Consider the following 288358-nt stretch of genomic DNA (forward strand, 5'->3'; position numbering starts at 1 on the left):
CCCAAAATTGCTGGTGTACTGGTTAAGAGCTCGGCTGCTACCCAAAAGGTCAGTAGTCCAAATCCGTCAGCTGCTCCTTGAAAACCCTATGGGACAGTTTTCTACGCTGTCGTATAGGGCCGCTGTGCCTCAGAATCGACTCGATGATGGCAGTGGTTTTTTTAGCCTGTTGCTTTAGTTTGCCTAATTGACAAATAATTTCAAGTGATGGCTTAATCATTGGAGGTTGATTCCAAAAATGTCTTCAGGCTCACCTAACCACCAGAGGAGGGGTGGGGGGTAGGGCAAGGCCTCCAGCTCCCAGAAGCCCGGGCGCCCTGGGAAGCTTCCAACTCAATCTGCTTCACAGGAACCTTACAGTCCACTGGCTGGTAACTGGTCCCTGAAGTCAGTCCAATCCAAGGTGTCCTCCCCCCATGCCACCAGTTCCCATTCAGACTGCACAGTGACAGGGAATTGATATCATTAAGTGCACCATTTCGGTTTACCTTTACCACCGGGTGTTGGCCAGACTCCACTTTTATGTTGTAAACTGGGAGAAGGTGTTTTCCACTCTCCCCCTTCTGTGCCGTTCTGGGCAATTAATAAGTGTTGGTTGATGACTGACCAAGGGAGCCCGCCCGGTGAGGGAAGGGATGGGGCTGAGGGCGGAGGCTGCAGGCTAGCCACCTTCCCCACAACAAAGCCCCACTGAGACCTCTGCTGGGTGGTCTTCCTGCCTCCCCTACACTCATCCTCCCTACACACACACCCTTTTCCCTGGCTCCCCAGCTAAGCAGCATCTCCAGAACTCTAAGCACAGAATTGTGGCCCTTTTAGCACCGTTTCCTGTGTAAAATCTTTACTAGGGATAATCAGGTCTTCATTGCCCTGTTTGTCTAAGAGGCCTAACCTTGTGAAGCTATTCTGACTTCGTGCCAGGCATTCCTGGTCACTAAAATAAAACAAAATAGAAGAATCTCTTTCATGTTAGTGATGTTTGTTTAAAGAGACCTGGAGCTAGAGAAGACTAGATGGCCAAGTAAAAATAACAGGTGCCCAGAACTCACTAATAATTATGGATTTTCAGATGGAAACACAATGAACTGATATTTTGTTAGTCTGTTAGATTGATAAAGATGTTTAAAGTCTGTTAAGAAAAATTGTCTGGAATCTGGAAATAAGTCCAGAGGATGACTCTGTCCTTTCAGTGTCATACTGAAGTGTCATTTAAATGCCCAAGGATTACTTAATTTCTAGGAGAATATACCATTGTTTGATGTCACTATTTACTATTAGTGAAGGGCTAAGTTATATATTAACTTGTAGATTTGTGCTTGGTAGAGATGCAAATAATTTTTGTTCCTAAGAAAAGATAACCTCAAAGGTTATAATTTATTGCCCTGTAGAATATTAAACTGAACCAAACCCATTGCCATCAAGTTGATTCCAACTCATAGCGACCCTATAGGACAGAGTAGAACTGCCTCATAGGGTTTCCAAGGCAATCTTTATGGAAGCAGACTGCCACATCTTTCTCCCATGGAGCCACTGGTGGGTTTGAACCGGAGGCCTTTTGGTTAGCAGCCAAGCGTTTAACCACACTGCACCAGCAGGGCTCCAGTAGGACATTAACCAGTGTTATATCTAGCTTAGCAATCTTACTTTTTCACATTTTTTTTTTTTTTTATGGACAGTATAAACCCAGGTCCTCAAATAGGCTTGGATCATCTTTTATCATCTTAAAATTTCCTCATTAATTAATGAGTTGAATAAATTTTAACATACATACATTCTGTATTTATATTAGAGTCATATTTTTAACTTTTGAAAATCATACTTGGACAAGTCTCAAAAGAACAAGAATTTTTGCAAGGTTGTGGAGAGGCAGGTACCCTCATATACTGACATGAAGTGTAAGGAACAGGCTCCATGCAGGGCAATTTAGAAGTAGTTGTCCTAGAGACACGTGTCCACGTGTGCGTGAGGAGAAATGTATGTGCAGTGCTTCCCCAAGTAGAAAATTGGAAAGGATTTAAATGATCATCAAAAGGAGAATGAATAAATCATTGATAGAATATATATGATGGAATATTACGCAGCCATGAAAATGCACCCTTTATAAAAATATGGATAACTCTCAGGAACAAAATGTTAGTGGAAAGACGTAAGTTGCTGACTGATGGATATAGCATGAATATGTGTGTGTGTGTATGTATTCCACCACTCATCTGTCAATTTGTCATACTTTGGTGGCTCGCCTGTTACTTTGATGCTGGAAGCTGTGCCACAGGTATTTCAAATACCAGACAGGTTTGGCAGAGCTTCTAGAATAATAGAATAGAAAGACATGCCTGGCCATCTACTTCTGAAAATTAGCCAATGACGACCTTATGGATCACAACAAATCATTCAACTTGCTTGCTTTGGACATGTCATCAGGAGGAATCAATCGCTGGAGGAAGACCATCACATTTGGTGAAGTAGAGATCCAATGAGAGTGAGGGACACCCTCAGTGAGATGGACTGGAAGATGCATGGATTGTGAGGGTGATGCAGGATCAGACATTGTTTCTTCTGTTGTACATGAGGTTGCCACGAGCTGGAGCCAACTCACTGGCAGCTATCATCATCATTATATATATAGAATTTCCCAAATTTGGAAGGATATCTGCCAGGCTTACAAAGGTACCTCTGGAGTAGTGGACAGGTCAAGATGGGAATTATCAAGGGGCACTTTTGCTTTTCTATAATGTTCACATATACTTTGTTTAATAAAATTAATGTACGTACTACTTGTGCCATTTTTTAAAGGGGCGTGGAGAGTGTGAGAGGCTGGAGGTAAATAGCCAGAATGCTAACTGTGCTTGACTCCAGTGGTAGAAATAAGAGTACCTTTCTATTACTTAAGTATTTTCTGATAATGTTGAGAGCATCGCTGAAGTGTTAGGACTTCTGACTACTGGTCCTGCCCACTTACTCCAGTTGTATGATCTTAAACTGCTCACTTGAACCTTTTTTTTTTTTTTTTGCCTTAATTTGACTTTCCATGAATTAAAAAGCAAAAATAAGCAAAAAAAAAGCCTGTGGCTGTTGTGAGGACAAATAAAATGGTATGTGGCAGAAAGTGTGCTGTAAGCACCTTTGAGGACATGTGTTATGTAAATGTTAGTAACAGATACTACAGGGGTAGAGTGGTTTCAGGTTGTAAATAAAGCTGACTAGCTAGTTCAGTTCCTGAGGCTACAAAATAGAATGTGAAAATGGAGAACAAGGAGGAGCTCTTCGGGTCACCTGTCCACCTTCCAAGCCTGGTTTAGAATTACAGAGGAGGGGCCCTGGTTGTAGGCTAAAGCTTTGGGAACCAGATACTTCAATTGGATTAATAAGAGTAAATAATGAGAATAAAAGACTTCATGAAATTCAAGGCCTTTACTTTTGAGGGACTGTGTTGGGGGTGCTGTTTATTTTTCTCGTGATCGTTTTGTTGTTACTGGTTTTTAAAAGTCCTTTCCTTAGTCCTCAAAGTAAAGGAGAACACAGTGCAAGGGTTGGTAGTCATTGCTCTAGGTGACTGTCTGACACACTCACTCTGCATCTGACAAACAGTAGGCAGCTTGGGGCTGCTGGATCCTAGGGAAGAAGATTATATACTCTGCTCAAAACCTAAACCCAGGAAGTGAAAATGGGGTGGGGGAGGAGGTCTTGGCTCCGAAGTGTCCCTAACCCCTCAGGTTCCACAATTTGTAACTCTACCCCATTCAAAGTTAGAGCCAAAGAGGGTGTTTTTCATCACTGCCTGTACTGGGCCAATGAGTTTGGAGCTCCACAGGATTGATAAAACTATTCATGAGAGCAACGTGATATCACTAGTTCTGAACATGGTAAAATAATTCAGTGAGCGTCCCTGGTGCCTGACAGCTACAGAAAGTTTTCAGATACATTCACTGATCTGATCCTCGCAACAGCCCTAGCGGGTGGGGAAGGGAAAGAAATTCGTCCCTTTACAGATGAGGAAACTGAAGGCTCTATGAGGTCTGAGAGTGGTCTCATATTGAGGACCCCAAACCAAGGGCCTCTAAGGCCTTGCTTGACCCAACCCTTCCTGATCCCACTAGCTTCCTCTGGCCTTGGTCCCAGCACACTGGCGTGCCCTCACTGTTTCTAAGTGCCAAGTGTCTTCCCACCTAGAACCCACAGTCTGGAATGGTCTTCCCCTGGTCCCCGCTACAACTGACTACCGAGTCCCACTCATCCTTTAGAGACTGGTGCTTCTCAAGCTCTAATGTGCCTGCGGAGCCCCTGTGATTTTTTAAAAAGCTGAGTCTGATTCTGGATGGGGCCTGAGAGCCTGCATTTCATCCAGAGGCTGCTGTCAATGATGTCTGCAGACCACTCTGAGTAGCAAGGCTGATACTAACATAAACCTCACTCTATATCTGGCGAGTGTCAGGAGACACTGTCAGGGGTGGATTATCCCGTAAGCAAGGTAAGCATGGTGCTTACCTTATATCTTAGTTATCTAAACCAAAAAAAAAAAAAAAAAAACCCATTTTCATCAAGTCAATTCCAACTCATAGTGACCCAATAGGACAAAATAGAACTGCCTCATAGAGTTTCCAAGGACCGGCTGGTGGATTTGAACTGCTGACCTTTTGGTTAGTAGCTGTAGCTCACCATAGCTCTTAGCCACAGCACCACCAGTGCTGCTATAACAGAAATACCACAAATGGTTGGCTTTAACAAAGAGAAATTTATTCTCTCACAGTCTAGGAGGCTAGAAGCCAAATTCAGGGTGCCAGCTCTAGGGGAAGGCTCCCTCTGTTGATTCTGGGGTAATGTTCTTGTCGTCAATCTTCCCCTGGTCTAGGAGCTTCTCAGCACAGGAACCCTGGGTCCAAAGGACCCGTCCTGCTCCTGGTGCTGCATTCTTGGTGGTATGAGGTTCCCCTGTCTCTCTGCCTGAGTCTCTCTTTTATATCTCAAAAGAGATTGACTCAAAACACAACCTAATCTTGCAGGCTGAGTCCTGCCTTGTTAACATAACTGCCTGTAGTCCTGCCTCATTAACATCATAAAGGGAGGATTTACCACACATAGGAAAATCGCATCAGATGACAAAGTGGTGGACATTCACATAATACTGGGATCATGGCCTAGCCAAACTGACACAGATTTTTGGGAGACACAACATTTTGCTTACCAGATCATCTGTACTGAACAATTTCACATTTTTTCACCACATCAAAAATTCTGCTTCTAGGTGTGGCTGGCATCTGGCTCCTTCCCAACCGCACAGCACCTTCCTACAGAATCAAAGTCTGTTTTCAAAGTTACAATCCTTGACACGGGTGGATGACCCAATAAGCAAGGTAAGCACAGGCTTACTTCCACTTACTTACTGATCTGTAGTGAGCAGTTTAACAAGAGTTTTGCTTTGATGTGGTAATGGTGAAACCCATGTGAAATTGTTCACTACAGTTTAGTACATAAGCACATCCTTACGTTGCTTACTGGTTCATCCACGCCTGCTCACTGTTAGACAATCTCAGAGAGCCTTGAATCAGTTCATAAGTGTGATTGAGTGTTAATTATGTTTTCCTGGCTAGAATCTAATCTCCATGAGGAGGGACTCTGTCTTGTTCATATTTGTAGACTCAGTGCCTAATGTAACGCCCGGCACATGACAAATGCTTAATAAGTATATGTGGAATAAATAAGTGAATGAATAACATGCATGAACCAGCCAAAGAGCCAGCCCTGGTCTTCCCACCAAAATAGTGCTATCTGTTGAGCATAAAAAGGCACATACCCAGGAGTCAAAACCATTTGAGAAGATTTCAGAACTCATCAACAAATCGGACACAAATCCCAAGCATGGAACTATCTCAGAAGGGTACCAACCAAAATGTTAGTGGTGATTCTCTCTCAGGAGTGGGATAACAGATTTTTATTTTCTTTTGTGCATTTTTTTTTTCTTACAATAAGCAAGCATAAAATTTGGAAAACACACACACACACAAATGCACAAAAGAAAATAAAAATCTGTTGAAAACCCTGGTGGCGTAGTGGTTAAGTGCTATGACTGCTAACCAAAAGATTGGCAGTTTAAAACAGGGTTAAAAGGTTGGTGCTTCTTGGAAACTCAGTGGTACAGTTCTACTCTGTCGTATAGGGTCGCTATGTGTCAGACTCGACGGCAAGGGTTTTTTTTTTTTACTGCAGTAATTAGAACGTACTTTAAGAGCTCATCTAAGCAAGTTCTTTCTCATGTATCTACATGTGCTTACTGTGCCTCATTTTCCTCAACTACAAAGTAAGGCTGGGCTAGAGATGATCATATCCTTGTATTGCTTTTTACCCTAGTTACTTAAGGTTACAAGGCCAACCTGTATATTGTTTTGCCTGTCTCTTTCTGAGGATGGAATTTTGTTATTTAAGGCCTATGGAGCAGGGTTTACCATTAGCTGCAGCTGAGGTGTTTGCATAAATTTAAGTTGCCATTTTTTAACACTGAGACTCCTGAAAATCAGTGAAAACCCAAGTGTAAAAATGGCTTGAAGGAGACATCTGACCTCCTCGCCTAACTTTACAAAGCAGAAGGAGAATCAAGATCAACAGCCCAAGGCTGATTCCTGTGAGGTGGAGGTCAGACATGCCTTCTCTTTCTGCTATCTTTACCAGTTCTGACACCGTCCCTCCCATGACACTCTCTACTTCCCTGCTGTGTTTGATAATTCATTGCAATGGCCACACAGAACTCACAGACAATAATCACAATTATGGGGTTTATTAGGGATTTACAATTCAGGTTCAGGAACACTCAGGATACAGTTCTTCCATCAGAACAGCCTCTTTATGGCCGTGCCTGTATGCATACCTCTTTCTGGCACACCAGCCCCTGCCCTGCTCAGGCAAGTGTTACAAAGCTCTTTTAGCTCTGTCGATAAGTGCCCCAAGGCGCCCCACTCCACTAGTAGGCCTTGGCCCCGATGGTGCCCAGCTCTAGCTCTGGGTTGGCAAATGTAGCTCCATCAAGCGCCCAGAGGCACCCTATTCCACCAGCAAGCCTCCTGCACGAAGGCTCTTAGCTTTCTCGCTCCGTGGGCTGGAAAGCCCACCATGCCGTCTCTTGCTGGTCTCCTGCCAGTCTCCTGGTTCTGCTGTCTCTGCAGCTGCCATTTCTCTTCCACTGCGTCTTGCTGTGTTGCCGTCTTCAACATTACAGCTCTCTCTATCTCCTGGGTTTAGGAAGTTTTCAGCATAGGGATCCCAGGTCCAAAGGACATACTCTACTTGCTCCTTGCTCTTCTTCCTTGATGGTGGTGAGATCCTCTTTCTGCTCTGGAATTGGATCTCTTATAAGGCAAAACTGACCAATCCCATTGGTGGACTACAATTGCCTTATTTGCACAGTCTACTCAAGTCACTTGGTTGGGAGTTATAAGACCATGGTGAAAAATGATACACAAAAGCGATCAAAGGCTGTTTAAGACTATTGGCATTAGCCACAGCATTAAATAACCCCATTGGGAAGGGCTGCTGGAATTTTACACTTTTCCTTTAGTAATGGCATTCCACTGAGCATTCTGAAAAGAAATTTATAACCATGAGGCTATTCAGAAAACAGCCTATGGGTACACCTCTTCTCCAAACCCTCTCCATTTTTCCTAATTGTATAAATGGATGATTATATAAAATGATTTAATATTTTTAGTAGTTGGAAGTGAAAGATTTTTTTCATATTCATGAGCTCATTGAAACATCCACTAAAACTACTTTCTACAGGCTGCCATGAGCCTACTTAATGAGCTTGTTTGTGGAAACTACGTAGGGAAAATTAAAGATCAAAATTGAATTATTTAGACATCAACATTATGACGAGATACAGTGCTTGCTCATGATATTTATACTAGGACCATTAAGGCAAAAACAGGTCCTCTTTTAATGGTTAGGTTAAATAAGAGCTGTTACTACTAAAAAAAAAAAAATTTTTTTTTTTTTTTTTACTAGGATTCTACATATTCCTTATATTCCAAATAGAAAGAAAATTTCCAGGCTTGAACTTTGTTTTATTGAGCAGAGGCAGGTGCTCATGTTAACCAGCAATGTTAGCTCAAAACCAGTAATAAAATTTTCAAATTTCACCACTGTTATGGATTGAATTGTGTCCCCCCAAAATATCTGCCGACTTGGCTAGGTCATGATTCCCTTTTATGATTGTATGATCGTCCAGCATTTTATCATCTGATGCGATTTGCCTATGTGTTGTAAATCCTATCACTCTGATGGACTAAGATGGATTAACAGCAGTTATATTGATAAGGTGTACAAGATTAGATAGTGTCTTAAACCAGTCTCTTTTCAGATATAAAAGAGAGAAGCAGAGAGACATGGGAACCTCATACCACCAAGAAAGCAGTGCCAGGAGCAGAGCACGTCCTTTCGACCTGAGGTTCCTGTGCTGAGATGCTCCTAGACCAAGTGAAGACTGATGATAAGGACCCTCCTCCAGAGCCGGCAGAGACAGAAAGCGTTCCCTTGGAGCCGGGGCCCTGAATTTGAGCTTGTAGCCTACTAGACTGTGAGAGAATAAATTTCTCTTTGTTAAAGCCATCCACTTGTGGTATTTCTGTTATAGCAGCACTAGATGACTAAGGTAACCATATGGATAGATATACAGCCAAGACATGGATTTTGTTTCCACAAAAAATTTAAGATGACTTGCAGAAATATATACAATAAAAAATACATCAATTAAAATTTAAAATCTAGGGAAACATAGTAACCAAAAAACAAAAAAAACAAAAAACCAAACCCACTGCCATTGAGTCGATTCCGACTCATAGCAACCCTATAGGACAGACTAGAACTGCCCCATAGAGTTTCCAAGGAGTGCCTGGCAGATATGAACTGCCGACCTCTTGGTTAGCAGCCATAGCACTTAATCACTATGCCATCAGGGTTTCTGGGAAATATAGTAGAATAGAAAAATGGACGGGAAAATTAGTACACAGGTGTGCAGGCCATAGATTCTTATTAAGTTACTAAAAGTGGATTGCAAATGGCATCTCCAACAGCTTCCCATCTCAGAGTTAAAATCTGAACCCTCAGCATGGCCTGCAAGAACTCTCCACCCCATCACCCCCAACCTCCCTGCTTCATCCCCTAATACTTCTCAAACTCCCTCAATATACTCCTCTTAGGATATGCCAGGCAAGTCCCGCTTCAGGGCTTTGTACTCTTCCTTTAGCCTAAAACTCTGCCCTGATATCCTCCTGGGTGGTGCCCTCCCTGATCTCTGCTCAAATGGCCCTCCCTGACCACTCTACCTAAAACAAACACACTCTTGCCCACCACTCTCTTATCTTCTTAACCGTGTTTTATTTTTCTTCGGAGCACATGGCATTATGTATTATTATTATTTTTGTAATTTATCTCTCACTAGCACGTAAACCCTATGAGAAAACCTCTCGCTGTCAAGTCGATTCTGACTCTTAGAGACCCTATGGGGCAGTGTAGAACTGCCCCATAGGATTTCAAAGAGCAGATGGTGGATTTGAACTGCCCACTTTTCGGCTAACAGCTGAGCTCTTAACCACTGCACCATAAGGGCTCCAAACCGAGGGGCTTTTTCTGTTTTGTATACTGCTGTATCTGGAGAGAAGCAAATAGCTAAGGTTATATTCCCTGGCCTGGTACAGAGTGCAAGTGTTCTGTTTTATTGTTTTTAAAAGCATATCCATGTGCTTTTTAAAAACCAAATAAACATATCAAATTGTAGTGTGGACATCTTTACATGCAGAAGTTCTTGTCTGGATCCAATTAATTTCACAAGGGCATTGAAGAGCTCTGTATAGAGCTGGAGCAAGGGGAATCTGCAACAAAAATTTCTGCATAGCCCAGGAGCTGCTATAATGCTTGAACAAAAGAACAATCAAGACCACAGTGTGGGCTACCCTAAAATTGGTCCATGGCAATTTGGGTCCAGGAAAATTTCAAAGTAGCATTTACTAACTGTTGGCTATGTATATATGTATGTATATACCTATTCCTCACTTATCTACTATCTCATTGCCTGACATTTCGCATTTATGACAATAGTAAAAAGTCTACTACCCAATTATTTTGCACATTAACGATGGATGTCTGGCAGTAACGCCGAGGTGCAAGGCGAGAGTAACAGTGACTGTGATGGTTAAGGTTATGTGTCAGCTTGGCTGGATAATGATTCTTGGTGGTTTGGCAGTTATGTAATGAGGTAGTCATCCTCCATTTTGTGATCTGATGTGGCCATCCTTCATTTTTGTATAATGCTGATTTTTGCATAATGACCTGGTCTTTGGAACCTGTCATGGATTGAATTGTATCCCCCAAAATATGTGTCAACTTGGCTAGGCCATCATTCCCAGTTTTGTGTGATTGTCCTCCATTTTGTGATGTGATTATCCTCCATTTCGTGATGTGTTGTAAATCCTAGTGTCTGTGCCTGTGGCTATGGTCCCATTTGGATGTGAGTGTTCTGTTATGTTAATGAGGTAGGATTAAGTCATGTTAATGAGGATTAGGGTGAGATGCAACACCCTTGCTCAGATCACAGCCCTGGTCCGATGTAAGGGGAGTTTCCCTGTGGTGTGGCCTATGTCATCTTTTATGTTACAAGAGAGAGAAGTGAGCAGCGAGAGAGGGACCTGACTACCACCAAGAAAGAAGAGCTGGGAGCAAAGCACATCATTTGGATCTGGGGTCCCTATGCTGAAAACCTCTTAGATCCAGGGGAAGACAGATGCCAAGACACATGTAGATCACCAAGGAACAATGGGGCCATAGATGTTGAAAAAAAGGAAAGACCTTCCGCTAGAGATGACATAGAGAGAAAGCCTTCACTTACAGCTAGCACCCTGAATTTGGACTTCTATCCTCCTAACTGTGAGAGAATAAATTTCTTTAAAGCCATCCATTTGTGGTATTTCTGTTACAGCAGCACTAGATAACTAAGACACTAACTGTGTCAATAAGTGAGGAGTGGCTGTACATTATTGGTGATCCTACCAAGTTGGCTTTGTTGTAAAGCAAAATATGCCCCCAAGTTGCTGAGTTATTGAATATAAACAGCTGAATTTGAAGATACATTTACCAAAAATGATACTTTCAGTATTAGAACAGTTTCATTTAGAAAAGTATTAGAATAGCTTTCTGACAATAGAGTGAAACCAAGTGTTGATAAAGCCATGCCTAGTACGTAGAAATAAAGCCATGTAATGAGCACAGGGACTAATTCTTAGACCATGGGAAATTTTAAATATGAACAGAATATGAGATTATATTTCAGAATGTTTATTTTCTTAGGTATAATACTGGTGTTTTGTAATGGGAAAATTTTCTTATTTTTAGGCTTTACATGCTAAATTACTTAGTGGTAAAGATTCATGAAGTTGAAAATGGTTTTTCAACTGTCTCCACAAAAAATAAATACATAAATAAAGTAGGTAGGTATATAAACCAAAAAGAAAACAACAAATCCATTGCCGTCAAGTCAATTCTGACTGATAGTGACCCTATGGGACAGAGTAGAGCTGCCTCATAAGGTTTCCAGGGAGTGCCTGGTAGATTCGAACCCCTGACCTTTTGGTTAACAACTATAGCTCTTAACCACTATGCCACCAGGGTTTCCAAGTAGTATATTTACTTTTTTGTATAGATAAAGTAAATATACCAAAATATTAATAATTGTTAAACCTGAGAGAAGGATTCAGGTCTTCATTATACTATTCTTTCAACTTTTATGAATGTTTGAAAATTTCCAAAATAAGTTTGGGAAGGAGAATAATATTTATATTTATATCCCTTAAAGTATCCAGATAATATAAATCAATAAGCTATAAGTTAAAAAGAAAACACATTCAAACATTTTGAAGGACGAAGTTGCTGGGGCTGAAGGCTGGGGACCATGGTTTTGAGAGACATTTAGGCCAACTGGCATAACAGTTCATAAAGAAAATATTCTACACCCTACTTGGTAAGCAGTGTCTTGGGTCTTGAAAGGTTGCCAGCAGCCATCTAAGATACATCTGTCGGTCCCGTCTCGTCTGGAGCAAAGGAGAATGAAGAAAACCAAACACACAAGGAAAATATTAGTCCAAAGGACTGAAGGACCACATGAGCTACAGCCTTCAGCAGGCGGAGCCCGGAAGAACTAGATGTCTGGCTACCACCACTGACTGCTCTGACAGAAGTCACAATAAAGAGTCCAGGAGAGAGTGGGAGAAAAATGTAGAACAAAATTCAACTTCACAAAAAAAGATCAGACTTACTGGTCTGACAGAGACTGGAGGAACCCCCAAGACTATGGCCCCTGGACACCCTGCTAACTTGGAACTGAAGCCACCCCCAAAGCTCACTTTTCAGACAAATATTAGACAGGCCTGAAACAAACAATAACATATGCAAGGAATGTGCTTATTAGTTCAATCAAGTATACAAGACCTAATGGGTAACTCCTGCTCAAAAACAAGATGAGAAGGCAGGAAGGGACAGAGAAACTGGCAAATGGATCTGGGGACCTGGGGTGGAAAGGGGGAGAATGCGGTCACATTGCAGGGATTGCAACCAATGTCACAAAACAGTATTGTATAAAATTTTGAATAAGAAACTAATTTGTGACATAAACTTTCACCTAAAGCACAATGAAATTATGAAAAAAAAAAAAGAAGAGAGGGGAAAAAAGTCCTGTTTTGTGTCTACAGAAACCATTCATTTCTGCTGATCTCACAGGGATATTAAGGCTTGGATTCTGTATAAGCATTGGTGGCCTATAAGCAACATCATGTTGAGTGGAGAAAAGATTGAAGCTGTCAAGAATTTCATTTTACTTGGATCCACAGTCAATGCCCATGGAAGCAGCAGTCAAGAAATCAAATGACACATTGCATTGGGCAAATCTGCTGCAAAAGAGTTCTTTAAAGAGTTAAAGAGCAAAGATGTCACTTTAAGGACTAAGATGCACCTTACCCAAGCCTTGGTGTTTTCAATCGTCTCATATGCATGTGAAAGCTGGACAGTGAATAAGGAAGACTGAAGAACAATTGATGCCTTTGAGTTATGATGTTGTCAAAGAATGTTAAATATGCCATGGAGTGCCAGAAAGACAAATCTGTCTTAGAAGAAGTACAGCCAGAATGCTCACTGGAAAAAAGGATGGTGTGATGGTTAAGGTTGTGTGTCAACTTGGCTGGGCCATGATTCTCAGTGGCTTGGCAGTTATGATGTAATTTGGGAGTCATATGATGTTGTGATCGCTTCCGTGAGGAGATTTGATATAACGTGGTCACTTCCATGATGGAATCTGCTGTGAGTAGCCAATCATTTTAAGATGAGTTTCCTTGGGCGTGTTGCCTGCATCAAGTATAGGTGGACTTTCTGGCAAGGTTTGTGGGATTTTGCTCATTCTGGATCCTGCAGCTGGCTCCTGTTTGTCTGATCTCTGGTTCTTGGGACTTGAGCTAGCAGCTTATCTGCAGTCTTGCCTGCCAATCTTGGGATTCATCGATCTTCGCAGCCTGTGAGCAAGAGCTCTGCTCTCTGACCTGCTGATCTTGGGTTCACCAGTCTCTGTGGCTTCATGAATCAAGAGAAGCCTGTAACCTGACCCAATGGACCTAGGACGTTCCAGCCCCTACAACCTCATGAGCCATTTTCTTGATATAAATCTCTCTCTATATATGTATTTATATACTTTACTGGTTTTGCTTCTTTAGGAAATGTGGAACAAAATTCAACTCCACACACACACCAAAAAAAAAAAAAAAATCAGATTTACTGATCTAACAGAGACTGGAGGAACCCCTGAGACTGTGGCCCCCCAGCCTAAGACAGATGGCAAGACTTCGTCTCACATACTTTGGACATGTCATCAGGGGAGACCAGTCCCTGAAGAAGGACATCATGCTTGGTAAGACAGAGGGTTGGCAAAAAAGACGAAGACTGGCTTCTGGCCAACATGGCGCTATAGACAGAAGCACCACACTGTCCCTCCAAAGCAAAGACCTGAGAAACTAAGTAAAACAGAGAGAAATGTCAGTATTTGAACCCTAACCATCAAATGAAGAGATAAAGAACTCAACTAAGCACCGAATGAAACAAGAAACTGATAGAGAAAAGAGACTGAGGAAAGATATGTGTGGAGGTCCCCTATCAGCTAATGCAACATGGATTTGCCATCTTGGATTCCTGTCAGAGATCAGTGGACAAGGAATATGGGAAAGCAGCTTCACTGGAGCTCCCAGCAGGAGACAGAACACTTAGCAATATATGCTTTCTCACCCCTCATACTTCTCCCCCTTGCTCGACCTCCCCCACTTCATAGTGGCTGTGGTCAATCAGCCAGCTGAGAAGTGTGGAGTCCGTGCTGCTTGGATTCACCCCACTCACATCAGAGATTGGTGGACAGGGAGTACCAGAAAGCAGCTTACAGGAGCTCCCAGCAGAAGACACAGCACCCAGTAACCAGTGATATATGCTTTCCCACTCCCCTGCTGCTCAGCCTCCTCTGCTTCCCACTGGCTTCAGTCTCTTGGCCGAGAGGCACTGGCTTTGGCCCCTTACCACTTGGATTCACCCCGCCCACATTGGCCGGCTCCTGCAGTGCCATTTGTTTGTTGCTGGTATTGTTTTTTTCCACTTCTTTTGGTTTCTTCCGTGTCTCTCACCACCTCCTCCTGCTTTCTCTCAAACACCTGGTTCCATGTGCCATCTTTGCTTCTTCTTGAAAGGCTGTGAAGCATCACTCAAATGAGGAACAGCTTCTTCAGCTCACTGCCATGCTGGTGGGATCCTCGGGGCTTTTGGTTTTTCACTTTTTGTTTGTTTTCTCTTTCTTCTCGAGGCTTGGAAGTCCCTTCTAGCTGGGCTGTACTATGTGGCTTTTGAGCCATTTCCCCAGTGTTTGCAGCCACACTGGTGGGATCCCTGGGGGCATTTTTTTTTTTTTTTTTTGCTTGCTTCATTTCTCAGTTTCTCATCTCTCTATACTTACTTTGTTTTCCTGTCTCCTGAATACCTAGCACTGTGTGACATCTCTATCCCTTCTAGCCAGGCTGTGCTGTGTGGCCTGGGAGCCACTTCCCTGGTCTTCACAGCTGCACCAGTGGGATCCCTGGAGACTTTTCTTTTTTCCTAATATTGATTGATTGATTTTCTTTTTCACATTTTCTTTAATGTTCACTTTTGTTTTTCTCCATATCTTGGTTCCTCATCTTTCCACTCCAACAACAAGCTCCCTTAGCATTTTTTATTGTTTGTTTTTTTGCTCCTGTTTCTCTCTCCTCTCTCTCTTTCCCGTACCCATCTTAGCTCCACACATCACAGCCTCCCCACCCCCACCTGCCCATCTGCATCATGCGCTGAGCATCAAACCCCTGAACAGCACAGTCACGGCCTACCAGAACCTGCCCTGCACTGATTCCCAGCCCACCCTGTTGGCCCTAGTACATGCCACAAACAACCTATCCCAGCCCCACCACTTCAGCTGTACCTGCCCTGCTGTACCATAGCTGATCAACTGGCCCTGCCCATTGGACAAGGATGTGAAAAGTATTGTGAATCCAGACAAGCAAGCAACAAAGAACATACAGCCCACCTGCTCAGACATAACAAAATAAAACAAAAAAGCAGGATGAAATAAACAAATCTACAATCAATAAATGAAGAAAAGAGCTACTGAATGTCCCAAAGACAGTAGACAATATCAAAACATAAAAAAAAAAAGTACAGGATGGTTCCAGTAGGTGTCCAAAATAAACCACCAAATGACTTCCCAGTAGAAGAAAAGGCACTAGAACTGCCTGATAGGGAATTCAAATCTTTAATATTCAGATGTATCCAAGAGTTGAAGCAAAAAGCAGACAAAAATGAGGAAAAAATAGACAAATCCAAGGAAAAGGCAGACAGAGTCATGGAAAATACAGAGAAAAAATAGAAGAATTCAGGAACATAATACAGGAACAAAATGCCCAAGTAAACTTGCAACTAGAAATCATATAAAAACAACTAGAAATCCAAAAAAGATAAGCAACAAGATTTCGGAAATGGACAGTGTCATAGAAGGGCTGAGAAGTAGGTTCAAAATGATGGAAGACAGGATCAGTGAACTGGAACACAAACACCTGGATACAGCTCTGTTTTAGGAAAAAAATTTTTAAAAAAGAACAAAGAAAAATGAAGAAACCCTGAGAATTATATGGTATACAATCAAAAGCAAAAATTTGCAAGTGATTGGAGTTCCAGAACAGGGGGAGAAAATGGAAAACACAGAGAGGATCATTGAAGAATTGCTGACAGAAAATTTCCCTAATATCATGAAAGATGAAAAGCTGACCATCCAAGAAGCTCAACAAACCCCTTATGGGATAGACCCCAAAAGAAAATTACCAAGGCATATCATAATCACACTTGCTAAAACCAAAGTCAGAGAAAGAATCCTGAGAGCAGCTCAAGAAAAACGAAAACTCACATACAGAGGAGAAACAATAAGACTGAGCTTTGATTATTTGGCAGAAACCATGCAGGCAAGGAGGCAATGGTATGAGATATACAAAACCTTGAAAGAAAAAAAATTGCCAACCAAGAATAATATATCCTGCAAAACTCTCATTCAAACATGATGGTGAAATTAGGACATTTCCAGATAAACAGAAATTAAGGGAATATGTAAAAACCAAATGAAACTTGCAAGAATTATTAAAGGGAGTCTTCGGTCTGAGAACAAACAACATTAGACCATAGCCTGAAGCAAGGATGCAAGATTGCAACAACCAGATACCAATGTAGGAAGTGAACTCTCAAGGACTATCCAAAACCAAAAGAATTGCAACAGGGAACCAGAGAAGTTAATCTGTAAATGACAACAGTGTGAGAACAATCAAAGTGGGAATAAATGGTGTAGGCGTAGAAGTTTCTAATGGAGAGGAAGGTAAGGCAATACCAAGTAATAATAGACTGGTTCAAACCTAGGAAGATATGGGTAAATCTCAAGGTAACCACAAAGAAAGTTAACAAACCTACTCATCAAAATAAAGAAGAAAAACAGAAAGTCTCAGTAAAAACAAAATCTACCAAAAAAAAAAATTAACAAACAAAAGGAATTCACATAGGAGAGTAAGAAAAACAAAGAAAATATCAGCACCACAAAAAAAAAAAAAATCACTGCAAAATGACAGCAATAAGCTCCTACCTATCAATAATTTTTTAAATCAATAATTAGAAACCCTGGTAGTGTAGTTGTTAAGTGCTACACCTGCTAACCATAAGGTTGGCAGTTTGAAACCACCAGGTGCTCCTTGGGAACTCTATGGGGGAGTTCTACTCTGACCTGTAGGGTCACTATAAGTCAGAATTGACTCAAGGGCAAAAGGTTTGGTTTTGGTTTTTAATCAATAATTACACTGAATGTAAATGGCCTGAATGCACACATAAAGAGACAGAGAGTGACAGAATGAATAAAAAATCAGTATGCTGTCTACAGGTTATACACCTTAGAAACAAAGATGTAAATTTATTAAAAATCAAGGGATAGAAAAAATATATAAAGCAGACAAATCTTTAATATTCAGAGATATTAAAAAAGATATTAAAAAGAGCAGGAGTGGCAATACTAATCCCTGATAAAATAGACTTTGAAACAAAATCCACCATAAAAGACAAAGAAGGGCACTATATAATGATTAAAGGAACAGTCCATCATGAAGACATAACCATAATAAATATCTACATATTCCAAAACACACAAAACAAACTAACAGCACTGAAAAGAGAAACTGACAATTCCACAATAATAGTAGAAGACTTGAGCACACCACTCTCCGTAAAGGACGGAACATCTAGAAAGAAACTCAACAAAGATACAGACAAGCTAAAGGGCACAGTCAGCCAACTTGACCTCATAGACATATACAGAACACTCCACCCAGCTGCAAAGTACACATTCCTTTCCAACACACATGGAACATTCTCCAGAATAGACCACATCTTTGGCCAAAGAGCAACCATCAACAAAATCCAAAGCACTGAGATAATACAAAATATATTCTCTGATCACAACACCATCGAGGTAGAAATTAACAACAGGAAGAGCAAGGAAAAAGAATCAATTACCTGGAAACTGAATAACACCCTGTTTAAAAACCACTGGGTAACAGAAGAAATCAGAGATGGAATAAAAAAAATCCTAGAATCAAATAAGAATGAAAACACACAATACCAAAACCTTTGGACACAGCTTATGGCAGTCTTTAGAGGTCAATTTATAGCAATAGATGCACGCATCAAAAAAGAAGAAAGGGACAAAAAACATTAGCTACACAACTCTAACAAATAGAAAGAGAATACCAAAAAAAGCCTACAGCCACTATAAGAAAGGAAATAATGAAGATAAGAGCAGAAATAAATGACATAGAGGATAAAAAAAACAGTAGAAAGAATTGACAAAACCAAAAGTTGGTTCTTTGAAAGGATCAACAAAATTGACAAACCAGTGGCCAAACTGACAAAAGAAAAACAGGAGGGAATGCAAATAACCTGAATGAAAAATGAAATGGGGAACATTACAACAGACCCAACTGAAATAAAAAGGATCATAACAGAGCATTATGAAAAACTATACTCCAACAAATTTGAAAACCTAGAGGAAATGGACAAATTTCTAGAAACACACTACCTACCTACCTAACACAAAATGATGTTGAAAATCTGAACAGACCCAAACAAGAGATTGAAAAGGTAAAAAAAAAAAAAAAAAAATCCCATAAAAAAAACAAAGCCCCGGCCCAGGTGGCTTCACTCGAGAATTCCACCAAACATTCAGAGAAGAGCTTACACCAGTGCTACTCAAACTATTTCAGAACATGGAAGACGAAGTGGCACTTCCAAATTCATTCTATGAAGCCAGCATAACCCTGATACCAAAACCAGGCAAAGACACCACAAAAAAAAGAAAATTACCGACCAGTATCTCTCATGAATATAGATGTAAAAATTCTCAACAGAATCCTAGCCAATAGAATTCAGCATTATATTTAAAAACAAAAAAACACCACTACCAAGTAGGATTCATATCAGGTATGCAAGGATGGTTCAACATTAGAAAGTCAATCAATGTAATTCACCACATAAATAAAAGGAAAGAAAAGAATCAAAGATTATCTCAATGGACACAAAAAAGGCATTTGACAAAGTTCAACACCCATTCCTGATAAAAACTCTCAATAAAATAGGTATAGAAGGGAAATTTCTCAGCATAATAAAGAGCATCTATGCAAAACCAATGGCCAACATCACCCTTAATAGAGCGAGGCTGAAAACATTCCCCTTGAGAACAGGAACAAGACAAGGATGCCCTTTATCACCACTCCTATTTAACATTGTACTGGAAAGTCCTAAAAAGCTAGAGCAATAAGCCAAGAAAGGGAAATAAAGGGCATCCAAATTGGTAATGAAGAAATTAAACTGACCCTATTTGTGGATGATATGATCCTATACATAGAAAACTCAAAAGATTCCACAAGAAAACTACTGGAAGTAATACAAAGTTTCAGCAGAGAAGCAGGATACAAGATAAAGGTACAAAAATCAGTTGGATTCCTATACACCAGTAAACAATGAAATGGAAATCAGGAAGACAAAACCATTTATAATACCCCTTAAAAAATTAAAATCCTTAAGAATAAATCGAACCAGGGATGTAAAAGACCTATACACAGAAATTTATAAAACAGTACTGCAAGAAACCAAAAGATATCTACATACATGGAAAAACATATCATGCTTATTGATAGGTAGACTCAACTTTATGAAAATGGCAATTCTATCTAAAGCAATTTACAAATACAATGCAATCCTGATCCGAATACCAACAACATTCTTTAAAGACATAGAAAAACTAATCATTAACTTTATATGGAAAGGGAAGAAGCCTTGAATAAGTAAAGCACTATTGAAAAAGAATAATAAAATAGGAGGACTCGCACTACCTGACCTCAGAACCTCCTGTACAGCTATGGTAGTCAAAAATAGCTTGGTACTGGTACAATGACAGATCCATTGACCGATAGGAAAGAATTGAAAACCCAGATGTAAATCCATCCACCTATGGTCACCTGATCTTTGACAAGGGACCGAAGTCTATCAAATGAGGAAAAGACAGTCTTTTTAACAAATGGTACTGGCAAAATTGGATGTCCATCTGCAAAAAAAATGAAATAGACCCATAACTCTCACCATACATAAAAACTAATTCAAAATGAATCAAAGACCTGAATATAAAGCCAAAAAGTGTAAAGTTCATAGAAAATAGTATCAATGCTACAGGCCCTAATACATGGCATTAACAGGATACAAACCATAACCAACAACACACAAACTCCAGAAGATAAGCTAGATAACTGGGATCTTCTAAAAATTAAACGCTTATGCTGATCAAAAGACTTCACCAAAGGAGTAAAAAGAGAACCTACAGACTGGGAAAAAATTTGGGGCTATTTCATATCAGACAATGTTCTAATCTCTAAAATCTACAAGAAAATCCAATGCCTCTTCAACAAAAAGACAAAGGAAATGGACATTTCACCAAAAAAGACATTTAAGTGGCCAAGAGACACATGAGGAAATGCTTGCGATCACTAGCTATTAAAGAAATGCAAATCAAAACCACAGTGAGATACCATCTCACCCCGGCATTACTGGCATGAATCAATAAAACAGGAAATAACAAATGTTGGAGAGGCTGCAGGAGATTGGAACTCTTATGAACTGCTGGTGGGAATGCAAAATAATACAAGCATTTTGGAAAACAATATGGCACTTCCTTAGAAAGCTAGAAATAGAAATACCATATGATGCAGCAATCCCACTTCTAGGAATATGTCCTAGAGAAATAAGTGCCATCACATGAATAGACATGTGTATACCCACATTCATTACAGCATTGTTCACAACAGCAAAAAGATGGAAACAACCTAGATGCCCATCAGGAGATGAATGGATAAACAAACTGTGGTATATACACACAATGGAGTATTATGCAACCATAAAGTGCAATGATGAATCTGTGAAGCATCTTACAACATGGATGAATCTGGAGGTCATTATGCTGAGTGAAATAAGTCAATCACAAAAAGACAAATACTGTATGAGACCACTACTGTAAAAACTCATGAAAAGGTTTACACACAAAAAGAAACAATCTTGTGATAATTACAAGGAAGGGGAGGGGTGGGAGTGGAAAAACGCTAAATAGACAGTAGATACATGGTAACTTTGGTGAAGGGTAAGACAGCATGCAATACTGAGGAAGCCAGCACAACTTGTCCAAGGCAAGGTCAGTGAAGCTCCACAGATACATCCAAACTCCCTGAGGGACCGAATTACTACACTTGAGGGCTGTGGAGACCATGGTCTTGGGGAACATCTAGCTCAATTGGTATAACATAGTGTCATGGATTGAATTGTATCCCTGAAAAAATGTGTCAACTTTGTTAGGCCATGCTTCCCAGTACTGAGCGGTTGTCCTCTGTTTTGTGATTATAATTTTATGTCAAAAAGACAAGGGTGGGATTGTAACACCATCCTTGCTCAGGTTACCTCCCTGATCCAAGGTAAAGGGCGTTTCCCTAAAGTTTGGCCTCTTAAGAGATAAAAGGAAAGGGAAGCAAGCAGAGAATTGGAGACCTCATACCACCAAGAAAGCAGCACCAAGAGCAGAGCGCGTCCTTTGGACACGGGGTCCCTGCACCTGAGAAGCTCCTCAACCAGGGAAGATTGAGGATAAGTACCTTCCTCCAGAGCCGACAGACAGAGTAAGCCTTCGCCTAGAGCCCATGCCCTGAATTTGTGCTTGTAACCTGCTAGACTGTGAGAAAATTAGTTTCTCTTTGTTGAAGCCATCCACTTGTGGTACTTCTGTTAAAGCAGCACTAGATGACTAAAACACATAGTTTATTAAAAAAAAAATGTTCTACATTCTACTTTGGTGATTAGCATCTAGGGTCTTCAAAGCCTGTGAGCAGCTATCTAAGATACAACACTTGTGTCACCCCTTCAGGAGCAAGGGAGGATGAAGAAAACTAAAGACACAAAGGAAAGATTAGTCCAAAGGACTAACAGACCACATCTACCATGGCATCCACCAGACTGAGTCCAGTACAACTACATGGTACCTGGCTACTATCACCTATTGCTCTAACAGGGATCACAATAGAGGGTCCCAGACAGAGCTGAAGGAAAATGTGGAACAAAATTCTAACTCACAAAAAGGACCAGGCTTATTGGTCTGACAGAGACTGGAGAAACCCTGAGAGAATGGCCCCCAGACACCCTTTTAGCTCAATATTGAAGTCACTCCCGAGGTTCTCCCTTCAGCCAAAGATTACCCAGGCCCATAAAACAAAACAAGACCAAAGGGACACACCAGCCCATGGTCGAGGACTAAAAAGAAAGAAGGCAGGCAGAAACAGGAAAGTTGGCAAAAGGGAACCCAAAGTTGAGAAGGAAAGAGTGTTGACATGTCGTGGGGTTGACAACCAATGTCATAAAACGATATGTGTACTGTTTAATGAGAAACTAGTTCTGTAAACCTTCGTCTAAAGTACAATTAAAAAAAAAAAAAAAGACCCTCAACGAGAGGGATTGTCACAGTGGCTGCTACAATGATCTCAAACATGGCAAGAATTTTGAGGATGGTGCAGGACTGGGCAGTGTTTCATTCTGTTGTACGTAGGATGGCTATGAGTCAGAATCAACTTGATGGCACCTAACACCAATAAAATAGTGAAGGGTTTTTACCAAGTACATTAGATTTAGTTGCAAACAGGTTACTATCCACTGTGTCAAAGATTAGGGAAAAATGAAATCAGTCAACACTCCGTCTTGTCTATTATTCATAGATTTATCCATAAGGTGACAAAGAATGTAGCTGTAGCCTCCTTACTCCTGTGAAGCCCAAGCTTGCTGAACACCACCATCACCAAAGGACACAAGTGCCCCCAGCAAATTGAGTCCAAAATATTGCATTATACCAAATTCCCCAAGGTAGATAGTCAAATAAACCTTAGAACCATTTAACTCTTAGCTGAAAAAGACTTAAATGATCATTTAACTATAGTAAATGTTGGCTGTAAAATTATTAATGTCCTTGAGTTACTGTCCTGAGTGCTTTTCACTAGTTGCACCACACAAGATAGCGACTTTCTAGATTGGTACCCAGTAAACATTTTATTCAATGAGTGGATGAAAAGGAGAGATTGAGGTACTTAAGGCTTGCTCAAGGAATTAGGGCGATGTAGGTCCATGTTTACTTCATTCCCTGTCTGCTCGTATCTATGAGCATTTAGTGTAGTATCATTCTAACCACGTGATCAGCTACTTAACATTAGGTGAGCCAGAGCTCTTCATGAAGACCAAGGTTGAATTCCATTGCCCGTCACTTTATGGAGTAGATACGTTCCTGAAAAGGTGTGACTTCACTAAATTTCTATAAACTTATTAGAAAGGATGATAATTTGTAATGAGAGTGTACTGTACCACTCTCTAACTTCACCTACTTACAGGGGTTTTGATTTGTCTCCAGCAGCACCCTGAGTAGCAAGGATTCTCTCTATTTGCGGGCAAATTACATGGTTTGGCCAGACAAGGGAGGTAGTATGAGGCAGTTCTGAGGGGGCAGTTCGCGGTGTTTGAACAGAGATGGCATCCTATCCATAGGCAATGGGCAGGTAGGTATCCATGTAGGGCCCTAGCTCCTCACCACATCCAGTGCCATGCTCTCCAGGAGTGGCTTGGCTTCCATAGAGTGACGTGTGCTGGCTGTGATTGGTCCTGTCCATTCCCAGTACCCTTCCTACCCTCCTGCAAGAGCACCCCCACCACCATGTCCCTGCCACACATCCCAGGTGACTTGAGCCTCCTCCTTTGCTCTCTTTCCAAGGCATAAACTCTGTTTCCTACCTCCCTGTAGCCTTCTGCTTGGAATCTGAAGGGGTGGGGAGGAACCCTGGTTTATTTTTCTTTGTATTCCTGACATAGCAATTCTAATTCTTTTTGTGACCATGAATACAGATGACTGAGTGACAAGGAGGATTGGCCTAAGGAAGTGCAGAAAATATACATAACGATAATATTTGAAGATAATCTTGCTACAAGTCAAGAGAACTTCAGAGTCCTAGGTGATCCCCCTTTCTAAAGCAAATAATCGCAGCCTGATTTCTGTTTTGGCTTTTGTATATATTCATATTTTTATACCCAGGTTTGATCAATGAAGATATGGTCATATTAATGAAAGTCCTCTAATTTTACTCCTCTCTGTTTCTCTCTAGTTGACCTGGAAATTTATTTCCAAGTAGCAGCTCAAATTACTTACCTGAGTTGTCTTGCACACATCCCAAGTGTTCCAGCTAATTGTCAGGTTTCTGCTATACGTTGTCTCGTGACTGCATACCTCACCAGTAGGGCTTGACTATGCCCAGACGTAAAGGGTTCAGGGAGCACAAATGAGAAAAACGCTCAGGGCAACAGAACAGATGCCAGTGTCTTGGTTCAGGGAGTTGACTTTTATAGAATTAAATGCACTTGTACTATTTGTTATGACGAATTGTTCCGACACTTACCCAGACGGGAAAATAATTGAAGTTTCTTTTCCTAAGGGCTCTCTAATTCAACCGTTCAAAATGCCTTGGCCTCAGTTAACCCAGGGCTGAAGTCCCAAGACCAAGTCTAAGAAAATAAATAAAATTTTAAAGAGATGGAGAAAGCATTGCTTTTCAGAAGCATCCGATTTGGGGCAATGATTGAAGAGGAGCTAAGAATAACTCTAACATTTGCTACTCCTTGCTTAAATTTTTTTTTTAATTGCTTATAATGCTTGCATTGAACATCTGAGGTTGGATTGTGTGCAAGCATGTGTGTGCGTGTGTGTGTGTTGTGTATATTTGTTAAGTTTATGCTTGAGGATCTTTCCACCACCAGCCTGAAAAAAAAATATAGTCTAGAAAACCAGTGCTAATTCTGATGACTAATTTTAGGCTACAGCTATTGTTTATAAGCTAAGCAATTGCAGCCTACCCTGTCAGGTTTTGCTTTTTGTTAATAACCTATTTTAAAATTCAGTAGACTGGCATCTCCTTTGATTCTGATTATACTTTTGAAACACTACTCCAAGTTCCATGTCAGCAAATCCCAGCCTGACAGTAAGTTGGCCTGCTAGTGCACTGCATTTAAAAGACAGACTCCACAGCAAAGTAGCTGCCCACACAGCCCCCTGCCCAGACCACACTGTAAGATGGTTTGACTTAAAGGCAGTCCCCTGGGATAGCTGGTCTACCCAGGGAGGCTGTGTGGGCATGCTTTGGGCAGACAGTCAAGGCTCACATGACATTCACACATTTCATACTTATAACCACACCCTCATGTAGTTTAAGCACTTTACAGTCTTCAGGGGCCTTTATGTAATCTTACGTTCAATGATAATAGGTTGGTGATTAATTTTGTTGTTTTCAGCCCCTTTTAGGGAAACAAGTTTTGACACATAATCAGTTTCTCAAATTGAGAGAAATGGAATTAAGGCAAGTATTTTCAAGTTAATTTCTACAATTTTGAGTCCTATGTTATAAAAAACGTAATTGCTCCTAGAATGCAACTATGTACATACTGCTTAGTTACTTATGATAACTGTTTCATTTCAAAAAGTGCTTGAAGTGGCTCCCAAAAAGTGAGTAAAATAATGAAATTAATAGCTAAGGAGAGTGGGCAAAACTGGGCATCTGGAAATGATTTCACTGTTCCTTTTACTTCCAGGGGTGGTGTCAGCTGAGGAAGGATGACTGATCAGGGAGAATGATGCCGAATCTGGAAATGCTCTCCTCCAGTCATGGGCTTGTAGAGAAGCAGATCGGCCTAAGGATAATGTGTAGATTACTTTTCAAACCATTTAACTGTTTTATATACATACAAAATTTAAAGCAGTTGAATCAGGTAAACAAAAATATTTGCAGATATCCCAAATCAGATACTCCACTGTACAAGAAGCTACACTGTCTTTCTGTCACCTTTTCACAAAGTTTGCTCCTTAATAGCCCCTAGACATTTTCTCTGTACCAGCAATGCTTTCCATCAAAAGGGGTTTCCAGGAACTCTTAAGCCAAAGGAAGGACTTAACACAGGACTCTTTTAGTTGGGGGAAAAGGGAGAGGAACGGGACTTCAGCTTCCTCTTCTCTTGATCCAGCATGATCCAATACTTGGTGGTCTCCCAGGTTCTTCAGTGGAACAACAAAATATGGGAAACAACACTTTAAAACCTTTCTATGACGATGTGGTATGAATGAGCAGACTTCTAAGGAAATGAAACTCCTAAATGCCTCTGTAACTTTACTGGTGATTTTGGGAGAAGTTGTCCCCCGCCACCCCCCATTCCCTGTTATAAATCTAGGTGCAAAACCTATGCATAATCTCCAATTAAGCAGCTATTACATCCATAATTTTTTTACTCCTCCAATTTAATTTTTTTTAAATACATTCATCCAACACTGTCTTTCTCTCCCTGTAAGACTCCCTCTTTGTCCACATTTTCATCCTTTCACCACTTATTCATTTATTCATTCATTCATTTATTGATAGGTGGGAAATCCAGTCAGAGCAGCACTAATATCTATGAAGAATTCGTCTTTCTGTACTCTTGGCTGCTGGTTTATAAAAGATAAAGGACCACTTGGGACCTTGAGAAATAACTAGATGGTCAGAGTTTTCATTTATCTTTTTTTTTAAATGTAGACTTGTTAGCCTAAGACATCATGGATTATTGGCTCTTGGCGACTTCTGGAAAAGATGATATTCCAGAAACTGATTGTCTGGCATCTCTGATAAATTCATATATCAATTTTCAACTCCACCATGGCTTTGTTTTCAAAGTAGAATAAATTTGTAGCATAGTGCAAACAATAGCCCCTGCATCGCAAGCTGTAATCAATGTGAGCTCTTTAGAACATTGTTTAACATTTTGTGGACGGCCATGCTATCCCCACTGGAGAATGCTACCTAGTTTGTTGTTTTTTTCTACATGCTCAGCCATCAGACCATTTATTTCTGCACCAATTTTCTCATCCATTTTAAGGGTTACTTTCTTTATGGTAATGAGCTCCCTTACTGTTTGAGTACACATTTCAAGGGACATTCATTTTAGATCTTTCTGGTAAATTTAAAATGACACATTAGCAGATATCTCATGTTCTCCTTGTGGAATCTACTTATACACTTCTTGTCCTGGATTCAGTTGGTATGTGGAGTAGGGAAAAAAATCATCAAAGAGAGCACCAATGGATATGTAACTTTATGAGCAGGAGTGGCCCAACCTTGAAATTGTATTCTGGTGAAAAGAATTAATCGCCATATGGTATGGTTCTGCTGTAGCAATTTCTGCAGACTATGCCAATAATTTTAAGCAGTTAATTTGTCTGAAAGGAAGGGAGTGATATGAAAACACAATCAACTCTCACAATAGATTGAGAGTAACCATGTCTAACCACAAGGGATAAAGATGAAAACAATAATTTCATTCTTATCCCTCCTTTCACTCTTTTGCTGCAGCTCAGTTTGCATCTCCAGTACACTGTCCGCTGGGCAGCAGAGGCAGGGGCTCCTTTGCATGAGCTCAGCCTTTCATAGGCTCACAGTCTGTATTCTGCTGCACCCACCAGGGGCCTCAGAGAAAAAGAGAGAAGGCCGTGTCCTCTCAGGTGACAATTCAGAACCCGCCATACCTTTTCCTTAAAAAACAAAAAAAGGAATATTTTAAGATTACTTTCTATTTTTCACACTATATTTACATAAGACTTAGCTGGTCTCAATCTGGGATCCCTGCCTGGCTTCCTGAAGGATAAAGGAGGACATCTGAGTATTTGTTTTACTCTGTGTGGTGTCTGAGATTTTGGTCTCTAATCTGATTACCAGCCTTACTCCATGCGTTACTCCATGCTTTTAGGATCGTACCTCCAATCCATAAACCCAGCTGACAATTACATTTCTGTCACTGAAATACGTTATAGAAAAGAAGGCTTTGTAATGAGAGCGACATCAAAGCTCTCCCTCTGCATGGGCAGCCTCCAGCTGGCACCAGGTTTCTTAGCTTGCTAAATACAGGTAGGTGTTCTAGAACTCCCTGTCTCTAGAACACTCATCTTTACCCAAGGGAGCCTTGCAGAAATTATGTTAACACAGCGTTTGGATGTTTCCCCTCCGTTGGTTGTTTAACCCCATTCACCGAGATGTTCTAAGTTGGTTACCCCAAAGAATAATAATTTCTGGGCATGAAAGCATGTTTAATTATTTAAGCACCAGTCCAGTGAAATGGCATGGGAGTTCAGATTGGTGGGGTTTCAGATTGATGGGCTTTGTGAATAAGCTGTCTACCCCCAAAGTAATAGTGCAGCAGGCAAGTTACAGTTTCAAATGTGTATATATAAAATAGCTTCACTGAGACTGGCCATAACCATTCCCTGAAGTTATTCCCAGCCTCTCTTTGGATTCTCTACTTATGTTTAACTGCTTTGGGGCCAGATGCTTTATCTAGATGATTTCATTTCATCCTTACCCTAATCCTAGAGAGTTAGTATCTATAGATATTTTTATACCCATTATACAGATGAAGAACCTGAGGCAAGTAACTTTCCCAAGGTCACAATAAGAGACAGATCTGAGATAAGTAACTTGGCCTGCTGGATGGCAATAACCTGCATTTTTAGTTCCCAGTGAATCCCAATCCATTCCTTCAGTGTCCTCTAGCTTTTACGCAAGCTTTCTAGAATCTTCCAGGGCAGGACCACCCTGAGGCCTTGCTTTCTTCTGCCTAGCATGTTCCTTCACCAGCCAACAAACTTGCTTTTCTGCTTTCTTTTAGCCTCTAGAACCTGTTTTGTCTCTCACTAGGTTCATCAGAATCATCAGGGGTGCTTATTAAAAACAGACATATCAGGCACCACACTTGGAGACTCTGAGTCAATGGATCTGGGTTTGTTAAAGTGGTGTGAGGGCATCGTCTGCCCTCCAACTTCGTGAAGGGGAAAGAGAATCAAGATCAATCGCCCAAGACTGATTCCTGTAAGGCGGAGATCAGACATACCTCTTGTCTCCAATCTTTTTACCAATTCTGATACTAGCTATCCCTCTCATGGCACGCTGCTTCTCTGCTGGGTTCAATAACTCATTGCAATGGCCACACAGAACTCACAGACCGTACTCATGATTATGGGGTTCATTAGGGAAATAACAGGTTACAATTCAGGATCAGGAACAACTAAAGATACAGTTCTTCAATCAGGACAGCTTCTTCTCAGCCATCCCCACGGGCAGGCCTCTCTGTGCGCCCCCCTTCTGCCCCTACTCCATCTCTCGGCCCCTTGGCCTGGCCTCTGCCCAACTCGGGCAAGTGTTACAAAGCTCTTTAGCTCTACCAATAAGTGCCTGGAGTCACCGCATTCTGCCAGTAAGCCTCAACCCAAAGGAGCTCAGTTTTCTCTTGCTCTGTGGGCCAGCACACCCACTTTAACCACCTGGCTCAGTGGGTTGGGAAGCCCAGCGTTCTGTCTTGAGCTGGTCTCCTGGTTCTGCTGCCGCCATTTCTCAGTCACTGTTTCTCGCTGCCTTACGTTGTCTGTGATGTTACAGTTCTCTGTCTCCTGGTCTAGAAGGTTCTCAGTGCACACTCCATTCTTGGCTCTCCTTTTTGGTAATAGTGACGTCCCCCTTCTGCTCTGGGACTGGCTCTCCTTTAAGCCTAGCAAGATATCAAAAGTGACCAATTCCCTTGTTAGGGTTCCAAACAACTTATTTGCATGGCCCTACCTCCAAAAGGGCACCATGGACCTTATTTGCATTATTATCAATGCTGTCTAATCCTCTTGGTGGGACACAGTGCCTTATTTGCATAGTCCCACCCACTCATTTTGTGGAACTCACAAGACCATGGTGAGAAAGACCATATAAAAGCAATTCATCCCACTGCAGGGTGGGAACAAGAAGTCTCTTTGTTTTACAAATTCATTGTGCAATTCTGCTAAATAATCAAGTTAGATGAAAGATACCGTACTGCTAGAATTGGGTCCCCCCAAAAGATATGTTCAAGTCCTAAGCCCTGATGCCTGTGATTATGGCCTTATTTGGAAATAGAATGTATGCAGATGAAATCAAATTCAGATGAGATTATAGTGGATTAGGGTTTCCCTAAATCCAATGACTGATATCTTTACAAAAGAGAAAATTTGAACACAGAAATAGAAGATACACACAGGGAGAAGGCCATGTGAAGACAGAGGCAGAGATTGAAGGAACACTAAGGATTACCAGCAACCACCAGAAGCTGGGAAGAGGCAAGAAAGAATTCTCCCCTAGAGCATGGCTCTGCCAAGACCTTGATTTTGGACTTCCTAGCCTCCAGAGAACTGTGAGAGAATAAATTTGTGTTGTTTTAAGTTACCAAGTTTGTTGTACTTTATAGCAGCCCTGTGAAACTAATACAGACACTATTTCCCAAAAGCTTTTGATTCATACACCACTTTCACATAGTGAATAATCTGAAAAAACTTCATAATGAAAAACAATTACTTCATTATTTTTACATGCATTGACCAAAAGTTATTTTAATTTTAGTATCTTAGGTTACATCAATATGATATCAAAACATGTTTTATAAAGCATTTCAAATTAATATTATGACCATAATTTATAAGATGCATTTTTACATCTGTAGAAGGAGATGATAAAAAAGTTCAGTATCAGTCAGAACAAGGCCAGGGGGTGAAAGGAGAACAGAGCATCAATTGCTCATAGGCAAGTTCAAGTTGAAGATGAAGAACATTAAAACAAGTCCATGAGAGCCAAAATACGACTTCGAGTGTATCCCACCTAAATTTGGAGACCATCTCAAGAATAGATTTGATGCATTAACACTAATGACCAAAGACCAGACAAGTTGTGAAATGACATCAAGAACATAAATGAAGAAAGCAAAAGGCCATTAAAAAGACAAGAAAGAAAGAAAAAAAAAAAAGACCAAAATGGGTGTCAGAACACTCTGAAACTTGCTCCTGAGTGTAGAGTAGCTAAAGCGAATGGAAGAAATGATGAAGTAAAGGAGCTGAATGGAAGATTTCAAAGGGCAGCTCAAGAAGATAAAGTGAAATATTATAATGAAATGTGCAAAGATCTGGAGTTGGAAAATCAAAAGAAAAGAATGTGCTTGGCATTTCTCAAGCTGAAAAAATCGAAGAAAAAATTCAAGCCTCGAGTTGCAATTTTGCTATTAGTCGGAACCGACTTGAAGGCACCTAACAACAGCAACAACACAGGAAAAATATTGAATGAGGCAGGAAGCATCAAAAGAAGATGGAAAGAATACAGAGCCACTGTACCAAAATATACTGGTCGACATTCAAATTGGTTGACTGTCAAACATTTCAGGAGGTAGCATATAATCAAAACCCGATGGTGTTGAAAGCGAAAAACAAGGCTCCAGGAATTGATGGAATACCAGTTGAGATGTTTCAACAAATGGATGCAATGCTTTATGTGCTCACTCATCTGTGCCAAGAAATTTAGAAGACAGTTACCTGGCCAACTGCATGGAAGAGATCCATACCTGTGCCCATTCCAAAGAAAGGTGATCCAACAGATTGAGGAAATTATCAAACAAAATCATTAATATCACATGCAAGTAAAATTTTACTGAAGAGATTTCAAAAACGGTTGCAACAGTACATTGACAGGAAACTGCCAGAAACTCAAGCCAGATTCAGAAGATGGCATGGAATGAGGGATATCATTGCTGATGTCAGGTGGATCTTGGCTGAAGGCAGAGAATACAAGAAAGATGTTTACCTGTGTTTTATTGACCATGCAAAGGCATTCAACTGTGTGGATCCTAACAAATTATGGATTACATTGCAAAGAATGGGAATTCCAGAACACTTAATTGTGCTCATGAGGTATCTGTACATAGACCAAGGGGCTGCTGTTGAAACAGAAAAAGGAATACTGTGTTGTTTAAAATCAGGAAAGGTGTGTGTCAGAGTTGTATCCTTTCACCATACTTATTCAATCTGTATGCTGAGCAAATAATCCAAGAAGCTGGACTATATGAAGAAGAACGGGGCATCAGGATTGGAGGAAGACTCATTAACAACCTGGGATATGCAGATGACAGAACCTCGCTTGCTGAAAGGAAAGAGGATTTGAAGTACTTACTGATAAAGATCAAAGAACGGAGCCTTCAATAGGGATTACACCTCAATATAAACAAAACAAAATTTCACACAACTGGACCAATAAGCAACATTATGATAAATGGAAAAAAGACTGAAGCTGTCAAGGATTTCATTTTACTTGGCTCCACAGTCAACACTCATGGAAGCAGCAGTCAAGAAATCAAACGACATATTGCACTGAGCAAATCTGCTGCAAAAGACCACTTTAAAGTATTAAAAAGCAAAGTTGTCATTGTGAGGACTAAGGTGCCTCTAGCCCAAACCATGGTATTTTTAATCACCTCATAAGCATGTGAAAGCTGAACAATGAATAAGGAAAACCAGAGAAGAATTGATGCTTTTGAATTATGCTGTTGGCGAAGAATATTGAATATACCACGGACAGCCAGAAGAACGAACAAGTCTTTCTTGGAAAAAGTAGAGCCAGAATGCCCCTTAGATGCAAGGATGGTAAGACGTCACCTCATGTACTTTGGACATGTTATCAGGAGGGACCAGTCCTGGAGAAGGACATCATATAAAGAATGCAATAAAGGAGAGGGTCAGCAAAAAAAAGGGAGGCCCTCGACGTGACGGATTGACACAGTGGCTGCCAACAATGGGCTCAAACATAGCAACGATTGTGAAGATGGCACAGGACCTGGCAGTGTTTTGTTCTGTTGTACAAAGAGTCACTATGAGTTGAAACCGACTTGATGGCACCAACACCTAACAACAACAACATTTTTACTTTTTTTCATTTAATGAATAGCTCCTCTTATTTAACATTAATTTTATATTAAAAAAAAAACATAGTTTGTTGGGAAATCAATTTTAAAATAACCTGTTGTGTTTCGTTTAAGAAAACAACACATATTAAAGTACAGCTTGAAATTTAACCATTTTTAGGGCATCAAAAATTGACCATGGATTTACTTTTTTTAAATAACTTTCATATTTTGTTTTTAAATGATAAGATATGAGGGGCTATTTCTTTTAAGTTTTATTTTCAATAAATGGAAAAGCAGTTGCATAAAATAGTCACTATATTTTCTTTTTAGACAATGATTTTGAGATGCTGGAGACTTTGATGACCTTTAAGAGTTTTCCATTCAATGACTGTAATGGGTGAAAATTTTTAGGACTATTTAAGGAAATATTATGCTATACTCTTCATCAACTTATATTTAAATATCAGTATTCCAGATGCCTTGTTTATTTAACCAGTAGCCCATCGTAGGTATGGACTGAACAACATAAAACTAAGGCTAACAATAATGTAAAATTACGTAGCTGCCAGAAGCTCAGCAGTGGGGAGCGAGTGACAGCTGAGTGAGTGACAGCATCCTGAGCGTGAACACATTAGGTGTAAAGCGGAAAATCTTCAAATGATTATTTATTTGTTATTTTAAAATGAAAACGGAAGCAAGTATTATTACCACCTTCGAGGACATGAATCCTTTTGGGACACTTTTACTAACTCCTAGTTGGGAAGCACTAAGACGTGAACTGATACAATACTCTCTGTGGCTCCCGTTGTGTTAACAAGGGTTCTCATTCCTGATTACCTGTTAGAATCATTTGGGAGCTTTAAAAACACTCATGCCCAGGCCCTCCTGGAGATCATGAAACTGGAGTCTTTGGTGGAAGTTTCAAATATCAGGACTGAGCCCCCCTGGTGGTTCTAAGGTGCAGCCAGAGTCGAGAACACAGCCTTAACCCAAGGACATGAATATCTAATGTGACAACTTTAGACACTATGACAAGCTTATTGGAGAAAGATATCTTGGGGGCAATGAGGTCTTTCCAAGACCTTAAATCCTGTTACAGGATCCTGGTAACCCCCGCTAGGCCTGCATAGGGTCTTCAAAGTTTACAGTTGTATGAATTGGCTCAAGGAGACCACACATACCCAAACTGCGTTTTGCCTGAAGGATTTTGGAAATTTACCTGCAAGTTTACTTTCAGAGCTATTTGGAAATACAGAATTATGGAGGCTTATGCCCAAATCACTGAGCCCCACAATCCCGCCTTCGATACAGACATGCTCCCTAGACCCTGTGTCAGTATAGGAGCTTATAGGGAATTCAAGTCTGACACACATTAATTCCTGAATGCTGACTCTGTGCCAGGCTCGGTTCTGGCCACTGAGTACACACAGATGAAGACAATGTGATCCCTGCCCCCTGGGGTGGGAGACAAGTAAGTAAATCTGAGAGTACAGCCTGCTGTGATGAGCTGTAATAGATCTGCCTGTAAATCCTGTGGGCAGCTTATCCCTTAGCTCCACCCTAAAAGTTAAAAGGTCAAAGAACCAACATTTGGACAATTTACCCTTCTTCATATATGCTGTTGTTAGCTGCCGTGGAGTCATCCTCCGACTCATGGCTATCCCACGTACAGTGGAACTAAACACTGCCCAGTCCTGTGCTGTCCCTGTCATTGGTTGCAGGTCAGACTGTTATGATCCATAAGATTTTCACTGGCTGAGTTTTAGAAGTGATCACTCAGGCCTGCCTTTCTAACTCATCTTAGTCTTGCTGAAACCTGTTCTGCATCATAGCAACATGCAAGCCAGACAGGTGGTAGATGTGTATAAGGTGCATTGGCCAGGAATCAAACCCAGATCTCCCGCATGGAAGGTGAGAATTCTATCACTGAACTACCAGTGCCTCATATCTTTACATATACACCCATATTATATATAGGTATATATTTCATATGTGTGTGTATAGTTGTCTACAAAACAGATAAACCCAAACAGAAAATATCCCATTGAAAACTTCTTTTTACTACAAGTAATTAACTTATTTCAACGAGTTTCTAAATATGTCATCTTTGCAACAGGGGGGTAGTGGGAGAAAAGGCTAGATAAGTGAGTTGGAGTTAAACTGTGAGAGGCTTTGCATACCAGCCTGGAGATTGTTTTGAAATGTTACACTCCATATCATGAAGAGCTGAAGGGAGTTTGTAATTGTGTGTGTGCATGTGCATGTGTGTGCATGTGTGTACATGTGTGTGTGCATGTGTGTACATGTGTGTGTGCACATGTGTGTGTGTGACTGGAGCAGACCTTCTGGGTGATGACTGGTAGTGGTGTGTAGGAGGCACTGTTTGGGGACAGCCTTTGGCTGGAGGCAGGTAAGCAGGGAGGAAGCTGTTGCCTTGACTCAGAAAGTAGCAGTAGAAACAGAATGAGGAAGCTTGGAAAGGCGCTGGTGTCAGGATTTGGCACCGAGCTAGCCGTGAGAACCTGGTAAAGAATAAAAATGGCTATGAAGTATATTCCTCATGGTGAAGATACCTTTAACAGAGACGAGGAGTGTGGGAGGAAAGCTGGGAAAGCCAGTGAGGTTCTTTTTGGCGCTTCTGAAATTTGAAGTGAGGAACTTTTTTGCTCAAGGGAACTTGAAATTCAAGACTTTGTTTAATTTAGTTTGCTTAAAATATCAAAGAAATCCTAGTTAAGACATTGTCTGAGAAGGAAGAATGGGAGGGGGAATGGCTGGGCCTGGGAAGGGGTCAGCAATCGGTGACAGCTGTGTGCAGAGGGTGCCCTCTGAGCCCCCAACCTGGCTGTCATGATGGGGCCATGCAGTCTGCTTTGCACCGGCTCTGCCCACACCGACAAACGAATTGTCACTTGAGTTTGCACGAAGTTTGCTGCCAGGACTTGAGACAACGAGAAACCCTAAAGAGATGACAATGAGTTGTCAAAGGGTCTGGGGCCCTGAGAACACCTGGGACAGTGTGGAGCAAACCTCCTGTTAAACAGCCTCTCCCCCAGTGTGGCCCCTGTTGGAGAGGGCTTTCTCCTTGGGGGAGTACATCTATGACGGGGCCTTTTCTTTTTAGTGAAATGCCACCTGTGTGCTACCACCAAGCTGGTTGGAGTTAAGTTTCTTTCCCCATAGAGAAGTGGTGGGTGTGAATGATGTGGATGCAGGCTGTTCCCTTAATGGAATTCTGCGCTTTGCTGGGCGGTGCTTTTGCGCAGCAGCACAGAACAGGAGAGCCTTTTTTGTCAGCTCTTTTCTCCTCAAAATAAGCAGATCGATAAGTGGCGGTGGCCAGCAAAGCAGGGAGAAACAGTGTCCAGACTCGCACAGGATCTCTCTCCACTAGAAAGCTAGTCAAGAATGCCTCTTTTGACTCCATCAGCCTGAGACTGGAAGAACTAGATGATGCCCGGCTACCACCAATGACTGCTCTGACAGGGAACACAACAGAAGAGCCCCTACTGGAGCAGGAGAAGAGGGATGCAGACCTCAAATTCTAGTAAAAAGACCAGACTTAATGGTCTGACTGAGACTGGAGGGGCCTCCAGAACTATGGCCCTTGAACACTCTGTTAACCCAGAACTAAAACCATTCCTGAAGCCCACTCCTCAGAGAAAGATTAGACTGGACTATTAGACATAAAATGATACTGGTGAGGCATGTACTTCTTAGCTCAAGTAGACACATGAGACTATGTGGGCAGCTCCTGTCTGGAGGCGAGATGAGAAGGAAGAGGGGGTCAGAAGCTGGCTGAATGAATGGACACGGGAAAGGCAGGGTGTAGAGGAGTGTGCTGTCATAGGGAGAGCAACTAGGGTCACATAATGATGTGTGCATGAATTTTTGTATGAGACACTGACTTGAATTGTAAACTTTCACTTAAAGCACAATAAAAAAAGAATGCCTTTTTTTTTGGTTTCTTTTTCCCACCCAGTGTAATTTTCGTTTAGCAGCTTGAAGTTCCTTCCAGGAAAACAAACTGCGATGAAATCAGCAAGGATCTATAACTACATGCACAGCTAAATGCTGACAGAATACACATGTGCCAAAGTGTAAACTCCTCTCCCGGGGCACCTGTGCCTAACAAGCATGCACCCCGCTCCTTACCAAAAGGCAGTGCGAGTTTAAGGTAGCCAGTGGAGCCTGCTGTAAGATAATTCCTCATAACGAAAATCCATTGCTACTTTTGAAACTGCATTCACATTATTTATTTTTTGAAACCACATTCATATTAATTATTTTTTTTATACAACATTAGGGCGTGTAGCTTTCATAAAGTCTCACTCTGTGTGTGTGTGTGTGTGTGTGTGTGTGTGTGTGTGTGGTTTCTTCATCGTTCATTCAAGGATACTTTCTCAAACTATCCACAGCTGTGGATACTAGCATCCTGTTCTATCATTTAGCACACACGTGCACACACACACACACATCCCAGGAACACATCCTTCTGTGGACTGTGGCATCGACCACTGGACTACGGTGTTACCCCTCTCCCCTCAGCAACAGGATACGGAACACTGATTCCCAGCCCCCAGGCTCCTCCTCCATTTAAAAATTAGCATGATAGGTAATATCGCAGTATCTGACAAATTGCACTGACTCATGTCCTAATTAATCCTGTAACCTGCCTTACTGCACTCTGCTTCAAATCCTGCATGTCCAAACCAGCTGAAAGTTACTCAGGGTGCCTGCACTGGAAGCTTAACAGAGACAATCTCCTTTTTAGAACACTAAAAGCCCTACTTGAGACAAAGACACCAACTTTGGTGTGACCTAAAAAAATGCCACACGTGTTATACCTGCCTGTCTGCAGGTTCAGCTCAGACGTGACAACGGTCTGCTCTTTGGCCACCATAGCTCCTTCTACGCTTGTTTGCTCTGATTCCAGACTTCAAAGCTGTTCTAGGTGGGTGTTTGGAGAAAGCTTTCTGAAGCTATGTGTGATTCATGCCTGCTGCCAACCACTTTTTGCACATAACTAGGGCTGTCTCACCCTTCCAGCAGGATGGGTGAGTATCTGAAACTCATCTGCCAGTGGACCTGCCTGACTCATGGGGATAGAACCCTAAGAGGCCAGTATGTTCTGAACCTGTGAATCTCCTGACAACAATCACTTTCTCTTCTGTTTGTTCTTACTTGATACTAATAACACAAATAGAACTTTTACCACAAAATATTTAACAGCGAGCAAGGCATAGGCACGGAATTATCAGATTGGGAGTTTGCTGTACCTCAGTAAATGGTACCAGAGGCCATCTGCTATGCTGGGTGTTACACTTTAGATGTTGGCTCATGAGAAGTGACGGGTGCTGGGGGAGGGTCAGTGTGGCCAGGGCACAGCAGGGGACTCAGGGGCAGGCCTGAGACTAATTACCAACCAGCCTGAAAGTATTGCAGATCTCAGTGGCCCTACAGGGACACAGTGGGAAATTTGAGCCCTTGACCGTCATCAGGCCTCTTGTCTCTGTCCCTCCCTAACCCAACTCCATCAAAATATGTCTGCCGAGCAACTAAAGTGGCCCAGGAAGTCTGCGAGGCGATAGAAGCTACAGAGATGAAGAGGCACACCTTCCCCTGCGTGCAGGTAAGGTGGACGGATGTTCAGTCATTGAGTCAGTCAGGCAGCAGTTACCGAGTGCCAGCGGTGGCCCTGCCCTGGAAGTGATGACAGGCTGATGGGGGAGACAGACAGGGCAAAGGAGAGAGTGAAAGGCCCAGGAAAGACCTCACAGAGTGGATCCTCTGACTGGGTCTTGGAGCCTGGGTGGGATTGCAGTAGGTAAGAACTGGGAGGAAGGGTATTTCAGGGAGGGTGACTTTTTCCCAGAGTGGGGAGTGTAAAGGGCACATCTGTGGAATGGCTTGTAACCCAGGATGCTTGAAGTCTGAGGTGGATGGAGGAGAGTAGGAAATAAGACTAAGAACTTAGGCTGGGAACCACCCAGGAAGGGTCTGCATATCTTAAAAAGCTACTCCCCACTTAATAATTTGCTAACAGGCAGGCAAGTTGAAGGAGCCAGCACCACCTGTATTCAGAGCACCTGTATTCCTCCCACCTACAGTCAGCAGTTGCTGATGTCTGCAAAGTAAGTTGTAGTCATCGTGTCACCTCAGCCCTACATACTTCAGATGTGTCATTCTAGAGAGTTTGAGCCTTGACTCGTTTGTGATGGGGGACTGTCAAATGCTCTTGACTACAGAGGATAGTGGGTAAAAATATAGTATAGACAGACTTGCGATAGGGAGAGCAGTTAAGAGACTACTAAGATAGGCTGGATCAGAAGCAGTGTGACTGCCTGAGGTTGGATGCCCCTGAAACAGATGCTGAGGCAAGGATTCATGTGCTTGGGGAGTTGTGAAGGGCATGATCTCAGGGGAGACCGAGAGGGAGAGGGGGAGCAGTACAGACAAGGAGGGAAACCTTGCAAGGTTGCAGTCTCAGGCGAAAGTCCTGAAGAGGGTATCATCCTGCCGGGGTATTGCTTGGAGTCTCAACTTGGGACAAGGGAGCTGGGGTTCCATACTCCATACTCACAGCCAGGGAGACCCTGGGAAGGTAGACACAACTGAACTGGGCAACCTATTGGGGAGGACAGGGGAAAGGGAAGAGTAGACGCGACATTCGGGTTACCTGCCAGGGCGATAGGAAGCCAGGGGTACCATTCTCTGACAAAGACTAGACAGGGAAGAATATAATGAGGATTCCAGTTTGGGATATGTTAATTTTGAGGTAAGTAAGGACACAGGGTTATGGTCGGATGCAGGGAGTTGGATGCAGGTCTGTAATTTAGGAGAGATGTGAGGCCTTACGTGTGTATCAAGGTCATAGCAACAGAGACACACGAACCTGTTGGATATAACTTCTGTGGATTCATAGTTCTCCTGGACATTCAGGGCCTTGGTCATCAAAGAACAGACAGCAGCTCCAGATAAGGGATAAGGCAGGCCCCACACATTTGATGAGGCTTATGATAAGGCATTAATTAAATAATAATAGTTAACAGTTATCCAGCCTTTACAATGTGTCCTACACAGTGCTAAGGAACCCGAGTGCATTATTTTATCTCTAAAAGGTAGCCACCATTCTTTTTCTAATTTTATAGATGAGAAAATTGAGCCTTACAGAGATCACATTTCATAACCAAGGTCACATAGCTGATTAGTAGATAAAACTTATTCTTTCATCACTCAGCTTTATTGTTGTTATTGTTAGGTGCCATCAAGTTGGTTCTGACTCACAGCGACCCTATGTACAACAGAACGAAACACTGCCGGGCCTATGCTGTCCTCACAATCATTATGCTTGAGCCCATTGTTGCACAACTGTGCCAGTCCATCTTGTTGAGGGTCTTCCTCTTTTTCGCTGACCATCCACTTTACCAAGCATGATGTCCTTCTTCAGGGACTGGTCCCTTCTGATAACATGTCCGAAGTATGTGACACTAAGTCTTGCCATCCTTGTTTCTAAGGAACATTCCGCCGTACTTACTTCAAGATAGATTTGTTTGTTCTTTTTGCCAACACCATAATTCAAAAGTGTCAATTCTTCTTTGGTCTTATTAATTGTTCAGCTTTCACATGCATTTGAGGCAATTGAAAACACCATGGCTTGGGTCAGGCATGCCTTAGTCCTTAAAGTGATATCTTTGCTTTTTAACACTTTAAAGAGGTCTTTTGCAGCAGATTTTCCCAGTGCGGTGCATCATTTGATTTCTTGACTGCTGCTTCTGTGGGCGTTGATTGTGGATTCAAGTAAAATGAAATCCTTGACAACTTCAAATAAATGTTATTGATTCCAAGTGACATTTCTTTGGGGAAGCATTCCTACAGAGGAGATACCACATGTGCATTTCTCTACTTCTTTAGCTGTATCCTCTGCTCTTTAGACCTAGCAAATACTTGCTTGCCTGCAAACTGTTCATGTCTCTTGCTTGTCCTAAGAGTGAAGCTATTCAGTCTCCCCACAGCAGAGCACACGGTTTGTTAACAATTGTTTATTTAAAGGGCATTTACTCAGCATTTCTCATGTCATGAGGCAATCTCGGTCACAGAGTTTTCTAAATACAACAAGAGGGCATCTTTACACGTTGAAATAACTCCCAGGTGCAGCCTGTGTCAGCACTAATACACAGTAGATAGCCCCAACAGAGGCCTCACACTGTAAATCATTTCCTGAACTGTGCATGAGGAGTGCTTCCTTATCCTCCAAAAGTCAGTATCTTGACGCCACCGTTGGCTTTTCATGAACAGAGTTGCACAGAAGAAAGGTAGAGAAATGTTTGTATGTGCTACACAGCTGTGTCAAACATATGTTTCATGGTCTTATAAATGCTGCATGCGCTTCATCTCAGGAAGGCCTTCCTGACTGACAAAGGCATATACTCTATTTTTGTTGTTCTACCAGAAGACACAGTTGATGGAGGCAACAGGGAGTGGTAGGGTGAGCACATGTCTGGTTTTTCCAGAACAGTCCCAGCTTATGCCTACTGTCCCAACTTGGACAATACACACTATATGCTTACCTCGCTTTTTTCTCTGATTAGGCTTCCCATGCTAATTGATTTCAGAAGAGGGAGGACATGTTTGTGTTTCCTCATGGGAGAGACATTGACTTTCTGCCCAAAGCTCTTCCTGGTTCAGTCATGGCTAATGAAGCGAAACTGGAACAGACCTGAATTTTTAAAATTTGGGTGAAACAGAGCGATAACCTCAATGGGAAAAATTGTGGGCCGAAGCCCTACTAGGAACTTAATCTCCCTCTTAGAAAACAAGGGCAGTGTACACACTGCATAACAACCAAACCTCTTGCCTGTTGGCTTTTGAGCAGAGAGGGGGAAATAGTGGTGTCCCACTCAAAGATGGTAGCCACCCACACTGCTTTGACTGTGTGTTGCTCTCCACAGTCCTGCCAGTAATCCAGCCTCCCACATCAGGTTCCTGAAAGGGCACACAATGCCTCTTCTGAGTCTTCTATTCCAGAGCTTTGACCTATATTTTTTCCCATCCAGTTGTTGGTCCGAATCGTCTAAATTATGAAAATTTGGGTCTGTTCTGGTTTCACTTGTTGGCCATGACTCAACCGGTTTGAACTGGTTTGAAGCCCTGACCCAAAGCCTCCAAGCCACCCCTCCTCCCCAGACTTGGAAAATTTGGACTAATTATGAGACTAGGGCTAGAAATCTTAAGTATCCAGTCTACAGACATGGAAAAGAACAAAACCAGCCCCGTAAATAAATAGGGATCAGATTCATGGCTATGACTTCATGGCCTAGCAAGCTTAGTTAGGGGTTGAGTCATCTGATTTCCTGGGCCCAGAGGATGTCTGAGCTGCAGAAGACTTCAGAGGTCAGGCCATTTTCAATGAGCAGCCATCCCAGGCTGATGAAGGGAGCTACCAATGCCATGAGACTACCAGGTGACAGAGCCAGGCCCGGACTCTGGTCCTCCATCCTGGGAGCCTGTTCTCCAGCCTTACTGCTGGGTCTCGGAGAAGTGCTTACCTGCTGGGCCTAACCGCCTGACAACTCCGTGAAGGGCCCTGCCCATCTTGGGAGGAAAGGGCCACCACAAGAGCTGCTTCAGCAGAAACGCCAAGCTGTGAGCCTGCCTGCCACCCACATCCACTCTTCCTCAGCAGACCCTGCCCACAAGGAGGACTAGACACTCTGCACTGTCACATAGCATTTTTAGGGAGCCAGGTACAGATTTTGGGTTCGAAGGAAGGAGCGGAGATTCCTATTCCCGTCATCCTGGCTTCCTGGAAGTTCCTTCTCAGGGTTGTAGTCGGGCCCCATAGGAGCAGGCTTGAATGTCCCTATGATGCACTATCACTGTCCTCGGCTCCTGGGACCACAGTCAGAGCTTCTGCACAGTTAGCATCCCACTTCCTAATGACTCCGGAACTCCAGCTGACGCCTCGCCCTGGTGGTCCGCCGAGAGACCTGATAGCTGCAGCATAGCATGTGCTTTAATGCTCCCTCCCCCGGACATTTCTAAAGAACTCTGTCTGGTATTCGGCATCTTTATGAGTGTTCTTTTTCCAAATACATTCTGTGATGAAATTAAGGGTCAAGCCTTCTGATCTTGTGACCTGCCCTGACTTCGGGTGCCTGTCCTTGTATCTGTCCTTTCTGGATGGATGACATCAAAGTATTTCCGTGTTCTCCCAGAGCTAAACCACAGCACTCTATTCTCACCCTCTGTGTGACTCAGCCTGCTCCACAGACAGGTCTATGAGGGCCACACAGCGCTAGCCCAAGAGAGCGGGAATCGCAGGTGACAGCTGCCCTCGTTGGTAGAGTTGCTCACCCAAAGCCAGGGTGCAGGCTCACCATTTCTTTTGCAGCAACTGAGCCAGGGCTGCTGAGTGCCTCGATTGTCTTTCTGATAGGCAGTGTTTCATGTTATTGAGTCAAGAGCAGGTATGTTCAGATGACTGTCTTTATAGAGTCTCAGTCCTGGCTGCACATTAAAATCACCTGGGAGCTTTTAACAGTCCATTGCCTGGACTCTATCCCACCAAATAAAGCAGCATCTCTGGGCACTAATACTTTTTTTAAAAACTCCCCAGCTGATGACCAATGAGCAGCCAGGCTTGAGTATCAGTTATCTAACAGTGCTTCTCAAACTTTAATAGGCCTGAGGACCTTACTAAAATGCAGAGTCTGAAGAAGTAGGTCTGGGAAGGGGCGTGTGAGTTTGCGTTTCTGACATGCTCTTGGTAGGGCTCTGCTGCTGGCCCGGGCACCACACTCTTAGTAGCAAGGATCTGTAACAGAGGCTGGCACACTATGGCCTATGGGCCAGTGGCCTAGTTTTGTAAATAGAGTTTTACTGGAGCACAGCCACGCCTTCTTGTTTACATATTGTCTGTGGCTGTTTTCATGCTACAATGGCAGAGCCCAGTATATGGCCCCAGAACCTAAAATGTTTGCCATCTGGCACTTTACAGAAGAACTTTGCCAGCCTCTGGCTTATAACATCCTAATACTGGATTAACTATTGTGAACTCAGTGTCCCAGTTGAGTAAGCTGTGCTCATTCTAGGATGGTGAGTGGGAGTGTCTTGTTCTGTTATAAAGAAGCATAGACCATCTGTTCACACAAAAGCCAGAGCTGCTCAGCATGTGCATCTGCAGTGGCACCATCTGCCACCTGTGCCATACCAAACCAAGTTACACCCATTGCCATCGAGTCAGTTCCAACTCATAGCGACCCTACAGGATAGAGTAGAACTGCCCCACAGGGTTTCCAAGGAGTGGCTGGTAGATTCGAACTGCTGACCTTTGGATTAGCAGCTGAGCTGTTAACCACTGTGCCACCAGGGCTCCCCTCCCATGTCAAAGGGTGTCCAATTTTGAGAGCCTTGTATTGCCTGCCAGAGAAGGACACTATATGAACCTTCAGGAAGCAGGATAGTTGAAGATGAAGTAGGGATCTGTTTACTCAAGCCGATAGGAGGATCAGTGTGAAATTTGAAATCCCAGTGACTATTAGCTCTTGTCTCAGTTATGTAGTGCTGCTGTAACAGGAATACCACAAATCGATGGCTTTAACAAACAGAAGTTTATTCTCTCCCACTTTAGGTTAGAAGACCAAATTCACAGTGCCAGCTCCAGGAGAAGGCTTTCTCTCTCTGTCAGCTCTGGGGGAAGGTCCTTGTCATTAATCTCCTCCTGTCCTAGAGCTTCTCAGCACAGGGACCTCAGGTCCAAAGGACATGATCCCCTCCCAGTTGTGCATTCTTGGTCGTAGGAGGTCCCCTTATCTCTCTCCTTGCTTCTCTTTTATCCCAAAAGAGATTGATTCAAGACACAACCTAATCTTGTAGATTGAGTCCTGCCTCATTGACATAACTGTCTCTAATCCTGCCTCATTAAGATCATAGAAAACAAAAAAAAAAAAAAAGAAAAAAGGTGTCTTTGAGTTGATTCCGACTCACAGCAACCCTGTAGGATAGAGTAGAACTGCCCCATAAGGTTTCCAAGGAGCATCTGGTGGATTTGCTGCCAACCTTTTGGTTAACCGCTATGCCACCAGGTTTTCCGTTACATCATACAGGCAGGATTTAAAACATAGGAAAATCACATCAGATGGCAAAATGGTAGACAATCACACAATACTGGGAATCATGGACTAGCCAAGTTGACACATTTTGGGGAGACACGATTCAATCCATAACAGCCCTTCTGACCTCCTTCTGAAGATTTCAATTTTTTTATGTAATTTTATTTCTTTTGTTGTTGTTGAGAATATACATAGCAAAATACACACCAATTCAACAGTTTCTACGTGTACCATTTAGTGACGTTGATTGTATTCTTTGAGTTGCGCAACCATTCTCAACCTCTTTTTTCTGAGTTGATCCTTCCCCTTAAGCTTTCAGATTTGGGTTACAACTTGGATAGTGAAAATTCTTGTGTTTTGTGTAGGATGTGCTGAAAAAAGGGAGGATAATTTATGCTTCTCTAACTTCTTTGGCTACTAATTTAAACTGTGAAATCTATTTTCCATAAAATTATAATTAATTGCTATTGTTTAAAATTATTTCTGGAGCCCTGGTGGTATAGTGGTTAAGAGCTCGACAGCTAACCAAAAGGTCACCAGTTCGAATCCACCAGCTGCTCCTTGGACACTCTATGGGACAGTTCTACTCTGTTCTGTAAGGTTGCTATGAGTTGGAATCAACTCGATAGTAACAGTATGGGTAAAATTATTTTACCATTTAAAAATTATACAAGTGATGGTTGTTTGTTGAGAAAAATGTACATACTTATAATCCAAACATCCAGAAATAACCACTATAATGTTTTAATGTACAACTTTTTGGGTCATTTCCATACTTACATATACCACATAACATGGTGTTGACCATGACTTTATTTACAGACACAGTTTTTAAACTTAGGAAAGTTACTGAACTTCCTAAGCCTAAATTTTCTCATCCGTAAACCAGGGAGAATAATAATACCTGCCTCGTGGGACTGCTGTTAGGATTAAATGAGATCATGTCTATAATGATGTGTGAATTGTTTATAAATTAATGATAGTAACCTTTTGACCCATGTATGTGGCAGATTTTTTCTTTGGTATCATTCTTACTTTTGATTTTGATTCTGGGTTTTTCTATTTTTAAGAAACCGTTTAGTAATACATATATATATGGATACGGTAGACAATTTTGAAAATACCAAAAAGAAGGCATTGAGAATGATTGAGAAGGTGCCATTTAGGTGGCTCAGGAGTGAAGCAGAGACTGAGGGAGTAGCTGAGCTTCTTTAATGGTGGAGTGCTGGAGCAGCAATCAGTGACCTCCTCTTCTGAGGGGCGGAGGTAACCTCTTCCCTAGGGCCAAGATGACACTAGAAAACGCTGCGGTTGGTGAACCACACTGGCCTTCCTGTGTTGCAGTAGCTGTTGTTTCTTTAAGGTTTGGTAGGAACTTCACCTAAAACCTTTTCATACGCATTAGGACAGAATGCGCCCACAAACATTTTCGGGTTCTCAGCTTCCTTGGGAAGATGATTTTCCTGATCTCGTGGGCTGCTGCTGGGTGTGGAGCTGTTTAACTTGTGTGATACTGAAGAAATGGCACAGCCGTTGTATTGCTGCGTTGAAATGGTATTGTGTTAGGTGGTGAACCCTGGAGGTGTGGGTTAGCAAAGCTTTTGTCTGCTTTGGCATTGTTACTGCATGAAGTGTGGTTAAAGCGCTTGGCTGCGAACTACAGGTGAGCGGTTCGAACCTACTACCCACGCTCTCTCTGAGAACGATGTGGCAGGCTGCTTCTGTAAAGATTTCAGCCTTGGAAACCCTATGGGGCAGTTCTACTCTATCTTATAGGGTTTCTGTGAGTTGGAATCAGCTTGAAGGCTTGGCTTGGTTTAAGCCTTGTAATTATATTTCTTGGTTCCTGTATGCTGGGGAGAATGCACTTCTCACAGAATAGGGTATTCTTAGTCCACATTCATTCCTAGACTCGGTTCATTCGCCGGCGCAGTGGACTGTGCTCATGTGTTGCTGCATCCTTGATCAGCTGTCATTTGTGGCCATGGAAACTTCTGGGACTGCTCTTCTCCTTTCTGAGCTGTGAGTACCACTTTACAGTAAGATAGAATCCATTGGGGAGGTGACTTTCCTTAGGCACAAATTCCTTTGGTGTCATTTATTTGTGTAGGATGCTTGAATTCAGCAATTTGCTCCCCTTGTGTATTCTCATGTTTGTTTGGAGGTATGATGTAGGTATTATCCTAGTTTTGCAGAACCAACAATTGTATTTTTCTGAAACATCCCTCAATTTGTAAATAGCGAAGAGATTTAGAACTGCCAAAGACATTTTAGAGTATTGGCCCACGTTCTGAAAAGTTTCCTAAAGGAAAATAAAATTACTAAGATAAAACGATTTCCTCCTTGCCTCCTATGGTCAATATTTCCTACTCTGGGCGTTGGGGACATATGTGCCCCACAAAATGTATCAAAATCCATATTTCATAGCAAAATTTCAGAAATGCTCCTTGACTCAGCATGCCTTCCATTACTGAAAACACATGGTACCAACAAAAGATTCCAAGCAGAAAATAATCGGAGTATGAAAGAGTTAAAGAATAAATGTAATGAAGTAATATAAATGTCCTTCTCAGGAAAAAGTGGACTTCAGTGTCCAACATGGTAGAACCTGGGGTCTTTGATAGAGCAACCAGTGCAATGCAAAATACATGCAAGCCCAGCAGTCAGTTCTACCCCTAACATTTGTACCCTGACAAGAGTACACATGGAGACCCACATATCGTATGTCTAAACATTGAAAAATTAGCTAACAAACTGCTAAACAAAACATGTTCTTATCTCCTGCCTTTGCAAATATACCGTCATGATGACCTGAAAAACTGGGTTCAAGTTTAATTCTTGGATCCTGTGAGTTAATAATGTTTGTCTGTAGAGGTACAGGACATGCTAGTTCTTGGCTCATTGCCTGCCCCTCTCTCTTCTCACCCTCAGCACATGAGAGGCCTCTCATGCACTTGCATCAGCAACCCAGATCATATATCCAAACTCTATCCATACACTCATCTTACCCTTGGGACTAAGGGTACACACTTCTGCAACATAATCTACCCTAGGAGGGCAGACCCTGAGAATAGCCCCATGTAGACTCTGAGTAAGGACAGGACAGTTTGGGCAGAAAGTTCCAGGGCCCCAGTTACCTGGAGCATGGTCCAGAGAAAAGGTCAAGGGCTCCAGGTGGAATATGGCTAGGGGAGGGGGGCGCCTAGACTGGGCCCTCTAAATCATGAAGCCAGGGCAGGAACCCTTTTCTGTGCCTAAGGGTGTACTGGTAACAGCTGCCACTTACTGAGCATGTACTTTGTGCTAGGTGCTGTTCTGTGTGCAGATATGCACTGCTATCTCTAAGGCACAGAGTGTTCAAGGAGCTTGCTCAACTCACAGCTTGTAAATGGCAAAGCCGGGATTCCTGCGCCTGCAGTCTGACTCCAGAATCAGACTCTAGACTGACTCTCAACTGCAGTTGTTTTCTGCTTCTCATAAAAGGGTGGGAAGCACTGGATTAGATTATCTGGAAAACCCACTTCCTCCCAGAGATGTTATTCAGCTGCGTAAGCAGGGTAGCTCCCAGCCTAGCCAACTCTATAATGAGGAGGTGGTCCAGATAGCCCTAAGGTCCTAAGTCTCAAATTCTGTGGCTCTTATTTCATATCTGCTCATTCACTCCAGACAAGCTCTAGAAATAAGTTTTATTACTAAATATTCTGAATCTGACCTTCGCTGATAATTTATGAATATAGTTGTGATCATTAAGGTTGTGTGTCAACCTGGCCTGGCCCTGATTCTCAGTAATTTGGCAATTGTGATGTAGTTTGGCACTCATATAATGATGTAGTAACGTCCATGATGAGATCTGATATAATGTGACCACCTCCATGATGGCACCTGCTGCAAGTAGCCAATCAGTCGAAAAGGAGTTTCCTTGGGAATGTGGCCTGTGTCCAATATAGGTGGACTTTCTGGCAGGGCTTGAGGGATTTTGCTTCATCTGGATCCTGCAGCTGGCTCCAGTTCATCCGACCTCTGGTTCTTGGGACTTGAGCTGGCAGCTCACCTGTCATCTTGCCTGCTGATCTTGGGTTTCAATAGTCTCCACAGCCTGTGAGCTAGAGCCCTGCTGTCTGACCTGCCAATCTTGGGTTCACCAGCCCCTCTGGCTGTGTGGGTCAAGAGAAGCCTGAAGTCTGACCCACAGACTTGGGATTTTCTAGCCTCTACAACCATGTGAGCTATTTCCTTGATATAAATCTCTCTATGTGTATTTATACACTTTACTGGTTTTGCTTCTCTAGAGAACCCAAACTAAGACTGTAACGTTTCTTTTTCTAAATATTCTCAAGATTATCTCCCTAAGTGGGAATGTTGAAATGGCTCCTTCCTAATGGATTTTTCTCTTGTCATGTAAATTATGTGGTTCTCTCCTGCTCTTGGCAAATCATAGTGTGAGGTAAATACATTCCCTTGGAAATGCTCATAATTCTAGGTTTTTCAAAAATGAAAGTATTTTATCAAAATAATACTTAGACTAAAAACACTTTTTTTCAGAGTTTCAACATCTTTTAGCTCTATACGGATGATGTTTTGGCTAGGGTGGTTGTCCGGCATTTAATCCCATCCCTGCATTGGTGGGATTGTAGTTTAGAGTAGTAACTGGATCATTAGAAAGTCTTTTATCTTCCTCCTTTGCAAGCCAGAGGAAACCCTGGTAGCGTAGTGGCTAAGAGTTCAGCTGCTAACCAAAAGGTTGGCATTCTGAATCCACCGAGCACTCCTTGGAAACCCTGTGGGGCAGTTCTATTCTGTCCTATAGAGTCACTATGAGTCAGAATTGACTCGATGACAGCGGGTTTGATTTTTTGGTTATATGCAAGCCAGTTTAGGAGCTTTGATCAAGGACCTCTGGGAAAAAGGCGAACTCCAATATCACCCATCAATCCCTCCACAGTAAGTTTTAGTGTGCCCTCTTTTAAAGCAGCTCCCGAACTCTGCCTTTATACTGCAAGGCACAGAATAAATGCACTCCCTAAATTAAATCTGTAAAACATTTCATATCCCTGGTATTCCTACCTGCCCCCTTAAATCTAGTTAATAGGCTTTAACTTGAGGAGAAGGAGTTAGAGTAATTGATAGAATTTTGGTCAGTAGGATAATCATTGGGCACAATTCTTAAAAGTGCAGCAGCAGAGAGAAGTTTTGGATGATTACCCAAGTAGGAGTGATTTGAATATGCATATTTTCCCATGGAACATGACAGAATGTTTCAATGTTTCATTGTTCTCACTTAACCGGTAATGAGAGAGTTTATTTAACTATTTTTATTTTTTAGCTTCTTCAACTCTGTATCACCTAATCTCCAGGTCTGTTCAGAAAGTCTTTTGAGGTGGAATGGCTGAGTGGGCCTTCTACATGGTATTTTATATTTGTGTTCATTGAGTTAGAGACCAATTTGGTCATTTTCTAACTCTTAATCTTTTTTTCTTTTTTCCTCTAGAATACTATTCATGACAATTTAGAGCCCTATACCAGTATGCCTTTAGAAGAAGAGTATTTAGAGTCCCAAGTCATGAGTTCTAGTCCTGACTCTGCTGCTTTATAACTTTCATAAATTAGAAGTCAGCCGCTTTGTGTTTCAGTTTCATTAACAGTAAATTGGAGCTAGAAATGCCTGCCTTGCCTACCTGGAAAGTTATTCTAGGGATCATTTCAACAGACATGACTGGGGTATACAAAGGGGTAGGAAGATGAACAAGACATGGTCCTTACTTTCAATGGAAAATCAACAGATAAATGGCTCTCAATGCAAAATCAACAGATAAATGGTGGTACAGTGGTTAAAGAGATTGACTGCTAACTGAAAGATCAGCAGTTCGAAATCACCAGCAGCTCCATGAAAGAAAGGTGTGGGAGTCGGCTTCCATAGAGATATACAGCCTTGGAAACCCTATGGGGTCGCTATGAGTTGGAATCAACTCAGTGGCCGTGGATTTGGTTTTGGTTTTTATGGCATGGTATGTGGGTGAAGGAAACCCTGGTAGCGCAGCGGTTAAGTGCTATGGGTGCTAACCAAAACTTTGGCAATTTTTAATCCACCAGGCACTCCTTGGAAACTCTATGGGGCAGTTCTACTCTGTCCTATAGGGTTGCTATGAGTCGGAATTGATTTGACAGCGGTGGGTTTGGTTTTGCTTTTGGTTTACGTGGGTGAAAGAACTTTAAAGTGAAAGGTTATTAATGTTTCACATTTATGGAGTGACTGTAGCTTGGGAGGTACCATAAACCTGAGCCATGACAGTCTAGGACCTCAGACGCTGTCTCAGGCCAGGTTGTCAGTGCCAGTGGAGAGCATTTGCACCAGGCCGAGGCACCAAGAACAAGCTCGTGTTTCATCTGATGGCAGCTTCCGGAATTATGGGCAAGGTGCCCAGGCAGAAATGACCTCTAAGGAATGACCTTGCGAAAACAAATCCATTTAGTCAGTCCCAAACTGTGCCCCCTACTCCTCTTGAAAATGTTAATGAGAGTGTGCCAAAAAGGAAAAAAAAAAAAATTCTGTGCTCAAGTAAGTTTGGCAAATGCTACATACTATATGACCCCTAGGTGAACTATATTTTCATAATATATTATGACTCTGAAAACTAAAAAAGCCTGTATTAAATAAATATCCTTAATTTTAATTCTGTATACCCCCCCAAAATTTGTGCCTGCAAGACTTTTTAAAGTCACATTTTATAACAGACAAGTATTCTGAAGAAAACAGTTTGGGAGATGCTGAATGGTAGGTGTCATGGCAGACATCCTGGGTGATTATGAGAGGAACCAGATAAAGACTGAGATGTGTTGGTACAAATCTATTTCCAGTAGTAGGCAACTAAAACACGTGGTAGATAGACTGTGGATCAGTAAAGGGAAACATAAATGAATGTGATTACTGTACTATTATTCATGGCTTATGCAGGGGATCCAGTTGTGCTAATCTGTGAAGCATTCCATTTTTAACCTTAGTATTAACTCACCTGAATTTTTTTAATTTAAACTGGTTGGCGGTTCAAACCCACTATCTGCTCTGTGGGAAAGAGAGGCAGCAGGCTTCTTCCACAAAGATTACAGCCTTGGAAACCCTATGGGAAGTTCTACTCTGTCCTATTGGGTGGCTATGAGTCAAAATTGACTGGATGACAATGGGAAATAGTTTATTTTAGACCTAGATTAGAATCTCAACTCTATTACTTTTATAAATTTGAGTTAATCATGTGGCCCCTATACCTTCCCTTCCATCTTCTTAAATGGAGATAAAATCTAACTTACAGGGCTGTTGTGAGGGTAAGGGAAATTTACTTTAAAACCACCTAGCATTGTGCTTGGTGCACAGTAGGTCCTTAATAAATGACAGCTCTCTCATGTCTGCCCTACAAACTATTACCAAAATCCTGTGGCAGCTTTATGTGAAGTCCTTAGGATTTTGAAATAAAGCTATTTGCTAACTGCCCAAGGATATTGTAGGATTCAGAGGGAAATTTCGTTTCATGCTTATTCATTATGTACAGTAAAAAAAAAAGAAAAAAGCCTAAAATAGGTTTCTTGACTTCTGGTGCCACTTCCTTCTTTGCCATGGGATAGGTAACCGGGTGAGCATGAGTTGATCACAGAAAGCTGAAGTGGCATTGTGGTCATTACGACTGTGGCCCACCCTGGAGCCACTTTGTTGGCTAGGGATAGTCCCTCTTCTTGCTGTGGCCAATTTTGGCCAGGACGATGTCGTCCAAGAGGCTCACTTCCTTTATCCAGTTTTTCTTTCTACATATATGCTTAAGTAACCTCAGGGGAAAGTTTCTGACAAAAATTCAGATGGAGATAGCACAGATTTTGCTACCCTTGTGTCTCAAGCCTTTGGAGTCTTCTTCCTACAGCATCTCCACTTTGAAGACATTGGGACCATCCATCCATTTATTCATCATCAGCATCCAACCTCAACATTTACTGGATACCTACTGTGTTCCAGACTATAAAGTCCCAGCCTTCATGGAACTTAGTGTCTACAAGGGGGTGACTTTAGCATCGAAATATCTTGATGGAGGATTCACACATACCTATTCGTAGACCACCCTCAGGGACAGTGTCCTAAGTCAGCAGCAGCCTAGCAGAAGGCTTGACTGAATTGTAGCTGTCATCTGAGAGTTTCAAAATCCACATTCAAGGGAGTAAATGACATGGCATGAGCATTGGAAGGAGACTCATTAACAACCTGCAATATGCAGTTGACACAACCTTACTTGCCAGCTTGAAGCTCACTGGCTTACTGATGAAACTCAAAGATTAGCCTTCAGTATGGATTAGCCGGAATGTGAAGAAAGCAACAATCCCCACAACTGGACCAATAAACAATATCATGATAAACTGAGAAAAAATCAAAGTTGCCAATGAGTTCATTCTACTTGGATTAGTAATCGGAGTCCATGGAAGCAGCAGTCAAGAAATCAAATGATGTATTGCATTGGGCAAATCTGCTGCAAAAGACCTCTTGAAAATCTTAAAAAGCAACAGTGTCACTGTGATGACTAAGGTGTGCCTGACCCAAGCCATGATCTTTTTCAATTGTCTCATATTCATGCAAAAGTTGGATAGTGGAAAAGGAAGACAGAAGAAGAATTGATGCATTTGAATTGTGGTGTTGGAGAAGAATATTAAATATACTGTGGACTGCCAGAAGAACAAACAAATCAGTCTTAGAAGAAGTACAACCAGAATGCTTCTTAGAAGCAAGGATGGTGAGACTTAATTTGTACACATCTTCAGGAAAGGCCAATCACTAGAAAAGGACATCACATTTGGTGAAGTGAAGAGGGTCAGCAAAAACTAGGGAAACCCTCAGTGAAATGGATGGACACAACAGCCACAATAATGGACTCAAACATACCAGCAGTCATGAAGATGGTGTACGACAGGGCAACGTTTTGTTCTTTTATACATAATGTCACCATGAGTCAGAGCCAAGTCAACTGCAACTAACAACAGCACCAACCTGTTAACCACTGGTGGGCACTTAGCCTTTTTGTCTGTATCTACCAGTCCAAGGCCCTCGGTCTTATAGCCTCTGATACTTAAAGAAGCCATCTCTGCTTCCAATCACAGGTAAAAGTATTAGCTCAGGCTTGATATTTACTGTCAGGTGTGAAGATATGGGAGTCTAATATAAAGCCTTTATGGATACATCTGCTGCAAAAAGGGTGAAAGTGTCCTGGCTTCTGGTCATTCCCTATGGGAAGAATCTGTGAGTAGAACACACCTTCCTCTTGAAATAGGAAAAACCAAGATGGGCATATGGAGATGGGATAGGATGGTCAGCATATTAAAGTGTCAGGCACTGTGTAGATAGTTTATGCAGTCATTTAATCCTCCAGAGATTCTATAAAATAGATTTTATTTCATGAACAGGGAGATGAGACTCATAGAGGTTAGGTAATTGGCCAAAATTTCAATCCAGGTGCATCTGTCTTCCAGCCTGTTGCCTTCTGGCTATGTTATGTAGAATTATTTTGGGGAGCTTGAATAAGGTGGTGGCATCTGATGAATTAGGCAAATTGAACCGTTGTACCCCAATCTTATAACTCCTCTAAAAGTGGTAACCCTACCTGTTTGTAGCAGCGATTATTCAGTCTTCAGCCCTAGGGGTAATGGAAAGAGCAGTAGGCTTGGAATAAGGAGACTTGGGTGGTGCTGCTGTCTACCAGCTGATAAACCATTTCTAATCATTAGACTTCAGTTTCCTCAGCCTTAAAACGGAAATAACAATAATACTAAAATTAAAATAATACAATGAAGAACACGAGAGTGAGATAGATAGGTGTTTGCATCCAGACTATACCACTTGCAAGCTTTGTGACTTTGGGGAAGTTACTTGAATTCTTAAGGCTTTGATTTTATCTCATTTGAAAAATGGGAAAATAGGACTTCGCTCAGAGCATTGTCGTAAGGGTGAAATGAATTAACATATGTCAACGCTTAGTGCAGTGCCTGGAAGGCTGTAAGCATTCAATGAAAGCTGGCTACTATTATCACCCACACTGGTTAACTCAGAAGATTGCTGTCACTCTTGGAATTAAAGCAAGAACATGTATACGAACATGTATTACATGTATACATGTAAGCTGTAAAGTTTACTCTGTGTGTTACATCTCATTAGTGGTGGTAATAGTTGTCGTTGGAGTGAGTGCTTACTATTAATAATTTTCTTTGAAGTTATATACTCTAAAAAGGCTAAGTGACTCAGCTTCTTCTTACCCTGGAATACATAGATGTGAACCAAATATCCCTAGATTTCAGGAGCAAAAAATACACCATGGGAGATAACAGCAGGTTCACCCAGAGTGGCCATTACAGGTAAAATAAACATTCAAAAAAAGAAAACACTGAACCCTACCCATAATGGATCCTTTCTCCAGCCAGTACTAGTAGCAACCAGCATTTATTCCTAGGCCAAGGATTCATGCCGATCATTTTGTGCCATTACACTGGAAAACTGTGGCAATGGGACAAACTGGACAATAGGAAGAGAACAATCCAGGGTAACGGAGTATGGATGAGTTCCCGCAGAAGCTCCAGGCCCTCAGCCTCCTCACTGAGCAATGTGAGTTTGCCTAACTCTCTAAACGCAGACTGAAAGGTTTTGCAAGTGAATGAAGAGAGTTCCTAACAAGGCCAATCCCTTTCCAGGAGAGGTGTGGCAGCCAGTGGCACATGTGCTGACACTTTCCACGGCAGATGTCTTTGACTGATAATACACTGTTTCCTTCTGAGCCCAGACAGAGCTTCAAAATCCTTTTCAGCAGAACACACCAGGTGTGTACTGCTGAAAGATTGGAGATTCCATGCAGGACAAAAGCCACTGGAGATCCCACTTCATAATACTAGCCTAGTAGCCATCCAAAGTTTTTAGGGATGGTGACAATCCCAGACCCTGTTGATCATACCTAACAGCTCTTCCCCTCCTCTTCCTCTTTCTTGGCAGAGTTTACACTGGATTATGGAGGCTGAAAATGTCAGCTACTCATTTCCTAGACCCCTTTGCAGCAAGGACAGAGGTATGTGTCTATTCCTGGCCATTGGGACGTGTGGGAATGCCTCCTAGATAACGCCTGGTGAAAGCTTTCCTCCCTGATAAAAAGAGATGTGCAGTGAGAAACTTCACTCTTACACTTGGGATATGGTTGTATGGGGACGCAACGTCTACAGCTGTGGCTGTCTTAGTGTGACCATAAAAGGCCAAGCCTAAAGAGGAAAGCCAGTACTGTGTGGATGGTGGGGCAGAAAGATGGAAAGCACCTGGGTCTTTAATAACATTTTTTTTGTCACTAAATTTACCAAATTTGGAACCACTTATTTCAGGACTTCTCATTTTATGAGAAAATACTTCCTTCTTATTTAACCCAATTTTAGTTAGATATTCTATTACTTGCAGCCAAAAGTGTCCTTACTGATATGAACCCTTTTCCTGTATTTGTGGCATCCCTATCTTAAGTGGCAGAGCATACCTCCCAATACAGAGGCTGAATATGCCAGTTCCCAGTTCTTCAGCTTCCCTTGCAGTTCAGAATGGGGACATTACCCATGCCAGATCTTGAGTCACAAGCCAGTGGTGTGAGAAATAGATGGCGAATCCACGCGAGGAAGGGAGGCCAGAGCTGTGTCCAGTGTCCACAGGCAGCAGTGGCAGTGGCTCTGGCTATAGCAGCATCAGAGCTCTGGAGATATCCAGTGTCGGGAGCGTTGGGGGCACTGGCAGTGCCCACCAGCAGCAACAGCAGTGGCATTTGTTTGGAGGGGGTTCCCAACTGCGTAGCTGCTAAGCCTGGTTCTCCAGCCATCCCTGAAAGTGTTTGAGCTTCTCAATAACTTTTTAATCAATTTCCATTCTACGTAAAATAGCAAAATCGGTTTCTGTTAGAGACAACTGACTGATACAATAACCCACATCCAATACTAAAGTTTCCTGTGCATGGCACTATCTGAAAGAACACCATTGTTAGCAAACCGCCCATCACCGTTGCCACTGAGTATATGAACAGGTAGCAGTTCAAGGTCCTACTGCTTAAAAACCACACTTTTTCCTTTTATATATCTGGATTTCCATAGTGAGGGAGGTATAAAGCTCAATTACATCATGAATATAATTCTCCAAAAGCCAATGTGAAATAATATTTGCTACTTCTTGGAAGGAAATAAGAGCCTCGCCTGTCCGTCCTTTGCGGTTGCTCAGAATGGCCACGGTGACCCGGTTGCCATAGTAAGAGTTTCCTTTCCAAAGCACAGCAGAGTGTCAGTCTATTCAGAACGTGTTCCAGCAGTCACGTGACTCTTTCCTGCTTCCGTCGACACCAGTTTCACTGTAAACAGCATGTATTGTTGACTTCTTTCTTTACACAAGCCGTATGCTGTGGAGGTTCCTGGGCTCTGGTGTGGGGCCAGCTGAGTAGCTTTCAGTAACAGCTGTTTCTCTCCTGATTTCTGTTTTGAGTTCTTTGTAGGCGAGGCTGTGAGTGAAGCCTGAAGTCGTAGACAGAAGTGATGTGAAAGCCAGGAGCATAACCAAGCCTCTCCCTTCCCAGCTTCTTGTGCTAGTTAGCTCTTGGTGGTAGACCAGATGCCTGACACTGGCCCTTTAACTACTTAGGTTTTTTTCTGGCAGAACTACTGTCACTGGCTTGCTTGCATGAAATCTCAATACCCTGCAACTCATCCCTAAACCCTATCTTTCTTCAGTTAATCAATGATAGTAATAATAATGCCCTCCTTTTATTAAGCACATACATTCAGCTTTGTCCCATGCTAGGTGCTTTATGTACATTATTTAATTTAATCCTCCTATGTCCACTGGCGGATTCCTAGGTAGAGGAATGCTTTGCACTTGACCACTTACCTAAAGATTGGCAGTTTGAACCCACCCAGCCGCAGAAAGGCCTGGCGACCTGCTTCTATAAAGATTACAGCCAAGAATACCCTATGGAGCAATTCTGCTCTGTAACACATGGGGGTCACCATGAGTCAGAATTCACTCTACAGCAACAGAAAAAAAAGTTCCCTGCAAGGTAAGTATCATTGTCCCCGTTTTATAGATGTGAAAACTGAAATAGAGAGAAATTAAGGAAGAGGTTAAAAAACATGGTTACTTTTTGAGATTTGACATTAGTAGTTATCTTCTGATACCTGTTTTATCTCCCAGACCCCTTGAAGTCAGAAACCAAGTATTCTTGATCTTTCTCACATCCACAATATTAGAAATAATGCACTAGATTGGTCAATTGCTTGGTGTTTTAATTTAATACATCCTGAGGCAGGAGGATGAGAAAACTGGACTTTACAAGGGAGTTAGTCAGTGGTAAAGGAGCCCTGGTGTTACAGTGGTTAAGCACTCAGCTGCTAACCGAAAGTCAGCAATTCAAACCCACCAGCTGCTCCATGGAAGAAAGATGTGGCAGTCTGAGTTCATAAAGATTACAGCCTCAGAACCCTGTGGCACATTCTGCTCTGTCCCATAGGGCTGCTATGAGTTGGGATTTCCTCGGCAGCAATGAGTATGCTGGTGTTTAACAACTGGCCCTTCCTGGGACAAGAGCCCTGATTGTAGCATTAGACCATTTCCATTGTGTAAATGCACCCACCATGACTAAGTTCGGGCTACCAAGGTGAAGTCACGGGGACAAAATGTAAACAAATGGCTCTTACTTTCTGGTGAAAGCCATCTCTAGCACACTGCTGGCTTCTGGGGAATGCAAAGGGTGTTTAGCTCCAAAGATTCTTTGAGCGTTTGGGTGGTATTTTGGTGCTAATAGTTTGTCAAAATCATGGTGCCTTGGAAGACTTTGCTAATGGGGCTGGTGGATATCTCACCTAAACCTTACTCTGATGCAGCGGTCCATTCTGGTCTTGGCTTTGCCCATTCAGCATAGCACACACACTCTTCCTGCCAATCCCAACATGCATGCACCCATTCAGGAATGAGTTCCATTTAGGCAGAAGGAAGCTATGCAACCCATGGCAATCCTTCTTCACAGTTAAAGCAAAGACTTTTTGTTGTGACTTAGAATAATAAGGTGAGAAATTCCTCCAAGAGTGATTAAACCTAAAGATGTGTAAAATATCTCTGACCAAACCCAGAGTTTAATGATATCAGCCAGCAGATATTTTCATCATTTCCCTATATCTAGCTTCTAAGATGCTTCTGTTTAAAAAACAAAAAATACCTCTTGTTTAAGCCCTGATCAAACTGATCACATTTCCCCTCACCAAGAGAAACACCTTTTAAAATGCTTAAGATAAGAGATGCTAGATTCTATCTGTCTAAGACAAGATACAACAATAAGGTAGATAAAAGATAGAATAATAAGGAAATACATAGAGCATATTGTTAGAAGGGAAATTTAGACAGATTCTATCTGTCTAAGACAAGATTCAACAATAAGGTAGATAAAAGATAGAATAATAAGGAAATACATAGAGCATATTGTTAGAAGGGAAATTTATTCCTAGTTTTTAGTAAATCCAAAAAGAGTTCCAAATATTTTACCTTAAGTTAATGAGATTTAAAATAATATTTGGCAGCTCAGTAATAGGATGACATTATAGGTATATAAGCATGACTGCCTAGGGGACTCATTCATTCTTTTAACAAACTTATATTAAATTTTTCTTAGGTGCCAAACACTATGCAAGAGTCTGAGGAGATAGACATGTAACAGACAATTTCAGTGCAATGTGATAAGTTTTGTTTCAGAAATATGGGATAGAACCACTGACTTGGATGACATGGTTAAGGAATGCTCTACAGGGATTGGCAAATAGCCCCAGCCTGTTTTTGTAAATAAAGTTTTATTGGAACACAGCCACAGCCATTCATTTACATATTGTCTACATCTGCTTTCTTGATACAGTGGCAGATTTGAAAAGTTGTGTCAGAGACTCCATGGTCCACAAAGACTGAATAAAATACTTAACATCTGGCCTGTTACAGAAAAAGTTGGCCAACTCCTGATCTGGGGAGAGATAATACAGGCCTAGACTAAGGTGCTGACGTTGAGTGTAAAGATGAGAAGACAGAGTTTGGTGAGTTTTAGGAGGTGAAATTTGTAGGACAGGAATGTGGGCGCTAAGAAGGGACTGAGGATCACACCCAAGTTATTGTTGGGTGTGTTTTTTCTGTGAAAGTTTACATAGCAAATTAGGTTCCCATTTTACAAGCTCTGCATAAATTGTTCAGTGACATTGGTTACATTTTTCACAATGTGTCAACCTTCTCATTATTTCCATTCTGGCTGTTCTGTTTCCAGTAATCAAGTTTCCTTGCCCCCTTACCTTCACATCTTTGCTTTAGAATAGTTGTTGACAACTTGGTGTCATATAGATGATTTTTTAAAGAAGCTCAGTACTCACAGGTGATGTTCTTGATTTTATGAGCCAATCTGCTGTTTAGCTAAAAGGTGACCTCAGGGTAGTTTCAGTTCAAGGTTTAAAGTATATCTCAGGGTGATAGTCTTGGGGAGTCCTCTAGTCTCAACCAGCCCAGCAAGTCTTTTAAGAATTTGACTTCTGTTCCACATTTTTCTCCCATTCTGTCAGGATTCATCTATTGTGTCCCCGACCAGAATGGTCATTAGTGGTAGCTGGGCACCATCTGGATTTTCTGGTCTCACAGTAAATGAGGCTATGGTTAGTGTAGACTATTTGTCCTATAGACTAGTTTTTTCTCTGAGTTTTTGGTTTCCTTCTTTCTCTTTTGCTCCACATGGGTCGACACCATTAGTTGTATCCTAGATGGATGCTCACAAGCTTTCAAGACCCCAGACACTACTCACCAAACTAGGATGTAGAACATAAATGTTTTGAACTGTATTGTGCCAATGTCCCACGGGACTATGGTCCTAAGCCTTCAAACCCAGAAAACCAGTTCCACAGGTGTTTGGTTATGTCTAAGAAGTATCCATATATCCGTAACTGTGCCTCCTATGTGCTTTATTATATATATGAATATATGTGCATGCACACACATACATTTGGTCCTCTGTATATGTGGGTTACACATCCATGGATTCAACCAACCACAGATCAAAAATATTGGATATGGGGGGGTAGAAAGTTCGAAAAAGCAAAACTTGAATTTGCCGTACTCCGAGGACTATGCTGAATCCACATGAATGAAATTTCCGAGGACTACGCTGAATCCACATGAATGAAATCATGTGTAGGCATACTCTGCTGTAGCCTCCCACCATTTTACAGCTCCTTAGTCTTTCTCCAGCACTCATTTGAGCATTATTCGCCTCATGTCTTTTCATTATTCCCTAAACAAAACAGTACTGTATAACAACTATTTACATAGTATTTACATGGTATTAGGTATTACATTGGTTTTTAGGTATTATAGGGAAACTCTGGTGGCATAGTGGTTAAGAGCTACAGCTGCTAACCAAGAGGTCGGCAGTTCAAATCCACCAGGTGCTCCTTGGAAACTCTATGGGGCAGTTATACTCTGTCCTATAGGGTCACTATGAGTTGCAGTCGACTCGACGGCAGTGGGTTTGGTTTTTGGTTTTGGACAGATGGTTTAAAGTATATGGGAAAATGTGCGTAGGTTATGTGCAAATACTATGCCATTTTATATAAGGGACTTGAGCATCCAAGGATTTTGGTATCATGGTGGGGTACTGGAACTAATCCCCAGTGGATACCAAGGGACAACTGTACATATATATACATGTACATATAAAAAATGAGCCAAACTTGTTGCTGTCGAGTCAATTCTGACTCATAGCAACCCTATAGGACAGGGAACTGTCCCATAGGGTTTCCAAGGAGCAGCTGATGGAGTCCAACTGCCAGCCCTTTTGGTTAGCAGCCAAGCTCTTAATCACTGCACCACCAGGGCTCCACACATACGTATAGATACATCTATATATGCACACTTATTTACATAGATATGCATACCTATAAGCGTACGGAGCCCTGGTGGTGTAGTGGCTAACAGCTTGGCTGCTAACTGAAAGGTTGGCAGTTCAAAGCCACCAGCTGTTCTTTGGAATCCCTATAGGGCAGTTCTGCTCTGTCGTATAGGGTCATTATGAGACAAAATCAACTCAGTGGCAATGAGTTTGCCCTGGTTTTTTGTTTATACATATATATGCATAAACAAAAACCAGTGCCGTCGAGTCAATTCCGACTCATGGTGACCCTATAGGACAGAGAACTGCCCCATAGAGTTTCCAAGGACCGTCTGGTGGATTCGAACTGCCGACCTCTTGCTTAGCAGCCATAGATAGCACTTAACCGCTATGCCACCAGGGTTTCCTATATATATATATATATGCATAGGAACAAACATATGTAACCACACATGCATTTTTTGGTTGTTGTTGCAAAATTATATATGTCATAATATTTACCAAAAATGTGCTTTTTTCTTGTGTACTTCTTAGTGACATTGTTTAATTTGGTCAAGCTGTGCACACTTCACCCATATTCAGTGTTACTCATCACCAAAAATAACAAGTACAAGTGTCTGCTATGTAGAAAGTGATTCCCCCATCCATTCTTAGTTACTACCAACGAACTCTGGTTCCTGTATGCATACCCATTCTTGTCTTTTTATAAAAATGAGATCATACAATATCTGTGCTTTTGCGATTGACTTATTTCACTCAGCATAATGTGGAAGGGACCTCTTTTTTATGAGGTATCTCCTTCTCACTCCATAGGACTTGAGTACATACCATACCTAGCATTTTCCTGGTGCCCAGTAGGGCCAACAGTTTCTATGTTTTCCAAAAATTGCCCTTTGTTAATGTGAATGATTTTTTTACTGAGGGCCTGGGACAATATGTCTAAAATGGACACCTCTTTTTTGAGTTAATAGTTTATTGGAATATTGTTAAACTGCTTTATCTAAGACTGCTGTAGGAATAGAAGGAGGCTTGCCACTTACATAAATTATAGCATATTGAACTTGGCAAGTTAAAACCTATAAAAGTATTTTCATAGCTGTTATCATAGACTATACTAACTCAAAATGAAACACTATTAGATAATTTAGTCTTTAATGGATAAAAATTTGACAAAGCATCAGCTAGGTGACTAGACAGAAAATCTTTGCTTTATTTCTTTATCTTAATTAGTGGCATAATCCCCCACGTGCCTGTCAGTTTGTTGTACTGTGGGGGCTTGTGTGTTGCTGTGATGCTGGAAGCTATGCCACCGGGATTCAGATAACAGCAGGGTCACCCATGGAGGACAGCTTTCAGCTGAGCTTCCAGACTAAGACAGACCAGGAAGAAGGACCCGGCAGTCTACTTCTGAAAAGCATTAGCCAGTGAAAACCTTATGAATAGCAGTGGAACATTGTCTGATATAGTGCTGGAAGATGAGCCCCCCAGGTTGGAAGGCACTCAAAAGATGACTGGGGAAGAGCTGCCTCCTTACAGTAGAGTCGACCTTAATGATGTGGATGGAGTAGTTTTCGGACCTTCATTTGCTGATGTGGTACGACTCAAAATGAGAAGAAACAGCTACAAACATCCATTAATAATTGGAACCTGGAATGTACAAAGTATGAATCTAGGAAAATTGGAAATTGTCAAAAATGAAATGGAATGCATAAACATCAATATCCTAGGCATTAGTGAGCTGAAATGGACTGGTATTGGCCATTTTGAATGGGACAATCATATAGTCTACTATGCTGGCAATGACAACTCGAAGAGGAATGGTGTTGCATTCATCGTCAAAAAGAACGTTTCAGGATCTATCCTGAAGTACAACGCTGTCATCGTACATACAATGATAGGATAATATCCATACGCCTACAAGGAAGACCAGTGAATACCACTATTATTCAAATTTCTGCACCAAACACTAGGGCCAAAGATGAAGAAATAGAAGATTTTTATCAGCTGCTACAGTCTGAAAATGATTGAACATGCAATCAAGATGCATTGATAATGACTGGCGATTGGAATGCAAAAGTTGGGAACAAAGAAGAAGGATCAGTAGTTGGAAAATATGGCCTTGGTGATAGAAAAAATGCTGGAGATCGAATGACAGAATTTTGCAAGACCAACGACTTCTTCATTGCAAGTACCTTCTTTCACCAACATAAATGGCGACTATACACATGGACCTTGCCAGATGGAACACACAGAAATCAAATTGACTACATCTGAGGAAAGAGACGATGGAAAAGCTCAATATTGTCAGTCAGAACAAGGCCAGGGGCCGATTGTGGAACAGACCATCAATTGCTCATATGCAAGTTCAAGCTGAAACTGAAGAAATTCAGAGCAAGTCCACGAGAGCCAAAATATGACCTTGAGTATATCCCACCCGAATTTAGAAACCACCTGAAGAACAGATCTGATGCATCGAACACTAGTGACCACAGACCAGACGAGTTGTGGAATGACATCAAGGACATCATCCATGAAGAAAGCAAGAGGTCACTGAAAAGGCAGAAAAGAAAGAAAAGACTAAGGTGGATGTCAGAGGAGACTCTGAAACTTGCTCTTGAGTGTCGAGCAGCTAAAGCAAAAGGAAGAATTCATGAAGTAAAAGAACTGAACAGACGATTTCAAAGGGCCTCTAGAGAAGACAAAATAAAGTATTATAATGACATGTGCAAAGAGCTGGAGGTGGCAAACCAAAAGGGAAGAACGCACTCAGCATTTCTCAAGCTGAAGGAACTGAAGAAAAAATTCAAGCCTCGAGTTGCAATAGTGAAGGATTCCATGGGGAAAATATTAAATGATGCAGGAAGCATCAAAAGAAGGTGGAAGGAATACACAGAGTCATTATACCAAAAAGAATTAGTCGATATTCAACCATTTCAAGAGATGGCATATGATCAGGAACCGATGGTACTGAAGGAAGAAGCCCAAGCTTCTCTGAAGGCATTGGCGAAAAACAAGGTTCCAGGAATGGATGGAATATCAATTGAGATGTTTCAACAAACAGATGCAGTGCTGGAGGTGCTCATTCATCTATGCCAAGAAATATGGAAGACAGCTTCCTGGCCAACTGATTGGAAGCGATCCATATTTATGCCTATTCCCAAGAAAGGTGATCCAACCAAATGTGGAAATTATAGAACAATACCATTAATATCACACGCAAGCAAAATTCTGCTGAAGATCATTCAAAAATGGCTGCAGCATTATATCGACGGGGAACTGCCAGAAATTCAGGCTGGTTTCAGAAGAGGACGTGGAACCAGGGATATCATTGCTGATGTCAGATGGATCCTGGCTGAAAGCAGAGAATACCAGAAGGATGTTTACCTGTGTTTTATTGATTATGCAAAGGCCTTTGACTGTGTGGATCATAACAAACTATGGATAACACTGCGAAGAATGGGAATTCCAGAACACTTAATTGTGCTCATGAGGAAACTTTACGTAGATCAAGAGGCACCTTTACGTAGATCAAGAGGCACCTTTACGTAGATCAAGAGGCAGTTGTTCGGACAAAACAAGGGGATACCGATTGGTTTAAAGTCAGGAAAGGTGTGCGTCAGGGTTGCATTCTTTCACCATACCTATTTAATCTGTATGCTGAACAAATAATACGAGAAGCTGGACTATATGAAGAAGAACAGGGCATCAAGATTGGAGGGAGACTCATTAACACCCTGAGTTATGCAGATGACACAACCTTGCTTGCTGATAGTGAAGAGGACTTGAAGCACTTAGTAATGAAATCAAGGACCACAGCCTTCAGTATGGATTATACCTCAACATAAAGCAAACAAAAACCCTCACAACTGGACCAATGAGCAACATTATGATAAACAGAGAAAAGATTGAGGTTATCAAGGATTTCATTTTACTTGGATCCACAATCAACAGCCATGGAAGCAGTAATCAAGAAATCAAAAGACGCATTGCATTGGGCAAGTCTGCTGCAAAGGACCTCTTCAAAGTGTTGAAGAGCAAAGATGTCACCTTGAAGACTAAGGTGCGCCTGACCCAAGCCATGGTATTTTCAATCGCATCATATGCATGTGAAACCTGGACAATGAATAAGGAAGACCGAAGAAGAGTTGACGCCTTCGAATTGTGGTGTTGGCGAAGAATATTGAATATACCATGGACTGCCAAAAGAACAAACAGATCTGTCTTAGAGGAAGTACAACCAGAATGCTCCTTAGAAGCAAGGATGGTGAGACTGCGTCTTACATACTTTAGACATGTTGTCAGGAGGGATCTGTCCCTGGAGAAGGACATCATGCTTGGCAGAATACAGGGTCAGCGGAAAAGAGGAACACCCTCAACGAGGTGGTTTGACACAGTGGCTGCCACGATGAGCTCAAGCATAACAATGATTGTAAGGATGGCACAGAACCGGGCAATATTTTCATTCTGTTGTGCATAGGGTTGCTATGAGTTGGAACTGACTCGATGGCACCTAACAACAACAACAACAACAGTGACATAATGACAAGTTAAAGGCAGAGAAATACAGCTGCTGTCGGGAAGTAAGACCTTGAGGACCCATTAACTGTAATCTCCCCCTCAGTCCACCCCAGTGGGAATGTGTAAGGATCCTACATGTTACGAACTCCCCACAAGAAGGGCTCAAAAGGCACAAGAAGTAGTTATAAACTATGACACATTGAGTTAATCAATGCAAAATAGCCTTGTTAATGATGATTCAACTCAGCAAACATTTTTCGGAGCCCACTGGATGTAAGGTCTTGCTGTGTCCTGCTCTGGGTGGCAGAAAGCTCAGTAAGACTGAGTATTTGTCCTTATGAGCTCAGTGTGGGAGGGCAGAGGCTCAATGCATGTCCAAGTAAGTCAGCTGTCATCTGTATTTAGTAGAAGTGTAACAGTCCTGTCATTGACAGCTAGGGTTTTGCCTTCCCATCAGACTTGCCCAATTCTACCAATAGTGCCACCACCCTCCTGCCCTTAGCCCCCACCATGTGATTTTAGTGAAGCTGCCAAACAAAGCGACCATGGCTAATTTCAGGCTATGAAGGTGAAGTCACTGGGACGAGATGTGCACAAATAGCTCTCATGCACTGCTACAGAGCCATCACAGTACCTCCTCCTCCTGGCCACAGGAAGTGGCCCAAGAGTCCTTCCCAGCACTTGTCAAGCTGTTGCTGAGAGTGAAAAGCCTTTCTTCCTGGTTATGAAGTTTTGAGGTTAGATTCTGAACGTGGCTGCCATGTTTTCTTCCCCATCGAAGGATTTAGAGACAATGAAGCTGATGATCCTCAAGAGAGATGGAGGAACAGCTATGACCACACTCAAATCCCTGCTTCCTGGCATTCCCCCCTTTCCACAGTTAGGTGTCAAGAGCCAATAAAGTTCCCATTTTTGCAAAAGCTCTTCTGAGTTGAGTTTCTGGCACTTGGCAGTAGAAATCCTGACTAATAAAAATGTGCTCAAAGGAAGCAGAGGAGAGGGAGTGGTTAAGTCTGGTTGGGGCACCAGGGCAGGCATGACAGTTCGAACCCAGCCACTGGGACTTGAAGACTGAGTAGGGTTTCTACGGACAGAGGCAAGGCTCGGGGCGGGTGGGGCATACCAGCAGCAGGTGCACCATGCACAAAGGCAGGGAGGGGATGGCTTCTTCTGGAAACGGCGTGAGGTCTGTTGTGATTGTGCGAATGGGTGGGAATGTGGAGAGGAGGAGGAAAAAGAGAAACAACTCAAAGGGTGGGTGAGGTCTAGAATATTTATGATAAGCTCTGAATGCATTTGAGAAGTTCCTAAAGCCCAGAGTAAAGAGTGCAATCCTTTTACCTTTTCTTTGAGTAGAAATTATAATTGGCCCTCTGTATCCGTGAGTTCCACATCCATGGATTCAGCCAACCATGGATCAAAAATATTCAGGGGAGAGACGGCAGGGGAAGAAAGTTCCAGAAAGTAAAACTTGAATTTGCAGTATGCTGAGCACCTACACTGAATCCATACTGTCTTTGGCTGGATTCTCTAGAGAAACAAAATCACTGAAGCATATAAATACATACAGACAGAGATTTATATGAAGGAAATGGCTCACATGGTTGTAGAGACTGGAAAGTCCCAAGTCTGTGGGTCAGGCTGGAGGCTTCTCCTGACTCATGTAGCTGTAGGGGCTGGCGAACTCAAGATCGGCAGGTCATATAGAAGGCCTCTGGCCCGCAGGCTGCAGAGGTCAACGAATCCCAAGATAGGTAGGTCAGACAACCGGCTTCTGTCTCACCAGCTATGGAGACTGACAAAACCTGAGATCAGCAGGTAAACTGCTAACTCAAGTCCCAAGAACTGGAGGTCAGATGAACAGGATCCAACTTCAGGATCCAGAGTGAGCAAAAGCCAGCAAGCTTTGCCAGAAAGTCCACCTATATTGGATGCAGGGCACACCCCAACTGATTGGCTCTTCATAACAGATCTCATCATGGAGGTGATTACATTATATCAGGTCTCATTATGGAGGTGATTACATCATTACATAGCTGCCAACTACATCATAACTGCCAAACCACTGAGAATCATGGCCCAGCCAAGTTGACACACAACCTGAATGAAGTAATTTGTAGGCATACCCTGCTGTAGCCTCCCGACATCTCAAAGATCCTCAGTCTCTCTCTAGCACTCACTGTATGAACATTGATTACCTTGCGTTTTGTCATTACTCACTAGTATAACAGCTATTTACATAGCATTTACATTATATTAGGTATTATAAGTAAGGGTAGAGGTGATTTAAAGTATACGGGGAGGATTACATAGGTTATGGGCAAATACTACACCATTTTATATAAGGGACTTGAGCATCCTCAGATTTTGGTGTCCGAAGGGGTCCTGGAACCATGCAAATACCAAGGGACGACTGTACACGCCAAGCAAGTGGCAATCTGTAGGGCAGCATTAGAAAGCATTAGAGAGCTGAAGGCAGCATTCCGCTGGCTTTTCTCCCTCTCCCTTTTTGGTCTTTATAATTAGGGCTTGCTTACTGTCCCGGATTGCCATTGTCAATGACAAGATAAAGGGTGGGGGGGGGAATAACGGTTAACATACTTTTCTCTGAAATACAGTATTTTGGTTGGGTTTTAATTTGCCTTTCCTGCTGCTAAAGATTTTTAAAATATATCATCATCCCTTTTTTGGCCCTGGGAAAATAGAAACAAAACTTGAAAAATGCAGTTTTGTGTGCTGTTTACAAATGTAAAGACCTCAATTTTCTGGAAGGAATTGATTTTTATTACCTTTGTTGAGGCAGGGGATCTTAAGTAAACAGTAGTGCACAATTCTGGAAGGCAAAGTTTCTGAAAGTCTCAGAGTCCTACAAATTGCTGCAATCAAAGAAAAAAATGGGGGCATATACAGGTCCTCACTGCTTGTCCTAGTCATCTAGTGCTGCTATAACAGAAATACCACAAATGGGTGGCTTTAACAAACTGAAATTTATTTTCTGCAGTTTAGGAGTCTAAAAATCCAGTTCAGGGTGCCGGCTGTAGGGGAAGGCTTTCTGTCTCTATGGGCTCTAGAGGAAGGTCCTGCCTCTTTGAGCTTCCGCTCCTGGGTGATTTTCCTGTGGTTTGTTTTCTCTCTTCCCCCATCTCTGCCTGCTGGCTTGCTCGTTTAATCTCTTTTGTATCTTGAAAGAGATAAACTCAAGACACACCCTACACTAATCCTGCCTCATTAACATAACAAAGACAACCCATTCCCAAGTAAGATTATAACCACAGGCATAAACCAAACCCATTGACATCTACTTCAACTGATAGTACCCCTATAGGACAGTGTAGAACATTTGGGAAATGCTGCACACTAATTCCTCCGCTGGAGCTCCACAAAGCATGTGGTTATTCCAAAGGTTCTGAGAAGTCCGGCATTAGAATACCAACATTCATCTGTCTGTGTGTGTGTGTGTGTGTGTGTGTGTGTGTGTGACTTAGGGCCCACCTCCGTTTGTAACAGCTACACATGACATTAGTTAAATTGTCAGTTTTCCCAAGGGCGTCAATCTTTGAGAGACCAAAAAAAAAGAAACTTGGAGATTCCAAGGGTGGAGGCTGTAATTCATGCAAATTTTTCTGGCCACATCTGCTGAGAAGTATGTTTTTGTGCTAGCCTGTCCTTTAATGGGAGCCCTGGTGGTGCAGTGGCTAAGAGCTCAGCTGCTAGCCAAAAAGTTGGCAGTTCAAATCCACCAGCCACTCCTTGGAAACCCTATGGGGCATTTCGGCTCTGTCCTATAGGGTCTCTATAGGCTAGAGTCAGTTCAACAGCAACGGATTTGGTCCTGTAATGTCCCAGGCAGAGAATATCGACAGTCTCAGACATCCAGCGTTCTTTCCCATTACAAAGCATGCCAGCTGTTTGGCCTGAAAACACTTGCCTGCTGCAGCATATCCCTGGACTGAAGGCACAGGGGTGGGAGTGAGCATGGCATGTGTGCAGGACAGTGAGGAGGCCAGAATGCCAGAGCAGAGGGGATATACTGGAAAAATTACGGGAATACAGGTTAGACCAGCATATCATTATGTGTGTGGGGGGAGGCATGTATGTGTATATACACAGAGAGAAAGAAAAAGAAAGATTGATGATGGGGAAGTAAGATAGCTCTTGACCTTAAGAAACCATATGTTCGCAAGAAGATAAAATACTTAGAAATGATTCCAACTGGAGATGTAAAAGACCTATACAAAGAAAACTACAAGACACTACTGCGAGAAACCCAAGAGACCTACATAAGTGGAAAAACATACCTTGCTCATGGATAGCAATATTCAGCATTGTAAAAATGTCTAGTATACCCAAAGCGATCTATAGATACAATGCAATACTGACCCAAATACCAGTGACATTTTTTAATGATATGGAGAAACAAATCATCAACTTCATATGGAAGGGAAAGAGGCCCTGGATAAGAAAAGCATTACTGAAGAAGAAGAACAAAGTGGAAGACCTCACACTACCTGATTTTAGAACCTATTATACCGCCACAGTAGACAAAACAGCCTGGTACTGGTACAACAACACACACTTAGACCAATGGAATACAACTGAGAATCCAGACATAAATCCATCCACCTATGAGCAGCTGATACTTGACAAAGGCCCAAAGTCAGTTAAATGGGGAAAAGACAGTCTCTTTAACAAATGGTGCTGGCATAACTGGATATCCACCTGTAAAAAAAATGAAACAAGACCCATACCTCACAACATGCACAAAAACGAACTCAAAATGGATCAAAGACCTAAAAATAAAATCTAAAATGATAAAGATCATGGAAGGAAAAATAGGGACAATGCTAGGAGCCCTTATACATGGCATAAAGACTATACAAAACATTACTAACAATGTGTAAACACCAGAAGAGAAACTAGATACCTGGGAGCTCCTAAAACTCAAACACCTATACTTATCCAAAGACTTCACCAAAAGAGTAAAAAGATTACCTACAAACTGGGAAAAAGTTTTTAGCTATGACAATTCCAATCAGTGTCTGATCTCTAAAATCTACACGATACTGTAAAAACTCAACAACAAAAAGACAAGTAACCCCATTAAAAAATGGGCAAAGGTTATGAACAGACACTTCACCAAAGAAGACATTCAGGTGGCTAACAGATACATGAGGAAATGCTCTCGATCATTAGCCATTAGAGAAATGCAAATCAAAACTATAATGAGATACCATCTTACCCCAACAAGGCTGGCATTAATCCAAAAAATACAAAATAACAAATGTAGGAGAGGTTGTAGAGAGATTGGAACACTTATACACTGCTGGTGGGAATGTAAAATGGTATAATCACTTTGGAAATCGATTTGGCGCTTCCTTAAAAAGCTAGAAATAGAACTACCATACGATCCAGCCAGCAATTCCACGCCTTAGAATATATCCTAGAGAAATAAGAGCCTTCACACGAACAGTTATACGCACGCTCATGATCATTGCAGTACTGTTTACAAAGCAAAAAGATGGAAGCAACCAAGGTGCCCATCAAAGGATGAATAGATAAATAAATTATGGTATATTCACATAATGGAATACTACTCAACGATTAAGAACAATGATGAATCTGTGAAACATCTCATAACACCGAGGAATCTGGAGGGTATTAAGCTGAGTGAAATTAGTTGCAAAAGGACAAGTATTATGTGAGACCACTATTGTGAAAACTCAAGAAAAAGATTAAACATAGAAGAAAATATTCTTTGATGGTTACGAGGGTGGGGAGAGTTGGAGAGGAGTATTCACTAATTAGATAGCAGACTAGAACTATTTTAGATGAAGGGAAAGACAACACACAATACAGGAGAGGTCAGCACAACTGGACGAAACAAAAAGCAAAGAAGCTTCCTAAATAAACAACACTTAGAAGGCCAGAGTAGCAGGGTCGGGGGCTTGGGAACGGTAGTTTCAGTAGACACCTAGGTCAATTGGCATAACAAAAGTTATGAAGAAAATGTTCTGTATCCCACTTTGGTGAGAGGCATCTGGGGTCTTAAACGCTAGCAAGCAGCCATCTGAGATACATCAGTTGGTCTCAACCCACCTGGAGCAAAAGAGAATAAGACATATGGTAAAGATGAACCCAAGAGACAGAAGGGGCCACATAAACCAGAGACTACATCGGCCTGAGACCGGAAGAACTAGGTGGTGCCCGGCTACCACTGATAACTGCCCTGACAGGAAACACAATGAAGAATCCCTGATGGAGGAGGAGAACAGTGGGATACAGATCTCAAATTCTTGTAAAAAGACCGGGCTTAATGGTCTGACTGAGACTAGAGGGACCCTGGATGTCACGGTCCCCAGACCCTTTGTTAGCCCAAGACTGGAACCATCCTGAAGCCAACTCTTTCGACAGGGATTGGACTGGACTGTAAAATAGATAATGGTACCGCTGAGGAGTGAGCTTCTTGGCTCAAATAGACACATGAGACTATATGGGCAACTCCGGTCTGGAGGCAAGATAAGAAGGAAGAGGGGGACAGGAGCTCGTTGAATGGACATGGGAATTACAGGCAGGAGAGGAGAAATGTGCTATCATTATGGGGAGAGCAGCTAGGAGTGGATGGCAAGGTCTGTGTAACTTTTTGTATGAGAGACTGACTTGATTTGTAAACTTTCACTTAAAGCACAATAAAAAGAAGCAATGTGTTCAATTAAGGTGCCCTGGTGGTGCAGTGGTTAAGCACTCTGCTGCTAACCAGGAGGCTGGTGGCTCAAACCCACCAGCCTTGCTGTGGGAGAAAGATGTGGCAGTCTGGTTCTGTAAAGATTTACAGCCTTGGAAACCCTTTGGGGCAGTTCTACTCTGTCGTTTGGGGTCACTATGAGTTGGAATCAACTCAATGGCAACAGGTTTGGTTTGTTTTTTAATGATTAGTTAAGGAGCGCTGGTGGTACAGTGGTTAAGCACTTAGCTGCTAACTGAAAGGTCAGCGGTTCGAACCTACCCAGTGACTCCACAGGAGAAAAGACCTGGTGATCTGCTCCCATAAAGATTACAGCCTAGGAAACCCTATGGGGAACGTCTACTCTGTCACATGGGGTCATTATGAGTCAGAATAGACTCAATGGCACACAACAACAATGTTTAATTTGTTGGAAGTTTCAGGATAATTTAAACACATACACAATTATATTACAAAGAGGAATATGAGTGCCTTATTAATAAAGCCATAAATTTCACAAGGATTCAGAAGAGAGAAATCATCATTATTTGGGGGCAGAACTATCATGGAAAGTTTCTTCTTTGAAGTGGTATTAAGGAGGGTCTTGAAGAATGAGTAGAATTTCAAAAGTGATGTCCATAATTTTACCAGTTTACAGTGCTGCCAGCTGCAAGGAATGGAAAACCCAACTGAGCAATTTATGTGTTAAAGATGTTTAATTATTTCATATGAAGTCTGGAGCTCAAAGGATGAATCTCAAAAACATACTAGGAGAAATAACCTATACCCAAAAGACTTCATACTATATAATTCCATTTATATGACATTCTTGTTGTTGTTGTTAGCTGCCATTGAGTCAGCTCTGACTCATAGTGACCCCATGTACAGTAAAACAAAACACTGTTCAGTCCCATACCATCCTTATGATCACCAGCATGCTTGAGTCCATTGATGCTTTCCAACCTTGGAGGCTCTTCTTCTAGCACTATATCAGACTGTTGTGGTCCAGAGGATTTTCATTGACTAGTTTTTGAGAGTAGACTGTCAGGCTTTTCTTCCTAGTGTGTCTGGAAGCTCCACTGAAACATGTCCAGCATGGATGACCCTGCTGGTATTTGAAATACCAATGGCATAGCTTCCAGCATCACAGCAACACACAAGTCACCACAGTATGACAAACTCACAGATGGATGGTGAATATGACATTCTAGAAAAGGCAAACCTGCAGCAACAGCTAACAGAGTGTTGTGGTTGCCAAGGGCTCGTGGTAAGGGTAGGGGATTGACTACAGAAGACCACAGGGAACTGTGGTGAAATGTTGAAATGTTCTATATCTTGACTGTGGTAGTAGTTACACTACTGCATACATTCATTGAAACTCATCAAACTGTTCACTTAAAATGGGTTAATTTTTTTTATAAGCCTGATTAGTTTTTTTTTTAATTAAAAAAGAATACATGTTGGAGGCGGAGCCAAGGTGGCGGAATAGACATACGCTTCCGCAGAGCCCTCTTTACAACAAACACCGGAAAAACAAGTGAAACGAGTATATTTGTGGCAAGCTGGGAGCCCTGAGCATCAAAGGCAAGCTTAGACGAGGAACTGAGGGGCAGGGGAAGGAAGAGACCGTTCAGAAGCGAAGAGGAGTTGCTGGACCTGAATCACAGGGAGCCCTCAGGCACCATTCCTGGAGTGGCTGCCGTGGCGGCAGCTGCAGCGGCCGCAGTTTCCTCAGGGAGAAGCAGCCAGCTACAGAGCCCACTCACACCTCCAGAACCTGAGGAGAAGGGTGCTCTCTCGGCAAAAGCTAAGTACTTGCATACATTTTGCCACGCCCCCACCCACCCCCAAGCCAGCTTCAGTGGCTGAATCCCTAGGCCTGAGATGGACCCTGGTGAGCACTTGGAGCCGTCCTCCCGGCCTTGGGGAAGGACAAAATTTCCAACTGGGGGGAAAAGATAATTTGCTAGCTCCATTAACTTGGGGAGCTCAGGACAGAAGAGGCTCCTGTCCAGGCATAAACCATCCGTGGACCTTGAGCACCTTTCCCTTCTGCATGGACCTGTGTGGGCCTATTTCAGGGAAATAGGCCCTTGTTGGCAAACTCCAACCATTTCAGCTGTGAGGTGGGTGTTTGACGTTTGACATTTCTTTGCCTATTAAACAAGGTCCTCACCTACCCACAACAGGGACCTAAGGACTGGTGGCTCCACTTGGGTCGGCCAGACACCCGCGGCAGGGGCCCAGGGATAACTGGTACCTCCCAGTCCTTATAACAAAATCTTTGGGTGCCCATGGTCTCTCTGCAGAGCCCACCCACCAGCATGCTGTAGGGAACAGAGATACGTTTTCCTCCGAGACTCTTGGGGGTCGGTTCTCAGCCCCCTGCCTTGTTCAGAGCATAACCCCCCTGCTGCAATCAGAGACGGGTATATACGCCAGTCACCCCTGCCCCTCTAAGACCGTAGGACAGAGTCTGTACCACACACTTGATATCAGCTACCTGGAAACCTGAGCTGAATTCATACAAGAAAAGTGAATGGACTCCTAGACTGATATACCTGATAACAGCTCTAGCCAGCTGGGGACAGGACACCAGAGCTCCAAAGGTGAAAATAATCAAGCTAGCTCACTCAAGCAACCCATAGGAGTACACCAAAACAAAACAAAGCAAGAAGCTATGACACAGTAAGCAAGCACAAACTAATACAATAACTTATAGATGGCTCGGAGACAACAATCAATATCAAGTCACATAAAGAAACAGGCCATGATCACCTCAACAGGCTCTCAAAACAAAGAATCCAGGGAGCTTCTAGATGAAAGTGCATTCCTGGAATTACCAGATGCAGAATACAAAAGTTTAATATACAGAACCCTTCAAGACATCAGGAAGGAAATGAGGCAATACGCAGAACAAGCCAAGGAACACACAGATAAAGCAACTGAAGAACTCAGAAAGATTATTCAGGAACATAATGAAAAGTTTAATAAGCTGGAAAAATCCATAGACAGACAGCAATCAGAAATTCAGAACATTAACAATAAAATTACAGAATTAGATAACTCAATAGAAAGCCAGAGGAGCAGAATTGAGCAAGTAGAAGCTAGAATTTCTGAACTCGAAGATAAATCACTTGGCACTAATATATTTGAACAAAAATCAGATACAAGAATTAAAAAAAATGAAGAAACCTTAAGAATCATGTGGGACTCTATCAAGAGAAATAACCTACGAGTGACTGGAGTACCAGAACAGGGAGGGATAACAGAAAATACAGAGAAAATTGTTGAGGATTTGTTGGCAGAAAACTTCCCTGATATTGTGAAAGATGAGAAGATATCTAGCCAAGATACTCATCGAACCCCACATAAGGTAGATCTTAAAAGAAAGTCACCAAGACATATTATAATCAAGCTTGCCAAAACCAAAGATAAGGAGACAATTATAAGAGCAGCGAGGGATAAAAGAAAAGTCACCTACAAGGGAGAGCCAATAAGGATAACCTTGGACTACTGGGCAGAAACCATGCATGCAAGAAGGCAATGGGATGACATATTTAAAAAATTGAAGGAAAAAAATTGCCTGCCAAGAATCATATATCCATGAAAATTGTCTCTTAAATATGAAGGTGAAATTAAGACATTTCCAGATAAACACAAGTTGAGGGAATTCGTAAAAACCAAACCAAAACTACAAGAAAAACTAAAGGGAGTTCTTTGGTTAGAAAATCAATAATATCGGGTATCGACCCAAGACTAGAACACTGGGCAGAGCAACCAGAAGTCAACCCAGACAGGGCAGGGAAATCCAAAAAAAAAAAAAAAAGCAAGATTAAAAAAAAACAAAAAAAAAGGCCAACACAGGGTAATGGCGATGTTATTATATAAAAGAAGACAACATTAAAATAATAAAGAGGGACTAAGAAATGTAATCATACACCTTCCATATGGAGAGGAAGATACGGCGATTCAAAGAAATAAAAGTTAGTTATAAATTTAGAAAAATAAGGGTAAATAATAAGGTAACCACAAAGGAGACAAACTATCCTACTCATCAAAATAAAATACGAGGGAAAAATACAGACTCAGCAGAAACAAAATCAACGACAACAAATATGAGGAAAGGACAATATATAAAGAAAATCTACTCAGCACATAAAATCAAGTGGGAAAAACTTGTGTCCACACACAAAAAAAGACATCAAAATGATAGCACTAAATTCATACCTATCCATAATTACCCTGAATGTAAATGGACTAAACGCACTAAGAAAGAGACAGAGAGTGGCAGAATGGATTAAAAAACAAGATCCGTCTATATGCTGCCTCCAAGAGACACGCCTTAGACTTGGAGACACAAACAAACTAAAACTCAAAAGATGGAAAAAAAATATATCAAGCAAACAACAATCAAAAAAAGCAGGAGTGGCAATATTTCTGACAAAATAGACTTTAAAGTTAAATCCATCAGAAAGAATAAGGAAGGACACTATATAATGATTAAAGGGACAATACACCAAGAAGATATAACCATATTAAATATTTATGCACCCAATGACAGGGCTGCAAGACACATAAAACAAACTCTATCAGCATTGAAAGGTGAGATAGACAGCTCCACAATAATAGTAGGAGACTTCAACACACCACTTTCGGTGAAGGACAGGACATCCAGAAAAAAGCTCAATAAAGACACGGAAGATCTAAATGCCACAGTCAACCAACTTGACCTCGTAGACATACACAGAACACTCCACCCAACAGCAACCAAGTATACTTTCTTTTCTAGTGCACATGGAACGTTCTCTAGAATAGACCACATATTAGGTCATAAAGCAAGTCTTAGCAGAATCTAAAACATTGAAATATTACAAAGCATCTTCTCTGACCATAAGGCCATAAAAGTGGAAATGAATAAGAGGAAAAGCAGGGAAAAGAAATCAAACACTTGGAAAGTGAACAATACCCTGCTCAAAAAAGACTGGATTATAGAAGACATTAAGAATGGAATAAAGAAATTCATAGAATCCAATGAGAATGAAAACACTTCTTATCAGAACCTTTGAGACACAGCAAAAGCGGTGCTCAGAGGCCAATTTATATCAATAAATGCACACATCCAAAAAGAAGAAAGGGCCAAAATCAAAGAACTATCCCTACAACTTGAACAAAGAGAAAGAGAGCAACAAAAGAAACCCACAGGGACCAGAAGAAAACAAATAATAAAAATTAGAGCTGAACTAAATGAAATAGAAAACAGGAAAACAATTGAAAGAATTAACAAGACCAAAGGCTGTTTTTTTGAAAAACTCAACAAAATTAATAAACCATTGGCCAAACTGACAAAAAAAAAAAAAAAAAAAAAAAAACAGGAGAGGAAGCAAATAATCCGAATAAGAAATGAGATGGGCGGTATTACAACAGACCCAACTGAAATTAAAAAAATCATATCAGATTACTATGAAAAACTATACTCAAACAAATTTGAAAATCTAGAAGAAATGGATGAATTACTAGAAACACACTACCTACCTAAACTAACACAAACAGAGGTAGAACAACTAAATAGACCCATAACAAAAGAAGAGATTGGAAAGGTAATCAAAAAACTCCCAACAACAAAAAAAAGCCCTAGTCCAGACGGCTTCACTGCAGAGTTCTACCAAACTTTCAGAGAAGACTTATTTCAGAGCATAGAAAAGGATGAAATACTACCAAATTCATTCTATATAGTCCCCATATCCCTGATACCAAAACCAGGTAAAGACACCACAAGAAAAGAAAATTATAGACCTATATCCCTCATGAATGTAGATGCAAAAATGCTCAACAAAATTCTGGCCAATAGAATTCAACAATATATCAAAAAAATAATTCATGATGACCAAGTGGGATTCATACCAGGTAGGCAGGGACGGTGCAACATTAGAAAAACAATTAATGTAATCCATCATATAAATTAAACAAAAGTCAAGACTCACATGATTTTATCAATTGATGCGGAAAAGGCATTTGACAAAGTTCAACACTCATTTATGATAAAAACTCTCAGCAAAATAGGAATAGGAGGAAAATTTCTCAACATAATAAAGGGCATTTATACAAAGCCAACAGCTAACATCACCCTAAATGGAGAGAGCCTGAAAACATTCCCATTGAGATCGGGAACCAGACAAGGATGCCCTTTATCACCACTCTTATTCAACATTGTGCTGGAAGTCCTAGCCAGAGCAATTAGGCTGGATATAGAAATAAAGAGCATCCAGACTGGCAAGGAAGAAGTCAAAGTATCTCTATTTGCAGATGACATGATCTTATACACAGAAAGCCCTAAGGAATCTTCCAGAAAACTACTGAAACTAATAGAAGAGCTCAGCAGAGTATTGGGATACGAGATAAACATACAAAAATCAGTTGGATTCCTGTACACCAACAAAAAGAACATCGAAGAGGAAATCACCAAATCAATGCCATTTACAGTAGCCCCCAAGAAGATAAAATACTTAGGAATAAATCTTACCAGAGATGCAAAAGACTTATACAAAGAAAACTACAGTACACTTCTGCAAGAAACCAAAAAAGACTTACATAAGTGGAAGAACATACCTTGCTCATGGAGACGAAGACTTAACATTATAAAAATGTCTATTCTACCAAAAGCGATCTATACATTTAATGCAATTCTGATCCAAATCCCAATGACATTCTTTAATGAGATGGAGAAACAAATCACTGATTTCATATGGAAGGGAAAGAGGCTGTGGATAAATAAGGCATTACTGAAAAAGAAGAACAAAGTAGGAGGCCTTACTTTACCTGATTTTAGAACCTATTATACCGCCACAGTAGTCAAAACAGCCTGGTACTGGTACAACAACAGATACATGGACCAATGGAACAGAAATGAGAATCCAGACATCAATCCATCCACATATGAGCAGTTGATATTTGACAAAGGCCCCAAAACAGTTAAATGGGGAAAAGACAGTCTTTTTAACAAATGGTGCTGGCATAACTGGATATCCATCTGCAAAAAAATGAAACAAGACTCATACCTCACTCCATGCACAAAAACTAATTCAAAATGGATCAAAGACCTAAATATAAAATCTAAATCGATAAAGATCATGGAAGAAAAAATAGGGACAACACTAGGAAACCTAATACATGGCATAAACAGTATAGAAATCATTATAAAGAACATAGAAGAAAAACTAGATAACTGGGAGCGCCTGAAAATCAAACACTTATGCTCATACAAAGACTTCACCAAAAGGGTAAAAAGATGACCTACAGACTGGGAAAAAGTATTTAGCTATGATATTTCTGATCAGCACCTGATCTCTAAAATCTATATGATACTGCAAAAACTCAACTACAAAAAGACAAATAACCCAATTAAAAAATGGGCAAAAGATATGAATAGACACTTCACTAAAGAGGACATTCAGGTAGCTAACAGATATATGAGGAAATATTCATGATCATTAGCCATTAGAGAAATGCAGATCAAAACTGCAATAAGATTTCATCTCACTCCAACAAGGCTGGCATTAATCCAAAAAACACAATAAATGTTGGAGAGGCTGCGGAGAGATTGGAACACTTCTACACTGCTGGTGGGAATGTCAAATGGTACAACCACTTTGGAAATCGATTTGGCACTTCCTTAAAAAGTTAGAAATAGAACTACCATAGGATCCAGCAATCCCACTTCTTGGAATATATCCTAGAGAAAGAGCCTTTACACGAACAGATACATGCATACCCATGTTTCTTGCAGCACTGTTTACGATAGGAAAAACATGGAAGCAACCAAGGTGCCCGTCAGCAGATGAATGGATAAATAAATTATGGTATACTCACACAATGGAATACTACACATTGATAAAGAACAGTGAGGAATCTTTGAAACATTTCATAACATGGAGGAACCTGGAAGGCATTATGCTGAGTGAAATTAGTCAGTTGCAAAAGGACAAATATTGTATAAGACCACTATTATAAGAACTTGAGAAATAGTTTAAACTGAGAAGAAAACATTCTTTTGTGGTTACGAGAGGGGGGAGGGAGAGAGAGAGGGAGAGGGGTATTCACTAATTAGATAGTAGATAAGAACTACTTTAGGTGAAGGGAAAGACAGCACACAGTACAGGGGAGGTCAGTACAATTGGACTAAACCATAAGCAAAGAAGTTTCCTGAGTAAAGTGAATGCTTCAAAGGCCAGCGTAGCAGGGGCAGGGGTCTGGGGACCATGGTTTCAGGGGACATCTAAGTCAACTGGCATAATAAAATCTATTAAGAAAACAGTCTGCATCCCACTTTGAAGAGTGGCGTCTGGGGTCTTAAACGCTGGCAAGCAACCATCTAAGATGCATCAGTTGGTCTCAACCTACCTGGATCAAAGGAGAATGAAGAACACTAAGGACACAAGGTGACTACGAGCCCAAGAGACAGAAAGGGCCACATGAACCAGCAACTACATCATCCTGAGACCAGAAGAACTAGATGGTGCCTGGCTACAACCAATGACTGCCCTGACAGGGAGCACAACAGAGAACCCCTGAGGGAGCAGGAGAGCAGTGGGATGCAGACCCCAAATTCTCATAAGACCAGACTTAATGGTCTGACTGAGACTGGAAGGACCCGAGTGGTCATGGCCCCCAGACCTTCCGTTGCCCCAGGACAGGAACCATTCCTGAAGCCAACTCTTCAGACATGGTTTGGACTGGACAGTGGGTTGAAGAGGGATGCTGGTGAGGAGTGAGCTTCTTGGATCAGGTGGATGCTTGAGACTGTGTCGGCATCTCCTGCCTGGAGGGGAGATGAGAGGGTGGAGGGGGCTAGAAGCTGGTGAAAAGGACACAAAAAGAGAGAGTGGAGGGAGAGAGCAGACTGTCTCATTAGGGAGAGAGTAATTGGGAGTGTGTAGCAAGGTGTCTATAGGTTTTTGTGTGAGAGACTGACTGGATTTGTAAACTTGCACTTAAAGCACAATAAAAATTATTAAAAAAAAAAATACGTTTATTGTAGAAAAACTGGAAAATACAGGGGAAAAAAAGCCCAAATAAAAACATTAAAATCACTTGTAACGTTGAGGTATACCCTTTCAGTATTTTTAAAATATAGTTGAGGTTTTGCTGTTTGTGTTTTATAATTTGTTTTTTCTATTGGAAGATAAAAAAAAAATATTTGCCCATGCAAACACATTTTCTAAAACTTAAAATTTCAATACCTTTGGAGTATTCCATCATATAAAAAAAAAAAACCCTGTTGCCATCGAGTCGATGCCAACTTGTACCAACCCTATAGGACAGAATAGAGCTGCCCTATACATTTTTTACGAAGCTACTGGTGGATTCGAACTGCTGACCTTTTGTTTAGCAGCCAAACTCTTAACCAATGTCCTGCATTCCATCATATCGATGTACCAAAATCTACTTAACCAGCCCCCATTTTGAGAGAATTACCAATAAAACCAAACCAATTGCTGTCAAGTCAACTCCAACTCATGTGTTGAAGAGTTACTGCACTCCATAGGTTTTCAAGGTTGTGACCTTTTGGAAGCAGATCACCCAGCCTTTCTCCTGAGGTGCCTCTGAGTGAGTTTGAACCACCAGCCTTTCAGTTAGTAGTCGAGTGCTTAACCATTTTTGCTGTCCAGGGACTCCTTTGGGGGAATCAACAGTTTTCATTTTTCTCTGATCATGAATAACCTTCTGCATCAGTATTCTTGTGCTGATCTCATCAGTACCCTGATTATAAATGTGATAAAAAAGAAGTGGCCAGATGGCTTCCTCTTGGTGATAAACTCTCCTGGAAGCCACTTAGCCGTGGTCTTCTAGGACTGACCATCCCCTGAAACAAACAGCTTCTGTAGTAGAATTATGGACAGGTTTATGCTGGAATGGTGGTTCCTTCTTTAAGCAAGTGTTCCTAACAATCAGATTGATCAGCTCTCCTGAGCCTCCCATATAGATAATTGAGGCCTCTAAGAGGGGGCCTTGGAAGCTTAGACCAACCTCCTAGGCTACATTAGAATTGGAAGACTAAACCAGCCACAGCCAGATTACATTCAGATTGCAGGAAGAAAGAACCTTCATTGTTTCTCCACATTCGTGCTCCACAGGAGACATCATTGAGGGAGGGGGCTTACTGTCCCCTTCTAACGTGGAGCACATTCTGTCCCATTATGGCTGGGCTTCTATGTTGTTTTTTGTTGAGTCGATTCCATTTAAGTCAATTCCTACTCATGGTGACCCCATGTGCGTCAGAGTAGAGTGGCTTCATAGAGTTTTCAAGGCTGTGACGTTTTGGAAGCAGGTTGTCAGTTCTGTATTCTGAGGCTCCTCTGGGTGGGTTTGAACCACCAATCTTTCAGCTAGTAGTTGAAGACTTAACTGTTTGTGCTTCCTTATAAATTTATAAACTTCAAGCTGCTGGAAATGGTTTGGCTTAGTACGTGGAATGAATGTACAGTAAAAACACCTGAAACTATGTACCTTGGAGCTTTAAATCTAAATCACTTTTTTTTTTTTTTAAGGTGCCACTTTTAAAACAAACAAACCACTCATAAAATTCCTTTGGGAATGTATTTGGGTGAAATGGTCTGAAGATTTTTAGAACTTTTGCCACATATTTTGGGCCATATTTTGTTGATTATCCTCATAGATGACTAATCATCAGTCTTGGAAGGTCGATTTTATTTTTAAGTAATTGAAACTCCTCTGGAGCCATGTCTCAAGAGTCAAGGAGACAGGAGGCAAGCTATGGCATATTATTTGGCTAATATGACCCAACTTCCTGAAAGTTTCACAAAATGCCACTAGGGGCAATTTCAGAAGGAAGGGGGCTCCAGAGTTGCTCTGAACAATCCATAGGCTAAGTGCACAGCTTCATAAGATGACCCCTTTGAAAAACAATTCTCATGTAGAGACATTCCATACATTTATTCCCTTGCTAATATATCAGTAATATAACGTCATACTTATATCTGGCATGTGTGTGTCCATGAATATTTGTGTACAGGTGTTTTAGTTATACGTATATGGGTTATTTTTTCATTTACATAACCGCTACAATGCCTAGCCTTGGCGTGATGGGGACGGGATGCAGAATTTTCCAAGATTCACCACCACTCTCTCACTGTGACTCAGAGCTAGGGCATGAACCCACACCCGCAGGCATGCTCGTCTTGGCTGTGAATCATTGGGCCTCATCGTCTTGTGTCATCACTGTCTGAGACAAGTAACCTGGGAGTTTTAAACTCCGGTTCTTGGCTGTCAGCCCTCAGGTGAGCTGTTTTAGCACAGTGCTAGTTCCTCCAAGATGGCGTGGCTTTCTTGGTCCCAGGTAAGCCAACTTTTTACGGTTACTGTTCATAGTCAAGAAACATTATTGTAAGACACAGAGCCAGTGTCAGCCCCTTAATTCACTGGGTACATCATTGGTTCTCAACTGGGGCAATTTTTCCCTCCAGAGGCACTTGGCAATTTCTGGAGACAGTTTCGATTGTCACAACTGGGGGGTGGGTAAAGACCAGGGATGCGTCCCAGCATCCTATAATCCACAAGAAATCCCCTACAACAAAGAATTATCTAGCCCAAAATGTCCATAGCGCCAAGACTGAGAAACTCAGCTGTAAATAATGCTTACTTTATCATTTATCTTCACCCCAATGTGCCCAACAAAATGATTTAGGAAGGTTTATAATGCCTCTGTGTGGTCAATTTAAACCTACAAATGGCTCTTTTTATTAAAATACTTATTCTTTTATATAAAAACTATTGTTTACTCTTTTTTTCTGTTACATTTGTTGAGTTATGTTATATGCTATATGTGTGTACTATATATACCAAACCAAACCAGTCGCCATCGAGTCTGACTCATTGTGACCCCACGTGTTGCACAGTAGAACTGCATTCTATAGGATTTTCAAGGCAGATCACCAGGCCATTCTTTCTTTCTTTTTCTTTTTCAATAATATTTTATTGTGTTTTTGGTGAAAGTTCACACAGCAAACTCGGTTCCATTTAACAATTTCTATACAAATTATTCAGTGACTTTTTTTTTAGTTACATTTTTTAGTGTGTCAACATTCTTTTTAATTGTGTTCTGGTTGTTCCATTTCTTGTGTGCCAGTTTCCCTGCCCCCGTATTTTCTCATCTTTGCTTTAGAGTAATTGTTGACCTTTTTGGTCTCATATAGATGGTTTTTTGTTTTTTTTTTTTAATTAACTTTTATTAAGCTTCAAGTGAACATTTACAATTCCAATCAGTCTGTCACATGTAAGTTTACATACATCTTACTCCCTTCTCCCACTTGCTCTCCCCCTATTGAGTCAGCCCTTTCAGTCTCTCGTTTCGTGCCAATTTTGCCGTCTTCCCTCTCTCTCTATCTTCCCATCCCCCCTCCAGTCAAGAGTTGCCAACACACTCTCCAGTGTCACCTGATTTAATTAGCTCACTCTTCATCAACATCTCTCTCCCCCCCACTGACCAATCCTTTTCATGTCTGATGAGTTGTCCTCGGGGATGGTTCCTGTCCTGTGCCAACAGAAGGTCTGGGGAGCTTTGCCGCTGGGATTCCTCTAGTCACAGTCAGACCATTAAGTATGGTCTTTTTATGAGAATTTGGAGTCTGTATCCCACTGATCTCCTGCTCCCTCAGGAGTTGTCTGTTGTGCTCCCTGACAGGGCAGACATCGATTGTGGCCGGGCACCAACTAGTTCTTCTGGTCTCAGGATGATGTAGGTCTCTGGTTCATGTGGCCCTTTCTGTCTCTTGGGCTCTTAGTTGTCGTGTGGCCTTGGTGTTCTTCATTTTCCTTTGCTCCAGATGGGTTGAGACCAATTGATGTACCTTAGATGGCCGCTTGTTAGCATTTAGGACCCCAGACGCCACATTTCAAAGTGGGATGCAGAATGTTTTCATAATAGAATTATTTTGCCAATTGACTTAGAAGTCCCCTCAAACCATGTTCCCCAGACCCCAGCCCCTGCTCCGCTGACCTTTGAAGCATTCATTTTATCCCGGAAACCTCTTTGCTTTTAGTCCAGTCCAATTGGGCTGACCTTCCTTGTATTGAGTGTTGTCTTTCCCTTCACCCAAAGCAGTTCTTATCTACTGATTGATCAATAAAAAACCCTCTCCCTCCCTCCCTCCCTCTCCCCTTCGTAACCACAGAAGTATGTGTTCTTCTCAGTTTTTTCTATTTCTCAAGATCTTATAATAGTGGTCTTATACAATATTTGTCCTTTTGCCTCTGACTCATTTCGCTCAGCATAATGCCTTCCAGATTCCTCCATGTTATGAAATGTTTCAGAGATTCATCACTGTTCTTTATCGATGCGTAGTATTCCATTGTGTGAATATACCACAATTTATTTACCCATTCATCCGTTGACGGACACCTTGGTTGCTTCCAGCTTTTTGCTATTGTAAACAGAGCTGCAGTAAACATGGGTGTGCATATATCTGTTTGTGTGAAGGCTCTTGTATCTCTAGGGTATATTCCGAGGAGTGGGATTTCTGGGTTGTATGGTAGTTCTATTTCTAACTGTTAAACGCCAGATGGATTTCCAAAGTGGTTGTACCATTTTACATTCCCACCAGCAGTGTATAAGAGTTCCAATCTCTCCGCAGCCTCTCCGACATTTATTATTTTGTGTTTTTTGGATTAATGCCAGTCTAGTTGGTGTGAGATGGAATCTCATCGTAGTTTTAATTTGCATTTCTCTAATGGCTAATGATCAGGAGCATTTTCTCATGTATCTGTTGGCTGCCTGAATATCTTCTTTAGTGAAATGTGTGTTCATATCCTTTGCCCACTTCTTGATTGGGTTGTTTGTCCTTTTGTGGTTGAGTTTTGACAGAATCATGTAGATTTTAGAGATCAGGCGCTGGTCTGAGATGTCATAGCTGAATATTCTTTCCCAGTCTGTAGGTGGTCTTTTTACTCTTTTGGTGAAGTCTTTAGATGAGCATAGGTGTTTGATTTTTAGGAGCTCCCAGTTATCTGGTTTCTTTGTCATTTTTGGTAATGTTTTGTATTCTGTTTATGCCCTGTATTAGGGCTCCTAGGGTTGTCCCTATTTTTTCTTCCATGATCTTTATCGTTTTAGTCTTTATGTTTAGGTCTTTGATGCACTTGGAGTTAGTTTTTGTGCATGGTGTGAGGTATGGGTCCTGTTTCATTCTTTTGCAAATGGATATCCAGTTATGCCAGCACCATTTGTTAAAAAGACTATCTTTTCCCCGATTAACTGACACTGGTCCTTTGTCAAACAGCAGCTGCTCATACGTGGATGGATTTATATCTGGGTTCTCAATTCTGTTCCATTGGTCTATGTGCCTGTTGTTGTAGTACCAGTACCAGGCTGTTTTGACTACTGTAGCTGTATATTAGGTTCTGAAATCAGGTAGAGTGAGGCCTCCCACTTTCTTCTTCTTTTTCAGTAATGCTTTGCTTATCCGGGACTTCTTTCCCTTCCATATGAAATTGGTGATTTGTTTCTCTATCCCCTTAAAATATGACATTGGAATTTGGATCGGAAGTGTGTTATATGTATAGATGGCTTTTGGTAGAATAGACATTTTTACTATGTTAAGTCTTCCTATCCATGAGCAGGGTATGTTTTTTCACTTAAGTATGTCCTTTTGAATTTCTTGTAGTAGAGCTTTGTAGTTTTCTTTGTATAGGTCTTTTACATCCTTGGTAAGATTTATTCCTAAGTATTTTATCTTCTTGGGTGCTACTGTGAATGGTATTGATTTGGTGATTTCCTCTTCGGTGTTCTTTTTGTTGATGTAGAGGAATCCAAGTGATTTTTGTATGTTTATTTTATAACCTGAGACTCTGCCAAACTCTTCTATTAGTTTCAGTAGTTTTCTGGAGGATTCCTTAGGGTTTTCTGTGTATAAGATCATGTCATCTGCAAATAGAGATAATTTTACTTCCTCCTTGCCAATCCGGATGCCCTTTATTTCTTTGTCTAGCCTAATTGCTCTGGCTAGGACTTCTAGCACAATGTTGAATAAGAGCGGTGATAAAGGGCATCCTTGTCTGGTTCCCGTTCTCAAGGGAAATGCTTTCAGGCTCTCTCCGTTTAGACTGATGTTGGCTGTTGGCTTTGCATAGATGCCCTTTATTATGTTGAGGAATTTTCCTTCAATTCCTATTTTGGTAAGAGTTTTTATCATAGATGGGTGTTGAACTTTGTCAAATGCCTTTTCTGCATCAATTGATAAGATCATGTGGTTTTTATCTTTTGTTTTATTTATGTGATGGATTACATTAATGGTTTTTCTGATATTAAACCAGCCTTGCATACCTGGTATAAATCCCACTTGATCAGGGTGAATTATTTTTTTGATGTGTTGTTGGATTCTATTGGCTAGAATTTTGTTGAGGATTTTTGCATCTATGTTCATGAGGGATATAGGTCTATAATTTTCTTTTTTTGTAATGTCTTTACCTGGTTTTGGTGTCAGGGAGATGGTAGCTTCATAGAATGAGTTGGGTAGTATTCCGTCTTTTTCTATGCTTTGAAATACCTTCAGTAGTAGTGGTGTTAAGACTTCTCTGAAGGTTTGGTAGAACTCTGCAGTGAAGCCGTCTGGGCCAGGACTTTTTTTTGTTGGAAGTTTTTTGATTACTGTTTCAATCCCTTTTTTTGTTATGGCTCTATTTAGTTGTTCTACTTCTGAATGTGTTAGTTTAGGTAGGTAGTGTTTTTCCAAGAATTTATCCATTTCTTCTAGGTTTTCAAATTTGTTAGAGTACAATTTTTCGTAGTAATCTGAAATGATTCTTTTAATTTCATTTGGCTCTGTTGTGATGTGGTCCTTCTCGTTTCTTATTTGGGTTATTTGTTTCCTTTCCTGTTTTTCTTTAGTCAGTCTAGCCAATGGTTTATCAATTTTGTTAATTTTTTCAAAGAACCAGCTTTTGGCTTTGTTAATTCTTTCAATTGTTTTTCTGGTCTCTAATTCATTTTTTTTTTTTTAATTCATTTAGTTCAGCTCTAATTTTTATTATTTGTTTTCTTCTGGTGCCTGATGGGTTCTTTTGTTGCTCACTTTCTATTTGTTCAAGTTGTCGGGACAGTTCTCTGATTTTGGCTCTTCTTTCTGTATGTGTGCATTTATCGATATAAATTGGCCTCTGAGCACTGGTTTTCCTGTATCCCAGAGGTTTTGATAGGAAGTATTTTCATTCTCATTGCTTTCTAAGAATTTCCTTATTCCCTCTTTGATGTCTTCTATAACCCAGTCTTTTTTCAGGAGGGTATTGTTCAGTTTCCAAGTATTTGATTTCTTTTCCCTAGTTTTTCTGTTATTGATTTCTAGTTTCATTGCCTTGTGGTCTGAGAAGATGCTTTGTAATATTTCGATGTTTTGGACTCTGCAAAGATTTGTTTTATGACCTAATATGTGGTCTATTCTAGAGAGTGTTCCATGTGCACTAGAAAAAAAAGTATATTTTGCAGCAGTTGGGTGGAGAGTTCTGTATAAGTGAATGAGGTCAAGTTGGTTGATTGTTGTAAGTAGGTCTTCCGTGTCTCTATTGAGCTTCTTACTGGATGTCCTGTCCTTCTCCGAAAGTGGTGTGTTGAAGTCTCCTACTATAAATGTGGAGGTGTCTATCTCACTTTTCAATTCTGTTAAAATTTGATTTATGTATCTTGCAGCCCTGTCATTGGGTGCATAAATATTTAATATGGTTATGTCTTCCTGATCAATTGTCCCTTTTATCATTATATAGTGTCCTTCTTTATCCTTTGTGGCGGATTTAAGTCTAAAGTCTATTTTGTCAGAAATTAATATTGCTACTCCTCTTCTTTTTTGCTTATTGTTTGCTTGATATATTTTTTTCCATCCTTTGACTTTTAGTTTGTTTGTGTCTCTAAGTCTAAGGTGTGTCTCTTGTAGGCAGCATATAGATGGATCGTGTTTCTTTATCCAGTCCGTGACTCTCTGTCTCTTTATTGGTGCATTTAGTCCATTTACATTCAGGGTAATTATAGATAAATAAGTTTTTAGTGCTGTCATTTTGATGCCTTTTCACGTGTGTTGTTGGCCATTTCATTTTTCCCCATACTTTTTTGTGCTGAGTCATTTTTCTTAGTAGATTGTGAGCTCCTCATTTTCATAACGTTTAACTTTGTTAGTTGAGTCGTTACGTTTTTCTTGACTTTTTTCTTGAGTTATGGAGTTGATATTCCTTTTTGTGGTTACCTTATTATTTACCCCTATTTTTCTAAGTAAAAACCTAATTTGTATAGTTCTATATCGCCTTGTATCACTCTCCATCTGGCAGTTCAATGCCTCCTATATTTAGTCCCTCTTTTTGATTATTGTGATCTTTTATCTATTTATTTCCATGATTCCCTGTTATGTGTATTATTTTGTTTATTTATTTATTTTTTAGAATTAATCTTAATTTGTTTGTTTTTGTGCTTTCCCTATTTGAGTTGATATCAGGACGTTCTGTTTTGTGACCTTGTATTGTGCTGGTATCTGATATTATTGGTCATCTGACCAAACAATCTGCTTTAGCATTTCTTGTGTCCTTGGTTTGGTTTTTGCAAATTCTCTAAACTTGTGTTTATCTGTAAATATCTTAATTTCGCCTTCATATTTCAGAGAGAGTTTTGCTGGATATATGATCCTTGGTTGGCAGTTTTTCTCCTTCACTGCTCTATATATGTCGTCCCATTCTCTTCTTGCCTGCATGGTTTCTGCTAAGTAGTCTGAACTTATTCTTATTGATTCTCCCTTGAAGGAAACCTTTCTTTTCTCCCTGGCTGCTTTTAAAATTTTCTGTTTATCTTTGGTTTTGGCAAGTTTGATGATAATATGTCTTGGCGTTTTTCTTTTTGGATCAATCTTAAATGGGTTTCGATGAGCATCTTGGATAGATATCCTTTCGTCTTTCATGATGTCAGGGAAGTTTTGTGTCAGGAGTTCTTCAACTATTTTCTCTGTGTTTTCTGTCTCCCCTCCCTGTTCTGGGACTCCAATCACCCGCAAGTTATCCTTCTTGATAGAGTCCCACATGATTCTTAGGGTTTCTTCATTTTTTTAAATTCTTTTATCTGATTTTTTTTCAGCTATGTTGGTGTTGATTCCCTGGTCCTCCAGATGTCCCAGTCTACATTCTAATTGCTCGAGTCTGCTCCTCTGACTTCCTATTGTGTTGTCTAATTCTGTAATTTTATTGTTAATTTTTTTGGATTTCTACATGCTGTCTCTCTATGGATTCTTGCAACTTATTAATTTTTCCACTATGTTCTTGAATAATCTTTTTGAGTTCTTCAACAGTTTTATCAGTGTGTTCCTTGGCTTTTTCTGCAGTTAGCCTAATTTCATTTGTGATGTCTTTAAGCACTCTGTAAATTGGTTTTTTATATTCTGTATCTGATAATTCCAGGATTGTATCTTCATTTGGGAAAGATTTTGATTCTTTTGTTTGGGGGGTTGTAGAAGCTGTCATGGTCTGCTTCTTTAAGTGGTTTGATATGGACTGCTGTCTCCGAGCCATCACTGGGAAACTAATTTTTCCAGAAAATCTGCTAAAAAAAAAATGCAGTCAGATCCCTATCAGAGTTCTCCCTCTGGCTCAGGCTATTCGGATGTTAATGGAGCCGCCTGGGGAGGGTGGGGGAGGGATCAGAGAGCTAGGAGTGTAGCACCTCAGAATATAGCCAGAGTTGTTTGTCTTATTTGGAATGACTCTTATATCTGAGGTTTCCGCGGGGCGCGTCGCCTATATGTACTGGCTGTGTGGAGATTGCCCCCCAGGGGTTCTGTCCCGCTGGCGTCACGGTTAGATACTCCGCTGTCAGTCTCGCCCCCAAGGTTAAGGCTCCCCTACTGGGACGGTGCACTCCTGTCTCCAAAATCAGTCGCTGCTTCCCAGGGACTCCCCGTCCCGCCAGCCGTGTCGCGCACCGCTCCCGCGAACTGGGTGGGGTGGGGTCCCCCCCGGGGTCAGCTCAGGAGAGCGGAGCAGGTCCCCGCGCCTGAGTCACAGCTGTGTGTCCTGGTTGGGGTGCCGCTCTCCCCGTTCCAAGACCAGCCACTGCCTCCCGGGGACTTCTTCCACCGGCTGCTCAGCCACAACGCCCGCGCGAACCGGCTGGGCCCAAGCGAACCGGTTGGGACCGTCCCAGGGTCAATTCAGGGAAATGTAGCTGATCCCCGCGCTCACGCCCCGCCCGCGCCCGCCAAAATCCCGGCGGGACGGCTCCCCAGCTGGGACACTGCTCTCCCCGCTCCAAGACCAGTCACTTCCTCCCGGGGACTTCTCCCTCCGGCGCGCCACGCCGTTCGCGCGAACTAGGTGGGCGCCTCCCACACGAACGGCTGGGCCCCCCCCGGGGTCAATTCAGAGGAATGTAGTTGGTCCCCGCACTCACCTCGCCCATGCCGCCAAAATCCCGGCAGGACGGCTCCCCGGCTGGGACGCTGCTCTCCCCGCTCCAAGACCAGTCACTTCCTCCCGGGGACTTCTCCCTCCGGTGCGCCGCGCCGCGCCGCTGGTGCGAACTGGGTGGGCCCCCCCGCACGAACGACTGGGCCCCCCCCCGGGGTCAATTCGGGGAAATGTAGCTGGTCCCCGCGGTCGTGCCACGCCCGCTCCCCACCAAACTCCCGGCGGGACGGTTCCCCGGCTGGGACGCTGCTCTCCCCGCTCCAAGACCTGTCACTGCCTCCCGGGGACTTCTCCCACCGACTGCGCCGCCACTCCGCCAGCGCCAACCGGCTGGGCTCCCTCCCGGGATGAGTTCGGGGGCTAGGGCTGGGCCCCTTGTCTGTGCTGTCTGCCCCCCTGGGCTCTGCCCCAAATTGGGCTCCGAAGGTCACCTGCCTGGTACGCTGGCTTCTGGCTCTGAAAACAATCGCTGTCTCCCCGTATTTGTTCATTCTCCGTCTCTAAATCTGTGTTGTTCAGAGTTCATAGATTGTTATGTATGTGATCGATTCACTTGTTTTTCCGAGTCTTTGTTGCAAGAGGGATCCGCGATAGCGTCCACCTAGTCCGCCATCTTGGCCCCGCCTCCTATAGATGGTTTTTTAGTGGAGCTCTGTACTCAGGGGTAGTATCTTTTATTTTGTGTGCCAATCTGTTATTTCACTAAAAGGTGACATCAAAGGATAGTTTTGGCTCCAGGTTTGAAGAGTTTCTCAGGCGATAGTCTCAGGGAGTCCTCTAGTCCATTCCACGTTTTCTGCCACTCTGTCAGGGTCCATCTATTTCGGCCCTGATCAGAACAGCTGGTAGTGGTAGCCAGGTGCCATCTAGTTCTTCTGGTCTCAGGGTAGATGAGACCATGGCTCATGTAGGCTATTAGTTCTGCAGACCAGTTTCTTCCCTGAGACTGTGGTTTTCTTCTTTCTCTTTTGCTCCTGGAAAGTAGAGACCAATAATTGTATCTTGGTGTTTATTCTTAAATTACAATATTTATCCAAATTAAAATAGCACAGCATTTTGGGGGCTTTATTTCCTTGGATCTCCTGCTTAATTTTATTCTGACCTTACCCCAGTTTAGACAACTGAATCATTACCATGATGATGAATGGTTCTTCAAATGCAAGGCAGTTTCACTTTTGGGGATGAGTGAGAGCTAGAAGTCACAGGAAATGAGAAGCGTCTATTTTACACTGTGAATGTTAATCACTTATCTCTAGTAATACCTGCAGTGTACAAAAACTAATAGTGCTGAGAGCAGATGCAAAGAAAATGTATAATACCTAGTTGCGTAATTTTGGAAATGCCAGCTCACTTAGAATAATGTGTTCGATGAAATTCAGTGCTATGTCTTTCTGTTCACCACAGGATCCCCAGCACTCAGCTTGGTGACTGGTACATAGTCAGTGCTCAGTAAGTATTTATGAGGTGAAGTACATAGTATAGCCGGGAAGCGTTTTGAGGAAAATATTTACACTAGAGATCTCACCCTTCACTACTCAAAACGCCTTGAAATGACATAACTCCATTTCCGGAATGCTGTGGAAATGTTGTTTATGAATATAAATTTCTGAGTGTGCAGATTATGGAGGAGAAATGTGTGTATGCCTGTGTGTGTGTATATACAGAGTATAAAGTATTAGAACATGTATAAATAAATAACAACAAAATAATTAGGTAATGCTCAACTTTATAAATCACCTACGATAACACTGAAGAGGACTTTGGCTAAAAAATGAAGCCTAAGCTGGTGGCTAAGATGGTGTCCATAGGAAAGTGATCTGTAGAGCTCAGAAGGAACAACTCGTGAAGACAAGGACCTCGAGTGCAGAAAAGGTAGCGCAGGAGACCCCACAGTGCGGGAGCTGCATCCCTCCTTAGAGAGGGGCTGATGGCTGGGCTGATGGTCCCTCCTCCTGGCCAGCGTTCTGTGTTCCCATTCTCACCCAGGTTGAAGCACCGTCTCCACACGCTTTCTCCTCTCCGTTCTGAGAGGAGGGCCCCTAGAGCAGCAGGCCCAGCTGTCCGCAGACCGGGCCCTCAGCAGAGAGTAGGCCTACCTTCTCTCTTCCTTCCTATCTCTTTTCTGATCTTTCACACAAAAGGGATGGGAGGAGAGGGTAAGGGAATAAAAGAGACCAGAAGCCTTTGCTTTTGTTTTCAGTATATTCTTAGCTGGCCTTGGTTAAATCTGTCTGAAACAAAGCCAAACTCAACATAAAGAACTTTCACATGGATTTGTTGGGCAAGACCATTCATTAATCTCGGAGTTTTGTTGTCTTGGTCTGTAAAGCAGGGATAAGACTATCCCCAGGCAGAACTATGAAGAAGGCGGTTCTTGCCTTTCACATCCTTCTTTCAGATGCCACACTTGCTTCCACATTCTCCAGGTGCTCATGCCCTGCCAACACCTGCTGCACGTTGTCCGGAACCCCTCTGCCAGGGAGCATTTTGTTCTAAAGGGTCTTGACCCAACTGCTGACTTCTCGCAGGAGTTCAGGCCTACTCCATCCAAGGAACACAACTGACTGATAACCCACTTCAGGGGCAGTACCTCAGTCTCCCTCCTGCTGCTGGGGCCTGGAGAGTTCCAGCCCTTAACTCTCACCCTCCCAAGGGAACCCCCACTGGGTTTTCTGAGCCTCACCTTGGACACAATTAGGGCTCCAGGGACAGAGGGCTGGGGCATGTTATAGTTTTGCTACAAATAATAACACTAAATGTCACCCTAATTATGTGTCAGTCTTTGTTCTAAGTGTTTTACATCTACAAATCTATGAAATTCTCCTGACGATCCTATGAGACTGTGCTATCACCATACCCATTTTACGGATGAGGTAACTGAGGCAGACGTTAATGCCTTTCTTAGTTATCTAGTGCTGCAATAACAGAAATATCACAAGTAGAAGGCTTTAACAAACAGAAATTTATTTCCTCACAGCTTAGGAGGCTAGAAGTCTGAATTCAGAGCACGGCTCTAGGAGAACGCTTTCTTTCTCTCTGTCAGCTCTAGAGGAAGGTCTTTGTCTCTTCAGTTTCTGTTTCCTGGTTCCTTGGAGATCTCCATGTGTCTTGGCATCTATCTTATCCCATCTCTCTTCTGCTTGCTTGTTTAATCTCTTTTATATCCCAAAAGAGATTAACTCAAGATACACCCTACACTAATCCTGCCTCATTAACACAATAAAGACAACCCGTTCCCAAAGGGGATTGTAACCACAGGCATAGAGGTTAGGATGTATGACACATGTTTTTGGGGGACATAGTTCAATCCATAAGAGTGCCCTAGGTGATGCAGCTAGGAAGGTATAAATAAAATGCATTTTTGTGGGTTTTGTGTGAAAAGTTAATCCTCATTTATCATACTACAACTACTTACTAACAAAATTTTAAACAGAGTCAACCTAGGACTTCACATTCATATTTTAACAGAGTTGTTTTAGGCTTTGCAGAACCTTGGGTGGGAAGACCCTTTCTCCTGCCCTTCAAATCACACCACATAGGCATCTACTCTCCCCTCCCTTCCTTATCTTCCCACCCCCAGCCCTGCCCCCTCAGCCAGGACATCTGTACTTGAATAAGAATAAAAGTACTGAACTTCTTTCTCGGATACATTCTGTGATAGCAGATCTTTCTTAATGGAAGAAATTACCGTAAAGAAAGATTAAAGTTTGCCAAAATGATAATGTAAGAATTATTCAATTTTTAAAAAAAATAATAAGAAAATTTGGAAACAGCAGCACCTCCTAGGGAATTATTAGTCAAAGAATTAGAAGTTGGCAAAAGGGAAGCATATAGCAGGCTACGAGTGGTAGGGGAGGGCGGAGATGGAAGAAGAGCTGATTGCAAACGTGTCCAGCACCAAGAGGGGCTGGGAGCAAGGAAATGGTGATGCCCTTTTACAGGAATGAGTGAAGTTTTAGATTGGAGGGGGTTGGGCCAGCTCATAGCAACAATGCTGTTCTGTGTTAGGAAGTGTGGACCATTCTTTCCAAGGAATGAATAGAAGGGGCGAGATGCTTCACACCTGCGGGCCTGGGTCTTCTTTGGTAAGGGAGGAGTGGTACCAGCTCTGAGGTCCTTTCAGCCTTAGAGCACTGGATTCTGTGACCAGGAATTGTCAGTGAGCAGAAACATAACTGAACCACATGCATACATGATGTTTTCAAAGTGTTTCAAGAACATATTGCTTGCATATTATGGCTGTAAAATCAAAACACAGCTTTAAAGGACAAACACTTTAGCTGTGAAAAAAGAGGCTGAGTCTGCAAGTCAAGTCCAGGCAGGTCTGTTAGGAAAAGCAGCCAAGCAGGTCTGGGTGGTGGCGTGTCTTTTCATCATAATGTTATCTAGTGCTGGCCAGAACTGACCCGTTTGTGTGGGAGGTAGAGGCTAGGGGGACACGTGTGAGTGTGCGTGCACTCCTTGCCCTTGTTCATGTCCTGCGTTGCCTGCTTGTTTTTGCCAAGTCCTCAGCCTGTCATGTAGTCTGCAGATGATCTTTCCCCCGCGTAGGCTCCTGGTGCTCCAGATGTGCCAAGATAGCGTGTGGCTACTGGAGATTAAGAAGGGAAGAATGTGTCATGCTGGGTGTGCCTCTCTGGGCAGATGTGGAGAGAAATAATAGGATCCGTTGCCTGGAGTGCAAGCCTGTGCTTAGTACACACAAAAGTTTCTCCTCTGTCTGCTCAGCAGGGAAACTCTGATGTGTATAGAGACCCCTGTGGGTCCCCAGGTGTGGGGAGAGCTAAAGGGGAACTGCTTCTGGCTTTCCAAGCTGAACATCTTTGCAGGAGGGCACATGCATGCCTCACCGTCACCTGGGCATCCAGCCAGGTCTGGGCATTGCTGTGCATATGCTCCCAAAGAGAAGGCACCAGTAGGCGCTGCTAGTTCCAGAGCACGCCGCCAGACCACGCAGACAAGGCGACACCTGTCCTCTGCGAGGCCAAGCATCACCACCCTGCGCGTGGCCACAGGGACCCTGGAGGATAAAGCAGAGCCTTCGTTGCCTGACTGCCCACGCACCATGTCCCTCAGCCCTCCACATCCCACAGCCAGCCGCCTGACCCCCGCCCGCAGATTCTGAGCCCAGGATCCTGTCCTCAGGCTAAGGGGGTTCAGGAGTCCTAGGCCAGTGGCTTAGTGACTCAAGATCAGGCCAGCCCTGCTTCTGATCTCATCCAAAATGTGTGTCCTGATGTTAGGAGCCGAACTCTCACCTTGTTTCTTATTCTCAAGTCCCCAACTCTGCTAACTGAGCCCCCACAAGTTCCCAGTTTGGGAATCTTTTTCCCTTATGACTTGTCCTGCATTTCCCCTGCAGCACTCTGGGGCCTGGGGCCTCCTGGGCCACTGCTGGGCTTTCCTATGTCATTTGCCACTCCATGTTGCCTCTACCTAGCCCAGGTCTAGTGCTTTCTCTATGGCCTGGCTTGCCTGGGTTTGGACACCAGCCACTGCTGGAGAGTTGAATTGTTGAGGGGACCACATTGTCCACAAAACACAGATGTGGACAACTGTCTGAACACCGTCCTGCTCAGGTCAGCCACAGTATCAGGAGCAGCCCACACAAGCTTCTCTTGGGCAAGTTGCCAGAACAGAAGGGAGTATCTGAACATCATCAAGGTATAATTTCAAAAAGCTAGACTCATAACTCTCATACAAATCTATAGTACATATCAGAGAATTTTTAACTCCTAAATGAGAGAACCAGGGAGATGACAAAACTCTTTGAAGAGAGAATAGAAGAGATTGAAGTGTATGTTGTCGGTGAGTGAAGATGGCTAAAATAAGATTGCTAAATTAGATACAAACGTAGTTAATGTCCTGCAAGGCAGTGAAACCATAACCTTAGGGATTATCTTTTCTATCATATGGTCAGTTGCATCTTCACCAGAGACCCCTCCCAGCACAGTGGCCATGTTGGCAGGTGGCAGCAGGGGAGCCAGCAGGGCCAGCAGGGACTGAGGCATCAGAGGAAGCAAGAAGACTCTGAAGCCAAACTTCGTCGCAGTTCAGCTCAGGACCAGATCCGTCCTCCAAGAGAACTAAGGATGCCGCTCATCAGCCCACTTACGCTTCTGACCTGATTGGCTGCCTTGAATGCTTGTCTTTCCCCATCCCTGCAGCACCAAAACAGGCAGCAGCCACTGGGCTACAGGCATTTTGAGCTTAGGTAAGAGACTATGGACAATAGCAACAAAAAGATGTCCAAAGTTCTTTAAAATTGTTTGCTTTTTTTTTCTGTGCTGAAAATTGAGCAAATCTGCTATATTTCATGTGAGTCCAATATGAATGTACTGGACGTAAAAAAAAAAAAAATTGTCTCTGAGTGAATTCCGACTCATAGCAACCCTATAGGACAAAGTAGAACTGCTCCATAGGGTTTCCAAGACTGTAATCTTTACTGAAGCAGGCTGCCACATCTTTCTCCCGTGGAGCAGCTGGTGGGTTCAAACTAACAACCTTTCAGTTAGTAGCTGAGCACCTTAACCACTATACCACCAGGGCTCCTCGCTGGATGTACATACACGTAAGAGGGCCAGAATTTTATCCACATTACATGAGCAAAAAAAAAAAATGTAGCTTCTTTATATCCGACTAACTAATCTTATCTCCCATAAAGGTGTCTATTGGAGAAAAGAGAAAAAAACTATAACTAATCCACTCTAGAAATGTTGTTTATTCTGGGCCAGTAATTTAAGCTGTGTCCTTAGGTAACTCAAACTCTGCACAGATGACTGTTTAGTCACTGAAAGTCCCATGTTCTGCCCTAAATTTTCTCCAAGGCAGTGCCCAGGATGGATAGGGAAGAGGTGTGGCTCAGGTGATGGGATCCTCAGAGCCACAGGCACCCCTGCATCCATGCCAGTTTCAGCAGCAGAGCGTCTGGTCTGGGCTTTCCTCAAACTGGAGACCCCTGGATATGGTGCTGGAACCCCCAGGTGTTCTCCTGAATCCTGCTACAGGTCAACTTGTGATCCGCCATCTTGGCATCAGCCATGCTTTTGGGGAGCACTAGCGTTGCCACCTATCTTGTCCCTGGCTAAGGCAATCCATCTCTGCAACAGGATCACATCGTCATTGCCACGGAATTCAGCTACCTTCTGTGTCCTCTGCAGGATAGATGGGAACCTCAGTATACTTTGCAAATGATGCGGGAGGTGAAGAGGCCTGGGGTTGGGGGGCTAAGCCTTGCCCCTCCTCTGACCTAACCATGCTGCAGGGCCATGCTTACTTCCATGTGGACTCTCTGCAGCCAGGCCCCTCCCAGAATCTGAAACTGGAGACAGCAGGTGTAGCTGAAGCCCCTCAGCCCTAACCACTCCCCCCACCTATCCAATACATGTGCCAGCCCTCAGCTTTTAGCTCGCCAGTGGGAGATCCATTCACTGCCCCTACTTCTGACCCCACATTCTCTCCCCCCCATAATCCACAGGACCACTTGCTACCTGAGTAGGCACTCCCTTAAACAAAACTCCACGCTTAAGACAAGGCCTGAGAGTCCAGTGGTGAGGCGCACAGACTCCAGAGCCAGCAGCCCAGGTTCATAATCCTAATTCTCCTGTTACTAGCAGCCTAGTGAGGCTGGTTGTATAACTGCTCTGCCCCTCAGTGTTGTTGTTTGTTTAATCTTTAAAATAAGGATAACAGTAGTACTTACTTCATAGGATTATGGATTAAATATGTGAATGTTTGTTAAATCACTTATAATAATACTTGGTACAGAGTAACCAGTACAGTAAACTAAAAGAAAAATTCCTCAGATTCTGCTTCATAAAAACCCTTTGTCTCAACAAAGCTTAGCTTTCAAGACTGTTATCTTGATGGTCACAAAATCTTCTTTTGGGCAGTAGAACATGAGTATTAATGCTCTCTTTCACTTTGTTTTCTTGATTTAATAGCCCTAAATCCATCTATCCGTGACCCACACCCACCCCACTCCTTCCAGCCTGAGGCAGATGGATGCACTGGGCTGACTAGGGGGACATCCCAGGTATGTGGGAAAAAGCACGTTAATATATTTCCAAAATACTTCCCACATTGAATATATGTTATAAACAAGAGTTTATATAGAAGAGCTTTGGGTCATTACTAAACAGAGAGGCAATTGTCCATTTTGAACAGTACTGCCAACCTTTGGGCCTCAGGCTCTGGATGAAAATTCTTGTTGATATTTCCAGATTACTTTTGTCCTTGGCCTTTCTTCCTTGTGAACTGAATACCTCTCTTTAAATAAATCTGAAAAGTAACTATCGAAACAAAATAGCTTTGTTTCCCTTTTCTTAGATTGAACACTAAACATCAGTTCTTCCTCCCGCTTAACCCACTAAGACATAGGCAGAAATGAAGAAATAATTCCAGGGAAAGAATTTCAAAAGGCCTGAAGGAGAGATAAGGAGCATATACCTGCCAGCACAGGATTCCTAATCAGAGCCAACTTCCTGTAGGGCTGGAGAGAAGACCGAGATGACTGCTACATCAGAAGACCTAGTCATTTGAATAATTGTGTCAGGTGAGAGTTCCTTGTATACCAGAATTTCCCCACCCTAACCATCCCTTAATTTGTGTCCTTACTTTCATAATAGATTTTTTAATGTGTCATCTGTAATTCAAAGTGGTAACCACACAGCTGGCCAGGTAGTAACCAGAAGGCATCTGGTGCAGCAGAAAGCACATGGATTTGGAGACAGATCAGGATTATGAACCAGGCTCTAGCCATTTCCAGCTGTAAGACCTTAGTCAAATTACTTAACCTCTCTGGGCCTCCATTTCTCCATCTGTAAAATGGAGAAAATAAGGTCTACCTTCCAGGGCAATTGTGAGGATTAAACAGGTAGTTCCTGGCCTGTCGTGGGCATGCAGATGTTAGTTCCTGCCCACCACCCACCACTAGGTGAGTATTAAATAAAAAAAGAGAAAGAAACAAATGAACCATTGCCATCAAGTTGATTCTCTTAGCGACCGTATGAGATAGAGTAGAACTGCCCCATACGGTTTCCAAGGCTGTGATCTTTATGGAAGCAGACTGCTACATCTTTCTTCCGCTGAGTAGCTGGTGGGTTCGAACTGCTGACCTTTCAGTTAGCAGCTGAGCACTTAATCACTGTGACACCAGAATTCCACTACACCGTCAGAGCTTCTTAAGTTAGTATAACACTTTGAAAGTTAGCTCCACTGGAAACAATACAGGTATCCATCACTAGGGGACTAGTTAAATAAATAAGGGATACCTTGTGACTGTGAAAAAGAATAAAGTTCTAGGTGTGTACTGGTATGGAGTGACCTCAGCATACATCATTAGGTGAACAGAGGTGCAGAGTGATGCACATTGTGCACTACTTTTGTATAAGAAGGGGAATGAGAACACCTGTCTGGATGGAAGGAGATATAGAAACTAGTAAAAATCATTAAGTACAAGGGAGTAGAGTGGATGGGAAAATGGGCGGGAATGATAGTTCCTAATGCATAACTTCTAAACATTTTGTTTTAATTTTTAACTTAAAAAACTAAATTACACCATATGGATAAGTAAAATGTTTGCTCCATTCCAGCATCAGCCATGTGTGGGGACAGAGGCCTAGAGATTGTCAAAACCTTTTACAGATGCTGAAACTGAAGCCCAGAGAGTCCAGGACTTACCAAAGGTTACACCATTACTGGCAGAATCAGAATCCAGGTCTGTGACCCCTACTCCAGGGTCCTTCACTTCATACCTGTCCTGTGGCTGAGAGAGTCTCTGTATTTACTCCAGGACCCAAGTGGACAGAGTAGAGAGGTCAATTAATTCCCTGCTTATCTCACATCACTTGGCAATTTCCAGAAGCCAGACCTATCGAAGTGGAAAAAATATAAATTCTGTTCTGCTTAACAAATCCAACCACAGGGATTTCTAGGAAAGGCCCCTTCACCTTTGTGTCAGAGACACCGTTATGAGTGACACCAACACTATCTTGCCTTTCCCACCTGTCAGTGGTTACCTGCCCTTCTCTTGTCAGTTTGACCCCACGGGATGCAGGTACTTCCTCTCCTGGTTTATTTCCTCTGCTGATGCAGCAGCAGAGACAGCTCCTGACATAGTAACCCTGGGAGCAAAGACAACATTGAAGAAACCCTGGCTGTCCTTGGGAGGGACCCTTTGTTATTGCCTTATAGATACCAAATAAATAAATAAACAACTTGCCACTGAGTCAATTCTGACTCATGACAACCCTATGTGTTACGGAGTATAACTAAGCTCCCTAAGTGTTCTTGGCTATAATCTTAATGGAAACAGATTGCCAAACCTTTCTTCCGAAGTGCTGCTAGATGGGTTTGACCGGAGAACCTTAGGTTACTAGTCACGCCCAAAAATAGTGCTCCCAAAATATGCTTTCAAATTCTAGCCAGTTTGGCACTCCAACCCCTTGAGGTTTAGAGTGACAGAAAATTTCACCTGGAAATACCTGAGAAATCATCTAGCTCAGTGCTTCTCAAACTTTCCTGTGCACACAAATCACCTGGGCATTTTCCTAAAGTGCAGATTCTGATTCAGCAGGTTAGGGTAGGGCCAGAGACTCTGCATTTCTAACAAGCTCCCAGGGCTACTGTTTAGTCCCTTTCAATTATGAATGAAGGAAGCCCCAAGAGATAAAGAGATTCCACCGAAAGCCTCACATCCTTGTCTCTGGCCTCTCTGCTGAGGGGGTATTTTTCCCATTGCCTTAGTTATCTAGTGTTGCTGTAACAGAAACACCACAAGTGGATGGCTTTAACAAAGAGAAATTTATTCCTCACAGGCCAGGAAATTAGAAGGCCAAATTCAGGGTGCCAGCTCCAGGGGAAGGCTTTCTGTCTTTGTCAGCTCTGGAGGAAGATCCTTGTCCTCATCTTCCCCTGGTCTCTGCTCGCTTCTCTCTTTTATATCTCAAAAGATACAACCTAATCTTGTAGATTGAGTCTTACCCCATTAACATAACTGCCTCTAATCCTACCTCATTAACATCATAGTGTTAGGATTCATAATACCTAGGAAAATCACATCAGATGACAAAATGGTGGACAATCACACAATACTGGGAATCATAGCCTAGCCAGGTTGACACACATTTTTGGGGGACACAGTTCAATCCATAACACCTATTGAGTCACCATACATTGAACTTGAGTAGTACATGGACCCGTTTTAAAGGAAATTCGTGCTCACCACTTTCCAAGAATATCCCTTATTCTATAGTCTTTACAGACTAACGACTTTCAGTCTATTCTAAAGTCGTATTCTATAAAAATGTCTTTCAGCTGCTAATTGTTACTCCAAGGGAGAATTTCTCTCTTTACAACTAGTAAGATAATTATTATTATTGAAACAAAAGCACAAAATTAAACATTCCCATAGAAGAATGATATAGGTGTCTATACAGTCACAGAAAACTCTCCAAGTATCTTTTTAAAGGAAAAAGTAAGTGCAAAAATATAACACATTATGACTCCAATTATGTTATTAAAAATTCACAAATCTCAACTGCACATTTCCATGAGAACGTATAGGTAGATGTGTATGTGTGTGCATCTGGGTCTGTATCTCAGTGTCTGTATGTATATATACATTTCATAAAGAAAAGATCTAGGGCAATGCAAATTGAAAACAGTAGTTACCTTTCAGGAGAAGAATAAGGCTCAGCAAAGGTTAAAAGGGACTTTGACTTTATCTGTAATATCTTAGTATTTTGCAACGAGAATGTATTCACATATTACTTGTATAATTAAAAATAAGTACAAGTGTTTAAATAAAGAAAAAAATTCATAAAACTCTTTTCCCCCGAAGAAATAAACCTGGGGACCCCATTTCAAGAAACATTCTACTCACCCCCTCTGCCTCCCTGGTGGCACAGCTCTGTCTTCTCCCTTACCCACTCACAGTGCTATAGGAGAAAGAACATGGGCTCTGGAGCCAGACAAACCTGGGTTTAAATCAGGGGAAGTTGTTCTACCACTTACAGGCTGGGTGACCTTGGATAAGTTACTTAGCCTCTCTGAGCTTGAACCCTTCATTGATAAAACGGAGATGATACCTCAGCTCAAGTATCATTTCCTCAGAGAAACCTTCTCTGACCATCTGCCTGTCCCCATCCTATCACCAGTCTAGTTCAGAATAGCCTAAATTCTCATAAAACCATATTTCTTCTCTTTAGAGCACTATCTCAGATTATGATTATGTAAGCACTAGTGTAATTGTTTGATCAAGGCCTCTTCCTCTACTGAACTAGAAGCTCCTCCCAGCAGGTTCTACATAGCTTTTTTGCTCATCACTGCATCCCTTACAGTTAGCATAGCGCTAAGCACCTTCTAGGTGATCGACAGATATATGCTTAATGTATGAATGAATAAATATCCTGCTTTATCAGAATATTTGGAGTGGTCATTGTGCTAAATTAAATATGGCCACAAAGCCTTTGCCATTTCTCCCATCAAGAGTCTATTACCCCATCCCTTGAGTCTAAACTGCCCGCATTACTCACTTTGACCAATAGAACAAGGCAGAAGTGACACCATGTAATTTCTGAGATTGAGTCTTAATAGATCTGTAGTTTCCACTCTTTCACCTTGAAACACTTCCTCCTGGAACTCAGCACACCAGCAATGAGAAGCCCAAGCCCTGAGAAGGGGCCATCATATGGAGGAGAATGGAGGTCCTTGGGAATGCCTGCAGTGCTAGCCAGCACCGCCAGCCAGCACCGCATGGAGCAGAAGAGCCACGCAGCTGAGCCCAGCCAACCCACAACATGGTTAGAGCTAATACATGGTTGATGTTTTAAACCCCTAAGTTTTCTACACAGCATCAGATGACTGAAACAAGCATGAAGAGCTCAGCTGACGATGGAAGATCCATCAATTAAGATCAGTCTCCCTCCATTTCCTCCTTTTTTTTCAATCCGAGAATCCTCCTCCCTGGTTGCATTTTCTGTCACTCTTCTCACCTTCCTTCCTGGGAGCCACACTCTCCACCAAACTTATCCCAGCCTGCATGTTCATCTAAGTCTTTGCATCATTCACAGCCCAACTGCACCCCACCACTGACTCCATGGAATTGTTCCCATCCCCCACGCTGACACCTGGCCTTCTGGGAAGCTGCCCTGACCCTGGTGCAGGCACATGACCCCCTCAAGCATTGCCTGCAGTTTTCCCCCCTGCCAAAGGTGATGGTCTCACCTCTCAGTAGATAGTATGTCCTTGGGGAAGTGTTGAGAGCATCTGACATCTTACTTTGTTCATAATTGATGCCCATCAATATTTTGAATTTTACATGGCAGCCTTCACCAGAAAGGGATTATCTGATGACCTGGGGGTGCTAAAGTTGAATTGAAGCTACGTTGTTGAGCTCTGGTGGTGCAGTGGTTAAGAGCTCAGCTGCTAGCCAAAAGGTCACCAGTTTGAATCCACCATCCACTCCTTGGAAATCCTATGGGGCAGTTCTACTCTGTCCTATAGAGTGGCTGTGAGTCAGAATTGACTCGACGGCAGCGGGTTTGGTTTGGTGTTTGGTTGTTTTCTAATCAGAAAAATTTGAGGGTGGGGTGTCAAGGACTCCATGCCTAATTTATCTCCTGGATCTTAATCTCTCACCATCCCCAAATTCACTCCATTTAATAAGGGAAAAAGAATCTGGGACTTTACATTTCAGAAACCTGCAAGGTCTGGATAAATCTTTAAACTAGAATAACCTGAGTGACCTGTATCGTCATGCATTTCTCTCACATTGCTGTATAACAGTAAGGGAAGATCATCCTCACTCCTGAAACACTAATCAGATTTTCCTGAATAGTTAACATATATTCTTAACAGAATTTTTGATGTTCTCTTCTCAGTTGCACAAACACCTGACGTCACTGAATACCATCAGGGATGTGAATTTTTGGACAGTGTGTTATTTGTGGGTTGCTGAGGTCTCCAGGAGTGTAGGGCTCTCTTGGCCTTAGCTGGTCTGTGTTCACCAAGGATGCCCCCTCCCAGATGCTAAGTGCCCTACGGGTGGGCACCAGACCATATTCTCACCTTTTCAAAGGCTATTCTGGCAGTTCTTTGCACCTCAAACATGTGCCTTTGTTCAGAAGATAAACATTGATCCCGTCACAGGTGCTGATGTTGTGAACACAGGGAGGAAAACCACAGTTCTGCCCATAGGAGCTTCAGTCTGACAGGGAGCGGGGCCATGATCAACAGAGAGTAGGGCTGCCCTGACCTTGAGACCACCAGGGCTGTGGTGGACATGTGATCAGCACAAGGCTGTGGGGCAGAATTAGTCTCCTTGTAAGTCACTGATAAATACACCATCTAGCCTGGATGTCCTCTTGAAGGACTGGCCATCTTACAGATTGTTCAGGAGCCTGTGGTCGGCAGGGTCACAGGGAGAAGAAGCACAGCCTCAGAACTGGGGAACACGTTGATACGTTGATAAAAATAAAAAAATAAAAAATAATTTTTTTTTTTTTTTTTCCATAGCAGGGGCCAATTCTGAGTCTCCATCTGCTTAAGTAGAATCCATAACTAGCTTGTAAAGATACAGAGCTTTCTGGCTTACGTCATGTATTCATTCATTAATGTAGAGGGAGAGGTGCTGAGGAGGAGCCAGAGCCCAGGACTGTGGAAGGACTTGTTCGACCTCTCCCTGCTAGAGTGTGTGAGGGCAGACACGTGTCCTCAGGCGATCTACCTCCTGGCTCAGAGGTACCCTTTTCCATTGCTTCCACATTAAGTGTGGAAAGGATCTCGGCATGACCCCTACCACTGGCAGGGGCTAAATATTTATGTTGTACAAGAAAACCCTCCCACACTAGGCCTGAAAACAGCAAGAATCTTTGATCTTTTCCTTTTTGTTTTGTTTTTTCAGTTTCCTTGCTCATTATTTATGACTCATATTTTTGCCTGTATTTTATTACACCTTGTTTTAGGTTCTGTTGAGTGGGTTCCGACTCATAGCCACCATATGTATAACACAAAAAAATGCTGTCTGGTCCTGCATCATCCTCACAACTGATGCTATATTTGCGCCCATTGTTGCAACCACAGTGTCAACTCATCTCATTGAGGCTCTTCCTTCCTTTCACTCTCTACCAAGCATGATATCCTTGTCCAGGGACTGGTCCTTCCTGATAATATGTCCAAAGTACATGAAACAAAGCCTCCCCATCCTCGCTTCTAAGGCGCATTCTGGCTGTACTTTTTCCAAGATACATTTGTTCTCTCTCCTGGCAGTCCACAGAATGTTCAATATTCTTCCCAGCACCATGATTCAAAGGTATCAATTCAATTCTTCTTAGGTCCTCCTTATTCATTATCGAGCTTTCACATGCATACGAGGCAGTTGAAAACACCATGGCTTGGGTCAGGCACACCTTAGTCCTGAAAGTAACATCTTTGTTTTTTAACACTTTAAAGACATCTTTTGCAGTAGATTCATCCAATGCAACATGTCATTTGATTACTTGACTGCTGCTTCCATGGATGTTGATTGTGAGTCCAAGTAAAATGAAATCCTCGACAGATTCAATCTTTTCTCTGTTTATCATGATGTTGCCTATTGGTCCAGTTGTGAAAATTTTTGTTTTCTTTATGTTGAGGCATAATCCATTCTGAAGGCTGTGGTCTTTGATCTTCATCAGTAAGTGCTTCAAGTCTGCTTCGCTTTCAACTAGCAGGGTTGTGTCATCTGCATATCGCAATTTGTTAATGAGTCTTCCGCCAACCCTGATGCTGCATTCTTCTTCATATAGTCCAGCTTCTCGAATTATTTGCTCAGCATACAGATTGAATAAGCATGGTGAAAGGATACAACCCTGACTCACACCTTTCTTGACTTTAAAACATGCACTATCCCCTTGTTCTGTGCCTCTTGATCTATGAACAGGTTCCTCATGGCACAATAAGTGTTCTGGAATTCTCATTCTTTGCAGTGTTATCCATAATTTGTTATGATCCACACAGTCGAATGCCTTTGCATAGTAAATAAAACACAGGTAAACATCTTTCTGGTATTCTCTGCTTTCAGCCAGGATCTGTCTGACATCAGCAATGACTTCCCTGGTTCCACGTCGTCTTCTGAATCTGGCTAAGTTTCTGGCAGTTCTCTGTCAATGTACTGCTGCAGCTGCTTTTGAATGATCTTCTGTAAAATTTTACTTGTGTGTGATATTAGTGATATGGTTTGATAATTTTCACATTCTGTTGAATCAACTGTCTTTGGAATGGGTACAATTATGGATCTCTTCCAGCCTATTGGCCAGGTAACTGTCTTCCAAATTTCTTGGTGTAGATGAGTGAGCTCTTCCAGTGCTATATCCATTCATTAAAACATCCCAATTGGTATCCCATCAATTCCTGGAGCCTTGCTTTTCACCAATGCCTTCAGTGCAGCTTGAGCTTCTTCCTTCGGTACTATCAGTTCTTGATCATATGCTACCTCCTGAAATGATCGAATGTGAACCAATTTTTTTTGGTACAGTGACTCTGTGTATTCCTTCCATCTTCTTTTGATGCTTTCTGTGTCATTCAGTATTATGCCCGTAGAATCCTTCAGTATTGCAACTCAAGGCTTGAATTTTCTGTTCATTTCTTTCAAAGTGAGAAATGCTGAGTGCGTTCTCCTCTTTTGGTTTTCTAACCTCAGGTTTTTGCACATTTCATTATGATTCTTTACTTTGTCTTCTCGAGCTGCGCCTTGAAATCTTCTGTTCAGCTCTTTTACTTCATCATTTCTTCCTTTTGCTTTAGCTACTCTATGTTCAAGAGCAACATTCAGAGTCTCTTGTGACATACATTTTGGTCTTTTCTTTCTTTCCTGTCTTTTTAATGACCTTTTGCTTTCTCCATGTATGATGTCCTTGATGTCATTCCACAACTCATTTGGTCTTCAGTCATTAGTGCATCAAATGTATTCTTGAGATGCTGTCTAAATTCAGGCGGGATATACTCAAGATCATGCTTTGACTCTCGTGGATTTGCTCTAATTTTCTTCAACTTCAATTTGACTTGCATAGGAGCAATTGATGGTCTGTTCCTCGTCGGCCCCTGGCCTTGTTCTGACTGATGATATCGAGCTTTTCCATTGTCTGTTTCCACAGATGTAGTCAATTTGATTCCTGTGTATTCCACCTGGCAAGATCCATGTGTATAGTCGCCCTTTATATTGTTGAAAGAGGATATTTGCAATGAAGAAGTCGTTGGTCTTGCAAAATTCTATCACAAGATCCCCAGTATCATTTCTATCACTAAGACGATTTTTTCCAACTACCAATCCTTCTTCTTTTTTTCCAACTTTCACATTCCAATCGCCAATAATTATCAATGCATCTTGATTGCATGTTTGATCAATTTCAGATTGCAGACGTTGGTAAAAATGTACAATTTCTTCATCTTTGGCCTTAGCAGGTTGGTGCCTAAGTTTGAATAATAGCCTTGTTAACTGGTATTCCTTGTCAAAACTTGTTGCCATCTAGCTGATTCCTACCCATAATGATCCTATTGGACAGAGTAGAAATTTTCTATAGGGTTTCCAAGGAGCAACTTGTGGATTCAAACTGCTGACCTTTTAGTTAGCAGCCAAATTCTTAACCACTGCTCCACAAGGGCTCCAGTCTTCCTTTTGGCATACATATATATTATCCTATCATGACAGCATCGTACTTCAGGATAGATCTTGAAATATTCTTTTTGACAATGAACATGATGCCGTTCCTCTTCAATTTGTCATTCCCGGCATAGTAGACCATATGATTGTCTGATTCAAAATGGCCAATTCCAGTTCATTTCAGCTAATGCCTAGGATACTGCTCTTTATGTGTTCTATTTCATTTTTGATGACTTCCAATTTTCCTAGATTCATACTTCGTGCATTCCACGTTCCAATTATTAATGGATGTTTTCAGCTGTTTCTTCTCGTTTTGAGTCGTGCCACATCAGCAAATGAAGGTCCTGAAAGCTTGACTCCATCCATATCATTAAGGTCAACTCTACTTTCAGGAGGCAGCTCTTCCCAAGTTGTATTTTGAGTTCCTTCCAACCTGAGAGGCTCATCTTCTGGCACTATATCAGACAATGTTATGCTGCTATTCATAAGGTTTTCACTGACCAATTTTTTCAGAAGCAGGCTGCCAGGTCCTTCTTCCTAGTCTGTCTTTGAAAGCTCAGCTGAAACCTGTCCCTGTTGGTATTTGAAATACCCATGACAAAGCTTCTATTATCACAGCAACACACAAGCCATGACAATATGACAAACTGACAGATGAGTGGTGGATTTTATTATGTATGTGTACATTTTTGGTGTGAATGGTGTCAGACAGGAAATAAGTAAACAAGCAAATAAACAGAAGTAGGTATGTGGTGGGTGAGTGGACGGGTAAATGTCCATTAGGTCAGAGGGTTCCTCTGTGAGCCATCCACCAACTCTGTAGGAATCCTGGCTTAGGACAGGCTTATAGCAGCCTCAGGTAGAAATGGAAATTTGGCTCATGCATTGCTAAAGCTGAAAACTACAAACCAAAGGTAAATTCCCAGGAACCATAGAATCTCAGAGCTGGGTGGGGAGTAGGTCTGGGGACATATTGTGATTTCTCCTAGATCACAGAGTGCGGTACACAATGTTATTTCATGAGTCACTGTTTTGGTCATATGCATCCACACAAATCAGATGGATTCATGATGAGGTCCCTGAATTATCAAGTAAACTGTAAATGAGTGGGCTCTGGTTAAGAGTCTTGAACTCATGTTGTATTCTGTGCTAAATAAATACCTGTTGAGTGAATGAGTTCTTGAATAAACCAAGAATTTACACACCTGTACATTCCAAAATTCTAAACAAATTAGACTTTAATTCTATGAGGTCACAATAGAACTGGTTTTAATATTTCAAACTCTAACAAGTTCCCCTGCCCTTGAGTTATAGGAGTGTGGAGAGACCATCCTTCGGCACCACTAGGCAACCACCCACCAGGGAGGCAAGGACTGTGGGGAGGCAGGAAGCAGTGGGAAAACCATTGGGCTCAGCTCTTACCAGATATTGAGCGTCAAACACGATTATGTACACAATCATGGCATTTTGTTCGTGGTGTGAAAGTATTAATCAAATAGGTCACACTTTTGATACAATTTTGGCGTTTCTTCTAGTTTTTATATACTTGGATGTGCATACACATATACTTCCATGGGGCCGAGCCCTGCTCTGGAACATCCAAGTGCTTCCTCCTTCCTGGATCTTGACTGTGTTGTTTGTCAGGATCTGTGCCTAAGTCCTGCAAGGACATGTCTGCAACTGGCCACAACCGGCCGTGATTGAAATTAAGTCAGGATTTGTAGGTTTGGAACAGAAACCCTCAGCTGAATACCTCAAAAAAAAAAAAAAAAAAATTAAGACTTGGGCGACTCCTTAGACGTAACCCAAGTATAGTCCTCCCTGCCACCCTTTTTTTTTTTTTTTACAGATGAGAATCAAAGGGAGGAAATAATTTCCCCAAGGTCTAATTGCTAGCCAGTGGCAAGCCCAGCTCTCTAGAAGTGTTTTGATCTTTTCACCACCCTGCACTTGTCAGGAAGACAGAATCAGAAACAGTGGACTACATATCACATTCCATAGGAAGGCTGTATTTCTCTGTCATCTGTATCAAATATCAGATTACTGAGAACAGTGTTTTGCTGGTATACAGCAATCTTTGTGGAACTGCCCAAGCATGTGATCGACCAACTATCAGCACCTTCTACTGCACAGTGTGCTGGCAAGAATGGCGGCCAGAGACTCACTTACTGGCTTTGTGACCTTGTGCACAAAACTCTTAAATTCTTTGAGCTTGATTTTCCTTGTCTACAAAGTGGGGCTAATTATAGTACTTAAAGTTTGTTGTGAGGATTAGATGAAACTGTGCATGCAAAGACACTTAGCATAGTTTCTGACTCATTTTGTCTCAAGTAAATACTTTCAGCTGTTGTTGCTGTTATAGCTATAGTTTTGTTTTTTAAAATAATATTTTATTATGTTTTTGGTGGTGGTTTACACAGCAGTTTAGGTTCCCATTCAACAATTTCTACACAAGTTGTTCAGTGACATTGGTTACATTCTTCACACTGTGTGAGCATTCTCATTACATCCTTTCTGGTTGTTCCTTTCCATTTTTCTAGTTTCCCTGCCCACTTACATTCTCATCTTTGTTTGAAAGTAAATGTTGACAATTTGGTCTCATATAGGTGATTTTTTAAAGGAGTACAGTATTTATGAGTGATAGTTTTTATTTTTTTAGCCAATTTGTTATTCAACTACAAGGTGACCTCAGGGGTTAGTTTCATTTCAGGGTTTGAAGAGTATCTTAGGGCAGTGGTCTCACTTGTGTAGTCCTCCAATCTCAACCAGTCTAGTAGATCAAAAAAAAAATTTTTTTTTCATGAATTTGAGGTTCTGTTCCACAATTTCTTCCATTCTATCAGGGTCCAGAGCCCTGATGGTACAGTGGTTAATAGCTCAGCTGCTAACCAAAAGCTCAGCAGTTTGGATCCACTAGCCAGTCGTTGGAAACCCTATGGGGCTGTTCTACCCTGTCCTCCAGGATCACTGTGGGTCAGTTTGGTTTCAGTATCAGGTCCCTCTATTGTGTCCCTGATTAGAATGGTTCGGTGGCTGTAGCCAGGCACCATCTAGTTCTTCCATCTCAGGGTAGATGAGGCCATGGTTCCTATAGACTCTTTGTCCTATAGACTAGCTTCTTCTTTGAGTCTTTGGTTTTCTGCTTTCTCCTTTGCTCAGGATAAGTAGAGGCCAATAGTTGTATCTTAGATGGCTGCTCGCAAGCTTTTAAGACCCCAGACACTACTCACATAACTTTATTTTATTTTTATTGTGCTTTAGGTGAAAGTTTACAGGTCAATTTCTCATGAACATATTTATACATATATTGTTTTTTGACATTAGTTGAAGTCTCCGCAACGTGACAGCACACTCCCCCTTTCCACCCCAGATTCCCTGTGTCCATTCCACCAGTTCCTGTCTCTTCCTGCCTTCTCACCCTGCCTCCGGACAGGAGCAGCGCATTTGGTCTAGTGTATCTGCTTAAACTAAGAAGCACACTTCTTACATGTATTATTTTTTGTTTTATAGTCCTGTCTAATCTTTGTCTGAAGAGTGGGCTTTGGGAATGGTTTTAGTTCTGGGTTCACAGATCATCTGGGGGCCATAGTTTCGGGAGTTCTTCCAGTCTCCGTCAGACCATTAAGTCTGGCGTTTTTACATGAACTTCAGTTCTGCTCTACCCTTTTCTCCCACTCCATCAGGAACTCTCTGTTGTGTTCCCTGTGAAGGTGGTCATTGGTGGTAGCAGGCCACCATCTAGTTCTTCTGGCTCAGGCTGGTGGAGTCTCTGGTTTACGTGGACCTTTACCCTCTTGGGCTAAAATTTGCCTTGTGTCTTTGGTGTCCGTCATTCTCCTTTGCTCTACGTGGGTCGGGACCAATTGACGCATCTTAGATGGCTGCTCAAAAGCTTTTAAGACCCCAGACACCACTCACCAAAGTGGGATGTAGCACATTTTCTTAATAACCTTTGTTATGCCAGTGGACCTAGATGTCCCTCGAAACTATGGTCTGCAGGCCCCAGGGCCAGCTACTGTGTTTAGGAAACTTCTTAGCTTTTGCTTTGGTCCAGTTGTGCTGACTTCCCCTGTATTGTGTGTTGTCCTTCCCTTCACAGAAGATGATCCTTATCTACTATCTAGTTAGTGAATTTCCATCTCCCTCCCTCCCCAACCTTGAAACCATCAAGGAAATTTTTCTTCTGTGTTTCAACCTTTTCTTGAGTTCTTATACTAGTGGTCTTATACAGTATTTGTCCTTTTGTGACTGACTAATTTCATTCAGCATAATACCCTCCAGATTCATTCATGGTGTGAGATGTTTTGCAGATTCATCATTGTTGTTTATTGTTCCACAGTATTCCATTGTGTGTATGTACCATAATTCGTTTATCCATTTGTCTGTTGATGGGCTCCTAGGTTGTTTCCATCTTTTTTCTCTTGTGTATAATGCTGCAATGAACATGGGTGTGCATATCTCTATTCATGTGATGGCTCTTATTTCTCCAGGATGTATTCCAAGGAGTGGGACTGCTACATCATATGGTACTTCTATTTCTAGCTTTTTAAGGAAGCACCAAATCAATTTCCAAAGTAGTTGTACCATTTTACATTCCCAACAGCAGTGCATAAGTCTTCCAGTCTCTCTACAAATTCTCCAAAATTTATTACTTTGTGTTTTTTGCATTAAGGCTAGCCTTGTGGTATCTTATTGTAGTTTTGATTTGCATTTCTCTAATGTCTGATGATCCTGAGCATTTCCTCATGTGCCTGTTAGCCGCTGAATGTCTTCTTTGGTGAAGTGCTTGTTCATATCCTTTACCCATTTTTTAATTGGGTTATTTGTCCTTTTGTTGTTGAGTTGTTGCAGTATCTTATAGATTTTAGATTAGACCCTTATTGGATGTGTCCTAGCCAAAATTTTTTTCCCAATCTCTAGGTAATCTTTTTACTCTTTTGGTGAAGTCTTTGGATGAGCATAAGTATTTGATTTTTAGTAGCTCCCAGTTTAGATTCTCTTCTGGTATTTGTGCATTGTTAGTTATGATCTGTATACTACTTATGCCATGTATTAGGGCTCCTAGCATTGTCCCTATATTTTCTTTCATGATCTTTATCATCTTAAATTTTGTATTTACAACCCAGAAATCCCACTCCTCGGAATATACCCTAGAGAAATAAGAGCCTTCACACAAACAGATATATGCACACCCGTGTTTATTGCAGCTCTGTTTACAATAGCAAAAAGCTGGAAGCAACCAAGGTGTCCATCAATGGATGAATGGATAAATAAATTGTGGTATATTCACACAATGGAATACTACGCATCGATAAAGAATAGTGAAGAATCTGTGAAACATTTCATAACACGGAGGAACCTGGAAGGCATTATGCTGAGCGAAATTAGAGGCAAAAGGACAAATATTGTATAAGACTACTAGAAATAGTATAAACTGAGAAGAACACATACTTTTGTGGTTACGAGGCGGGGACGGAGGGAGGGTGGGAGAGGGTTGTTTACTGATTAGTTAGTAGATAAGAACTGCTTTAGGTGACGGGAAGGACAATACTCAATACAAGGAAAGTCAGCTCAACTGGACTGGACCAAAAGCAAAGAAGTTTCTGGGATAAACTGAATGCTTCAAAGGTCAGCGGAGCAAGGGCGGGGGTCTGGGGACCATGGTTTAAGGGGACTTCTAAGTCAGTTGGCAAAATAATTCTATTATGAAAACATTCTGCATCCCACTTTGAAATGTGGCATCTGGGGTCTTAAATGCTAACAAGCGGCCATCTAAGATGCATCAATTGTTCTCAACCCACCTGGATCAAAGGAGAATGAAGAACACCAAGGTCACACGATAACTAAGAGCCCAAGAGACAGAAAGGGCCACATGAACCAGAGACCTACATCATCCTGAGACCGGAAGAACTAGTTGGTGCCCGGCCACAACTGATGACTGCCCTGACAGGGAGCACAACAGAGAACTCCTGAGGGAGCAGGAGATCAGTGGGATGCAGACCCCAAATTCTCACAAAAAGACCATACTTAACGGTCTGACTGAGACTAGAGGAATCCCGGCGGTCATGGTCCCCAAACCTTATGTTGGCCCAGAACAGGAACAATTCCCAAAGACAACTCATCAGACATGGAAGGGACTGGACAGTGGGTAGGAGAGAGATGCTGAAGAAGAGTGAGCTATTTGTATCAGGTGGACACTTGAGACCGTGTTGGCATCTCCTGTCTGGAGGGGGGATGGGAGGATAGAGAGAGTTGGAAGCTGTCAAAATTGTCATGAAAGGAGGGACTGGAAGGGCTAACTCATTAGGGGGAGAGCAAGTGGGAGTATGGAGTAAAGTGTATATAAACTTATATGTGACAGTTTGACTTGATTTGTAAACGTTCACTTGAAGCTCAATAAAAGTTAAAAAAAAATTTGTATTTAGCTCTTGATCCGTTTTGAGTTAGTTTTTGTACATGCTGTGAGATATGGGTCTTGTTTCATTTTTTTGCAGATGGATATCCAGTTATGCCAGCACCATTTATTAAAGAGTCTGTCTTTTCCTCATTTAACCAACTTCAGGCCTTTGTCAAATATCAGCTGCTCGTCTGGGTTCTCAATTCTGTTCCATTGGTCTATGTATCTGTTGTTGTACCAGTACTGACTACTGTGGCAGTATAATAGGTTCTAAAATCAGGTAATATGAGGCCTCCCACTTTGTTGTTCTTCTTTTGTAAAGCTTTACTTATCTGAGGCCTCTTCCCCTTCCATACAAAGATGGTGATTTTTTTCTCCATCTCATTAGAAAATGCCATTGGAATTTGGATTGGGATTGCATTTTATCTGTAGATTGCTTTGGGTGGAAATGACATTTTCACAATGTTGAGTCTTCCTATCCATGAACATCATATGTTTTTCCTCTTATGTAGGTCTCTTGGTTTCTTGCAGTAATGTCTTGTAGTTTTCTTTGTATAGGTCTCTTTTGTCTCTGGTTAGATTTATTCCTAAGTATTTTATGTTCTTGGGGACTATTTTAAATGGTATTGATTAGGTGATTTCCTCTTCGACGTTGTCTTTCTTGGTGTAGAGGAATCCAATCGATTTCCGTATGTGTATCTTGTATCATGATACTCTGCTGAACTCTTCTATTAGTTTCAGTAGTTTTCTGGAGGATTCCTTAGGGTTTTCTGTGTATAAGATCATGTCATCGGCAAATAGAGGTATTTTTACTTCTTCCTTACCAGTTTATGCCCTTTATTTCTTTATCTAGTCTAAATGCTCTGGCTAGGACCCCCAGCACAATGTTGAATAAGAGTGGTGATAAAGGGCATCCTTGTCAGGTTCCCATTCTCAGTGAGAATGCGTTCAGACTCTCTCCATTTAGGATGATGTTGGCTGTTGGCTTTGTATAAATGCCCTTTATTATGTTGAGAAATTTTCCTTCTATTCTTATTTTGCTGAGTGTTTTTATCATGAATGGGTGTTGGACTTTGTCAAATGCCTTTTCTGCATCAATTGATAAGATCGTGTGGTTCTTGTCTTTTGTTTTATTTATGTGATGGATTACATTGATTGTTTTTCTAATGTTGAACCATCCCTGTGTTCCTGGTATGGATCCCACTTGGTCATGGTGAATTATTTTTTTGATATGTTGTTGAATTCTATTAGCTAGAATTTTGTTGAGGTTTTTTGCCTCTGAGTTCATGAGAGATATAGGTCTATAATTTTCTTTCTTTGTGGTGTCTTTACCTGGTTTTGGAATAAGGAAAATGCTGGCTTCATAGAATGAGTTTGGGAGTATTCCATCCTTTCCTATGCTCTGAAATACCCTTAGTAGTAGTGGTGCTAACTCTTCTCTTAAAGTTTGGTAGAACTCTCCAGTGAAGCCATCAGGGCCAGGGCTTTTTTTTTGTTGGAAGTTTTATTATTATTATTATTATTATTATTACCTCTTCAATATCTTCTTTTGTTATGGGTTTATTTAGTTTTTTTCACCTTGGTTTGTGTTGGCTTAGGTAAGTAGTGTGTTTCTAGAAATTTGTCCATTTCCTCTAGGTTTTCAAATTTTTAGAGTACAGTTTTTCATAGTATTCTGTTATGATTCTTTTAATTTCCACTGGGTCTGTTGTGATGTCACTCATAGCATTTCTTATTTGGGTTCTTCCACTCCTGTTTTTCTTTTGTCAGTCTGGCCAATAGCTTATCAATTTTGTTGAACTTTTCAAAGAATCAACTTTTGATCTTGTTGACTGTTTCAATTGTTCTTCTGTTCTCTATTTCATTTAATTCTGCTCTAATCTTTATTATTTCGTTTCTTCTGATACCCGAGGGCTTCTTTTGCTGCTCTCGTTCTATTTATTTTAGTTGTAGGGCCAATGTTTTGATTTTGGCCCTTTCTTCTTTTGGGGTGTGTGTATTTATTGCTATAAATTGACCTCTAAGCACTGCTTTTTCTGTGTCCCAAAGGTTCTGGTAAGATGTGTTTTCATTCTCATTTAATTCTATGAATTTCTTTATTCTGTCTTTGATTTCTCCTCAAATCCAGTAGTTTTTGAGCAAGGTGTGGTTAAGTTTCCAGGTATTTGATTTTTTTTTCTTTGCTATTTCTGTTATTGATTTCTACTCTTGCAGCTTTATGGTCAGAAAAGATGCTTTGTAATATTTCAATGTTTTGAATTCTGTTAAGGCTTGCTTTGTGACCTAAAATGTGGTCTATTCTGGAGAATGTTCCATGTGCATTGGAAAGGAATGTGTACTTTGCTACTGTTGGGTGGAGTGTTCTGTATATGTCTGTGAGTTCAAGTTGATTGATTGTGGCATTTAGATCTTCCATGTCTTTATTGAGTTTCTTTCTAGATGTTCTGTCCTTCACTGAAAATGGTGTATTGAATTCTCCCACTGTTATTATGGAGTTGTCTATTTCTCTTTTCAATGCTGTTAGAGTTTGTTTTATGTATTTTGGAACCCTATCATTGATTGCATGTATATTTATTGTGGTTATATCCTCCTGGTGTATTGACCCTTTAATCATTATATAGTGTCCTTCCTTATCGTTTGTGGTGGATTTTGCTTTAAAGTCTATTTTATCAGAGATTAATATTGCCACTTCTGCTCTTTTTTGGTTGTTGTTTGCTTGGTATATATTTTCTACCCTTTAAGTTTTAATTTGTTTGTGTCTTTGAGTCTAAGGTATGTCTCTTGTAGGCAGCATATAGATGGATCTTTTTTTTTTTAATCCATTCTGCCACTCTCTGTCTCTTTATTGGTGCATTTAGGCCATTTACATTCAATATAATTACTGATAGGTCCTCTATGAGTTTACTGCTGTCATTTTTATTTTATCTTGTTTTTTGTGGTATTGACAGTTTTCTTTGTTCCACTTAATTTTCTGCACTGAGTTTTTTTTTTTATGTATTTTTCTTTTCGTCTTTTTCATTATTGCTGATTTTGTGTTTGCTGAGTCTTTATGTTCTCCGTTTTTATTTTGAAGGGCAGATTTATTAGTTTCCTTTGTGGTTATCTTAAAACTTACCTTTATTTTTCTAAGTTTAAACCTATCTTTTTTTTCTGGATATTGCCTTAACTTCCTCTCCATTTGGAGGTCTGTGACTACACTATTTATTCCCTCTTTTTTGTTTTAATGTTGTCATCATTTACATATTGACATCTCTGTTTCCTTATTTTCACTCTTTTAGCTTTGACTTAGTTTTGCGACTTCCCTATCTGGGTTGATATCTGGTTGTTTTGTTCTGTGTTCTAGTCTTGGATTGTTGTCTGATGTTGTTGGTTCTCTAACCAGAGGACTCCCTTTAATGTTTCTTGTAATTTTGGTTTGATTTTTACAAATTCCCATAACTTCTGTTTTTCTGGAAATGCCCTAATTTTGCCATCATATTTGAGAGACAGTTTTGCTGGACATATAATTCTTGGCTAGCAAATTCTTTTTCCTTCAACACTTTATATGTGTCATCCCACTGCCTGGTTACCTGCATGTTTACTGCTGAGTAGTCAGAGCTCAGTCTTATTGATTCTCCTTTGTAGGTGACCTTTCATTTATCCCTAGCCACCCTCAAGATTCTGTCTTTATATTTGGTTTATGCAAGTTTGATTTTGATATGTCTTGGTGACTTTCTTTTGGGATCTATTCTGTGTGGGGTTCGTTGTGCTTCTTGGATAGATATCTTCTCGTCTTTCACAATATCAGGGAAGTTTTCTGCAAGCAAATCTTCAACAATTTTCTCTGTATTTTCTTTTATCCTCCCCTGTTCTGGTACTCCAATCACTCATAGGTTTTTCCTCTTAATAATGTCCCATATAATTCTCAGAGTTTCTTCAAAAATAATTCTTTTTTTCTTATTTTTCCTCAAATACATTAGTTTCAGGGAATTTATCTTCAATCTCACTAATTCTGACTCCCATTGCTTCAATTCTGCTCCTATGACCTTCTATTGAGTTGTCTAATTCTGAATTTTTTTTTTGTTAATCTTTTGAATTTCTAGTTGCTGTCTGTGTATAGTTTCTAGCAGCCTGTTAAATTCATCATCCTGTTCTTGTACTGTCTCTGAATTCCTCTATTGCTTTGTCTGTGTGTTCCTTGGCTTGGTCTGAGTTTTGTCTGATCTCCTTCCTCATCTCTTGAAGATCTCTGTATATTAATCTTTTGAATTCTAACTCCAGTAATTCCATGACCTCTTCCTCCAGAAGGTTTACTGGTTCTTTATGTTTGTCACTTGCTGGAGCCATCTTGACCTGCTTCTTTATGTGATTTGATATTGACTGTTGTCTCTGAGCCATCAAGAAGTTATTAAGTATATTTATTGTATGTTTGTTTACTGTGTCCTAGTTTTTTGTTTTGTTTTGTTTTGGTATGCCCAAGTAGCCTGGGCTTGTGAGTTACTTTGGTTACTGGCATCTTTGAAGATCTCATGTCCTGTCACCAGGTGGTTAGAACAGCTACTCAGTGTGTGAGCCCAGGAATCTCTTCACTTTCCCTGTGCAGATGCAGCTCAGGTGTCCAAGTCATCAGCCACTGAGTATGTGGTGCAGACTCTAACCTACAGACATAGTGAGGCAGGGCTGTGTAGGGGTGTTTGGAGCGGGCAGAGTTATCTGGCTGCAGTAGGGGGCTATGTGCTGAGCAAGGCAGGCGGCTGACAGCTGCCCCTGAGTGCCTGGGTGGAGGGCGTGTCCCTTTCCCCTAGAGCACATAGGGGAGTCAGTTTTGCAACTGGTCCCTGGGCATACAGTGCTGTTGGTTCTATGGACTGAGAGGCACGACATACTCTCAGACCCCTGTCGTGGGCGGCTAGATGGAGTGGGTGATACTACCAGCCCTCAGGCCCCTGATGTGGGTAAGTGAGGTCCCTGCTTAATGGGCAGGACAGTGTTAAATCTCACAAATCTGCAACTCACCCTTGGTTGCTGCAGTTGAAAATAGGCTTCAGGTATATGCCCTGTTGTTTTATGCTAATGAGGGCCTTCAGTGTTGAATTGGCCCACAGGTCTAGGCAGGGGTGAAGAGTGCTACAAGTCTGTGGACCCCTCATACCAGTGCCTAGGCAAAGGGGCAGTGCCTGTTCTGAGTTTCTGGCTTAGGGAGCGTGGCAATTTTTTAAAGCTGTGAGACTGGTCTGAGAGTGAATAGTCCTGAGTTACTGGCTTAGGGGGCTTCATTTTTTTTAAGCTATGAGATGGGTTTGGGCATGGATAGCCCTGAGCTCTGGCTTAGGGGGCGTAACACTTATTGAATACTGCTGGACTGGTGTTGTAGTCGAGTGGCGTGGTGGGTGGGTTAGGGGAAAGTGGCACTTCTCCATTGTGAAAGTCCCAGAGGAGGAGGGGTTATTTTGCCCTCGTGCAGTAGGTTAGACGCTTACACTTAATTTTCACAGGTTCAGCGCTGCTTCCCTCAGCTCTGGAGGCTTGTGCAGACTCTCCACCGCCCGGCCTGTCCTGACATGATGAAACCCGTCCTGAGTGCTACTGCTTACCTCAGCCCATGTGTGCCGCCTGACCAAGCCAGCAAGGTGCCAGCTACCTTATGACTGGCACTTCTTCTCTGCTTCTGAACTGTCTCTCCTTCCCCCTCCCTCTCAGTCCGACTCCTCAACTGTGGCTTTGATGATTAGGGCCCCTAGATTGTTATATATAATCGATTCACTTGTTTTTTCAGGTCTTTGCACTTGGTGGCATAGTGGTTAAGTGCCACAGCTGCTAACCAAGAGGTCGGCAGTTAGAATCCGCCAGGCGCTCCTTGGAAACTCTATCGGGCAGTTCTACTCTGTCCTATAGGGTCGCTATGAGTTGGAATTGACTTGACGGCAGTGGGTTTGGTTTTTCTTGTAGAGGGACGACAAGAAGCAGCTAACTCTTCCACCATCTTGGCCTCACATAACTTAATGAACTATATTATGCCAATTGACTGAGATGTCCCACAAGACTATGGTCCAAATCCTTAAAACCCAGAAATCCAGTCCTACGAAGTCTTTGATTATGTCTAAGAAGTATCTGTAACCGTGCCCCTTATGTGCTATATTATATATATGAATATATGTGCAAACAGTCGCATAGATGCATGAACAGATACATACACATACACCTATATATACACACAGCAGGCACTTTGAGGACTTAGGTATGCCTGACCCAAGCAATGTGCCTCATATGTGTGTGAAAGCTGGACAGTGAATAAGGAAGACCAAAGAAGAATTAACGCCTTTGAATTATGGTGTTGGAGAAGAATATTGACTATACCATGAACTGCCAGAAGAACCAACAAGTCTGTCTTGGAAGAAGTATACCAAGCATGCTCATTAGAAACTTTGTTTCACATATTTGGACATGTTCTCAGCAGGGACCAGTCCCTACAGAAGGACATCATGCTTGGTAAATTAGAGGGTCAGTGAAAAAGAGGAAGACCCTCAATGAGATAATTGACACTGTGGCTGCAACAGTTGGCTCAAGCATAACAAAAGTTGTGAGGAGGACGCAGGACTGGGCAGCAGTTCATTCTGTTTTACATAGGGTTGCTATGAGTTAGAACTGACTCAGTAGTACCTAACAATGACAATAACATACATACACACATATATACATACTCATACACATACGTATCCTCCACACATCTGTCAATTTGGTACTGTGGTGGCTTGCGTATTGCTCTGATGCTGGAAGCTATACCACTAGTATTTCATATACCAGCAGGGTCACTCATGGTGGGCAGGTTTCAGCAGAGCTCCCAGACTAAGACAGAATAGGAAGAAGGACATGGTGGTCTACTTCTGAAAAAACTGGCCAGTTTGAAAACCTTACTAATAGTAGCAGAACACTGTCTGATATAGTGCTAGATAGAAGATGAGCCCCTCAGGTTGGAAGAACTGCCTCCTCAAAGTAGAGTTGACCTTAATGACCCAGATGGAGTAAAGCTTTTGGGACCTTCATTTACTGATGTGGCACGACTCAAAATGAGAAGAAACGGATGCAAGCATCCACTAATAATCGGAATGTGGAATGCACATAGCATGAATCTAGGAAAATTGGAGGTCATCAGAAATGAGATGGAATACATAAAGACCAATATCCTAGGCATTAGTGAGGTGAAATGGACTGGTATTGGCCATTTTGAATCGGACAGTCATATGATCTACTATTCCGGGAATGACAAATTGAGGAGGAATGACGATGAATTCATCCTCCAAAAGAACATTTCAAGATCTATCCTGAAGTACAATACTGTCAGTGATAAGATAATATCCATACCCATACAAGGAGGACAAGTTAATATGACTATAATTCAAATTTAGGCACCAACTACCAATGCCAAAGACAAGGAAATTGAAAATTTTTACCAAATTCTTCAGTCTGAAATTGATCAAGCTGCAATTAAGCATGAATTACTAGTGATTGGAATGTGAAAGCTGGAAACAAAGAAGGATCTGTAGTTGGAAAAATATGGCCTTGGTGATAGAAACAATGCTGGAGATCACATGATAGAGTTTTGTAAGACCAAATGCTTTATTCATTGCAAATACCTTTTTTCAGTAACATAAACGGCGACTATACAGATGAACTCACCGGATGGAAAACATAGGAATCAAATCGACTACATCTGTGGTAAGGGACAATGGAAAAGCTCAATATCATCAGTCAGAACAAGGCCAGGGGCTGACTGCAGAACAGACCATCAGTTGCTCACAGGCAAGTTCAAGCTGAAGCTGAAGAAAATTAAACAAGTCCAAAGGGTCAGCAGTTCGAATCCACCAGGCGCTCCTTGGAAACTCTATGGGGCAGTTCTACTCTGTCCTATAGGGTTGCTATGAGTCAGAATCGACTTGACAGCACTGGGTTTGGATGAGAGCCAAAGTATGACCTTGAGTGTATCCCACCTGAATTTAGAGACCATCTGAAGAATAGATTTGATGCACTGAACACTAATGACCAGATGAGTTGTGGAATGATGGAAGGACATCATACATAAAGAAAGCAAAAAGTTACTAAAAGGACAGGAAAGAAAGAAAAAAACAAAATGAATGCCAGAAGACACACTGAAACTTGCTTTTAAATGTAGAGTAGCTAAGGTGAATAGAAGAAATGATGAAGTAAAGGAGCTAAACAGAAGGTTTCAAAGGGTGGCTCAAGAAGAAAAAGTAAAGTATTATAATGAAATGTGCCAAGACCTGGAGTTAGAAAACCAAAAGGAAAGGACACACTTGGCATTTCTCAAGCTGAAATAACTGAAGAAAAAATTAAAGCCTCAAGTTGCATTTTGAAGGATTTTTTTTTTATGGGCAAAATATTGAACGATGCAGGAAGCTTCAGAAGATCCAAGGAATACACAGAGTCACTGTACCAAAAAGAATTGGTCAACAACTTTCAACCATTTCAGGAGGTAGCATATGACCAAAACCAATGGTAATGAAGGAAGACATCCAAGCTGCACTGAAGGGATTGGTGAAAAACAAGGCTCCAGGAACTGACGGAATACCAAATGAGATGTTTTAACACACCAGTGCAGTGCTGGAGGTGCTCACTTGTCTATGCCAAGAAATTTGGAAGAGAGCTACCTGGTGAACTGACGGGAAGAGATCCATATTTGTGCCCATTCCAAAGAAAGGTGATCCAACAGAATGTGAAAATTATCAAATGGTGTCATTAATATTACATATAAGTAAAATTTTACTGAAGATAATTAAGAAATGGTTTCAGCAGTACATCAACAGGGAACTGCCAGAAATTCAAGCCAGATTCAGAAGAGGACATGGAATAAGAAATATCACTGCTGAGGGCAAATGGATCTTGATTGAAAACAGAGAATACCAGAAAGATGTTTACCTGTGTTTTGTTAACTGTGCAAAGGCATTTGACTGTGCGGATCATAACAAAATATGGATAGCATTTTGGAGAACGGGAATTCCAGAACATTTAATTGTGTTCATGAGGAACCTGTACTTAGACCAAGAGGCAGTCGTTCAAAAAGAACAAGGGAATACTTCATGTTTTAAAGTCAAGAGAGATGTGAGTCAGGGTTGTATCCTTTCACCATGCTTATTCAATCTGTATACTGAGCAAATAATCTGAGAAGTTGGTCTATATGAAGAAGAACGCGGCATCAGGATTGGAGGAAGACTCATTAACACCCATCAATATGCAGATGACCTTACTTGCTGAAAGAGAAGAGGACTTGAAGCACTTACTGATGAAGATCAAAGACCACAGCCTTCAGTATGGATTACATGTCAACTTAAAACAATAATCCTGGAGAAGCCAGCACAACTTGTCCGAGGCAAGGTCATGGAAGCTCCATAGACACATCCAAACTCCCTGAGGGACCAAATTACTGGCCTGAGGGCTGTGGGGACCATGGTCTCGGGGAACGTCTAGCTCAACTGGCATAGCGTAGTTCATAAAGAAAATGTTCTACATTCTACTTTGATAAGTAGCATCTGGGGTCTTAAAAGCTTGTGAGCAGTCATCAAAGATGCTCCATTGATCTCATCCCGACAAGAGCAAAGGAGAATGAAGAGAACCAAAGACACAAGGGGAACATTAGTCCAAAGGACTAATGGACCACAACTACCAAAGCCTGCACCAGACTGAGTCCAGCACAACTAGGTGGTGCCTGATTACCACCACCAACTGGTGTGGGAGAGATCACAATAGAGGGTCCCAGACAGAGCTGGAGAAAAATGTAGAACAAAATTGTAACTCACACACACACGCAAAAAAAAGACCAGATTTACTGGTCTGACAGAGACTGGAGAAACCCTGAGAATATGGCCCCAGATGCCCTTATAGCTCAGTAAGGAAGTCACTCCTGAGGTTCATCCTTCAGCCAAAGATTAGACAGGCTCATAAAACAAAACAATTCTATATGGGCACACCAGCCCAGGAGCAAGGACAAGAAGGCAGGAGGGGACAGGAAAGCTGGTAATGGGAAACTCAAGGTCGCAAAGGGGGAGAGTGTTGACATGTGATGGGGTTGGGGTTGGCAACCAGTGTCACAAAACAATATACCCAAAATATGCATATCATTTAATGAGAAACTGGTTTGTTCTGTAAACCTTCATCTAAACTACAATTTTAGAAAAATTAAAAATAAATAAATAAAACAAAAATTCTCACAACTAGGCCAATAAGCAACATCAGGATAAATGGAGAAAATATTGAAGTTGTCAAGGATTTCATTTTACTTGGATCCACAATCAATGCCCATGGAAGCAGCAATCAAGAAATCAAACGACATATTGTATTGGGCAGATCAGCTGCAAGTGTTGAAAAGCAAAGATGTCACTTTGAGGACTAAGGTGCACCTGACTCAATCCATGTGCATAGGAAAACTAGACAATGAATAAGAAAGACTGAAGAGGAATTGATGCCTTTGAATTATTGCGTTGGCGAAGAGTGTTGAATATACGTACCATGGAGTCCCAGAAGAACAAACAAGTATGTCTTGGAAGAAGTTCAACGAGAGTTCTCCTTGGAAGCAAGGATGGTAAGACTTTGTCTCACATACTTGGACATGTTATTAGTAGGGACCAGTCCCTGGAGAAGGACATCAAGCTTGGTAAGGTAGTGTTGTTGTTAGGTGCCCTCGAGTCAGTTCTGACACATTGTGACCCTTTGTACAGCAGAATGAAACAGGTAGGGGTCATTGAAAAAGAGGAAGACCCTTGATGAGATGGATTGCAACAATGGGCTAAAACATGGCAACACAACATTTGTGAGGATGCCACAGGACCAGGCAATGTTTCATTCTGTTGTACATAGTGTAATAATGAGTCAGAACCCACTCAACAGCACCTAACGACAACCTAGTAACCTACACATATATGCCTACAGACATACATGTTACCCACACACACATTTTTTGGTTATTTTTGGTGTTGTTTTAAAATTATGTATGCCAGAGCAATTACCAACAAGTTCTTTTTTTCTTGTGTACTATTTAGTGACATTGTTTACCTTCATCATGCTGTCTACACTTCATCCTCATTCAGTGTCACCTTTCCCATCACCAAAAATAATGAGTGCCTACTTTTTTTTTTTTTTTACTATGTAGAGAGTAAATCCTCCTCACTCCCTATCCCAATCCCTGGTAACCACTAATGATCATTAGTTTCTGCATACTTACCTATTCATGTTATTTTATAAAAGTGAGAGCATACAGTATTTTTGCATGTGTGATTAACTCACTTCAACTCAACATAATGACCTCTAGGTTCATCCATGTTACAAGATGTTTTTGGAACTCATTTTACTTTATAGTCGAGTAGTATTTTGTTCCATTTAAAAAGAGGAAGACCCTCAATGAGATGGATTGATACAGTGGCTGCAACAGTGGGCTAGAGCATAACAACGATTGTGAAGATGGCCCAGGACCAGGCAGTGTTGTATTCTATTGTACATAGGGTTGCTATGAGTTGGAACCAACTTGACGGCACCTAACAACAAACAGCATTCCATTGTGTATGTACCATATTTTACTTATCCATTCATCCGGGTTTTTTTTTATTCATCCTTTAATGGGCATTTACGTTGTTTTCATCTTTTTGATATTGTGAATAGTGCTGCAGTGAACATAGGTGTGCATATGTCTGTTCGTGTCACTTGCATGAGATCCCGAGAGTATATACCTAGGAGTGGAATTGCTGGGTCATATGGCAACTCTGGGGTCCTGGTGGTACAGTGGTTAAGCACTGGGCTGCTAACCAAAAGGTTGACAGTTAAATTCACCAGCTGCTCCTTAGAAACACTATGGGGCAGTTCTACTCTGTCCTATAGCATTGCTATGAGTCGGAGTCAACTTGACGGCAGTGATTTTTTTTGTTGTTTTTTATGGCAGCTCTACCTCTACTTTTTTGAGGAAAGACCAGACTGTTTTCCACAAAGGATGTATCATTTTGCATTCCCACCAGCAAATGATGAGGGTTCTAATTTCTCCACATCCCCTCCAACATTTATTGCTTTGGGTTTTTGTTTGTTTGTTTGTTTGCTTGTCTTTGTTTTGTTTTTGGCTATCCTAAAAAAAAAAAAAAAATTTTTTTTTTTTTTTTTAGTGGGATTGGAATGGTATCCTATTGTGGTTTTGATTTGTATTTCTTTGATGGCTAATAACATTGAGCATCTTTTCATGTGTCTGTTGGCCATTTGAATATCCTCGTTGATGAAATGCCTGTTTATGTCCTTTGCCCAGTTTTTTGATTGGGTTGCTTGTCTTTTTGTTGTTAAGTTGTAGAAGTTTTCTATATATTTTACCCATTAGACCCTGATCAGTTATAACATTCCCAAAGATTTTTTTCCCAGTCTGTATGTTGTTTCTTTCTCTCTTTTGATAAACAAAAGTATTTAACTTTTATGAGGTCCCAGTTATCGATTTTATTTTCTGTTAATTGTACAATCATTGTTGTGTTTGATAATTTATCATTGAAAAAAAATTAAGTCCCAAAGCTTTGCTCTGATTTTTTTTCCAAGAACTTTATGGTTTAGATTTAACATTTAGGTCTTTGATCATTTTGAATTAGTTTTTGTATATAGTGTGAGGTATGGATCTTGTTTCATTTTTTTGCATGTGGAAATCCAGTTTTGCCAGCACCATTCGTTGAAGAGACTGTTCCTTCCTCATTGAGAGGATTTGGCATTCTTGTCGAAAATCAATAGACCATAGATGTTTGGATTTATTTCTGGATTTTCCGTTCTATTCCATTGGTCTGTGTGTCAGTCATTAAACCAGTACCAACCTGTTTTGATTACTGTAGCTGTATAATATGTTTTAATGTGAGGAAGTGTGAGGCCTCCTATTTTGCTTTTCTTCTTCAAAATTGCTTTGGCTTTTCACGGTGTCTTGTCTTTCAATATAAACTGAGGATTAGTTTTTCCATTTCTGTAAAGAATGCTGTTGGAATTTTGATTGGGATGGCATTGTAGATCACTTTGGGTATAGCTATATTTGTTGTATGGATTAATCTACTTATATCTACTTCTTTCCAATTCTACATCTCTCCTCTCAGGAGAAGTTTCTTGCCCCCAAACCCTGAATATCTGTAGCTCCAAAATTTATTACCAAGTACCTGCTTAAAATTATTCATACTCATGAACCTAAGATTTGAAAGATTTTGTCTTTCAAATTTTATTTATCAAGGAATAATTCCATTTCCAAGGGTGGCAAATTACAAATGGTCACAAATTATTTCCGCAATCCTTGAATCTGTGACTTGATTTGACCAATAGAATATGGTAGAAGTTACATTGTACAACTCCCAAACAAGACCTCAGAAGACCTTGTAGCTTCCATTTGTGCTGTCCTGGAATGTTTCTATCACATACAAGGAAATTGGGCTACTCTGCTGGACCACTAAGCACCCTAACCCACAGGCCAGACATGGGAGTGCACCTATCTTACACAGCCCCATTGACCCTCCGGATGATTAGATGACTGCAGGCACCTGAGTGACCCCAGAACAGCGCTAGTAGAAGAACCACCCAGCTGAGCCCAGACCAAATAGCCAAACCTTGAAACAATAAATGAGTGTTGTTTTATGCTACTAAATTTGGGGATTTTTTTTTTTTTTTATGTTATGCCATACTGATAGATATGAGATACAGGAATTATTTTACTGGGGTAATAAAAAAAACTGCAACATACAATATCAGCTTTGTGACCAGGTAAGCTGAAAATGCAATGAGAAGGCTGTTAGCAAAAGTTGGAGGAATGGCAAATAGAGTGTTCATGGAGGCTGGACAACCAGGAATGAGATTCTTATTTGAGGTTGGAAAAAGGCAACACATGTTATGTAATGGTGGGACGATTGGAAAAATATATCACATGTGGCAACTTAGAAAATAGAAACGTCTCTAATGAACTTGTAGTCCTGGCTAAGGAGATCTCAACTGAGAGTCAGTGGAATGTTTTTAGCAGAATATGATAAGATACTGCAAAAGTGGGGTGAGCTAAGAAGAAACTCTTGGGTTTGCAAGCAGAATTTATAGGAAACATAGAGGACCCAGGACTTGCTGGATTGGAAAATAAAATTCAACTAAACTGGAGGACATTTGTCCCACAGCTGCCTGACCTGGCCAAGTAGAAAGATATGTGCTTCAGCATGAATTTAGAGATCTGGCTTTTGGAGCATGGGATGGGCTGCTATCAGATTCATGGAAAACCCACAACATTGTAAGAGAATCATCCTGGCAAAGGAATCACCGGCTTAGGCCAAAAGGGACTAAGCCAGGTTCAAACTGACAAGATACCTTTGTGCTCCCAGGTTTCTTTGGCAGAAAGCAGACTTAGAAGGGTGCTCAGTTGCAAGCATGGGCCTTTCTTATGGAAAAGGAAGGACCTCTCAGAGAGTAGTCAAGGGCCCAGAGGGCTGAGCCAAGAGCACAGGGAACAGAACTAGGCCTAATCAGGAACATCCCCTGACCATATGTGCCTAGCTATGTGTCAGTGACTGCTGTGTGCCTCTTGTTCCTTCTCTCTTCAATAGTGACATTGCAGTTATTGTGGCCCTATTTCACAATTGTATTTTGGGCAGTAGGGGGCAGATTATTTGCCTTTTTAGCTCACAAGTCTCTAGAGAAAGAGAAATTGCACCCAGTAGCTGCATTCAGGGGGCCTCATGTGTGTCTGGACTTGATAGAGATAGTGGGTTTTGAGCCTAGAGTTGACATGGGACAAGACTTTAAGGGGCCTTGGAATAGGTGAGTACATTTTACATATGGGGATAATGTAAATAATTATGGCCAAATGGTGGATGGGGGCAGATTAAAAATAGCCACAAGTCTTTGCAGCTCCTCTCATCAAGAAAAAAAAAAAATTATTTTTTTTTAGAGATAGAGCTTATTTCCCTACCCCTTGACTGTGGCCTGGCCTGTGACTAGCTTTGACCAACAGAATGTGATGGAAGTGATTCTGGGCAACTTCTGAGCAAGACTCCAAGAAATCTTGCAGCTTGCACTCTTGCTTTCCTGCAATGTTGCTGCTGGTGTGTAAGAAGTCTTGGCTCGCCTGGCCACAAGGAGGAGAGCAAGGGCTTCCTGCCAGCAGCCTAACCACAGACACATGAGTGGAGCCATCTTAGGCCATCATCAGATGGTGGCAGCAGCAAGAATGACCCCAGGCAAGACCATCAGAAGAACTTCCCAGTTTATTTCAGCCCAAATTGCTGAACTGTGCAATTGTAAGCAAATAATTGGTCATTATCTTGAGCTACTAAATTGTGGGATGCTTTGTTGCATGACGGTAGATAATTAAGACGCAATAGCTGCCATTATCACTGGTGATATATTTTCAACACACACCAAGAAATGTATTACTGCTGCTAGCCTATGTATGATTTCACTTAGGACCACCAGTTCTTGTCTCTGGGGACCCCAGAAATTCAAGGACCCTTAGAAGGGATCAGTGCCTTCATCCTCTTACCTCAGTTTACCAAGGTGTTGCTGATGAGGCTTAAGTTATGACCCTCTCACGGGTCTGGAAGCTCAGGAGTCTACCATGATTCTCAGCCTTTGCTGCATATTAGAAGCAGTGCTCTAAAGCCGTGCTTCCTGAACTTCAACATGCAAGTGAATCACCCAGGGGTCTTGTGAGACTGCAGATGCTACGTCAGTAGGTCTGAGAGGGGGCCTGAGAGTTAGCATTCCTAACAGGCCAGGTGCCAGTGCTGTCCATCCGCAGTTAACACGTTGAGTAGCAAGGGTGTAGGGAGGCTGACAAAGCCACTCGAAACTGGTTCTTATCCTCAGCTGTATATGTTAGAGTCAGCTGCAAAGCTTAAAAATGTTGCTGCTGTGGGTCCATCCCCAGACTTTTAATTTAACTGGCCTGGGTGTTTCTGGGATGGGGATTTCTAACAGTCCCTGGTAATTCTAGTGTGCAGCCAAAGGTGAGCACCACTCCTCTGACCAGACTAGTCCCGTCACTCTGGAAAGGGGGCTGTGCTGCGCAGGTGACTCACAGCACTCCCAAGAACTGGTAAAATAGCTCAGCTCACCCTTTAGCGTGATCCAAACCAAAAACCAAACCCACTGCCATCGAGTCGATACCGACTCACAGTGACCCTATAGGACAGAGTAGAACTGCCCCATAGAGTTTCCAAGGGGCACCTGGCAGATTCGAACTGCTGACCTCTTGGTTAGAAGATATAGCACTTAACCACTACGCCACGGGGGTTAGCCTGATCGGAAACATGCAAAAAGCTGCAGGGGAAACAGCATGGTGCCTAAGTGAAGCCTACATGTGCTTTTCCTGGCTGTGTGACCTTGTCAGGTTACCTGTCCCCCTTCAGCCACACCGTCTTCATCTGTAAGTGGAATATCAGGTCGACACTAGGGCCTTTTGCCCAGTTAGAGGTAATGTGGGCCAAGTGCCTGACTTGAGTCTGGGAGCTCTTATTCAAAACAGAGTATCAATAGACCTGAATGACCACTTGCAGAGAGTTGAGAGGCATTGGTAACCAGGACCAATGTTTGCCAGTATGGAATGCCCAGATTGGAAGACATCCCTTGTGATAAATGGTAGATGCTTTCCCTTTATCTACAATCAGTTTGGTATTCATTTGACTTAGTTTTGCCCCTGCCAGGAAGTTAGAATCTGAATGGTTTCATTTTAAAGACTCCAACTGTGAGAAACTAAATGTTTTAGAATTTAATATCTTCTTCAAAATGCACTTTTTTCTGTGTTTAGAGGTGAAAGAACTTCATTTAAGTAAAAATCTTTATTATATAACAGTGTGTCAAATCAACCCAAAGAGAGGAAGATGGTGGGTTTATTTGTTCATGTTAAAAAGGCAACTTTGTAAACAATTCTTGTGAGGTTTGGCTTTGCTCTACTGCTCAAGAAATATGTATTGTCTAACTCTTGAGCCAAACAAGCCAACTCAGCATCCAAGGAATGCTAGTTTGATGGGGTTTTGCGGGGAAGGATGGCAGAGTTTGGTTATTAGCTGTGATGTTTGCTGGGGAGTGGTGACCATATTTGAGAAAGAAAGACAGGGGAGGAGGGGAAAGGATAACTCCAACTCTGAGAATAAGAATCAGCACCAAGCTGGTTCCTATGAGATAGAGGTCAAATATACCCCTATTCTCCAGTTTCTCCACCATTTCTGACACCAGCTGTGGCACTCTTTCTCTACTGAATTAGTAATTCATTGCAACAATCACAGAGAACTCACAGAAGCACCATATCTTCAGTAACAACTTTAATAACAGAGAAGGATGTAAACAGAAACAAGGATATGCAAGGTTCAGTAGGAGTCCCCGAGGCCTCAACATCTTAAGAGGACCAGCTTACTCTTCTGAGAACAGATCTTAACTCTCATCAACCAAGAAATCTTTCAACCAGAAGCTGTTCTATGATGTCACCCGGTGGGCTCTGCTGTCAACTGTTGCCCTCAACTGCCTTCAAGCTTTCTTCGCCAGGGTTCAGCCTTTACACTTTGCTGCCACTGCCCAGGCCTGCTCGTTGACTCTGCTTCTTCTGGTACTGTTGCAGCTTTGGCCTCCATGGCAGTTGCAGTTTTATCCCACCTGAGAGGGACATAGCGCAGGGTCCCCATGTCCAAAGGAAGCGCTCCCCTCCTGGCTCTCCTCAATCTGGAGGCCCCATCTGAGCCTCTGCCTTATAGGATTTTATTAGTTAACAGGCAGGCCTTCCAAACAACCTGGGTAGGGCCCCCCAGCCAATCTGGATAAAGGTCAACTATAGGGTGGGGCCCCGTAGCCAATTTTATAAAGGTCGACCTGGGCAGGACTCAGGAACCAGGACCAAAACGCCAAATGGTTTTTGGTGAGGTAATTCCAGAATACTGGTGGTGCAGTGGTTAAGCACTTGGATGCTAACCAAAAGGTTGAGTGTTTGAACCTACCAGCCACTCGATGGAAGAAAGATGTGGCAGTCTGCCTCCATAAAGATTACAGCCTTGGAAACCCTATGGGGCAGTTCTACTCTGTCCTATAGGGTCACTATGAGTCAGAATAGGCTTGATGGCAATGGGTAAGGTAAATCTACATCAGAACAGGGGGAATGGAAAGAGTACGGCCAGAAAAAAAGTAGATTAACAAGACAATGAGATAAAAAATGTTAAATTGGAACTACTCAGAAGTCTGAAGTCTATGGTTCCTATATCTAAGGCCCCACCACACTCTTCCTCCCTAAACTGCTTGCTTCTCTCTGTTTTCTACTCCCCCTCAATTCCTTCTTCCCTCCTACCTGTATTTTTAAAACTACAAAAGTATCAAATGTTGTATACATCTAGAAGTAAAAAGTGAACATCCCTCTTTCTGCATCCCTCGCCCTCATCCCAATTCCTTATCTTTTAGTATGGTAAGAACCAAATGGGGGACCTTGCTAAAAAGCCAGTTTTCCCAGAACCTGCCTCCAAAGAGTGCTTCTTTCTTGGTAGTGTGAGGTTCCCATGTCTCTCTGCTCCCTTTTCTCTTTTATATCTCAAAAGAGATTGGCTTAAGACACTACCTAATACTCATCAGTATAATTGCCACTAATCCATCTTTTTACATCATATTGATAGGATTTACAAAAATAGGAAAATCACATAAAATGGTAGACAGTCACATAAAATGGTGGGCAATCACACAACACTGAGAATCATGGCCCAGCCAAGTCGACAGACATTTTTTGGAGGACACAATTCAATCCATGACACATGGAAAATGCACACACACAGACACACAGAAATGCAAATGAGCTGTGTGACATAGAAAATGTGCACACACAGACACACAGAAATACAAGTGAGTTGCGTGACATGGAAAATGTACGTACACACAGACACACAGAAATGCAAGTGAGTTGTGTGACATGGGAAACACACAGACAGAAATACAAGTGAGCTGTGTGACATGGAAAATGCACAGACACACAGACACACAGAAATACAAGTGTGCTGTGTGATGTGGGAAACGTGCACACACAGACACGCAGAAATACAGGTGTGCTGTGCGACACGGAAAATGCACGTGCAAACACTCGCACACACACAAATACAGGACTATGTAGCTAACCAGGAGAGCCATCACAGTTCTCCCTGTCTGCCCATGGAACCACAAGCCAGGACCCCCTATCATGAAACCAGCATTTTACCAACCAAATTAGGTTAACAATTAACAAATCTTGTAGATTGCTTTCTGCAGTTTCAGTCTGCTTGTCGTCCCTACCTAACAAAACCTGCCCACACAGAGTAAAATGAAACCACCCTTTCTGCCAGGGCATGCCAGAAGTGCTGGCTGGTCACCTTCTCAAAAGATCTCTTTAAAGTGTTAAAAAGCAAAGATGTCACCTTGAAGAACAAGGTGCGCCTGACCCAACCCATGGTGTTTGCAGTTGCCTCATATGCATGTGAAAGTCAGATAATGAATAAGGAAGATTGAAGAATTGAGGCCTTTGAATTGTGGTGTTGGTGAAGACTATTGAATATAGCATGGACTGCCAAAAGAATGAACAAATCTGTCTTGGAAGAAATATGACCAGAACGCTGATGAAGCAAGGATGGTGAGACTACATCTTACATACTTTGGACATGTTATCAGGAGGGATCAGTCCCTGGAGAAAGATATCATGCTTGGTAAAGTAGAGGGTCAGCGAAAAAGAAGAAGACCCTCAATGGGGTAGATTGACACACTGACTAAAACAGGGCTCAAGCATAATGACTGTGAGGACGGCGCAGGACTGGGCAGTGTTTTGTCCTGTTGTACACTGGGTTGCTATGAGTTGGAACAGACTCCAAGACACCTAATAACAACAAAACTGCTGCTGTCCCACAAATCACCTTTATCCTATAACCCATGGTTATTCATATTGTATGGTGAGTGAGTACTCTGAGGTATGATCTCTGTGCCTTACTGGCCAGAATGCTGCCACTGGTTCCCTAACAGAACTATCTTTGTGATCAGTTCAGCTCACCCTTTCACCAGCTGTATAAATTTGGGCAAGTCAATTAACCTCTGAACCTCATTTTCACACCTGTTAAATGGACATAACAGCACTTCCCTTACAATAATGTCATAGGGTTAAAGAAAATAACACAGAAAGAACTTGGCTTTCAGCAAATTCATTCATTCAACAAAGATTTCTTGAGTGTCTATTGACTGAGCCCCAATGTGTTGCTTAGCCAGACCTGACTTTCCTCTGCCAAAGAACAAGTCCACAAGACCCAAAGTATGACCTTGAGTATATTCCACCTGAATTTAGAGACCATCTCAAGGATAGATTTGATGTATTGAACACTAATGACCATAGACCAGACGAGTTGTGGAATGACATGAAGGACATCATAAATGAAGAAAGCAAAAGGTCATTAAAAAGACAGGAAAGAAAGAAAAGACCAAAATGGATGTGAGAAGAGACTCTGAAATTTGCTCTTAAACATTGAGTAGCTAAAGCAAAAGGAAGAAATGATGAAGTAAAAGAGCTGAACAGAAGATTTCAAAGGGCAGCTGGAGCAGACAAAAACCCATTACCCGTTGCCGTCGAATCGATTCCGACTCATAGTGACCCTATAGGACAGAGTAGAACAGTAAAGTATTATAATGAAGTGTGCAAAGACCTGGAAATAGAAGATCGAAAGGAAAGAACACGCTCAGTATTTCTCAAGCTGAAAGAACTGAAGAAAAAAGTTAAGCCTCAAGTTGCAATATTGGAGGATTCTGTGGAGGAAATATTAAACTATGCAGGAAGCCTCAAAAGAAGATGGAAGAAATACACAGCCACTGTACCAAAAAGAATTAGTTGACATTCAGTCATTTCAGGAGGTAGCATATGTTTAAGAACTGAAAGTACTGAAGGAAGAGGTCCAAGCTGCACTGAATGCACTGGTGAAAAACAAGGCTTCAGGAATTGATGGAAGACCAGTTGAGATATTTCAGCAAACAGATGCGGCACTGAAAGCAGTTACTCGTCTATGCCAAGAAATTTGGAAGACAGCTACCTGGCCTACTGCCTGGAAGAGAATCCATATTTGTACCCATTTCAAAGAAATAAGATCCAATAGAATGTGGAAATTATTGAACAATATCATTAATGTCACACACAAGTAAAATTTTGCTGAAGATCATTCAAAAGTGGTTGCAGCAGTACATTGTCAGGGAACTGCCAGAAACTTGAGCCGGATTCAGAAGAGGACATGGAATCAGGGGTATCATTGCTGATGTCAGATGGATCCTGGTTGAAAGCAGAGAATACAAGAACGATGTTTATCTGTGTTTTATTCACTATGCAAAGATACTCGACTGTGTGGATCGTAACAAATCATGGATAACATTGCAAAAAATGGGAATTCCAGAACACTTAATTGTGCTCATGAGGAACCTGTACTTAGACCAAGAGGCAGTCATTCAAACAGAACGTGGTTTAAAGTCAAGAAAGGTGTGACTCAGGGTTGTATCCTTTCACCATGCTTATTCCACCTGTATGCTAAGCAATAATCCAAGAAGCTGGACTATATGAAGAAGAATGGGGCATCGGAATTGGAGGAAGACTCATTAAAACCCTGCGTTATGCAGATGATATAGCCTTGCTTGCTGAGAGTGAAGAGGACTTGAAGCACTTACTGATGAAGATCAAAGACCACAGCCTTCAGTATGGAATACACTTCAACAATAAAACAGAAATCCTTACAACTGGACCAATAAGCAACATTGTGATAAACAGAGAAAAGATTGAAGTTGTCAAGGATTTCATTTTACTTGGATCCACAATCAGTGACCATGGAAGTAGCAGTCAAGAAATCAAACAACACATTGCATCAGGCCTATCTGCTACAAAAAGATCTCTTTAAAGTATAAAAAAATGCAAAGATGTCACTTTAAGGACTAAGGTGTGCCTAACCCAAGCCATGGTGTTTACAGTCGCCTCAGATGCGTGTGAAAGCTGGACAATGAATAAGGAAGACATTTGAATTATGGTGTTGGTAAAGAATATACTGTGGGCTGCCAGAAGAACAAACAAATCTGTGTTGAAAGAAGTACAACCAGGATGCTTCTTAAAAGCGAGGATGGAGAGACTTTGTCACATGTACTTTGGACATTTTATCAGGAGGGACCAGTCCCCGGAGAAGGACATAATGCTTGGTAAAGTAGAGGGTCAGTAAAAAAGAGGAAGACCCTCAATGAGATGGATTGACACAGTGGCTGCAACAATGGGCTTAAGCATAACAAAAATGGTGGGGACGGCTCAGGACCGGGCAGTGTTTCTGGTCACTATGAGTTGGAACTGACTTGACGGCACCTCACAACAACAACAGCAGGGCAGCAGTGAAGGAGCCAGACAGACACACACCCTGCCTTGTTGGAGTACATACTAGGGGATATGCGGAGTTGTATTGTGATCATTATGACTTCATGCCATGGATCACCTTAAAGCTGTAAATTGGCTTTTCCATTTCTATGGAGGGAACTTAAGAAGCAAGACACCCAGGCATGTGCCCAGGCACAGCCTGTAAGGTGCTCAACACTTACTGGAACCCATCACCAACAGGGCCCTGGCTAACTCCCATTTCCACGGGTGACTCTTTAGATAAACCGGTGAAATACAAATTGGTCCTTCACCCACCAAAGTAGTCAGTTTCCTCAAGTGGAAAATTCAGCAACACTCCTTGAATTTGCTAGAATGTGCTCATCTTTCCTGGTTGAGTATTTCTGTAAAATGAGGTGAATATTCCAAGGTGCAACCATCAGTTTCTGTCAGCAAACTGAGATTCTAACATCAAATCACGCACGGAACAGGAATGTTTACTGGGATCTAGCAGTTAGTTTTATCACATAAGTGTTAGGCCCTTTAGGGTCTGAGAAGTTGTTCTGTTCAGAAAACTGCAAAAGAAAACTGAAGAGATAATAAAGAGTCCAGAAAAAAAAAAAGGAAAATGTTTTTACGGTAATGAGAGCCAGAAAAAAATGATTTTAAGAAATTGTTTTGAATAAGACTTTATCTTATTTCAGTTCTTTGTGTGTGTGACTAATGTTATCCAGTCACAAGTGATGGAAAAACTGAAATGAAAGAAAATTCCCAATCCCGTAAGTTTAGATGCTTTGTTATGTTCAATGCATCTAATAAACCCCTTGACAGGAAGAAAGGCATATATATACGTATATACAGTTTTTGCCAAAGAAAATATACTTCTTCCCACTAAATAAATGAAGAATCAATATTAAAGGGATATTGGCTTGCAGTGGCGGCAAATGTGAAGCTGCCCAGACACTCTCACATCTGGGTCCAGCCCTGTTGGTCTGGGAGCAGTGCATGGGGTAAGGGTTTCAGTGGGTGGATTTAAGGCACACACTCATTTTTCTTCATTCAGAGAGTTTAGTCTACTGTTTATGCATGTATTTATTAATTAAAATCAAAGGGGCTGAGCATTTATTCTAAGCATGCTGAAATGACTTTGCATGTCCCTGCCTTCACAGGGAGTTCCCAGGTGGTATAAATGGTTAACGTGCTCAGCTGCTCACAGAAAGGTTGGAGGTTCAAGTCTACGCAGAGGTGCCTCAGAAAAAAGGCCTGATGATCTACTTCTGAAAAATCAGTGATCGAAAACCCTATGGAGTACAGTTCTACTCTGATACCCATGGGGCTCCTATGAGTTGGAATTGACTTAACTGCAGCTGGTTTGGGTTTTATTTTTTGGCCTTCACAGAACTTACAGAGATGTGAGGGAGAGCTACAAGGTGCTCAGGGCCTCATTCAGAGCCAGCCCTGCATGGCAGGCAGAGGCCACAGGAACCTGAGACCAGGGGCAGTGGCTCCTGTGCATTATTTAGCCAGCCTGTCCTTCCCGCTGCCTGAAGTTATGGCATTTGAGTCAAGTGTTATGTTCTGCCAAGGAGAGAGACCGTGAGGCAGCCACACCATGAGAGGGTGGAGAGCTGTGGGCCTTCAGTAAAAGCTGGGGACTGAGACAAGAAGGCTACTGCCTCTTCTGACAGGTCTCCTGCTTTAGACCAGGAGTCGGTACATTTTTTCTGTAAAGGGCCAGATCGTAATGTTTTCAGCTTCATAGGCTATATGGTCTCTGTCACAACTACTCACCTCTGCCGTTGTGATGCAGAAGCAGCTGCAGACAAGACGTAAAGGAGTCGACAAGAAAAGTTCCAGTAAAAGAGCGTTTACAAAAGCAGGTGGCAGGCCGGGCGTGGCAAGACCCATGGTGCGCTGGCCTTGTTCCAGGCCTGGTGATTACTGACGCTAAAACTGGTGGACGGCATGATCTGGTGAAGAAAGAAAAGCAGGATTTTCTTCATCTGTCTTCTAGATCTATGTGCATAGCACATATCTCAGGGGCCCCCTTACATCCACGCTTCAATTCTGACTCCAGCTTTTCCTAGCTGTCTGACTTTGGGCCGGGCTTGCACCTCTCTGCACCTGTTCCTCTTGGTACAATGGAGACAAAAATACCACCTCCTCCTGGTCATAGGTGAAGCCTCACTCATCCTCGGTCTTCCTGCTGTTTCCTTCCCACACACGTACCCACACATACTAGCCTTCCCTCCTCACTGAGACGTACGTCTAGGAAATGCTAGTTCCCAGGCCCCAAAGCCAAATCCCCGTTGCCCTGGAGTAGCCCTTTCTTCAGGAGGAATCGTATAACCTTCAAGGGACTGTTTTCCCTTTCAGTTTAAAAAACCCAGCACAATAAAAGCACATTGTTCTTCTTGGTGTTTGTTTTGAAGAAATGTTTTTCCACTGGTGCTTTCTCTGAAGCGTTTTGTTTCTTCCTTCGTTTCTTCTAGCAGTTCTTGGCAGCTGAGTCTGCATACCGACATTTGGCCCTTTACTCACTCTTGTGGATAAGACTCTGAGATCAGGCTCATTGTGCTCGTGAGTTTGCCAAGCAACCAAATAGCTTCTGTCTCCTGAGTCTCTCAGAGTCCTCCAAAAGTGAGGGCTGCATTTTTCCAGGACCGCACAGGATGCCCAAGCGATGATGTCACAGCCCAGGTCGCCAGCCCCTCTGCTTCCTGTTTCTCTCCTCCTGACAGACTCATGAATCATATCAACTTTATCATTTGACTCCGAGCTCATTTCCCTGTTCTACAAACCATTGGAGGTGGGAACTAAGTGTAATCAAAACAAAAAGTCCTAAGATTCTCTTTCCTTGCAGAAATGGAGCACATGTCCCCGATCTTGAAGGAAAGAAAGCACACCATCTGGCTTCCTTGTCATTTTCTGGCCGTGCCCTCGGCTGCTGGGGTCAGACAGTGGTGATCTCATCTGAAAAGCTGGGTACTAATTGTGCTCGCTGTTGGCGAGGTTTTCAGTCAGGTGGCAGTGTGGCCCTTACGGGTACATGCTTGGCACATACAGAGCATATGCACTATGGGAAAGGTGTTAATAAAAGTAAACCTAGGCTGAATGCTTTTGAGACTCTGCCACACACAAACAGCACTCTGCGATTGGGTTTGGAGATTCTCCTCCGCGGTTTTCTTCCATGTGCCTCTCCCTCTCCATCTCAGCATCCCTGCCCTGGAGTAAAAGCGTTGACAGGAAAAGCAAAGTTAAGAAAGCAGTTAGAGACATGAGTTTGAAACAAAAATACCAGGGACTTGTCAATATGACGCAAGTATATAGTGGGTCAGAAGCTGAAGTTATCCAGATGTTCTCTTACCTGCTCACCAACACGTCTGCTAAATCTAGGGACCCTGCACTCTGTGGCAGGCACAGCCCTCCAGGTGTTACATGTGCTGACTCACTTTATCTTCACAGCAGCCCTATGAGGCATATACAACTGTCATCACCATTTTACAGAGGGGGTGGTGAGGCACTAGCTAGCAAATGTCAGAGCCTGGGTTGAAGTTGAGGAATCAGAGCAATTGTGGGCCAATATCATAATAGTGTAATATTATAAATAAGAACATCAGTCATTAGAATGCATGTACATTTTACAGAATACCCTGTATACTTTAGTATAACAGTATTTGGTGTAATGAGATTTGACATTTATGTTTACTAGAGCCACACTGATGTGATAGGAAAATATAAAATACATAGACAATCTAAACCTCTACATATATAATGTGTCCCAGGCTTGGGTCTGCTTCTCTGGCTGGTTCCAAAACAGACCTCTGTGATTGGAAGCCCTGCGCCTGAAGAGCGTGATCTTTTTCCTCTAGTTATAACCCCATGCACTGCTCCTCTTGGACTGCAATTGTTATTTGACCATGTAATGCTAACTTCTTAAAAAGATGTTGGTTAGGCCAGGCTTGTCCAGCTCTAACTGGCTTTCCTACATCTTCTTTGAGAGTAGTTATTTTGGAAAATGTCAAAGTGACGGAATACTGATCCTCCTAGTATCTATCTTCCTAAGGCGTGGAAGGTGGATTGGCCTGCAGAGGTCAGACAGTGGCTCTGCTTTCATGAAGGTGCCATAAGTGAGTCTCATCCTCCCTTTTCATCCACCACGCTGACAGCTATCCCACAGCCTCTCGGGACGAAAGCTGTTTAGTTTTGACCTTAAATGAGAAATTGCAGATCACAAGTGTTATCTTTTGTGTTTATTTCTTAAAAGGATACATAGAAAGGGCAGGTGCAACTGAAATAAAAAGGATCATAACAGAGTATTATGAAAAACTGTACTCCAACAAATTTGAAAACCTAGAGGAAATGGACAAATTTCTAGAAACAAACTACTTACCCAAACTAACACAAAATGATGTCGACAATCTGAACAGACCCATAACAAGAGAAGAGATTAAAAAAAACGTTAAAAAAAAAAAAAAACTCCCAACAAAAAAAAAGCCCTGGCCCAGATGGCTTCACTGGAGAATTCTACTAAACATTCAAAGAAGAGCTTGCACCAGCACTACTCAAACTATGTCAGAACATAGAAGAGGAAGCGATACTTCCGAATTCATTCTATAAAGCCAGCATAATCCTGATACCAAACCAGGCAAAGACATCACAAAAAAAAGAAAATTACAGACCAATATCTCTCATGAATGTAGATGCAAAAATTCTCAACAAAATTTGAGCCAATAGAATTCAGCATCATATCAAAAAAAAAAATACACCACAACCAAGTAGGATTCATATTAGGTATGCAAGGATGGCCCAACATTAGGAAATCAATCAAACTAATCCACCACACAAATAAAAGGAAAGAGAAGACTTCCGTGATCATCTCAATCAATGCAGAAAAGGCATTCAACAAAGTCCAACACCCGTTCCTGATAAAAACTCTGAATAAAGTATGTACAGAAGGGAAATTTCTCAACATAATAAAGGGCATCTATGTAAAACCAATGACCAACATCATTCTTAATGGAGAGTGGCTGAAAATATTACCCTTGAGAAGAGGAACAAGACAAGGATGCCTTTTATCACCACTCCTATTTAACATTATGCTGAAAGTTCTAGCTAAAGCAATAGGCCAGAAAAAGAAATAATGGGCATCCAAGTTAACAATGAAGAAGTTAAACTGTCCCTATTTGCAGACAATATGCATTTTTTTTTTTATGCTACTATACATAGAAAACCCAAAAGACTCCACAAGAAAACTACTGGAACTAATAGAAAGATTCAGCAGAGATGCAGGATACAAGATAAACAAAAATTAGTTGGATTCCTATACACCAGTAAAGAGAACGATGAAAAGGAAATCAGGAAAACAATACCATTTATAGTAGCCCCTAAAAAAATAAAATACTTAGGAACAAATCTAACCAGGGATATAAAAGACCTATACAAATAAAACTACAAAACACTATTGCAAGAAACTAAAAAAGATCTACATAAATGGAAAAACTTACCATGCTCATGGATAGGTAGACTCAACATTGTGAGTCTACTCAACATTCTACCCAAAGCAATTTACAAATACAATGCAATCCCAATCCGAATACCAATAACATTCTTTAAAGAGATGGAAAAATTTATCACCAACTTTATATGAACAGGGAAGAAGCCCAGGATAAGTGAAGCACGATTGAAGAAGAAGAATAAAGTAGGAGGAATCGCACTACCTGACCTTGGAATGTACTATACAGCTACGGTAGTCAGAACAGGCTGGTAATGGTACAATGACAGATACATTGACCAAATTGAGAACCCAGATGTAAATCCATCCTCCTACGGTCACCTGATCTTCAACAAGCATCCAAAGTCCATCGAATGGGGAAAAGACAGTCTTTTTAACAAATGATGCTGGCAAACTGGATGTCCATCTGCAAAAAAAATGAAACAGGACCCATACCTCACACCATATACAAAAACTAACTCAAAATGGACCAAATACCTAAATATAAAGCCAAAAACTATGAAGTTCATAGAAGAAAAAATAGGATCAATGCTAGAGACCCTAGTACACAGCATGAACAGAATACAAACCACAACTAGCAACACACAAACTCCAGAAGATAAGCTAGATAACTGGGATCTTCTAAAAATTAAACACTTAAGCTCATCAAAAGATTTCACCAAAAGAGTAAAGAGAGAACCTACACTCTGGGAAAAAGATTTTGGCTATTATAAATCAGACAAAGGTCTAATCTCTAAAATCTACAAGCAAATCCAACACCTCTACAACAGACAAATAATCCAATGAAAAAATGAGCAAAGGAAATGAACAGACACTTCACCAAAGAAGACATATCAAGTGCCAGCATTACTGGCACAGATCAAAAAAACAGGAAATAACAAATGTTGGAGAGGCTGCAGGGAGATCAGAACTCTTATGCACTGCTGGTGGAAATGCAAAATAATACAACCATTTTGGAAAACGATATGGCATTTCCTGAGAAAGCTAGAAATAGAAATACCATATGATCCAGCAATCCCACTCCTAGGAATATATCCTAGAGAAATAAGAGTCGTCACATGAATAGACATATGCACACCTATGTTCATTGCAGCACTGTTCACAATAACAAAAAGTTGGGAACAACCTAGATGCCCATCGACAGATGAATGGATAAACAAACTGTGGTACATGCACACAATGGAGTATTACGCAACGATAAAGAAGAACGATGAATCTGTGAAGCATCTCATAACATGGAAGAATCTGGAGGGTAATATGCTGAGTGAAATAAGCCAATCATAAAAAGGTAAATATTCTATGAGACCACTACTGTACTGAAAATGTTTACACACAACAAGAAATAATCTTTGATGGTTATGAGGGAGGGGAGGGGTGGGGATGGAAAAATACTAAATGGACAATAGATAAGTGGTAACTGGTGAAGGGTAAGACAGTGTACAATACTGGGGAAGCCAGCACAACTTGTACAAGGCAAGGTCATGGAAGTTCCATAGACACATCCAAACTCCCCGAGGGACTGAATTGCTGGATTGAGGGCAGTGGGGACCATGGTCTTGGGGAACATCTAGCTCAATTGGCATAACATAGTTTATAAAGAAAATGTTCTACACTCTACTTTGGTGAGTAGCGTCTGGGGTCTTAAAAGCCTGTGAGTGGCCATCTAGGATACTCCACTGGTTTTACCCCTTCGGCAGCAAGGAAGAATGAAGAAAACTAAAGATACAAGGGAAAGATTAGTCCAAAGGACTAATGGACCACATCTATCATGGCCTCCAGCAGACTGAGCCCAGTACAATTAGATGGTGCCTGGTTATCACCACTGACTGCTCTGACAGGATCACAATAGAGGGTTCCCCGGACAGAGGTGGAGAAAAATGTAGAACAAAATTCTAACTCATAAAGAAAGACCAGTGAAAATAAGAAAGGGCAGGTGCCTTTTAAAATTCCTATGGTTAAATATAAGAAAGCTGTCAATAAACTTAGGTTTTATGACAAATCTGGAGTAATCCATTGATGTGACTGCAGTTTTGCTTTTTCTTTCTCATTTGTCCATTATTTGAGAATTTTTATAAGCTTCCCCTCTAAGGACCCAGTCAGTATATAATACAGTGGCCAGTGGCATGTTGTCAGTATCTTATTTTCTTAGTGCTTCTATAACAGAAATACCACAAGTGGGTGGCTTTATACAGCAGAAATTTATTTCCTCACAGTTTAGGAGGCTGTTGTTGTTGTTAAGTGCCATCGAGTTGGTTCCAACTCATAGTGCACCACGTACAACAGAACAAAACATTGCCCAGTCCTGCGCCATCCTCACAATCGTTGTTATGCTTGAGTCCTGTGTTGCAGCCAGTGTCAATCCATCTCACTTGAGGGTCTTCCTCTTTTTTGCTGACCCTCTACTTCACCAAGCATGATGTCCTTCCCCAGGAACTGATCCTTCCTGATAACATGTCCAAAGTATGTGAGACTTAGTCTTGCCATCCTTGCTTCTAAGGAGCATTTGGGCTGTACTTCTTCCAAAACAGAGTTTTTCTTTCTTCTGGCAGTCCATAGTATATTCAATATTCCTCGCCAACGGTATAATTCAAAGGCATCGTTCTTCTGTGGTCTTCCTTACTCATTGTCCAGCTTTTGCATGTATATGAGGCAATTGAAAATACCATGTCTTGGGTCAGGCGCACCTTAGCCCTTAAAGTGGTATCTTTGGTTTTTACCACTTTAAAGAGGCTAGAAATCCAAATTCAGGGCACTGGCTCTTGGAGAAAGCTTTCTCTCTGTCAGCTCTGGAAGAAGGTCCTTGTCTCCTTTCAGCTTCCGTTCTGCCATTCCTTGGCAATCTTCTTGTGGCATGTATCATCCCCTCTGTGCTTGGTTCTCTGTGCCTAATCTGCTCCTTTTATATCTCAAAGGTGATTGGCTTAAAATATACCTTACAGTGATATGGTCTCATTAACATAACAAAGTCCTATTCCCAGATGAGATTACATCCACAGGTATAGGGGTTTAGGATTTACAATACATATTTTGGGGGGAATACAATTCAATCCATAACAGTCAGTATTATAAAAGCAATAATAGCAGAAGAAACCTCACTAGATGTGCCATGCGATAAAAAGACCATGTTTCCCAAGGGAAGGGACCTGAGGCCCTAAGCAGTGGTGATTACTACTCTGCCCTCCATGCCTTGGCATTTGAGTACTGGAACTGCATGTGGTCTGCCATGTAGCAGTCATTTATGCACTTAACACATATTAGCTGGGTAATACAAAGGAGTGTGACAGCAGGCAGACAGAGGAGACCTGGAGAACCCATGACCGGCCTAAAGTGAGAGCTACTCTGCTCCTCTGGGCTGTGAGAATGCAGGTCCAGTTTTCCAGGAAAAGCAAGAAATCTGGATTTTCATGTGCAATCTCCTAGTTTTTAAATGCTAGCCATTTAATCAGAAAAAAAATTCAGACATTATACAGGCCAAATAAAAGCACATTTGCAGGTCATATGTAGCTGGTGAGCCATGGGCTTTGACCTCTGCTCCAACTGAAACTCTTTCTGGGAACACAAAGGCGGGGTCTGACAAAAGTCTTGTTTTCCCCCAGAGTATCTATCAAGTGAGGGAATGAATGACCCAGAACTTGAACTAGAGGTGGGTTTACCGTGAAGCTAAATTTTCCCAGCTCTTTACTTGCCCAGGCCCTTTCCTGGAGAGGGGCCTGGCATTGTATTCCCAAGGTCATATATTTCTATAGGGTTTTCCATAAAAAGAAATGTCTACCACAACTGATCTAGGACACTGTCTCCATTCTGACTTCTCCTCCATCATACTTCCCCTCATCTTGGGTGGCATTGAACTGGCTGGAGATAATTTTGGGAAGCAGCAGAGCAGAAGTTGAGTGGGAGATACATTTAGCTTAAATTGAGAGGTATACATTTTTGAGCTAGCACAAGTAGTGCCCTTGGGCCACAGTAAAACTTCCCCACTCTGGTCATCATCTGACCTCTTCTCTCTGCAGAGTGAGAAGTATGGGGAGTCAAGGGGTTGGACCACCCCAGGGCCCAAGCCCCAGATTCTAAACTTTATGCCACACACCTGGGGTCCTGAAATTTCCTGCCCAACACCTGGAGCCTCCTTCAAGGGCCTCCTTGGACCTCTCCTCTGGATCCATCCTTCTGAAAATGACAAACTTCATTGCTGGTGTGCACACTCATAGGCCCAAGGATTGCTAAAAGGCAACTGTAGACAAGGAGGGTAGAAGGAACTTGAGCACGCATATGTGGATGGAGACTGGGGTGGGTAGAGACAGTGAGGGCCAGCCCTGGGTAGGAATTCTAAATTTAAACCTGGCCTTCTAGGTTATTACGAAAGTATAATTTTGAAGGAAGGAGAAGAATTTTTTATTTAATAGTTTATTACATTGATTTATAATATTTTGCTTACCAAACCTTAAAGTATTTACACATGTGATAAATAGCCCTCTATTTGTACTCAAGCCCTAGGCCCCGCAAATATTAGGAGTGCAACTGGCTTATAGCTGCTTTGGTCATAGTTGTTTGGGTTACTATTGCTACATAACTATTGTTTGAAAGCAACAATTTTATTATGCTCATGGATTCTGTGGGACAGGAATTTATACAGGGCATAACTTCTCTCTGCTCCACAAAGCCTGGGGCCTCAGCTGGCAAGACTCCATGGCTGGGGTGACTCTATAGCTGGGGCAAGAATCACCTGGTGGCATCTACATTCACATGTCTATGGTTGATGATGGCTGTCATCTGGGATCTTAGCTGGGACTGTCAACTGGAGCACCTAGACATGGCCTCTTGTTGTGGCCTAGGCTTCCTCAAAAAATGGCTGCCACAGAGGAATTAGACTTCTTATATTGTTGCATGGGGCTCCAACAGTGAACATCCCAGGGACAAAGAAATAGCTGCATGGCCTTTTCTCACCTAGTATTCTGTTGGTTACAACCAAGTCACAGTCGAGCCAGGGGCAAGGGTAGGAGACATAGACCCCCACCTCTCAATGAAAAACTGTTAAAGAATTTTGAAACCATGTTTTAAAACCACCACAGAGGTTATAATATTGTTAGCCATTCTGGAATTGGAATGGCTTCCAGGAATATATTTAATGTCAACTCGAAGAGCGTTTAATATTTGTCATTGCACAAGAAAACTTGAAATCCTCTGAGATTTTGTAGCTCATATATGAAAGAAACTTAGTAGAGATTTTGCCCATATTTGACAAAAATTCTAAAAATGATGTCATTATCAATCCTGAACTTTTGAAGCTGAAATGTAAAAAAATAAAAATAAAATCAATAATAAATTATTTTTTATCACCAATGCTATAGGAAGGAGCCCTGGTGGCATAGTCGTTTAGAGCTTGGCTGCTAATCAAAAGATCAGCAGTTCAAATCCACCAGTTGCTCCTTGGAAACGCCACGGGGTAGTTCTACGCTGTTCTGCGGGGTCTCTATTAGTCGGAATCGATTGGACGGCAATGGGTTTGGTTTTTTATGCTATGGGATATTATTATATCCTATTTTTTTATTCTATAATTATATCCTATTCTCTCTATAAGAAATATTACAGAATTGTGTCAAAGAGTAATAAATGCTCACTCTGTTAAAGTGAAGCAAAGAGATTAATTGTGGGTTCAGTAACAGTGCAGACAGGGGAAAACATCTAATTTTACTGCAAAAACAAAGTGGCAAAGCCACAGAGATCTTTCAAAGGGTGAGGATAAAGGACTTGAGCTACACTATTTTGACTGGACATTACAAACTTAGATTAACACAAGGCAGGTTACTGGAAGTGGGGCCAGTAGGGGGACGGCTACAGGACATTTTTCTCATAGAAACAGCTTGCTCAAGTGAAATTTTTGTCAGCAGTTGTTTAGGAGACCTAGGTAAGAGTCAGCATCAAGGCCTTCTTCCTAAGATGCTTCAGGAAGGATCTTGATAGCTCCTGTGAAACAGTTTGTTATTCTCTAAGCTTAACCACGATAAAATGAGAAAACCTTCTTTAGTTTGCATTTAGTCACAGGCCTTAAAGAATAAGTCAGGGGTTTAGGTATATTAAAAGAAAGCAAGATGGAATAGGGCCCCAAACTCTAAAGCAGTCATTTTCCTTTAGTCAGGTGCCTCAGTTACTTGCCCTTACTCAATTGTTACCATGGTTTTTTTAAAGATGTGATAAAGAACATGCTGCCAAAAAAAAAAAAAAAAAGTACAGGTATTTCAGACCATTGTATCATTCTATGAGCGTCTTTATTAATATTCTGGGCACAAAGTAGTAATTAATGTCAAAGAAGGAGAGGCCAGCATGAACAAGAACAGTCCAGGAAAACGTCTTGAAGGACTAGGGACTTCAATTGAGCCACGGGGGAGTGTGAAATTTCAGCAGGTAGAAGGGGAATGTGGCGGCGGGGGGCAGGGCTGCGTCAATCCCTATTGTCAGTTACACCTGACTCAGCTCTGATTGGCTCAGCCTCCATTCTGATTGGTCAGTGCCCTGCAATAGCAGTTGATAAGTGTTTTGCCTATCATCCCTGTCAGTTATGGGAGCAATATTAGTAAAAGCACTTAGAAGACATAATCTTGGCCCGTTTATTGAAAGGTAAGGAAACTAGACTGGCTTGAGTCCAGCTGGTGGCAGTTATAGGCATACAGCTGTTTGATTACAGTAAAACCAATTGTGAAGGATGGCGAATGTCATGCAAAGGAGTTTGTACATAATTCTACAAGCAGTGGAAAATAATTAATCCTTTGGTGAATCTATGATAAAATGAATATTTTTCTTGTATTTCAGGAAGATCACTTCAGTAGCGGAATAGGGAGAGATTAGGAAGACCATTTAGGCAGCGGTTGTAATAATCCAGGCATGAATTTATCACATATGAACGAGGGAGCTCTAAATTTGGGCTTGTGTGTGTATCACTTCCTTAACTCACATTTTGAGTTAAAGGATCTTGTATTGAAGGCCCCTTGTGCCCCATTAAAATTCTCGAAATCCTCTCTCTCTTTTTCCAGCCACTGCCACAGTGAGCCTGTCTATTCAACCAGCTTCATGCTGGAACCCCTGAGAGGGCCTCTTCTCACTTGCAGTCTCTGGCTTCCCTGATGCAGCCACTGGCCGAGAGGCCTGAGGAAACCCCCGGACACACACTTATGTACACTAAGAAATGGAGCAGCCATCAACCAATGGGAATGAAAGCCATTAGATAAAGGTTTCTTCCCCTTTTCTCCTCACCCCACAGTTCTGTGACGCATTTTACAGAGCTTTTAAAAGTTTCTGTGAGATCAAGCAGTCACTTCTAGAGATGGCTACCTAGATTGTATTGACTTTCCTCCTCATTTTATCCCTCCTGGCCATCACTCCTGCTCCCTGTGATCACATTCACAGATACATCACCCATAGATAAGCCTTTGTCCCATACTCTTCTTTGGGGGGCGGGGTGGGCAAATTCAGATAGACTAGGACCTTCACTTTCTTTTGAAGTCATAGTAGTGTAACTTCACATAGTGTTCTGCCTGCATCAGGGGCATCAAATCATCATGACTCACTAACCTAATGTTTAATAGCTAATTATCTCCTTTTTGACCTTTTAATTTAAAAAAATTAGTTTTTAGAACTCACGTAGTCCCATATAGTCAGCAGTGGTTATGAGCCTGTGGGAAGATAGTTTAGCATACTGGAAACAGCAGAGAATGTAGAGTCCTAACATCTATGTTTGAGACGTGCCATGTACTGGCTGAGTTGACCAAGGGTAAATCATACAACCCTCCTGGGGTTTAGTATCCCATCTGTAAAAAAGAGATGTTAGTAATTACCTGCCTTCAAAGGGTTCTTATGAGTATCAAACAGGAAAATCTATGTGTGGTGGACATTTACTCACTTGAGCACTCAACTTCCATTCCCCCTCCTCTTGTTCACCCAGTCCCAGTTTTTGTTTGAATATTCAGCTTTCCCGTCATGCATTCCATGTGCTTCAGGGAAGGCGTCATGGTTCCCCAGCTCCAGGGTAGGCCCTGATTTACTTAATCTGAAGAAAATACTTTCCTAACCATGGTGACTAGAACAAGCAAGAATAAATTTGTTGGGACATGTGGGAAAGAAACTCCCTCACTCTACTGAGAGAGCAAGTAAAAGAGCAGTCTCTCTTCACCTTGGATATGAATGAGACAGCTTGTAGCCCCTGGAAACAGCTAGAAGTTATCTGGTGACCCTAAGGAGTGTCAACCCAGGGATGAGGCAAAAGGAGAGAGCCCGAGATTACTGAACTTCTGAATCAAGCCACATCTGAAGCCCACAGGACCTCTGGTCTTTTCAGTGAGTCACTTGTTGTTAGGTTCTGTGGAGTTGGTTTCTACTCATAGCAACCCTATGTACAACAGAACAAAATGCTGCCCGGTCCTGCACCATCCTCACAATCATTGCGATTCTTGAGCTCATTCTTGCAACCACTGTGTCAATCTATTTCATAGAGGATCTTCCTCTCTTTCACTGACCCTCTACTAAGGATGATGTCCTTCTCCAGGGATGGTCCCTCCTGATAATATGTCCAAATATGTGAGGCAAAGTCTCACCATCCTGGCTTCTAGGGAGCATTTTGGCCATACTTGTTCCAAGAAAGATTTGTTCATTCTTCTGGAAGTCCATGGTATATTCAATATTCTTTGCCAACGGCATAATTCAAAGGCATCAATTCTTTTCCAGTCTTCCTTATTCATTGTCCAGCTTTCAAATGCATATGAGGTGATTGAAAATTCCATGACTTGGGTCAGGCATACCTTAGTCCTCAAAGTAACATATTTGCTTTTTAACACCTTAAAGAGGCCTTTTGCAGTAGATTTACCCAGTGCAATACGTCTTTTGATTTCATGCCTGCTACTTCTATGGGCATTGATAGTGAATCCAAGTAAAATGAAATCCTTGACAACTTATAATTTCTTCTCCGTTTTATCACAATGTTGCTTATTGGTCCAGTTGTGAGAGTTTTTGTTTTCTTTATGTTGAAATGTAATCCATACTGAAGGCTGTAGTCTTCGATCTTCATCAGTGTTTCAAGTCCTCTTCACTTTCAGCAAGCAAGGTTGTGTCACCTGCATATCACGGGTTGTTAATGAGTCTTCCTCCAGTCCTGATGCCCTGTTCTTCTTCATATACTCCAGCTTCTCAAATTATTGCTCCGCATACAGATTGAATAAGTATGGTCAAAGTATACAACCCTAACATACACCTTTTCTGATTTTAAACCACACCGTATCCCCTTGTTCTCTTCAAGTAACTGCCTCTTGGTCTATGTACAGGCTCCTCATAAGCACATTTAAGTGTTCTGGAATTCCTATTCTTCATAATGTTACCCACAGTTTGTTATGATCCACACTCCAGCATCACAGCAACACATAAGCCAGAACAGTGTGAAAAACTGAGAGATGAGTGGTGGAAGAGAGTCACTAAATATCTTTATTTAAGCCAGTTTGAATCGGACTTTCTCTTTCTGAACAGAAAGACTCCTAACTAGTGTAGTATGTAAACAAGCTTTATAACTTGCAAATCACTACAAAAATATTAGTTTTTATTACTACTAATTAGTAAGAACACCTATGGTTCATGGAGCAGATCGAGAAAAATTCCTAAGCTTTTGTTTTAATTTAGTACCTCCTTTTGGAAAAATTTTGGATTACTGCCTCACAATATATTCCGAAATAGATCTTAGCTAGATTAACTATATATGTAAAAAGAAACAATCATAATATATCTACAAAATGGAGTTAGTTTAAAAAAAAAAAAAACTCATATGTCATAAAAGAAAAGTGTCAGATTTGGCTTCATAAGGATAAAAATACAAAAATTGCTATGTGGAAAAATAAATACTATAAACAATCCTAAAAGCAAATAATACACTGGGGAAAATGTCTGGAGCTTATATGACAGATCAAGGATTGATATTCTCAATATATGAAGAGTTCTAATCAATAAGAAAAGAAACCAATCTCCTTAACAGAAAAATAGGTAAAAGATTTGACATGAAATTCAAAGAAAGATGTTGAACTTTTCTTAAGATCAAAGAAACTCAGGGCTATCAGGTTGAAAAAGATGACTAATTGTCATAAAAAAAAAGTAATATATTAGGAAATGCTGTTGGCATAGTGGTTAAGAGCTACAGGTGCTAAGCAAAAGGTTGGCAGCAGGCACTCCTTGGAACTCTATGGGGCAGTTGCTATGAAGTGCCGGTCACTATTTTAAGAGCTCTGTGAAAATTATCTCACAGAAATGTATTGATAACAGTGATCTTTACAAAGTTTTAAAAAATGGAATCAACTTAAATGTCCAATAGAAAATTGACAAAATATATTATGACATATTGCTATATTGAAATACATTAGGGCCGACAGTATCAGATAGGTTTTTAAGTATTAACATGGAGACTATTGAACAATGTACGTAATAATCTTATTTGTGTTAAAATACATATTTATATACACATTTAAAGTCTGGAAGGACCTGCCAACTAATACAAATGGTTGGCTCTTTGGGTAGGATTACATGGAGACTATTTTATATGATGTTTTTACAGAATTCACGTAGTATAAAAATATTTTTATTTTGAAATACTTAAATGAGCACAAATCGGAGGCCAACCAGGGTTGGTTAATCTGTGGCCACCTTGACGTGGAATGCATTCCTCTTGTCCCTGATTTCTGAATGCCAGTGAAGTGTATGGCAGGTGACAGTGACTGTTATGTTTGGGAAGGGTGAAAGGAAGGATGAGGGACAACACTGAGATCCACACACCCCATTGTCTTGAAGTAGCATGTGGAGCGGGGTTGGAGAGGACATAGGGAAGGGGTTCCCCGAGAAGTATGAGAGAAGAAAACTTCCCCAAACAGGAAACTAGGAATGGAGAAATTTGACAACTAGTTCCAGGTGGACTTAGAAATTTTAGTTTCTTATGTTCACTCTCCTAAGAAACTAAAATTCCTTATGTCCACCTGGAACTAATTGTCAAATTTCTCCAATCTTAGTTTCTTATGTTCACTCTCCTAAGGAGCCCTGGTGGCATAGTAGTTAAAGTGCTCCACTGCTAACCAAAGGGTTGGTGGTTTGAAACCACCAGCAGCTCTGAGGCAGTGTGCTTCTGTAGAGACTTAAAGCCTTGGAAACCCTGTGGGATCACGTGAGTCAGAACTGACGCCACAGTAGTGGGTGGGTTTTTATGTTCAGTCTCCTAGAGTAAGTTCCTGTCTAAGGTGTTCAGGAGAACTGACTCCTTGAAAAGTATGAGAAGTAGTGATTGCTACATTGCTTGTTTCAGGCTGTGAGGGCCAGAGGCTGCTTCCTTCTCCGTGCTGCCAAACCAGGAGTTTCTCAGATTTGATTGCATGCCTCCCCAGTCCTTTGGACTTTCCTTTGGACTAATTTGATAACACGTCAGCCCCATTATAAACCGCCAAACTCTGATATGATCCTATGAGCTAATTTCTTGGACTCCATACCCCGCCCACACTCCCAGAAACTGGAATTTGGAGTTTTCAGATAACAAGTCAAAAGGAGGAATTACACAAACAAATATGCTTTAGGCTCCCTTGATCCATATCTTGTGATCAACTTAAATGAGTTTTGCGGAAGTTCTCTTGCATAGAATCCTAGGCCTGTACAACTCAAAAGGATCAGGAAGTTTCAATTTGTAGTTTTTCAAATGAGAAAACTGAAGTTTAGAGTAATTACGTAGCTTCCCCTAAGCCCATAACAAATTTGTATTACAGCCAATATAAGAACACAGTTCTCCCAACACTAGGGCCTCTTGCCCCCTACAGCATGGTTCCCACTCTTCCATGCTCTATCTTTGGCTGCCACATTTCCAGCTACAGGATTTCAAAGTTCCAGGGTGTCTTGGTCATCTAGTGCTGCTATAACAGAAATACCACAAGTGGATGGCTTTAACAAAGAGAAATTTATTTCTTCACAGTAAAGTAGGCTAAAAAAAGTCCAGATCCAAGGTGTCAGCTCCTGGGGAAGGCTTTCTCTCTCTGTCAGCCTTCTCATCAATCTTCCCCTCGACTAGGAGCTTCTTTGTGCAGGAACCCCAGGTCCAAAGGACACACTCTGCTCCTCACACTGTTTCTTGGTGGTATGAGGTCCCCCTGTCTCTTTGCTTGCTTCTCTCTTTTATATCTCAAGAGATTGCCTCAAGATACAATCCAATCCTATAGGCTGAGTCCTGCCTCACTAATACAACTGCTGCCCATCCTCCCTCATTGACATCATAGAGGCAGGATTTACAATATACAGGAAAATCACGCAATACCAATCATGGCCCAGCCCAATTGATACACACAGTTTTGGGGGGACATAATTCATGACACAGGGGTTTGTATGAAGTAAATTTTTACACCTTCCCTCTAGTGAACCCTGGTGCCGCAGTGGTTAAGAGCTTGTCTGGTGACCAAAAGGTCGCCAGTTCAAATCCACCAGCCGCTCCTTGGAAACCCTGTAGGGCAATTCAACTCTGTCCTCTATGGTCACTATGAGTCGGAATGACTTGACAGCAATGGGTTTTTTTTTTTCCTCTGAGAGAGAATTGAAAACGAAGATATAGCGCTCAATGCGTTTATTGTAAAGTGTACTGTTGAGTATTATCAGTAGTGACCCAGTGTCATATAATGAAAAATGTTGCATTTGTTCATTCATTTATTCATTCATTCACCATCTATAATATGCCAGGCCCTGGAGTTGAAAAAATAAAAACATGCAGTAGTAGTAAAGAGCTATATAATCTAGCAATAATTGTAAGCTACATATCCTCATCCAGTTAGTCTGGTCCTGACCACTGGATCACTGGTCTTTAGCTTTGGCAACCTTTGTACAGAGAATTACTATATCATTGCAAAAACACTCAGTTTACTGAAGACTCTCTGGCAATACTTAATTGCAATAAAATCTTAAATGCAGACTCTGAGCATGGTGGCTATGGAGGATGTTCTGGTGGATAATCTCAGAGTTAGAAAATGTTAAAAGTTTTCACATTTTACATGTCATCTATCACTGGAATCTCAGCATCCTTTATATCACTCACAGTAAGTTCTGCCAAGTAGAACAAGCTGCATCCTCAGTTAGACACCAAGACCTAGTCTGATTTTTTTAATTGTGCTTTAGGTGAAGGTTTATGGAGCAAAATAGTTTCCCATCCAACAATTTGTACACAGAACGTTCCAAGACATTTGTCGCAATCCCCTCAATGTGTCAGCACTCTCCTCACCTCCTCCCTGGGTTCCCCGTTACCTTTCCTCTGTTTTTTTCTACTCCTTCCAAGCCTTTGATTTTGCCCTTTTGGTCTCATATACTTAACTGTTCTAAGGAACTCGTTTCTCTCAAGCGTTATTGTTTATTTTGTAGGTCTGTCTACTTTTTGGCTGAAAGGTGGTCTCCAGGAATGGCTTCAGCTCCATGTTAGAAGGGTGCCTTAGGGCCATAGTCTCAGGGGTCCTTCCAGTCTCTATCAGACCAGTAAGTCTGGTCTTTTTTATGTATTTGATTTTTGTTCTACATTTTTCTCCCAGGACCCTCTATTGTGATCGTAGTCAGAGCGATCCGTAGCGATAGCCAGGCACCATCTAGTTCTTCTGGTCTCAGGGTTGTGTAGGCTGTGGTTCACGTGGTTCATTATTCCTTTAGACTAATTGCTCCCTTGAGTGTTCAGTTTTCTCTACTCTCCTTTGCTCTGGACAGGATGAGACCAATAGTTTTATCTTAGATGGCCACTCACAAGCTTTTAGAACCCCAGAAGCTACTCGCTAAAGTAGGATGCAGAACATGGTCTTTATGAACTATGTTATGCCAGTTGATGTAGACGTCCCCCAAGTCTATGATCCTCAGCCTTCAAGCCTAGTAACTTTGTCCCGTGAGGTGTTTGGTTATGTCTAGGAACCTTCCATGGCTATGCCCCTTGTGTGTTCTGTTGTCTATATTAATATACACACAGAATCTACAAATGTGAATGTTGTAATATCTGCAACCCACCCTATATCTACATGTGGGCGTGCTCCCTTGCACCTCCCACTCCTCTTTAGCATACCTCTCTACCTCTATATCCATTTGAGATTATTATTTGTTAATACTATTGTTGCAGGGTTGTCTATGTCATGGTGATTACTGTGATTGCCCTTTATTCTTGTGTTCCTCTCAGTGCCTTCCTTTGCCTTGGCCCTGTTGTGCTGACCCCCCCCCCCCCCCGCTGTTGTGTAATGTCTTTCCTTTCACCAATATTAATGCAGGTCTTCTTTCTAGTTGGGGATCTTCCCTTCCTCCCTCTCTTATCCCTGGTAACCATCAAAGAATGTGTGTGTGTGTGCATGTGTAACCTTTTTTTTTTTTTTTTAAGTTTATTTTATTTCTGATGTAGATGGTGAATCCCCATAACAGCAGAATTTTTTTTTTTCTGCCTTTGATCTTGGGCTGACAGAATCACAAGAGAGCTGACATACAGTTAGGGTGGCCATAACATTTATTATGCAAACCTTTTCAGAGTAAACGGGGCCCTTTAATAATTCTGCCAGGACAACAGGCATACAGTGTGACTGTCCTGGGCAAAGGGGAATGAACAGTCACCCTTCACATAATGACACTTTCACAAATGAAACTGGGCCCATAACAGGGAAGGTTCCTCCTCCTTAGTGAAGAAGTGAGGGTCTTGCTGGGCCTCTCAGATTGCTTCTCTTAGGCACATGTGTAACCTTTTTATTGATTTTTTGCAGCAGTGGTCTCATACAATATTTGTCTTTTTGTGATTGACTTATTTCACTCAACATAATGTCCTCCATATTGTGAGATGTTTCACAGATTCATCTTTGTTCTTTATCATTGTGCAATACTTCACTGTGTGTAAATACCACTATTTGTTTATCCATTCATCCGTTGATGGCCACTTAGGTTGTTTCTATCTTTTTGCTACTCTGAGTAGTGCTGCAGTGAACATGGGAGTGCATATGTCTATTCGTGTCATAGCTCTTATTTCCCTGGGGAATACATCTAGGAGTGGAATTGCTGAATCATGTGGTATTTCTATTTCTAGCTTTTTAAGGAAATGCCACCCCATTTTCCGTAGTGGTTGTACCATTTTACATTCCCACCAGCCCTCTATAAGAGTTCCAGTCTCCCCATAACCCTGCCAGCATTTGTTATTTTCTGTTTTTTTTTTTTATTAGTGCCATTATTGTCAGGGTGAGATGATATCTCATTGCAGTTTTTATTTGAGTCTCTCTGGTGGCTAATGATCATAAGCATTTCTTCATGAGTTTATTTGCCACATGAATGTCTTCTTTGGTGAAGTGCCAATTCATATCTTTTCCCCATTATTAATTGGTTTGTCTTTTTGTCACTGAGGCATTGAAATTTACTATAAATTTTAGAGATTAGACCCTTGTCTGATATGTCTTAGCCAAAATTTTTTTCACTCTTTTGGAAAAGTCTTTTGTTGAGCTTAGGTGTTTAATTTTAAGATGTCCCATTTAGCTAGTATTGATTCTGCTGTTTGTGCATTTTTAATTATGTTTGGTATGCTATTTATGCCATGTATTAGGGCTCCTAGCATTGTACCTATCTTTTTCTTCCATGATCTTTATAGTTTATGTTTTATATTTAGATCTTTGATTCATTTTGACTTGGTTTTTGTGTATGGGTCATATACGAGTCTTGTTTCATTTTTCTACAGATAGATATACAGTTTTCCCAATACCATTGTTAAAGAGGCCTTCTCTTCTCCATCTAATGGACTTTGGCCCTTTATCAAAGATTAGCTGTCCATAGATGGTTGAATTTACTTCTGGGTTCTCAGTTCTGTTCCATCGGTCTATGTGTCTGTCTTTGTACCAGTACCAGGCTGTTTTGACTACTGTGGCTGTATAGTAGGTTCTGAGATCAGGAAGTGCAAGGCTTCCTATTTTGTTCCTCTTTAATAATGCTTTTTTTTTTTATATGGACCTCTTTCCCTTCTATAAGAGCTAGTAATCAGTTTTTCCATCTCATTTAAGAAAGTTTTTGGGATTTGGATTTCATTATATCTATATATTGCTTTGGGTACTATTGACAGTTTCATAATGTTAAGTCCTCCTATCCAAGAGCATGTTATATTTTTCCATTTATAGAGGCCTCTTTTGGTTTTTTGCAGTAGTGTTTTGTAGTTGTCTTTGTATAAGTCTTTTACATCCCTGGTTAGGTTTATTCCTAAATATTTTATCTTTTGAGGTGCTATTGTAAATAATATTGGTTTCACTGATTTCTTTTCCAAAGTTCTCTTTGTTGATGTAGAGGAAGCCAACTGATTTTTGATATTGATCTTGTATCCTGCTACTTTTCTGAATAATTCTGTTAGTTCCAGTAGCCTTCTTGTGGACTCCTTGGGATTCTCTATGCATAGTATCATACCATCTGTGAATAGAAATAATTTTCCTTCTTTTCTTACCAATTTGAATGCACTTTATTTTCTTTTCTTGCCTTATTGCTCTAGCGAGGACTGCCAATACAATGTTGAATAGAGTGGTGATAAAGGGCCACTTTTTTTTTTTTTTTTTAGTTGGGAATGCTTTCAGTCTCTCTCCATTAAGGATAATTTTGGCTGTTGGTTTTTGTATAAGTGCCTTTTATTATGCTGAAGAATTTTCCTTCTATTCCTGCTTTGCTGAGAGTTTTTTATCAGGAATGAGTGCTGAACTTTATCAAATGCCTTTTCTGCATTGATTGAGATGATCATGTGGTTCTTTTCCTTTGTTTTATTTATGTGGTGGATAACATTGACTGATTTTTTCATATTAAACCATCTTTGCATGCCTAGTATGAATTCCACTTGATAATGATGTATTATTATTTTTGATATGCTGTTAGTTCTGTTGGCTAGGAATTTGTTGAGAATTTTTGCTTCTATATTAGTGAGGGATATTGGTCTTGTTTTCTTTTTTATTATGTCTTTGCCTGGCTTTAGTATCAGGGTTATGCTGGCTTCATAGAATGAATTTGGGAGTACTCTTTCCTTTTCTATGCTCTGAAATATTTTGAGTAGAATTGGTCTCAGTTCTTCTCTGAATGTTTGGTAGGGTTCTCCAGTAAAGCCATCTGGGTCAGGACTTTTTTGTTGGGAGTTTTTTTTTGTTTTTAATTACTTCTGCATTTTCTTCTTTTGTTATGGGTCTATTCAAATTTTTGACATCAGTTTGTGTTAGTTTAGGTAGGTAGTGTGTTTCTAGAAATTTGTCCATTTCCTCTAGGTTTTCAAATTTATTGGAAAACAATTTTTCATATCATAGTATTCTGTTGTGATCCTTTTTATTTCAGTTGGTTCTGTTATGTCCCCCATTTCATCCCCATTTGGGTTATTTGGATCTTCTCCTGTTTTTCTTTTGTCAGTTTGGCCGGTGGTTTGTCAATTTTATTGATCCATTCAAAGAACTAGCTTTTAGTCTCATTGATTCTTTCTGTTGTTTTTCTGTTCTCTATTTCATTTATTTCTGCTCTAATTTTTATTATTTTGTTTCTTTTGGCAACTGTGGGCTTCTGTAGTGCACTCTTTATAATTGTTTGAGTTGTAGGGTTAATGTTTTGATTTTTGCCCTTTCTGGTTTTTTTTTTTTTTTTTTGATGTGTTTATTGCTATAAATGGAGCCTGCTTTTGCTGTGTCTCAAAGGTTTTGGTGAATTGTGTTTTCATTTCCATTTGATTCTAGGAATTTTTTTTTTTTTTTTCAGCTTCGATTTCTTCTATTAACCAGTAATTTTTAATCAGGGTGTTATTTAGTTTCCCTGTATTTGATTTTTTCCCTTGTTCTTCCTGTTATTAATTTCTACTTTTGTAGTACTGTCATCAGAGATAATGCTTTGCATTATTTTGATGTTTATAAATTTGTTGAGGCTTGCTTTGTGTCTTAAAATGTGGCCTATTCAGGAAAATGATCCATGAGCATTGGAGAAGAATGTGTACTTTGCTCCTTTTGGGTGAAGTGTTCTGTATGTGACTATGAGGTCGAGTCCATTTGTTTGTGGTATTTAGATCTTCTGTGTCATTGTCAAATTTCTTTCTAGTTGTTCCGTCTTTCACTGAAAGTGGCGTGTTAAAGTCTCCTAGAGTTATTGTGAAAGTGTCTATTTCTCTTATCAATGTTCTTAGTTGTTGTTGTTGTTAGGTGCTGTTGAGTTAGCTCCAACTCATAGCGACCCTATGTACAACAGAACAAAACACTGCCCAGTCCTGCGCTATCCTTACAATCGTTGTTATGCTTGAGCTCATTGTTGCAGTCACTGTGTCAATCCACCTTGTCGAGGGCCTTCCTCTTTTTCTGCTGACCCTGTACTTTGCCAAGCATGATGTCCTTCTCCAGGGACTGATCCCTCCTGACAACATGTCCTTAGGGTTTATTTCATGTGTTTTGGAACTCTGTCATTGGGTGCATATAATTTATTACGGTTATGTCCTCTTGGTGGATTGACCCTTTAATTATCATATAATGTCCTTCCTTGTCTTTTATGGTAGATTCTACCTTGAAGTCTATTTTATCAGAGATTATTATTGCCACTTCTGCTCATTTTTGGTTATTGCTGCTTGATATATCTTTTTCCAACCTTTTAAGTTTTAGTTTATTTATATCTTTGTGTCTAAGCTGTGTCTTTAGCAGACAGCATATCTGTGGGCCGTGTTTTGTTATCCATTCTACCACTTTCCATCTCTTTACTGGTACATTTAGGCCATTTACGTTCAGTTGATTATTAATAGGTGTGTGTTTATTGATATCATTTTGTTATGCTTTTTTTTTTTTTTTTGGTGGTGTTGATGGTTTCTTCATTCCACTTAATTTTCTGTGCTGGGTTCTTTTTGACAGTGTATTTTCTTTTCATTTCCTTCAATGTTGTTGGTTTTGTGTGTACTGAGTCTTTATGATTGAGCAGGTTTGTTGACTTTCTTTGTGCTTACCCTGAAATTTACTTTTATCTTCCTAAGTTTAAAGCAGTCCTTTATTTCTTGATATTGTCTTCACTTTCTGTCCATATGGAAGTTCTAAACCTATACCGTTTATTCCTCCTTTATGTTTTGAAGTTGTCATTAGTTACAGGTTAATGTTTCTGGTTCCCTGTTTTGTCTTTTAGTTTTTATGTTTGAGAGTTCTTTATCTGGTATGGTATCTGGCTGATGTTGTCATGTGTTTTAATCTCAGGTTGTTGTCTGGTGTTGTTGGTTTTCTGTCCTATGGACTCCCTATAACATTTCTTTTGAAGTTAGTCTGGTGTATACAAAATCCCTTAATTTATTTGAAAATGTCCTAATTTTGCCTTGAATCTGAGGGATAATTTTGCTGGATATATAATTCTTGATTGGCAGTTTTTTCTGTCAAGGCTTTATATATGTCATTCCATTTCCTTCTTGCTTGCATGGTTTCTGCTGAGAAATCAGAGTTTAGTCTTATCAATGCCCCTTTGTAGATAATCTTTCATTCTTCCTGACCTGCTTTCAGATTCTTTCTTTGTCTTTGGTTTTGGAAAGTTTGAATGTGATATGTCTTGGTGTTCTTTTGGAATCTACCCTGTATGGAGTTCATCTTGCTTCTTGGTTGGTTATCTTCTCTTTTATTTTGCCAATCCTATCTTCCATTGACTTGATTATACTCCTATGACTTTCTAATGAGTTGTCTATTTCTGAAATTTTATTATTAGACTTCTGGATTTCTAGTTCCTGTTTTTGTGTGGTTTCCAATTGTCTATTTATTTTGTCATTGTGTTCTCGTATTATTTTCCTGAATTACTCTAGCATTTCTTCTGTGGTTTCCTTGGTTTTATCTGTTTTCCTTAGTTCTGTCTGTGTTTTCCTTGATTTCTTCAAGGACCCTGTATAATATTCCTTATTATGTAGCTCCATTACTTTTCTTCCTCAGGAAGGTTTTCTGGTTGTTTTGGTCACTTGCTGGGGCCATCTTGCCTTCCTTCTTTAGGTAATTTTCTGTTGTCTCCAGGACATTAGGGGTTTGCTGTATTTATTGATTGATTGTATGATTGCTTACTGGGTCCTGTTTTTTGTTTTGTTTTGTTCTGATGATTTCTGGTAGACATGGCCAGCATGGTGCTCTGGTCTCTAGACTGGTTGTGCTGGAGCACTCACCACCTGTCTCTGGGCAAGTGGAGTGGCGGGTGGGTATGGGAGCTCAGGTCTCTGTTTACTGGTCTTACAGGGTAGCTAGGCTGGGTTGGTTGGATTTTGGCCTCCCATCTGTCTTTGGTTCAGTGTCACAGGAGCAGGAAGTGAGTGGTGATCACTATGTAGGTGGATCAGCTGGTGTGGTAGGTGTGGTGGGCGAGTGGGGCATGGTCATTACTTCTCGCTCATTGGGTGGAGTGTGTGTGGTAGAAGGGGTTGGTGGGCAAGTGCACGCACAGTCACGCTGCCTTTGCCTCTCCCTGGAAGGGGGCAGGGAGGAAGGAATCGCAGGCGAATGTATGCTCTGTCCATCTGTTGGTGAATGGGAAAAGGGAGGAAGGTGCAGTGCTGCTGCTTCTGCCTCACACTGAGTGAGGGGAAGGAGGAAAAGGTAGCAGGGGGGATGCATGTGGAATTGTGGCATCTCTGCTTCTCACTGGTTGGGGTGAGGGAGAGAGATGCACTGGGTGGATGTGCACATAGTTGTTCCATTTCTGCCTCATTCTGGGTGAGAAGAGGGAGGAAGGAGCAATGAGGGGATCTGCGCATAGTCATAGCACCTCTATCTCTCACCAGGTACGGGGAGGGAAGGGGGGGCAGATGGATATGCATGCAGTCACCATTTCTGTGTCATGCCTAGCAGGGGGGAGGGAGGAAGTGGCAGCGAGGGCATGGGTGTGCAGTCACATCTCCTCCACCCCTTGCCAGGTGGGGGGAGGAGGAGGGATTGATGGACACAGTCTCATGCAGTTGTGCCCCCACTGCCCCCCACCAGGTCCTTGGGGGAGTGTAGGTGGTGGGTGGGCATGTGCATAGGGACACCCCTATTTCTGCTTGTCAATTAGGCAAGGGGGATAGTGGATGGAGTTGGACAGAGTAGAGGGGAAGGCTTGTGTTTTGCTCCTTGGGTCAGGCAAGGCGGTTGGGGTATGGGACCCTCCACTGGCTCCTATCAGGAGGCTAGATTGAGAGGGAATACATTCCTATGATTAGCATACGTGGGTGCTGGGGCACCTCCATCCACTGCAGCCAGCAAGCAGGACCTGTCACCGTAGGGTGCAAGGAGGGGTGCCACCCAGGGTCCAGTTGGGTGGGAGACCCCCAATGATACTCTATGGGTCCACAGTTTCATATGCACCATTCACCCCTGAGGTCAGAAGCAGTCACTCTCTGAATATCTCTGGTTCTGGATCCTGGCTCCCTCTCTGCTTTTGCTTCTGTCTGGGTGTATCTATAGAATTTCTCTGTCCCTTTTGGGAAAGCCATGAAGTTCTCTTTCTGTGTCCTTCACCCAGGGTCACTGCTGGCTTTGTCTTAAGATGGCCACATCGGGCTGAGACAGCTGGCTGAGCTCCTCCATTTCATGTTACTGCTCATTCACTGCATTCATTCACTTTTTTCTCCCAGTCAGTGCTTGGTTCAATTCTTAGACCTTCTGTTTGATTTTCGGGGTTCCGAGATTGTTATCTGCTTCTGTTTTACTTGGTTTTTTGGGTCTTTGGTGCAGGGGGACATTATGGTGTATGTGACTAAGCCACCATCTTGGCTCTGCCCCTAGTCTAATTTTTAAAGTTCATGGGACAATTATCATAATTCCACTGACTCAGCAAAAATCCCAGCTAGTTAATTTTGACTACAAAGAAAGCATGGCTATATGTTAGTACACAGGAAAGCATCCTGTGTAGTACTCTCCCATTCGTTATCTGCAACCCCTGAAATCACCTTCACCATGGTGAAGAGTAAAATTCTTGTCTTCATAAATTAATATTATAATAAAAAGATGCAAGCTGATTTTTTTTTTTTTAAATCTGGTGACAGATTGGTCACTTAAAACCAGGACGAGGGTGAAGGAGCAAATGGTCAACAGGGTTTCCTGGATCCCTGTTGAACTTCACTCACTCAATCTCCCCGTTCACTTGAGCAATCTTCAGTTAAGGGCACAGAGACTACCTCTTTCCATGAATTGGATGAAATTTCTAAAGACCACAACCATGTATGCTGAGAAAACATGAGTAGGATCCCCACCCAGCTCTTGAATATAAGTGTCTTGGATTGAATTACGTCCCCCCACCCCCCAAAATGTATCTATCAACTTGGTTAGGCCATGATTCCCAGTACTGTGTGGTTGTCCTCCATTTTGTTATTGTAATTTTATGTTAAGAGGATTAGGGTGGGATTGTAACCACCCTTACTCATGTCACCTCCCGATTCAATGTGGAGAGTGTTTGCCTAGGGTGTGGCCTGCACCACCTTTTATCTCTTAAGGGATAAAAGGAAAGAGAGCTAAGCAGAGGGTTGGAGACCTCATACTACCAAGAAAGAAGCACCAGGAGCAGAGTGCATCTTGTAGACCCGGGGCCCCTGTGCAGAAAAGCTCCTGGTCCTGGGGAATATTGATGACAAAGGCCTTCCTCCAGAGCCAACAGAGAAAGAAAGCCTTCCCCTGAAGCCGGAGTCCTGAATTTGGACTTGTAAGCAGACTTGTACTAGACTGTGAGAAAATAAATTTCTTTTTGTTAAAGCCATCCACTTGTGGTATTTCTGTTATGGCAGCACTAGATGACCAAGACAATGAACATGAGAAACATCTCAACTGTTCAAATTTAGAAGATATTGACTGTGGCTCTAGTTGAAGACTCTGTCCCACCCAATGTAACTAAAAACTCTGGATGAAATGCATGTTGCAGCTATTTAAGGACTCTGAAAAATAGACAGTAGTAGGCAGATTGGAGAAGTAAACCAGGATTGAAAGACTGACCTGGCAATGTATTTCATGGAGCTTTTTTTTTTTTTTCCTTCTGGCATTCCCTGGCCTAGACTCAAAGGCAGCCTAAAGCTGATGTAGACAGTAAGAGATCCTGGACAAGCTCACTTTGTGGTCTTAGGAGCAAGAAAGAGAGCTCTTTAGGATCAGGAAAAAAAAAAAAAAATTGCCGTCGAGTCAGTTCTGACTCATAGTCAACCCTATAGGACAGAATAGAACTATCCCATAGGATTTCCAAGGCTGTTATCTTTATGGAATCAGATAGCCACATCTTTCTCCCATGGTTTGAACCACCAACCTTTCAGTCAACAGCTGAGTGCTTAACTACTCCCCACTCCACCATGAGGGCTCCTTACTCTCAATACAGCAGACATTTATTTTTGGTGATGGGAAAGGTAACACCAAATGAGGATCTGAGAAAGTGAGAAAATCACCTGATATTTTTTCTGTTCCTTCCCATACTTGCCCCCAGACAATTTCAGAGGCATTTGTAGTGGTGGCCAGGCAGGTGTCTAAAACTCTGAAGGAGAGGAACCTTTCTCTCTAACCAGAGGAACTGTGTCTCAGAGTGTGGGAAGAATTCTTTTGCCTTTTTTTTTTTTTTCTCTCTTTCATCTCATCCCATCACTTTGCCCTGAAGGCAGACTCAGTTGTGGGAAGTATGCAGCAGAGTGGGAAAACTAAAGCCTAAAGGCCTGGCTTTCTAATAAGAAGGCCAAGAAAGAGGAGCCTGGAAATGCTGGATTGTGGAGAGGAAGGACCTCAAGAAAGAGACCCAACAAAGTTGTATATGAACTCCTAGGCTCACCCCTAAGCTGCACATATGTGAACTTGAGCCTAAACAGGATTGGAAAAATTATGAGAGCTGGAGAACAGGGAAGGTCACCACTCAGAACCTAGACTGGCCAGAGGGTGGCACACATGTGGGACAGATCTAAATAGCACTGCAAGCACTTTGAAGACTGGTCTAATATAAGAACCACAGATCACAGAAGGTGAGTTGGAACTTGCAGCTTGAATCTGCTGCTAAAACAAACAAAAAAATCAACGTTGTCTATAAAAACTAAATGAGACTCAGAGTCTCAAAATATAATATTCAAAATATCCAGGATACAATCCAAAATTACTAGACATAGTAATTAGCAGGAAAATTTTAGTGGTTTAGGCTGGATTCTCTGAAGAAGCAAAACCCCAGTAAAGTATATAAACATCTATATATAGAGGTTTATATCGAGAATGGCTCACAAGGTTGTAGAAGATGGAACATCCCAAGTCCATGGGTCAGGCTGGAGGCTTATCCTGATTCATGCAGCCACGGGGGCTGGTGAACCCAAGATCAGCAGATCAGACAGTTGGGCTCTTGCTCACAAGCTGTGAAGACTGATGAAACCCGAGATTGGCAGGCATCAGGCTGGAGGCTTCTCCTGACTGAAGATTGGCAGGTAAGATGGCAGGCTGCTGGCTGAAGTCCCAAGAACTGGAGGTCAGATGATGAATTCAGGATCCAGAGCAGAGCAAAAGCCAACCAGCTTTGCCAGAAAGTCTATATATATGATGCAGGCCACACCCCAAAGAAACTCCCTTTCAACTGATTGGCAGCTCATAGCAGATCTCATCATGGAAGTGATTATATTATATCATATCTCATAATGGAGATTATCATATGATTACATAGCTGCCAAACTACTGAGAATCATGGCCCAGCCAAGTTGACACACAACCTTAACCATCACATAATGTTATCAGAGACACCATAAATAATCCAAAGAACACATTAATATAACATAAATGAAATTACTTGGTTGAAATGTAAAATGTATAAAGTATGAATCAAGGAAAATTGGAAGTTGTCAAAAAATGAAATGCTTAAAAATCAATATTGACCATTTTGAATCCGACAATCATGTGGTCTACTCTGCTGGAAACAATACATTGTAGAGGAATGGTATCACATTGATGGTCAAAAAGAACATTTCAAGATCTATTCTGAAGTACAGTGCTGTCAATGATAGGTTAATATCCATACACCTACAAGGAAGACCAATTAAAAAGACTCTTATTTCAAAAAAAAAAAAAAAAAGACTGTTATTCAAATTTACACACCAACCATGAATGCTAAAGATGAAGAAATTCAAGATTCCTACTAACCGTTGCAGGCTGAATTTGATCAAATGTGCAATAAAGATATTGACAACTTCCGGTGATAGGAATGTGAAAGTAAGAAACAAAAAAGAAGGGTTAGTAGTTAGAAAATACAGCCTTGCTGATAGGAATCATGCTGGAGATTGCATGATAGAATTCTGCAAGACCAATCACTTACTCATCAGTGATACTGTTTTTCAACAACACAAATGATGACTATACATGTGGACTTCACTGGATGGTTCATACAGAAATCAAATCAACTATATCTGTGGAAAGAGACAATGGAGAAGCTCAATATTATTGGTCAGGATGAAGCCAGGAGCCAACTACAGAACAGACCATCAGTTGCTCCTGTGCAAGTTCAAACTGAAGCTGAAGAAAGTCAAAGCAAGTCCAAGAGAGCCAAAGTATGACCTTGAATACATACCACCTGAATTTAGAGACTATCTCAAGAATAGATTTGATGCACAGAACACTAATGACTGAAGTTCAGAACAGTTATGGGATAACACCAAGGACATCATACATGAAGAAAATAAAAGGTCATTAAAAACTCAGAAAGTAAAGACCAAAATGGATGTCACAGGAGACACTGAAACTTGCTCTTAAGCACAGAGTAGTTAAAAGCAAACAGAAGAAATAATGAACTTCTTTTAGTTGAACAGAAGATTTCGAAGGGTTTCTCAAGAAGACAAAGTAAATTATTGTAATAAAACGTGCAAAGACCTGGAGTTAGAAAACCAAAAGGAAAGAACATGCTTGGCATTTCTCAAGTTGAAAGAGCTGAAGAGAAAATTCAAGCCTTGAATTGCAATATTGAAAGTGTTCCATGGGCAAAAAATTGAATGACACAGATAGCATCAAAAAAAGATGGAAGAAATACACAAAGGCACTATAGCAAAAAGAACTGGCCGATGTTCAACCATTTCAAGAGGTAGCATATGATCAAGAGCCACTGGTACTCAAGGAAGAAGTACGAGCCACACTGAAGCCACTGGAGAAAAACAAGACTCCAGGCATTGATAGAATACCAATTGAGATGCTTCAAAAAATAGATGCAATGCTGGAAGCACTTACTCGTCTATGTCAAGAAATTTGAAGACAGCTACCTGGCCAACTGACTGGAAGAGACCCTTATTCGTGTCATGCCCGTTCCAAAGAAAGGTGATCAAACAATATTTAAATTATTGAAGAATATCATTAATATCACATACTAGATAGCACTGTATATTTAGCAAGTTTTTGCAGAAGATAACTGAAAAACAGCTTCATATGCACACTGGCAGGGAACTTCCAGAAGTTCAAGCCAGATTCAGAAGAGGACGTGGAACTAGGGAAATCATTGTACAAAAGCAGAGAATACCAGAAAGATCTTTACCTGTGTTTTATCAACTGTGCAGAGGCATTTAACTGTGTGTATCATAAATTATGAATAACATTGTGAATAATGGGAATTCCACAACACTTAATTGTGCTCATGCAGAACCTGTACATGGATCAAGAGGCAGTCGTTTTAACAGAACAAGGGGATACTAGATGGGTTAAAATTAGAAAAGATGTGCAGCAGGGATGTATTCTTCCACCTTAATTATTCAATCTATATGCTGAAAAAATAATCTGAGAGGCTGAGCTGTGTGAAGAAGAATCAGGACTGGAAGAAGACTTGTTAACAGATTGTAATATGCAGATGATGCAAACTTGATTGCCAAAAGCGAAGACAATCTGAAGCAATTACTGATAAAAGAAAATGAAATCCTTACAACTGGGCCTATCAACAACATTGTGATAGATGGTGAAGAAATTGAAGTTGCCAAAGATTTCATTCTTCTTGGATCAACAGCCAATGCTCATGGAAGCAGCAGTCATAAAAACCAAACAAACTAGGTATGCAAGGGAGGTTCAACATTAGAAAATCAATCAACATTATTCACCACATAAATAGAATAGAAGAAATGAATCACGCAATCATCTCAATCAACAAGGAAAAAATATTTGATAAAGTCCAACATCCATCCCTGATAAAAACTCTCAATAAAATATGAGGAAAGGGAAATTACTCAACATAAAGGGCTTCTGTACGAACTCAACAGCCAATGCCATTCCCAACAGAGAGAGACTGAAAGCATTCACCCTGAGAACGGGAACAAGGATGCCATTTATCACCATTCCTATTTAACATTGTGCTGGAAGTCCTAGCTAGAGCAATTTGGCAAGAAAAAGAAACAAAAGGCATCCAAATTGGAAAGGAAGAAGCAAAACTATCCCTGTACTCAGAAGATATCATCCTATACTAGACAACCCCAAAGATTCCATAAGAAAACTACTGGAACTAATAGAAAGATTCATCAGAGTAGCAGGATGTAAGATCAACATACAAACATCAGTTGGATTTCTAAACATCAACAAAGAGAACTTCGAAAAGGAAATCAGGAAAGCAATACCATTTATAATAGCCCCTAAAAAGATAAAATACTTCGGAACAAATCTAACCAGGAACATAAAAGACCTGTACAAAGAACACTATAAAACACTATTGCAAGAAACCAAAAGTGACCTACATAAATGGAAAAACACACCATGCTCATAGATAGGAAGACTCAACATTGTGAAAATGTCAAACCTACCTAATCTACAGAGATAACACAGTCCTGATCCAAATACCAACAGCATTCTTTATCAAGATGGAAAAATTTATCATCAACTTTATATGCAAAGTAAAGAGGCCCCAATAAGCAAAGCATTATTAAAGAACAAAGCCAGAGGCCTCACACTACCTGGTCTCAGAACCTACTATACAGCCACAGTAGTCAAAACAGCCTGGTACTGGTACAACAGGCACATAGACCAATGGAACAGAATTGAGAACCCAGAAGTAAGCCCATCCACTTATAGTTAGCTGATCTTTGACAAAGAACCAAAGTCCATTAAATGGGGAAATGATGGTCTTTTTAACACATGGTGCTGGCAAATCAGAATGTCCATCTGTAAAAATATGAAACGGGACCCATACCTCACACCATACAAAAAAAGTAACTCAAAATGGATCGAAGACCTAAATATAAAACAAAACAATAAAGATCATTGAAGCAAAAATGGGGACAACAATAAAAAAACAAAACCAAATCCAGTGCCGTTGAGTCGATTCCAACTCATAGCTACCCTATAGGACAGAATAGAACTGCCCCATAGGTTTCCAAGGAGTGGCTTGTGGATTCAAACTGCCGACCTTTTGGTTAGCAGCTGGACTCTTAACCACTACGCCACCAGGGCTACTAATACATGGCCCTGATATGTAGCATAAATTCAGTACAAACCATAACTGACAATGCACAAACACCAGGAAATAAACTAGATAACTGGGAGCGCCTGAAAATTAAACACTATGCTCATCAAAAAACTTCAGCAAAAGAGTATTAAAAGAGAATCTACAGACTGGGAAAAATTTTTTGGCTATGACATATCTGACAAGCATCTAATCTTTAAAATCTGTAGAATACTTCAACACCTCAATAACAAAAAAAAAAACCAAATAATCCAATTAAAAACAGGCAAAGGGTATCAAGAGACACTTCACCAAAGAAGACCTTCAGGAAATACTTGCAATTATTAGCCATTAGAGAAATGCAAATCAAAACTACGATGAGATACCATCTCACCCTGACATTACTGGAACTAATCAAACAGAAAATAAGTTTTGGAGAGGTTGTGGGGAGATTGGAACTCTTATGCACTGCTGTTGAGAATGTAAAATGGTACCACCACTATGGAAAACAATATAGTGCCTCATTAAAAAGCAATCCCATTCCTAGGAATATATCCTAGAGAAATAAGAGCCTTCACGTAAGTAGACATATGCACCCCCGTGTTCGCTATAGCATTATTCATGATAACAAAAAAAGATGAAAACAACCTAAGTGCCCATCAAGAGATGAATGAATAAACAAATCATGGTATATAAACACAATGGAATACTACACAATGATAAAGAACAATGATGAATCCTCAAAACATCTCACAGCATGAATGAATGGACATTATGCTGAATGAAAAAAGTCAATCACAAAAGGACAAATATTGCATGAGACTACTATTATAAAAACTCAGGAAGAGGTTTACACACAGAAAAAAACAATCTTTGATGGTTACAAAGGAAGGAAAGAGTGGGGAGATGGAATCACTAACTAGATTAAAGACAAGTGTTAACTTTGATGAAAGGAAGGACAACACACAATATAGGGAAAGGCAGCACAACTTGACCAAAGCAAAGCCATAGAAACTTCCTAGACACATCCAAACACTGTGAGGGACCAAGTTACTGGGGCTTAGGGCTGGAGACCATGGTATCTGGGGACATCTAGGTCAACTGGAATAACATATTTCATAAAGAAAATGTTCTACATCCTACTTTGGTGAGTAGCATCTGGGGCCTTAAAAGCTTGCAAATGGCCATCTAAGATACATCTATTGGTTCCATCATGTTCAGAGCAAAGGAGAATGAAGAAAACCAAAGATGCAAGAAAAATATCAGTTGAAAGGGCTAATGGACTACAGCCAACACCAGCCTGAACCCAGAAGAACTAGATGGTGCCCGGCTACCACCACCAACTGCTCTGACAGAGATCACAATAGAGGATTCTGGACACAGCAGGAGAAAAATGTAGAACAAAATTCAAATTCACACAAAAAAGACCACACTTACTGGTCTGACAGAGACTAGAAGGGCCCCTGAGACTATGGCTCCTGGACACCCTGCTAACTCAGAACTGAAGCCACTTCTGAAGTCCACCTTTCGGCCAAAGATTCGACAGGTGTATAAAACAAACAATAACACACATGAGGCATGTGCTTCTTAGTTCAGTCAAGTATACGAGATCAAATGAGCAATACTTGTCCAAAAGCAAAGGAGAGAAGACAGGAAGGGACAGGAAAACTGAATGAATGCACATGGAGAGCCAGTGGTGGAAAGGGGGAGAGTGCTGACACATTGCAGGGACTGCAACCAATATCACAGAGCAATTTGTGTATAAATTTTAGAATGAGAAACTAATTTGTTCTGTAAACTTTCACCTAAAACACACACACAAAATAAATCAAACGACATGCTGTATTGGGCAAATCTACTGCAAAAGACCTCTTTAAAGTGTTAAAAAGCAAAGGTGTCACTTTGATGACTAAAATGCACCTCACTCTAATCCAATCCCTGGAATTTTCAGTCATCTTATATGCATGTGAAAACTGGACAATGAAAAAGGTAGATTGAAGAAGAACTGATGCATTCAAATTGTGTTGTGTTGTTGGTGAAGAATGCTGAATATACCATGGACTGTCAGAAGAACAAACAAATCTGTCTCACTTTGGACAACTCCAATCGCTGGAGAAAGAAATCGTGCTTGGTAAAGTAGAGGTGCGCGAAAAAGAGGAAGACTCTCAATGAGATAAATTGAAAAAGTGGCTGCAATAATGGGATCAAACGTAGCAACGATTGTGAGGATGGCCCAGGACTGGGCAGTGTTTCCTACTGTTAGACATAAGATTGCTACGAGTCCGAGACAATTCGACAGCACCTAACAACAGTGGCCCGTACCTTTCTGGTTTGCTTTAACTTCAAGGTGCCCCAACAGGGCTTGGTTTTTCACCTACTCACTCAAAGTCTACACTAGGTTAGATATTTTCTAAAGCACTTTCTGATCTCAGAATTAAATTTTCTGGATTTATTGGGCAATCATTTGTCATTCACTTCAAGTAGTATCTCAGGGTTATCTCTCCTATAAGACTCCCATTATCCATGAATCCTAGAGTGAGCATCTAAGATAGTAAGCTCAGGAATAGGTTTTTCTGCTATAAACCCAGCCATGCACAGACATGCTAGACTTTTTGCCACTCGCACTTGTTCATCCACTTGCTGCAGAGCTGACTCCATGGGTGTCAGGATAGAACTGTGTCCATAAGGTTTTCAGTGGCTGATTTGTCAGAAGTAGGTTGTCAGCGCTTTGTTCTGAAGTTCCTGTGAGTATACTCTAACCTCTAACATTTCGGTTAGCAGTTGAGCACGTTAACAGTTTGCACCATCAAGGGGCTGCACAGGTTCTACTGGTTGCTTATTGTTGGCTGTAACCAATGGAAATTGTCCAGCAAATTGGCAGGTAGTGCTTTAGCTAATGTGTTCTTCACCAAGGATCACTCTACTTTGGAAGAAAAGTAAGACTTCGACATAATCCATCAGCCCTACTGTTGTCCCTTTCCCATGTTCTTTCTTCCTCTGACCTATCTTCTTTCAAAGTTTTGCAAAGCAAGAAGAAAACCAAAAAAAACAAACCCACTGCCGTCGAGTCGATTCCTACTCCTAGCGACCCTATAGGACAGAGTAGAACTGCCCAATAGAGTTTCCAAGGAGCACCTGGCGGATTTGAGCTGCCGACCAGTTGGTTAGCAGCTGTAGCACTTAACCACTACACTACCGGGGTTTCCAAAGCAAGAAGAGCAGGGTGATATTTAGATACCCATAATCTTTATTGACAACAATACCAAATGCAGGGGGAGGGTAATGGCAAAGTGCCAGAGTTGGCTAAAACATGTATTTTTTTTATTGCCTACGTGGGCAGCAACTAAAACCAGCCTAGCTAGCTCTGATTCGCAGTGGTCTTCTGAGACGCAGGGTAAAAAGCCACATCCACCATGCTTTCAAAAAACAAAAAGGATATCCTTGGAAAAACTGGTTAGTGTGGTATCATAATGCAGTCTAGATATTTCTACATAAAAAAACATTTGTTCTCTTTTACTTTCCTTTAAATGTGTCTATATAGATTTTTGGAGTAGGGAGGGGGGACATTCCTGATTTGTTTAGAATATTGACTTTTCTAGGCAGATGTTTGATTTTTATTTTGAGCTATCTTACCATATCTGCCCTTCACCATGAAACCTTATAAACCTTCACCCAGGTTACAGTTGTCTAGGTACAAGCTAAAAACTCCCCATAATTTTATTTTTGACAAAAATATAAAGTACAGGGAAGTATACTATTAATGTGATGTTTGCCAAGGGTTTCTCAAAAATATTTTTTGTTGAAGAAGTTCCTGTCTAATTCTGGTTGGCTATTTTTTTAGTTTTATCTAGGGAAATTGAGATGATGTTAATGTGATAAATTACTCAGGCAGAGATTCTAATGTTGAACTATCTTTGAGTAAAAATACTACTCTATCATGTGTATATGTTCATAAACTGCTTGATTCAGTTTGCTAATATTTAATTTGTGATTTTCACAAATATATTAATAATTAAGATTGGTGTACAACTTCATTTCTTGCATTTTCTTATCTGGTACTAGATATAAACAACATAACATCTGGTATTATAGCATTAAAGCATTTAGGTATTAACAATTTCCATAATACCTTCTCCTTCACATGACTTGGCCAGACACTTCAATTTGCTGTAGGGAAAAATTAAATCTTCATCCACCATAACAGTCAATAGGTAATATCTAAAATTTATGAACCACAAAATTATTGGAAAATAAGAAGATAAATACCAGAAGAAACATCTGACAGGGTTGAAAGTAGGTGCCTTTGGGGAAGAGAGCAATAGGCTGGGAACTGCTGCTGTTTTGTTTTGTTTGTTTGTTAAAATAGTAGTTTTACTATTGTCTTTTTAAATCATGTGCATGTGTTATTTGATAAAAAGTAAAAAAAAAATTCAGATATCTTGAAATTCAGAGACATTTGTGGTACAAGATCTATTTTTGAATCTGTGACATCTTCTCTTAGGTTTCATTTCTCCCTGGTTTTGGCCACTCTGGATTTTTCTCTTCTACTGAACACATATGGAAGTCATGAGTTGTTTGGCCAAGGTTTTTCCATGTAGTCCATTTTTCACTTCTCTGTCTCTGAACACATAAGGGTTCTTCCCCCACCCTGTAGCATGCCAAAAAATAGGCTTTCTATCAAGTAAATGTTGGAAGATATTTTGACTCCTCCCCCCGCTCCCCAAAAGAAAGCTCTCAATAGCACCATCTTGATATCCACTTCAGAATGCCCTGTGAAGGTCTTCTGGAGTGGTGACAGAATTCTGTAGAAGTTGTGAACTAGTTCTTTTTGGCATCTGGTTGAGTTGAGAGGTCCTGTGAATTTTGTGTGACAATAGTTCAGAATACAGGGATGGCTGTTGGATGGATTCTTGAGTGATGATGCTATCAAATGACACACCGTAGTCCCAATCCAGTGCTGACTGGTAAGGACCAACACTTTGCAGTCTACCATCAGCTGTCTCAATTCAACGCTGACTAGAGAGGAGCGTGTATTAGTCATTGGGAGGATTATCAGTCTAAACCAGCATTCAGACTAGGGCAAAGTAAGTTCCCCATACATCTGCCAGTTTGTTGTTGTGTAGGAGCTTGCATTTTGCTGTGATGCTGAAAGCTATGCTGCCAATATTCAAATACCACCAGGGTCACCCATAGTGGACAGGTTTCAACTGAGCTTCCAGACAAAGACAAACTATGAAAAAGGACCTGTACCAAAAAGAATTGGTCGATGTTCAGTCATCTCAGGAGGTAGCATATGATCAGGAACCAATGGTACTGAAGAAGAGGTCCAAGCTGCACTGAAAGCATTGGTGAAAAACAAGGCTCCAGGAATTGACAGAATACCAACTGAGATGTTTCAACAAGTAGATGCAGTGCTGGAAGTGCTCATTTGTCTACGCCAAGAAATTTAGAAGACAGCTACCTGGCCAACTGACTGGAAGAGATCCATATTTGTACCAATTCCAAAGAAATAAGACCCAACAGAATGCAAAAATTATCAAACAATGTCATTAATATCACACACAAGTAAAATTTTGCTGAAGATTATTCACAAGCAGTTACAGCAGTACATCAACAGGGAACTGCCAGAAATTAAAGCCAGGTTCAGAAGAGGACGTGGAACAAGGGATATCATTGCTGCTGTCAGATAGATCATGGCTGAAAGCAGAGAATACCAGAAAGATGTTGACCTGTGTTTTATTGACTATGTAAAGGCATTTGACTATGTGGATCATAACAAATTGTGGATAACATTGCAAAGAATGTGAACTCTAAAACACTTAATTATGCTCATGAGGAACCTGTACTTAGACCAAGAGGTAGTCATTCAAACAGAACAAGAGGATACTGCGTGGTTTAAAGTCAGGAAAGGTGTGCGTCAGGGTTGTATCCTTTCACCATACTTATTCAATCTGTATGTTGAGCAAATAATCCAAGAAGCTGGACTATATGAATAACAGGGCATCAGGATTGGAGGAAGACTCATTACCAACCTGCGTTATGCAGATGACTCAACTTTGCTTGCTGAGAGTGAAGAGGACGTGAAACACTTACTGATGAAGATCAAATACCACAGCCTTCAGTATGGATTACACCTCAACATAGAGAAAACAAAAATCCTCACCTCTGGACCAATAAGCAACATCATGATAAGTGTAAAAAAGATTAAAGTTGTAAAGGATTTCATTTTATTTGGATCCACAACAACACCCATGGAAGCAGCAGTCAAAAAACCAAAAGATGCATTCCATTGGGCAAATCTGCTGCAAAAGACCTCTTTAAGGTGTTAAAAAGCAAAGACGTCACTTTAAGGACGAAGGTGTGTCTCACCCAAGCCATAGTGTTTTAATCACCTCATATTTATGTGAAAGCTGGACAGTGAATAAGGAAGACTGAAGAAGAATTGGTATCTTTGAATTATGGTCTTGGTGAAGAAAATCGAATATACCATGAAATGCCAGAAAGATAAACAAGCCTGTCTGGAAGAAGTACAGCCAGAATGTCCATTAGAAGTGAGAATGGCAAGACTTCATCTCATATACATTGGACATGTTATCAGGAGGGATCAGTCCCTGATGAAGGACATGGTGCTTGGTAGATAGAGGGTCAGTGAAAAAGGGGAAGACCCTCAATGAGTTGTATTGATACAGTGGCTGCAACAATGGGTTCAAGCATAACAATGATTGTGAGAATGGGAGAGGATTCGGCAACGTTTCGTTCTGTTGTATACAGGGTCACTATGAGTCAGGACCGACTCAAGAGCACCTAACAACAACCAAACATGGTATGTTGAAAACCCATCATGACAAAATTACTTTTTCTGTTTTTTTCTGGTTGTCCCGTTTGGTTTTGCACTGCAAATTTGAGTCTTTTTTTTTCCTATTAAAATAGTTAAGGCACATAAATATGTATATAGGTATATATGTTTCAGGATATGAATATGTGGGTACATATGTGTCCATAGATAGATGTATGTAGGCATATCTGTATACAGGTATGTATGAGCATACATGTAGATCCTTATATATAATAAACCACATAGGAGACACAGTTATGGATACTTCTTAGATATAACCAAACACCTTGTGAGGTGGTTTGAAGGCTTAGAACCATAGCCTCATGGGACAGCCCAGTTAATTGGCATAATATAGATCATAAGGTGTATGTGCTACATACATTGTGGTGAGTAGTGTCTGGGGTCTTAAAAGCTTACAAGTGACCATCCAAGGTACAACTATTGGCCTCTACTCATTTAGAACAAAACAGAAACCAAAGACTCAGAGAAGAAAGAAGTCTACAGGACTAATACTCTACATGAACCATAACCTCATCTCCCCTAAGACCAGAAGAACTAGATGGTGCTCAACTACTACTTCATACACTTCTGAACAGGATCACAATAAATGGATCATGATAGAATGGTAGAAAAATGTAGAACAAAACTCAAATTCTTAAAAAATTGAGACTTACTGGACTGGATGAGACTAGAGAACTCCCTGAGACTGTCACACTGTGGTACTCTTTAAACCTTAAACTGAAATAATCTCTTCAGGTCACGTTTTAACTAAATAACAGATTGGCTCATAAAATACAGAATATCAGAGGGGTGGGGCCAACATGGCAGAGTAGTCAGATGCTTTCAGTGGCCCCTCTTACAACAAAGACCTGAAAAAACAAGTGAATTGATTATATATGTGACAGGCTAGGAGCTCTGAACATCAAAGGCAAAGTCAAGAAATCAAACTGAGCAGCAGAGGGAGGGACAGACAGCTCAGAAGTGGGGAGGAGGTACCAGACCTGACTCAGCAGGAACCAGCATCCCTCAGGCTTGATCCCCTGGCGAGACCGTAGAGGGGCTGGTGGTAGCATTCAGGACATGGTTGCCTCAGCCAGAGACAGAGAGCGACTGGCCCAGAGTCTACTCATGCCTCTGGAATCAGCGAAGAACAGTACTCTTGGCAAAAGATAAGTGCTTGCATCTAATTTGACATGCGGATCAAGAAGCACCCCTTGTGCAAGAACTCTCTCCCATTTATCTGGTCCCTCCTCCCTCTGCCCTAGCCACCAAGCTGGTGTCAGTGGTTGTTGATTTCCCTGGGTCTCAGATAGGTTCTGCTGCACAGCCTGAGTCATTCTCCCAGCCGTGGAGAGGGAACAAATTAACAAATGGGAAAAAAATAATCTGCTGGCTCCCCTAAGTTGGGATCTCAGAGCAGAAGCACCTTCTGTCCAGGGACAAAGGGTCCTTGGACTTTGGATGCCTCTCACCCCTGCATGCACCTCTGTGGACCCATTTCAGCAGCTTAGGCCCTTGTCAGCAAACTGCAATGGTGTATGTACCTGAAGTCTGACTTCAACTGTTTGAGCTGTGCAGTGGAGAGGTGGGTTTTGGACATTTGACCACACTCTGCCTATTAAGCATGGTCCTCACCTAAAAAAAATTTTTTTTTCACCTACCTATATCAGAGGCCTGAGGACAGGTGGCTCCACCCATGTCACCTAGCCACCCGTGACAGTGGTCCAAGGATAAGCGGTGCCTCCCAGTCCTTACAGCCAAAAGTATAGGGTGCCCATGGTCCAGCTGCAGAACCCAGCCACCTATGTGCTCTAGGGAACAGGGACATGCTTTCCTCAGACACTCGAGGGGTGGTTGTCAGCCCCCTGCCATGCTCTGACTGTGACCTACTGCTGCAACCAGATACCTGTGCCTACACTAATCACACCTGCTCCTCTAAGACTGTAGGTGAGAGCTTGTGCCACATGCTTGGTGACTGACTACCTGGAAGCCTGAACTGAATCCATACAGGAAAACTGAATGGACTCCTAGGCTCAAACACCGGGTAACAGGTCTACCCATCTGGTGACAAGACGTTAGAGCTTCAAAGGTGCAAATAATCAAGTTAGCTCACTAGAGCAGCCTATTTGGCTACATCAAAACAAAACAAAGCAAGAAGATAGGAACAGTAAGCAATCATAAAATAAGTTAATACAATAACTTATAGATGGCTCAGAGACAACATTTACTATCAAATCACATAAAGAAGAAGACCATGATCACTTCAACAAGCTCCCAAACCAAAGAATCAAGAAATCTTCCAGATGAAGATATCTTCCTGGAGTTACCAGCAGTAGAATACATAGGATTAATATATAGAACTCTTCAAGAGATCAGGAGGGAGATCAGGCAAAGCACAGAACAAGCCAAGATAAAGCAGTTGAGGAAGTTAAGAAAGATATTCAAGACCATAAAGAAAAATTTAATAGGCTGCAACAATTCATAGAGAGACAGCAATAAGAAATTCAGAAGGTTAACGATAAAATTTCAGACAGCTCGATAAAAAGTTAGAGGAGCAGAGCTGAGGAAATGGAAGTCTGAATTAGTGAGACTGAAGATAAAACACTTGGCAACAATATATTCAAAGAAAAATAAGATAAAAAATTTTTTAAAAAATGAAGAAACCCTAAGAATCATGTAAGACTGTATCAAGAGAAATAAATTACGAGTGACTGAAGTACCAGAACAGGGAGGGAGAACAAAAAATACAGAGAGAAATGTTGAAGATTTGTTGGCAGAAAACTTCCCTGATATCGTGAAATATGAGACGATATCTATCCAAGATGTGCATCGAACCCCACATAAGGTAGATCCCAAAAGAAAGTCACCAAGACATATTATAATCAAACTTGCCAAAACCAAAGATAAAGAGAGAATTTTAAGAGCGGCTAGGGAGAAACAGCTGAGCTTCCAGACTAAGACAGGACTAGGAAGAAGGACCCGGCAGTCTATTTTTGAAAAGTATTAGCCAGTGAAAGCCTTATGAATAGCAGCAGAACATTGTCTGATATAGTGCTGGAAGATAAGCCCCTCAAGTCTGAAGGCACTCAAAAGATGACTGGGGAAGAGCTGCCTCCTCAAATTAGAGTTGACCTTAATGATGTGGATGGAGTAAAGCTTTCAGGACCTTCATTTGCTGATGTGGCAGACTCAGAATGAGAAGAAACAGCTGCAAACATCCATTAATAATCAGAACCTGGAATGTACGAAGTATGAATATAGGAAAATTGGAAATCGTCAAAAATGAAATGGAACACATAAATATCGATATCCTAGGCATTAATGAACTGAAATGGACTGGTATTGGCCATTTTGAATTGGACAATCATATAGTCTACTGTGCTAGGAATGACAACTTGAAGAGGAATGGTGTTGCATTCATCGTCAAAAAGAACATTTCGAGATCTATCCTGAAGTACAACGCTGTCAGTGATAGGATAATATCCATATGCCTACAAGGAAGATCAGTTACTACGACTATTATTCAAATATATGCACCAACCACTAGGGCCAAAGATGAAGATTTTTATCAGCTGCTACAGTCTGAAATTGATCGAACATGCAATCAAGATGCATTGATAATTACTGGGGATTTTAATGCGAGAGTTGGAAACAAAGAAGTATCAGTAGTTGGAAAATATGGCCTTGGTGATAGAAACAATGCTGGACATCGAATGATAGAATTTTGCAAGACCAACGACTTCATTGCAAATACCTTCTTTCACCAACATAAACGGCAACTATACACATGGACCTTGCCAGATGGAATACACAGAAATCAAATTGACTACATCTGTGGAAAGAGAGGATTGAAAAGCTCAATATCATCAGTCAGGACAAGGCCAGGGGCCGACTGTGAAACAGACCATCAATTGCTCATGTGCAAATTCAAGCTGAAACTGAAGAAAATCAGAGCAAGTCCATGAGAGCCAAAATACGACCTTGAGTATATCCCACCTGAATTTAGAGACCATCTGAAGAATAGTTTGATGCATTGAACACTGGTGACTGAAGACCGGACGAGTTGTGGAATGACATCAAGGACATCGTGCATGAAGAAAGCAAGAGGTCATTGAAAAAACAGGAAAGAAAAGACTAAGATGGATGTTGGAGGAGACTCTGAAACTTGCTTTTGAATGTCGAGCAGCTAAAGCAAAAGAAGGAATTGATGAAGTAAAAGAAATGAACAGAAGATTTCAAAGGGTGGCTCGAGAAGACAAAGTATTATAATGACTTGTGCAAAGAGCTGGAAATGTAAAACCAAAAGGGAAGAACACGCTCAGTGTTTCTCAAGCTGGGTAAATCTGCTGCAAAGGACCTCTTTAAAGTGTTGAAGAGCAAAGATGTCACCTTGAAGACTAAGGTGCGCCTGACCCAAGCCATGGTATTTTCAATCACATCATATGCATGTGAAAGCTGGACAATGAATAAGGAAGATTGAAGAAGAATTGATGCCTTTGAATTGTGGTGTTGGCGAAGAATATTGAATATACCATGGGCTGCCAGAAGAACGAATAAATCTGTCTTGGAAGAAGTACAACCAGGATGCTCCTTAGGAGCAAGGATGGCGAGACTGCATCTTACATACTTTGGACATGTTGTCAGGAGGGACCAGTCTCTGGAGAAGGACATCATGCTTGGCAAAGTACAGGGTCAGCGGAAAAGAGGTGACCTTCAACGAGGTGGATTGACACAGTGGCTGCAACAATGAGCTCAAGCATAACAATGATTTTAAGGATGGCACAGGACTGGGCAGTGTTTCCTTCTGTTGTGCATGGGGTTGCTTTGAGTCGGAACCGACTCGATAGCACCTAACAACAACAACAGGGAGAAACAAAAAGTCACCTACAAAGGAGAGTCAATAAGAATAAGCTTGGACTATACAGCAGAAAACATGCAGGAAAGAAGGCAATGGGATGACATATATAAATCCTTGAAGGAAAAAAAATTGCCAGCCAAGAATCAACTTAGGGCATTTCCAGATAAAAAGTTTAGAGACTTTGCAAAAAAACAAACCAAAACTAAAAGAAATACTAAAGGGAGTCCTTGGGTTAGAAAATCAATAAGATCAGATAACAACCCAGGACTAGAACACTGGGCAGAGCAACCAAATATTAACCCACACAGGGAAATCACAAAAATACATCAAGATTTAAAAAAAAAAACTCTCAAAACAGGGTAACAGTGATGTCATTATGCAAAAGAAGACAATATTAAATCCATAAAGAGGGACTAAAAAATGTAGTCATAAATCTTTCATATGGGGAGGAAGTCAAGGAGATGTAAAGAGATAAAAGTTTGGCTTAAACGTAGAAAAATCGGTGTAAATATTAAGGTAACCACAAAGGAGACTAACAATCCCACACACCAAAATAAAATACAAGAAAATGATAAAGACTCAGCAAAAACAAATTTAACAGCAATGAAAAAGAGAAAAACACAATATATAAAGAAAAACTACTCAGCACAAAAAAATTAAGTGGAAAAAAGGAACTGTCAACAACACCCCCAAAAAGACATCAAAATGACAGCACTAAATTCATACCTATCCATAATTATGCTGAATGTAAATGGACTAAATGCACCAATAGAGAGACGGAGAGTGGCAGAATAGATAAAAAACACTATCCGTCTATATGTTGCCTACAAGAGACACACCTTAGACTTAAAGACAGAAACAAACTAACAAAGGATGGAAAAAAATATATATCAAGCAAACAACAATCAAAAAAGAGCAGGAGTGGCAGTATTAATTCCTGACAAAATAGACTTTAAAGTTAAATCCACCACAAAAGGACACTATATAATGATTAAAGGGACAATATACCAGGAGGATATATCCATATTGTATATTTATGCACCCAATGATGGGGCTTCAAGATACATAAAAAAAAAAAACTCTAACAGCATTGAAACAGCTCCACAATAATTGAAGGAGACTTCAACACACCACTTTCAGTGAAGGACAGAACATCCACAAAGAAGCTCAATAAAGACATGGAAGATCTAAATGCCACAATCAACCAACTTGACCTCATAGATATATACAAAACACTCCACCCAGCAGCAGCCAAGTATAATTTCTTTTCCAACGCACATGGAACGTTACCTAGAATAGACCACGTATTAGTTCATAAGGCAAGCTTTAACACAATCCAAAACACTGAAATATTACAAAGCATCTTCTCTGACCATAAAGCCATAAAAGTAGAAATCAATAATAGAAAAAGCAGGGAAAAGATATCAAACATTTGGAAATTCAACGATACCTTGCTCAACAACTACTGGGTTATAGAGAATTTAAGGATGGAATAAAGAAATTCATAGAATCCAATGAGAATGGAAACACTTCCTATCAGAACCTTTGACACACAGATAAAGCAATGCTCAGAGGTCAATTTATAGCAATAAATGTACACATCCAAAAAGAAGAAATGGCAAAAATTAAAGAATTATCCCTACAACTCGTACAAATAGAAAGAGAGCAACAAAGGAAACTCTCAGGCACCAGAAGAAAGCAAATAATAAAAAATTAGAGCAGAATTAAATGAAATAGAGACAGAAAAGCAATCGAAAGAGTTAACAAGACCAAAAGCTGGCTCTTCGAAAAGATTAACAAAATAGATAAACCATTGGCCAAACTGACAAAAGAAAAACAGAAGATGAAGCAAATAACCCAAACAAGAAATGAGAGGGGCGATATCACAACAGACCCAACTGAAATTAAAAGAATCATATCAGATTACTATGAAAAATTGTACTCTAACAAATTTGAAAACCTGGAAGAAATGGATGAATTCCTAGAAACACACTACCTACCTAAACTAACACAAACAGAGTTAGAACAACTAAATAGACCCATGACAAAGAAGAGATTGAAAAGGTAATCAAAATATTCCCAACAACAAAAAAAGCCCTAGCCTGGATGGCTTCGCTGCAGAGTTCTACCAAACTTTCAGAGAAGAGTTAACACCGCTACTACTAAAGGTATTTCAGAGCATAGAAAAGGATGGAATACTCCCAAGCTCATTCTATGAAGCAAGCATATCCCTGATACCAAAATCAGGTAAAGACATCACAAAAAAAGAGAATTACAGACCTATATCCCTCATGAACTTAGATGCAAAAATTCTCAACACAAAATTCTAGCCAACAGAAATTCAAAGACATATTAAAAAAAAATTCACTATGACAAAGTGGGATTTATACCAGGTATGCAGGGATGGTTCAACATTAGAAAAACAATGCAATCCATCATATAAATAAAACACATAATCTTATCAATTGATGCAGAAAAGGCATTTGATGAAGTACAACACCCATTCATGATAAAAACTCTCAGCAAAATAGGAATAGAAGGAAAATTCCTCAACATATTAAATGGCATTTATACAAAGCTGACAGCCAACATCATCCTAAATGGAGAGAATCTGAAAGCATTCCCCTTGAGAATGGGAACCAAACAAGGATGCCCTTTATCACCACTCTTATTCAACATTGTGCTGGAGGTCCAAACCAGAGCAATTAGGTAGGTAAAGAAATAAAGGGCATCCAAATTGGTAAGGAAGAGGTAAAAGTACCTCTGTTTCCAGATGACATGGTATTATACACAGAAAACTGTAAAGAATCCTCAAGAAAACTACTGAAACTAATAGAGAGTGCATCAGAGTATCAGGATAGAAAATAAACATACACAAATCAGTTGGATTCCTCTACACCAACAAAGAGAACTTTAAAGAGGAATTCACCAATTCAATACCATTTATGATAGCCCCCAAGGAGATAAAAGACTTAGGAATAAATCTAACCAGAGACGTTAAAGACCTATACAAAGAAAACCACAAGACACTACTGCAAGAAACCAGGAGACCTACATAAGTGGAAAAACATACCTTGCTCATGGATAGGAAGACTCAACATTGTAAAAATGTCTATTCTACCAAAAGCAATCTATAGATACAATGCGATCCCAATATGAATGCCAATGACATTTTTTAATGAGATGGAGAAACAAATCACATGGAAGGAAAAGAGGCCCCACACAAGTAAAGCATTACTGAAAAAGAAGAACAAAGTGAGAGGCCTCACACTACCTGATTTTAGAACCTATTACACTGCCACAGTAGTCAAAACAGCCTAGTACTGGTACAACAACAGATACATACACCAATGGAACAGAATTGAGAATCCAGGCATAAATCCATCCACATATGAGCAGTTGATATTTGACAAAGGCCCCAAAGCAGTTAAATGGGGAAAAGACAGTCTTTTTAACAAATGGTGCTGGCATCACTGGATATCCATCTGCAAAAAAATGAAACAAGACCCATGCAGAAAAACTAACTCAAAATGGATCAAATACCTAAATATAAAATCTGAAATGATAAAGATCATGGAAGAAAAAATAGGAACAATGCTAGAAGCCCTTATACATGGCATAAACAGTATACAAAACATTACTAACAATGCACAAACACCAGAAGAGAAACTAGATAACTGGGAGCTCCTAAAAATCAAACACTTATGCTCATCCAAAACCTTCATCAAAAGAGTAAAAAGACAACCTACAGACTGGGAAAAAGTTTTTGGCTATGACAAATCTGACCAGCATCTGACCTCTAAAAGTACATGATATTGCAAAAACTCAACAACAGAAAGACAAATAACATAATTAAAAAATGGGCAAACGATATGAACAGGCACTTCACCAAAAAGACGTTCAGGAGGCTAACAGATACATGAGGAAATACAATCATTAGCCATTAGAGAAATGCAAATTAAAACTACGATGAGATTCCATCTCACTCCAACAAGGCTGGCATTCACCTAAAAAACACAAAATAATAAATGTTGGAGAGGTGGAGACTGAACACTTATACACTGCTGTTTGGAATGTAAAATGGTGCAACCACTTTGGAAATCGATTTGGCGCTTCTTTAAAAAGCTAGAACTAGAACTACCATACGATCCAGCAATCCCACGCCTTGGAATATATCCTTGAGAAATAAGAGCTTCACACAAATAGGTAAAGGCATACCCATGTTCGTTGCAGCACTGTTTACAATAGCAAATGGATAGAAGCAACCAAGGTACCCATCAACAGATGAATCGATAAATAAATTATGGTATATAATGGAATACAATGAATCCGTGAAACATCTCATAACATGGAGGAATCTGGAAGGCATTATGCTGAGTGAAATTAGTCAGTTGCAAAAGGACAAATAGTGTATAAGATCACTTTTATAAGAACTCCAGAAAAAGTTTACATAGAAGAAAATATTATTTGATGGTTAGGAGGGTGGGGAGGGTGGGTGATGGGTATTCGCTAATTAGATAGTAGACAAGAACTTAGTTGAAGGGAAGGGCAAGACACAATACAGGGGAGGTCAGCACAACTGGTCTAAACTAAAACTAAGAAGTTTCCTGAATATGACCAAATGCTTCAAAGGCCAGAGTAGCAGGGACAGGTTTCTGGGGACCATGGTTTCAGGGGACATCTAGGTCAGTTAGCATAACAAAATGTATTAAGAAAATGTTCTGTATCCCACTTTGGTGAGTGAGTGGCATCTGGGGTCTTAAATGCTAGCAAGCGGGCATCTAAGATGTATCAGTTGGTCTCAACGCACCTGGAGCAAAGGAGAATGAAGAACACCAAAGACACTAGGTAAATATGAGTCCAAGAGACAGAAAGGGACACATAAACCAGAGACTACATTAGCCTGAAACTGGAAGGACTAGATGATACCTGGCTACCACCGATGACTGTCCTAACAGGGAACACAACAGAGAATCCCTGATGGAGCAGGAGAACAGTGGGATGCAGATGTCAAATTCTCATAAAAAGACCAGACTTAATGGTCTGACCGAGACTAGAGGGACCCCAGAGGTCTTGGTCCCTGGACCCCTGATAGCCCAAGACTGGAACCATTCCCGAAACCAACTCTTCAAACAGGGGTTGGACTGGACTATAAGACAAAAAATGATACTGGTGAGGAGTGAGCTTCTTGGCCCAACTAGATACATAAGACTATGTGGGCAGCTCCTGTTTGGAGGCATAATGAGAAGGCAGAAGGGGACAGGACTTGGTTGAATGGTCACGGGGAGTACAGTGTGGAGATGAGGAGGGTGCTGCCTCAACAGGTGGAGAGCAGCTGGAAGTACATAGCAAGGTGTGTATAAGTTTCTGTATGAGAGACTGACTTGATTTGTAAACTTTTATTTAAAAAAAAAAATTTTTTTTTTTAAAGCACAATTTAAAAAAAAATAGAGAATATCACCCGTGAGTAATGAGCTCCTTTTAAAAATCATCTATATGAGACCAAACTTAAAGCAAAGATGAGATGACAAGGAGGCAGGGAAACTAGAGTACTAGAAACGGTACAACCAGAAAAGAATGAGAATAAAGACACATCGTGAAAAAAATAATATCACTGAATAATTTATGTAAAAACCAGTAACCCTATGTAGCAGTTGTTAAATGGGAACCTAGTTGGCTATGTAAACTTTTGCCTTAAACACAATAAAATACTATTTTAAAAAATTGTTAGGGCAGTAGCTTTTTAGCTTTGTGGGATTTTTTTTTCTTTTAATTGCTGTTATTAGTTTGCTATTTTTTTTTTTTTTTTTGTCTTGCAACTAAACCCGTAGGAGGTTATATTTTCTCTAAATTAAAAATTTTTTTTTTAATTTTATTGCATTTTAGGTGAAAGTTTACAACAAAAATTTGTTTTTCACTCAAAAATATATACACAAATTGTTTTGTGACATTGGTTGCAGACCCTGCAATGTGCCCACTCTACCCCTTTCCTTTTCCACCATGGATTCTCCGTGTCCATTCATCCGTTTTCCTGTCCATTCTTGCCTTTTCTTTGATTTTGAGCAGGTGTTGCCCATTTGCTCTCTTGTACTTGATTGAACTAAAGAGCACATTCTGCACAAGTATTATCGTTTGTTTTATACACCTGTCTAGTCTTTGCCTGAAAGGTGAACTTTAAGAGTGGCTTTGGTTCTGAGTTAGCAGGGTGTCCGGGGGCCATAGTCTCGGGGGTCCCTCCAGTCTGTCAGACAAGTAAGTCTGGCCTTTTTTTTTTTTGCAAATTTGAATTTTGTTCTACGTTTTTCTCCCGTTCTCTCCAGGACCCTCTATTGTGATCCCTGTCAGAGCAGTTGGTGTTGGTAGCCAAGGACAGTCTAGTTCTTCTGGGCTCAGGCTGGCGAAGGCTGTGGTTCATGTAGTCCGTTAATCCTTTGACTAATATTTTCCTTGTGTCTTTGGTTTTCTTCGTTCTCCTTTTTTCCAAATGTGATGGGACCAATAGATGTATCTTAGATAGCCATTCGCAAGCTTTTAAGACCCCAGACACTACTCACCAAAGTAGGATGTAGAACATTTTGTTCGTGAACTATGTTATGCCAGTTGACCTAGATGTCCCTTGATACCATAGTCTGCATCCCTCAGCCCCATTAATTCAATCCCTCAAGGTGTTCGGATGTGTCTAGGAAGCTTCTATGATTTTGCCTTGGTCAAGTTGTGCTGACTTTCCCTGTATTGTGTGTCCTTCCCTTCACCAGAGTTAACTTGTCTACTATTTATTAGCGATTTCTCCTCCCCAACAGTCCCCACCATCAAAAGATTGTTTTTTTTTTTCTGTGTGTAAACCTTTTCTTCAGTTTTTATAATAGCAGTCTCATACAATATTTGTCTTTTGTGATTGACTTATTTCACTCAGCATAATGTCCTCCACATTCATCCATGTTGTGAGATGTTTTGCAGATTCATCATTGTTCTTTATCATTGTGTAGTATTTCATTGAATGTATGTACCATACTTTGTTTATCCATTCATTTGTTGATGGGCACTTAGGTTGTTTGCATCTTTTGTTATTGTGAATAAAGCTACAATGAACATGGGTGTGCATATGTCTACTTATGTGAAGGCTCTTATTTCTCTAGGATATATTCCTAGGAGTGGGATTTCTGAGTTGTACAGTATTTTCGCTTTTAAAGGAGGCACCATATCATTTTCAATTGTGGTGGTACCATTTTACATTCCCACCAGCAGTGCGTAAGAATTCCGATCTCACCAAAACTGCTCCAAAATTTGTTATTTTCAGTTTTTTTTTTTTTTTAATTTGTGCCAGCAATGTTGGGGTAAGATGGTATCTCATTGTAGTTTTGATTTGCATTTCCCTAATGGCTTTTTTTTTTTTTTTTTTTAATGGCTAATGATTGCAAGCATTTCCTCATGTGTCTGTTAGCCACCTGGAGGTCTTCTTTGGTGAAGTGTCTGTTGATATCCTTTGCCCATTTTTAATTGGATTGTTTGTTTTTTTGTTATTGAGGTGTTGAAGTATTCTATAGATTTTAGAGATTAGGCACTCACTGAATATGCCATAGCAAAAATTTTTTTCCAGTCTATAGGCTCTGTTTTTACTCTTTTGGTGAAGTCTTTTGATGAGTGTAAGTGTTAAATTTTTAGGAGCTCCCAGTATTCTGGCTTATCTTCTGGTGTTTCTGCATTGTTAGTTATAGTTTGTATTGAATTTATGCCATGTATTAGGGCCCCTATCATTGTCCCCATTTTTGCTACCATGATCTTTATCTTTTTAAAAAACGTTTCATATTTAGATCTTTTTCCATTTTGAATTACTTTTTTCATATGGTGTGAATAAGGTATGGGTCCTGTTTCTTTTTTTTTTTACAGATAGACATCCAGTTTTACCAGCACTGTTTGTTAAAAAGACTGTCTTTTCACCATTTAATGGACTTTGGTCCTTTGTCGAAAATCAACTGACCATAGGTGGATGGATTTACTTCTGGGTTCTTGATTCTGTTTCATTGGTCTATGGGTCTGTCGTACCAGTACCAGGCTGTTTTGACTACTGTGGCTGTATGGTAGGTTCTGAGATCAGGTAGTGTGAGGCCTCCTACTCTATTCTTTTTTTTTTTTTTTTTTTTTAATAATGCTTTGTTTATCTAAGGCTCTTTACTTTCCATATAAAGTTGATGATTATTTTTTCCATCTTGTTAAAGAATGCTGTTGGTATTTGAATTGGGATTGTGTTATATCTGTAGATTGCTTTGGGTAGGTTTGACATTCTCACAATGTTGAGTCTTCCTAGCCATGAGCCTGGTATGTTTTTCCATTTATGTAGGTCTCTTTTGGTTTCTTTAATAGCATTTTGTAGTTTTCTTTGTATATGTCTTTTACATCCGTGGCTAAATTTATTCCTAAGTATTTTATCTTTTTAGGAGCTGTTATAGGGGTATTGGTTTCCTGATTTCCTTTCCTAATTTCTCTTTGTTGGTGTATAGGAATCCAACTAATGTTTGTATGTTGATCTTGTATCTTGCTACTCTGTTAAATCTATTAGTCCTGTAATTTTCTTATGGACTCTTTGGAGTTCTCTAGGTATAAGATGATATATTCTGAGTACAGGGATAGTTTTGCTTCTTCTTTTCCAACTTGGAAGAGTTTGTTTCTTTTTCTTGCCAAATTGCACTAGCTAGGACTTCCAGCATGATGTTACATAGGAGTGGTGATAAATGGCATCCTTGTTTTGTTCCCGTTCCAAGGGGAAATGTTTTCAGGCTCTGTCCATTGAGGATAATGTTGGCTGTGGGTTTTGTATAACCCATTGCTGTCGAGTCGATTCTGACTCATAGCAACCCTATGGGATAGAGTAGAACTGCCCTATACGGTTTCCAAGGAGCACCTGGTAGATTGGAATTGCCAGCCGTAGCTTTTAACCACTATGCCACGAGGGTTTCCTTTTATTATGGTTAGGAATTCCCCTACTGTTCCTATTTTATTGAGTTTTTGTCAGGAATGGGTGTTGGACTTTATCAAATGCCTTTTCTGTGTCAATGGAGATAATCATGTGATTCTTTTGTTCTACTTATGTGGTGGATTATGTTGACTGATTTTCTAATGTTGAACCATCCTTGCATACTGGTATGAATCCCACTTGGTTGTGGTGTATTATTTTTTTGATATGATGCTGAATTCTGTTGGCTAGAATTTTGTTGAGAAGTTTTGCCTCTATATTCATGAGAGATATTGGTCTGTAATTTTCTTTTTTTGTGGTGTTTTTGCCTGGTCTGGGTATCACAGTTATGCTGGCTTCATAGAATGAACTCAGAAGTATTTCTTACTTTCCTATGCTCTAAAATAGTTTGAGTAGTACTGGCTGGAGCTTTTCCATGAATGTTTGGTAGAAATCTTCAGAGAAACCATCTGGGCCACAGCTTTTTCCTGTTGGGAGATTTTATTATCTCTTCAATGTCTTCTCTTTTTATGGGTCCGTTCAGGGTTTCTATTTCAGTTTGTGTTCATTTAGGTAGGTAGTGTGTTTATAGAAATCTGTCCATTTCCTCTAGGTTCTTGAATTTGCTGTAGTACAGTTTTCCGTAATATTCTGTTATTATCCTATTTATTTCAGCTGGATCTGTTGTAATGTCCCCCATCTCATTTCTCGTTTGGGTTATTTGCTTCCTCTCCTGTTTTTCTTTTGTCAGTTTGGCCAGTGGTTTGTCTATTTTGCTGATCTTTTCCAAGAACAAACTTTAGGTATCTTTTTTTCTTTCTATTGTTTTTCTGTTCTCTATTTCATTTATTTCTGCTGTAATCTTTATTACCTTTCTTCTGGTGGCTGTGCGCTTCTTTTGCTGTTCTCTGTTTGAGATGTAGGGCTAAAGTTTTGATTTTTTCCAGTTCTTCTTTTTTGATGTGTGCATTTACTGCAACAAACTGACCTCTCAGCGTACCTTTGCTGTGTCCCAAAGGTTTTGGCATGATGTGTTTTTATTCTCATTTAATTCTAGGAATTTTTTTTTATCCCTTCTTTGATTTCTTTTATTATTCACTTGTTTTCAAGCAGGATATTATTCAGTTTCCATATATTTGACTTTTTTCTCCTTGCTCTTCCTGTTATTATTTCTACTTTTATGGCATTGTGATAAGAGAGAATGCTTTGTATTATCTTGAAGTTTTGGATTTTATTGAGGGTTGCTTTGTGGCCTAAAGTGTGGTCTATTCTGGAGAATGTTTCATGTGTGTTGGAAAAGAATGTAAACTTTGCTACTGTTGGCTGGAGTTTTCTATGTATGTCTATGAGGTCAAGTTGGTTCATTTTGGCCTTTAAAGCTTCTGTATCTTTGTTAGATGGTCTGTCCTTTACCAAGAGTGGTATATTGAAGTCCCCTACTATTATTGTGAAATTGTCTATTTCAATTTTCAGTGCTGTTAGAGTTTTTTTGTTTTTATGTATTTGGAGCCCTGTCCTTCAGTGTATAGGTATTTTTTAAGGTTGTGTCTTCTTCATGCCCTGGTAGCACAAGTGGTTAGCAGCCAGATACTAAAAAAAGTCAGCAGTTTGAATCCACCAGCCGCTTCTCGGAAACCCTGTGGGGCAGCTCTTCTCTCTATGAGTTGGAATCAACTTGACAGCAGTGGGTTTGGTTTTTGTTTTCTTCTTGGTGAATTATGCCTTTAATCATTATATAATGTCCTTCTTTGTTTTTTGTCATTGACTTAGCCTTAAAGTCTATTTTATCTGAGATTAGTATTGCCACACCTGCGCTTTTCTTTGTTTACTGTTTGCTTGATATATTTTTCCATTCTTTGATTAATATATTTATGTCTTTGTGTCTAAAATGTGTCTCTTGTAGACAGCAAATTGATGTGTCGTGCTTTTTATCCATTCTGCCACTCTATGTCTCTTTACAGGTGCATTTAAGCCATTTACAATCAGTGTGATTATGAGTTCATTGCTGTCATATTGTTGTTCTTTTTTGTGTGTGTGTGGTGCTGACATTTTGTTTGTTTCTCTTACTTTCCTGTGCTTAGTTCCTTATGTTTGTGAATTTTTTTCTTTTCTTTCATTGCTATAGATTTTGTATTAATTCAGATTTTATGTTTTTTTTTTCTTTTATTCTAATGAGTAGGTTTGTTAACTTTCTTTGGGTTACCTTGAACTTTACCCTCTTCTTTCTAAGCATGAACCAGTCTTTTATTACTTGGTATCACCTTGACTTCCTCCCTATTTTAAAGTTTTATACCTACACCGTTTATTCCAACTTTTATTGTTTTGATGTTACCATTTACAGATTGATGTCTCTGTTTCCCTATTTTAAGTCTTTTAGCTTTGTTTTATTATTGAGAGTTCATTACCTAGGTCATTATCTGGGTTATGCTGTCCTGTGTCCTAGACTCTGGTTGTTGTCTGATGTTATTGGTTCTGTAACCAAAGGATCTCCTTTAATATTTCTTGTAAATTTCATTTGGTTTTTATGACTTCCCTTACTTTCTGTTTACCTGGAAATGTCCTAATTTCACCACCATATTTGAGAGAGGATTTTGCAGGATACACTATTCTTGGTTAGCAATTTTTTTCTTTCAACGTTTTATATATGTCATCCCATTGCCTTCTTGCCCACATAGTTTCTCCCAAGTAGTCAGAGCGCAGTCTTATCGTTTTCCCTTTGTAAGCAACTTTTCATTTTTCTTGAGCTGCTGTCAGGATTCATTCTTTGTCTTTGGTTTTGGCACGTGTGATTATGATATGTCTTGGTGACATTCTTTTGGTGTCCATCTTGTATAGGGTTGAGCTTCTTGGGTGGTGAGCTTTTTGTCTTTCATGATATTTGGGAAATTTTCTGCCAGCAAATATTCAACAATATTCTCTGCGTTTTCCGTTTTCTCCCCCTGTTCTGGAATTCCAATCACGTGCAAAGTTTTGCCCTTGATTGTCCCACGTAATTCTTAGGCTTTCTTCATTCTTTTCTCTGGCTTTTCCTGAAATAAAATAGCATCCATGGATTTGTCTTCAATCTTACTGATTCTCATCTCTGTTGTTTCAAATTTGCTCCTAAAACCTTCTGTTGAGTTGTCCATTTATAAATTTTGTTGTTTACCTTTTAGATTTCTAGTTGCTGTTTTTGTATGATTTCTAATTCTTTATTTTTGACATATTGTTTTTTTTAATTATTTTCCTGAATTCTTCTATTGCTTTGTCTGTGCTCTCCTTGACTTTGGTTTTCATTGGCTTGAGTTTTCCATAATTTTTTCTATTTTTTCCTTGGTTTTGTCTGTGTTTTCCTTGATCCTCTTCCCTGATTTCTAGAACAGCCCTAAATATTAGTCTTTTGAATTCCATATCAGTAGTTCCACTGCCTTTTATTCTACTAGAAGGTCATCTGATTCTTTATGTCGTTTGCTGGAGCCATCTTGTCCTGCTCTTTTTTATATCTTTTGATATTTCTGCTGTCTCCAAGACATTAAGGTATTATTTTCTTTACCATAACAAGTGATTCTGTGTTTGTTTGTGTTGTCCTACTTCTTTGTGTAGATATGTCAGGGCAAGCAGGCCAATTATGCTTTGCTGCTTGCTCATCTGTGGGCACAATACCACATAACTTGGTGTGCAGGGCAGCAGCAGGCAAGATGGGCCTGCTTTGATGCACACCATTTTAGTGAGGTGGCTGAATGTGGACTGGGTGGGTGCTGTCTGCCTCCCGATATTGGTCTAGTAGTGTGGGAACCTTCACAGTCCCTTGCCATATAGGCAGAGTTGTTGGATAGGGAGTGTTCCAGGCTCATTAGCCACTGTTTAGCAGCTGGTCGAGTGGCAGGAGGGGAGGGGAAGGGAGGGGCAGTGCAGGCCCAGTGCAGCAGTAGGCCGGTGGCTCTCTAGCTACTGCAGTGCAGTGTGTCCCGGGGGAAGGGGTAGAGGTGGCATACAGAGCTAGGTGGGAAGAAGAAAGAAAAAGAAGAATGAGAAAAGAAAAACAGATTAATTAATTTAAAAAATGGCACAGTAGGAGCTGGTGGGTGGGACAGGGAGGACCTGAGCTGGCAGCGGGCTGGTGCCTCTCTACCCGCAGTGGTGAGGAGTGACCCAGCAGGAAGGGATAGAAGTGGCATAAGGGGCTAGGTGGGAGGGAGAAAGGAAAGGAAGAAAGGGGGGAAAAAATGGCATGACAGAAGCCAGCAGGTGGGGGCAGGGTGGACCCAGGGTAGTGTTGGGCTGGTGGCTATCTAGCCAAGGCAGCTTGGCATTGCCTGGCAGACAGGGGTGGGAGTGGTGTACAGGGCTATGTGAGAGGGAGAAAGAAAGTAGGAAAGGAAAAAAAAAATGGCACAGCTAAAGCCAGCAGATTGGGTGAAAGGAACCTGGAGTGGTGGTGGGCCAGTAACTCTCTACCTGTGGCTGTGAAGCATGGCCCAGTGGGAAGAGGTAGAGGCGGTGTATGGGGCTAGGTGTGAGGGAGAAATAAAAGGAAGAAAGGGAAAAAAATGACATGCCAGGAGCCAGCAAGTGGGGTTGGATGGACCCAGGGTAATGGTGGGCCAGTAACTCTTTAGCTGAGTGTCACAGTGTGGCACGTTGGGGAGGGCTGGGTGTGGCATACAGGGCTGGAGGGGAGGTAGAATGAAAAGGAAGAAAGGGAAAAAATGGTGTGGCAGGAGCTGGTGGGTGGGGAGAGGTGGACCTGGGGTTATAGCAGGCTGGTAGCACTCTAACCAAGTGGTGCAGTGTGGCCCACTTGGAAGGAGTAGGGATGGTGTATGGGGCAGAAGAATGAAAGGTAGGAAAGTGTGTTTCTCTGGTTACTAGGTGCTCTGTCTCCTGTTGGATGCTCCATGAAGTTGCCTTCCCATACTTCTTGTCTGGGGTTGTTTCTGGCTGTGCTCCAAGATGGCAAAGCTCTGCCATGTGAGTTGGCAGGTACCTCCACTCCGTATCTCTCATTCTCTGGTTTTGTTCAGTTTCTTCTTCCATTTGGTGTTTGCTCTAGTTCTTTAGCCCTTCATTTGATGCTTCAGGTTTCAGGATTGATGTTTGCATCTGTTTTACTTAGTTCTTGGGTCTTTGCTACAGAGGGATAGCACGATACATCTGTCTAGGGCACCATGTTGGTTCTGCCTCCTGTCTAAATTAAAATTTGTATATTTAATCAGCATTTCAGATTCATTGGAGTATACTGCTGCTCCCTCCCCTCTTTTGTTGTTGTTATTGTTAATAAAGCTTAAAACAGTTAAAGTGGTAGTGTTTAGTTTGGTGGGTTAATTTTCACTGAGACTGAGGCCAAAAGAGCTTACCATTTTAGAATTTGGGGAAACAAATTATTCTTAAAATCAAGATTTCAGACTCTTCTGATAAAGCTACTTCCTTCTGCTTTTTGTTTTTCTTGTTAAAATTTTCAGAGAAAGAGTTTCAGGTTAAAACTTGTCATTCTGGGGGCCATGATTGACTTAAGACAGTGCATGCTAGATAATGAGAGGAGGGAGGATGAGGTTTGGGGACTGCATTAAAGTTCAGACTCTTGGTTAGACTGGGAAAGGGCAGTTAGAATGGGTGTGCCCAAACTAGTCAATTGGATTACAGTATTGCTGATTGGATTATCTAATTGCAAAAGGGGTACCAGATGATCTGATTTATCTTCACGTGTAATCAATGTAGTTATATGGAGGAAGGAGGGCCTGGAGAGAGGGTGTTGGTAAATTGTGTGTATTCAGTGGTAGAAGTTAAGAGTGCTAGAGAGGTTTTCTATAGGAAATGACATTTGAGCTGATTTTCTTGGAAGACTATGTCCCATGGTTACAATTATAAAAGGGCATCTTCTATTCAGGGAGTGGTGGACAGTTCAGTGTGGCTGCTTTGTGGAGTAGGGTGTTGGGAAATGGTGTGCTTATTAAAGCCCATGTGGGACAGACTAAGGGGTTCAAATTTTATCCTTAAATGGGAGAGTTCTTGGAGATTTTAAACTAAGAGTTGACATTATCAGATTTATTTTTATGAAGATTACCATTTTTTATGAGGACCACAGACAAGAATGAGACTATATTGATGATAGAGCATCAATGAGGAGGCTTTAGGTGTTAAAAAAAAAAAAAAAGGCAAATTTGCTTCATTAAGGCAAATGGTGGAAAAAAAAGACAAAGCAAAGCTAAGAAAGACTTCTTTGTGCCTGATTACATGTGAAGGAGAGTAGTCCAGGGTAACCCCTAGATTTCTAGTTTGGATAATTTGATGAGTGGTAACACCATGGTATTCCCTCTTAGCATGGACATTTATTGCCATATGATCAAGAGTTTCAGGTTGTGCTCTCAGGCATCATTGCTATGAGAAACAGCCAGGCTGAAAGGCTGGCCTATATTTCATAGCCAATTTTTCCAAACTAGGTCCCATGAATCACTAGTTTGGAGAAAGGTTATATAATAGATATCTTGGAAGAGGGTAAAATTTTTAATTATCTAAAACTTTTGGGAAAAATGAAGTACCACTCTCGAAGTGTCACAGTAGAAATTAACATGTTAAAGGCTCTGAGAAGTCCCATATTAAAGAAGTGAAGTGTTTTCCATATTTATCTGAACACAGAAGCTTTTTTCACAGAACATGTATTTGGGGAAAATTGCTATGTAGAAGACATCTAACTAGATTAAATGCAAGTTTTGTGTTATGAAATTAGGGATGGTGATAAACAAACAAACAAATTACCGTTGAGGAAATTCCAACTCATAGTGAACCGATAGGACAGAGTAGAACTGCTCCATAGGGTTTCCAAGGCTGTGAATCTTTATGGAAGCTGTCAGAGGTTGAATTGTGTCCCCCCAAAATATGTGTTAATTTAGCTAGGCCTTGATTCCCAGTATTGTGTGGTTGTCCTCCATTTTGTGATCTGATTATCCTTCATTTTGTGATGTGTTGTAAATCCTAGATTCTGTGTCTCTGGTTATGGTCCCGTTTGGGAGTGAACTGTCTCTGATGTTAATGAGGCAGGAGTAGGTGATGTTAATGAGGACTGGATTATCTTTGTTATGCTAATGAGGTAGGATTAGGGCGAGTCACTCCCTTCACCGCCCTACAAGAGATAAAAGCAGAGAACTGAGCAGAGAGAGGGGGACCTCCTACCACCACAAAAGAAGAGCTGGGAGCAGAGCACGTCCTTTGGACATGGGGTCCCTGTGCTGAGAAACTCCTAGACCCGGGGGAAGGTTGATGACAAGGACCTTCCCACAGAGTGGACAGAGAAAGCCTTTCCTAATGCTGGCACCCTGAATTCAGACTTCTAGTCTCCTAAACTGTGAGAGTAAATTTCTGTCTGTTAAAACCACCTACTTGTGACATTTCTGTTATAGCAGCACTACATAACTAAGACAGAAGCAGACTACCACATCCTTGTCCCATAGCGTGGCCAGTGGGTTCGAACTGCTGACCTTTCAGTTAGCAGCCAAGTGCTTAACCACTGTGCCACCAGGGCTGGATTCTATTCTGTATGAGTAATTGTTGTATTTGGATGATAAAAAAGGTATCAGTGGTGTACTGATAAATGTTTAGGAAGCCACTTGGAGAGTGGTGGTGAGATGGGAAATGTTCTGTAGGTGTGAGGAGACTCAGGAGGAAATACGAAATAATTGTCATGGAAAGCAGGCAAGCAGACTTACTAAGGCAGTATAATAGAATTTCTAGGCAGCGTTGAGTCCTCATTAGCTGTCTGAAGTCATGAATTTAACGTGAAGCTAGCCAGCAATGGTAGTGCCCTTTTCTCTAGCAACATTCAACTGCTTGGGCTCAGGAGGTGAGAAGACCAGGATTAGGGCTTTTCCAGCCGAGTGTAACAAAGGAAAGGGGGTCTCATGGGTAAGGAGGAGAATAAACATATATGAGTTTGATGATAATGGAAAGGTGAAGGATCTTTGGATTTTGAGGTCTTGATCAATCAGAAGATGGTTGGAGTTGAAGTACTAGAGTGAGTAAAGTAAAAGGAAAGAAAGTGATAGCATTAAGATTTTGGAGGGGGTACATTTCTTAGTTTCCTAGAGCTGCTGTAACACAAATATCACAAGTAAGTGACTTTAGAGAACAGAAATTTATTTTCTCACAGTTCTAGCAGCTAAAAGCCCTAAATCAGGGTCTCAGCCATGTTGATTTCTTCCTTGTCAACAGTCCCAGGCGTGCCTTGGCTCCTTGGCTTATAGACAATCCTTTCATGGCACCTGTCTTCCCCAGTTTGTACATGCATATCTCTGTGTCTCTGTTGCTTTCTACATACCTCAGAAGTGATTAGGTTTAGGATTCCCCCTACACTGATATGGACCTCAACTGATTGATTACATCACATTAGGTTGAATTGTTGGAGGTGATTACATTAGATTAGATTACATCCACAGGTATAGGATTTAGGATTCCAACACATATTTTAAGGGTACACAGTTCAAACCTTAACAGTGCAGTTACTGGTGATAAGAACGAGGGTGAGGCCATGGTTGTTGGTTGTGATGGGGTAAGGTAAAGGTAATTGAAAGTGAGAAGGTCAAGGCCCTTCGAGGCCCAGGTGTTGGGCGGGTCATGCTGAAGTCATCCAGGACAGTGATGTATAAGGGGTTGAAGAGGAAAGCAGGTGAGCCAGGTGCTAATCTTCCAGGGTTTAGGAGGAGTGACAGGGAAGTCCAGAGATGACAGCAATAAACAGGGACAGTAAGTGGTACAGGTGGGTGGCAGGAGCTTCACAGAAGCCAGGGCTTTGAACCAGTTCATTCCAGTTCAAACTCCTGCTGAGAATTTGCATTTCTAACAAGTTCTCAGGCAAGGCTAGTGCCACAGGTTACAAATCAATTTTGAGAACGACTAGGTAGAGCAGTGGTTCTCAAAATTTATCATACATAAGAATCAACTGGAAATCTTGTTAAACTGTAGATTTCAATTCAGTATATCTGGGGGTGGAAATGCAAATTCTTGGCAGGAGTTCGAACCGGAACGAACTTGTTCCAAGTCGTGACAGGAGTGGGAATTTTACAGGAAATGGAAGGCATGGTTTTGAAACAGCAGTGGCCATAGACACTCATCAAACGTTTGGACTTCAGGATGATGCGGAATATCAGAGGAAGACAGATGGGCGTCCTCAGGGAACATCTAGGTTCCAGTTTAAGGCAAGAAAGTAAAGAGAAGGTTCCGAGAAGTGGTTGAGCATTTAGGAGAATTTGCTGATGAAGATGCAGAATTCCAAGGGCACAGGGTAAAAGTTTAGGAGGGTTAGGAGATGGGGGAGTAAGCCAGATAGAGCATGCCCAGAGATTCCTGGGGAAGGCAGTCCAGCTGATTATGGACCTGCGTGGTTTGATGTCTGAGGTAATTGTGGTAAGCAAGGATGTAAGGCAGGAGGGATTGGTCCTCATGGTGGATGTTCAGCTCAAGTTTGAGTCCCTGAGGTGACACCTCACTCTGGTTTGGTGAAACACCAATAGGGTGATTTTTGAACTTAGCCTTCTGCTGCCTTGTACATTTTTTAGATGCCTTGTTTCCCCAGTTAAACAGTGAACTCATGGCAAGCAGGGTTATGTACCACGCTTCTTCTGCACACTTTAACATTTGAAACAATGCACACTCAACAAATACTTGGTGAAGGAATGATTCTTAAGACAGAGAGAGGTACAGTGACTAACATGTTCCTGTCCTGACCATAAAATATTACTAGGAACTTTACTATTTACTAGCTAACATCACTACCCTCTTAGAATGCTTCTGCCTGAGTTCCCCCCTCACCCATTGGTGTCCTTGGGAGGGAAGTGATTTGTGTGTTGAGGTTGATGCTCTCTCCTCAATGGGCAAACTTTTCAGCTAGAGGAGAACATCTTCCTCTCAAAACATCGTTTTCTTGTGGTAAACTCACCTGGTTCTAGACCGAGGTTAGCTAACAGGCCTGCTTTCTTGGTGCTCTGACTCTTAGATGTCTATGCTTGATGGGTTACCTGGACAGGTAAAGGTTCCTGAATAGGGAAATTAGACCAACTGTCTCCCTGTGCACCTCCCACTATTTACCAGTGCTGTCCAGTGTGGAAACCAGTAGTCACATGCGGCTATCTAAATTAATTGAAATTAAATAAAATTTAAAAACAGTGCCTCAGTTGCACTAGCCACATTTCAAGTGCTCAGAAGGCACAGATGGCTACTGGCTACCATATTGATCAGAGCAGCTATAGAACAGCTCACCATCCCAGGAAGTTTTATTAGACTTCGGTGATCCTAGACCACTAATAAAGCTGTTATTTTGATCCCTTTCTAACACACGTGTTTTTCTTAATTGATACAGAATCCATGAACTAACCCAAAACTCCAACACGGTGGAAAGGAGTTGAGTGCCCTGAACCCTAGCCATGGCCCAGTACAAGGGCACCATGCGGGAGGCGGGCCGCGCCATGCACCTGATCCGGAAGCGGGAGAAGCAGAAGGAGCAGATGGAGGTGCTGAAGCAGCGCATTGCGGAGGAGACCATCACCAAGTCAAAGGTGGACAAGAAGTTCTCGGCACACTACGACGCAGTGGAAGCAGAACTGAAGTCGAGCACGGTGGGCCTGGTGACCCTGAACGACATGAAGGCCAAACAGGAGGCCCTGCTGAAGGAGCGGGAGATGCAGCTGGCCAAGAAGGAGCAGCTGGAGGAGCGCCGGCTGCAGCTGGAGACACTGCGAGAGAAAGCGCGAAGGCACCAGCAGAAACGCAAGATCTCCAGCCTGTCCTTCTCAGTGGAAGAGACCGAGGAGGAGGAGGGCGCAGGTGAGGAGGGGCCTGAGAGGGCGGATGTGACCCAGAAGAGGAAGAACCTGGGGAAGAATCCAGACGTGGACACGAGCTTCCTGCCGGACCGGGACCGTGAAGAGGAAGAGAATCGCCTGCGGGAGGAGCTGCGCAAAGAGTGGGAGGCTCAGCGCGAGAAGGTCAAGAGCGAGGAGATGGAGGTCACCTTCAGCTACTGGGATGGCTCAGGGCATCGGCGCACTGTGCGTGTGAACAAGGGCAGCACTGTGCAGCAGTTCCTTAAGAAGGCCCTGCAGGGCCTGCGCAAGGACTTCAAGGAGCTGCGCGCTGCTGGCGTGGAGCAGCTCATGTACATCAAGGAGGACCTGATCCTGCCCCACTACCACACCTTCTACGACTTCATCGTCACCAAGGCGCGTGGCAAGAGCGGGCCGCTCTTCAGCTTCGACGTGCACGATGACGTGCGGCTGCTGAGCGACGCCACCATGGAGAAGGACGAGTCGCACGCGGGGAAGGTGGTGCTGCGCAGCTGGTACGAGAAGAACAAGCACATCTTCCCAGCCAGCCGCTGGGAGCCCTACGACCCCGAGAAGAGGTGGGATAAGTACACTATCCGGTGAACACCTCTTCTTCCGGTCCATCTCTTTATCTTGCGGCCCTGGCCAGTCCCTCTGCTTGAGCAAGATCAGATGAACCAGAATAGGAAAGTGGGGAAGAAAACACTTAGGTTTCTATGGACTGTCACCTATCACTTAATTTGGTAATCTTAATTTCATCCATGAAATTTAATAAAGAGGGTTTATATTATTAAAATCTGGTCATTCTGTTTGGTTGGTTTTTTTTTTTTTTTTTTTTTTTTGAGTATTTGTAATGTTATTCTGCGGATTCATTATATACCCCTGGTGAACTATATTGGAAAACATGACTGAGCACAATTCTGAGGTAGAAATTAGAACAAGGAATGAATTTTTGACCTGGGCCACAGTATTAAAACTAGTAGTTATGAGCATGGACTTTGGAGCTAGATTGGGTTTGATTTCCAACTCAGTTTCTTACTAGCATGATAATTAAATGCCTGTGCCTCAGTTTCCTTGAGTGTAAATGGGGGTAATAATAGCACCCACCTCATAAGATTGATATGAAAATTAAATAAGTTAATATTTGTACAGCACTTAGAACTCAATAAATGTCTGCTATTATCATTACTATCATGGTCTTGATTAATTTATGTAAAGTACTACTATGACCCATTTGAGAATCACCTGCCAATGGCAAAAGTTGACCTGCCAACCTCAGGTCCCAGGAGACCCTCACAGTAGCGGTGGTTGGTGGTGAGGGTGAGCTCACAAAGGCCAGAGCAGTACGCCACGAACAATCATTTTTCTCCTCTACCAGGGAGCAGTTTGGGTGCCTTCTCAGTTTACCCTATACTCCAGGCCATAGAGTAGGAGGGATACTTCCTTTCTCAATCAGAGTTCTTGCCTCAGCCATAACCAAAAACTTCTGCTGCGATTTTGGCTAAAGCAGTAGGTTCCAATTCCCTCCCTCTTCTTTCTCATCCCTCGATCCCTCTGCAGGTTCAAGCTGCTTGGTCTACCTGTCCAGTATCCCTACCCAAGAGGGCTTCTTCTCAGAGGGAGATACTCTCCTTTGTTGTGTCATCTAACTTCAACGCCCTTCCCCAGGAAGTCTTCCCTCATCCCTCTGCACCAGGTGTGTGTTTTCCCTCCTCTCACTGTCCACAGCAGTTCGTCTTGTGATATGTTCTGTATTGTTGACCAAGGCGAGGTTCTCTAGAGGAGCACAACCAATGAAGGGCATAGAGAGAGAGAGAGAGGGAGATTTATTTCAAGAAAATGGCTCATGCAGTTGTGGAGGCTGGCAAGTCCAAACCCCATGGGTCAGGCATCCTGCTGGAGGCTTCTCCTCACTCATGTGGTTGCAGGGGCTGATGAACCCAAAATCAGCAGGTCAGATGGTAGGCTGCTGCCTCATGGGCCTGGGGGAGCTAGCAAATCCCATAATCAGCACATCAGGTGGCAGGTTGCTGGCCCACATCCCAAGAAACAGAGGTCAGAGGATGAGTCAGATGCAGGATTGAGAGAGAGGGAGCTTTGCTAGACATCCATATATATTAGATGTAGGTCACACCCCCAAGGAAACTCCTCTTTCAACAGATTGGCTGCTCACATCAGGTCACAAAATAGAGGATGATTACATAATATCTGCCAAACCACTGAAGAATCATGGCCTGGCCAAGTTGACGCACAACCTTAACCATTACAGTCTACCGCTTGTCAATTTGGGACCTATATACATCCCCTTGAACCATACATAATCTCTAAATAAAGACAATTGTAAAGTCTTACCTGCACCTAACATGATACACCTAACATGCATACAAACAAAAATGCACTAGCCCATTTACATCTTATATTTTATAATATATTATATTTTAAAGTTAAATATAATATTTATATTATAAAATATAATATATTTCATTATAAGTAATGGAATAAGGGACTGAAGGAAACAAAGATTATACGCACACACACATACATGTATAACAAAACAAGGAAGAAATACAGAAATACTCATAACCAGGCACATGTTTTCTCTTCCTCAGTCCATGGATCATAAGGAACTCCCCATGAAGCCATAGGTGCAAACTAAGAGAGGGCAGGTAATGCGACAGAAGTGTAGACCATGTGCATTTGCGCCACTTCCTCATGTAAGCTACCTGTGCCTTCAGGTTCTGCTTGCAACTGATCTCTTATGTACCACTTCCAATTAATGATGGGCAGCTCAGGTTGCATGGTGACTTGGTGTCCCAGGATTAAGAATTCAGTCTCTACTAAGGCCCAATAATAAGACAAAAGCTGTTTCTCAAAAGGAGGGTAGTTATCTGCAGAGGATGGCAGGGCTTTGCTCCAAAATTCTGAAGGTCTGCACTGTCATTCACCAGTAGGGGCCTGCCAGAGACTCCAAACAGCATGTCTGTCTGCCACTGACCCTTCAAGCACCATTGGATCAGCTGGATCATATGACTAAGTAGCAGAGCAGCTTGCACAGCATTCTGAACCTGCTGCATAGCCTTCTATTCTTCTGAGCCTCAATCAAAACTAGTAGCTTTTTGAGTCACTTGACAAATAGGCCGGAGTAGCACACCAAATGAGGGATGTGTTGTCTCCAAAATCCAAAGAGGCCCATCAGGCACTCTGCCTCCTTTTTAGTTATAGGAGGAGCCAAATGTAAGGACTTTTCCTTCACTTTAGAAGGAATATATTGACATGCCCCATGCACCTAGGCCCCTAGAAATTTCACTGAGGTGGAAGGTACCTGAATTTTTGTCAGATTTCCCACCCTCTAGCATCCAAATGTCTTACCAATAAACCTAGAGCCATTGATCCTTCTTTCTTACAGCATAATGTCATCAGTGTCATGGACCAGGGTGATATCCTGTGGGAAGGGAAAGCAATCAATATCCCTATGGACTAAATTATGGCATAGGGCTGCAGAGTTGATATACCTCTGAGGTAGGACAGTGAAGGTGTTTTACTGGCCTTGTCAGCTGAAGATAAGCTGCATTTGGTGGTCCTTTGAAACAGGTATGGAGAAAAAGGCTTTAGCCTGATCAATAGCTGCATGCCAGATACTAGGAGATATATTAATTTGCTCAAGCAATGAAACTACACCTCATATAGCAGCTTCAACTGGAGTCACCACCTGGTTAGATTTACAATAATCCACTGTCATTCTCTGAAATCCATCTTTTTTTTGCACAGGCCAAATAGGCAAGATGCATGGGGATGTGATGAGAATTACCATCTCTGTATCCTTCGAGTCCTTGAGGGTAGCAGTAATCTCTGCAATCCCTCCAGGAATACGGTATTGCTTTTGGTTTACTACTTTCCTAGGTAGGGGCAGTTCCAATGGCTTACACCTAGCCTTCCCTGCCATAATAGCCCTTACTCCACTTGTCAGGGATCCAGTGCGGGGTTCTGCCAGTTGCTGAGTATGTCTACTCCAATTACACTTTCTGGAATGGAAATCATTACAGGATGGGTTTGGAGACCCACTGGATCCACTGTGAGACAAACCTGAGCTAAGGCTCCATTAATAGGCTGACCTCCATTTGCTCCCACTCTGATTGGTGAGCCACAGTGATGTTTTGGGTTCCCTGGAATTAGTATCAGTTCAGAGCCAGTATCCAGTCCCACCCCAAAAACCCCAGTGCTGTCAGTAATCCCCCAAAAATCTGATCATTTCTTTTTCCCTAATGAACAATCCCTCCCATAAAAGCCTGTAGATCCATTTGGGGAAGGCTCAGAGAAAAATTAACAATGTAATTTTTTTGGCAGTATAGTGGGATCCTTCTTCAAGGGGACCTGGCCTTCTCTTCATTCAAGGGGTTGTGGGTCTGTAAACTGGCTCAAGTGTGGGAAATGACTAAGGGGCCATGACTTTCTATTCTGGTGATTCAAGTTAGGCTTCCATTCAGTTGACCTACAATTCTTCTACTTGTACAGATCAAGTAAATATTTAGTAGATTTCTCATCTGTTTCACTCCTAGTGATACGATGACTAAGTAGCCAGCACCATGAGTCTGTATGAGTCAAACTTTTCTGATCACTGCTTTGATTCTGTAGACCATTACAGTAACCACTCCCACCTTGTCTTTGTGGATTAAGTGCTGCCACTTGGCCCCTACCACCTGAGGGTCTAATCAGCCCCATTGTAGTTAGGTATCTTAATTCAGTTTCACAGTCCCTACTGTCAAGTATGACTTGTTGTTGTTGTTGTTAGGTGCCGTTGAGTCGGTTCTGACTCATAGCGACCCTATGCACAACAGAACGAAACACTGCCCAGTCCTGCGCCATCCTTACAATCATTGTTATGCTTGAGCTCATTGTTGCAGCCACTGTGTCAATACACCTTGTTGAGAATCTTCCTCTTTTCCGCTGACCCTGTACTTTGCCAAGCATGATGTCCTTCTCCAGGGACTGATCCCTCCTGACAACATGTCCAAAGTGTGTAAGATGCAGTCTCGCCATCCTTGCCTCTAAGGAGCATTCTGGCTGGACTTCTTCCAAGACAGGTTTGTTTGTTCTTTTGGCAGTCCATGGTGTATTCAATATTCTTCGCCAGCACCACAATTCAAAGGCGTCAACTCTTCTTCAGTCTTCCTTATTCATTGTCCAGCTTTCATATGCATATGATGCGATTGAAAATACCATGGCTTGGGTCAGGCGCACCTTAGTCTTCAAGATGACATCTTTGCTCTTCAACACTTCGAAGAGGTCCTTTGCAGCAGATTTGCCCAATGCAATGCATCTTTCGATTTCTTGACTGCTGCTTCTACAGCTGTTGATTGTGGATCCAAATAAAATGAAATCCTTGACAACTTCATTCTTTTCTCCGTTTATCATGATGTTGCTCATTGGTCCAGTTGTGAGGATTTTTGTTTTCTGTATGTTGAGGTGTAATCCATACTGTAGGCTGTGCTCTTTGATCTTCATTAGTAAGTGCTTCAGGTCCTCTTCACTTTCAGCAAGCAAGGTTGTGTCATCTGCATAACGCAGGTTGTTAATGAGTCTTCCTCCAATCCTGATGCCCCATTCTTCTTCATATATTCCAGCTTCTTGGATTATTTGCTCAGCATACAGGTTAAATAGGTATGGTGAAAGAATACAACCCTGACACACGCCTTTCCTGACTTTAAACCAATCAGTATCCCCTTGTTCTGTCCAAGCAACTGCCTCTTGATCCAGGTAAAGTTTCCTCATGAGCACAATTAAGTGTTCTGGAATTCCCATTCTTTGCAGTGTTATCCATAGTTTGTTATGATACACACAGTCGAATGCCTTTGCATAGTCAACAAAACACAGGTGAACATCCAAAAAAATATGACTTACATAATTGAAATCACAGAAGTCTTCAAGGATGCTGGGGTTCCCTTCACAAATTTGTTCCTCACTGTTGTGGTGAAAGGTGTGTCCCCTGGTCACTCCATGGGTGGGTCTGTTTGTCCAACCTGATAAAGCCACCCTAACATGCCAATTTCCCTAAGCCTTCTTTTACATTATACCAAGGCAGATCTGGTATTTCAACTCAATTAATGTAGGCCACTACTTAATCCATGCTTCAGTGAACCAACCAAATAAGCTATTAGATCCTTTTCTAAATTCTCGAGCTGACACATTGAAGGAAGAATCTGTGCTTAGTGGGCCCACATCAATAAACTCTGACTGATCCAACTTTGTGTTCCTTGCACCATTATCCCATACCCTTAATAGCCATTCTCGCACATATTACCCACGGTTCTGTTTGTACATATTAGGAAAATCAAGCAGTTCTTTTAGAGTGTAGCATACCTCCTGCTGGATCACACTTGTACTTCACCTCTTGGGGCTCACTGGAACTTAAGTTTAGCTGTAGGTCTAGAAGCAAAAATATGTGGTGGGGGTGGGTCCTGGGGAGATTTAGCAATGTCTTGTAAGGCATCTTCCTCAGGTGATGCCCCAGGCATCGCCCCAGGCAATATCTCAAGTAAAGACTCTTCAGATTCAGCTGGGTTAATTTCATCAGATGAGAGTGGAAGGAATAATATTTTTACTGGGGAGGGTGGATTAGGAGACAAAGATGGAGCAATCTCTTCAGTTGGGAGTAAGAAAGCTGGTTCTGTTGTCAGGATTCCATTTCTTCACAATTAATGCCCTCACTTTCACTTCAGACACCATTTGAGTTTGGGAATTCAATTAGTGTTATAATTCAACCACTCTTTTGTTAAGACTCTGGGCTTGGTTTTCAGCAATATCAGCTCTGCTACTACAAGAAATAATGCTTTCTTTCAAAGCACAAGTAGCAACTGTCAGGTCTTATATGCAGCTCTTCAGCTGTGACTCTTGAGCTGTGAGCTCAGCCCTTTCTTTCACCACTTTATCTAGTGAGAATAGGACCAACCAACCAGCTTCCTTATACTTCTCATTCTGAAAAACGTTGTAGAAAAATATCAAATATGTAATCATCCAGAGTTTTTTGTCTCACAAATATTTGACCCAACGGTGATGATATTTTGCATGTTTCTATTGCCACCTCATGCCACAGATTAGCAGTGCTCTCTTTACTACTGGAAATAGAGTCATCAGCACCTTTAAGACTAGCAGATTTGAGAACCAGTTCAGGAAACTCATCCTAATGATTTTGTTCCTTTAAAACCACTCCTGGTACCAAATGTCTTAGGCTTGGTTCTCTAAAAAAAAAACTAGAGGAGCAAAATTAGTGCAGCATCACAGCAACAATTGTGAGGCTGGTACAGGACTGGGTAGTGTTTCATTCTGTTGCACAACAGAATGAAACACTGCCCAGTCCTGAGCCATCCTCACAATCATTGTTATCCTTGAGCTCATTGTTGCAGCCACGGTGTCAGTCTACCTCATTGAGTGTCTTCCTCTTTTCCGCTGACCCTGTACTTTGCCAAGCATGATGTCCTTCTCCAGGGACTGATCCAGCCTGACAACATGTCTGAAGTATGTAAGACGCAGTCTTGCCATCCTTGCTTCTAAGGAGCATTCTGGTTGTACTTCTTCTAAGACAGATTTGTTCGTTCTTTCAGCAGTTCATGGTATATTCAATATTCTTCGCCAATACCACAATTCGAAAGCATCAGCTCTTCTTTGGTCTTCCTTATTCATTGTCCAGCTTTCACGTGCATATGATGTGATTGAAAATACCATGGCTTGGGTCAGGCGCACCTTAGTCTTCAGGGTGACATCTTTGCTCTTCAACACTTTAAAGAGGTCCTTTGCAGCAGATTTACCCAATGCAACGCATCTTTTGATTTCTTGACTGCTGCTTCCGTGGCTGTTGATTGTGGATCCAAGTAAAATGAAATCCTTGACAACTTCAGTCTTTTCTCCATTTATCATGATGTTTCTCATTGGTCCAGTTGTGAGGATTTTTTTGTTTTCTTTATGTTGAGGTGCAATCCATACTGAAGGCTGTGGTACTTGATCTTCATGAGTAAGTGCTTCAAGTCCTCTTCACTTTCAGCAAGCAAGGTTGTGTCATCTGCATAACTCAGGGTGTTAATGAGTCTTCATCCAATCTTGATGCCCTGTTCTTCTTCATATAGTCCAGCTTCTCGTATTATTTGCTCAGCATACAGATTGAATAGTTATGGTGAAAGAATAAAACCCTGACACACACCTTTCCTGACTTTAAGCCAATCAGTATCACCTTGTTCCATCCAAACAACCGCCTCTTGATCAATGTAAAGGTTACTCAGGAGCACGGTTAAGTGTCCTGGAATTCCCGTTCTTCTCAATGTTATCCATAATTTGTTAGGAGCCACACAGTCGAATGCCTTTGCATAGTCAATAAAACACAGGTAAACATCCTTCTGGTATTCTCTGCTTTCAGCCAGAATCCATCTGACATCAGCAATGATGTCTCTGACATCAGCAATGATATCCCTCGTTCCATGTCTTCTTCTGAAACCGGCCTGAATTTCTGGCAGTTCCCTGTGTATATACTGTTGCAGCCATTTTTGAATGATCTTCAGCAAAATTTTGCTTGCGTGTGGTATTAATGATATTGTTCTATAACTTCCACATTCGGTTGGATCACCTTTCTTGGGAATAGGCATAAATATGGATCTCTTCCAGTCAGTTGGCCAGGAAGCTGTCTTCCATATTTCTTGGCGTAGATGAGTGAGGACCTCCAGTGCTGCATCTGTTTGTTGAAACACCTCAATTGATATTTCATCAATTCCTGGAGCCTTGTTTTTCGCTAATGCCTTCAGAGTAGCTTGGACTTCTTCCTTCAGTACCATCGCTTCCTGATCATGTCACCTCTTGAAATGGTTTAACATCAACTAATTCTTTTTGGTGTAATGACTCTGTGTATTCCTTCCATCTTCTTTTGATGCTTCCTACGTCGTTTAATATTTTCCCCATAGAATCCTTCACTATTGCAACTCAAGGCTTGAATTTTTTCTTCAATTCTTTCAGCTTGAGAAATGCTGAGTGTGTTCGTCCCTTTTGGTTTTCCATCTCCAGCTCTTTGTGCATGTCATTATAATACTTTGTCTTCTCTAGACGCCCTTTGAAATCTTCTGTTCATTTCTTTTACTTCTTCATTTCTTCCTTTTGCTTTGGCTGCTTGACGTTCGAGAGCAAGTTTCAGAGTCTGCTGTGACATCCATCTTGGTCTTTTCTTTCTTTCCTGTCTTTTCAGTGACCTCTTGCTTTCTTCACGGATGATGTCCTTGATGTCATTCTACAACTCGTCTCGTCTGCGGTCACTAGTGTTCAGTGCATCAAATCTGTTCTTCAAATGGTCTCTAAATTCAGGTGGGATATACTCAAGGTCATATTTTGGCTCTCGTGGCCTTTCTCTGATTTTCTTCCGTTTCAGCTTGAACTTGCATATGAGCAATTGATGGTTTGTTCCATAGTCAGCCCCTGGCCTTGTTCTGACCGATGATATTGAGCTTTTCCATCATCTCTTTCCACAGATGTAGTCAATTTGATTTCTGTGTGCTCCATCTGGCGAGGTCCATGTGTATAACCCAAAAAACCGAACCCACTGTTGTCGAGTCAATTCCGACTCATAACGACCCCATAGGACAGGGTAGAACTGCCCGATAGAGTTTCCAAGGAGTGCCTGGCATATTCGAACTGCTGACCTCTTGGTTAGCACTTAACCACTACACCACCAGGGTTTCCCTCCATGTGTATAAAAAAAAAAATTTTTTTTATAGTCACCATTTATGTTGATGAAAGAAAGTATTTGCAATGAAGAAGTTATTGGTCTTGCAAAATTCTATCATTCTATCTCCAGCATTGTTTCTATCACCAAGGCCATATTTTCCAACTACTGACTGTTGATTTTAAACCATGCAATATCCCCTTGCTCTGTTTAAATGACTGCCTCTTGGTCTATGTATAGGTTCCACAGGAGCACAAGTAAGCATTCTGGAATTCCCATTCTTTGCAATGTTATTTGTAATTTGTTATGATTCACACAGTTGAATGCCTTTGCATAGCCAATAAAACACAGGTAAACATCTTCCTGATATTCTCTGCTTCCAACCAAGATCCATCTGACATGAGCAATGATATCCCTCGTTCCATGTCCTCTTCTGAATCCAGCTTGAATTTCTGGCAGTTCCCTGTTGATGAACTGCTGCAAGCATTTCTGAATGATCTTCAGCAAAATTTTACTTCTATGTGATATTAATGACATTGTTGGATAATTTCTGCATTCTGTTGGATCACCTTTCATTGGAATGGGCACAAATAATTCTTCATAATTTCTCTACATTCTAGCAAATATTTGTTATTATACGTCTTTTGATTATAGCCATCCTACTGGACTGTGGTTTTGAGTAGTATTTCCCTGATGGTTAATGATGATGAGCATTTTTTCATGTGCTTATTGGCCATTTGTATATCTTCTATGAAGAAAAGTCTAGTCAAATCCTTTGCTTGTTTTTTAATTGAGTTGTTTGTATTTTTATTATTGAGCAATACAGCTTTGTTCGCACTTGCTTCATTTGTGCATTGTCAAAGATATTTTTCTCTGTTATGGGCCCAAAAAAGCAACTATATAAGGGTTCTTTATATATTCTGGAGACAAGTGCCACATCAGATATATTATTCACAAATATTCTCCCATTCGTATGTTGTGTTTTTCACTTCTTGATGGTATTGTTAGAGGGAAAAAAAAACCTTTAAGCCTTTATATCTTCCACTTCATCAATTTTTTAAATTTTATTTTGTCACTTGTGCTTTTGGTGGCATATCTAAGAAACTGAGGCAGGATTGTTGTTGTTAGGTGCCGTGGTGTCAGTTCCAACTCATAGCAACCCTTTAGAGGTAGTTATTGTAGGTGGGACTCAATCTACATTAGGTTGCATCTGGAATCAATCTCTTTTGAGATATGAAAGAGAGAAGTAGCAGACAGACAGAGGGACCTCCTATCACCAAGAATGAAGAACTAGGAGAGAAGCACATCCTTTGGGCCCAGAGTTCCTGCGCTGTGAAGCTCCTAGACCAGGGAAAGATTGATGACAAGGACCTTCTTCCAGAGCCGACAGAGACAGAAAGGCTTCCCCTGGAGCTGGTGCCCTGAATTCAGACTTCTAACATGCTAGACTGTGAGAGAATAAATTTTGTTTGTAAAAGCCCTCCACTTGTGATATTTCTGTTATAGGAGCACTAGATAATTAAGACAGAAACCATACCTTAACTCAAGCTCACAAACGTTTACTCTTATGTTTTTTTTCTGAAAGTTTTTTAAGTCTTAGCTCTTAGGTTTAGACCTAAGATCCATTTTGAATTAAATTTTGTAAATGGTGTGATAAAGGGCCCAACTTCACTGTTTTGCCTGTGGGAGATCCGGTTGTCCCATCACCATTTGTTGAAAACTGTCCTTTCCCCATTGAATGGTCTTGGCACCCTTGTCAAAAATTAATTCACCATATATGTATGGGTTTATTTTGGACTCTTAATTCTATTTCGTTGATCTATATCTCTATCCTTACACCAATTCCACAGTCTTGATTACTCTAACTTTGTAGGAAGTTTTGAAATTGGGAAATATGAGCCCTCCAATATTCTTCTTTTTCAAGTTCTCTGTTTTGTCTTTCCTAGGTTCCTTCATCTCCACCTGGATTTTAGGATCTGCTTGTAAAATTATACAAAGACTTCAACTAGGATTTTGATTAGGATTACGTTGCATCTGTAGATCAGTTTGGGGAGTATGCCCATCTGATCCATAAACATGGGGTATTTTCCCATTTATTTAAATCTTTAATTTCTTTCAACAGTGTTTTGTAGTTTTTACTTCTTTATTGTACTTCTTTATCAGATGTGTTGCCATGTATTTTATTTTTTTGATGTTATTTTAAACAGAATTATCTTAATTTTATTTTGGATTGTTCATTGCTACTATATAGAAATACAATTGATTTTCTTTATATTGATCTTGTACCCTGCAACCTTGTTGTAACTCTTTTATTAGTTCTAGTGTAACACTTCAATTTTCTTAGTGTTTTTTAACTATACGTTTTAAATTATTTTCTTAATGGTTACTCTAGGGCTTACAGTTTACATCTTAATTTATCAGAATCTACTCCAGATTTGTGCTACCATGTTCTTAGGTAAATAACACCCACTTTCTGCATTTGCTTGCCAACTATGCCCTCCCCCACAAGGTATTTTCATAGCCATACTATGACAAATTTTTTAACAGCAGCATGTGAAAAAAATTTGCATAGCAGTGCTTATGAAAATATCTCACAAGGGGGTGGTTGGCAAACAAATATAAAAGGTTTGTGTTATTTGCATAAAATAACACATAGCTCTATTTCCTCCCCCACCTTTTCTGTGCTATTATACATATTACATCTATGTTATAAACCCATCAATACATTGATATAATTATTACTTTATATAATTTTTTTTTATCTTTTGAACAGCTAAGAGAAGTACATATTTATAGAGTTGGTTACAGTAATCTTTTTATTTTTGATTCTGGTTCTCATTGTCCTGTGTATTTAAGTTATCATCTGGTGACATTTCTTTACTCCAATACAGCTTTGTTCCCACCTGCCTCCTTTGTGTGTTTTCAAAGATATTATATTTCTCTGTTACAGGCCCAGAATACAACTATATACACACTGTGTTATGCAATCGCTCTTTTAATCAGTTAAGAGAAGAAAGGAGAAGAAACATATAACAATGTAATCTTTTATTATCACCAACATAGTTGTCTTTATCAGTGCTCCTTGTTTTGTGTGTGTGTGTGTCTATGCATGTATTCAAGTTACTGTTTGATATCACTGGTTTTCAGCCTGAAAAACTTTAGTATTTCTTGTAGGGCAGATCTGCCAACAACAAATTCTCTCAGTTTTAGTTTATCTTAGAATGTCTTTGTCTTGCATTCATTTTTTAAAAAATGGTTTTACTAGATGTAAGATTTCTTGATAGGCATTTTTTTCCAGCACTTTGAATATGGGCTCTGGTATTGTTCCTGATGAGAAGACAGCTTATGGAAGATTAAGTCAGTTAATCTTATTAGAAATCCTTTACATATGATGAGTCATTTTTCTCTTGCTGCTTTCAAGGTTTTCTCTTTATTTTTGGCTTTCAATATTTTGACTATGACATATCAGGGTATGTATCTCAGTTTTCCAACTACTTGGAAATCATTGAGCTTCTTGAATGTATAGACTGTTTTTCAGCAGATTTGGGGAGTTTTTAGCCATTATTTCTTTGAATAATTTTTGCTGTTCCTTTTTCACTTTCTTTTCCTTCTAGTACTCCCATTGTACATATATTAGTGTGCGTAATGGTATCCTGCATTTCTCTGAAACTCAGTTCACTTTTTTTTCCAGCTCATCTTTTTTCTTTCTTTTTTTTCTCTTTGTTATGTAAATTCCATAATCTTTAATTTTTTTAAATATTTTATTCTACTTTAGGTGAATGTTTACAGAGCAAAATAGTTTCCCATTAAACAATTTGTACACAGAATGGTCCAAGACATTGGTCACAGTCTCCTCAATGTGTCAGCACTCTCCTCATTTCCACTCTAGGTACTCCACTACCTTTTGCCAGTTTTCCTACCCCTTCCTGCCTTCTTGTCTTTGCTTTTGGACAGATTTTGCCCTTTTAATCTCATATAATTAGCTGTTCTAAGGTGTTCGTTCCTCTCAGGTATTATTTTTTATTTTTGTAGGTCCGTCTTTTGTCTGAAGGGCTTCAGTTCCATATTAGAAGGGTGTCTTAGGGCCATAATCTCAGGGTTCCTCCAGTCTCTATCAGACCAGTAAGTCTAGTCTTTTTTATGTATTTGATTTTTGTTCTACATTTTTATCCCACTTTGACCAGGACCCTCTATTGCGATCAGAGCAGTCAGTAGTGGTATCTGGGCACTATGTAGTTCTACTGGCCTCAGGGTCATGTGGTCCATTACTTCTTCAGACTAATTGCTCCCTTGAGTCTTTGATTTTCTCCACTTTCCTTTGCTCCATCAAGACCAATGGTTGTGTCTTAGATGACTGCTTATAAGTTTTTAAGACCACAGATGCTACTCACTGAAGTAGGATGTAGAACATTGTCTTTATCAACCAAGTTATGCCAATTGACATAGATATCCCCTGAACCTATGGTCCTCAGCCATCAAGACTAGTAACTTTGCCCCGTGAGGTGTTTTGTTATGTCTAGGAAGTTTCCATGACTATGCCCCTTGTGTGTTCTATTGTCTATATTATTATACATACAGCATCTACAAATATATATGTAGTAATATCTGCAACCCAACCTATATCTGCAGGTGGGTGTGCTCCCTTGAACCCTTCCAGTCCTTTTTAGTATACCTCTTGTTATGGATTGAATTGTATCCCCCCAAAATGTGTGTCAATTTGGCTAGACCATGATACCCAGTATTGGTGGTTGTACATTTCATGATCTGATGTGATTATCCTATGTGTTTTAAACTCTTACCTCTCTGATGTTAATGAAGCAGGATAAGAGGCAGTTATGCTAATGAGGCAGGACTCAATCTACAGGATTAGGTTGTATCTTGAGTCGATCTCTTCTGAGATACAAAAGAGAGACTAGAGCAAAGAGGAGAGGGACCTCCTACCACCAAGAAGAGCTGGGAGCAGAGTGCATCCTTTGGACCTGGGGTTCTTGTGCTGAAAAGCTCCTAGACTCAGGGGAAGATTGATGATAAAGACCTTCCCTCAGAGCCATCAGAGAAAGAAAGCCTTCCTCTGGAGTTGGCACCCTGAATTCAGACTTCTAGCCCCCTAGGCTGTGAGAGAAAAAAATCTCTGTTAAAGCCATCCACTTGTGGTATTTCTGTTCTAGCAGCACTAGACAATTTAGACACCTTATTTGTTAATACTTTTGTTGTAGGGTTACCTGTGTTATGATATTTACCATGATTGCCCTTTATTGTTGTGTTCCTCTCAGTGCCTTCCTTTGTCTTGGCCCTATTGTGCTGACACGTATCTTCTTTCTAGTTGGATCCCTGAAAGTAAACTTACTGAACAGCTGCGATGGGACAGAGGGAAAGACTCTGCACTGAGGAGTGTCCTTCTTGCAGAAGGACAGAAGCAAACCATGGTGGAACTGCATTTCTTCCTTCTTGGCCCCTTACGAGCAGCATCTGCCTAAACCAGTGGCTTTCAAATTCTTTTGACCATGACTCTTAAATTCACTTTATATCTCAACCAAGTATAAAGATACCACACATGTGTATATATGTACATACATATGTGTGAAAGTGTGTATAAATGTGGGTGTGTGTATAGAGTCCCTAGGGGTGCGAAAGGTTAACATACTCAGCCTCTAACTGAAAGGTTAGAGGTTCAGATCCACCCAGAGGTGCCTCAGAAGAAAGGTCTGCTGATCTACTTCCAAAAATCTGCCATTGAAAACCCTATGGAGCACAGTTCTACTCTGACACACATGGGGTCAGCATGTGTCAGCATTGACTCAACATCAACTGGTATATATATATATATATATGTATGTATGTACGTATGTATGTATATATTTATACATATACATACCAAAACCAAAGTTTTATATAATTTTCAGGAAATTGTTCCTCATCCTTACTGTCTGTGATATACACTGATATTTTCAATTCAATTCAATTCATTTCTATTCTATTCTGTTCTTCCTTCTTCTTTTTTCCTTTACATGCTGACTCCAACCCACTAACTTGATTTCACAAGCCAATAATGTGTCTCAAGCCACACTCTGAAACACTGGTGCTTGGCTCTCAATGTCCAAAATTCATTCTATCTTCTCACTGAGACGTTATGAAGAGAGAGAAATGAAAACACCCTCTGCCGAGGAAAGCCACCTCCTGGAAGAGCAGGAAGAGAAACAAGCATGTAGAGTAGAATAGAGCTCAGTGAGCATTGACTGTCCAAACAGAAGACAGAGCTAGAAAGCTGGTGAGAGAGCAAAGGCGACATCCCTGTCAGACTGGTCTACCCTCACCAGAACAACAGCAGGTGCAGTTTTCAGGCAGGCTCTTGCGCCAGGGACCCCAAATGGCACTGAGTGACCATCTCTGCCCTGTATCTGTCCTCAAGTACATCACCTCCAGCCAGGCCCTCTGACTCACCCTGAGAAGGCAGGCTTTGCCACCTGGGACCCAGTAGCAAACAAGATGGCTGTCCCAGAGCTCTTCACCCAAGGTATGGGCACAGCTAGAACAGAGAATCCCGTCCCAGGACTCAGAAAGGAATTGGGATGGCTTCATTCTGGCTGGAAGTCACAACTCCACTCTAGAAAGGCTAACAAGACAAAGGAGGTCTGAGACGGGTGTTCTTTGTTACTCCATGGAAGCACACAGCTCTTTGCTCTTTATACTTCTCTGGGCTAAGTCACCATGGCATTGGCTCACTTCTCCTAATGGCCCATGTCTAACATCTGTGTGGCTACAAATGGGGCATGCTCACTTGGGGGCTTATGCTGCCTGAATAACTCAAAACTGCTGGAGACCTGCTACCCCATTCAGGTGCAGAGAAGCAGAGCTGTTGCTGAGTGTAAATTAGGTCAATTCACAGAGCAAGTGAAAGTACTGAAGCAATGAATGTTTAAGAAAAAAAAAAAACACCTAACCTACCTATTGGGAAATATTGCTTAACCTTTATTTCTTTGACTTCTCTACAGTGTGTATTTAATTTTTACATGATATTCATAGGGTTTTATTTTTCATATTATAAATCTCTTGTTTTTGTTAGTTGCAGTCAAGTTGATTCCAACTCATGGTGATCCTATGTGTGCGGAGTAGAACTGCTCCATAGCGTTTTCAAGGCTCTGACCTTTCAGAAGCAGATCTCCAGGCCTGTCTTCCAAATACATGCTTATTGTAGACAATTTCTTAAATACAGAACAGTGAAATCACTCCTAATCCTACCACTCAGAGAAAAGCAGTTACTATTTTAACATTTTTTTCCTTCCAGTCATTTTTCCCAGGTGTGTATGTATTTAATGTACATTTTTGTCATTAAACTGTATAGACCATTTTGAAAAAAATCTGTTTTTTTTAAATGTAGCATTATATTGAAGCATATTGCCCATGTCATCAGTCTTCAGAATTATCCCATAAAATACTTTTGTTTCCATTTCCCCCTTTTGCCCTTCTTAAAAAATAGAGAAAAAATACATAAAATATATGTATTTCTTTAAAATATATTACCAGAGGCGGAGCCAAGATGGTGGACTAGGCAGACGCTACCTCGGATCCCTCTTACAACAAAGACATGGAAAAACAAGTGAATCGGTCACATACATAACAATCTACGAACCCTGAACAACAAACACAGATTTAGAGACGGAGAACGAACTAATACGGGGAAGCAGCAATTGTTTCCAGAGCCTGGAGCCAGCGTACCAGTCAGGTACGGCACAAGCACAGAGAGCTGCTCCACCCTCCTGAACTAACCCCGGGAGGGGGACCAGCCGGTTCCGCAGGCAGCGTGGGACACAGCTGGTAGGAGAAGTCCCCGGGAGGCAGTGACTGGTCTTGGAGCAGGAAGAGCAGCGTCCCAGCCAGAGAACCATCCCGCCGGGATTTGGACTGGACGCAGGTATGGCATAAACACGGAGAGCTGCTCCACCCCCCTGAACTAACCCTGGGAAGGGGCCCAGCCGGGCAGCGCGGGCGGCGTGGGACGCAGCTGATAGAAGTCCCCGGGAGGCAGCGACTGGTATTGGAGCAGGGAGAACAGTGTCCCAGCCAGGACACTCGCTCACGGCACAAGCACAGGGAGCTGCTCCACCCATCTGAACTAACCCGGGGAGGAGGCCCAACTGGTTCGCAGGGGCGGCACGGCCATGCAGCTGGAGGGCCGAGAAGTCCCCGGGAGGCAGCGACTGATTTTGGAGTAAAGAGTGCACCGTCCCAGTAGGGGAGACTTGACGCTGGGCGTGGGGCTGGAAGCGGAGGATCTGACCGTGACTCCAGCAGGCCAGACCCCCCGGGGGCAATCTCCACACAGCCAGCACACATAGGCGACGCGCCCGCGGGAATCTCAGATATAATAGTCATTCCAAGCAAGACAAGCAACTCTGGCTATATTCTGAGGTGCTACTCTCCTATCTCTCTGTTCCCTCCCCCACCCTCCCCAGGCGGCTTCATTAACATCCGAATAGCCTGAGCCAGAGGGAGAACTCTGATAGGGATCTGACTGCATTTTTTTTTAGCGGATTTTCTGGAAAAACTAGTTTCCCAGTGCTGGCTCGGAGACAACAATCCATATCAAACCACTTAAAGAAGCAGACCATGACAGCTTCTACAACCCCCCAAACAAAAGAATCAAAATCTTTCCCAAATGAAGATGCAATCCTGGAATTATCAGATACAGAATATAAAAAACTGATTTACAGAATGCTTAAAGATATCACAAATGAAATTAGGATAACTGCAGAAAAAGCCAAGGAACACACCGATAAAACTGTTGAAGAACTCAAAAAAATTATTCAAGAACATAGTGGAAAAATTAATAAGTTGCAAGAATCCATAGAGAGACAACATGTACAAATCCAAAAGATTAACAATAAAATTACAGAATTAGACAACACAATAGGAAGTCAGAGGAGCAGACTCGAGGAATTAGAATGCAGACTGGGACATCTGGAGGACCAGGGAATCAACACCAACATAGCTGAAAAAAAAATCAGATAAAAGAATTTAAAAAAATGAAGAAACCCTAAGAATTATGTGGGACTCTATCAACAAGGATAACCTGCAGGTGATTGGAGTCCCAGAACAGGGAGGGGAGACAGAAAACACAGAGAAAATAGTTGAAGAACTCCTGACAGAAAACTTCCCTGACATCATGAAAGACGAAAGGATATCTATCCAACATGCTCATCGAACCCCATTTAAGATTGATCCAAAAAGAAAAACGCCAAGACATATTGTCATCAAACTCACCAAAACCAAAGATAAACAGAAAATTTTAAAAGCAGCCAGGGAGAAAAGAAAGGTTTCCTTCAAGGGAGAATCAATAAGAATAAGTTCAGACTACTCAGTAGAAACCATGCAGGCAAGAAGGGAATGGGACGACATATACAGAACACTGAAGGAGAAAAACTGCCAGCGAAGGATCATATATCCAGCAAAACTCTCTCTGAAATATGAAGGCAAAATTAAGATATTTACAGACAAACACAAGTTTAGAGAATTTACAAAAACCAAACCAAAGCTACAAGAAATACTAAAGGATATTGTTTGGTCAGAGAACCAATAATATCAGATATCAGCACAACACAAGGTCACAAAACAGAACGTCCTGATATCAACTCAAATAGGGAAATCACAAAAACAAACAAATTAAGATTAATTAAAAAAAAAATACACATAACAGGGAATCATGGAAGTCAATAGGTAAAAGATCACAATAATCAAAAAGAGGGACTAAATGCAGGAGGCATAGAACTGCCAGATGGAGAGTGATACAAGGCGATATAGAACAATACAAGTTAGGTTTTTACTTAGAAAAATAGGGGTAAATAATAAGGTAACCACAAAAAGGTATAACAACTCTATAACTCAAGATAAAAGCCAAGAAAAACGTAACAACTCAACTAACATAAAGTCAAACACTATGAAAATGAGGATCTCACAATTTACTAAGGAAAACGCCTCAGCACAAAAAAGTATGTGGAAAAATGAAATTGTCAACAACACACATAAAAAGGCATCAAAATGACAGCACTAAAAACTTATTTATCTATAATTACCCTGAATGTAAATGGACTAAAGGCACCAATAAAGAGACAGAGAGTCATGGACTGGATAAAGAAACACGATCCATCTATATGCTGCCTACAAGAGACACACCTTAGACTTAGAGACACAAACAAACTAAAACTCAAACGATGGAAAAAAGTATATCAAGCAAACAATAAGCAAAAAAGAAGAGGAGTAGCAATACTAATTTCTGACAAAATAGACTTTAGACTTAAATCCACCACAAAGGATAAAGAAGGACACTATATAATGATAAAAGGGACAATTGATCAGGAAGACATAACCATATTAAATATATATGCACCCAATGACAGGGCTGCAAGATACATAAATCAAATTTTAACAGAATTGAAAAATGAGATAGATACCTCCACAATTATAGGAGGAGATTTCAACACACCACTTTCGGAGAAGGACAGGACATCCAGTAAGAAGCTCAATAGAGACACGGAAGATCTAATTACAACAATCAACCAACTTGACCTCATTGACTTATACAGAACTCTCCACCCAACTGCTGCAAAATATACTTTTTTTTCTAGTGCACATGGAACACTCTCTAGAATAGACCACATATTAGGTCATAAAACAAACCTTTGCAGAGTCCAAAACATCGAAATATTACAAAGCATCTTCTCAGACCACAAGGCAATAAAAATAGAGATCAATAACAGAAAAACTAGGGAAAAGAAATCAAATACTTGGAAAATGAACAATACCCTCCTGAAAAAAGACTGGGTTATAGAAGACATCAAGGAGGGAATAAGGAAATTCATAGAAAGCAATGAGAATGAAAATACTTCCTATCAAAACCTCTGGGACACAGCAAAAGCAGTGCTCAGAGGCCAATTTATATCGATAAATGCACACATACAAAAAGAAGAGCCAAAATCAGAGAACTGTCCATACAACTTGAACAAATAGAAACTGAGCAACAAAAGAATCCATCAGGCACCAGAAGAAAACAAATAATAAAAATTAGAGCTGAACTAAATGAATTAGAGAACAGAAAAACAATTGAAAGAATTAACAAAGCCAAAAGCTGGTTCTTTGAAAAAATTAACAAAATTGATAAACCATTGGCTAGACTGACTAAAGAAATACAGGAAAGGAAACAAATAACCCGAATAAGAAACGAGAAGGACCACATCACAACAGAACCAAATGAAATTAAAAGAATCATTTCAGATTATTATGAAAAATTGTACTCTAACAAATTTGAAAACCTAAAAGAAATGGATGAATTCCTAGAAAAACACTACCTACCTAAACTAACACATTCAGAAGTAGAACAACTAAATAGACCCATAACAAAAAAAGAGATTGAAATGGTAATCAAAAAACTCCCAACAAAAAAAAGCCCTGGCCCGGACGGCTTCACTGCAGAGTTCTACCAAACTTTCAGAGAAGAGTTAACACCACTACTTCTGAAGGTATTCCAAAGCATAGAAAATGACGGAATACTACCCAACTCATTCTATGAAGCCACCATCTCCCTGATACCAAAACCAGGTAAAGACATTACAAAAAAAGAAAATTATAGACCTATATCCCTCATGAACATTGATGCAAAAATCCTCAACAAAATTCTAGCCAATAGAATCCAACAACACATCAAAAAAATAATTCACCCTGATCAAGTGGGATTTATACCAGGTATGCAAGGCTGGTTTAATATCAGAAAAACCATTAATGTAATCCATCACATAAATAAAACAAAAGACAAAAACCACATGATCTTATCAATTGATGCAGAAAAGGCATTTGACAAAGTCCAACACCCATTCATGATAAAAACTCTTACCAAAATAGGAATTGAAGGAAAATTCCTCAACATAATAAAGGGCATCTATGCAAAGCCAACAGCCAATATCACTCTAAATGGAGAGAACCTGAAAGCATTTCCCTTGAGAACGGGAACCAGACAAGGATGCCCTTTATCACCGCTCTTATTCAACATCGTGCTGGAAGTCCTAGCCAGGGCAATTAGGCTAGACAAAGAAATAAAAGGTATCCGGATTGGCAAGGAAGAAGTAAAGTTATCACTATTTGCAGATGACATGATTATATACACAGAAAACCCTAAGGAATCCTCCAGAAAACTACTGAAACTAATAGAAGAGTTTGGCAGAGTCTCAGGTTATAAAATAAACATACAAAAATCACTTGGATTCCTCTACATCAACAAAAAGAACACCGAAGAGGAAATAACCAAATCAATACCATTCACAGTAGCCCCCAAGAAGATAAGATACTTAGGAATAAATCTTACCAAGGATGTAAAAGACCTATACAAAGAAAACTACAAAGCTCTTCTACAAGAAATTCAAAAGGACATACTTAAGCAGAAAAACATACCCTGCTCATGGATAGGAAGACTTAACATAGTAAAAATGTCTATTCTACCAAAAGCCATCTATACAGTTAACCCACTTCCGATCCAAATTCCAATGTCATATTTTAAGGGGATAGAGAAACAAATCACCAATTTCATATGGAAGGGAAAGAAGCCCCGGATAAGCAAAGCACTACTGAAAAAGAAGAAGAAAGTGGGAGGCCTCACTTTACCTGACTTCAGAAGCTATTATACAGCCACAGTAGTCAAAACAGCCTGGTACTGGTACAACAACAGGCACATAGACCAATGGAACAGAATTGAGAACCCAGACATAGATCCATCCACGTATGAGCAGCTGATATTTGACAAAGGACCAGTGTCAATTAATTGGGGAAAAGATAGCCTTTTTAACAAATGGTGCTGGCATAACTGGATATCCATTTGCAAAAAAATGAAACAGGACCCATACCTCACACCATGCACAAAAACTAACTCCAAGTGGATCAAACACCTAAACATAAAGACTAGAACGATAAAGATCATGGAAGAAAAAATAGGGACAACCCTAGGAGCCCTAATACAAGGTATAAACAGAATACAAAACATTACCAAAAATGATGAAGAAAAACCCGATAACTGGGAGCTCCTAAAAATCAAACACCTATGCTCATCTAAAGACTTCACCAAAAGAGTAAAAAGACCACCTACAGATTGGGAAAGAATTTTCAGCTATGACATCTCCGACCAGCGCCTGATCTCTAAAATCTACATGATTCTGTCAAAACTCAACCACAAAAAGACAAACAACCCAATGAAGAAGTGGGCAAAGGATATGAACACACATTTCACTAAAGAAGATATTCAGGCAGCCAACAGATACATGAGAAAATGCTCTCGATCATTAGCCATTAGAGAAATGCAAATTAAAACTACGATGAGATTTCATCTCACACCAGCAAGGCTGGCATTAATCCAAAAAACACAAAATAATAAATGTTGCAGAGGCTGCGGAGAGATTGGAACTCTCATACACTGCTGGTGGGAATGTAAAATGGTACAACCACTTTGGAAATCTATCTGGCATTATCTTAAACAGTTAGAAATAGAACTACCATACAACCCAGAAATCCCACTCCTGGGAATATACCCTAGAGATACAAGAGCCTTCACACAAACAGATATATGCACACCCATGTTTATTGCAGCTCTGTTTACAATAGCAAAAAGTTGGAAGCAACCAAGGTGTCCATCAACGGATGAATGGGTAAATAAATTGTGGTATATTCACACAATGGAATACTACGCATCGATAAAGAACAGTGACGAATCTCTGAAACATTTCATAACATAGAGGAACCTGGAAGGCATTATGCTGAGTGGAATTAGTCAGAGGCAAAAGGACAAATATTGTATAAGACCACTATTATAAAATCTTGAGAAATAGTAAACCTGAGAAGAACACATACTTTTGTGGTTACGAGGGGGGGAGGGAGGGAGGGTGGGAGAGGATTTTTTATTGATTAATTAGTAGATAAGAACTACTTTAGGTGAAGGGAACATGGTTTGCGGGGACTTCTAAGTCAATTGGCAAAATAATTCTATTATGAAATCATTCTGCATCCCACTTTGAAATGTGGCGTCTGGGGTCTTAAATGCTAACAAGCGGTCATCTAAGATGCATCAATTGGTCTCAACCCACCTGGAGCAAAGGAAAATGAAGAACACCAAGGCCACACGACAACTAAGAGCCCAAGAGACAGAAAGGGCCACATGAACCAGAGACCTACATCATCCTGAGACCAGAAGAACTAGTTGGTGCCCGGCCACAATCGATGACTGCCCTGACAGGGAGCACAGCAGAGGACCCCTGAGGGAGCAGGAGATCAGTGGGATACAGACCCCAAATTCTCATAAAAAGACCAAACTTAATGGTCTGACTGAGACTAGAGGAATCCCGGCGGCCATGCTCCCCAGACCTTCTGTTGGCACAGGACAGGAACCATCCCCGAAGACAACTCATCAGACATGAAAGGGACTGGTCAGCGGGTGGGAGAGAGACGCTGATGAAGAGTGAGCTAATTATATCAGGTGGACACTTGAGATTGTGTTGGCAACTCTTGTCTGGAGGGGGGATGGGAGGATAGAGAGAGAGGGAAGCCAGCAAAATTGTCAAGAAAGGAGAGACTGAAAGGGCTGACTCAAGAGGGGGAGAGGAAGTGGGAGTAGGGAGTGAGATGTATGTAAACTTATATGTGACAGACTGATTGGATTTGTAAACGTTCACTTGAAGCTTAATAAAAGTTATAAAAAAAAAAATAATACAACATGAAACTTGGTAGAACTAAAGAAAAAAAAATATATATTACCAAACAGATTTAGAAGATGCAAATTTTCAGTGTTCCAAACTTTAAAAATTAGTGTCCTCAGTGATGACGGGGCAAAATAAAGAAAATACAGGTCTGTCCTTTATTTCTGTGCAATTGCTTTGAAATTAGGCTTTCTCTCTACAGTGGCAGCACCTCTCCTGCATTTGTATATGGTAGTTTAGATGTGCTTTTGTATATCCTGGGAAAGAGGTCCAGAATCCCTTCCTACTTTTTAAAAAATTGAAGGTCTACTGATCCAACACTGAATTTTTCAGAGGGGGGAAAGTAGCAAAGTCTCTTCAAATCAAGAAGTCCCTGGGTGGCACAAACAGTGACGTGCTCAACTACTAATTGAAAAGTTGGCAGTTCTAACCCTCCCAGAGGCACCTAGAAGATGGGCCTGGTGATTTGCTTCTGAAAGGTCACAGCCTTGAGAAGCAGTTCTGCTTTGCACACATGGGATCACCATGAGTTGGAACCAACTTGATGGCAACTAACAACATCAAGTGTTGTTGGATTAAGTTTCTCTCTGGGACCATTTAAAATACTGCTTAAAAAAAAAACCAAAACAGCAACAATAAAAAAACACCATTTGGAGTCACAGGGTGGCTAACCCTTAGTCACACATTTTCCCAACGTGCAGACAGAGCGCTCGACACCTGCTTTGCAACTCTGAAATAGGAATTCTCCTGGGGTTCCATTTAATTTCAATTTGAAGGTGGAAAAAAGGAAGGGGGGAAACTTTTAAAAAATGTTCATTCCTTCTACCCAACCCCCCTTATGGACACAATGTTTTTCTGTATTTTATTTTTTAAAAAAGGGGGGGTAAAATCCCCAAATTAATTTTGATTAAAGGAGTAGAACCCAACGATCATTAGGACTTATTAAGCATCTATAACTGCACTTAAAACCTCCTAAACCCTTTTTCTGGAAACTCTGGTGGTGTGGTTAAGTGCTGTGGCTGCTAACCAAAAGGTCAGCAGTTTGAATCTACCAGGTGCTCCTTGGAAACCTTATGTGGCAGTTCTGCTCTGTCCTATAGGATCGCTATGAGTTGGAATTGACTCGACGGCAATGGGTATAAACCCTATTTCTACTGATAACCCAAACTTTAAGGTGTATAATGCTGACAAGCGCAAACATCTAAAAGATTCAGAGACTCAGACCAACTCTTGTCTCTTCTCTGTGTTGCCAGAATGAGTTTTATTGGCATGTGCTGCTTTACTTTCAGCTATACACAACAAGTGAGCCAGCTGGGGAGCGGTGGGACCTGGTAGGGAGAGGGCTCAAGAAATCTGTTGATGGGACAAGATTAGGGTCAAGAGCAGGGCTAGTGTTAACAGCATATGCTTCGGAGTTGAACAGACCGGGGTTCTGCTGGGTTCTGCTACTGACTAGCAGAAACAGTCATCATAAGTGATTTACGCACACCTCAGAGCCTCAGGTTCCTTTGTGTTAATAAAGTGACTAGCACATAAAGTTCAATACCTGAAAGTTTTCGTTTGTATTATCATCAGCTCTACCATTGATGCTGGTGGTGTTCTCATCAAAAGAGACTGTGGGGTCTGATGAGTATCTCTTGCTTTGGACCCACGAAGAAGGCCTGGGCCCGTACCACAGGCCATACGACTTTGGGAGAGTCATGTCACTTTTCTGGGCCTTTCCTCCTTTGCCAAACAAGGATAGTATCACTTACTCCTCCACCCTCACAGTTTTGATATGAGTATTAAATAACTTGATAGAATTGAAAATTGTTTGAAAGCATTCACATAGGAGCTGCTGTTGTCATGTCACTGTTCAGGATTAAGGGCCTGACTATGCAAATAAAGGAAGATGTTAAGCAAGTCGAGGTTTTGTCTTACATTTCTTGATAGCCTCTATAGGGTTGAGGGCACCAAGAGAAAAAAAAGCTTCAGACAAGGAGTTAGAAAATGTTCTAACCTGAATGTGTTACCCTGTGAGCCTCTACCTTCTCACCCATGGCAAGGACCTAAGAATATCTCCCTGCATGACTAAACAGTTGTTCATGAGGGACAAAGAAGATAATGTTAAGTTGCAAAGCACAGGATGGATGCATGCATGCAGGAGTGAGTGAATGAATGCAGCATGAGAGATTTTCCTTTGAAGCCAGCAGCAGTAGCAGCTAGTTCCAAATTGAGTCCCTGCTAGGATTTCAGGCTTCCACTGCAAGCCTGAAGAATGCAACACCTCCTTTTGTCTTCCCTCAAGAGCCTGGTGTAGTGGCCAAGGCTACTCCATGCCACCCACAAAAGGACAGAGTGCCTTCTCACTCAGAAATCTAGTCACCCCATTTCTTCCTGTTGATGACATTGTAAGCTGCATGTTTCTGGTTTATGACATCCCATTCTTCTCCCTGTCACTCTGTTGTTGTTACCTGCTGTCAAGTCAGCCCCAGCTCTTGATGACCCCATGCAGGATGGAACAAAACATTGCCCTGTCCTGGACCATCCCCATGATCAGTTGTGGATCAGACTGTTGTAATCCATAGGGTTTTCACTGGCTGATTTTTGGAAGTAGAACACCTTTCTTCCTAGCCTGTCTTAGTCTGGAAGCTCTGCTGAAGCCTGTTCAACATCAGAGCAACACGCACTGACAGTTGGGCGGTGGCTGTGCATGAGGTGCATTGGCTGGGAATCAAACCTGGGTCCCCAGCATGGAAGGTGAGAATTCTGCCACTGAGCTGCAGTGCCCCCAACACTCTGGCCACCTCCAAATGGCCAGTTTTAAAGACATGAAGGCAGCCTTAGAACTAGAAGAAGTAAAGATGCTCAGATCCTCTAAAGCTGTGTTATGGTACCAACCCAAAGGCTAAGAGGGAAGAATAAAATGTCATCTAAAATCACCTTTATGCAGCTTTGAGAGTGTCTTCTGCAAGGCTGTAGGCAGTGCTGCCTGGGAGTTCTTACCTGGGCCAGATGTGGTGACCTGAGACAAATTTCTTCTGTGTTTGTGCAGATGCTCAGAAAAGAAGTGCTTGGGACTATCTTTGAAAACCCAGGCAGGGCAGTATCTCTGCCAGAAAGGGGGCTGTTACCTGACTGGGGCTGTTACCTGACCAGGGCTGTAGGGTGGGGAGTTCCCCTCTCCTTCCTGTCACCAGAAGGACCCTGCTATAGGGTCACTGCCAGGGCCTGTGTCAGAGAAGGCAGCTGGCCCAGGGGACACAATGAGTTGGACAGGGCTGTTTGCAAGGAGGAAATAGGAGGTGCCCAGAATCACCAGCACTTGGTGTAGGCTCCTGCCTGCTGGGAATCCCAGAGGACAAGGACAAGGCCGTAGCTGAGGTCTTCCTTCAAGAGAAGAGTTGCCACGATAATCTGGCTCCCTCTTGATGCTGCACTCGGCCCAGCATGACTCCACCCCCACTGCCCTCCTCTGAGTCCACTGCTGCCTGCCCAGGCTCTGCCATCGGGGCCAGGCTCCAGCCTGCAGAGGGAACAAGGTAAGTATTTAACCAGGAGATAAAGGCCTTGGTTTGGTTTGTCAAGTTAGTTTCATTTTGTATTTTTAAGGAAGATATGATTTTCAAGACAGCCGATTTCTCACTGTATCAATCATCTAATGTCACTGATACAATCTGATGCTGCAGGGTGTGAAATGACAGAGTTGGAGATAAATGCTGTGATTATCCAAACTACTTCCGTCTTTGTACGATCATTTCCTCCCTTGCCATGCTCCTTAGTGCCAAACATGAATGGGGTCAGATGGGTCCTTCTGATCTGTGTTATTGAAATCTCCTCCACCACCACCTCACAGTGAAAGCTAAAGGAAGCCAGAATGAATCTCAATCAATTAGAAGTAGCTAGCAAGGAAAGGGAAAAGGAAATGAGATCAAAGTTTTGCAATTTTCTTCAGGAAGAAATCAGTGTACTCATTTTCTTTTTCCCCAGTGTATATGGTTTGAGATCACAAGATTTCCTGTCATAGGTCAGACCCAGTTCTGCTTCTGAGAGAGGTACCAGGTGTGGGTGTGGGAAGTGGGGCCTCCACTCTGAGATCACCATAAAGGACAAGCCAGGGCTCTGAAGACTGGTGAGCATATGCGTCATGTAGAGAGCTTCTCAAAGTTGACGATTCCTGTCAGACACCCACTTCAGAGACCTGGGTTCAGTAGACCTCCAGGTAATTCTAATGTAAATGTGTGGGGCCCAGACTTTGAGAAACAGTGGAGCTGAGGACAGAAGAAGATCATTGGCTTCAGCAGGCTGCTGAGCTTGGCGAGAGCAAGAAGGATATCAAGAGGTGGAGTAGATGCAGTAAGTATACATATATATATCCATTGTCATCAAGTCAATTCCAACTCATGACAATCCTATATGTTATCACATAGAGCTGCTCCATGAGGTTTTCTTGGCTGTGATCTTTATGGAAGCAGATTACCAGGCCTTTTTTTTGGTGGAGCCTCTGGTGGGTTTGAACTGCCAAACTTTAGGTGGGTAAAATGAGTGCAAACCATTTGCAGTAACCAGGGACCCCCATAATAGGCACAAACATCTCTTTTAAGACATTTGTGAAGGGAAGGGGAGAAACTGAATGATGGCTAGTGGGGGTGTGGAAGAGAAAGGGCAATAGAGAGGTAAAGGATGAAGATAAGAGAAATGGAAGGTGACTGGTGAAGTTAGGTCCCTGAGGAGGCAAGTAGGGCTGAGATCCAGGGCCCAGTGGAAGACCCAGCATCAAAGAGGAAGAAGGGAGTTTTGTCCATTGAGTCCAAAGGCAACCTGGATAATAACCTTCTGAGGTAAGAGATAATGGAATGTACAGTGTCATCTAAAGTTTCCACCACTGTGCTGCTTGGTAGGTTGGCCTCAGGTAATGTGTTGAAATAGGAGAGTAAGAGTTAGAGAGAGAATGTATACCAAGGAAAGCTCTAGGGCAGAGCCCAAATTGTGCTGGCTTCTAAGAAGCTGTGGTTTCTAGATGCTCAGGAGGAACTTCTCCATCTTTTTCCAAAATGGGGACAATGTGAATCTTAAACATCTCTTATGGCTGCTGTCTGACCTTATTAAAAACATCCTGGATCAAGAGATGAATGAATAAACAAAATGTCGTATACATATACAATGGAATATGATTCCATCACAAAGAAAAATTAAGTTCTGATGCATGCTACAACAGGGATGAACCTTGAAAACATTATGTTGAATGAAATGCCAGACACAAAAGACAAATATTACATGATCATACTTCCATGAAATATCTAAAATAGGCAAATGTGAGAGAGGTGGAGCCAACGTGACACTATAGACAGAAGCACCATGCCAGCCCTCCACATCAAAGACCCAGAAAACTAAGTAAAACAAATACAAACATCAATCCTGGAACCCTAAGCATCAAATGAAGGGATGAAGAACTAGATCAAGCACCAAATGGAAGAAGAAACTGACAGAGAACAGAGGACAAGGAGAGCTACGGAGTGGAGGTCCCCTGCCAGCTAACACGACACAGCTTTGCCATCTTGGAGCACAGCCAGTAACAACCCCAGACAGGGAATACAGGAAGGTGACTTCACAGAGCTTCCAACCGGAGACAGAGCATCTAGTAAGCAGAGAAACACACTTTCCAACCCCTCATCCTTCCTTCTGCCCTATACGATTCCTCTGCTGTTGCCCAGTGGGCCACAGTCACTTGGCCAGAGAGACACTGGCTCACGGCTGCCCCAGGTTCACCCTGCCCCCACTAGCCAGCTCTATCAGTACCATTCATTTTTTGCTTTCTTTTTCTCCCTTTTCCTTCTCCCTCACACCTAGCCCCCATGTGCTGCCTCTGCCCCTTTCTAATGGGCTGTGCTATGCCACCCAGTAAAAGAAACACAAGCTCATTGATGCCCTGGTTCTTCCCCTCCCCCAACAGCCAGTTCCCTCAGCACCATATTTTTCTTCCTTCCCTCTTTCTTCCTTTTCTTTCTCCCACCCACCTAACCACTGGGCTAGTGATCCACTGGGTCATGGCTCCCCTCGGCCTGCCCCACCCCATCTGCCAGCTCCCACCATACAGCCTTTTTTTTTTTTTTTTTTACTTTTGTTTATCTCTCTTCTTTTTCTTCTTTCTCCCTCCCACTTAGCTCCATACATCTCATCCCCTCCCTTCCATCTGGCCCTTAAGTCCACCCAGGCCCCATCAGCCAGCTCCCACCAAGCCATTATTTTTCTCTCTTTCCTTTTCTTTCTCCCTCCCACCTAACCCAATGTGCTGCCTCTGCCCCTTCCAGACAGGCCACACTGTGCCACTCAGCAAGACAGACACTGGCTTGCCATCACCCCAATCAACCTCACTCCACCAGCCAGCTCCCTCAGTGCCATGTTCTTTTGCTTTTGTTTCTCTTCGTTTCTTTCTCCCTCCCACTTAACTCTAAGTATCACATCCCCTCCCTTCCAACTGGCACTTGGTCTGCCCTGCCCCCAGATGCTGGCCCCCACTGCACTGCCAGGTTTTTAAATTTTTTTTTATTTTTTTGTTTTCTCTCTCTTCCTTTTCCTTCTCCCTCAGACCTACCCCTGTACACCAACTCCCCCACTGCCACCAGACCCCACGTTGCCACTGTGGCTGGAGACCCACCAGCCTCCTTCTGCCCCAGGTCCACTCTGCCCACACAGCACCGCTACTTTTTTTTCTCTTTCTTTTCTTTCTACCTCCCACCTAGCCTTGTACACCAATTCTCCCCCCCTTTCCTACGAGCCACCAGGTCTTTTCAGTCCCACCCACAAGCCACCTTTGTTTCGTCTTTCTGCCTTTTCTTTTCTTTCTTCCCACCACCTAGCCCTGTATGCCACGACCCCCACTGGGCCCAATGTGCCACTGCAGCTAGAGCACACCCAGTGCTAAGGCCAGCTGCCACACCAGGCCCGCATTGCCACCCCCCACCACTTGACCAGCTGCTCAACAGTGGTAAGCGAACCTGCACCACTCCCCATCTGCCTATCTGGTGAGGAGCTGGGAAAGCTTCCATACCACTGGAGCAACATTAGGAGACCCCACCACCCAATCTACCCTCAGCTACCTCACCAAACCAGTGTACAGTGAAGCAGGCTCACTCTGCCTGTTGCTGCCCTCCCCACCTGGACAAGGTGGCAAGAACTGTTGTGCCCACAGGTGAGCAAGCAGCAAAACACACCTGGCCCACCCACCCTGACATATCAAAATAAAACAAAAAACCAAGACAAAACAAACAAACATATAATCAATAAATAAAGAAAAGAATATTTTAATGTCATGAACAGAAGACAATATCAAAATATGTAAAAAAGCAGAACAAGATGACTCCAGAAAATGACAAAAATAAAGAATCAGGTGACCTTCTGGTAAAAGAAAAGGCAGTGGAACTGCCTACTATGAAATTCAAAAGACTAACATTTAGGACTCTCCAAGAGATCAAGGAAAACACAGACAAAACCAAGGAAAAAATAGGCAAAATCATGGAAAACACAGGAAAAAAAAAAAAAAAAAGGAAACAACCCAAATCAAGGAAAACACAGACAAAGCAATAGAAGAATTCAGGAAAATAATACAAGAACAAAATGTCAAAATAAATTAACAGAAATCATACAAAAACAGAAACTAGAAATCCAAAAGATAAACAATAAAATTTCAGAAACTGACAACTCAATGGAAAGTTTTAGGAGCAAATTTGAAACAATGGCAGGCAGAATCAGCAAGATTGAAGACAAATCCATGGATGCCATTTTGTTTGAGGAAAAAGAGAAAAGAATGAAGAAAATCTAAGAATAATGTGGGACACAATCAAGGGCAAAAATTTGCACGTGATCAGAGTTCCAGAACAGGAGAAGAAAATGGAAAACACAGAGAATATTGTTGAAGATTTGCTGATAGAAAACTTTTCTAATATCATGAAAGCCTAAAACCTGGCCATCCAAGAAGCTCAACAAACCCTAAAAGAAATTCGCCAAGACACATCATAATCACACTCACCAAAACCAAAGGCAAAGAAAGAATCCTGGGAGCAGCTTGAGAATAACAAAAAGTCACTTACAAAGAGAAACAATAAAACTAAACTCTGATTACTCAGCAGAAGCTATGCAAGCAAGAAAGCAGTGGGATGACATATATAAAATCTAGAGAAAAAAAAAACCTGCCAGACAAGAATAATATATCCTGCAAAACTCTCAAGTATGATGTTGAAATTAGGACATTTCCAGAAAAACAGAAATTAAGGGATTTCATGAAGACCAAACCAAACTCATAAGAAATATTAAAAGGAGTCTGTAAATAGAGAATCAACATCAGATGACAACCAGAGTCTAAGACATAGGACAGCACCAGCCAAATACCAACCTAGATAAAGAATTCTCAATAATAAAACAAAGTTAAAAGGCGTAAAATAGGAAAACAGAGACATCAATCTGTAAATGATGACAACATGAAAACAACAAAAGGGGGGATAAATGGTATATGTATAGAACTTTCAAATGGAGAGAAAGTTGAGATGATATCAAGTAATAAAAGACAGGTTAAAACTTAGGAAGATATGGATAAATTTCAAGGTAATCACAGAAAGTTAGCAAACCCACTCATCAGGAGAAAAAAAAAAGAAAAAGATTCAGTAAACACAAAATCTACAATAACGAAAGAAAAGAAAATCCACAAAAAAAAAGGAACTCAGCATGGGAGAGTAAGAGGAACAAAGAAAACATCAGGACCACACACACACACACACACAAAAGCACAACAATATGACAGCAATAAACTCACTTATTGATAATCACACTAAATGTAAATGGTTCAAATGTGTCCATAAAAAGACAAAGAGTGGCAGAATGGATAAAAAAAAAAAAAAAAACAGGACCATCAATATGCTCTCTACAAGACACACATCTCAGACACAAAGACAAAAATTTATTAAAAATCAAAGGATGGAAAAAATATATCAAGCAAATGGTAACCATAAAAGGGCAGGAGTAGCAATACTAATCTCAGATAAAATAGACTTGAAGGCAAAATCAACAATAAAAGGCAAGGAAGAACAAAACATTATGTAATGATTAAAGGAACAATCTATCAAGACATAACCTTAATAAATATCTACGCATCCAATGACAGGGTCCCAAAACACATATAACTCTAACAGCACTGGAAAGAGAAATAGACAGTTCCACAACAAAAGTAGGAGACTTCAACACACTACTCTCGATAAAAGACAGAACATCTAGAAAGATACAGAAAACCTAAAGGTCAAAATCAAACAACGGGGCATTATATACATATATGGAACACTTCACCCAACAGCAGGAAATTATACATTCTTTTCCAATACACATGGAACATTCTCCACAATAGACCACATTTTAGGCCACAAGCAACCCCTAATAAAATCCAAAAAATCGAAATAATACAAAGCATTCTGTCTGATCACAACACCATAAGAATAGAAATCAATAACAGGAAAACCCAAGAAAAACCCAGTGCCCAGAAAAGCAAAAATAAAAAATCAAATACATGGAAACTGAATAACACCTTGCTTAAAAACAACAGGGTAATAGAAGAAATCAAAGAAGTAATTAAAAAATTCCTAGAATCAAATGAGAATAAAAACACACCATACCAAAACCTTTGGGACACAGCAAAAGCAGTGCTCAAAAGTCAATTTATAGCAAGAAATGCACACATCAAAAAAGAACAATCCAAAATTAACCCTACAACTCAAACAAATAGAAACCAGCAATAGAGGCTCACAGCCACAAGAAGAAAGGAAATAATAAACGTTAGAGCAGAAACAAATGAAATAGAGAACAGAATAAAAATAGAATTAGTGAGACCAAGAGTTGGTTCTTTGAAAAGATCAACAAAACTGCAAACCATTGGCCAAGCTGACAAAAGAAAAACAGGAGAGGAAGCAAATAACCCAAATAAGAAATTAGATGGTGGACATTACAATAGACCCAGCTGAAATAAAAAGGATCATAACAGAATACTATGAAAAATTGTACTACAAAAAATTTGAGAACTTAGAGGAAACAGACAAATTTCTAGAAATATACTACCTACCTAAACTAACACAAAATGAGAAAAATCTGAACAGACCCATAACAGGAGAAGAAATTGAAGAGGCAATTAAAAAAAAGAAAGAAAAACTCCCAACAAGAAAAAGCCCTGGCCTGGATGGCTTCACCAGATAATTCTATCAAATATTCAGAGAAGAGTTCACACCAGTGCCACTCAAACTATTTCAGAGCGTAGAAAAGGAAGGAATACTCCTGAATCCATTCTATGAAGCCAGCATAACCCTGATACCAAAGCCAAGCAAAAACACTACAAAAAAAATTACAGACTGATATCTCTCATGAATATAGAGGCAAAAATTCTTACCAAAATTGTAACCAATAGAATTCAGCATATCAAAAAAGTGATACTCCACACCCATTGGGATTCATACCAGGCATGCAAGAATAGTCCAACATTAGACAATCAATATAATCCATCACATAAATAAAAGAATCATATAATCATCTGAATTGATGCAGAAAAAGCACTTGATAAAGTCCAATACCCATTCCTGAAAAGAAACTCTCAGCAAATTAAGTATAAAAGGGAAATTCCTCAATATAATAAATGGTATCTTTACAAAACCAACAGCTAACATCATTCTCAATGCAGGGAGTCTGAAAGCAATTCCCTTGAGAACAGGAACAAGACAACAATGCCCTTTGTCACCACTCCTATTTAACATTGTGCTAGAAGTCCTAGCCAGAGCAATAAGCCAAGAAAAAGAAACAAAGGGGCATCCAAATTGGAAAAGAAAGAAAACAATCTCTATTTGCAGGTTGTATGATACATAGAGAACCCCAAAGATCCCACAAGAAAACTACTGGAACTAATAGAAAGATTCAGCAGAGTAGTAGGATATCAGATCAACATGCAAAAATCAGTTGGATTCCTACACCAACAAAGAGAACTTCAAAAAGGAAACCAAGAAACCAATACCATTTATAATTGCCCCTAAAAAAAATAATATACAGATGAATGGATAAACAAATTATGGTACATGTACACAATGGAATACTATGAAACAGTAAAGAACAATGATGAATCCACGAAATATCTCACAACATGGATGAATCTGGAGGTCATTATGCTGAGTGAGATAAGTCAGTCACAAAAGGACAAATACTGTATGAGACTGCTATTATAAAAACTCAAGAAAAGGTTTACACACGGAAAGAAACTATCAGTAATGGTTACAATGAAGGGGAGAGGGTTAGGGAAAGGAAACCATTAACTACATAGTTGATAAATGTTAAATTTGATGAAGGGAAAGAGTGCACAATATAGGGAAAGTCAGCACAACTTGACCAAGGCAAGGTCACAGAAGCTTCATAGACACATCCAAACACCATGAGGGACTGAGTTACTGGGGCTGAGGGCTGGGAACCATGGTTGGGGGGTTCATCTAGGTCAACTGGCATAACAAAGTTCATAAAGAAAATGTTCTACATCCAACTTTGGTGAGTAGTACCTGGGCCATTAAAAGCTTGCAAGTGGTCATCTAAGATACATCAACTGGTCCCATTCCGCCTGGAGCAAAGGAGAATGAAGAAACCAAAGACACAAGTGAAATAATAGTCTAAAGGACTAATGGACCACAAATACCACCAAAAAACCCAAAACCAAACCCAGTGCCCTCGAGTCAATTCCGACTCATAACAACCCTATTGGACAGAGTAGAACTGCCCTGTAGAGTTCCCAAGGAGCGCCTCCACTAAACAAAATGAGCCCTGAAGAACTAGATGGTTTGTGGCTACCACCACCAACCATTCTGACAGGGATCATAATAGAGGGTCCCAGACAGAGTAGGAGAAAAATGTAGAACAAAATTCAAATTCACACACACACACACACACACACACACACACACAAAAGACCAGACTCACTGGTCTGATAGAGACTAGAAGAACCCCTGAGACTGTCTATGGCTCTCAGATACCCTTTTAACTCAGAACTGAAACCACTCCTGAAGTTCACCCTTCAGCCAAAGATTAGACACTCTATAAAAGCAATGACACATGTGAGGAACGTGCTTCTTAGTTTAACCACGTATAGGAGATCAAATGTCAACACCTGCCCAAAAGCAATGACAAGGAGGCAGGAAGGGACTGAAAAAATGGATGGATGGAAACGGGGAACTGGGGTGTGGAAGGGGAGAGTGTTGACACATCACAGGGATTGCAACCAATGTCACAAAACAATTTGTGCATAAATTATTGAATAAGAAACTAATTTGCACTGTAAAGCTTCACCTCAAGCACAATAAATATAAAAACAAATAAAATAGGCAAATGCATAAAGACCAAAATTTATTAGTGATGACTAGGGACTGGGGGGGCGGGGGGGGAGAATGAGGAGGTATTGCTTAAGGGGTACCGAGTTTGTTTGGGGTGATAAAAAAGTTTCGGAAATAGATAGTAGTGATGGTTGTACAATACGGTGAATGTAATTAATGTCACTGAAATGTACACTTAAAATGGTTACAATGCCAAATGTTTTGTCATATGTATTTTACCACAATAAAACAGAACCAAACAAAATAAAAAGTCTCGGAATGTTAATTATAGTTACTTGAGGCCAATGATCTAGCACCTCTCAGTGGATAATATTTCACAAAGCACTAGGCAGTGTTAAATAAATTTAATAAATTGTTTTTATGATGTTTATTTTGTATATATAGGTCCTGATTCCAGAAAATTTAGAAAATTCAGATAAGCAGAAAGGAAAGAAAAAAAATCACTCGGTGTTACCATTTAAAGATAACCTCTGAGTTAGATAACTTCCAAGGCAACCCCCAATAATCCTGCTTCCCAGTAATCGTACCCCCGTGTAGTCCCTTCCCACATGGAACCAGGGCTGACCCTACATGACCACTAGAATATGGCTAAAGTGACAGTGTGTAACGTCTGAGGCTAGGTCATAGGAAACACTGCAGCCTTCACCTCTACCAGGGTTTCTTAATGCAGCACTACCAACATTGTGGAACAGATAAGTCTTTATTGTGGAGGGCTGTTTTGTGCACTGTAAGGTATGTGGAAGCTTCCCTGGCCTCTACCCTTTAGATGCCAATATCACCCCCCTGCCTAGTTATGACAGTCCAAAATGTCTCTTGACATTCCCAAATGTTCCCCTCCAGGGAAAAAAAAGAACCAGATGCCATCAAGTCAATTCTAACTCCTGGCCCCCGTATGTGTTTCAGAGTAGAACTGTGCTCCACAGGGTTTTCATTGAATGATATTTTGAAAGTAGATCGCCAGGACTTTCTTTCGAGGAGCCTCTGATTGGACTCAAATCTCCAGCCTTTTGGTTAGCAGGCAAGTACTTCAGCCTTTGCACCACCCAGAGAACTCTGTTCCTCCCAGGATGGGGGCACAGTAACTCCCAGCTGAGAACCACTCATACCAGCGACCGTATGTACAATGGAAGGAAACACTGCCTGCTCCTGTGCCATCCTCAAAATCGATGCTATTTTGAGGCCATTGTTGCAGCCACTGGGTCAAACCATCTCATTGAGGGTCTTCCTCTTTTTCACTGACCCTCTACTTTACCAGGAATGATGTCCTTCTCCACGGACTGGTCCCTCCTGATAACAAATCCGAAGTACATGAGAGTAAGTCTTGCCATCCTTGCTTCTAAGAAGCATTCTGGCTGTACTTCCTCCAAGACAGATGTGTTCATTCTTCTGAAAGTCCATGATATAATATTCTTCCCCAATACCACAGTTCAAAGACATCGATTCTTCTCTGGTCTTCCTTATTCATAGTCCAGCTTTCGCATGCATATGAGGTGATTGAAAACACCACGGCTTGAGTCAGGTAAAGAGATCTTTTGCAGCAGATTTTCTCAATGCAGCAGATTTCCTCAAATGATCATTTGATTCGTTGACTGCAGCTTCCAGGGTACCATTTCAAAATGAGATCCTTGACATTGTCAATCTTTTCTCCATTTATCATGATGCTGTTTATTGATCGAGTTGTAAGGATTTTTGTTTTCTTTGTGTTGAGGTGTAATCCATAGTGAAGAATGTGGTCTGTGATCTTCATCAATAAGTGCTTCAAGTCCTCTTCACTTTCAGCAAGCAAGTTTGTGTCATCTGCGTAAAGGAAGTTGTTAGAGTCTTCCTCCAGTGCTGAAGCCACATTTTTCTTTGTATAGTCCAGTTTCTCGAATTATTTGCTCATCATACAGATTGAATAAGTATAGTGAAAGGATACAACCCTAGTGCACTCCTTTCATGATTAAACCACACAGTATCCTCTTGTTTTGTTCCAACAACTGTCTGTTGGTCTGAGTACAGGTTCCTCATGAGCACAATTAAGTGTCCTAGAATTCCCATTCTTCACAATTTAATCCATAATTTGTTATGATCCACACAGTTGAATGCCTTTGCATAGTCATAAAACACAGGTAAACATCTTTCTGGTATTCTCAGATGGATCTGTCAGGATCCAGCTGACATTAACAATGATATCCCTGATTCCTCATCCCCTTCTGAATTCAGCTTGAACTTCTGGCATGTCCCTGTCTGCTGTAACACTTTTGAATGATATTCAGCAAATTTTTACTTGTGTGTAATATTAATAGTATTGTTCAATAATTTCCACATTCTGTTCCACCTGCTTTCTTTGGAATAGGTACAAAGAGGGATCTCTTCCAGCTCGTTGGCCAGGTAGCTGTGTCCCAGGAGATACTGCATGGTTTAAAGTCAGGAAAGGTGTGCATCAGGGTTGTATTCTTTCACCATACTTATTCAATCTGTATGCTGAGAACTGGACTATATGAAGAAGTACCAGGTGTTAGAGTTGGAGCAAGACTCATTAACAACTTGTGATATGCAGATGACACAACATTGCTTGGTTAAAGTGAAGAGGACAAGTGAGCACTTTCTCTGCTGCATCCACTTGTTGAAACATCTCATTTGGTATTCCACCAATTCCTGGAGCTTTTTTTTTTTCACCTATGCCTTCAGTGCAGGTTGGACTTCTTTCTTCAGCACCATTGCCTCTTGATCATATGCTACTTCCTGAAATGGTTGAACATAAACCAATTCTTTTTGGTACAAAGACTGTGTGTATTCTTTCCATCTTCTTTTGATGCTTCCTGCATCATTTAATATTTTCCTCATAGAATCCTTCAATATTGCAACTCAAATCTTAAATTTTTTCTTCAACTCTTTCAGCTTGAGAAATGCCGAGTGTGTTCTTCCCTTTTTGCTTCCTATCTCCATGTCTTTGCACATGTCATTATAATACTTTGTCTTCTTGAACCACCCTTGGAAATCTTCTGTTCAGCTCTTTTACTTCATCATTTCTTCCATTCATTTTAGCTACCCTACATTCATTAACAACTTTCAGAGTCTTTTCTGACATCCATTTTGGTCTTTTCTTTCTTTCCTGCCTTTTTAATGATCTCTTGCTTCCTTCATGTATAATATCCTTGATGTCTTTTCACAACTCATCTGGTCTTCGGTCATTTGTGTTCAATATGTCAAATCTATTCTTGAGATGGTCTCTAAATTCAGGTGGTGTCTTAGGCATCTAGTGCTCCTATAACAGAAATACCACAAGTGGATGGCTTTAACAAAGAGAAATTTATTTCTTCACCATAAAGTAGGCTGAAAGTCCAAATTCAGGGTGTCAGCTCCAGGGGAAGGCTTTCTCTCTCTGTCAGCTCTAGAGAAAGGTCCTTGGGATCAATCTTCCCCCAGACTAGGAGCTTCTCTGCACAGGGACCCTGAATCCAAAGGATGTGCTCTGCTCCTGGCATTGCTTTCTTGGTGGTATGAGGTCCCCTCTCTCTGCTCACTTCCTTTTCCTTTTTATCTCCTGAGAGATAAAAGGTGGTGCAGGCCACACCCCAGGGAAACTCCCTTTATATTGGATCAGGGATATGACCTGGGTAAGGGTGTTACAATCACACCCTAATCTTCTTTAACATAAAATTACAATCAAAATGGAGTACAACCACACAATACTGGGAATCATGGCCTAACCAAGTTGACACAATATTTTGGGGGGACACAATTCAATCCATGACAGGTAGGATATACTCAAGGTCATTCTTTGGCTCTTATGGACTTTTTCTAACATTCTCCAACTTCAACTTCATCTTGCATATGAGCAATTGATGGTCTGTTCCACAGTTGCCCCTGACTTTTTTCTGACTGATGATATTGAGCTTTTCATTGTCTCTTCACAGATGTAGTTGATTTGATTCCTGTGTATTCCATCTGGCAAGGTCCATGAGTCACTGTTTATGTTGTTGAAAAAAGGTATTTGCGATGAAGAAGTCATTGGTCTTGCAAAATTCTATCATGTAATCTCCGGTGTCATTTCTACCACCAAGGCCATATTTTTCAACTATGAATCCTTCTTATTTGTTTCCAGCTTTCGCATTCCCAATCTCCAGTAATCATCAATGCATCTTGATTGCATATTTGATCAATTTCAAACTGCACAAGTTGGTAATTTCTTCATCTTTGGCATTAGTGGTTGGTGCGTAAATTTGAATAATAGTCATATTAACTGGTCTTCCTGGTAGGTGTATGGATATTACCTTATCACTGACAGCTTCTTACTTCAGGCTACATCTTGGAATGTTCTTTTTGACAATAAACATGATGTCATTCCTCTTCAATTTGTCATTCCTGGCATAGTAGACCATATATGATTGTCTGATTCAAAATAGCCAATACCAGTCCATTTCAGCTCACTAATGCCAGTCTCCTTGGTCCTACCTCTCACGCTGATGCCACTCCTCTGCCGCTTGTACTGCTGCACCATCCTGTGACATCTCTCATCATCTTCAGTGTTACAAGTCTTTCTTCTGGGCCCAGAAGTTTTCAGTGCAGGGACCGCAGATCCAAAGAACAGCTCTGCTTCAGAATCTTCTTGATGGTACTGAGATCCCCATAAACCTCTGTGAGATTGGCTACTTTTTGTCAATTTCAAGTCATGGCCAATCCACCAGAGCACAAACTGACCAATCCCCTTGGTAAGCCTCAGTCACTTAATTTTCATAGTAATCGACCAATTCTCTCAAGTTCACTTAATCCTGTTGGGTGGTTTTACATACCCTTTTTTTTTTTTATTTGCGTAGTAGACTGACCAATCCCTCCAAGGTGTGTAAAACAGACCAATCACAGTGCAGGCTGCAGCCCAACCAATTATTTTTGACAGAATTATAAACCTAAGGCCAGAAAGACCATAAATAAGAGAAACCCATTGCACTGAAGTACATCATGAGTGAGCCACCTTGAGAGTCAAGCTTCCAGATGACTGCAGGCCTAGCCGAAGACCGGCTGCAAACTTCATACCAAATCCGAAATCCTTTGCCGTCAAGTTGATTCTGACTCATAGAAACCCTATAAGACAGAGTAGAACTGCCCCATAGAATTTCCAGAGAGATGCTGGTGGATTCGAACTGCCAAACTCTGTACCACCAGAGCTCCAGCAAGCTTCATGAGAGACCCCAAACCGGACTGGCTAGATGAGCCACTCCAAAATTCTTAACCCATGGAGACAAGGAGAGATAATTATTTTTTTTAAGCCACTAAGTTTTGGGATAATTTGCTTGGTTGTTTTCTTTGTTTAGTAATTATTCTTGAGGTTTGAGTACTTTTGTTAGGCAAATCCCTTTTTCATTATTTGAGAGCATTTCCCTAGGCTCTAGGTCAAAGAGTGAAAAATGAAGATCAGCATGATTGTTTACTTACTACATAAAATTATCTTGTGAAATTAAATTATTCATAACATTTCAATCGGTGGATACAAAACATGCTGGAAACACTAGCCCCTGAGGTGTATGATGGAATGAGATGCTGGCCCAAAAGTGCATCTCAGCTACCATGTGCTAATTTCTGTGAATTAAGTTCCTGTCTCTGACACAACGAGATTATAATTTTCAGGAACCTGCCCCTCTTTGCCTGGCCAGGCCTGTAGAAAAATTAACAATACAGTTTAGATGGTATTGGTCCCTTGTTCAGTCGAGGTGATGAAGTGAACTGAAGAATAATAGCACCCAAGTGAATTATGCTAATCTAGATTGATTATATCTTGGTCTAACCTACATCCTCTAGTTTGGAAAGAACATGAATATCATTTGCCTTTTATGAAACCAAATCTACATGCTTTTTTCCTAAACAGGCTTCTAAGCATGCTACTCCTGCAAAAACGCAGTTACTGAAATGGGAACTCCAATTTGCAAACCCCTGGAGCAACTGATCTGAGACTGCTGCTTTTGCTGCAACTCTTGCATGTGTTGAGCTGTGGGGGCCTTAGACCTGAGATTTTGACAATGTGGCTTGGGTTTGTTGTTGTGTTTTAAACACTATTATCATTTAACAATGGAGTAAATTCCTTGTATCTCCTTCTTTTTGGCTACAATGGGCTGAAAGGGTGATTCAGTTTTCATTTTTAATATTGTTAACAGAAGCATTGTTGTTAGGTGCCGTCAAGTTGGTTCCGACTCATAGTGACAGTATGTACAACAGAACAAAACACTGTCTAGTCCTGCACCATCCTCATAATCGTTGTTATGTTTGAGCCCATTGTTACAGCCACTGTGTCAATCTTTCTCATTGAGGGTCTTTCTCTTTTTCTCTGACCCTCTACTTTATCAGGAATGATGTCCTTCTCGAGAGACTGGTCCCTTCTGATAACATGTTCAAAGTACGTGAGACATAGTCTCACCATCCTTGCTTCTAAGGAGCATTCTGGCTGTATTTCTTTCAAGACAGATTTGTTTGTTCTTCTGGCAGTCCATGGTATGTATATTCAACACTCCTTATCAACACCAGAATTCAAAGGCATCAATTCTTCTTCAGTCTTCCTTATTCATTATCCAACTTTCGCATCCGCGTGAGGCGAATGAAAACATCATGGCTTGGGTCAGGTGTGCCTTAGTCTTCGAGGTGACATCATTACTTTTCAATACTTTATAAGAGGTCATTTGCAGCAGATTTGCCCAATGTAATGTGTCATTTGATTTCTTGACTGCTGCTTCCATGGATGTTGATTGTGGATCCAAGTAAAATGAAATCTTTGACAACTTCAATCTTTTCTTTGTTTCTCATGATGTTGCTTATTGATCCAGTTGTGAGGATTTTTGTTTAATTTGAGGTGTAATCTATAATCAAAGACTGTAACCTTTGATCTTCATCAGTAAGGGCTTCAAGTCTTCTTCACTTTCAGCAAGCTAGGTTGTGTCATCTGCATAATGAAGATTGTTAATGAGTCTTCCTCCAATCCTGATGCCCGTTTTTCTTCATACAGTCCAGCTTCTTGGATTATTTTTTCAGAATACAGACTGAATAAGTATGGTGAAAAGATATAACCCTGACATACACTCTTCCTGACTTTAAACCACAAAATACCACCTTCTTTTGTTCAAATGACTGCCTCTTGATCTATGTACATGTTCCTCATGAGCATAATTAAATGTTCTGGGATTCCCATTCTTTGCAATGTTATCCATAATTTGTTATGATCTACTCAGTTGAATGCATTTGCAGAGTCAATAAAACACAGGTAAACATCTTTCAGGTATTCTCTCCTTTCAGCCAAGATCCATCTGATATCAGCAATGATATCCCTGGTTCCACTTCCTTTTCTTCAAAACAAGAGTGTATTACTCCATTTTTTACTATTGTCAACAAATATGTATATTATTCCATTAGCTGATCTTAGTTATCCTGTCTATTATTCCAGTGATAATTCTGAGAAGCTTATTAAGAGGGAGAAAACTGGAAACTAGGGAGAAAGAACTATAGATTCTTATTTCCTTGGTTTGGTTTTAAAATTCAACCAGTCAACAGATCACCAAGTATTTATCTGAAGAAAAAGGACAGAAAGGAAAGTAAGGGGAATAAGAAACCTTTTCAGGCCTTGTGCCAAACTCCTTGCTTACATTTTTCTCATGTAGACTTCGCCAAGGAGGTTAGCATCATTCTCCTCAATTTCAGATGAAGAAACAGGCACTCATAGCCTTAGTGATGTGTCCGGATCTCTACGTGGTTCAAGCAGGATTTAACCCTAGGTCTGTCTTGATATACAATGCTATATCAAAGAGACTACATTTTTCTTTGTACTGAGTAGAGTTCTTGACTGAAATCAAAGGAGAACAACTCCAGCAAAGATAAGCAAGGAGGGATTTATTGGAGACGAAAAGGGCAAGGGTGGAGTACGGGAGGATGCAGCTCACAGAATCAACAGGATACCGAAGAACCAAACTTGAGGACCGGCAGAGCCAAAGGAACCCTGAAGTCCTGGAGGCAGCAGGAGCTAGGCCGCTGCCTCCTTCTGAGAATGACTCAGCCCTTCCTCCCAGGCTTCTCTTAGACTTAGAGTCCAGGAGAATGCATCTGGTTGGCCAGGCTTAGGGTTCATGTTTACCCCTGTGCATACATCCCCACAGGAAGGAGGAGCCAACCCCTTCAGCTTTTATGCTGGGAGAGAGAGGCCTCTGAATTTTCCCTCCCATCAAGACCTCATATCATAGGGGAAAAGCAGAGGCCTCCATGGACAGCAAACACTAAAGCATGTCAAAAGCCCATAATGCTCTTGAAACCTATAAATGTCTTTTCTTATGGATAAACTAGAATTGTGATATAAACTTGACAATCTCACTGGGCTGAAATGTGTCTTCCTGGCTAGAACATAAGCCCCATAAAGTCTGTCTGTCATGGTATCCCCAGAGCCTGGTACTTGGTGTCTCAACTGATTGCTTAAATCAATGAGTGAAAGAAAGTATGAATGAATAAAAGTTGAATATCAACTTCTTCATTCATTGACATCACACTTACAACTCTTGGCACAGTAGGCATACCTAACTCTCTTTATAGACTTAAAATGTCATAAACAGAGAGAAAGAAAACTCCCTAAAATTCTGGGATAGGTGTTTTGACCAAATGCATTTCTGTGCATAATCAATAAAGCTCAGAATTGACTGCATGGGTTACACTTTCCTTTAGAAACTTCACAAGTCATGTTTTTATTTCTTTTTAATAATTTATGATGAAGATTAAATAATTTTTAAAAGCATTCAATGCATACATATCCTCACTGTTTTTGCATACTACCTTTAATTCTTTCTCCAGTACATATTTAACATAGGTATAATCAGAGTGTGCATACATTTCATATATTCTGTTTGTCCATATGATATTATGCTGTCCTATGTTCCTATGTGGTGAAAGCAGCTAACACCCTTGGCTGCCAAACAAAAGGTTGGCTGTTCAAATCCATCCAGATGCACCTCAGAAGAAAGCCCTAGCAATCTACTTCCAAAATATCAGCCATTGAAAATCCCACGGAGTTCTTCTTTGACATACATAGGATGAATATGAGTTGGATTTGACTCAACAACAACTCTATGATTTTGTTTCTAAGTAGACTTCATAATTATAGTTTTAATGGCAGCATAATATTCCACGATCTTGATGTATCATTTCTTTATTGTTCAGCATCTCATTTGTATGAATCAGACTTTTATTAACAAGATTTAACTTCCTAGAAGATCTAGAATATTGTCAATAGATGGTTTATGAAAGAGAATTTGATATTACAGTGCATTTGTTAGTAATTCTGTAGTGAATAAAATATAATACTAAGTACGGCTCACAAATTGGTTGGTAATGTGGGCATCACATATACAAATAGAATTTAAGGCAGGTGATGTAGATACTATATATATAAATAGAATTTCAGATGAACTAAGTAGACACATAAAATTCAACAAGATGGCATAAATTAGGTATAGTGAGAAGGAAAAATAAGCATAGAATCATAAAGTCATAAAATGGAACCTGAGGCATAAGGAGATTTTGGTCACACTGCTCAAAGACAAGTTAGAATTTTCATGCTCCAGGATTCAGCCTCTACTGAGCCCAGGATTCCATTTAAACCTTGAAACAATGGTGTTTGAGTGTGTCTCCCACACTTTATATCCCTTACACTGCTAAATCCTGTCTCAGTTTATGCCTTAGATTATTCAGAATTCATATTCCTAGATTTGAACAATATAGCTTTTTGGAATAAAAGAGGTGTGGTAAGGCATGTTTCCCAGTTAGGGAAAAAACGTAGGGTAGACACAGGGGTGAATTTTTACTTAGGGGATTGTGGAGGTAGACAAAGTTACCTTGAAGAGCAATAGAATAAAGGAAAGAACTATTTCTGCAGGATGTGTCTTTATTCCAAGGGAATAAAAGAGATATACAGTGCTATTTATGCCTTGTATCCAACACACTCCCTCGAGAGTTCAGATACATCTTCAGTCCTAAGGGATTGATGCCCTTTTGTAAGAATCGGATTCTCATGCCTGCTTTCATTATGCCCAGTTAAGCAATGAGGCAAATTCTATCTTCCTGAAACGCTTTGTTTCAAGCCAAACTGTGAAAAAGCGTTCACACTGCTGAGGCTGTGGCGCAAACTATGGCTCCTCAGTTTCCTCCGCGCTTTGCTGGTCCTGCTGTGACTTCCACCGGCCTAGAAATTCACCTCAACCTTTGCACAAGGAGAGGACCCTACCTACTGGGAAGTGCTCTTCCCGGATCATGTCTCTACTTTACCCTCACCTTGTGGCCCTCTCCACAACATGGCAGCTTGCCTCTTCAAGCCAAAGGAAAATGTTTCTGATGCTCTGAATCTCTCTCTTGAGGAAGCCCCTCTTAAAAGTGCTCATCTGACTAGGTCAGACCCACCCAGGATAATCTTCCTTTTGATTAACTCAAAGTCAAGTAATTAGGGACCTTAATTACAACTGCAAAATCCCTGTATATACCACATAAGTATGGTATATAAAGAAAAGTCTGTCAGTTTGTCATACTGTGGGGGCTTGTGTGTCTCTGTGATGCTGGAAGCTATGCCACTGGTGTTCAAACACTAGCAGGGTCAACCATGGCGGACAGGTTTCAGCTGAGCTTCCAGACTAAGACAGACTAGGAAGAAGGACCAGCGGTCTCCTGATGAAAAGAGTTAGCCAGTAAAAACCTTATGAATAGCAGTGGAACATTGTCAGATATAGTGCTGGAAGATGAGGCCCTCAGGTTGGAAGGCACTCAAATATTGACCCAGTGGTTGCAAGGATGGGCTCAAGCATAGCCATAATTGTGAGGATGGTGCAGGACCAGGCAGTGTTTTGTTGTTCTGCCCAGGGTCACTATGAGTTGGAACCGGCACAACAGCACCTAACAGCAAGTACTCAAGAATGAAATACCATCATATTTGTAAGTCCCAGCCATTCGCAGGGGGAGGGGATTATACAGAACACATATACCAGGGGAAGGAATTTTGAGGCCATCTTAGAACTCTGCCTTCCACAAGGTCTGGAGTTAGACTTGTTCCCTAGCTTCTTGTGCATTTGTGTTCTCAGATGCACATGATGGCAGCAGCAAAACCAGGTAAAACTTAAGACTTTCCCACCTCACGTCTAAGCCTTGCCATTTTATCAGAGCCTAAAATTTCCTTTGAAATTTAAATTAAATATTCACCTGGGCTTTTTCTGTAAAAGGCTTTTGTAGCTAATCCCTACTGGGCAGGGACTATGAACTCAGCTCAGTCCCTTTGCTGGGTGGAGGAGAGCAGGAGAAAAAAGTGGGATGTTGGTCCTGTACTTCCCCAGCCTCAAATACAATGTGCATTGAAAACCACACTTCTCACTAAGGCAGCAGCTTGCTCTTTTTTTTTTTTTTTTTTTTGATGTGAGAAAGGAAATGAGTCCAGACCAAATGATGAACCTCATGCTTCTTTTGTTTCTCAACTTTGCAACCAACTAATGGGTGTCTGCAAAGTCTGCTTTTTTTTTTTTTAATCACATGTTCTTTGTATAGATAGAACTAGAATACATACTAGCATAGTAGAATAATCTGGACTGGTTTTAATCTGATAAGAATTACAGCCCCAAACTGCACAATAAAAGATAATCCCTCAGTTTTTTGGAAGCTTCCCTGGGCATAAATCCGTCTTTATTTAATAGGCTAATGAATATAACTGGGATTCTAAGGTTTCTCATGGAAGCAGTGAATCGTGGGTAAAAACCTGCTTTTCACACCCCAGGAGACTTAGGCACAGCTGTGTCCAAAGTATAAGGGAATCTGGTTCCCTTCATTTGGATTTGCATGGATGCTGTATTTTTGTGCCTTGCAGATTTTCACAGCTTTGTTTCCTCGGTATAATTATTTCCAGACAAAATGCTGGCTCAGACGACGGCTTCATTCCTAATGTGGCTTTTGAGTTTAGCAAGCAGCAGACCCACTGCCTTTCTTTCACTCTTCCTCCTGTGCATCCTGGTAACGTGGCAAAGAGAAACCATAACTATAAAAGAAGCCGTAATTTTAAGCTATGATAAAGTGTTTCCAGAATAAAATAGCTTCTTGTTCAGGTTTCAAATCCACATGTGTAGAAACTATAATTTTCTATGTGGATGGCAACTCTCTTTTACAAACAGAATGCGGGATGGTTGTACCGATGGCTTCTGCTTTTGAAATGTCCCTGTGTTCTGCGGCTCACACTGCACTTTGGTGGCATCTACAGTGTGACCCCTGCAGGTAGGTGTGCAACCTGGCTCTGCCACCAGCAGCTCTGACTCTTGACAAATCGTTTCTGTGACCCCAGCCCTCAAGGGAATGGAGGAAAGGAGGAGTTAAGTAGACTGCAGACACCCTTTCTGGGGAACCACAGTGTCCCCTGAGCTACCAGAGAAATGTGTTGTACCCTGAAGAATTTTACTTGCATTGGTTTTCCTCAGCGATTTGGTCTTAAATAGCAAAACAAATATAAATGAAACTTCTTTCCTTAAAAAAAAAAATGAGGAAAAAAGAGAATGGGGTTTATTCATATTGCCACGCCAATGATTTTAAGTACTTTAAGGTGAAAGAAAATGCCATAAAGATAGTTACAACTACCTATCCCTAATGATTCTTTCACAGCTCTTTCCACCTCCTCTAGAGTGAAAGCAATTCCAGAGTCATGATGTCACCGCACTAGCCAGACCTTTCTGAGGATACTGCTATTCAGATGTACACATGTGCTGTTTGTACAATTTCCTCTTGAACATCCCACAAGGAAATGGGAAGGATGAGCCGTGGCAGCACTGAGCAAACTGTACCTGGCCCAGAACCCTGCCTTAAAGACACACACACAGGTTACACTCACACGTGCACACACACACACACGTGCACACACACACGTAAACACATACACAAACACGTGCCATTTCTGCAGCTCTGACCGTGGCTGGCCTCCCTCCGCTGTCTAACTGGAGTCCCAGCTTTCTTCTCAGGCTTCCCTTTGGCTTCCCTATTCCTGCTGGAAACACTGTGGGAAGCTCCATGTGACTGTGTGCAGAAGTACCTGAGCTCCTTCTTGCTTTCACACCCTTATTTCCTTTAGTTTGAAAGGAGCTCTATTTCTTTCTGAGGTTCCGCACCTCTGCCTTCTGGTTCCCACAGAGACGCCAGGTCTCCTCCACTCAAAGATCCAGGAGCTTGATCTCAGAGACCTGTGCCTCACCCACCCTCATCTGGCTCCTCGTGTTCCAGTCTCCCTTCAGAACCCCAAGCCCTGCTGCCCTTGATCCACTGGAGCAGATGGATTTCTCTGGGGTCTAGCTTCCACCTCCTCCTCCTGTTGCTAGTAGAGTGAGTGTTTCCCCATTGTGAGGGGCCTGTGTGGCCAGAGGCAGCTGCTCTGTGGCTCTTCCCTTCCCTCAATTCAAGGAAGTCTTGGCCTCACCTTTCTGGGGTCCTCTGGGCTTGCTTCTTCTAGGTGTCCCCACCGGCCTCACCTACAATTTGACCAGAGTCAGACACAGAGAGAGGATCCAACCCCAAATCAGGTAAATAACTCTAAGTATATGGCTTTGACAAATTGGCAGCATATGAAAAGAATCTGGAATAGAATTAAGCCAGAAATTGTTGTTTTGTTAGCTGCTATGGATGGAGTCGGACGCCAACTCACAGCAACCCCGTGAATAGTGGAAGGAAACACCACAGGTCCTGTACCATCCCCATGATCAGTTGTGAAACGGACTGTTGTGATCCCTAGGGTTTTCTTGGGCTGATTTTCATCCTAGTCCCTCTTAGTCTGGACGTTCCACTGAAACCTGTTCAACATCACGGCAACACACAAGCCTCCATTGACGGGTGGGTAGTAGCTGCGCATGAGGTGCATAGGATGAGAATAAACCCAGGTCTCCCATATAAAGGAAGGTAAGAATTCTACCACTGACCGACCACTGCCCCCAAGGCAGAAAGAGTGTTGTTAAATCCAGGCACTTGTCCAGAGGCCTGGCTGGGCTGCAGCAGACATCTCTTTGTGGACATAAGAATGTGGGGACCAGACTGAGAACCTACCTACGTGCAGGGCATAGCTGCAGCAACCATCACCCAGGCTCAGCTCAGCAGTCAAAACACTGTTGTCTTAGTCATCCCTAGCTACTCCCGCAGCCCAGATAAAATACCACCCAAGAGGCCACCTCAGCCACAGAAGGAGTCCCCAGAAATTCACTTGGGAATTCAACCCCAAATTTGTTTGGAATGATATTATTTTTTCTTTAGTGGTAAATGATCTTTAATCCTGAAAAATCACCAAATTAAGCAAAAATGACAAAGGTAGGTCAGATATGGAAGGTAAGAATTCTACCACTGACCAACCACTGCCCCCAAGGCAGAAAGAGTGTTGTTAAATCCAGGCACTTGTCCAGAGGCCTGGCTGGGCTGCAGCAGACATCTCTTTGTGGACATAAGAATGTGGGGACCAGACTGAGAACCTACCTACGTGCAGGGCATAGCTGCAGCAACCATCACCCAGGCTCAGCTCAGCAGTCAAAACACTGTTGTCTTAGTCATCCCTAGCTACTCCCGCAGCCCAGATAAAATACCACCCAAGAGGCCACCTCAGCCACAGAAGGAGTCCCCAGAAATTCACTTGGGAATTCAACCCCAAATTTGTTTGGAATGATATTATTTTTTCTTTAGTGGTAAATGACCTTTAATCCTGAAAAATCACCAAATTAAGCAAAAATGACAAAGGTAGGTCAAACGTATTTTTTATATTTTGGGATTAAGAAATAATAATTTGTGGATATTTGGTATGTTTATTAATTGTTATGTTTAAAAGGATTTTTGTCTGTTGGAGTAGCAGATCCATCTGGTAATACTAATTTTTAAAATGCAGGTAAGTAATTGACTTATTATGATTTTAGGTTGAGGTTTTAAGAGAATGTAAAAGTCATCGTATGTCTGGATTTTGTTATATTCACAAAAATTATTACTTAAGTATTTGGAAATACTTGTTAATCAGAAAATTAAGGAAATCAAATGATTACATTTACAAATGCGTTTCAAACTGTTTACTGTAATTAAATTTTGTTAGCGGGACAAAAGCCTAATCAAAGGCCTCCTTAAAAGTAATTATTAAATATTACTAGGTTTACTTCTAAAAATAAGATTTGCAGATTGGATTTAAAAACTACAAAAGAACGAGGGTTTTAAATTTGCCTTAGTATGTCATTATGAATTTAAAAAATCAAAAGAACATCTTAATAACCTTCTTTGCATGCAGGGCCTCCTTCAAGAACAAGAAAAGACTCAGTTGACAGCATTGATCTTTGCCCTCTCCCAGGGGGAGAACACCCACCTCCTAAGTGATCTCCCCGCCTAGACCACAGCAGCCTCAGAAGTATTTGTTTTTAAAGGTCCTTTTCACAATGTCTCCGCCTGCCAAACATTCCCACTGGCTACCTACTGTCTCTCTGATGAAACTCAAACTTTAGCCTACTATTTAAGGTCCTGCTAACTAGGAATTCCTGGGTGGTGCAAATGGTTAATAAACTTAGCTGCTAACCGGAAGGTTGATGGTTCAAGTCCACCCAGAGATACCTCAGAAGAAAGTCCTGGCTATCTACTTCTGAAAAGTCACCCACTGTGAGCACAGTTTCATTCTGACACACATGGGATTGCCATGAGTCAGAGTCAACTTGAGAGCAACCGGTTGACTAAGTACCTGCTATCACCACTTTTCCTTTCCCACTGATAACTTCCCAATCTGATTTCTTCTTACTCTTCACACTGACCCTACCAACCTGGTGGGGACATAATTCAATTCCTAACACATGGCTTGTTGCTTATCATTTTTCTAGGTCTCAATTTGAATGTCAGCTACTCAGAGGGAATGTTCCAGAATACTCCATCTAAGGTTGTGACCGCCACAACCCCCTCTCCTCTCTCATAGCGCCCTGTTTACCAAAACCTGTCATCATTTCATTTATTCATTTACTTGTTTAGTGTAAGTCTCTCCTCGTTCTCTGCTCTGTCCAGTCTCCTAGAACATAATATACGATAAATGCATGAATGAGAGACGAGCAACTTGTCCAAGACGGCACAGCTGGTGAGTAAAGGAGCCAGGCTGGCAGCCAGGGTATATGACAGCAAAGCTCACACCCTCGCCTGCATTCAGCGGGTCTAAACAGGGAAGAAGAGCTCTCTAAGGAGAGGGAAGAGCACACACAAAGAGACAATGCGTAAACAACCACCACCATTGTGTTACTAAACAACACTCAGAATTTTATTGTTGTTGTTAGCTGTTGTCAAGTGATTCCAGCTCATGGTGACCCCATATGTGCAGAGTAGAACTGCTTCATGGGTTTTTCAGGGCTGCGACCTTCCGGAAGCAGATCGCCAGACCTGTCTTCCCAGGCATCTCTGGGTGGATTCAAACCACCAAACTTTTGACTAGTAGTCAAGTGCTTAAACTTTTGTTCCACCCAGGAATGCCTGCATTGGGAACAGTCACCCATTTTTATTTGTAAGATAACTTTTTATGAGGCACGTTGGCCAGGATCACATTTCTTCCATTGAAAAGGCTTTTCCACCACTACTCATGAGCATACACTCACAGGAGGGGCAAGTAGACCAGAGTTTAAGGTCAAGGGCTCTCACCAGTTAACCTGATCAAGTTGAGCCGTTTAGTTGATCTCTGTGAGCCTCAGGTTTTTCACCTGTAAAACGGCATCATAATAATTCCACAATGCAGCCAATTTCAAGAACAGAATGCAGTAGTATGGGTAAAGAAAGTCCCTTTCCACATGGTCACACAGCAGCACCCAGCAAACACCGCTTGTTTTTGCTGTCACACTCCTGGGCCTACAGTAGAAGGAAACACAATAGTCTTTTCCTCTGTGTCATTGTTTCCTTGGATTTTTACTGGCAATTTATGTTGAAAGGGAAACTTCTAGAGTGGCCCTATTAAAATATAAGAAATGCTATATCACACTTCTGCTTGGAACCCTCCAGGGCTTCACGTCATTCAGAATAAGAGCCCAGGCAAGACCGTGGCCTCCAGGCCCTTACACTGTCTGGTCTCATACGTGTCTTAACTCACTGCCGCCTACTGCCCTGGTTTGCACTACAGCAACAATGGCCTCCTTGCTGCTCCTGGGACATGCCACTCACTGCCACGTGGCCACATGGGCCTGCCTTTTCCACCACCGTTCTCTCTGCCAGGAAGGCCCTTCCTCTGGAGATCTGCCCGACTCACGCTCATGCCGCTTTCAGTCTCTGTTCCAATGACACCTCCGCAAGCCATTTCCTGAGCACCCTCTTTAAAACTGTGTCCCCATCCCTGCCTAGCCCTGGACATCCCAGCTCCCTGTTCTCTTTTCCTCCAGAGCACTTATCGCCACTTGAAATGCTATTGCTGTCAGTTGCCATCAAGTCACCTCGGACTTACGGCAACCCCATGTGTTACAAAGTAGAATGCTCCATAGGGTTTTCTTGGCTGTAATCTTAATGAAAGCAGCTTGCCAGGCCTCTCTTTTGCACCACTGGGTGGGTTCAAACCACCAACCTTTTTTTTTTTTTTATGTAGGTTAGCAGTCGAGTGCAAGCCATTTGCATACCTAGAGACCTTCCACTCGATCTAACTCGGACTTATCTGTTTATGCAGAGTCCCTCCTGCACACTAGAATGTAAACCCCATGAAAACAGAGGTTTTGACTATTTTGCTGCTGCTCTCTTTCTGCATTTAGGAGAGTGCCCTTCACCTAGACATAGCACAGCCTGTAAAGGAAAGAGCACCAGGATGCGAGAGGCCACGGTGTGAATCCCAAGCCTGAGACTCGATAGTTTTGTGACCTTATACAAATCACTTGATCTTCCTCAGCCTTTATTTCCTCCTCTCTAAAATGGGCACAGTAGTCCATCCCTTTTGGAACTTTCAGGTTGCCATAGGACTGGCTGAAATCTATGTGCAAACTTACTACAAGGCCCTGCAAAAATGTGGCAGAGTCTTATCATTAGCCGGTGACATCTGAAAAGACTGCCTACATGCATGCTGCTTTAAGGATTTTGAATTGGGAATTGCTTCCCCTGAGCCTTCACAGGAAATGAGATTGCCACGTCGAGTATGACATATGTGTTCACAAATTGTTCAGCTCTGTGGCATGACATCAGGAAGGGGGAAGGATGGTCCGTCGCAAATTTGCGAAAACTGTAGAAATAGGGGCTGGTCTGAAGATTCTGGAGATCTTATCAACAAGGCCAGATTAGCATCTTTGGAATTCATCTCATTGTTCTACGAAATGCCTGTGCAACATTCTCTTGGGGATTTTTTTTTCTTTTTTTTTTTTTTATTAACTTTTATTGAGCTTCAAGTGAACGTTTACAAATCAAGTCAGACCGTCACATATAAGTTTATATACACCTTACTCCGTACTCCCACGTGCTCTCCCCCTAATGAGTCAGCCCTTCCAGTCTCTCCTTTTGTGACAATTTTGTCAGCTTCCAACTCTCTCTATCCTCCCATCCCCCCTCCAGACAGGAGATGCCAACACAGTCTCAAGTGTCCACCTGATATAATTAGCTCACTCTTCATCAGCATCTCTCTCCTACCCACTGTCCAGTCCCTTTCATGTCTGATGAGTTGTCTTCGGGAATGGTTCCTGTCCTGGGCCAACAGAAGAAGGTCTGGGGACCATGACCACTGAGATTCCTCTAGTCTCAGTCAGACCATTAAGTATGGTCTTTTTGTGAGAATTTGGGGTCTGCATCCCACTGTTCTCCTGCTCCCTCAGGGGTTCTCTGTTGTGCTCCCTGTCAAGGCAGTCATCGGTTGTGGCCGGGCACCAACTAGTTCTTCTGATCTCAGGATGATGTAGGTCTCTGGTTCATGTGGCCCTTTCTGTCTCTTGGGCTCATAGTTATCGTGTGACCTTGGTGTTCTTCATTCTCCTTTGATCCAGGTGGGTTGAGACCAATTGATGCATCTTAGATGGGTGCTTGTTAGCATTTAAGACCCCAGACGCCACATTTCAAAGTGGGATGCAGAATGTTTTCATAATAGAATTATTTTGCCAATTGACTTAGAAGTCCCCTTAAACCATGGTCCCCAAACCCCCGCCCTTGCTCCGCTGACCTTTGAAGCATTCAGTTTATCCCGGGAAACTTCTTTGCTTTTGGCCCAGTCCAGTTGAGCTGACCTTCCATGTATTGCGTGTTGTCCTTCCCTTCACCTAAAGCAGTTCTTATCTACTAATTAATCAGTAAAAAACCCTCTCCTCCCTCCCTCCCTCCCTCCCCTCCCCCGTAACCACAAAAGTATGTGTTCTTCTCAGTTTATACTATTTCTCAAGATCTTATAATATTGGTCTTATACAATATTTGTCCTTTTGCCTCTGACTCATTTCGCTCAGCATAATGCCTTCCAGGTTCCTCCATGTTATGAAATGTCTCACAGATTCGTCACTGTTCTTTATCGATGCGTAGTATTCCATTCTGTGAATATACCACAATTTATTTAACCATTCATCTGTCGATGGACACCTTGGTTGCTTCCAGCTTTTTGCTATTGTAAACAGAGCTGTAATAAACATGGGTGTGCATATATCTGTTTGTGCAAAGGCTCTTATTTCTCTGGGGTATATCCCGAGGAGTGGGATTTCTGGGTTGTATGGTAGTTCTATTTCTAATTGTTTAAGATAACGCCAGATAGATTTCCAAAGTGGTTCTACCATTTTACATTCCCACCAGCAGTGTGTAAGAGTTCTAATCTCTCCGCAGCCTCCCCAACATTTATTATTTTGTGTTTTTTGGATTAATGCCAGCCTTGTTGGAGTGAGATGGAATCTCGTCGTAGTTTTAATTTGCATTTCTCTCATGGCTAATGATCGAGAGCATTTTCTCATGTATCTGTTAGCTGCCTGAATATCTTCTTTAGTGAAGTGTGTGTTCATATCCTTTGCCCACTCTTAATTGGGTTGTTTGTCTTTTTGTGGTTGAGTTTTGACAGAATCATATAGATTTTAGAGATCAGGCGCTGGTCGGAGATGTCATAGCTGAAAATACTTTCCCAGTCTGTAGGTGGTCTTTTTACTCTTTTGGTGAAGTCTTTAGATGAGCATAGGTGTTTGATTTTTAGGAGCTCCCAGTTATCTGGCTTCTCTTTGTCATTTTTGGTAAGGGTTTGTATTCTGTTTATGCCTTGTGTTAGGGCTCCTAACTTGTCCCTATTTTTTCTTCCATGATCTTTATCGTTTTAGTCTTTATGTTTAGGTCTTTGATCCACTTGGAGTTAGTTTTTGTGCGTGGTGTGAGGTATGGGTCCTGTTTCATTTTTTTGCAAATGGATATCCAGTTATGCCAGCACCATTTGTTAAAAAGACTATCTTTTCCCCAATTAACTGACACTGGGCCTTTGTCAAATATCAGCTGCTCATATGTGGATGGATTTATCTCTGGATTCTCAATTCTGATCCGCTGGTCTATGTGCCTGTTATTGTACCAGTACCAGGCTGTTTTGACTACTGTGGCTGTATACTAGGTTCTGAAATCAGGTAGAGTGAGGCCTCCCACTTTCTTCTTCTTTTTCAGTAATGCTTTGCTTATCCGGTGCTTCTTTCCCTTCCATGTGAAGTTGGTGATTTGTTTCTCTTTCACATTAAAAAATGACATTGGAATTTGGATCGGAAGTACATTGTATGTATAGATGGCTTTTGGTAGAATAGACATTTTTACTATGTTAAGTCTTCCTATCCATGAGCAAGGTATGTTTTTCCACTTAAGTATGTCCTTTTTAATTTCTCGTAGTAGAGCTTTGTAGTTTGGTAAGATTTATTCCTAAGTATTTTATCTTCTTGGTGGCTACTGTGAATGGTATTGATTTGGTTATTTCCTCTTCGATGTTCTTTTTGTTGATGTAGAGGAATCCAAGTGATTTTTGTATGTTTATCTTATAACCTGAGGCTTTGCCAAACTCTTCTATTAGTTTCAGTAGTTTTCTGGAGGACTCCTTAGGGTTTTCTGTGTATAAGATCATGTCATCTGCAAATAGAGATAATTTTACTTCCTCCTTGCCAATTCTGATGCCCTTTATTTCTTTGTCTAGCCTAATTGCTCTGGCTAGGACTTCTGGCACTATGTTGAATAAGAGCGGTGATAAAGGGCATCCTTGTCTGGTTCCCATTCTCAAGGGAAATGCTTTCAGGCTCTCTCCATTTAGAGTGATGTTGGCTGTTGGCTTTGTATAGATGCCCTTTATTATGTTGAGGAACTTTCCTTCAATTCCTATTTTAGTGAGAGTTTTTATCATAAATGGGTGTTGGACTTTGTCAAATGCCTTTTCTGCATCAATTGATAAGATCATGTGGTTTTTGTCTTTTGTTTTATTTATATGGTGGATTACATTAATGGTTTTTCTAATATTAAACCAGCCTTGCATACCTGGTATAAATCCCACTTGGTCGTGGTGAATTATTTTTTTGATATGTTGTTGGCTAGAATTTTGTTGAGGATTTTTGCGTCTATGTTCATGAGGGATATAGATCTGTAATTTTCTTTTTTTGTGATGTCTTTACCTGGTTTTGGTATCAGGGAGATGGTGGCTTCATAGAATGAGTTAGGTAGTATTCCGTCATTTTCTATGCTTTGAAATACCTTTAGTAGTAGTGGTGTTAACTCTTCTCTGAAAGTTTGGTAGAACTCTGCAGTATAGCCATCCGGGCCAGAGCTTTTTTTTGTTGGGAGTTTTTTGATTACCATTTCAATCTCTTTTTTTGTTATGGGTCTATTTAGTTGTTCTAATTCTGATTATGTTAGTTTAGGTAGGTAGTGTTTTTCCAGGAATTCATCCCTTTCTTCTAGGTTTTCAAATTTGTTAGAGTACAATTTTTTGTAATAATCTGATATGATTCCTTTAATTTCAGTTGGGTCTGTTGTGATGTAGCCCTTCTCGGTTCTTATTCGGGTTATTTGTTTCCTTTCCTGTATTTCTTTAGTCAGTCTGGCCAATGGTTTATCAATTTTGTTAATTTTTTCAAAGAACCAGCTTTTGGCTTTGTTAATTTTTTCAGTTGTTTTTCTGTTCTCTAATTCATTTAGTTCAGCTCTAATTTTTATTATTTTTTTTTCTTCTGGTGCCTGATAGATTCTTTTGTTGCTCCCTTTCTATTTGTTCAAGTTGTAGGGACAGTTCTCTGATTTTGGCTCTTTCTTCTTTTTGTATGTGTGCATTTATCGATATAAATTGGCCTCTGAGCACTGCTTTTGCTGTGTCCCAGAGGTTTTGATAGGAAGTATTTTCATTCTCGTTGCATTCTATGAATTTCCTTATTCCCTCCTTAATGTCTTCTCTAACCCAGTCTTTTTTCAGGAGGGTATTGTTCAGTTTCCAAGTATTTGATTTCTTTTCCCTGATTTTTCTGTTATTGATTTCCACTTTTATTGCCTTGTGGTCTGAGAAGATGCTTTGTAATATTTCGATGTTTTGGATTCTGCAAAGGTTTGTTTTATGACCTAATGTGTGGTCTATTCTAGAGAATGTTCCATGTGCACTAGAAAAAAAAGTATACTTTGCAGCAGTTGGGTGGAGAGTTCTGTATAAGTCAATGAGGTCAAGTTGGTTGATTGTAGTAATTAGGTCTTCTGTGTCTCTACTGAGCTTCTTACTGGATGTCCTGACCTTCTCCGAAAGTGGTGTGTTGAAGTCTCCTACTATAATTGTGGAGGTGTCTATCTCACTTTTCCGTTCTGTTAAAATTTGTTTTATGTATCTTGCAGCCCTGTCATTGGATGCATAAATATTTAATATGGTTATATCTTCCTGGTCAATTGTCCCTTTTATCATTATGTAGTGTCCTTCTTTATCCTTTGTGGTGGATTTAAGTTTAAAGTCTATTTTGTCAGAAATTAATATTACTACTCCTTTTTTGCTTATTGTTTGCTTGATATATTTTTTCCATCCTTTGAGTTTTAGTTTGTTTGTGTCTCTAAGTCTAAGGTGTGTCTCTTGTAGGCAGCATATAGATGGATCGTGTTTCTTTATCCAGTCCATGACTCTCTGTCTCTTTATTGGTGCATTTAGTCCATTTACATTCAGCGTAATTATAGATAAGTAATTAAGTGTTTAGTGGTGTCATTTTGATGCCTTTTTATGTGTGTTGTTGACAATTTCATTTTTCCACTTACTTTTTTGTGCTGAGACGTTTTTCTTTGTAAATTGTGAGATCCTCATTTTCGTAGTATTTGACTTTATGTTTGCTGAGTCGTTACGTTTTTCTTGGTTTTTATTTTGAGTTATGGAGTTGTTATACCTCTTTGTGGTTACCTTAATATTTACCCCTATTTTTCTAAGTAAAAACCTAACTCGTATTGTCCTATATCGCCTTGTATCCCTCTGCATATGGCAGTTCTATGCCAGCTGTATTTAGTCCCTCTTTTTGATTATTATGATCTTTTACATATTGACTTCAATGATTCCCTGTTTTAAGCTTTTTTTTTTTTAATTAATTTTAATTTGTTTTTGTGATTTCCCTATTTGAGTTGATATCAGGATGTTCTGTTCTGTGACCTTGTGTTGTGCTGGTATCTGATATTATTGGTTTTCTGACCAAACAATTTCCTTTAGTATTTCTTGTAGCTTTGGTTTGGTTTTTGCAAATTCGCTAAGCTTGTGTTTATCTGTAAATACCTTAATTTCACCTTCATATTCCAGAGAGAGTTTTGCTGGATATATGATCCTTGGCTGGCAGTTTTTCTCCTTCAGTGCTCTGTATATGTCATCCCCTTGCCTTCTTGCCTGCATGGTTTCTGCTGAGTAGTCTGAACTTATTCTTATTGATTCTCCCTTGAAGAAGACCTTTCTTTTCTCCCCGGCTGCTTTTCAAATTTTCTGTTTATCTTTGGTTTTGGTAAGTTTGATGATAATATGTCTTAGTGTTTTTCTTTTTGGATCAATCTTAAATGGGGTTCGATGAGCATGTTGGATAGATATCCTTTCGTCTTTCATGATGTCAGGGAAGTTATCTGTCAAGAGATCTTCAACTATTCTCTCTGTGTTTTGTGTCCTCCCTCCCTGTTCTGGGACTCCAATCACAAGCAAGTTATCCTTCTTGATAGAGTCCCACATGATTCTTAGGGTTTCTTCATTTTTTAAATTCTTTTATCTGATTTTTTTCCAGCTATGTTGGTGTTAATTCCCTGGTCCTCCAGATTTCCCAGTCTGCATTCTAATTCCTCGAGTCTGCTCCTCTGACTTCCTATTGCGTTGTCTAATTCTGTAATTTTATTGTTAATCTTTTGGATTTCTGCATGCTGTCTCTCTATGGATTCTTGCAACTTATTAATTTTTCCACTATGTTCTTGAATAATCTTTTTGAGTTCTTCAACTGTTTCATCAGTGTGTTCCTTGGCTTTTTCTGCAGTTTGCCGTATTTCATTTCTGAGGTCATCCCTGATGTCTTGAAGCATTCTGTAAATTAGTTTTTTATATTCTATATCTGATAATTCCCAGATTGTATCTTCATTTGGGAAAGATTTTGATTCTTTTGTTTGGGGGGTTGTAGAAGCTGTCATGGTCTGCTTCTTTATGTGGTTTGATATCGACTGCTGTCTCCGAGCCATCACTAAGATATTGTAGTGATTTATTCTATATTTGCTCACTGAGTCTTATCTTGTTTTGTTTTCTTTCAATATACGTGGATGGGCTACTAGCTTGTGCTGTCTTGTTTGTTGTAGCCCTTGACTTACTTCTGACCTATTACCAGCTGGTTTGGGCTGTTGCCAGATATATATGCCTGAGTCTATTCACTATTCTTGTGTAGAATCTGATTTTGGGTCATCAAATGTGTGGTGCACCCTAACACCTATTCACCTTGAGAAGTAGTGGTGATAGTTGTGTTCACCAGATTCTAGTAGCAGCTGGGGTTCACACTCCAGGGGGGGCAGGATGCTGACAGGCTTCCCCCAAGTGTCAGTGAGGTAGGTGTGTCTCTATTCCTAAAGCACCTTGGTGGGAGGGCTCTGCAGCTGTACTTTAGGCCCCCAATGCAAGTACCTCTACAGATTGGTAGGTGTCACCCTCCTTAGACCTCTAAGGCAAGAGGCTAGGTGGTCTGGGGGGAGCTTCAGCCCTCAGTTCCCTGTTGTGGGTCAGTTAGGGCTCTGTTGAATAAGCAGAGATATCAGACCTGGGAAACTTGTTTTTCCAGTAAATCCGCTAAAAAAAAAAATGCAGTCAGATCCCTATCTGAAATGCCTTTGCATTGTAATAGCCACCTTGTTCCCTGTAGGGATGAAAGCCTGAGATATGGATCATATATGCTTGGCTGGAGCTGATTCTGTGTTTTTAGTCCAATTATGGGAGGATTTTTGGTCCGTGGGTTTTTTGTGATTGCTTCTCTCAGGCCGGAAGAATGGGTTAGGAAAAGACCAAAAAAAAAGGGGAAAGAAAAGCCGTGGAGCCGGAGCCGTTCTCCCTCTGGCTCAGGAAATTCCAATTTTAATGAAGCCACCTGGGAAGGGGAGGGGAGGGTTCAGAAAAACAGGAGAGAGTAGCACCCCAGAATATAGCCAAAGTTGCTTATCTTGCTTGGGATGACTATTTTATCTGAGATTCCTGAAGGGCGTGTCACCTATGCGTGCTGGCTGTGTAGAGATTGCCACCAAGGGTCTGAGCCACAGAAGCCACGGTCAGTTCCTCCACGTCCAAAGCCCAGCGTCAAGGTTCCCTGGCTGGGACGCTGCACTCCCGGCTCCAAAATCAGTCGCTGCCTCCCGGGGACTTCTCCTCCCGCCAGCTGTGTCACCACCCCGCCCGCGTGGACCGGCTGGGCCCCCTCCCGGGGTCAGTTCAGGGGGGTAGGGCTGCGCCCCGTGCTTGCGCCCTCACAGGATGTTGTGTTCAGCTCCCCTGTGCCCAGTCCTAAGCCCGGCACCAAGGTTACCTGACTGGGACGCTGGCTCCAGGCTCCGAAAACAGTCGCTGCTTCCCCGTAGTTGTTCATTCTCCATCTCTGTCACTCAGGTCAACACTTTAAATCTGTGTTTGTTGTTCAAGGTTTGTAGATTGTCATGTATGTGATCGATTCACTTGTTTTTCCGATTCTTTGTTGCTAGAGGGATCCGAGGTAGTGTCTACCTAGTCAGCCATCTTGGCCCCCTCCCTGGGGATTTTTGAAGAACTGTAAGAAGAGGAGAAGCTGGAAGAAGCTGGTTACCTCTGATAACAGAATGATTCTATGAGTAAGTGGCGCCCCTTGTATCAAGTGGAATGGTGTAAAGGCTGAAAAGATTGTTATAGGAGTCTCCTCATAGTTCGTACTGGGCTGTCTGGTCTGCATTTATTTTTTATTTCTCTCTTGAATTTCCAAGACAAAGGATCTTTCTCTTGTAAATTGACACTCAAGCGTGTTTTCAGGGCCCAGGTCAGCATGACATGTGACCTCAGCAGAAACACAGAGGAATGGCAACACTCCTGCTTGCTGAGGCCACGGCGTTGGAAAAAACAAGGTGCTCAAATCAGCCATGGCTGATGCCACTCCAAACATCTGTGCTTCAGCTAGCTTAGGTTTTGTGCGGTGACAAATGACATTGTGCCCTCAAAGGGCACACCAGACTTCAGTATCAAATGTGGCTGCCCTCTTGCTGTCCCAGATCCCCAGGGAAATAAAAGAAAATGTTACTGTCTAAAATGTTACAGGACAGGGGACAGAACAGTGCATAACACCAGATATGAAAAACCTATGTCGTTAGCCTAACATTCTGCAGCAAGAACAAGTGGTGAGCACCATTTTGTTGAGAGCCCCACAGGTATGCGCAGTTTGGGGCCTACCCCCAACATTTCTTCCCACCTGAAACACCTGCCAAACTCACCCAGTCTTAACCACCAACTTTTTCCAAAATAATAGTAATTTAAAAGTTAATAGATTTAAACTCCCCTGTAGACTGTGGTCTCCCAAAAGCTCTTGTGCCCTGACAGAAGCCCCTCTCCTCGGTTTGTTGGGATTCCCATTCGTCAGGAAGGGCAACAACTCTCCTTCACTCAATGCCGGACCATTTGATTTCACTGAAAAAGCATTTACAAAAAAAAAAAGAAAAATCCGCAGCCAGCAAGTCAATTCCAACTCATAGTACCCCATAAGGTTTCCTAGGAGCTGGCTGGTGGATTCAGACCGCTGATCTTTTTGGTTAACAGCCAGGCTCTTAACCACTGTGCCACCAGGCCTCCCAAAGAAGCATTTATTATGTATTAAATACTCTGTCAGCCCTGGAGAGATGGAAATGAACAAGAACAGCCTCTGGCTTTAAGACACTGTCTAGGGAGGAGTCAGGCACACACATGTCTACGTAAGAAGTGACAGGATTGTGTACAAAGGGCACGTGTACAACAGAGCCAGAGAAGGAGGGTCTAGGGCTTCACAGAACCACCATTGGCCCTGTCAGTGGCTCCCATGTCCCCCGGCTCATGCCCTTTCCACCAACTCAGAGACTTCCAGCTGTGGCTGCCTTGACAAAGCCTGTTCTTCTGGGGACCCCTTTGCCCTCCCTGGCTGGGCTGGCCTGTGTGTGGACACATTTCTTTTCCTCTTAGTTCATCCAAGGCAAGGTTGCACTTCTCCAGTAGAAATGTTTACTAGGCAACTGAAGGGAAAACAAAGGAAAAATGACATACAAAGGTGTATGAAGACTAGTTTGCTCAGCAGAGGTGCCTTATCTCAATGGGGCAGAAACCTCAACTCTACACTGGCTGGCTTGGTGAGCACCTGCCCTGGCCTTCACCTAGTGCACGTCTCCAGGACGCCAGCACGTGGCACAGGCAGCCTGTCTGCAGCCGGCTCAGGCTCATGGGCTCCGGGGTCCTGCAGGCGTCTCCAGTGCATGAGGAGCTGCTGCCCGGGCTCTCCTCTGGGATGGGCACTCTGAATCCACTTCCAGCTTCGCTCTGCAGCGCCGGCCCTCCCTGCACCGAAACTAAAGTTCTTGTAGTTGTTACTGGGTTTTTTTTTTCCTCACCCCACCCGCACTCTCCTTTTCCTCCTCCTCCGCCTTTTTTTTTAATTGATGAACATTGGAGTTGTATCTGAGTTTGGCAAAGTTTAGTTTGGTTACTCTGGGTTAGAATCTGTGTTCTAATTTACTGCATTTCTCAATCTTATCCTGAGATGAAACAAAAAGCTAAAATGCCACCCCTTTATATTGAGTTAATTGGGGCAGGTAAATGGAGTCTGGGCAGATTGGAAATACAGCGAAGCAATGCCGAATTCTAGAAGTTGACCCACAACATAATCTGGAAACAAAGTAGTACCTTCGACCTCATGAGTCATCAGCAGGCCACGTAGGCAGTGGCAAACCACACTGGCTTTGAGAAGAGATCCACGGTGGAGTCCAGCTCAGCTGTTTACCATCTGGGTGACTGAGCAAGGCCTCTCGTGCCCTGTGCCATGGCTCCCTCCTTATCTGTGACATGCACCAACAACACAGGGTGAGATACTAGTAAAGAGCTCAGCACTGACCTGGCAGATAGCAGGAGCTCAGTAAATGATGCTACGCCATTACCACTGCCATTCATAGCGCTGCACCTACCGGCTTCCAGGCGCTTACCAGGGCCTCATGGCGTCTCCCGACAACCCTAGGAGACAGATGCACACTCCGCATTTCACACTAAAGAGACGCAGGTTTGAAAAACATAGGCTTCTTTGGGCACTTTTTTAAGTAGCAGAGCTGGGCCTAAACCCTAGTCTGTTGATTGCCAAAGCCTTTTAAGTGATTCTTTTTTTTTTTTAGGCAAAACACATAGAGAAGTATTCAAATCATGTGTCCAGCTCAGTGAATTTGAATTACAATGTAACCAGCACCATGGCCACAAAATAAACACAGCAGGTAACCAGCACCAGGGTCAAGAAATAGACCACTAGCTGCACTCACTACCCCCATGTCCCCTCACAGAATGAGCAGCAGGTACCTCCAGGGGAGAAGCAGCCCCAAACCAGGCTCAGCTCTTGGGCTTCTTTATCCTGGCCCTTCAGTGCCCTCTTAGCTCTCTGATGCCTTAAACAGGTGTAAGTTTTAATATTTGTGCCCAGCTTTTCTAGGAGGGCTGGTCCAAGTGACCTAGGCTGCCACTACCCCTGAGGAGGCTCCTGCCTAAAGTACTGCAAAGAGGGAACTGAGAGACAACACATTTCAAATTACGATGGCTGTGAACTAATTTTGAGGAAATGAAACAGTTCGTCTTACATGGCTAAGAACAAGATGCTGTGGGTAGAATCGTGTCCCCAAAAAAGATATGTTCATCTTAAGCCCCGACGCCTATGAATGTGATCTTATTTGGAAATAGGGTCTTTGCAGATGTGATCAAATGAAGACAAAGTCATACCGGAGTAAGGTGGGTCCTGAGCCAATATGAGTGGTGCCCTCCTAAGAGGAGAAAGATGCAGACAGACACACAGGAAGATGCCTTGTGACAGTAGAGGCAGAGTATGGAGGGAAGCGACTACAGCCAAGGAATGCCAAGGATTGCCAGGAACCACCAGGAGCTGGAAAAGGCAAGAAAAGATCCTTCCCTACAGCCTCCAGAGAGAGCATGGCCCTGCTGATGCCCCGATTTTAGACTCCCAGCTTTCAGAACGGTGAGAATATAAATTTCTGAGGTCACACCCGGTTTGTGGTAATCTGTTTCGGTAGCCCTAGGACACTAATAGACAAGGTTTCCCAAAAGTACGGTCCTGGACCATGTAAGTGAGAATCGCCTGGGGTCCTTGTGAAAAAATGTGGATTCTCAGGACCCACCCAAGAGCTCTGAAGGCAGAATAACAGGGATGAGGCTCAAGGTCTTTATTTTGAGCAAGCACCTGGTGATTCTTTGTGCACCAATGTTTGAGAACCAATGTTTCAGACAGAAAGCAACAAAGGCCTCACCCATGAGTTCTAAACTGTGCAGGGTGTCACCTTGGACCTGTGATCCCAGGAAAACCAAACAAGTCACTCACTGCTTATCTGCGTAATGACGATAAAAACGTAGGATTGTGGAACGCAGCTGGGAAAAGTCCTTGAAAACACCCCACACATGCACGGAAGCTCTGCTCGCTCATGATCAAGTACCTTCTAAGAGAGAGACTTCTAGGCCCTGGGGCTGACGTAGAAGGCAGGTGAGCAAGTAGGCAAGGCTCCAGCCCCCAGCCTACATGGAACAGGATGCTGGGCTTTTAACTGCCATATATACCAGGGCTTGAAAAAAGGGTTTGTTTTGTTTTTAACCCAATTTTCTAGTAAATGACTATCTTCAGTGCAAAACCTGTGAAAATGTCTTGGCTTGGGCAATTGCAGAACAGTAGATTTGGCTGTTGGGATAAAATTGGCCTTCACTTTTAAAAAAATGCATGGTCTGAAGATATTTTCTGTTTTAAAAGTTCTTCTTATAGGTCTGTATTTAATTTATGTATTGCCTGTATCAGAGGAATTTGCATCTTAAGACTAACCTTTCACTGTGGAATAAAATTACGAGAGGAAATATTTTTTCATATAAGGATTCCCTGTTGGACTCCCAAAGACAACATAAGTAGCCCTTTTCCCAGGGTTAAAACCATTTCCAACCCTGAGAGTATGGCCCGTGGACACCCTTTTAACTCAGTATTGAAGTCATTCCTGAGGTTCACCCTTCAGCCAAAGATTAGACAGACCCACAAAACAAAACAAGATTAAATGGGCACATCAGCCCAGGGGCAAGGAAGGGGCAGGAAAACTGGTAAGGGGGAACCCAAGGTCAAGAGGGGGAGAATATTGACATGCATGGGGTTGGCAACCAATGTCACAAAACAATATGTGTATTAATTTTTTAATGAGAATCTAATTTGCTCTGTAAACCTCCGTCTAAAGTACAATAAAAAAGAGTAATCTCAAAAATAAACCATTTCCAACCAGAAAATCCTTAATAGCAAAATGCTAAGGGATGTACCCATGACTTGGCTGCTAACCAAAAGGTTGCTGGTTTGAACCCACCAGCTGCTCCACGGGAGAAAGATGTGGTAGTCTGCTTCCAAACGATTTACAGGCTTGGAAACCATATGGGAGCATTCTTCTCTGTCCTATAGGGTCACTATGAGATGGAATCGACAAAAGGGCAGTGGGTTTGATCTTGGTTGATGTGCAAAACACTGTATCTTTTTAAACAGACTCTTTTAAAGACCCCCACGTGTCTGTCAGTCTATCGTACTGTGGGGGCTCGCGTGTTGCTATGATGCTAGAAAATATGCCACGGGTATTCAGATACCAGCAGGGTCACCCATGGAGGACAGGTTTCAGCTAAGCTTCCAGACTAAGAGAGACTAGGAAGAAGGACCTGGCAGTCTACTTCTGAAAAGTATTAGCCAGTGAAAACCTTATGAATAGCAGTGGAACATTGTCTGATATAGTGCTGGAAGATGAGCCCCCCAGGTTGGAAGGCACTCAAAAGATGACTGGAGAAGAGCTGCCTCCTCAAAGTAGAGCCCACCTTAATGACATGGATGGAGTAAAGCTTTTAGGACCTTCATTTGCTGATGTGGCACAACTCAAAATGAGAAGAAACAGCTGCAAACATCCAATAATAAATGGAACCTGGAATGTACGAAGTATGAATCTAGGAAAATTGGAAATTGTCAAAAATGAAATGGAATGCATAAACATCGATATCCTAGGCATTAGTGAACTGAAATGGACTGGTATTGGCCATTTCGAATCAGACAATCGTATAGTCTACTATGCTGGGAATGACAACTTGAAGTGGAATGGTGTTGGATTCATTGTCAAAAAGAACATTTCAAGATCTATCCTGAAGTACGGTGTTGTCAGTGATAGGATAATATCCATATGCCTACAAGGAAGATCAGTTAATACGAATATTATTCAAATATACGCACCACACACTAGAGCCAAAGATGAAGAAATAGAAGAGTTTTATCAGCTGCTACAGTCTGAAAATGATCAAACATGCAATCAACATGCATTGATAATTACTGGTGATTTTAATGGAAAGTTGGAAACAAAGAAGGATCGGTAGTTGGAAAATATGGCCTTGGTGATAGAAAAAATGCTGGAGATCCAATGATAGAATTTTGCAAGACCAACGACTTCTTCATTGCAAATACCTTCTTTCACCAACATAAACAACGACTATACACATGGACCTCGCCAGATGTAGCACACAGAAATCAAATTGACTACATCTGTGGAAAGAGATGATGGAAAAGCTCAATATTGTCAGTCAGGACAAGGCCAGGGGCCGACTGTGGAACAGACCATCAATTGCTCATATGCAAGTTCAAGCTGAAAAGGAAGAAAATCAGAGCAAGTCCACGAGAGCCAAAATATGACCTTGAGTATATCCCACCTGAATTTAGAGACCATCTGAAGAATAGATTTGACGCCTTGAACACTGGTGACTGAAGACTGGACGAGTTGTGGAATGACATCAAGGACATCATCCATGAAGAAAGCAAGAGGTCATTGAAAAGACAGGAAAGAAAGAAAAGGCTGAGATTGATGTCAGAGGAGACTCTGAAACTTGTTTTCGAAGAGTTGATGAAGTAAAAGAACTGAACAGGAGATTTCAAAGGGCGGCTCGAGAAGACAAAGTAAAGTATTATAATGACATATGCGAAGAGCTGGAAATGGAAAACCAAAAGGGAAGAACACGCTCGGTGTTTCTCAAACTGAAAGAACTGAAGAAAAAATTTAAGTCTGGAGTTGCAATAGTGAAGGATTCTATGGGGAAAATATTGAATAACACAGGAAGCATCGAAAGAAGATGGAACAAATACAAAGAGTCATTATACCAAAAAGAATTAGTCAATGTTCAACCATTTCAAGAGGTAGCATATGATCAGGAACCAATGGTACTGAAGGAAGAAGTCCAAGCTGCTCTGAAGGCATTGGCAAAAAACAAGGCTCCAGGAATTGATGGGAAATCAACTGAGATGTTTCAACAAATGCATGGAGTGCTGGAGGTACTCACTCGTCTATGCCAAGAAATGTGGAAGAGAGCTTCCTGGCCAACTGACTGGAAGAGAGCTATATTTATGCCTATTCCCAAAAAAGGTGATCCAACTGAATGTGGAAATTATAGAACAATATCATTAATATCACGTGCAAGCAAAATTTTGCTGAAGATCATTCAACAGCGGCTGCAGCAGTATATCGACAGGGAACTGCCAGAAACTCAGGCCGGTTTCAGAAGAGAACGTGGAACCAGGGATCACATTGCTGATGTCAGATGGATCCTGGCTGAAAGCAGAGAATACCAGAAGGATGTTTACCTGTGTTTTATTGACTATGCAAAGGCATTCGACTGTGTGGATCATAACAAATTATGGATAACGTTGCGAAGAATGGGAATTCCAGAACACTTATCTGTGCTCATGAGGAATCTTTACATAGATCAAGAGGCAGTTGTTCGGACAGAACAAGGGGATACTGATTGGTTTAAATTCAGGAAAGGTGTGTGTCAGGGTTGTATCCTTTCACCATATCTATTCAATCTGTATGCTGAGCAAATAATCCGAGAATCTGGACTATATGAAGAACAGGGCATCAGGATTGGAGGAAGACTCATTAACAACCTGTGTTATGCAGATGACACAACCTTGCTTGCTGAAAGTGAAGAGGACTAGAAGCTCTTACTAACGAAGATCAAAGACCACAGCCTTCAGTATGGATTACACCTCAACATAAAGAAAACAAAAATCCTCACAACTGGACCAATGAGTAACATTGTGATAAACGGAGAGAAGATTGAAGTTGTCAAGGATTTCATTTTACTTGGATCCACAATCAACACCCATGGAAGCAGCAGTCAAGAAATCAAAAGACGCATTGCATTGGGTAAATCTGCTGCAGAGGACCTCTTTAAAGTGTTGAAGAGCAAAGATGTCACCTTGAAGACTAAGGTGCGCCTGACCCAAGCCATGGTATTTTCAATCACATCATACGCACGTGAAAGCTGGACAATGAATAAGGAAGACAGAAGAAGAATTGATGCCTTTGAATTGTGGCATTGGCGAAGAATATTGAGTATACCATGGACTGCCAGAAGAACGAATAAATCTGTTTTGGAAGAAGTACAACCAGGATGCTCCTTAGAAGCAAGGATGGCGAGACTGCGTCTTACATACTTTGGACATGTTTTCAGGAGGGATCAGTCTCTGGAGAAGGACATCATGCTTGGCAGAGTACAGGGTCAGTGGAAAAGAGGAAGACCCTCGACGAGGTGGACTGACACAGTGGCTGCAACAATGGGCTCAAGCATAACAGTGATTGTGAGGATGGATCAGGACAGGGCAGTGTTTCGTTTTGTTGTGCATAGGGTTGCTATGAGTCGGAACTGACTGGACGGCACCTAACAACAGCAACTTTTAAGAGCCATTTTAGAAATTGAGCATAAAGTACTCCCTTTGCCTCCCTTCAGATATCTTTCTCTTCCTCCCCCTCCCAGTTTCTCCTGTCATTAACTATTACACTCCTATGGTACATTGTTTTACAGTTGATGAACCAATATGGATACATTACTATTAACTAGAGTCCATAGTTTACATTAGGGCTCACACTTTGTGTCATACAGTCCTACAGGTTTTGGCAAATGCATAATGTCATGTATCCACTATTACAATATCATGCAGAATAGTGTCACCTGCCCTAAAAATCTCCTGTGCTCCACCTATTCAGCCCTCTCCTCTTCCCCTGAACTGCTGGCAACCACTGATCTTTTTCTAGTCTCAGCAGTTTTTCCTTTCCGGAATGTCATATAGTTGGAATAATACAGTACATCACCTTTTCAGACTGGCTTCTTTCAGTTAACAATATGTTTTTAAGGTTCCTTCATGTCTTTTCATGGCTTGATAGTGCTTTTATTTTATTTTTTACCATTGAATAATATTCCATTGTATGGATATACCAAGTTCTTTATCCATTGACCCACTGAAGGACATCCTGGTTGTGTCCAATTTTTGCCAATTATGAATAAGTTGCTATAAACATTGGTGTGCAGGTTTTTGTGTGGGCAGAAGTTTTCAACTCATTTGGGTAAAACCTAGGAGTGAGATTGCTGGATCATATAGTAAGCCTATGTTTAGCTTTGTAAGAAACTCACAATCTTCTGAAGAGGCTATGCCATTTTGCTTTCCCACAGCAATGAATGAGAGTTCCTGTTGCTCCACAGCCTTGCTAGCGCTTGGTGTTGTCAGTGTTTTGGATTTTAGCCATTCTAATAGATGTGCAGTGGTTCTCATTTTAACTTGCAATTCCCTGAAGGAGCCCTGGTGGCACAATGGTTAAGAGCTCGACTGCTAACCAAAAAGGTCAGCAGTCTGAATCCACCAGACTGCTCCGTGGAAACCTTATGGAACAGCTCTACTCAGTCCTATAAGATGGCTCTGAGTCAGAATCAACTCGAAGGCAGCAGGTTATTTTGTTGTTGTTGTTGTTAATGACATATGAAGCTGGGCTTCAAATGCTCATTTGTCATCTATATATCCTCTTGGTTGAGGCATATCTTTAGCTATTTTGCCCATTTTGTAACTGGGTTGTTTTCATATTGTTGAGTTTTAAGACTTCTTTGTACATTTTGGATAAAAGCCCTTTATCAAATATGTGTTTTGCAAGAATTTTCTCTCAATCTGTGACTTCTCTTTCATTCTATTAACAGTATCTTTCATGGAGAAGTTTTTAGTTTTAATGAAGTCCTACTTATTAATTTTTTTCTTTCATGAATTGTGCTTTTGGCATTATATCTAAAAAGTCATTGCCAAACCCAAGTTCATCTAGATTTTCTCCTATGTTATCTTCTAGAAGTTTTACAGTTTTATGGTTTACATTTAAGCCTATGATTCATTTTCATTAATTTTTGTGAAAGGAGAGAAGTCATGATCTAGATTCATTTTTTGTATGTGGATATCCAGTTGTTCCAGCACCATTTGTTGAAAAGGCTTTTCTTTCTCCATTGAATTGTCATTGTTCCTTTGTCAAAGAGCAGTTGACTATATTTGTGTGGGTCTATTTCTGGGCTTTCTATTTTGTTCTGTTGAACTATTTGTCTTTTCTTTCACCACCATCATACTATCATGATCACTGTAGCTTTGTAGTAAGTCTTAAAATTGGGGAATGCCAATCCTCTGACTTTGTTATTCTTTAGTATTGTGTTGGTTATTCTGGGTCTTTTGCCTTTCTGTATAAACTCCAGAATAAGTTTTCTGATGTCCACAAAATAACGTGCACAGATTTTGATTGGAATTGCGTTGAATCTATAGATCACATTGGAAAGAACTGACATCTTAATAATATTGAGCCTTCTATCATTTTTTTTTTTTTTTATCCATGAACATGGAATATCTCTTCACTTATTTAGATCTTCTTTGATTTCTTTCATCAGTTTTGTGGGTTTTTTCCTCATACAGATTTTGTACATATTTTGTTAGGTTTATACCTAAGTATTTAATTTTGCATAAATTACACCTTTTCTAATATTCTCATAGTTCTTAGACGTTCTGTTCTTTTTCCTTTCTTTCTTTTTACTCTTTGCCTTTCAGTTTGTGAAGTTTCTATCAACATATCTTCAAGCTATCTGAGTCTTGGCCAATCATAGACAAGCCATGTGCAGTCTACTATAAGCCTGTCAAAAGCATTCTTCATTTCTGTTACAGTGTTTCTGATTTCTATCATTTCCTTTTGATTCTTTCCTAGAGCTCAGAGCTCTCTACTTAGATTGCCCATATGTTCTTGCATGTTGTCCAATTTTTCTATTAGAGTCTTTAATATATTAATCGTAATTATTTTAAATTCCCAGTCTGATAATTCCAAAATCCCTACCATATTTGAGTCTGGTTCTGATGCTTGGTCTGTCTCCTCAAATTGTGTGATTTTTGTTGTTTGTTTGTGATTGTTTTTTGCTTTTTAGCACGCCTTGCAATTTTTTGTTGAAAGTCTGAGATGATATACTGGGTTAAAGAAACTGAGGTAATAGCCTCAGTGTGAGATTTTATGTTTACCTGGCTAGAATTTACTCTGTATTCATGATTTGCTATAGCTGTGCTTTCAGGGGTCAAAATGTCCCCTAGGGTCCTTGTTTTTGTCTCCCCTGTTTTTGTCTTTGCATTTCCCTTGCAACTACTTCTTAAATAAGGCCTGAGACTTGCAGTTCTTTCAGCTGTAACCACTGTTATTATACAGGAGCCCTGTTGATATGGTGGTGAGATGTGGCAGCAGGGGAAGTGTTCTATGATTCTATAATTAGGTCTTAGTCTTAAATGAGCCTGTGCCCCTGGGTGGTGACTGTCACTAGTGCTTCTAAGCTTTTTTTCTCCTTCAGTGACACAGGAAGCTACAGAGGGCTGGAGGTGGGTATTTCCCTTCCCCTACATTGGTTTTGGTTAGGCTCTGGCAAAACAGTTTCCCTTGAGCATGGGCCTCGTTATGGGTAAATGAATGCTCTGTATATGTTTCAAAATGGTTAATTTTCCCCTTCCCATGCCACAGGAGAGGATTTTTCTCTAGTATTGACCCTGAGAACCTGGTGGAGCTCCCACAAGTAAAACTCATGAAAGCATGAAGGCTCACCTGAGACTGAACCCGCCCAGAGTTTTTAATTCTCAAGCTTGTCTACACTGAGCCTCCATAAATTTGTCAATCACAGTTTGAGTGTTCCTACCTCTACTGGCTCCAGCTGTGAACTTGTGTTTTCTGTGTGAAATAAAATTAACAATAGACATCTGACTTTGATTTCAAGGGCTTTCTCTTACCTATGAGCCTAAAATTAAAAAGCAAAAGCCTAGCCCAAAGCTAAAGAAATATTCTTGCCTGCAGTTTTGCTAATTTGTTTTTCACCCAAAGCTGCCAAACTACTTTGCAGCATTGTTAACTTGTTTTTTCTGGCTTTAGAGAGTGTTAATAGTAAGAAATTTTGATCCTGATGCCATTCTTCTTCATATAGTCCAGCTTCTGGGAATATTTGCTCAGCATAGAGACTGAATGAGTGTGGTGAAAGGATACAACCATGACACACATCTTCCCTCATTTTAAAGTACACAGTATCCTCTTCTGATCCAACCACTGCCTCTTGGTCTATCTCCAGGTTACTCATGACCACAATTAAGTGTTCTGGAATTCCCACTCTTTGCAATGTTGTACGTAATTTTTAATACCCACACAGTCGAATGCTTTTGCATAGTCAATAAAACACAGGTAAACATCTTTCTGGTATTCTCTGCTTTCAGCCAAGAGCCATCTGACAACAGCAATGATAGCTCTCATTCCATGTTCTCTTCTGAATCTGGGTTGAATTTCTGGCAGTTCCCTGTCAATGTACTGCTGCAAATGCTTTTCAATTATCTTCACCAAAATTTTACTTGTGTGTGATATTAATGATATTGTTCAATAATTTCCACATTCCATTGGATTGTCTTTATTTGGAATGGACATAAATATGGATCTCTTCCAGTCAGTTGGCCAAGTAACTGTCTTCCAAATTTCTTGCCATAGTAGAGTGAATGCTTTCATTGTTGCATCTGTTTGTTGAAACATCTCGATTGGTATTCTGTCAATTCCTACAGCCTTGTTTTTCACCAGTGCCTTCAGTGCAACTTAGACTTCTCCCCTCAGTACCACTGGTTCTTGTTCATATGCTACTTCCTGAAATGGTTGAAGTCAACCAATTCTTTTTGTACAGTGACTCTGTGTATTCCTTCCGTCTTCTTTTGGTGCTTCCTGTGTCATACAGTATTTTTCTCATAGGATCCTTCAGAATTGCATCTCGAGGCTTGAGTTGTTTCTTTCAGTTCTTTCAGCTTGAGAAATGCCAAGTGGGTTCTTCTGTTTTGATTTTCTAACTCCAGGTCTTTGCACATTCCATTATAACACTTTACTTTGTCTTCTTGAACTGCCCTTTGAAATCTTCTGTTCAGCTCTTTTACTTCATCATTTCTTCCATTTGTTTTAGCTACTCTACATTCAAGAGCAAGTTTCAGAGTATCTTCTAACATACATTTTGGTCTTTTTTTTTCTTTCCTATCTTTTTAATAACCTTTTGCTTCCTTCATGTATGATGTCCTTGATGTCATCCCACAATTCGTCTGATCTTCAGTTGTTAGTGTTCAATGCGTCAAATCTATTCTTGAAATGGTCTCTAAATTTAGGTGGGATATACTAAAGGTTGTACTTTGGTTCTCGTGGACTTGTTTTAATTTTCTTCAACTTCAACTTGAATTTGCATATGAGCAATTGATGGTCTGTTCCACAGTTGGCCCCTGGCCTTGCTCTGACTAATGGTTAGAGCTTTTCCATCATCTCTTTTCAGGGTAGTCAATTTGATTGCTGTGCATTCAATCTGTTGATGTCCATTTGTATAGTCACTGTTTATGTTGTTGAAAAAAGGTATTTGAAATGAATAAGTTGTTGGCTTTGCAAAATTCTATCATACCATCTCTGGAGTAATTTCTATCACCAAGGCCATATTTTCCAACTACTAATCCTTCTTCTTTGTTTCCAACTTTCACATTCCAATCACCAGTAATGATCAATGGTTCTTGATTGCATGTTTGATCAATTTCAGACTGCACAATTTGGTAAAATTTTTCTATTTCTTCATCTTTGGCATTAGCGGTTGGTGAGTAAATTTGAATAATAGTCACATTAACTGGTCTTCCTTGTAGGTGTATGGTTATTATTCTATCATTGACAGCATTGTACTTCAGGATTGATCTTGAAATGTTCTTTTCAACAATAAATGTGACACCATTCCTCTTCAATTTGCCATTCCTGTCATTGTAGACCATATAATTGCAGTGGTACAGCCAGAATGCTCCTTAGAGGAGATGCTGAGACTTCATCTAACATACCTTGGACATGTTATTAGGTGGGACCAGTCCCTAGAGAAGGACATTCATTATGCTTGGCAAAGTAGAGGGTCAGTGGAAAAGACGGAGACCCTCAATGAGATGGATGGACACGTTGGCTGCAACAATGGACTCAAATTTAGCAATGATTGTGAGGATGGTGCAGGACCTGGCAGTGTTTTGTTCTGTCGTACATATGTTTACTATGAGTTGGAACTGACTCAACAGCACCTAACAACAATAACAAAAAGAGTGAAACTGAGGCCCATTTTGACACAGCGATTAAGTCTTTACAAACCTCTTTGTGACAAAGACAATTGTTAACCATAAACTAGATCAGAATTTATCTTATGCAAAGAAGGTAATTTTAGGTAAATTCCCTTGCTTCCTGAAAGATAACTGTTGGAATTTTTTGATTAATTGAGGTAACTTTTATCATTTTAAAACCTTCAGACTACACCTAAAGATTTGTGCAAATGAATGAGGAGCTCAGCTAGACCAGAGACCAACTAATAACCTGATGCCAGCTTATCTCAGTAAGGAGGAAGGGGTAATGGTTCTACAAAAAATGTTAAGATTAACTAATGGTTGATTTTCTATTCTACTCTCTCCTCTTCTCTTTTAAAGCTTCATTGTAACTAGCCTACACTGAATAATTTTTGTTTTTTTTTAGAAACAAAATGGCCTCCCTATATTTTAATTTCTTTGTGTTTTTACTATATTTTAATACCTGCAAGCTGCGATTCTCTGCATCCTTCTCTCTCTTCAGTTTTGGGAGCAACAGTTTGCCCTGTGGCCTCAATTCTCTGAAAGATCTAAGAAAAGTTGTTGATTTTTAGTTTGTTCAGTTTTTTCTTATTGTGAGGATGCGAGTGATGACTTTCAAGGAGAGAAGAAGCCAAACATCCTCCTAAACACTGTTCTAAGCACTTCACAGGTATTAACTCATTTAATCCTCATAACACCCCTGTATTATTACCAGTCCCCATTTGCAGGTGAGGGAACCATGCACAGAGTTTAGCAACTTGTCCCCAGTCACACAGATAGACTGGTGGGCCAGGATTCAGGCCCAGGCAGCTGGCTCCAGATACTATGCTCTCTGTCAACTAGAATCAAGTAATTTTTTTCAACAAGCCAGGCAACTCTCAAAATCATTGAGTTCCTGGGGTTCATTTTCTAGTATCGGAGTTCCAGGACCCATAATTCTGACCCCAGTGGTGTCATCTATCCAGTCAGGACCCTACTCCCTTCAGAGAGTGGGGTGAGCCTATCGGAAGCAGGACAAATGATCTCCGCCAGACTCCAGGGCCCACCTGCTCCCAGGTTTCCTGCCAAAGTCTTGTCTTCAAGTCTCAAACTGCGTTATATACAAACTTCCTTAGATCACTTAAAGTAAAAAGGATGCACTATTGTGAGGAGGAAGTGCTTGATTTTTCTTCTTGGCATGGTTTATTCCATAGCCTGCATGGAGGTGAAGACTCTGTGTGTTTGATTATTGTATCTCTGTGCCCTCCTAAGGAAACCCTGGAGGCATAATAGCTGCTAACCAAAAGGTCAGCAGTTCGGAATCCACCAGGCGCTCCTTGGAAACCCTGTGGGGCAGTTCTACCCTGTCCTTTAGTGTTCTATAAGTCAGAATCGACTCGACAGCAACAGGTTTGGTTTTTTTTTTTTTTTTTTTTTTTGTGCCCTCCTAGAGCTGCAAAGCTAGCAGGCTTTTAAATTAGACTCTCATAAACTCTCTTTGCATATTTTATCTAAAAGGAAAATAATAATATCAATTGTCTGCTTACTAGTTTATGAAACTTACTGAGCAGTTCCTATAATGTCTAATTTTATACCTTTAGTTAAAATTGTGAAGTCCCTTCATGGTGCAAATGGTTAACACGCTTAGCTGCTAACTGAAAAGTTGAAGGTCTGAGTCCACCCAGAGGTGCCTCAGAAGGAAGGTCTGGCAATCTACTTCTGAAAAATCAGTCTTTGAAAACCCTGTGGATGATAGTTCTACTCTGACACACATGGGGTCGCCATGAGTCATAGCTGACTTCATGGCAATTAGTTTAGTTACAATTGTAATTATTACGTCTTCTTATATGATTCTCACTCCCAAATTAGGAATAAAAGCATGTTTAACAAAGTTAACATGAAAAAGATAAAAATTTGTTTTAGCCTCATTCTAAAATCTTCAGCTGGAAATAGAGAATGGTCCAATTATCTTAGCCAGCTGTGGTTTCCTCCTTGTGTTTTAAGGAGAAATAAATAAGCCTGTTTCATTAGGCCCATTGTTTTGTAAAATCACATCTATTTTCTCTGACTATTGTCGATGTGAAGTGTGAATATAGCACACTGCCTGCTGGGCTGAAAATGCACCAGTAGAGCCAATCCCACACTTCATTTATGATCTATTATTCTCTATTATTCCTGCAAGTTTCTGATTGCATTCCTATTAATCGTTCTAATTTCCCCTTCATTATGCTAACTTATTCCCATTCAGTGTTGGGGATGCCACTCGGTCAGCTTCCAGTACCTTGTGATTAGATGCAGCTTCCTTTAGACTGGCGCAGCTTGAGAAAACAGACCCAGCTTCTAAAGAGAACACAGCAGTCGCCTCGTGTACCCACATCTAGTGTGGCTCACCAGATAGGTCCATTTACTGATAATCCATCTCTCATTCACTCACCACAGCAATATTCATGGAACACCCACCAGATGCCAAGCCTGTGCCAGGTACTAGGAAAATGGCCCAAAAAGTAGCCTGGGGAGGAGAGTGGGCCAAGAAAATCATTGACCACAAAGGACCATGGCAGAAGCCCAGGAGCAACTCATCCTATAAGTCTCATCATACTTCTGTACCAGTAGGTGCTTTCAGCTGCAAGTAACAGAAATCCATGCTCAATGGATCAAACGACAGAAAAAACTTATCATCTCCTGTAATAAGAGGTTGAGAGATAGGGATTTCCAGAACTCACTAACACAGAACTCACTATCACCAAGAACTCAGGTTATTTTCATGTTTCTACTCCACCACCCTCAGAGTGCCGGCTTTTCCCACGGGCTGGCTCTCTCCACTTGTGGTCAAAATTGGCTGCAAAAATTTCAATGACACATTCAGACACAGCAATTTCACAGGGAGAAGGGAGGGGCTGTCTCTTCCTTGTGTCTCTTATTAGGACTAAGGGAATCTTTCCAGACTATTCTCTTGGATCTTACTGACCACCATTGCCTCATATGCTCATTTTTAAACCAATCACTGGCAATGTATAGGAGATGTCCATGATTGCCTCAGACCAATCAGGGCCTTAAAGGTGATGAGGTGCCAAAGGGGGGGGGGGAACCTTTGCCATGAGTCGATTCCGACTCATAGCAACCCATAGGGTTTCCCAGGAGCAGCTGGTAGATTCAAACTGCCAACCTTTTGGTTAGCAGCCAAAGGCATAACCACGGGCGCCACCAGGTCTCCGATGAAGGTGCCAGTCTCCCCTAAAATGCATGGCTGCACAGAGGAGGTGAAATATCTAAATAAAACTAAGGTTCAGTTAGGAAGCCAACAGGGAGAGGAAGCAATGGGTGTTGACAGGCTACCAAGAGAGTCTACTACTACCAATTTCTCTCAAACCTGAGTAATGGTTAAATTTCTTCTAAATGAAAAAAAAAAAAAAAGATTCTTTATGGGGTGTGGACTTTATTATTTTTATTATAATATTCTCTTGGTGATAGTTCTACAAAACCTATAAAGGAACCCTGGTGGCGCAGTCATTAAAGCACTTGGCTACTAACCAAAAAGTGGGCAGTTCGAACCCGCCAGCCACTCTGTGGGAGAAAGATGTGGCAATCTGCTTCCGTAAATATCATAGCCTTAAAAACCCTTTGGGGCAGTTCTACTCTGTCCTATAGGGTCACTATGAGTTGGAATCGACATGATGGCAGTAGGTTTTTTACCTACAGACTTAAGGGTAGTGGTGGTTCAGTGGTAGAATTCTTGCCTTCCATGTGGGAGACCCAGGTTCGATTCCCAGCCAATGCACCTCATGTGTAGCCACCACCCCTCTGTCATAGAGACTTGTGAGTTGTTATGATGTTCAAAAGGTTTCAGTGGAGCTTCGAAACTAAAACAGACTAGGAAGAAAGGCCTGCTGATCTACTTCTGAAAATCAGCCAATGAAAACCCTGAGGATTGCAACAGTTTGATCCCTTCTGCATGTACCCACCATGAGTCAGGGGCCAACTAGATGACAGCTAATAACAGAAACAACATACTTATAAAATTAAAACTAATTTCTCAATTAAGTACAAAGCTTTAAAATCAACGAAATTTAAATTATCAGCAAATGACACTGTTACATTGAAAACAATAGCCACTCCTAACGTGAATAAGCAGCTACAGCAACTGCAACAACTGTGTGTCATAAGATAACCCAGTTCTCTTTCCACTGCTCCTTTCTTCATACTACTGTGGAGCTTTCTTCATCCTTGAAAGTGTGATGCTACTTAGCTTGCACTTGGCATGAATAATGTCTACATCTATTCGTTACCTATTAGCTAGTGAAGATGAGTGTAGTATTACTTGGTGCCCACAGAGTACACTTTGAGAAACACTGGTTTAGATCACTTTGTACCTAACATCCTACCTGTGATCAGAAATTCTGGGAATGGAAATTTTATTGGTGAAGATACAGAAAGGGTGAAGAGAGGAAGGAAAAAATCAGGAGGAGAGAGAAAATTGTGTATTATAATTATATAATATATGCAAACTGTAATGGATTTTTTTCACCAAGCTCTTGTAACCCCCACAATCCCCTGGTTTACCCCTGTGTGTGACATTTTCTATATGGACCATGATGTGAGAAAAGCTGGGAAGCACTGCTTCATAGAATCTCTTGCTCTTGTGCCCTAAGAGATAAGGTGTTCAGAGCAGCATTATTCATAATAGCAAAAAACTGGAAACCATCCAAATGTTAGTTGGTTAAATAAATTGTGGAATATTCATATAATGGAATAGTATACAACAATGAGAAATAATGAATTTTGGCTACACCCAAAGTATGCATGAATTTTAGAAATATAATGTTGAATGAAAAAAATGAGTAACAAATAATGAATATGATATCTTTTTTTTCTAATACTCAAAATGGGCACCCTTTCATCTTTGAGTCTTTACACTGGATGTTTCCTGTACCTGGAACATTCTTTTCCCATTTCCACATAGCTAACTCCTACACCTCCTTCAGATCTTTGCTAAAATGACACCACTGACCCCTTCTGTTTAAAATTTCTTTTCTACACATCCACAATACCTCCCAACTTAAGAATAAAAGCAAGTTTATGGAAATTCATGAAACAGTCTTTATAAATCTATCCTAATGGACACACGGATATAAAGATATAATCTCTGGCAATAACAATACAAAGGGGGAAGATGGAGATATGTAGTAGCACAGTGTCTGTATGCTGTTGAAATTAAATTGGAATTATTCAACTAAGTTTTTATAAGTTTAATGTTAATTGTAATCCCCAAGGTAAACACTAAGAATGTAATTTAAAAACATACAGAAAAGGAAAGAGGAAGGGAATCAAAATAGTACACTAAAAATATATATATAGGAAGAAGGAACTAGTCTACAGGACAAATAGTCGACATGAATCAAGGCCTCATCTACCCTAAAACCAGAAGAATTACTGACTGCTCTGATCAGGGTCGCAAAAGTTGGACACTGAAAGAATGGGAGAAAAATGTGAAACAGAACCTTGAATTCCTAAAAAAAGACTTACTGGACCAATTGAGACTGGAGGACTGCCCAAGGCTATTGCCCTGACATACTCTTTAAACCTTGAACAAAAACTAGCCCCTGAGGTCACCTTTTAGCTAAGTAACAGATTGGCTCACAAAATAAAGAATATCGTCAGTGAATACTGTGATCCTTTAAAAAATCATCTATATGAGACCAAACGGTCAACAATTACTTTAAAACAAATGTGAGAAAGTAAGGGAAATTAGATCAATGGAAATGGAATAGCCAAAACGGAAATATGGAGAATGTTCACCTATTGTGAAGAATGTAACCAATGTCACTGAACAATTTGTGTAGAAATTGTTGAATGGGAATCTAAGCTGCCATGTAAACCTTCATTGAATGCACTATAAAATATTACTTAAAAAAAGAAAAAGTAGTAACAAAAAGACCTAACAGCACAGTCCCAACATATATGAAGCCAAAATTGACACTCTGTTCAGCATGAAATGTGTATAAGAAAAGATTTTTTTTATTGTGCTTTAGATGAAGATTTACAGAGCAAATGAGTTTCTCATTAAAAAATTAATACAAATATTGTTCTTATATTGGTTGCCAACCCTACAATGTGTCAACTCTCCCCTTCTCTACCTTGGGTTCCCCATTGCAAGCTTTCTTGTCCTCTCCTGCCTTGTCACCCTTGCCCCTGGGTTGGTGTCCCCATTTACTTTAGTTTTGTTTTATGGGCCTGTCTAATCTTTGGATGAAGGGTGAATCTCAGAAATGACTTTGGTACTTAGTTAAAAGAGTGTTTGGGAGCGATACTCTGGGGGTTTCTTCAGTCTCTGTCTTTTTTTTGTGACTTAGAATTTTGTTCTACATTTTTCTCTAGCTCTGTCCAGAACCCTCTATCGTGATCCCTGTCAGAGCAGTCAGTGGTGGTACCCGGGCACCATCTAGTTGTACTGGACTCAGTCTGGTGGAGGCTGTGGTAGTTGTGGTCCATTAGTCCTTTGGGCTAATCTTTCCCTTGTGTCTTTGGTTTTCTTCATTCTCCCTTGCTCCGGATGGGATGGGACTGGTGGAGTATCTTAGATGGCCGCTCACAAGCTTTTAAGACCTCAGATGCTACCCACCAAATTAGGATGCAGAACATTTTCTTTATAACCATGTTATGCCAGTTGAGCTCAGTGTCCCCCAAGACCATGGTCCCCAGCCCTCAGTCCAGTAATTCAGTCCCTCAGGGAGTTTGGAGGTATCTGTGAAGCTTCCATAAACTTGCCTTTACAAGTTGTGCTGGTTTCCCCAGTATTGTGTACTGTCTTATCCTTCACAAAAGTTGCCACCCAAATATTGTCTATTTAGTGTTTTTCCCTCCCCACTCCTCCCCTTCCTCATAACCATCAGATTGTGTCCGTGTGTAAACCTTTTGATGAGTTTTTATAATAGTGGTCTCACACAATATTTGTCCTTTTGTGACTGACTTTTTTCACTCAGCATAATGCCCTCCTGATGCATCCATGTTGTGAGATGGTTCACAGATTGATCATTTTTCTTTATCGTTTTGTGGTATTCCATTGTATACATGTACCATAGCTTGTTTATCTGTTCAACTGTTGGTGGGCACTTAGGTTGTTTCTGTCTTTTTG

General features: G+C 41.3%; 1 protein-coding gene across 1 annotated transcript; it reads left to right on the forward strand.

The window, feature by feature from the left end:
- Positions 1 to 55754: 55754 nt before the first annotated feature.
- FAM50B (family with sequence similarity 50 member B) lies at positions 55755 to 205076 on the forward strand. Its single transcript, XM_049875149.1, has 2 exons — positions 55755 to 56173; positions 203900 to 205076. Exon 2 carries the CDS (start codon positions 203964 to 203966, stop codon positions 204963 to 204965), a length of 1002 nt encoding a protein of 333 aa, XP_049731106.1. The 5' UTR covers positions 55755 to 56173; positions 203900 to 203963; the 3' UTR covers positions 204966 to 205076.
- Positions 205077 to 288358: the final 83282 nt, after the last annotated feature.

This window comes from Elephas maximus, chromosome 1, assembly GCF_024166365.1.
Source record: "Elephas maximus indicus isolate mEleMax1 chromosome 1, mEleMax1 primary haplotype, whole genome shotgun sequence".
NCBI classification, from domain to species: Eukaryota; Metazoa; Chordata; class Mammalia; order Proboscidea; family Elephantidae; genus Elephas; species Elephas maximus.

What these genes read in the sequence shown, in the direction of transcription:
- FAM50B (XM_049875149.1), top strand. Translation starts at nt 203,964, where the DNA reads ATGGCCCAGTACAAGGGCACCATGCGGGAGGCGGGCCGCGCCATGCAC.